The sequence below is a fragment of the Cryptomeria japonica genome, chromosome 9 (genome assembly GCF_030272615.1).
Source record: "Cryptomeria japonica chromosome 9, Sugi_1.0, whole genome shotgun sequence".
NCBI classification, from domain to species: Eukaryota; Viridiplantae; Streptophyta; class Pinopsida; order Cupressales; family Cupressaceae; genus Cryptomeria; species Cryptomeria japonica.
The window spans coordinates 680,699,905-680,988,262 of NC_081413.1; the positions used below are offsets into that span (position 1 = coordinate 680,699,905).

At 38.2% G+C, this 288,358-nt stretch overlaps 1 protein-coding gene across 5 annotated transcripts; it reads right to left on the reverse strand.

Moving 5' to 3' along the window:
- Window positions 1-12,170: 12,170 nt before the first annotated feature.
- Window positions 12,171-236,938, reverse strand: LOC131073985 (uncharacterized). 5 transcript variants are annotated; one of them, XM_058010529.2, is made up of 11 exons: window positions 236,630-236,935; window positions 209,141-209,248; window positions 168,238-168,447; window positions 87,181-87,237; window positions 14,389-14,520; window positions 13,987-14,196; window positions 13,762-13,852; window positions 13,487-13,625; window positions 13,084-13,241; window positions 12,809-12,861; window positions 12,171-12,717 (listed from the first exon to the last, which is right to left on the reverse strand). In XM_058010529.2, exons 1-9 carry the CDS (start codon window positions 236,804-236,806, stop codon window positions 13,109-13,111), a joined length of 1,257 nt encoding a protein of 418 aa, XP_057866512.1. In that variant the 5' UTR covers window positions 236,807-236,935; the 3' UTR covers window positions 12,171-12,717; window positions 12,809-12,861; window positions 13,084-13,108. The 5 variants fall into 5 exon arrangements, with proteins under 5 accessions (XP_057866512.1, XP_057866511.1, XP_057866514.1 ...); XM_058010528.2 differs by having other exon boundaries at window positions 13,104-13,241; window positions 236,630-236,934; XM_058010531.2 differs by having other exon boundaries at window positions 13,487-13,589; window positions 236,630-236,932.
- Window positions 236,939-288,358: the final 51,420 nt, after the last annotated feature.

Below are 288,358 nucleotides of genomic sequence, written 5' to 3' on the forward strand. Positions count from 1 at the left end.
TTAAAATATTTGAATTATTTTTAAAAGAATAATTCAAATATTTCCCACAAAACTTTAATACCTTGATTTCGGAAAAATGGCTACAACTTTCAATTGGTAAGGAGGTAGGCTCCGAATTTTGAAACACATTTTGATGGTAGGAAAATGAGAAAACACCATCATTTATTCCTCATGAGGATACCTAGGGTGAGGGATTTTAATTATTTTTGAGCGAGGGACATCAAAATTTGAAAGTTTAAAATATGGCAAATTGTGAACTGGGTTCAGGCAAAAATTGGTCATACGACACAAAAAGATTCTTAGGACATGTTAAAAAAGTGATTTCCCTTAGTTCTTAATAATTTTCAAAATTCATCCATTTTTCATATTTTGACTGATAACAACCTTAGATCACATGCTCACTTGTTACACATAGACACATATTTGAGCCTTCATTCAACATTGGGACCAATTTGAAGTTCAAATTTTAGGTATGTCAAATATGGGGCAAAAACTGGCTCTGACTGGGGACAAGGACTGCAAAGGACACGGGATGAACCCAAAATCTCTTGTTCGCAGGCTAGTGTACTATCCATTGGGCAACAGAGTCAAAGAGGAAACAACATAGGGAATAGCTGAGAAACCAAACACAAACCAAAAATGAAATGAACACAAAAAAACTTCTAACTAAAGTATGTACATGGTAGGCAAATCCCACCTCAAACTTCTCCAGGATTGTCATACAAAACCATTCATAGGTTGAGAGAAATAGGAACCTTTGCGAAAAAGTGATGTGCATCCATGTGACACCTGTAAGCTCAGTAGGTTGGCAAGATCAACATGTATAAGATGAGAAATATCTTTGAGCAATGAACCAAACAACCATCTCTCATCATAAATCTACGGGCTCTCTTGAATCAAATTGGTACCACCTTGAACATTATTGGCAATTTTTGGAATATTATCAAGCATACCCATATCCTCTATCTAAAGATCCCTCTGATAGTCTGTTTGCAACAAATTAACCCATGAATTGGACAACCTTATATAATATGAAGAAACTTGAGTAGACATAACCATTGAATCGTGTTCTTGAATATCAACTTGAAAATCACCTGTAGAAATACACTCATTTGAAAACAAAGGATTGAGGTACACACTTTCACCATAGGAGAAGTCATCATTTGAAGTCTTTAAACACCAATATAGGATACAAACATTGTGAGGGGTGACTTCATTAGGTTCTTTCATTAGATGATCCATTACCTCATTTATCTCTACATTTTTTGTACAATTCCCAAAACTATCCTCTTGTATAGGGGCGTCTTCTTGATCTAAAGATTCAAAAAGAGGATTGCTTTGAACATTGAATACTTCATAAGGCATATATTGTAATTCCATCAAGATGGGGACATTTATTGATATACCTACATAGATTTTATTTTCAACCTTCTCATAGACATCTGCATTACTTTTTGTGTTCTCTTGTCCCAATGATTCCTCTTCATCACACTTTTCATGAAATTTGAAAACTTCATACTCAGGTGGCATGTATGATAAAGAGTGAATGCTTGATGGTTCATCTTCTTTCACTTGAGGCTGATCTAGAAGTTCAATAGAAGTCTCTATTTTTGAAGATAAAGAATATGTCTGCAAAATTTTACTTATGATTGCTTCTCCATTGGTCATATCCGTACAAGGTTGTCTACTAGGTATCATACCTTTGATTTCCTCAGAAAAGTTTTCATCTTCAACTGTTAGTGATGAATGAATGAGAATATCTTCTCCACATAGGAAGTCATCATCAGAAGAATTGAGACACCAAGTTGGAATGCAAACTATAGGGGATTGTCCTTCATGCATGTCTTCATCATTATTTTCAAGTTGGGGTTGCAAACAAGACTTGAAATCACTTGATACCTCCTCTTCAAGTTCCTTGTTCTTAGGTTGATGGAATATTTCTTCAGTACAGTACTTATGACATGCTCCAACACCATCTTCTTTTTCTTCTTCACACACTTTCTTTTGACATGTATCCTTGTGAACCGATATGACTTCATCTTCCTCAACACATGCATAATGTGATAGATCTTTTTCAAAACTTGGATCACAAGACGTCTCATCAGGAATGTGCATATCTTCAAGAAGATAATCTTCTCCCTCCTCTTTTTGTTCAATCTCTTGCAATGTTTGAAGCAAAGAAGGATGCACTTTGTCATGATCAAGTTTCCTATTTCCATAGAAGCTTTTCAAAAACTTGATATGTGAATCATTGAGAATATGATTTTTTTGAGAAATAGGTGGAGGAGAATGAGTATCATCATTATTATCCATTGTTGATTCAAGAATACAATCATGAGAAAAAATTTGGTTCTCTCTTCCATCTTTTACCTCAATTGTTTGTAGAGTCTGGAGTAGATAAGGATTAAGTTTACGAGGATCAAGTTTCTTTCCACTATAGAAACTCTTCAAAAATTTGACTTGTTCGAGATTATCAAGACTTTGATTCTATTGAGCAACTGGTATAGGAGAAAGATCACTTTTATCTTCATCTCTCTTGATTGTTGTTGATTTAGGTAAATGATCACAAGCAAGAAAACCAATCTCTTTTCCATGCTTTTCTTCAATATCTTGCAACACTTAACATAAAGAGGGATGAATCTTATCAGGAGTAAACTGCATGCCACCATAAAAGCTCTTCAAGAACTCAACTTGTATGGGCTCATCAAGAACTTGCTTCTTTTGATATATATAGTCTTCATCTTCACTTTCACTGCCACTTTCCAACTTTCCTTTGTACCAAACCATTCTTCTGAATTCGATTTTTCAGATAGAGTCACCAACCTTCATTCTGAAAAAAGGTACCTTACAATTTCTGAGGAACAAAACACACTGGTATTTCTCTCCCTAGCAGAGTCGCCAAAAATCTGTTAGTAAACAGATTTGTCATTGCGGTTGTTTTCTTGAAACTGACTGTGTTTGCCCGAAGAGCAGTGACAACCGTGCCACCAATTGGAGAGATTGTGTCGAGGCCACAATCTTCCTTTGCGTTTGAGAGGGGCAACTCCCTCGTATGATAGGGGTATTTAGGATTTTTGTGTACTTTTAACCTGAAAGTACATAAAGGATAAAACATAGAACTTAAACAAGATTAATAACATAAACCCTACTAGAAGACATATGAATACCAAGTAGGATTCCATAAATGATAACAATTACAAAAGGAGTTACCACCTAATAGGTTAGTCATGCAACGATGATGAAAGAAGTACAATAAACCTTGACATATGAAGAGATAGGTTGTACTAGCACATGCAAGTCAAGATACCATGAAATGATGTGTTTCATCAATATATTTCACCAATACAGAAAGGGATTACTAATTCAACATATGAGAAACTAGTAACAATAACTCATGAATACATTCAAGACACACGAACTCAATGCATTTTTCTTTATTCTTTTTAAAAATATACAAGTTCAAAAACCCCTTAGTACAAAGGTATGAACATCAAAAGTTCTCACTTAGTTCTTCTAAAAAATTCTACGCAGTTTTGTTTCCCTCTGTAAGAGTATCCCCCCATTTACATTACAAATAGCCTTGTATTTATAGGCTTTGTAGGATAACTGCCTTAGTAACTAACTTTGGATAGGTTAATAACTAACTCATTTTTATGCAAAAAGAGCTTAGTTAGAAACTACTTCACTTTTGCATGAATAAGGTCCACTTTCTAACCTTTAGTTACAATGAGTAGCACAAGTCACTTTTACAAAAAGACAAGTTCAAACTTGTAACATCGATGAAAAATCAATTCTTGAATTATGTTGAGGCACTTATCCATCCTTATCCACTTCATTTGATCTCATAATCATCTCACCATCTAGCCCATAGGTTGGTATCTTGATCATTAAAATAAATTATTCATTTGCCAACATCTTTTGTTTGAGGACACACCCATTGTGATTACATCAACTAGAATCCTTTAGTGCCATCTTGTGTGTTTATTCATTATTTTTGAGTGAGGGACATCAAAATTTGAAAGTTTAAAATATGGCAAACTGTGAACTGGGTTCAGGCAAAAATTGGTCATATGACACAAAACGATGCTTAGGACATGTTCACAATGTGATTTCCCTCGATTCCTAATAATTTTCAAAATTCACCCATTTTTCATAGTTTGACTGACAACAACCTTGGATCACATGCTCACTCGTTACACATAGACACATATTTGGGCCTTCATTCAACATTGGGACCAATTTGAAGTTCAAATTTTAGGTATGTCAAATATGGGGCAACTGGATGGCAGGGCATAGCTGGATAGATAGACACTTTGATAAATTTTTGACTTAGGTTGTGAGCATAGAGAAATTCAAATGGTGTTCAAAGTATATGGGCCTCATAGCCCTTAGTGATTAAATTACTATATAGATACTACCTTTTCTCTTGAAAGGTATTCGACAAAGTGGGATATTGTAAGGAAAATGGTGTTTCACCTTTGTATTTATATAAGGTTACTATTTATAGCAAGTTTACATTCAAGAGTACAAAGTGGTCCAAAATTTCCCCCAAAGCTATAGATTGGTTAAATAAGAATGCTAGTCAATTTTCATTGCAAGGTCATCTTTAGATTTGAAGATTTTGTTCAATTTTCATTTTTTATAGTTTCATTTGAAAGTTTCAAAATCAATTTGGAGGCGTTAAAGACATTTTCTGGGCCAGAAAGTGGTCATAATCAATATAACAATTATATCTTGATAGAGAACTTCATGAGCTTTCTAATGCTTCAAAAGGTTTATCAATTATACTCTTAGATCAAAAGTAATGGCCTTTGAAAGTTGGGTCTCTTGAAGTGGGAAATATGAAAACATGTTGGACACATAAATGAGTTGTAAAAGGGAGTTACACGTATTGGTATGTACTTTGACACATCATAGGATATCTTATATTGGATAAATTTGGACATTAGTTCTTTGAGTGGTTTTAGCTCATAGTTTTGTAATACCGTTTGGTGGTTTTATGTATTGTATCTCCTATATATTAGGTGTGTGATACAAAGGTTGTGTGTAAGAGTCTTATAACCATTGAGTTACCTTTGGATCTTTGGATTGTGATACTTCTTTAAGAAGCTTGTTTTGAAAGTATATTTTATTTTGTTGTTCATTTATGAATAATATATTGGATGACTTTTAGAGCATGGGGTTTTTCTCTTGAACGGATTTTCCCCATGTAAATCTCCATGTTGTGATATGCATGCTATTTATGTTTATTTTTGTTAAGTTTATGTAATTCTTGTAAAGATCTTAAAAAGGTTTTTCATAATCCTCCTCTTAAGGTTAGTGTAGAATTTTGTTTCATTATCTCAACTTCCTTACATTCATGAGGAAATTCAGGTTGTACCAGAAGGTATTCACACTATAAAAATAAGAAGTTGCTAGTGGTGGTTTTGAAGCTTGATTTTTCCAAGGCATATGATAGAGTTAACTGGCTATGCATTTGGTTATTGTTGATACATCTTGGTTTTTGCTTACAAAACCTGTAAATTGGATAATGGGTTGCATCTTTTCTCTCTAATATGTTATTCTCATAAATGGTTCTACTTCAAATTTCTTCAGACCTTCATGGGGGTTGAGATAAGGCTGCCCTCTTTCTCCTATCTTTTTAATAGTTTTTGAGGGCTTAAGTTGGGCTTTGTTGGTTGCTAAACAAAACAATTCTATAAGTGGTATTTTGATTGGTAGCTCCACCACTTTAACTCATCTCCTTTTTGTGAATGATATATTAATGTTTTGCAATGGCTCCAAGCTAGAAATGAATAACATTAAGGATATTTTGGATTTATTTTGTATTGCTAAAGGTATGGTGATCAATATACACAAGTCCACTATCTCTCTAAAGAGATTATAGGTTGATCAACAAAACTGGATTTTCCACATACGTTTCCTTATCAAGTTTTGCCGATCCACAAGAAGGTTTCAAATCTTTGAAATTTCATTTAAAACCATATGAATATAGTAAAAATGACTGGTTATGGCTGATTGAAAAGGTACAAAATCATATTAACACATGGTGTAATAGATGACTATCCATTTGAGGAAGACTTACATTGATCAAAACTATTTTAGAAGCCATACCTATTTTTTGGCTTTCATTAGCTCAAATACCCAAGAGTGTACTTGAGATAATAAGGAAAACATGCTTCACATTTTTGTGGAAAGAGAAAAAAGACAAAAATGGTATTCCACTTACAAATTGGATGTCCATTTCAAAGCCAAAATATGAGGGAGGTTGGGGTCTTAAGAATATACTTTTTTTGGAGCAACTCTCACTACCAAGAGTGTTTGGAGGCTCATTTCAACATGGGGACTGTGGTATAATACTCTTTATCAAAAGTATATTTCTTTGAAATGCATTGTTGAGTGGATTAAAGTCTAGTAAAAACTTCAAGTTATACCTCCATAGTTTAGAAGGTTGTTGTTTCTAAAACCCCTATTATTAGACATTGATTAAATTGGAAGGTGGAAAATGGTGAAAATGTCACAGTGGAAGTTGATCCTTGGGTTGGATGTGGGGATGCTCATCTAATCCCTATGGTTTTAACCAATCTATTATTAGAGAAAGGTATTGTACTACTCTTGCACATGCTACTAATCCTAATACCGCCATTCTCTGGCAACAAGGGTGGAAATTGTTGAAAGGATTAGTTCGACTAGAATAGATTATGAAATATTGTGTGACCATGTTAAAAGATTAAAGTGGAGTCATGTGAGAATCAACAATAAGGAAGCCATTTTGGTTTGGTCAAAGAATAATGCCAAAGGTGTGTACACTATTAGTTTGCAATATAAGACTCTATTCCTTGTTGTGGACCATGATGTTGATTATTGGTGGTGGAAGAGTATCTAGAAGATTCATGCTCCCCACATTTTTTAAATTTTTTTTTGATGTGGCTCACACTCCAAAATAAAGTTTTTGACTTAGGACATGTTACAAAAGTTGGCAAGGTCTTGGATGTTTCCCTTTGTGTTTGCTAGAATTGTAATCTATTGATCACATTTTAATCACTTGTCCTTACACTATCAAAGTATTGTCTAATATGGAAAGGTTGATTGGTCAAAGGAATGCAATGGGTTGGATGTACACTATTGCTTTGTCTTAAGAATTGGTATCACAATGGGGCATTGGACAACTATCAAACTCTACCACTTATTGTTGCATGGGGTATTTGGCTAGCTAAAAATGTTGCAATTTTTAAAAACAATTTGATTCCTTCCTTCATTGCTCATCTCAAATACTATCCATTTTTGCCCACTTTTAGCATACTCATAAGTGAAAATTTAGAGTCCCCTGGCTCCCATTGATTGATAAATTTCATTTGTGGAGTTTTTTGAATGGGGCTTGTTAGACTAATCTTGACTTTTGTGGGGTAGGAGGCATTTTATTTTATAATCCCAAACACTATATCTCTTTTAGTGTTGGTTTAAGCAATGGTACACATAACTTTGCAAAGATTATGGTTTTGAAACTAATGCCAACTTTGACCAAGTACAAAAGGTTAGATAATATTCAAGTTTTTGGAAATTTTGAAGTCATCATCAAATGGATAAATGGTAGGTGGAAAATTTGTTTCTTTCACCTATATAATATTTGGTTGATAGGTTGTGTTTGTTTTGCCTATATATCCTTTTTACACGTTTCCAAAGAATATAATTTGGAGGCAGACACTTTTTCTAAGGAAGGTTTACAATTGGCTATGGATATATGGGAAATTACTGAAATTAATCAATCATGATTCTCTTTGTTCTCTCTTTTATATTGTATTTTTTTCTTTGGGTTTGGAGTTTTTGTCCTTTCTTGGTGGGCTGCTTTTCTATTATGATTTTCTTGGCCTTTGTTTTTGTGTTCTTTTCCTACCGGTTAATGGTGGTTGTCTTGCAACTTTTGATTCATAACTTTTTCTTCCATACCCAAGTCTTTTTTCCTATGTTTTTTTCTCCTTACAAAACTTCTCCAACTTTTACAATATGTAATCTCATTTATATAAATATGATGTTATAATATTTTTTTGGGTGAAAAATGAGATGATAATGTTGTTATGTAAATCTCAATATAATCTAGGGTTTATAAGGTCTAGGTTTTTTTTTGTATATTTAAGATTTGAATGTCTCGATTTAAGTGTTATTAAATCTGTTAACTATTTGAATAATATTTTGAAGAAGATTTTTAAAGTAATTCTATTAATATTTAGCCCAAGACATTACATTATTGTTATATTTTTTATCTTGATAAAGATCTTTATGTATGCCAAAAGAAGAATCTCAAATTGTCTTGCTTTTTTAAAGCCTTATATAGTGACTATCTTCTACATTAGTATTTTTTTTGATAGGTAATGGGCCGAAGCCGATAAGATGTACATACCCTACCCTCTTGTGGGATTTGAACTTGTGACCTCTCTTTCAAGAGCACAAGTTCTCCACCACTAGGCCAACTCAGGTTGTACCTACATTAGTATTTTTTTACATCTTCAACAAATAAAACATTTACTTATCAGCTAAAATACTTTTTACTTCTAAAATGTATTTTGGATATGGCATTGTCCATATGGGTAATGACTATGCAACATCCATAATGCACTTTTGATTTTATTTATTTATTTATTAAAAATTAGAATACAACAACTTTTTAAATTTTCAATTGATTAATAAATACAGTCTATTAATCAGAATACAACTACTTTTTTAATTTTCAATTGATTAATAAATACAGTCATCTTAGATGCTATATAGACATTTTGGTTTGTATGTAGTTGACAAAACATAGCTTTTGAGAAGCAAGTTGATTTTTATAAGTGTGACAAAAGTTGCTACCATTAATTTAGAGAAGCAACTTCAAAAATATATCATAAATCTTGCATCATCACCTCCAATCGATGGAACAATGGTATTTTAAATTTTTGGCTTGCTTTAAATTCTAATGAAAAAATATCTCATAAATCTTACATCATTACCTCCAATCTTTGGAACATTGGTATTTTAATTTTCTCTATTACTTTAAATTCTAATTCAAAAATATGCCACAAATCTTACATCATCACCTCCAATTTTTAGAACATTGGTATTTTAAATTTTTGGAATGCTTTAAATTCTAATCCATTTCAATCAAATTGTTGTTTAATGACAAAGCTTATGTTGTAAGCACTAAATGACGCGAGTTCAAATCTTCTACATTACAAAAAAAAATAAAAAAAAAATAATAAAAAAAAACAAAAAAAAACAAAAAAACTGTTGTTTAATTTGAGACTTCAATTTTCTATCATGCTTTAACCATTTATTTTGATTAAATGTTATAATATTATTTGACAATTACAAAACAAGAGACGCAAAGCGTCAAGTTCCTGCCAATGATGTAGTTAGTTTAGAGAAGATAGAAAGATAAAAGTAGAGATGGGAATTGATATATGGAGATCGATAGAGAGATATACATAAGGGTAGAGAGAGATATAGAGATAAGGGAAGCGATTAAGTAAGAAATGTGGAGGAATGAAAATAGAGGGGCAAAGAGATATAGATATAAAAGTCTAGGAAAAGAGAGAGAGAGAGAGAGAGAGAGAGAGAGAGAGAGAGAGAGAGAGAGAGAGAGAGAGAGAGAGAGAGAGAGAGAGAGAGAGAGAGAGAGGAATATATAGATATATAGATAGAGAGATTAGAGGTAGAGAAAAAGATAAATATTGGGAGATATAGAGGACAAGGGAGAGGGAGAGATAGAGATAGAGAGATGGAGAGATCAAGGTATAAGAAGATATAGAGGGGGAGGCTGAGATAACTCAATATATAGAGAGGGAGTGATATAGATTGTAGAGATATAGAGAGATAGAGGAGTTGATATATAGAGAGAGGGGAGTTGGAGACATAGATAAAGATATAGAAAGTGACATATAGAGAAATGGCGAAATGGATATATAGATAGAGGGGGATCTCATGAAAGATTAGAGGATAGAGATAGAGAGGGCAAGAGTGAGAGATAAATGAGGTGATATTATACTAAGAGATATTTATTTTGTATTATATTCAAACTATAATCATTTATAAAAAAAACAATCATTTAAGCAAGCACGATCTACCTCAAATATTAAATTTTGTAATGGTAAAAAATTAATGTTAATTTTATATTTTACTCGGGGTTACAAGTAATGAAACATATTAGTTTTATAGAGATGCAATGAAAGATTATTAAAATAAATTTTTAAATTACATGTACATATTAAAAATTAAAATAGAATCATTTAAATGCAATATATCAAAATCCAAATAATCATTTATGAACACATATTAAACTTATTATGTTAGCTTGTGCTAATTGTCCTAAGGAGAGATTAGAACAAGGCATGGACATCCATCAAAGCATAAAATGAAGAAGAATTTTCTCCAATGTCGTGATTGCTAATATCCTTTCGAAATTCTCATGAAAAACATGGGAGGATAGATAAAGCATGCGAACTATTTGACACAATGTCTCAAAAGTTGTGAGCTATTATGTTGTTCCCAATTTAAAACTCAATTGTGATACATTAATTTTATTGTCAAACTATCAAGTAACATCCAAAATAATCAAATTTCTAATTAAATCATAGATTTTGTTGTAAATTGTTTGTAATTTAATAAAAGAAAATTATTTTTAAATTAATTAATAATAAATTATATAGTATTGATTATTATTCAATATTTTTTAATTCAAATTATTATTTAAAATTAAATTGTAATCAGTAATTTATTAATTTATTCTTATTGTTGGTAATTAAAATTTTTATTTTTAATAATTATTACGCTTATTACATTATTTTTATTATTAATATGTTAAAATCTTAAAAATAAATTAATTTTTACTAATATCAATTATGAATGGATTTTTTTTTTTACTAATTATTTATTATTAATGATTTATTACTGAAAAAATTATTTTAAAAATTAAAATTGAAAAAAAATATTTATTTTTAATAATATTAATTTCTAAAACGTTAAAAAATAATCTATTTAATTTAGTCTTTAATTTTTTATAACTATTATATATATATATATATATATATATATATATATATATATATATATATATATATATATATATATATATATATATATATCAAGAATAAAAACAAATTACATTTTACTAAATATCAATTATAAATAATTTGTTTTTTAAAATATAAAATTGAAAAAAATTCTAAAAAAATTAAAACATTAAATCTAAACAATTTTATAATTTATTTCAATCCTCCCTTTGTCATCAGCACACATGATTCTATATTTTCTTCCACTTTGTTAGAGGGGGGATATGACACAAATGTTCATAAGATTGGTGTACGTAAAATGTAACTAAAGACATTAAAAAAAAGCTTTAGGAAAACAAATATTAAAACATTAGTGGGTGGCATGGTTTGCTAGATCAAAGGGGTGCGTTAATTTTAAGCACATGGGAGTACTAAAGGGTAAACCGTACTTAGCACCTAAACAAGCATACATTTAATTGTATATTTCTGCCACGTAATGGGGCTAGAAAGGAATCACATGTTGGTGATAAGAACAAAGCTAGTAATTTTTAATAATAATAATAATAGATATACTTGTTTTGTTGAATTTTTTATTTATATTTTGAAAATGTCATTAATAAGATGACAAAAAATACATATTTTTTAGTTTAAAATATTTTTGATATTGACTAATCACATAACAAAGGAACCTTATTTTGCATAACTTTTGTTAAAAATTTGCATGTTAACTTTTAAAAAGAGAAATTTAATTTTTTTTTTTTTAAAAATTGATTGGTTGAAAAACAATGACTAATGAATATTTAAGTGATTTGAAAGGATAATGAATGCATAAATATCCTGCCAAATAATAAATTATAAATAAATACCAATTATAATGTGACATTTATATTTACAATACAATAAAATAAATTTCCATATTTCTAAATTTGTAAATTTCCATATTTCTAAATTTGTATTTTTACTTTTTTTACTGCAAAGTTTTAACAACCATGGCAGGAAATAATAAATAATAAATAGATACCAATTATAATGTGACATTTATATTTACAATACAATAATATAAATTTCCAAATTTCTAAATTTGTATTTTTACTTTTTCAGTGTAAAGTTTTAACTACCACTTCAAAAATTTCTAGTGGAACGACGAAGTTTGAAGATTCTCTCAATCATTATTATGTTTAAATAAATACTTTTTTCTATGAATTTCTGCTATCTTCTATCAACCATATCCATGAAATAAAATTTAAAAAGCCCACAGCCATGAACCATGCTGAGCCTCTCCATTGCTCTGTGCTACAGATTTTTTGCTTTAGTCATTGCTCAGTTCAACTTTCAACCAGTACTTCTGACTTAATATGTAGTGTCTCCTGTTACAAAAACAACATTGGGCTATAAACTGAGACTTTTATTACACAACACAATACTAGATGCAACAGTACCATATGCAGTGGATCTCTATCATCTATCATCTATCATCAGAATCAAGCCTACTAAAAGTTTTATGATATGCACGTTGACAGCCCAAGGATGCGATAATAATATGCCCCATGGTTATTATGCCATTCTATTCTCTTGTAGCTGAACAATAACGCAGAGTCTGCAAGGTTTGAACTGTCATCTTCACAGCAAATGCCCCAACTTTACCCCTTATTATATCATACCATCTAATTTCAAGTATGCGGCCGCACACCACCTGCAATTCCATGATAATAAAAATGCACTAACAGTCAGAAACAGTAGTATGCCAAGAAGTTTGGGAAGAAAACATTCTCTATTTTACTTACCCTGCAAGCAATGGATGCCTAATCTTGAGAGAAGATTCTGCATTCTGTAAGACCTGCAGCCACCAGAAACAAAATTTACGCTTCCCAAATAAGCAATTCATGAGGATAAATTACTTTGGTTGAATCAGAAGCTCAGTATGTCTAATTTGATTGCCATACAGAAAAAGCAGAAAGACAGAATATCTAATGACCAGCACGTCTATAAATCCTATTCATTGGGAAGAAGAGGCTTACCTATAGGAAGGAAAGTAGTAACTTAGAAAAAGGAAACTCACTAGTTATTGCAATCACTCACAATATTTAGCTTTCTGGAACAGCAGTGTACAACCAATTGTAGAATTCATCAGTTGGTCTAACACCGATGGACTGAGATTTTTCAGAAATAATAGAGGCACGTGGAATTCTTGCCTTTTCATATGCTTCAAAGGCACTCCTGACAAATCGAATCAGGGTTTTCAGAAAAATAAATCCAAAAGTTTACTCTATTATGCAACTAGCATACTCAACATAAACAAATACAAGTTATCGTAACTCATAAGCACACATCTAATAAATTCCCTGAAAAAAAGTCTCTAACAAATATAGTTAACAGATCGTATCTACTTTTGACAGTTTAATATGGATTCGACTTCACATTTAGTTAATTTCCATAGAAAGGCAAAAACAAGATACAATCACCTTAAATCAGAAGAAATTGTAAGCTGCTTAGCAAGCTCTAGTCCGTCCTCAAAAGCAAGATTAGCTCCTTGGCCATATGATGGAGTTACAGCATGTGCAGCATCTGACAGATGATGAAATATTGGAAGACCCTGGTTAGCTACAAAAGGGAACAGTAGTGAATTTTGATTGGGGAAATGAAATTTTGATTTGTAGAAATGTAATTGTAACATAGAGCATATTGAAGAAATTCTAGTAAATGTAATAAATTTTCCTCCAAATGATAAATAATTAACCTCCCAGAAGAATAACATGACCACATGACCACTTTGGAAGTACAGGAACATCTAACACCCTACGTTCTAGGATAAACTCTGGATCTGTGGCCTGCAAAGAATGTGAGTTAGATTCTTGTGCTCAAGTCGATGAGATAAAATTTGCAAGGCATTTTATAAGCTCCAGACACTAGTGTTAAAGACAACGAAAGAATTAATTTAGTCTTGAAGCATGGATTTACTCACCTGAATGACATGGGTAGCAACATCCCACCCTTCAAAATATTTTAACAGCCTTTCTTTTGCCTCCTCTTTACTTCTTGAACGAATTTTTGTTTCTCCTTGAGTACATTCATCTGTGACACTTAAGGCCCAATACAGTTTATCTTTCACACCATTTATAATAAATGTTGTTCGGCCATTTTGCATCGATGCAAGAGTTCCAGTCACCAAGGCCTTGACAAAACAGATCCTCATCAAGAATGGAACCAGATGGGAGCTCAAAATGGTATCGGCATTTGCTAGCACATATAATATGCATACCAGTGCAAATGCTCCTTAAGACTTGGCCACTATTTGAAATCAAGGACAAGCTCTTCAAAAGCCAGACTATAAATAGAAGCAACATAAGTTGGATTTGATACAGACCTTGTGTGAGCAGAGACTTCTGTCAATCACCGCACGCCACATTGTCCTTCCATTGTCACGAGGTTCTACTGCACCAAACAAGATCTTCCTTGTAGTTGAGTGTATCCCATCGGCGCCTATGATCAAAGGAGCCTGTTTAAAATCCACGATCAGATTAATTGATGGATTTACGAATTCAAAAACCTGTCAATTTAAAATATCTGTATCACACAAGATGGACAATGGACATCCTTTTGACTTGGAAAGCATTAGTATCATATGATTTCTTAAAAACATGGAATGTGCACAAGTGACAAGACTACTGGTTTGCAGCTATATAAGTTTCTTACTTGCAGGGGTGACATTCTTCCAGTCTACAACCTGGAAACAGGCAGTGACAAAACTTAATTTGAACCCTTGACAAGCTGCCTCTCAATAAGCTGAATTTTTCTTTAGGTGAAGCTGGTTATATTCTATAAATGAAATTGACAAAACTTTTTATTTGTCCAAAGTCTCTAATTGGCTTTGTATTTTGCATATTACTTCTGAAAGATCCCTGATGGATCTCTTTTACTAATCTGTTGTAATTTTTATTATTTTAAATTGATTTTTCCTGCTTATTAATATTTTCTTTCAAAAATAGACAGAAGTTGCAGAAGGGTTGAATTCTTTTTGTATTTTGATGATTTTTCAACAAGTAAATAATGAAGTACAAGTACATGAACAAAGTACTGAAAATGAAGTTCATATACAGCCAAAACAAATTCAATTCAAGGCAGATTTCTGAATATAAAATCAAATATTTGACCAGATGAAGATTTCCAATAATTTCAGGAAGATTACAATCAGGAATAATTCCAACCTGGATGCTGAAAGAGTAACATAACTAGGAATGAAGTTGTGGCAAGATTCCAGCCCTCCAAGTGCTGCACGTGGGAAGGAAAGTGGCTGCCAGGTACAACCGTACGGCTGCCAAGTACACCCAACTGGTTAGAAACCCCAAACCCCACGCTGAACTCTGTCAGAATTGCTGAACCTCCAGAAAGAATGCCGTACAATCTCCAAGATGCTAATAGCTGCAAACAAATCCAAACCACTGTATTGGGGGCTACGTCCCAAACAGGCAAGGCATTGGGGTTGGCGTCCCAGATGCTGAAAAGCTCTTCCAGAGCCAAATCTCAAATCCAAGATGTAAAATGTGTAAAAGATAATAAGAATTAGGTCTCAACTTCCTTATAACACCTTCCCACTAAGCTCAAACCCTAAAAGTGACTCAATGGGGCGTTTAGGGTTAAAATGTTATATTTCTCATTTTAAGTTGTCAAGTGCATAGAAAATGACCTTTTTTCAAATATAAAGAAATCCGTTCACCGAAAGGATCTGAGTCAAAAGAGAAATATTTAGAAAAGTCCAAGACCTTTCCAACGAGCTATCACACCAAGGGATACGCATCCAGATGAGGCCAAAAACCCCTTATCACTCCAAAATGGCTATAAACATAGCCTTATTTAAATAATTAAACACTAACTTAAGAAATATTTAAATATATTAAAAATATATCCCAAATAGCTGCAGAAGGCTCAAATGACTCCAAAAACCTGAAACGGAATTTGCCACCTGTCTGTGACTGAAGTCGGAAATCATGGATCAACTGGCAGTCTCATCCCTAAAATCTAGGGATGCTCCTAGAAACTAGGAAACACACCCAAATCTCCTGAAACTGAAACCATCTAAAAGGTCATGAATAACCTCACGACTGGCAACTGTCACGACCTCCTAAAATTTAGGGATACCCCCTAAAATCTAGGAACTGCTCCAAACTGGCTCCAAACTGCCTGTAAAGCCAAAATCCAATCACTATATGCACCGAATGAGTCCCAATCAACCTCTGCTAGCCTACGAGACTCCAATGATAGGCCAACTCCTCCGTCTCCGATGTCCACTCTAGAAAGGGGACATGACAAGCCTCCCCTCTCGGAGTTGCTTGCCCACAAGCAACTGAAACACCAATCCTCCACCATCCCAAATAAGATGTAAACAAATCATTGCATGTAACTGCTGCTCATCTCTGATATAAACAACATGCAATGCCCCGGTTTGGAATGGCTCCTCAAAATGTTGAAGCACCTGTGCTGTCAAATCAACACTGTCTGGGTCCCAGAGCGAAGCATAGCTCCCGCTGAATACCTCAAGTGAGCAATGGAAAACTATATCATCTCCATAGATCAAATATCCATAAATGCCAAGACCACTAGTGTGTCTGTGATCACCAACATGCATAACATCTGTCATAATATCCAATGAATGCCAATCCATGGAAGACCCTCTGTGATCTGACCCCATCTGACACAAGTGACACACAACTGCCACACACTGCTGCTGATGTGCCGGAAGATCTAATGCCAACTCACTAGACAATATATAATACTGACTAAAATCATCACTGTCCAAGCTGGCATCTAAAAATATGTAATCACCAACTAGCAATGAAACAATCACCCTGTCTAGAGAATCAGGTGAAATTGCCACATCAACTGGCTCAAAGTACTCACTAGGAGTAACATCACATAACTCATCCACGCTAGCTATCTGATGACAATCAACCTGTGGATCAACTGTCATCCCACTCTGCTCGATAAACTGAGATGGATAGTGGGTAAACTCCAGCTCCATCCTCGTGATATTCCGAACATACCGTCCAAGTGTCAACAACCATTGTACACCCACGACTACATCTATACATCTGAAGTGAAGCAACCCATGTAGGATCCACGAAAGGAAGGTACTACACATGTCTATACCATGATCCCACACAAACCACCTGTAGGACATAAACTGCTCCTGCTGCTCTCCTCTGATATAAGTGCCATATAATCTTAATATCTGGAGCAACATACTATAATCCCTATAAGACGCTGTATCAAATGAATCAACACCTGGATCCCAAATAAAACTAAATCCACATCCATCTGTCATGAAGAGACAATGATAGTAAGAGGCATCCTCGATACCGTGTCTCTCTATAGCCACTGTGAAACCATAAATACCACCAATCTTCAATGTTGAAATGGACCCATCAATAAGACAATTTCCAACAAGCAAAGTGTGATGGAAACCTCTCCAAAACCTTTGATCAGCGGCTGCAACTTGCCCAATTTCTCCACAAGTTAGTATGTCTTCATTGGAGGATGCCAAATAAATATATTGTTTAGCCATGCACCAAATATAGTCTCTTACACGCTGATCTTCATAGCCCACTATCACATCTAAGAAAACTGAGTCACCAATTAATAAGTACATCGCTGCCCTATCATATGAAAGAGGTGACAAGTCCACAAATGAATAGTAGATGTTTTTGTTCTGCAACATGGATAAACCTTCAGTGGCTGGTCCACTATGAATGCCACCTAACAACTCATAAACTTCACACCTAGTCTTCCCAACTTGAATGTTCTCAGTGCAAGGTTTCAAATTTGACTCATTAGATGAAGGAAAATTGCTGATCAAACTCAGAAAATCAAACTGATTTCTATTTCCATTCAATATATCTTCGCTGTCCTTTTCTTCCCTTGGAAGAAATAAAGATCTAATGGATGATTCTCTTTGTATCCTTGCGTCATCTAACCGATTGTGACGCTCTTTGACTCTTTGGAGGTGGTGTCTTGCTTGGGCAGCAAGCGTTTTTGCTTGGGCAGCTCTATGTAACCAATCTTCGTTCAACTTTTGGCAATGTTTTATATCAGTTGCCCCAAAGTACACAAAATCAGACTTATGGTGAGTTGTATTATTTGCATCAGCATAACCCATGCTTGTACCATAAGCACCCGCAAATGTAGAATGCAAATCTCTATTCTCTTCATGACCAAAGGCTGTCATATCTTGAGGAAGATAAGTTACGTCACTGCTGTTATGGACTTCAGAATTATGATCATACTGTGGTGACAAATCTTTGGATTCACTACACACCATTAAATTTCGACTTTCCTCATGGTCTTCCCAATTGAGAAGAGGAAGTAGTGTGACAAATGAATCCAAACTTACGCTGTCCATTTCAACCTCATGTTCTTCATCAATTGCTGATTCAAAATCAGTCTTTGGGCAATCTGAAAACTCATCAAACCTCTCATGAATGTCTTGTGTATTGCTTGAAGTTACAAACTCTTCCTTCACATCTTCCACCAAAAATGATGAGACAGCGTTGTAACCAACCAAAGAGGCACCAATTGGATCTACATGTCTCTCAAAATCTTCAAATAGTTTCCTACCAATCTCACTGGTAAACATCATATCTGCTCCTCTTCCTTTGCTTCCCTTGCTCTCAATTGACTCTTGTTTTGTTCTTGGTTGATGACGTGGACTTGAAAACATCAAGTCATCTTCAACTGGTACACCCATGAATTGTGTGAAGGAAAGGTGGTCACGTATCTTTTTAGGAAGAGAGCAATACTTATCATAGTTGTTCATAACTATATCATTGAATGTCTTGGCAGGAGACCTTCTCCTTGTACTTGTTGAAGGAGTTGTACCCTTAGACTGTCTGGAACTCCTTGAAGGTGTTTGTTCAAATTCTTTTCCTGCTTGTTTATTTCTAAACAACCCTGTCATGATGTCCAATTTGATTTTCAACCAAACTAAACTCAAATCTGAATTAGAACTCTTGATCTTCACCCAACAGGCTGGCAAGATCAAAGCTCTGATACCACTGAAAGATCCCTGATGGATCTCTTTTACTAATCTGTTGTAATTTTTATTATTTTAAATTGATTTTTCCTGCTTATTAATATTTTCTTTCAGAAATAGACAGAAGTTGCAGAAGGGTTGAATTCTTTTTGTATTTTGATGATTTTTCAACAAGTAAATAATGAAGTACAAGTACATGAACAAAGTACTGAAAATGAAGTTCATATACAGCCAAAACAAATTCAATTCAAGGCAGATTTCTGAATATAAAATCAAATATTTGACCAGATGAAGATTTCCAATAATTTCAGGAAGATTACAATCAGGAATAATTCCAACCTGGATGCTGAAAGAGTAACATAACTAGGAATGAAGTTGTGGCAAGATTCCAGCCCTCCAAGTGCTGCACGTGGGAAGGAAAGTGGCTGCCAGGTACAACCGTACGGCTGCCAAGTACACCCAACTGGTTAGAAACCCCAAACCCCACGCTGAACTCTGTCAGAATTGCTGAACCTCCAGAAAGAATGCCGTACAATCTCCAAGATGCTAATAGCTGCAAACAAATCCAAACCACTGTATTGGGGGCTACGTCCCAAACAGGCAAGGCATTGGGGTTGGCGTCCCAGATGCTGAAAAGCTCTTCCAGAGCCAAATCTCAAATCCAAGATGTAAAATGTGTAAAAGATAATAAGAATTAGGTCTCAACTTCCTTATAACACCTTCCCACTAAGCTCAAACCCTAAAAGTGACTCAATGGGGCGTTTAGGGTTAAAATGTTATATTTCTCATTTTAAGTTGTCAAGTGCATAGAAAATGACCTTTTTTCAAATATAAAGAAATCCGTTCACCGAAAGGATCTGAGTCAAAAGAGAAATATTTAGAAAAGTCCAAGACCTTTCCAACGAGCTATCACACCAAGGGATACGCATCCAGATGAGGCCAAAAACCCCTTATCACTCCAAAATGGCTATAAACATAGCCTTATTTAAATAATTAAACACTAACTTAAGAAATATTTAAATATATTAAAAATATATCCCAAATAGCTACAGAAGGCTCAAATGACTCCAAAAACCTGAAACGGAATTTGCCACCTGTCTGTGACTGAAGTCGGAAATCATGGATCAACTGGCAGTCTCATCCCTAAAATCTAGGGATGCTCCTAGAAACTAGGAAACACACCCAAATCTCCTGAAACTGAAACCATCTAAAAGGTCATGAATAACCTCACGACTGGCAACTGTCACGACCTCCTAAAATTTAGGGATACCCCCTAAAATCTAGGAACTGCTCCAAACTGGCTCCAAACTGCCTGTAAAGCCAAAATCCAATCACTATATGCACCGAATGAGTCCCAATCAACCTCTGCTAGCCTACGAGACTCCAATGATAGGCCAACTCCTCCGTCTCCGATGTCCACTCTAGAAAGGGGACATGACAACTTCAAGAAGCACTATTGGATATAGTTTAGCGCATGTTTTTTTGCCAACAGACACAACTTATCTCCCCTTTCCTTGTCCCGGGGATGGCATGTTTCCAACTTTCTAACTAGGTTTGACATTGTGATTGGAAAAATTTATAAATGTAAAATATGCTATGATAAGATATAAATTGAAAATAAATTATAATTTATGGTTTCTAATTAAATTAAAATTAATTAAAAATAGTCAGGGTTTGCAGCTATAAATTTACTAAAAATTAAATTAACAGCTAAGATTTGATAGCTAGGGATTTTTCTTTGTTCAATTTGAAAAAAAAAACAAAAATGATTAAATTAAAAAAAAAACTCCAAAATACAAACTTACCTCTTCAAACTTGCTCCAAATCAATGGTGGTCTCTTTGAAATCCTCTATAAGCTCCTTTAAATACACCAAGGGCTGCTACAAACTTGTCCAAATGGTCTTCAATCATTGTTTCTTGCTCAACCCATGTGCTAGTTTTTTCTTCAATGGCATGTATTTTTTGTTGCAAAAGTATTTTTTTCCTCTTCTTTGTGCTTGAAAATGAAATGAATGTGCTTTTTAGGTGTGAGAACTAAGAAGTCATTTAAAGTCTTTTTTTGTTTTAATTGTCTTTCCCTGCTACAGCCAAGTCTTCCTCTCTAGACTTGTTGAGTCCAATGAGTTTGGCAAACTTCGTGCCCACCACTTGGGGACTCACCAAGTCATGGTGAGTCCAAGTGAGTCTTGTAACTATGGTGAAGATAGAACTAATTGTTGATGTGTTTTTTAGCACAATCGAACATAGAATAAAATACCAAGGTATCTTATCCTCTCTTGAGTAAAGTCTCTCAAATGCTATGCTTCGCAATCAAATAAGACAACTCCAAGGTTTCTACTGTCAGGTCTTGACTCGTGGATAAGCTCAATTGGTTGATGTGATTGCTGGTAATCCAAGGGGATTTACATTGAATGCTTGAATGTTTGGCTGTTGCTGGAACTTAGATTCTAACTCCTTGCTTGAAAAATAAAATGGCAAAAGACATAAGGTTTGAGGAACTTCTAATCTAATCCTAAGAATGTAGGAACAACGGACAATCTTTGGTGACACTTGACTAAGCCTTGCTTTGACATGCAAAGCAAAAACTCCACAAAGCTTAGTGCAATCTCCTAAGGTAAGCAAGTAATGTTGTAATGTCCCCTTCCTAGGTGACAAGCAATTGAGTAGGGATTGGCCTATCATCGAGGTCTTGTAGATTAGCAGGGTGGTTTGGGGGACCCAACCGAGGTTTGTGGAGCTCAACAGGGAGCTTTACGAGCCTTTCAGTTTGGTGTTTTGGGGTGAAACCATGATTAAAATTGAAATATTAAAGTTGGCCTTATAGGAATAGTAAAAAGTGAATAGTAACAAAGAAACATAAGAGGAATAGTGAAAAGTGCCCCCCATCCTAGTAACTTAAGTTGTTTTTTAAAAGAGGGCCAAGTTCACAATGAGAAATTAGACCCTCAAGGACATTTTATGATTTTAAGGCCAAATAGTAACCCCAAAATAGATAAAAAGGCATTTTTCCTATCATTTGGATTCATTCTTATGCTTCCAATTTTTAGATCAGCAACAAGCTTAGGGTTTCAGCAGCTTGGAGCTTCCAGGAACGCAAACTTCTGGAAGAATTTGGAGATTTGGATGAAAACCCATCTCTCCAGGTGATAGGTTACTTTAGTATTTAGCTTCAGTGTGCATTTGGGCAGCCTTCATTGGGGATTTTAATGCAGATTTATCAGTTTGAGGGCAGGTTTCCATCAATTAATTGCAGGGCAGACCTTCCAGAGGTTATCACCACTCATTTCCAGCTTATTCTCATCTAGTCGCTCCATTATGGAAATAAGGGTATCAAACCCTAGGGTGTATTTGGAGTTGTAGCTAATATTAGAGCTGATTTCTTAAATTCTACCTGCTGGAAATTTGTATCAGACTTTAATGCTCAGTTAAAGGTATGTACATTGGTCTTTTTAAGTGAAAGAAAGTTATCTTAATTGCCTCCTTAATGTGTTATGCATTATTCTATATTGTGTAAGCTATTTCTTTCACTTAGCATTCAAAACACTCAAAAAACCCAAACAAAACAAAGAAATCAGTCAAACCCCCACTTAACATACGCTGGCCAAAGACTTTATCAGCAAAACAAATAGTTGGTTTGGATCAGTTTTGTTTGGTTAGAATTGGGTTGGGGATCTTTCAGTGGTATCAGAGCCGTGATCTTGCCAGCCTGTTGGGTAAAGTTTAGTTGTTTTCCTTTCAGTTTGGTTTGAGTTGTGATTGTGGACAGCAAAATGGGAACCAGGGGAAAGGTGCTTAGTAGGGAACAAATGTTGTGGGACCTTCACCATTCACAACAGAAGATACTTCGAAAACTGTAGCATGTTGAAGATACACTTTCAAGGAAAGTTGGGCATTCTAATGGTGCATATCTATCTACTAGACAGCTAAGAGTCCTCATGCTTCACCAACAAATAAAATAATTATGGTTAGCTATGATAAGTATCGCTTTCTTCCTCAAAAGATACAAGACATGCTTTCATTCACACAGTTTTTGGGTATACCAGATGAGGATGAAGATGACTTGATGTTTACAAGTCCACATCTATAGTGAAAAAAGAACGAAATAGCAAAGGATAGTAAAGAAAGCATTGGGGAAGGTGAAGACTCAAATGTGCAAGTACAAAAAAGGGAAGATGATTTGCTTCAGTCTATCCATGTTCATGATAAAGACAAAATTCAGTCACGTGAAAGCCCCAAGATGGATGAAGTTATTGACATTCATAAGGACCATGAAGTTAAAGAAGACACCATAATGGATCAGCCACTTGCAGGATATGCAGAAGAAAGGAAAGAAGATGTGTTATCATTTGATTTGCATCCTAAGGAGAAAAAAAATCAGTCAGCCTATGACAGCCCTATGGTGGAAGAATAGAACAAAGGTGTTTTTCAGCTTACCTGTGAGGATAAGAAGAGCAAAATTCAGTCATCATGTGAAGACCCTAGCTTGGAGGAAAAAGAATCACATGGTTTTCATATGGAGTACAAAGATGAAGACAACACCGTTAGGGATCAACCGCTTGGGAAGGAGTCTCTACGTACCTTGACATCACATCCATTGGTTGGTGGAATAACTTGTGGATCCCTGAGCATCAAGAAACATGAAGGGAAGATCATAATTCTCAGCCCTATACATGGTATGGCAGCTTATTATAACCTTGGCTTCCATGATCTTGTACACATGTTTACATTAGAAAAGCATTTGATGAGGGTGTTTGAGATTCAATGCATGGAAGAGTTGTTCATAGAGACTAGGAGATTGCCAAATGGAAAGATTCTCCACTTTGACAATGTGTGGTTCATCATGAACCTGATGGGAATCTGAAAACAAAGCAACCATAGAGATGGAAGCATCTAGAAAGTTTCGGTCACCTAAACTAGCTAAGGAGACATGATGTTCAGCTCACTACTCCTCCTAGATCAACACTTCTTGGGGAGCCACCCATCATGAAGAAGGAAGCAAGAGAAGACAACCAAGGCACCTTGGAAAGGTATGATCAACATTCAAATTTTCTGAGTTTGAACAGCAGTATAGTGTCCTCATGTGAGCTTGAATCCAATGAAGATTGTGGAGATAATGATCCTAGTCATGCTGAGTGGGAAGATAATTTAATGAGAAATTCATTTTTCCAATATTCTACATCAACAGATTTAGAGAGGCATGAGTCTATTAATATTATACCATTTCACTCTTATCATGATAATCTTTTGTTTGAGTATGTTGAAGAATTAGCTCACATGCATGGAAAAGAGGAAGATGTCATGGAGAAGGCCGTTTGGGATGAACATGATGGTAGAGCTGAGATTTTGCATGTGGAAGACAAGTCTTATCATTCATACTCTTGGATGAATCAGGTGAAGGTGAAAGAGGATATGATTATGGAAGCCTTATCCCATTTTGATCACATTTATGAGTTGGTGGTCGATTTGTGGGGGAAGGATAGACCCCAGGATTGTGAAGTGTTGCAAGAAGCTTTGATCAAGAGGAAGAACAACTATGTGCACCTTGTTGCGGATAGAGATCACCTTTTCACAATTGCATCGAGGACCATGAAAGAGGAGAAGTTAACTCACAACCATGATGCCTATACCCTTCAGTTGGGAAGACCTTTAGTTGATGATCTTCCACCCATGAAGGGAGGGAAGATGGAGATCTATGAGGATTCCATACACAACATGTTGTTTCTTATCCTTCACACATTGGTGATCATAAAATGATTGAGACATTTCACTCAGTGATCCCATGGGAAGATCAAATCATTTTGGTTAGTATGGAGACCACCTATGCTTTGGATTCTTTGGATGGATATGATGTTGTCCTAATGGAGAGAACTGATTTCATCATTTGTAATAGCAGACTAGTGATTGGTCCAGCAGACCACAATGTGATTGGAGCTCCTGCAGCTCATGAGAGATAATGTCAGCATGGTACTTACCTTGGGACAGCAGCCCATGGTGATCTTCATAAAGATAAGATGAAAAGATATGATGGTACTTTTGATTTTCTGTTTGATGACAGCAACATACCTTCATTAAATCATGAGATGGCAGCCATAACACCTAATGGTGACATAAGCATAAGATCTTCCATTGAACTGAATATAAGCCACATAAGATCTGATTTTTTTTAATCTAGCATGGATGATGTGGAAAAGACCCAAGACATGTGCAATAAGTGGAGACAAAGAGAATTGAAGGCTAAGACACTTGCTGCCCAAGCAAAACAACACTTGCAAGAAGTCAAAGATTGCTGTAATCTCATGGAGCAAAGAAGACAACAGAGAGAAACCTAATTTAGATCCTTATTACTTCCAAGGGAAGAATGTATACAAGTTGAGCAGGCAGAGGAAGAACTTCTTGAGGTAAACAAACAAGAAGATCTTGTTGTTGTGTGTGAACAAGAGAAGAGGTATGATTCAGAAAATTCAGTATGTGTAACTAGTTTGCAACATGAGGTTAATGAGTTTCCTCTGTTAGAGAGCCCCTAGAAGGCTCAAAACAATGAGGATATTAGATGCACCCTTGATGGATCAGCCCCAAGTGTTATATCCAATTTTGTGGAAGGGAACGTTATTGTTTTCAAGTTAGTCACACATCATCTACAATGGTGGGAACTTCTACTTACCAACAATCTGGTTTTATAACAGCAGTTGGAAAAGAACATGAACTTGCAACCCCTATTCATTAAGAAACTAGTAAAGGTGAGTCTGCAAATGATGGCATGCAAGATGCATATGCTGGGAATGGTTATTATGATGTTGCAGCCTCTAATCATAGAGAAATGAGTGATATAGACTCTACTGTGATTGGTGCACAAAATGCAAGCATTGGGCAAGGTAAATTTTATGATGCATCTCATTATGGGACTGATTTTAAACATTTTGGAGCAGCTGACATAGAGCAGTCTCAGAAATTGAATGATGATTGGCTAGAAAGGGCAAAGCAAGTCAAGTTATTGGCCCATCAAGCCAAGCTCCACCTTCAACATATTCGTGACATTCACCACTCTTTTCATGATTATGAGAAAAGATTGGTTAATTTTAAAAATTCAGAAAATTCAGATCTTGATCATTTTCTTGATGGTAATATGATTTTATTGACAACATTCCTAATGGGCCAGCCACACATGAGTTGTCTATAATGGGCATTGAAGACAACCATAACTCATCTCTGGCTATGTCATTGATCTCTTATGTCAAGGCAATGATCTACTTGTTCATTGGTGATTTATTCTTCATAGATTCTGCATGGGATAGTGGCTGTCCTAGTTAGAATTATGTTGTACTTCCTGATTTTTCATGGAGTACATCAGCACTTCGGCTACTTGGGAGTGTATGGAAGTATGTTTATTGGATGAACATGGAGTATGAGATGGGGTTAAATGGTTTGCATTGGTATGATGACACCTATGACAACATTCAGTTTGTTGGTCTCAGTTACAACAGCGATACTAGGTGGCTATTTCTGTTGGTTTATTGGGTTGTGGAAGTTCATTTCCACATTTTCTTGTTGGTCTACTCCCACGGGTGGTTGTTTCATGGTGTTTGGTTGAGATAATTCCCCTCCATCTCATTCAACAGGTTCGATATTTTGGTTTGGGATCCAAGAATTGGCTTCAATGATGCATTGGCATTTTAATGATCTTGGCGATTTGCTTCAGGTATGGAAGTTATGTGGCATTTATGTCAGAATGGAGTAGCGGAAGCATTAGTGTTCTACCTACGGTTAGTGTGGAATCCTAGTGGCATAGTGATGCATTGCTTGTGGGCAAGCAATTCCGTGAAGGGAGGATTGTAATGTCCCCTTCCTAGGTGACAAGCAGTTGAGCAGGGATTGGCCTATCATCGGGGTCCCGTATGTCAGCAAGGTGGTTTGGGGAACCCAACCAAGGGTTGTGGAGCTCAGTAGGGAGCTTTACGAGCCTTTCAGTTTGGAGTTTTGGGGTGAAATTATGATTAAAATTGAAATATTAAAGTTGGCCTTATGTGAATAGTAAAAAGTGAACAGTAACAGAGAAACATAAGAGGAATAGTGAAAAGTGCCTCCATCCTAGTAACTTAAATTTTTTTTTAAATGGGAGCCAAGTTCACAATGATAAATTAGCCCCTCAAGTATATTTTATGCTTTTAAGGCTAAATAGTAACCCCAAAATAGATAAAAAGGCATTTTGCCTATCATTTGGATTCATTCTTATGCTTCCAATCAGCAGCAAGCTTGACGGTTTCAGCACCTTGGAGCTTCCAGGAATGCAAACTTCTGGAAGAATTTGGAGATTTGGATGAAAACCCATCTCTCCTGGTGATAGGTTACATTAGTATTTAGCTTCAGTGTGCATTTGAGCAGCCTTCATTGGGGATTTTAGTGCAGATTTATCAGTTTGAGGGTAGGTTTCCATCAAATAATTGCAGGGTAGACCTTCTAAAGGTAATCACCACTCATTTCCAGCTTATTCTCAGCCAACCGCTCCATTTTGGAAATAAGGGTATCAAACCCTAGGGTGTATTTGGAGTTGTAGCTAATATTAGAGTTGATTTGTTATATTCTACCTGCTGGAAATTTGTATCAGACTTTAATGCTTAGTTAAAGGAATGTACATCAGTGTTTACCGCTACAACCAATAATTAAATACAAATAATAATGTACAGGACAATGCATACTGGACATGGCAGTGAAATATATCTTTATAGTTTATTCACACATGAGAGAAGAGACCAGAGATGGTCAGTCGAGGATTACAATCAATCTGACAATACCGTACTACTTCCTTGGCAGTACACAACATATTTAAAGGACCTAACGGTTGCCGAGAGGTACACAACCGTCAACCAACCGACACATAACTACCCGAGAGTGACAACCCACTTAATACAATTAATTAATACACTGTCGGGTAACCAAAATTATCAAACATAACAATATGCGTTTTATGCCAACTACATTATCCCCCCCCAAAAGAAAAAGTCTTCCAGACTACAAGTAAACATCAAGTAATATCTGGAAAGACTAATGACAAGAGTGTAGGCCGAGACTTATATTGGACAACCCCAACTTGTACTGTACCTACCAAATAAAATGAGGGTTTGGGGGCAACACCCCTTGTGGGGGTCTGGTGGCAGCATCCCCAGCGGGGTCAAGGGGCAGCACACATGATTTTCAAAACCACACGAAACTCCATGGCGCACATGATTTTTGTGATTTTTAAGACGCCAAAAACATTGTCAATGAAGCCAAAAAATCCAGATTTCACTCCCACCACCTACTTTGTCTGTCTTTCCCGTATGACCTGACCATGTACGGCTTGATACACATTGTGGTCTAAAACATCACACATACGACCTGCACACCTATGTGCCTGTACTGTTCCATTCAACCCTTCCCATGTTAGGGTGTGCATAGTTACTCGTATGTCCCTCTGCATTCGTGCTCTAAGGTTCTTTCCTCTGTTGCTGCTGGGTGTGGCCATGGATCCTGCGTGTATTGTCTTCACCTTGCTCCTATTCTGGGAGTTTCCAAAACTCACCTTTGGCATTCTTTGATCAATTTTTATAAGCCTCAAAGCTTTTGCTGTGTCATCGTACAACTCTGTTGCCATATATACACTTCACTGTGCGAGACCGTTAGCACAACTGTTTCTTTGGCCGTACGAATGCCTCCACCTGTCATCATATGGATATCCTTCCGCAACCAATTCTGTACGGATTCCTTCAAACTCACCTTCCAAGTTTGTAAGGATTTTATGCAATTCCGTACAGATTTTGTCCAAACCCCTTGAACGTAACTTGTCCGTATGGATGTCTGTTTGTTTTCGTACGGATTCGTATGATGCTTCTTTCCAATGTGTGCTCAGGTTCTCTTGTACGGATCCGTACAGCTGTTCCGTACGGATTTCCACCCCCCGTCACCTGATGATTTTGTACGGTGATTTTGTCTGTTTCCCATATGGTAACCTGCCATGGCTAATGTCTTTTGTTCGTACGGGTTTGTATGGCTGTCTTCTTCGGCTTGACCTTTCTTCTCGTACGGATGTGAATGGATGTCCTCGATGTCTTCATTTTCTAAGGCCAAAATGTTTCCGAGGTGTACAACTTCTCTCCCTTCCCTTCTTCGTGTCTTCCCTGGCCCCGTACAGATATGCACGGCCTCTTCCCATTGTCCCTTCCACGATCTTGCATGGGTCCGTACATTCTTGGCTCCCCTGTCCATACGGATTCATACGAATTTGACTTCACTAATTCACTCTTCAGTTTCACCGAACCCTTTAATGTGCATCAGTACTTGACAAATTGTAATTCCTTTCGGGTGCTTTTTTCGTTGTATTTTTTTATTTCTTTTGATTCCCTTTCCTTTGTCCTTCCATTTCCCATCTTCGTCTGATGCAGAGCATCCACAAAATCAACCAACTGAGGGAGATCTTTCTCCCAACTCACCTATCCAATTAGGTGATAACTCTTCGCTCACTCCCAAAATTCCTCACAAGGCTATTGAGTACTCATAAGGTTTCCATACTCCAACAACACACCCATGCTTCTCAACACACCAACCCTTGACATACACTCAACTAGGGCAATACAACATGATTAGACCCCAATCCCAACTTTCCAACACTTAATCTGTCATGTCCCCGTCAAATTAAGCTTAGTTTGGTATTAATAAAGTGAACTTTCTTTATATTATATCATTTTTATATTGGCATGATATATTATAATAAGAGTTCTTTTCAATAAAGATTAATGTTAAATATTAGTTTGCCCAACTATTATTTAATGATTTAATCTGCGGGAGTTGGTTCCTTACGGGAATTCTCCTTGGTTGCATCCTTTAAATAAGCTTGGCAAATAAAAAAGAGGGGGAAATATATAAAATACAATGTTCAGAAGATAATTTTTCTATCCATGTGATAGCAATACGGGTTGAACAATTCCTTTCGCCAGCTTCATCTGGCCTATTGGAACTACGTAATGGTGAATCCCTGCAAAATGATCTAGTGGCGTGAGTACTGTGCGTAAGACGTGTTAGGAGGAACCTATCGGAGCTTGGTGGAGGTTTACATGGGCTTCATACATTTCCGGTGAGCAAACAGTGCGCAGTCTGCATTCTCTTCAGCGTATTCATAATAATAGGCAGCTTCCTTCACTCCCAGAAACCCGATATCGGGTTTGGCCTTTGGCAGATCGACAGCGTGCGAGCTTCAATCCTGTAGCGCGTTCAGAAACACACACATCTTCCTTCCCAGGACTCACTTTCGGGTATGGTCGGGTTGCGCAGGTTTCCTCCGGCCGCGTGAACTAGAAGACCGACAATGGGTGTGCCCAGAGCGTGTTCCTACAGACACGAATATCCAAAGCAGGTGTAACATATGCCGTGAGAGAGGCGGGAAAACAATTACCAAAGTGCGGAAATCATATTGCATTCATAACAGAGAGCCATCTGCTGTGCGGGTCATGGAGAATGTATAAAGACTTCCGACTAAATAAGAGGCTAATAAAGACTTCCAGTCAGCCATCAGCCACGAGAATGGAAATAAATAGCCCTGCAAATTACAGGTGCACTGTGTGATACCCAATTGAATGTTGATTAAAGATTAAATAATAAATGATGTGTTCTCTATTAAACCTGAAGGTTAATTTGGATTTGTAAAGGTTAAATTATTCCATACTCATTTTACTACATATTTGTATAAACTGGATAAACACATCTATTTGCAAACAGTCCTAGTAAGGAATTTTACAGTGGTATCAGAGCTTTTGAATCCTGCCAGCCTGTAGGGTATTGAAACTTCATGAAAACTTAATGCACAATTGAGTATGCACCAGGGAAATTATAATTTCCGAAGTACTAGGGCATGTCAAAACAGATTCCCAAACTCTCCTTTAGCACAGAGTAGTTCATCTATTCCGTTTGAAATTGAGGATAGCCACACAAAAATTGACGAGGAATTTATTTTTGAAATCAACATGGGAGACCCGGATAACAATAGGGACTTATTGGCTGCATTAATCAGAAGTCAGCAAGATATGCAAGATAATGTTAACAGGATGACCAACTTGATGACCCAATTTATGGCTAATAATATAAATCAGCACCAAAATAATGGAAGACAGAATAATCAACATCAAAATAATGGGGGAAACAATGGGGGTAGAGATGAACAGTCAGTTAATAATCAGCCAAAAAGAACAGGAACAACTAGACCATTTATGCCTACATTTACTGCTAGAAACCAACCACTTGAAAATGAACCAACAATAAGAGAAATATAGGAAGAAATACATCAGGATTGGTTAGGTTCCGGTGAAGAATTCAGAACAACAATGACATTTAGAGAATATTTAAATGTCAGAATGAAACATAGGCCAAGAGGACAGCGAGGAAATAACAGTGAATTGCAAAGGAAAATTGGAAAAATGTCCATTCCTTATTTTGATGGAACAGGTAAAACAACTGCTCGGGCTTGGGTGCAAAAAATAGACACATACTTCCAATTAAATCCTATGTTGGAAGAGGAGGCAATTAAATATGCTGCATTACATCTTGACGGTGTAGCACATGAATGGTGGCATCATGGGCAAATAACCTTGGGTCATAATTTGATAGGCACTTATGTTGAGTTCACTGAGAAACTTATTGATAGGTTTGATTCTAAAGATCCTGAATTACATCTTAAGGATTTGACTCAGCTTAAGCAAACTGGAACTGTTGAACAATATATTTCTGAATTTGAAAAATTGGTTGTCTTAGTTACTGAAATTTTAGAAAGACACAAGATTGTGATATTTATAGATGGATTGTCTGATTCCCTCAAAGGTTGGGTTAAGTCCTTAAACCCCCTTACTTTACAAACAACTGTCAAAAGAGCAAGGGAATTAGAACCATCTTCAAAAGGAAATTTTTTTAATAAAGGACCACCTCCTAAACCAGAAAAAGACAAACAACCTTTCAACAAAGATAATTTCCCTAAAAACAGGTTAGATAAGGAGGAGAGGGAAGAGCTCCGAAGGAAAAAACTGTGTTTCAGTTGTAGGGAAGCATGGCAGCCTGGACATAGATGTTTAGGGAAGGGAAAAATTCATTATATTGAGGTTATGTCTGACAGTGAGGATGAAGAGAATGTTGATTCCAATATAGTACGAGCATCACAGAACATAGAGTCAAAAATAGGTATTAAACAAGGAGGAGGAGTAATAGCATCCATGTCAGGAACTCCACATTATAATATTTTCAAAGTTAGAGGAGTTTTGAATGGACAGCGTGTAATTGTTATGCTTGATAGTGGTTCAACTCATAATTTTATAGATGCAGCACTTGTGGAAAAATGTGGTTTGTAGACTAAAAAACATGAGGGATTTGATGTTAGAGTAGCAGGTGGAACTAATTTATCTAGTACTCTTAGAGTTCCTAAATTGAATATTACTCTTGGCAATTACACTATTACTGATGATTTTTATGTGATTGATTTGGCTGACACTAATGTTGTCCTGGACATATAGTGGATGGAAACATTAGATGAATATGCACAAAGTTTTAAAAGAATGGAATTCGCTTTTAAAATTGATGATAAAAAGGTAGTTCTTTGTGGTATGTCTAACAGTGGTCCCAGGATCGTCAGTGCTAAAAGAATGGAGGCCATTTTCAGACATGGAGATGTGGCATGGTCAACACAATGTTTAATCTCCAACAAGGTATCAGGATTTGAATCTAAATCTTATCAAAATGATTTGTTAACAGTATTAGATTCACATCATGTGGTTTTTAGTGATATCCCTCCAGGAGTCCCACCTGATAGAGGATTTGAACATACTATTGAATTAGAAGAGGGTGCTAAACCACTTATCACTACTCCTTATAGACACCCTAAAACATTAAGGGATGAAATAGAAAAAGCAATTAAAGAATTATTGGATATGGGGCACATCAGACCAAGTTCTAGTCCTTTTGCGTAGTGTTGGTCAAAAAGAAAGATGGAACTCTTCGTATGTGTATTGATTACAGAGCTCTTAACAAGAAAACAATCAAAAACAGGTATCCAATTCCTTGAATTGATGAATTGTTAGATGAATTGCATGGTGCTATTTATTTTTCTAAAATTGATTTGAGATCAGGGTATCATCAGATTAAGTTAAGAGAACAAGGCATTCATAAAATTGCTTTCCGCTGTCATTATGGTCATTATGAATTCTTGGTTATGCCGTTTGGTCTAACGAATGCTCCGACAACATTTCAGTCCTGTATGAATCATATTTTTAACAAACAGTTAAGGAAATTTTTGCTAGTATTCTTTGATGATATATTGATTTATAGCAAAACTTGGGAAGAGCATTTGAAACATATTGATATAGTTCTTGGTATTATGGAATCACAATCACTATATGCAAAGGCGTCTAAATGTGAATTCAGAATGACTGAAATTTTGTATTTAGGGCATATGATCAGTGCAACAGGGGTACAGGTTCATCAAGAAAAGATCAGAGCCATTTTGGAATGGCCACCACCACGGAACCTTACAGAATTATGGGGATTCTTTGGTTTATGCAGTTATTACAGGAGGTTTGTCAAAGGTTTTTCACAGCTTGGGGCACCCTTGATAGATCTTACCAAAAAGAGGGCATTCCAATGGACTGAGGAAGCTTAACAGGTATTTGAGAAACTTAAAGAGGTAATGAGTTCTTGTCCAGTACTTGCTCTTCCAGATTTTAATCAGCCTTTTGTGTTGGAAGGTGATGCTTCGGGTGATGGAATAGGGGCAATTTTAATGCAAAACAAACATCCCATAGTCTATGAAAGCAGGAAACTTAATAAAATTGAAAAATTGTATTCTATCTATGACAAAGAAATGTTGGCAATCATGCATGCTTTGACAAAATTTAGACAATATTTGGTTGGTAGCAGATTTGTGGTAAAAACTGACCATAACAGTCTGAGATATTTCTTGGGAAAAAAAGATTTAAATGACAGGCAACAGAAATGGATTAGTAAGATCCAAGCTTATGATTTTGAGATTGAATATGTAAAGGGTAAAAATAATATTGTTGCAGATGCTTTATCTAGAAGGCCTGAACTCAATGCATTCTCTGTGGTAACAGCTGATTGGAAATCTTTATTGCTAGTTGAATACTCAAAGGATTCTTTTGCTTGTGATTTGCTAGATGGTAATATACAAGATGACAAATATAAAGTTGTTAATGAGGTTATCTATTACAAGGACATGATTTATTTAATTCCAGGTTCGAAGTTGAAAGCAAAAATTCTCCAAGCAATGCATGATATACCTCTAGCGGGGCATCCTGGATACTTCAAAACGTATCGACAGGTGAGAGAAAGGTTCACTTGGAAAGGATTAAAAAATGACGTTCTACGCTATATCAAGGAATGCACCACTTGTCAGCAAAATAAAGCAGAGAAAACTTACCCTGCAGGGTTATTACAACACTACCTATACCAGAACAGAAATGGGAAAGTATATCAATGGATTTTATCATAGGGTTACCGAGATCTCAAGGTAAAGATTGTATTTTTGTTGTGGTGGACAGAATAACTAAATTTGCACACTTCTTTTCTATCACTACATAATTTACAGTAGTTCAGATTGCAGAGTTATTCTTCAGAGAGATTTTCCATTTACATGGTTTACCCAAGACTATAATCAGTGATAGGGATAGCAGGTTTTTGAGTATATTCTGGGGGGAGCTTTTCAGATTGACAGGTACAGAGTTGAATCATAGTACCAGCTATCATCCGCAAACCGATGGACAGACGGAAATAGTGAACAAGTGGATCAAAGGTTACCTTCGTAACTATGTAGCTGGTCATCAGAAAGCTTGGGTTCGGTGGTTATATTTGGGTGAATATTGCTATAATAATTCCTTTCATATGTCAATTGGTATGTCTCCTTTCAAAGCACTGTATGGTTATGATGTACTTTCTTTTCTTGACCTTGCTTTTGAGCAGAGCAATGTACCTAAATCTCGTGATTGGCTTCAAGAAAACCAAGAAATTTTGTTAGCTCTTAAGGAGAATTTGCAATGTGCTCAGAATCAACATAAACTCTATGCAGATAAAAAGCGAGTTGAACGCCATTTCGAAGTGGGAGACTTGGTATTTCTCAGGTTGCAACCTTATCGACAATTTTCTCTCAAACGCAGTGGTTCTAAAAAATTAAAACCTCGATTTTATGGCCCATATCAGGTAGTCCGGAAGGTTGGCGCAGTAGCCTATGAACTTGATTTACCAATGGATAGCAAGATACACAATGTATTTCATGTATCTTGTTTCAAGAAAGCTTTGGGACAGCAGGTGTCAGTTTCCGAAGATTTACCTCCTTTGAATGATGAAGAAGAGCTTGAAATGATTCCAGAAGTAATTTTGGACACATGGGACAGGCAACTGCGGAACAGAACTATCAGGGAATATCTCATCGAATGGAAAAATCTGCCTTAGGATGATGCCACCTGGGAAAATGAAAGAGTTTTGGAGTTGCTTGAGGGCAAGCAACTCGAGGCAGGGGAGACTGTCATGTCCCCGTCAAATTAAGCTTAGTTTGGTATTAATAAAGTGAACTTTCTTTATATTATATCATTTTTATATTGGCATGATATATTATAATAAGAGTTCTTTTCAATAAAGATTAACGTTAAATATTAGTTTGCCTAACTATGTTTGGTATTAATAAAGTGAACTTTCTTTATATTAAATCATTTTTATATTGGCATGATATATTATAATAGGACTTCTTTTCAATAAAGATTAACGTTAAATATTAGTTTGCCTAACTATTATTTAATGATTTAATCTGCGGGAGTTGGTTCCTTACGGGAATTCTACCTGTTTGTATCCTCTAAATAAGCTTGGCAAATAAAGAGGAGGGGGAAATATATAAAATACAATGTTTTGAAGATAAATTTTCTATCCACGTGATAGCAATATGGGTTGAACAATTCCTTTCGCCAGCTTCATTTGGCCTATTGGAACTATGTAATGGTGAATCCCTGCAAAATGATCCAGTGGTGTGAGTACTGTGTGTAAGACGTGTTAGGAGGAACCTATCGGAGCTTGGTGGAGGTTTACACGGGCTTCATACATTTCCGATGAGCAAACAGTGCGTAGTCTGCATTCTCTTCAGCGTATTCATAATAACACGCAACTTCCTTCACCCCAGAAACCCGATATCGGGTTTGGCCTTTGGCAGACAGACAGCGTGCGGGCTTCAATCCTGCGGCGCGTTCAAAAATGCACACACATCTTCCTTCGCAGGACTCACTTTCGGGTATGGTCAGGTTGTGTAGGTTTCCTCCGGCTGCGTGAACTAGAAGACCGACAATGGGTGTGCCCAGAGCGTGTTCCTACAGACATGAATATCCAAAGCGGATGTAACGGATGCTGTGAGAGAGGCGGGAAAACAATTACCAAAGTGTGGAAATCATATTGCATTCATAACAGAGAGCCATCTGCTGTGCGGGTCATGGAGAATGTATAAAGACTTCCGACTAAATAAGAGGCTGTTAGAATATTTAATCTTTACTTGGCTTAGGTTTATTTGTATTTAGTTTAGGATATTCCTTTGGAATTCCTACATGTAATTTGTCCTCTAGTACATGTGTGAGGACAAGTCATTTATTTTATTTTCCTTTATTGAGGAATATTAGATTTCCTCCATAAGAGGATGTGGACACATGGCACACACATTTTATGAATGGTGGCATTCATAGATTTGGGAGTTACTTTGTAACTCCTCTCCTCATCTCTATTTAAGAGATGTCTCCTCTCTCATTTCTTCTTAATGACAATATTGTAAAGAGCTTCTTGCTCTCTCTCTCTCTCTCTCTCTCATTTTAGGCATTGCTTCATTCATAATATCACAAGGGGTTTTTCTTTGCTTTTCCCCTTTCAAAAGTTCTTGTGCCTCCTTCTTCACATTTGGGTGATTGCTCCAAGGTTTTTGCATTTCTCTTGGTAACATTTACTTCATCAATAAACTTACTTGGATTTTGTTTTTCTTTCCTTGCTCTTGTATTTCCTTTCATGGTATCAGAGCAGGTTTCTAATCTTTGTTTCAAATTGAAATTGATGAAGGTTAACATTCTGTGGAGTTCACCTTCTTGGAGGCATTCTTGAGAGGAGACAAAAGTTATTTCTCTAATATTTTCTACTGTGCAGGTTTTTTTTTTATTTCAGATTTTTTTTTTTTTTCAAACTTGTTAACAAGTTTGCCTGCAGGTTTAATCTTCTTAGATTCTAGTTTGCTTTAAAAAAAAAATTTTTTGGAAGGCTTGCCGCCAAAGTTTCTTCTTTTTGGTTTAAAGTTGTGGCCTTGGAAGGCTTTCCGCCAAAGTTTCTTCTTTCTTGTCTAGTTTGGAAGGTTTACCGCCAAACTCAGCCTCCTTAATCTATTTGGTCGGCTTGCCGCCAAAACGGTTTTATTATTGAGTTGTATCTCTGATTTGTTTGCAAGTTTTAACATTTATTGTGTTTGCAGGATTTTGTTAAAAAAAAAAAATTCATATTGATCTCTGTATAATAACTATCTCTGTTTTTCATATTATTTCTCTAGTTTTGTGTATTACTGGTTTTTTATTCCAGAATTTTAATATTCTATCATTTTTGCTTGCTCTGTCTACATCATTCTGAGTTTAATGTCTCTCTTTATCAATCTTTGATTTCTTGTATTGAATCTTTATCTCTGTGTATTGTTATCTCTTTATCACAATCTATTTGTACATCTTATGATTTTCTCAGTCTGCATTCTGTATGCATAATGTTTCTGCATTCTAATCTTTTGCGTTGTGGTCTTTGCCTTGTAACCTCTTTGAAAGATCCCTGCCAACCAACTCCCACGTGGTCATCTGCTATTTCATATTGTCTCTAATAAGTTTATTGTTGCATGTGATTCTGCTTGTCTGTAACCGTATATCGTTGGTGGACTGCACTTATATTCCTTGCGTTTCATATAGTTAAAGTTAAAGTTTTTAAAATCTCTCTCATATTACAAAGTTTAAAAAGCTATTAAGTTTAAAACTAAGTTTATCTTCTTTTTCTTTCACTCACGTATCTTAAACATTTAAAAAGTTTATTAACTTTTTAATATATTAAAAGATTAAATAGTTTATATTAAAAGTTAAAAGAAAGTTCATATTAAAAGTTTTAAAAAATTCCCATTAAAGTTTATAAAGTTTATTTTATTATTATTATTATTTTTTAAAGTTTTTAAAATATAAATAGTTTAAATATTATTGTTTGTTTTTAAAAAAAAATTTAATTTATTATTAAAAGATTTTAAAATAACTTTTTTGATAAATTTAAAAAAAAAAAAATTGGTTATTTTTTTAAAAAAGTTATTTTTTGAAATTTCGTTCAATTTTATCCAAGGAAGTTATTTTTTGTCTTTTAATCAAAGTTTTTTTAATCTTTTATTTTGCAATTATGTCTACATTAATTTCGGAAATTAATGTAAATAGTTCCAATTATCATTCATGGAAAACACATATCTAGTTTATTTTTCGTTTCAAACACCTTTTGGATGTTGCTACTGATAAAAACTCAGAGCCCGCTTCAATTGCTCCTCAAGCCGACCAAGATAGATGGAAGGCTCAAAATGAGGAAGCACTTGGTTTAATTGGTATTTCAATGGTTCCTGATTTGTATGTTCTAATTGGAAATTGTACAAAAGCGTATGAAGCTTGAGAAATTTTAAAAACAACTTATGATAGCTCAAATGAATCTTGAAAAATTCAGCTTCAAGATAAACTCGAAGATCTAAGGTATATAGATTTTAAAACCATGGATGAATTCTTATTAAAGTTTGATTCTATTAATAGTCAATTAACTGGTTTAGGATTTACTCTAGCTGATTTACGTTTAATTCATCTTATTCTTAAAAAATGTCTTCCCTGTCAATTTCAGCAATTTATTACGAATATTCATGCTCAACTTGCTATTCCTACTTTAACTACTCAATTAACTTATGATATTTTTCGTAATTTATTACGTCAAGAGGAAGCTAAATTAATTCAATTTGGTACTCTTAAAAATAGTGAACATGCTTTTATGTCTAAAAATCATAATAATAATAATAATCACAAGTCTTCTTATTATCAATCTCATTCTAAATCCTATCATAGCAATTCTCATAATAATAATCATAATAATTCATACAATAGTCAAATGAATAATTCTCAAACAAGACCCCATTGCACATATTGTGGGAAAGATGGACATATTACTAATAATTGTTTTAAGAAGCAAAATGGTAAAAAGCCCATGAACCAAAATAATCAAAATAATCAACTACATAAACCTCATTATAAGAAAGATAATAGTAATGGTAATTCATCTCGTCATGCATTTACATGTACTTATAATGTTTCTCAACCACTTGAGTGGATTATTGATTCTGGTGCATCTCAACATGTTACTTCTCATAAAGAATGTTTTGAATCTTTGCACCCTGATACTTCTAATATTCCAGTTCAATTAGCTAATAATCATAGTTGCAAAGTTGAAGCTATTGGTGATGTGAATGTTCCTAATGGGAAATTACATGATGTTCTCTATGTTCCTGAATTAAAATCAAATTTGATTTCAGTTCCTAAACTTTGTCAAGATTATAAGATTAACTTTTATCGGGGCATGTGTTATATCATTGATCCAAAAACTAATCATGTTATTGCTATTGCTAAAATGGATAGTGATAACTTATTCAAGTTCTATGAATTTGCTCCTACAAAGTATTCCTTGCTTACTACTGTTGATTTTACTATATGGCATGAAAGACTTGGCCATCTCAATTCTGATTATATTTCATTGATGCAAAAAGCAAATGGTTGATGGATTGCCTAGTATTGTTCCTTCTCAAATTGTTTGCAATGGTTGCATGAGTGGTAAGATGCATAGGGAACCCTTTCCTCATGGTCAATCTTGGAGGGCATATACTAAATTGCATCTAGTTCATAGTGATCTCTTGGGTCCCATGGAGAATCCCTCCATCGAAGGTTCAAGGTATGCTCTTACCTTTGTTGATGATTTTTCAAGGAGAACATGGATATATTTCCTTCATAGTAAGGATCAAGTGCTTGATGTGTTTACTGAATTTCATATGTTTGTAGAAAGACAATCTGGTTCTAAAATTAAGATTCTTCGTACTGACAATTGAAGAGAATATGTCAATAATGCATTTAATGCTTATTTGAAATCTTTTGGAATTACACATGAGCTTACCATTCATTATACACCACAACAAAATGGTGTGGCAGAACGGAAGCATAGGACAATTGTTGAAATGGCTAGATGTTTATTGCATGCAAAAAATATGGATTACAAGTTTTGGGCTGAAGCTATGGCTTGTGCAACTTATTTTATTAATAGAACACCTACCAAAGCCTTAAAGGATAAAACTCGTGAAGAAGCTTGGTCTAGTAGAAAGCCCAATTTGCAGAATTTAAGAATTTTTGGTTCCACGGTTTATGTTCACAAACCTAAGGAGAAAAGAAAAAAATTGGAATGCTAAATCTTCTCCTTTTATTTTTGTTGGTTATGATGAAAATACTAAAGGTTATAGAGTTTACAATCCTATTACTAACAAGGTAAAAGTTGCAAGAGATGTTTGTATTGCAGAAAAAGGCATTCACGATTGTTCTAAAGTGGAGGATGATGAACTTGCTCAAAGCAAAGTTGTGCTTGTGGAGGACCAACCCCCTTCTTTTAACCCTACTCCTAATGCATCTCTTTCTATTCCTTCTAGTGATAGTGATGATGATAATAATAACTCTATTCCTCATGACTCTTCTTCTAGTGATGAATCCATTACTTCTAAAAGAAGACCTAAATGGTTTAGATCTTTAATTCAAGATAGTGATGAATACTTAGCTAGAATGGATAGAATTCAAGCTAGAAGAGTTAATTATTGTAATTATGCTTTAATGACTACTATTATGAATTCTAATGATCCTAAAACATTTGATCAAGCTAAAAATCAACCACATTGGCAAAAATCAATGAAGGAAGAATATGATACTTTAATTTCTAACCAAACTTGGGATTTAGTTCCCTTGCCTCATGGTATGAATCTTGTTTCTTGCAAGTGGCTTTATAAAACTAAATTGAATGCTAATAATCAAGTTAGTAAATTTAAAGCTAGATTAGTTGCTAGAGGTTTTTCTCAAATTGAAGGCTGAGATTATACTCAAACTTTTGCTCCTGTTGCTAAAATGCCTACAATTAAACTTGTGCTCTCTTTGGCTTCTAGAATGAATTGGCCTATTCACCAAATGGATGTTAAAAGTGCTTTTCTTAATGGTGATTTACATGAGGAAATTTATATGTCTCAACCTCCTGGTTTTATTAAAGAAGGTAATGCACACTTAGTTTGTAAATTAAAGAAATCAATTTATGGATTAAAGCAATCTCCTAGGGAGTGGTATTCAAAGATTAATGCATTGTTTCTTTCTCAAGGCTTTATTAGAAGTAAAAATGATCCTAACTTGTATATTAAACATAGTGAAGATGATATTGTCATTATTATCTTGTATGTAGATGATTTGATTCTTACTTCAAGTTCCAATACTTTGATTTCTGATATTAAGTTTCAACTTCACCAAAAATTTCAAATGACTGATTTAGGTCTTTTACATTATTTCTTAGGAATGCAAATTTGGCAAACCTCTAAAGGAATTTTCTTATCTCAAAGTAAATATGCTCAAGATCTCATAGATAAGTTTAACATGAATGATGCTCACCATGTTTCAATTCCTATTGAATTAGGCACTAAGTTAATGCTTGATATGCAAACTCCTCTTGTTGATCCTACTTTGTATAGACAATTAGTTGGAAGTTTGAATTATTTAACTCTTACTAGGCCAGATATTGCTTATAGTGTTGGTTTGGTTTCAAGATTCATGTCTAAACCTCAACAAACACACTTTAAAGTTGCTAAAAGAATTTTAAGATATATTAAAGGAACTATTAATGTAGGTTTGTTTTATGATGCAAATTCTGATTTTACTTTAAATGGTTTTATTGATTCCGATCTAGGTGGAGATCCCAATGATGGGAAATCTACTTGTGGTTATTGTTTTTTTGTTGGTTCAGGAGCAATTTCTTGGAATAGTAAAAAGCAACAATCTACCTCTCTTGGATCCATTGAAGCTGAGTACAAAGGATGCACTAATGCTTGCAAAGAAGCCTTGTGGCTTAGAAGACTACTTGACGATTTGGGTCTACCTCAACACGAACCAACTCCATTGTATTGTGACAACCAAAGTGCCATTGCCTTGGCTAAAAATCCAGTTTTCCATGCAAGGACAAAACACATTGCTCTCCAACACCATTTTATTAGAGAACAAATTGAAGACAAGCAAGTTTCACTCCTCCATTGCAAGGGGGAAGACCAAGTTGCAGATATTTTGACCAAGCCACTTTGTAAAGAAAAGTTCCAATTTCATTGTAAAAATCTTGGATTGCAACCCATTGAAAGGTTTGATGTAAACTCCCCAAGTAAAGCTTAAGGGGTGGTTAGAATATTTAATCTTTACTTGGCTTAGGTTTATTTGTATTTAGTTTAGGATATTTCTTTGGAATTCCTACATGTAATTTGTCCTCTAGTACATGTGTGAGGACAAGTCATTTATTTTATTTTCCTTTATTAAGGAATATTAGATTTCCTCCATAAGAGGATGTGGACACATGGCACACACATTTTATGAATGGTGGCATTTATAGATTTGGGAGTTACTTTGTAACTCCTCTCCTCATCTCTATTTAAGAGATGTCTCCTCTCTTATTTCTTCTTAATGACAATATTGTAAAGAGCTTCTTGCTCTCTCTCTCTCTCTCATTTTAGGCATTGCCTCATTCATAATATCACAAGGGGTTTTTCTTTGCTTTTCCCCTTTCAAAAGTTCTTGTGCCTCCTTCTTCACATTTGGGTGATTGCTCCAAAGTTTTTGCATTTCTCTTGGTAACATTTACTTCATCAATAAACTTACTTGGATTTTGTTTTTCTTTCCTTGCTCTTGTATTTCCTTTCAGAGGCTAATAAAGACTTTCAGTCAGCCATCAGCCACGAGAATGTAAATAAACAACCCTGCGAATTACAGGTGCACTGTGTGATGCCCAATTGAATGTTGATTAAAGATTAAATAATAGATGCTGTGTTCTCTATTAAACCTGAAGGTTAATTTGGATTTGTAAAGGTTAAATTATTCCATAGTCATTTTACTACATATCTGTATAAACTGGATAAACACATCTATTTGCAAACAGTCCTAGTAAGGAATTTTACATAATCACTACCAACACCTATTTGGCAATCACTCACCCAACACCAATCTCCCATTAGGTCTTCAATCTCCACCAACAACATGTGATTATTACTCAGAAGCAAATAGGTCCCTTTGACACTTCTATGGGGACATCTCAACACATTCCCTCAAGATTCTCTATCCTCCCAACCACCCAATAACACACAATGGACACTGCTGCTACAACACTGGTTTAGACAGTCACAACTCCTATCAGGACAATCATGTTAAGGACAGAGAGAGTCATAATTGAATGGATCATTCCCCCTTATCAACACTTCAAATGCTTGACACAGTGAAGGTGAACCCCTCTACTTCCTCCTCTATCATTAATCCCAACAACAATTCACTTCAAGCCTTACCAAATACAAAGATTTGACTCACTGTCATACTGTGACAGTCATGTATGCTTAGGACAGTCACCCTCTCACAAGCCATTCTTTCCCCTCAATACTCCTAGACATTAATGCAAATGGTAGGGGGTCCTTTCTACTTCTCCCCTTGACTCCATACACACAAACCCCCCTTGCTTATCCCTTCCAACTGTGGTTTACTCCAACACCCTGCTGCACTGTCACAGTCCTAACACTGTCATTAGGACAGTCATTTTCTTTCTCCATTGGCTTGGGCACTGGGCATTGTCAACCCTTGGAACATGTTTGTAGTATCCTTCCACACCTCTCTAATCCCTCATCAACCTTTCAAAACCTGATCTTTGCAATCTCAACCCAACTTAACATCAAAACACTGTCCTGGCAGACCGAGTCACTCAAAATGAGTCCTTCCAACACATGTAGCACGTGCAAGAATGATCACAGAGACTTGCCATGAAAAGGTAATGAAGGAGCATATTTAAAAGAGTCATTCCACGCTTTGGTGTGATACTTCAACGTGGAAATGACTCCATGTTCATTTTTTTATTGCCTCGGTTTACCCTAAACTAGGGTAAAGACAGTTGACAAAGAAATTGACAAATCTTTATCAAAACAAGATGGATTTAAATTAAACAAGGATCAATTTTCAGAGGACTCACGCCTCTTCCATCCCAAATGAGTTTCTAATGATGCCAAGACTGATTTCACAAAGAAAAATGAAAGATATCAGACTGAGAAATTCAGGAATACAGTGACAGTCAAAACAAATTGGAAATTTTTATTGATCTCCTCCTTCAATACACACCAACCCCTCATGATTCGACCATCCCTGGCTTTATAAGCCTCTTACAACTTCTTTTGACAGTTATAACTAAAATTCAAACCATCATGACCGTTAGGCTTCCCCTTTACAACCTTTTTTTGCAATTTTTGAAATGACAACTTTTGTCAATATAACAACTTTTGTCATCTTTGTGCAACTTGACCAAAGACCTACATAATTGAACCTTACATATGATAAATGGCCTTTATAGGCCTTATTACATCAAAATGGATGCTTAGAACACTAATTTAGACAACTTTGACACTACTAGTCACTTGGTTGCAAGAAAGTTGCTTGACAACTTTTCTTCCAACTTGACAACTTTTCAACCTATGACCTTATTGACTCCCATGACTCTTATTACATCTTGAAAGGTCTCACATGACCCTATTACATTGCCAAGATGGTTTACAATGTCATAATTCATCAATTGACCGTATTTGACCAACAAGGCTAGGTGCTCCTACACCATCGTACTATCAGATGTACTTGCTTTCGGTTTCTCTTCACCTAGATCTGCAGCCTCATGAAAATTACATGTTGGGCAAAATACCTCATAGTCTTCCATTTGCCAGTGGAATAGTCCATTTAGGGAACTCGTCTCACCTTTAGAAAAATCTTCCAGTTCGAGCACCCCTTCATCGTTGGGTTCCATGCCTTCCCTCCCTTCATCCATACCTAACTCTCTACCCTCAGACTCTGAGTCCGAGGATGCCAATTCTTCACTCACCACCTGGTTCCTCAAGTCAATGACATGCTTCCTTCCATCACCCTCGATTGAGAGTGTGTTCCGCTTCCAATTATGATTTGCCTTGGCAGTAATCAACCATCCCCTCCCAAGGAGTGTGTTGTACGCCTTCTTATGTAACGGGATGACTACAAAGTCGAAGAAGAATTGTTGTGTCCCAATCATTACTTTTGTGCCACCAATGTTCCCAACAGTTGGATGTCGTGCTTATCAACACCTACCAAGTGGAAGGTTGGTGGCCAGAGCATCGACTTCCCCAGACATTTCCAAGTGTCTTCTGGCAGTACGTTTACTCCCGAGCCTCCATCGACAATGTTGTTTGTCAACTTCTTCCCCATGATTTCCATCTTGACGACCGTCAACTTCCTCTCGATGCTCACCGTCAGCAACATTGAATCACTGGAATCATTCCCTTTGGATGGTGGTTTTCCCGTCAGTTCCTCCTCATGTGGCTTACATTGTTTTTGGATGACTGTGTTGACAATTGCCATTCTCAATTGCGGCATAGTTTGAAGAAGGTCTGCCACCTTAATGGGTACGATTGTTTGTAGCACCTGTCGGACTATGTTTCGTTCCTTCGTCAACACTTGTTCTACTTTGGCTCATTCCTTTTCCGTACCAGAGTTTGAATACATCACCTTCTTTGTCTGTGCTCTCGTGATTGCCAAAACTGCATCCTCATGTTCCTCCACGTCCAGCATATTAATACCCTTCTGCTTTGGGCAGTTGGTGTCTTCATGATTCCTCGGTCCACACCATTTGCACAATAGTTGTACATTGTCTTTCTTATTTTGGCAATCTCTCACAAAATGTCCCCATTCACTACACTGTCTACATTGAATGATAGGACGTCCTCTGGAGTCATACTGTATTTGATTTCGCCCTCGTTGATTTGGCGATGCATTTTGTGGTTTCGACGAGCTAGACTCCTCTTGTGTGAAGAGTACTGTGTACTTCTCGTTTTCAAATTGTATGGGCACTCCTTGATTGAATGCCCTAGCACTTAGCAAATGTCACAAAACATATTTCTAGGACAATTACCTTTCGTGTGCCCCTCATTTTTGCACTCAGTACACCATAGTTCATTACCTTCTTTGCTGGTTCCTTTCTTAGCCTTCAATTCTTTCATCATTCTCAACATATGCCATCGAAGGGCTTGTACGGTTTTGGATTCTTCGTCACTGCTCCCTTTGATGCTTGTTGTCGGGAATAATCATTATGTTATGTTGTCATCAGTAATTGTGGGTTACGGCAGTCAGTTAGTCTTCCCGAAGGCTAGTTGGACGCGACGGTTGGTCGCACCCCTTCGAGTATTATATATTGCATACCTTTCCTTCGAAGTAGGATCATGATAGTCGTATCTCGATGTGATGTTATAAGCACTTGATGTACATGGACTGTTGAATTAATACAAAGACTGGTTCTTAAATATATTCTCATTATGTTTTGTGCATTTACTTTCTGCATTTAAACGTTTACCCGTATGTGGCAAACAATGCTCTCATCATCGTCGCTCTTCCTCTTCTCTTGGGAGGAGGTTTTGTTTTCACTCTTGATGTCCATCGCCCGATTGTAAGCATCGGCATATGAGGATGGGGGGACTACTTTCATCTTCTTGAGCAGTGAGGGTATCAATCCCTTCGGGAACCACCTCTTCTTCAACCCGTTGGCTGGTTGGTTCTCCATCTTGTTCAACAGTTCTTTGAGCCTATGGTTGTAAACGTGTAGACTCTCATTTTCTCTTGCTTGGTATTATAGACTTCGGCCACGATCTAGTTGTCATCCCTTAGGAGTTTGAGTTCCTCCTCAAAGGCCTTCAGATTATTCCGTCTTGTTTTGTACTGGGCGTCGAGGTCGGTATACCAATCGATTGCCATCACCCGAAGGGTTGCCGAAAACGCCTTCAACTAGTAATCTCGATTGTCTTGGCCATTTGCCTCCCAAATGGTTATACATGTTTTGCAATGTCGTATAGGGTCCTCTGATCCATCCCCTATGAACGTCAGCAGTTTCTACTTCTCCTGGGTGTTCACCATTGTTTTCACTTGGAAGGTACCGTGTGTATTCGCCTTGTGTGCCTGACCTGAGTGGACTGTTTCGATCGCTATGTTTCGGTGCTTTCCTTGCACTCACAGCCATGTAGGCGTCCTCTACACGTCCACCTTTAGCGTCCCCAACACTCCAGTGGACTGTTCCGACCGTTACGTTCCAGTGCTTTCCTTGCACTCTCAAACTCGTGTGCGTCCTCTACATGTCCACCTCTAGCGTCCCAACACTTCGACTACTTCCAGGCTTCGACTCGTCTCTGTGCTCCCTCCGGCTGAGGGTTGATGGATCACCTAATCGCTTGGTCTTGACCACCCTGTGGCCTCTTCTCACCTTTAATGGGGTCTATGGACATGAATCACTCAAGGCTGACTCGATTTCTTTAAGGCAACGATGCCAAAATGTTTACCACTACAACCGATAATTAAATACAAATAATAATGTACAGGACAATGCATACCGGACACAGCAGTAAAATATATCTTTATTCACACATGCAATTATTACAGAGAAGAGACCAGAGATGGTCAGCCAAGGATTACAATCAATCCAACAATACTATACTACTTCCTTGGCGGTACACAACATATTTAAAGGACCCGATAGTTGTCGAGAGGTACACAACTGTCAACCAACCGACACATAACTACCCGAGAGTGACAACCCACTTAATACAATTAATTAGTACACTGTCGGGTAACCAAAATTATCAAACATAACAATATGCGTTTTATGCTAACTACAATCGGTCTTTTTAAGTGAAAGAAAGTTATCTTAATTGCCTTCTTAATGTGTTATGCATTATTCTATATTGTAGAAGCTATTTCTTTCACTTAGCATTCAAAAAATTGTTCAAAAAATCTCAAAAAACCCAAACAAAACAAAGAAATCAGTCAAACCCCCACTTAACATACGCTGGCCCAAGACTATATCAGCAAAACAAACAGTTGGTTTGGATTAGTTTTGGTTAGAATTGGGTTGGGGATCTTTCATATGTTCAAATCACTATGAACAACAAGGATACCATCAAGGCAATGCATATCAAAGTGTAAATAGCAATTGATGTTAAGCTCATTGAAGGATTCCAGTTGACCACACAAGGCAAACTTACAATCAGCAAATTGCTTATGGTATGGATATATGAACTTCACCATTGATTATGCACAAAGTTCTTTCATTCATCTAAACAATATGGAAATGAATTGAAAAGTAGAGACTGTTGATGTGTTTTTTTACGCACATGGAAACACAAAATAAAATTCCCAAAAGTATCTTATCCTCTCTTGAACAAAGTTTCTCAAATGCTGAAGATTAACTTAAGGATCACTTGAGATAACTCCAAGGTTCTGGTATGTCGAGTCACGACGTGTGGATAATTTCTGTTGGTTGATATGATTGCTGGTATCACAAAGGGACTTACGTTGAATTGTCGAATGCTTGGATTGTTGGAACTTGATCATCTGATGTTGCAATATGGTGATGCTTTTTGTCCTAGACTAGCTTGAGTTGGAAAAAGGGCAAAAGATGAAGGGTTGAGAGAGTCTATTCTAAGACCTATAATGTTAGAAGATGGATGAATGATTGGATGGAATCCTATTGAGCGAGGTCTCACCATCAACCAGAACAATTTGACACAAGCTCAATGCAATCTTCTAAGGATGTTTCAAAGATGTTCAAATCATTACCATCAAACATTGCTCACCATTCACGTTAACGCATGAACAATGGACGCTTAACAATTTGAATTTAAGCTCATATCACTCCAGTTGACCACGCAAGGCACACTTACAATCAGCAAGAGGCTAGTGGTAAGGATACAACGGATTCCACACAAATGCATTCAACAAATTCTTCCATTCCATCTAATCAACATGAAAACAAAAATGAGAAATAGAACCACGAGGCTTGTTGAAATAACAAATTTAACCACAACTTCAATGAAAAGAGTCTCTCATTTACAAGTCATGACAACAATCTTCCTTCTCCTAATCTACTCTAACTTTTATTCTTTTTTCTATTCTATTCCTATTCACTAATTTCCCCTACTACTAACTATCAACCTTTACAAATGAGAGATTCGAGCCTTTTGTAGTGCTTTCAATACAATTCAATGGCTCGGATCAATTTGAGATCAATGGCCGAGATTTTACAACGAAAACCCTAATTAGGGTTTGTTACAACAAACTCAATTCTGGCCAATAAAATAATTACAACACTTTAGCATAACCAATAGATAATAAGGGTAGGTGTCCCGAAGTTTGTGCCACCATGGGTGAGTCGGGTACATTGCATCTAGACATGCTAATGTGGAACTTCTCTGATTGGCAAGTGGTGACTAGGATGATGACTAGGATCCCACCTTTAACTTGCAGTTGTAGGCTTGATAGATCATCATGAAGGAATATTTCTTGATACTCAACATTTTCCAGCTTCAGCGATGATGATGATGATCTTCTAACTTTGATTAACTCTTTTGAAAGTATCCTCTTGAACGCTTCAATCATGGAAGTGCAAGGTATAGATCTTGGTTTTGAAGTCTTGATGTGCCCTAGAACGAACTCCTGATGTCACAACTGCTTCTCCGCTTCGGAATTCTTCTCTGTAACTCTCGGGTGCTGTGAGAGTTGAGATTCCTCTTGGGCATTCTATGCTTGTAAATGAAGTTTTCTTCCTTGCATGGTGACGTAGATCTTACAATCTTCCTCCTTTTGCTTTGCAATCACCATCCTTTCTCATCTGCAAAACAAAACAAACATGTAATGTCCCCAATTTTAGCCGCTAGGCTAATAGGTGATATAAGGAGGAATTTATTAAATTAATTTCTTATAAAGTCATTAAAATAAATTAATTATTAAAAGTGACTTTATATTTAATTAATTTAATTAAAAAGTGACTTAAGTATAAAAATTAAAAATAATTAAAAGTAACTTAAATAATATTAAATAATAAAGTGTATTGTAATGTCCCCTTCTCAAGCGTGATGTTTCAGTTGACCGATGGCCTATTTCGGAGACTCGTAGGCTACTCAATGGGTGAAATTAGGGTTTCTAGTTTTGGAGGTCGTTGTTGCTCGTGAATTTGAGTTTGATTCGCGGATTCTTTCTGGGTTTTCAAAGGGCTTCGCAGTGGTATGTCCGGCTTTGCGTTCCAAGCACTTTTTGGAATTTACTATTTTTAGTAAATTCTATTTCTGGCAATGATCATGATTATTTCGGCACAATTGGTTCTCTTTTTCAGTTGGTTCAGTTGGCTTCGTCACTTTTGGCCTTGGGATGTTTTTGGAGAGATAAGTTCATTTCATTTAAATAATGTTATATTTTAAAGTTGACCCCTTGGCCTAGCTTCATCACTTCAAGTTGTTTTAAAAGGTGGTCTTCAAGGGTGGACGCATCATGGAAGGGATTTAATATTTCCTAAGGTCTAAAATCTTGCTTATGAAAAGGGGTGCCAACTTTATGAAGAGAAGTGAATTAAAATAAAGGTTAATTAAAGCTTTTAAAAGTGGCGCCATCTCTTGGAGGAAAATTCAAATGTGAAATTAGGGTGCACTTTCTAGAAGCCTCTTGAGATTCCTTGTTAAGCTTATAAATGGAGGCCTCTTCCCTTCATTTGGGCATCTTATGTCTATTGTAATATTACTCTGCCGGAATGGTATTGGGGTTGCTTCGAGGAATGAATGCCTCCTAGCCTTGGCATTGCTTCTTGCTTGAAAGATAGCAACTAGTGGTGATTTAGTGTAGTTGTGAGAGTTTGTAGTGGGGATTGCATTGTAGCTTGAGTTGTGCTTGAAGTTCAGTTATTTGCATTTCATTTTATTTTCGGGAGTCGCGGTTAGCAGGGCAGATTTGTAGTTTCACTCAGATATTTCAAAATAAAAACATATTCATTTTGGGTATTGCATATTTCCTCTTGTTTTGGCTAGGCGCTCCTTTGTGCAAATTTGCAAATTCTAATATGAAGTGTTTTATTTTATAGAGAAGAATCGCCATTCTTGCCTGGCGTCACTGCTGGGAATTGCCTTGGGGTTCGTGTTAAATAATTTGTTGGGTTAATGTCTGATTTCTTGGTATTGGTTGGGTCGCCTCCTTCATAGGAAGCCTTTGCTTTTGGTTTTGGGTCATTCGGACTAGTATTGAGAGAGTAATGAGCATTTTAGTGATTCCATGTGTTGCTGATTAAGCATTTCAAGTGCAGGTCTGTCATAAATAAGAATATTAAGATTGATCCTTGAGTAGAATTTCTTGGACTTATCATTTTTGTAAGCCCGGGAGAGTCTTCTATATTGCTGCAACATTGTATAGTCTTAATCTTATGATCTTGGCAAGCATTTACTATCATATTGTAAGCTGAACAGTAGTACTGGCAGCATTTCTTCTCATTTTCATTTCACGCTTGTTATTTACATTTAATTCCATTTCTAAGTTCTTAGCATCTCCGCCATATGGTAGCTCCATTCCCACCCTGGGTTTGAAAGCACATGCTTGGTGTCAAGTTTTCCTTTCAGCAATTGTAATTGTAAAGATCCTCTGACCATATGTTAGTCCATCTTGGGCACATTCTTGGTTAGAGTTGCTTTCAGCATGCACTAAGATCCTCTAACCATATGTTAGTCCATCTTGGGCACATTCTTGGTTAGAGTTACTTTCAGAATGCTTTAAGACCCTCTGACCATATGCTCACGCCTTGCCCAACCCGGGATCCTGGTGTACATTCTTGGTTAGAGTTATATTTCGCATCGTTTTGGTTTAAGTGCTAACCCTAACGAATGTGTGTTGCATTACTCTTTGTAATTGAAAAATTGAAAAAATTGGTCTGGGATATTTCATGTACCTACCCTCTTCTAGAAGGAACCTCGTAAAGGGTGATGAAAAAGGATAAATAGAAGAGGATGTTAGAGGATCAAGAGATTGGAGATTTGGATATGATGAAATTACTGATGTGTGGCATTGGTGGAATCTCTGAGGACGTAAACCTTCAGCAGATTGAGGAAGGGCTGGACGAAACCCTAGTTCTTCATTTGGGAGTGGGCGATATTCAGTTTTGCACATTGAGCATAACAGGTTATGGTGATTGGGAAGGACAGTCAGTCCTTTCACTTGAGCTTTCATTAGTGTCTTAAGGCCAATTACTTGGGCTTACATTGAGGATATTATATTCACTATCAAAGAATCCTTGATCAACATTGTGGAGGAAACTGGCAGATTTCATTAACCGCTGATTGAAGACAGATTGGTGTGAAAGATCTACTGGTTTCTAGGTCTGAATCAGCTCCACGATCTCACCCATTTCTCAGCATGTAAGCACCGAACCCCATTATGGTTATCAGCAATATGTTTGGAATTATAAGGCGATCTTGTTTCATATGAATTGGAGGTGGTTACACAGCTGCTATTGGAATATTCCAAGTCTGAGTCAAATTCGATCTGCATACTTCTAACCCACGAAATTGTTCATTGTGCATCATTGGCGTATCCAAACATCGCCTTGAAGTCATCGATTTGATTAAGGGAGTGAGGCGATCCTTTTAGTGGCAATTTGGAAGGAGTTAATAGGGAAATCGGCCTCTAAACATTTCCAATCAGGCAACCGGACCAGACTGATACATATCTTCGATTTTGGCTTCTTAAGCATGCAAGGGACTCCAAAGATCAATCTGTCTTAGCAGTTGAGGCAAACATTTTGGAGGTGATTTGGGGAATGAACTCGGCTGTCTACAATGGTATCTCAGACCACTCTTCACAGCAGCAGAGGCAGCTTGGAGAGGCTCGATTTGGCAAAGTGAAGGATCAAAAACATCTATCATTGTGTGTTCTCAAAGGCGTCTAGAATCAGGTTCCTTATTTGCTTTCTCTCATGAAGAATTTTCAGTTTATGTGATTGAAGATGACTGCACCCCTTAAGTCTTCAGAAGTCTGAAAATGACAGTCTTTGTAATCATTTACTAGCTGCCTATATCTTGTCATTAGGCTATCATATGGAATGTAATTTCATTCATTATATGAATAAGAAGATAGTCTTTGGCTTGCAACATAACTCACTATTTTACTGAGGACACATGCCAACTGTTTGACATAATGTCTACTAGCTAAAAGAGTCTGATTTGAGTCTAGTTTGATAATAGGACATCATAACTTGATTGCATATGCATGTTTGGCTATCATACTTTCACTTGCAGTCATTTGTAGTTGTACATTTATGAGAAATATGTGTTGGTTCACTTCTATACCAATCTGAAAACTACTGAAACAATAGTCCGCATTACACGCAACATTAGTGAACAGCATAACGCGGAGATTTGACAGCAAATATCCCTTGTTTTTAGTCTCCATTTGGACGGGATATTACAAAACATGATATCAAATACATAATATATAACTTTGATAGTTCTTCTAACTTGATATATCCCTTGATTTTATGCGTTTTGCAAGTTTGATAAAAGGATTTAGAGGGAATTCGTCTTCATGAAGGAGCAATTGAAGTTGCTTTTCGCTCCCAGAGAGGAGTTTTTTTGAAGTTTACTCCACCCTTGATGTTCATGAAGTTGCCCTTGTCTTTGAACTTGCTATCCTTCATTTTCTTTTATTCTATGAGCTCAACTTTAAAGCTTTTAGTCATCAATTGATGACAACATGACGAACTACCTTTAGGAGAGGCCCCTATAGGAATTTCGCTCTGAGAGTGCTGCTCATGAAGTTGGCCTTGACCTTGCTTCACATGAAGTGATCAATCAATCTTGCAACTTCGCCTTCAATTAGGAATACATGGAGTAGATTTCACTCGTTTGAAATTCGCTTTTGAAGCTCAATTTGTAAAATTCGATCACGTGTCTTCATTTTTGAAATTCGCTCTTGAAGCTCAATTTGTAAAATTCGATCATGTGTCTTCATTTTTGAAATTCGCTCATATGAGCTGATTCCTGAAGTTCAACATGAAACTCGTTCACCCCCCTTGATTCTTGAAGTTAACTTCTTACTCACCTTGCCTCAGCTTAAATTCTAAATTGTTCCCTCTTAAGCAAATTAAGGCATCAAATCAGCTTAAGGAAATGACTTATTAGCTGCCTTGCATCTTGTTGTGAGTAAATGAGACAAATTTGCTCATGTATGCTGATCTTTGAAGTTCGCTGATCTATGCTGATTTATGAAGTTCGCTCATGGTTCTCCATTTTTTAAGTTCGCTCATGTGGGTCAAATCATGAAGTTCGCTCATCCTTCTCAATCCTTGAAGTTCGCTCATGTAGGTCAAGTTGTGAAGTTCATTCATAACATTCAATCTTAGGTGCTTGGACATTGAATTCGCTCATCTCCCTTTAGTCATGAAGTTCGCTGATGTATCATGAATCTTTAAGTTCGCTGATCTAGTGGAGTTCATGAAGTTTGCTCATGTGCATGAATTTGTGAAGTTTTTTTCAAATTGAATTGAGTCAGGGCAAATGCTTTCAAATCTCCTTCGCTCCTCTATCTCCAACATGGACTTCGCTCATGTGGCTCAATTCTTGAAGTTCGCTCATCCATGCTGATTTATGAAGTTTGCCCTTTGGTGCTTGAATATGAAATTCACTCATCTCCCCTCCATAAAATTTGCTCACATACTTCAATTTTGAAGTTCACCCATCTCTCTTTAATCATGGAATTATCTCCAAATCAGATCAGCTCGAGGTAAATGTTCTCACATCCTTCGCTCTTCCACTTCCAAACATAAAATTCACTCCTATCAGCCACCACATGAAGTGCGCTATAGTTAATATGTTCATGAAATTTGCTCATCTCTTCCTATTTGTGAAGTTCGCTCATCTGTGCCAATTTGTGAAGTAAGCTCATGTATCCTTATTTGTGAAGTGCGCTCATCTCCTTCAGTTTGTGAAGTTTGCTCTCATAGGCCCGCACATGAAGTAAACTTCTTACTTGCCCTTCAAACACTTAGTCAGATTTTTTATTACATTGGGCAGATTTTTGAACTTCGTTTGCATTTCAGGGATGCTAGGTGGTCTTTGGAGTCTCTTTGCATCTCTGACTTCAGCAGCCATTTGATGTTGCTTTGTAGTTGATGATATGAGCAACTTTATTGCCCTTTCTTTGCAATCGATGGTGTGATCGGTCAGATTGCTTTTTGTTTGTGTAATTGGCTTTCTAAGAGGCTTTGCAACATAACATCAAGGCAGAAATTTGGAAGGGCTTTGCCATCTTTGGTCTATGGCGGATATTTGAGATAGCTTTGCTACTTCATGATTGGGGTGACATTTTAGGAGACCATTGCAAGTGTTAGATCAAGTCGGAATTTTGGGATCCCTTTGCAAGATTGATCAAGGTGGAAATTTGAAATGAGCTTTGCAGTTCGTCAAATCGGATTTTGCAATGACCTTTGCCACTCAACCTCAAGGCAGAAATTTGAGATAGCTTTGCTACTTCATGATTGGGTTGACATTTTAGGAGACCATTGCAAGTGTTAGATCAAGTCGGAATTTTGGGATCCCATTGCAAGTTTGATCAAGGTGGAAATTTGAAATGAACTTTGCGATTCATCAAATCCGATTTTGCAATGACCTTTGCCACTCAACCTCAAGGCGGAAATTTTGGAGACCTTTGCCCTTCAAACACTTAGTCGGATTTTTGAGGGAGCTTGACCATGTCATTTCTTGATCGGGTTTCTAAGCCACCTTTGCAACTTAACACTTTGATCAGCTAATTTGAATGTCTTTGCATCTCTCCATTTGATCAGCTAACTTAGGCAGCTTGAAGGACCAGATTAGGGGACCTTTGCAAACCAAAACATGATTGGTGAAATTGAAGACCTCTGCATTGTAAAGCTTTGTCAACTAGCTGGCCTGGTATGTCACACTTTCAAAGGCACAAAATCGTTACAGATTAAGGCACCTTGATTGGACTTGGATAATCACTAAAACGATTCAAGTCTCAGATCTGAACTTTATATTGCCACCTTGGAGGTCAAACTTGCTGGAGAGTGACAAATTCACTGCCCTTTCAATCACTGTTGAAGTATAAAAACTCAATATCATGGTCCTTCAAGCTTGAGTTCGAAAAGAAATCTCTTCTTGTGTAAAAGATGGAAATCTAAGTTAGCTGATCAAATGGAGAGATGCAAAGACATTCAAATTAGCTGATCAAAGTGTTAAGTTGCAAAGGTGGCTTAGAAACCCGATCAAGAAATGACATGGTCAAGCTCCCTCAAAAATCCGACTAAGTGTTTGAAGGGCAAAGGTCTCCAAAATTTCTGCCTTTGGGGTGATCTCTAATGATTATAATGCCAAGGTGAATTCATTGAAGTAAAAGATCAAGATTGCTGCCTCAAAATGATCAAGACACATGAGTGAACTTCAAAAATCAAGACACAACAGCGAACTTCTCAAATCAAGTGACATGAGCGAACTTCATAATTTGAAGTAGATGAGCAAAATTGGAAGTAGAGGAGCGAAAGAGATGTGATAGCATTTGCCTTGAGTGAATTTCATGAGGATGAGCGAAATTAATGATGGAAGAGCAAAAGGAGATTTGAAAGCATTTACTTAACATGATTCAATTTGAAATAAACTTCACAAGCTCAATGATATGAGCGACTTCATGTTTCAAGGTATATGAGTGACTTCATGTTTCAAGGTATATGAGCAACTTCGAGAATCAAGGGAGATCAGCGAACTTCAAGAATCAAGACACACGAGCGAACTTCAAGAATGAAGGGAGATGAGCGAATTTCATGTTTGAAGGTATATGAGAGAACTTCATGACTTGAGGTGGATGAGCAAACTTCATGATGGAAGAAAGAAGGAAATTTGAAAGTGTTTACCTTGAATTGATTCAATTTGAAACAAACTTCACAAATTCAATGATGTGAGCGAACTTCAAAATTTGCTATGGATGAGCGAACTTCAAAATTTTCTATGGATGAACTTCAAGATTTGATGAGGATGAGAGGACTTCATGTTTCAAGGTACATCAGCAAACTTCAAGAAATGATGCATATGAGTAAACTTCACAAAATGGAGTATAAGAGCGAACTTCAAGGATTAAACCCCATGAGTGAACTTCAAATTTTAAGGTACACGAGCGAATTTCACATCTTAAGGATGAATGAACTTCAAAATTTGATATGGAAGAGCGAACTTCAAGAAATGGGATAGATGAGCGATTTTTCTTAATGCACTAATCAAACACTAACAAAATTTAAAATTTAAACAAGGAGAGGTAGTCGGCCAGCTTGAGGTAATTGGTTGTTTTAATTTAATTAAGCTAAGTCAGCCTATATGGGAAAAGACACAACTCTTCCCTAATCGCCTATAAAAGAGAAAGCAAACATCCATTTCTAACATCAATTAAATCGAATTCATCTCTTCAATTCTAAGTTACCGAATCGGAATCGGGTACGTGGGTACGGTACGTAGGTACGACAAAAAAATTGAGTCAGTTGGGTACGTTTTGGGTTCGTTAGTATAAAAAACATATAAAAATCATAAATATGTATATTAAAATTTAAATATATTAATTATAAATTAAAAAATATTTATATATATTAAAAATTACATATATTACTTATATATTAATATTAAATATATACTTTATAGATTTAATATTATTTTAAACTTATAATTTTATTAAATAACTATTAAGATATAGTTTTTACTAACAATATACTAATATAATGTATAATAATTTTAAAATAAACTATTTTATATATTTCATTATTAAAAATTAGATATATTAATTATAAATTAATATTTAATATATCTTATAAAATTTATATTATTTTAAATTTTTAATCTAATTATATAACTACTAATATATAGTTTACAGGACAATATATTAAGATAATGTATAACGATGAAGGTTTACGATAGCATATATTTTCAAAAACATTATCTTAATATATAGTTTACAGGACTATATATTAATTAATACATAGTTTTCGGGACTATATTAATACATGTATATATATGCAAACCTTAAAATATTAATTATTGTAAACTACTAAGAAAATATATTCGTCTAAAACATTATCTAAATATATAGTTTATGGGACAATATATTAAGATAATGTAAACTACTTATCCATGAAGGTTTGCGACAACATCCATAGATTCCGTCATGGTTATTACCATTCGGACAAACTATATTCGTCTAAAACATTTTTGTTCAGGTAGAGTAAATAGTTTGGACGCAGCTATCTGCAGGCGTTGAGCTGGAGCCAGCATATGGAAATTGTCGCCGTAATGCCCTCAGAGTCGAGTTTGGAATCCGTGTTTATTATTTTTGGTAGTAATTTTTTTTTTTGTTTAGGGTTTTCAGAGGTCGGGAAGTGGGAAGAACAGAGTGAATGAATCCTTGCCGTTTTTCCACTGATTCCAAGCCGCCTCCGATTCCAGGACGTTTCGTACCCGGAATCGGCCTTATTTTCCTACGATTCGGTAACTTAGCTTCAATTAGCGAAATTCAGGAGCAGATTGGCAAATTTTATCAGCAAGAAGGCGAATTCATCATCATCAACAGCGAATTCATCCCAAATAAGCAGCGATTTCATCATCATAAAGGCGAATTCTAACATTAAATGTGCAGATTGGAAGGCGAAATTTATCCTTCGACAACAGCATCAGTCAAGAAATAAAAGCGAATTCAAGAAGACAGCAAATCTTTGATCATCAACATTCATATCATTGATCAAATTTTGAGGATAAATATCATTTAAACTGATATAAAGTTAGGAACAGGTCTGATTTAGGTCTGAAAGTGATTTTGTTAAGGCAAAGTAGACCTCCTTAATTCATCTAGAAGAGCAAATCAGTCTTATATAGCAATTAATTTCACATTTATTGAGATGCAAGATTCATTTGGATTAATTGCTAGCTTATAGGCCTCATTAAATCAATATTTCACCGCTACCTTAACTTACATGTCTCTCGTAGGTGGAAGATGGCAGCTCCTAAACCTAACAAAACCATGACTCATCATGCACTCATCAAGGAAGATTCAAAGAGTGGCGCATTCGAGAGTAGGATCATTTCACTTTGGAGCAAAATAGGAGATACCAATCTCAGAAAGTTCGACACCAAGAAGTTCTGACATCCATCATACATGAGCAAACCTACTGCTACAGCCAAGAAGATGATTGAAAGTGGGATCATAAATGCAACTGGTTTTCCTCCCACGGTGCAATGCTACCAGCTAATTGTGGAATGTGCTCAACATTATGATTCTACTTCAAGAAGAATAGTAGCGAAGGATGGAACAGTGCTCGCATATCTCTCAGAGACAACAATCAGTGAAACATTTCATCTACCTGAGCCTAAGGACATGGTCTACATAAGCTTGGAAGGAGCTAAGCCCACCTACGATGATGATCCAGATGCTTGTGCAAAGATAATCCACAATTTTTGGTTGAAGAAGAGTAGAGGTGGAAGAAGCAAATGGCCCAACAAACTACATAGGGTGGACTTCAATGATGAATTCAGAGACTTCATCACCTTACTCCATCGATTGGTTGGTGCACCTGAGGCTTCATATTTTGAAGACTGTATGTTCTATTTCATTGATACTGTCACTCATGGCAAGAATGCAATCAATTGGGCGAGGCTCATCAGCAACAACATTGATCTACAATTAAGGAGGCTGATGTGCACTAGAACATTCTATATGAGCTCCTACGTCATATACTCTCTTGCAAGAAATTATGAGTATCTAGGACTTATGTATACAGGCATATTCGGAAGGAGACCCAGAGAGATAAAGGTGCATGAGTGTTATCCGCAGCTTAATCATCCACTGAAACGACACTATAGGAGAGTGAATGATGCATTCACTATGCATATCACGAGGACACTTCGAGGTGGATTGCAACGAAGACTCTCTCCAGAAGCACAAGCATTGGTAGAACAACATGGTACATGGTGATGCAATACAGAGAGCGAGCATTGTCAAAACGAGGTTAAAACCCTAGTTGCCCTGCTAACCAGGTCACCGAGGGCAAACGACAATGAATTCAAAACTCAGATCACCGACAACCGGAAGGTAATTCAATGCTTAACCATACATATAACTTTACCAACCAATTTGAATTCATACAATGACATGTAAGTACAGGAAACAGATTAATTACAGAAAAATGAAAAGAACTTCCAATATGATGCCAGTGATTTCAAAACTTTCAAACTGTGTTACAGTGTCAGATTCAAATTCAAATTTTCATATTTCAACCTTCAGAATCGGTTTTGCAACATCGCCATACAATTTATACCAAATTTGTGTTTTCTCGCCATGACTGTTGGACTGCATGACTATTCGACTTCCACATTTGAATAAACAAATTTGAACACATACATCGGGATAACAATCCCGAACTGATAAGACCCTACCGAACATCAATGTCGGGATAGGAATCTCGAATTAAAGCCTTTATTCACCCATCGGAATAGCTACTATCGGTGGGATAACCTTTTTGTGCAACTCCAATAAGGTAAACTTACCCCGATAACCCCATGTTGGCATAGCTATACCGAATGAGGCAAATGAACGACTATCGGAATAACCTTCCACTGTTGGCTAAACCATATTTGCCAAACCCGATAGAAGAAACTATCCCGATGACTCTTTTATCGGGATAACTATCTCGATGACAAACTTGACACTTCTTTTACAACAGCGACACCTCATCAGAATAACTATCTTGGTGACAACATTGATAGATTTTTACTGACTTGCAAAATATGACTCCGACTTTGACATATAGACCGGAAAACATGAATTGACATTACAAATGGTCTCCATAGACCTTATTGAACCAGAATAACATGACCCCTAACTCCTAAGACTCAAACATCTAACTAACATGATGATTTGATACTAGGTGCTCCTGCACCACATGGTTTATCCAATTCCCAAAATTCACCTATATCAGAATTTAAGGATGTCCTTCTCCTCCCTACATGTTGCCACGCTACCCCACAAATAGAGTGGTGTTACTCGAGGTGGTGAGACAATTGGTGGCATATGTCAAGGCATATAGGCATAAGCATGGAACTAGTGTTTCTTTTCCTATCACACTTGGAGATTCTATTGAAGTATGCCCCTCTATTCATGTAGTTGAGGATGCCGAGAGAGAGTTGACACTCCATTCACTCAAACCATTCATGCCTAGAGATTGCTTCGATCCATATGATAAGGAAAAGAAGTTTTGAGAAAGAAATGTGGACACCAGTGGTAGTTAGAAGACTATTGGATGAACATTCAAGATGATGTGGAAGTAAAGAAGATGTATTCCAGACTATCTCTCGATTTCATCTGGAAATGCAAGTTGTTTCATATTGCTGATCAAGTTCAAGATAGTGGTAAATATCTCCAAGTGGCCTACACCAAATAAGATAAAGAGATCAAATTCAAGTGGGCGGATATGGAGGTTGATGATTTGAAGGAATTGATGAAACCGGTTTTAGAATACACTCGCATATGGATAGACATACAACACTAGAAGTTGAAAGAAGAAAACTTAGCAATGACATTCCACTTAGAAGAAAGAGCAGATGGTAAAGATGAAGCAAGTGCAAGTGGGAGCGCTCCTCAACCATCTCACTCAAGAGGATCAAAGAGAAAGGAAGATTGTGGAGAAAAGGGGCCCTCAAAGAAGAAGCATAAATCAAACTCAAGTCATCCCTCCTCTAGGCATGAAGAAGAACCGAATCAAGGAGAAAGACATGAAGAACAAAGGATAGAGAAGGACTTGAGTCAAGGGGCTAATGAATAAATGGAATCCACAGTTCATAACGATAAAGGAAAAGAGAAGTCATCACAGGAGCAAGAAGATCTCACTCATCACACCCGAGAGATCAAAGGAGGTGAAGAAGAAGATAATGATGAGACTACCTCACCACCTAGAGATGAGCAAGTACATAAAGAAACACAAATTCAAGAAGGAAGATCCTCTATTCTGGAATGGCTAAAGGAAAGATTAGCTCAAGAAGTAATAGTAGTGGACGAAGAGCCAACATACAACATAGCGAACCTTCCAAGCTACACTCAAGAGGTCACTGAGAAAAAGAAAGCTACAAAGATGTCCAAGGTGATTAGAGATGATTCAGGATCAAGGAAGTTGTAAATAGCTACTCCAAGGGTTGAGAAGTATGAAGGTGAGATCACAACAGATGAGTATGATATGGAGACTATTGATTTGGGTCCACTCACCTCCAAGAAAGCTATATAGGTGATGCAACTGATTGATTGAAGGCAGTTAATGACATGTTGAAAGCTGAAGTAGAAAAGAACAAAAGGTTAGAGAAAGAGATAAGCGCATGGAGAAACTATGTCCAGCAATCTCAACAGCCATTGAGACATCAAAGTCCGGCAGCTACACCGCCACCCTTGCTTCCTACGAAATCAGTTGATCATATGGAGAAAATGAGGAATTCAGCACAATTGATGGATACATGGATAGAGGATTCATATACTAGAGTTAGCAAGTTCATGAAGGACATAATGAAGACGCTCGACACAGTCATAAAAGTTCTCGAGAGAACTCATGTCCTCATAGAAGCCTTTGAGACATTTGCTCATGCTAGGGATGTCATTATTCCAGTACTTCAAGTAATAAGGAAAACATCCAGAGAAGTTTTATCAAGAGAGAAGATAACAAGAGGAGGATCTACACCTAGCTTTCTACAATGGAGCAGTCTACTTCACACAAAGAAGATCATTTTTGAGGAGATTGGAAAGGGATGCAGCCAAGTTCAAGATGATATGCATCATATCCATGATAAGATAGTGGAAGTAACACAGATTGTTTTGGAAAGGAAGATTGATCCTGGAACAATTATAGAAGCTAGAGAATTGGAGGAAAGAATAAGAGTTATCTTCCACGGGACTGATGGAATGATCACTAAAGGACAATTGGATGATATGCTTGAGTTCGTAGTATTGGCCAACAAGACTCAAGAACACAAACATGAATGGAAGAACACCATCGTCAAAGCTTTCGATGAGGTCATGCACGTGGAAGAGCAATTGAAGTCTCTATCTGAGATCCCGATGACAAAGATAGAAAGCATTGTGACTAGATTCATTGAATATGCCAGAAAGGAACAAGAGAAAGGAAACCAGATTCTAGAAGATAGTTTGTTATGATCCTACTTGGCAGTTCATTTTCTCATTGGAGGATGCTCCCTCGATTTCTGTGTCAACACATGCTATTTTCTCGTTGGTTGTTTCCATGATGATGTTTATCTAGATAGGGTTTCATTTGTATCAAACCCTAATTAGGGTTTAGGTGGCAAAATCTTGGCCCTTGATCTCTATTCGATCTCGGCCCTTCATTGTATTTTGGAGTATTATATAAACTCCACTCATTTCATTTGTAAAGGTTAATAGGTTAATAGGGATTTTGATTTGAAAATTAGTAAGCAAGAGAGAGATTAGATATTAGAGATAGAATTGAAGAGTGATAAGAGGACTTGAAGAATTGTTGTTGTTTGACTCATGGATCAATAAAACATTGAAGTTATGGTGTTTTTATTCAATCTTTGTAGCTTATTGCATGGTTCTTTATCTTCTCAAGTCAATCTTTGATATTAGTTTCAGTATTTAGTTTGAATGATGGAATGTTGTACTTGATGTATTGTGAAACTCATAATCCATACCACTAGCCTCTTGCTGATTGTAAGTGAACCTTGTGTGGTCAACTGGAATCATTAAAAGTGCTTAAGTTCAATTGTTTCTTAATCATGGGTATGCATTCAAGTGATGGTGTCTATGCTTAGTAATGATTTGAAAACTTAAAATATCCTTAGAAGATTGCCTTAGTTCTAGTGGAGTTGTTCTTGTATGGTGATGCTACGACTAGTAGAGTTTCACTTGTGTCATTCTTCATCCATTCATTCCTAGGATAGCTTAGAACCTCTCTAAACCTTCATTTTTTGCCATTTTTTTGATAAACATTCAATAGTATCAGGAAAGAACTTCACCGCATATCATCTGCAAATGCCCCTTGATGAAACAATATTCACAACAACCAACTGTGCTTATCCACACATCAAGACCTAACATTTATAAACCTTGGAGTTGTCTCAAGTGATCCTTAAGCCAATTGTCAACATTTGGGAAGCTTTGTTCAAGAGAGGATAAGACACTTTTGGGTATTTTATTACGTGTTCGCATGTGCCTAAAAAACACATCAACACTACCTTTCCAAGATAAGGTAGTTTCATGTAAAGAGCTGATGAGAGCTTATGATGTTCTCCTTGTGCAACCATTAGCATAAAAGCAACAAGGCATCTACATAATGTGACCACGTTGTGTCATCATTGTTAGGAAATAATGTTGCATACCCAATTACATTAGTCCATTTCCTACATAACCCATGAGAGAAAAGCATGCATACAAGCTTACACAACCACCATTATGCATAGATCAAATAGACAAGCCATAAGATAACACATAATATACCTTAGGAAAACCCTCACGAGGGAAAAACCTAGCCTCCAAAAGCATCCATACTCCATTGTATTATTCAGCCGTAAAGCAATACAAAGCACTTATATAGTTACAATGAATAATCCTGAAACATCAAGCCCTCCAATGCATTCTCCATGTGTCCAAGCATGTATCCACACATCCCATGCCATGGTTCACATGTGCAACCTTCAGAAAGACTCAATAATGACAAGCCAAACCACTAGCCAACCTTTACCACAAAAATGTGCTTTCTTTTATAGAATCAAGCTCACACAAATACCAAGTGGTAAAGTAAAACCATGTGCCACAAAACCATGTAAAAACAATACCATTGACCTCATTTAATATTGGGTGGTAAGTTTTAACTTCATTAATTATCATTCCCCAATATTAAATAAATGCAATATAATATCTCTACGTGACACCCACATTAAATATAATTCTTAATGTTACAATACAACACATAAAGTGGCCCCAAGAATGTACACTCCTAGTGATGCATGTACATCTAGGTTCTCCTAGGTGCAACACACATAATAAATAAATAAAACATTATAAACATTATGCAAAGTGTACAACATCCTATCCCAGCATTCTTCCAGCTGTTGTATACATTGCAAAAGGGTCAATCAATGAAAAACATCATCATAGCCACACATATAACCACACAAATCTCCAACATGCTCACATGCTCCATCAAGATATCTACAATAAAACCAAGTGACCACCATCTCAAGAAAGAACTCTTCTCATCCTCTAACATGCCACCTATGGAAAAAAAAGGAACAAGCCATGGTGAAGATGCACCAATCCAAGAACACAAGCATCAAATCCAATGTGATAACAAAGGCTTCAAGTTGTTGTCATAAAGCAAAAAATTCACATGATCGAAAATGACATCCACAACATATGCCAATTCATCCAACCATCCATACCTCCTAGGTATAAACATCAATAAACTCATGACAACATCATATCAACCCATAAACCAGAATCAAGCTCCTTGTATCAAAACCTGTCAATGAAGTACATACATATCTAGGAACCCCCACTACATGGGTAATACCAAATATGAATTGAAACTCAAAGAATATCAAGTCTACCAATCAATGCACATATCAAGGTGTGATAAGTAAATCAAAACATTAAGTACCAAGAACAATCACAATGATCTACACATGCAACTCAAATGTTGAAGACACCCACAATATTTCATCATCCTCCCAAATCATATAAACATGAATTTCATGGAAGAACCTGTTGTGACCTATTTCACACATCGCCCCATTGCAAATGGGGACCCCCTTTTTTTTTGCTTTTTAGGGTTCTGTTTTGGCGTCACATCTGCTAATCACCAATCTTTTTACAATGAGGAGTTAGAGTATTTGAGAATTCATCCCAAGCCAGATTGAGAATTTTGCTCAGAATTGAATTTGAATGCTGCCAAAGTGTTCAAAAGGTCTGAAGGACGAAAATTGCAATTGCTTTGAGCCATTTCTGACAACATGCTATTTTTAGAAATTTTTGCTTTTTTCTGCTTTTTTAAAACCGGCATCTGGGTTTTGTTCTTTGAGCTATTTTATTACTACCCATTTTGTCGGAATTTGAAAATCTCGCCTCTAGATATAAAAAGAAGGGCTTCCAAAATTTTGCTTTTTTTCTGAGATTAGGGTTTTGTTCTTTAGGTCATTTTGATCCTACCCATGTCTTCAGATTAAAAAAATTTTGCTTCTAGGTGTAAAAAGAAAGGGTTTGAAAATTTTTCTTTTTTCTGAGACTAGGGTTTTGATCCCCATGCCGAATTATTCCTACCCATGTTCTCAGATTTCAAAAATGAGGTCTCCAAGTGCAAAAAGCAAAATGGAAATCCAAATTAGGGTTTTTGTCCAGATGAACCAGCAAGGTATGAACATGGCATGAACACTGTTGACCAAGTCAAAAGAAGGCAAGTGGAATGGCACATCGAAAATTTCGTCCAGGTTGAAGAAATAAAAATGGCAGACAAGTTCAACAAGGTTCAAGGGTAGAATGGTAGACGATCAGTTAAAATGTGGAAGAAATTTGAGCGGGATCAATTTAAAAATTGTCCAAGGAAAATTGTCTGATAAATATTAAACTCCTACCGAGGGTTAACTAACTTATGGCAAGGGTTACTTAACTCCTGCCTAAGGTTAAGCTTATTCATGCACCAAAAATGTCTGACAAGTTTTAAAGTGCACCACATGGCACAAGCAAGAAATTCTTTCCAAGTCCACTTTAAAAACATGGCATAAGGAAGATGTGCAAAATTTGCCAAAGCTTGAGAAAGAATGTAGGGCCCACTTGAAGATGGCATAGAATAAAAATGATATAAATTTCCTAGTTGGCAATAAAAGATGATATGGCATTCCAAGAGAATTAAAAATGGCAAGTAAGATGACTTGGCAATTAAAGTCAAAGAAAACAAAAATAAAAAAATATATTGTGGCATGCCTTCCTCAAATTCGAATTTCTAGAAGGAGATTTAAAACAAATAAAACTTTCTAAAACATGATGGAAGCTTCTAAGGATAAATTCCAACTTCTTAGAGGGAGGATAAAACAATAAAACTTTCTAATTTTTGAGAATCTTCCGAGCTTCCTTCTAGAAGGGTTTCAATTTTCTAAAGATAGAATAAAACACAAAGCTTCTAGAAATTGCTAAGAAGCTAAAACGACATGATGCCCATTCATTAATACTTTGTTTGCCAAGAAGAAGTTTGTATAGCAAAGAAGGAAGCATCAAAACTCTGTCAAAATTTGCCAAAGTTGAGAGAAGCTAGTAGCTTCAATGCATGATCAGATTATCCAACTTCAAAATCTGCCATGTCTACAGGTTTGGAAATCAAAGTGAACAACTCTCAGGCATAAAGATTATTAGATTCATGCCAAAATTTGATTCTACCTTGAACATCTCCAAAAGGAACAATAAAGCAGGTCCAAGGGTTTGAAAGGGACATTCAAAAGGTTCAAGTTCGCCATCACCAAGGTTTGCTGATAAAATTTTGAGTTCACCATTGATCATCCTTGAATCTACCTTGGGAAAATAATTCAAATCTGCACATAGATTTCTCAGAAATCTTTCAAATCTGCCAAAAAATAAAATTCATCCAAGATCGTCCAAGACAGCAAATTGAAAGTGGACTTGCCCAAGGAAGAATAAATTCTGCTCTGTAAAAAAAAAGTAATCTAAATTCACATTGTCAAACTGCTGCTATCATGGTCAGCAAGGAAGTTTTAATCATTTCCAAACCCTCTTTGGAAGAGGAAGATTGTTTATATCCGATATACATGTGATAACCTTCCAAGTTTGAAGTGAAGCATCAACCAAAATCTGTCCAAAGATGTGGAAAGTCCGCCCTTTCATATCCAAGGAAGAAAGTCATCCAAAATTTGCTGAGGAATAAGACATATCCAAAGAAACTAAGCACAAAATTTGAGCAAATAAAAAATTGTCCAAGGATATGTGAACTTCGCCCTGCCAAGAGGAAAGCCTTCGAGCATGCCAAACAATCCAAAGCATGAAATTTTTCTTTCCAAGAACAAGATGGCTTGACATATTGGAAGACAATTTGTTCGATCATACTTCCGAAGCCTGCCAAGATGACATGACAAAGAGCAAGACAAATTGTCTGATTATATTTCCGAAATGTGCCAAAGACAAGAGGACATGTGACTGTCCGAACTTTTCTGATCCATCAAAAATGAAGGATGATTGTCCAAGAATATTCCAAGTCCGAGGACAAGCCAATTGACATGAAGCATGCCAAGAAATAAAGACTGACACAAATTTGTTCCAAGACACAAACCTTAATATGTCAGACACATTCAAGTTCCTGGTTTAAGACAGCCTAAGAGGGAGAAAACATAAATTGGCACATTCACAGTCAAGACATAAGATAGGACTGAAAATTGTCCAAGCAAGTTGATCAAACTCAGAAACGAATTTGTCCAAGGCATAAATGAAATATGTGAAGATGTCGGATCAGGGACCTCACATTTGATCCATTAGACAAGAAGACCATCAAACCGACACGCTATGAGGAAAAACTAATTTTGACAAATTCACATGAAATCAGACCAACAATCGAGTAGGAAAATAAATTTGACAAGCACATGAAATCAAGGGTCAATCAAACGAACGGATGGATAAAGGTTTGATACATGAAAAATGGCTAAGTGTGGAATTTTCAACAACCAAAAGAATCAAATTTTGACTAAATGTTGGAGAGGAAACAAGAAGAAAGAAGAAGAAGAAAGAAGAAAATAAAGAGGAGATGAATCAAATTCTTCTCCAAATTCAAGGCACCTGAAAGAGTCTCCGGGCATCAAGAAAGAAAAGTCTTCAGACTCAGCAAAAGTATGGAAAGAAATTCCAGATTTCTTGAAGGATTTCATTTCTAAAGAGTCAAAGACAAGCTCCCACATGCAACATAAATTGGCGGCAAGAAGAGTATTCCAGACAAATTTCCATACTTAGGCAATTTTTTCGACACAAATTGGGGAATTCAAGTCAACATGTCTAGGTTCATTGAACACACTACCTCTTAGCAGAAGAAGGGGGTGCAATCCTAAAAGATAGCATCTTGTGCCATTTGTCTCTCATCCGACGGATATTTGATCTATTTTGGGAAACCCTAATTATGGTTAGGTTGTTTTAATCTCGGTCGTTGATTAGAAATCAATCCTGGCCATTTAATTGTAATTGGGGAGCCTATAAATTGAACTCACCCCTCATTTGTAAATCATGGGAGCATGTTGCAAAACATGTTGAGATAAGCAATTGTTGCATACAATTGCCAAAGTAATAAGTAATGCATTGTTCAAATTGATGGTCATTACCTCTTTTATTTTGGAGTTGGCATGGTTCTTATCCCTCATCATAGTTTAGATTTTATTTCATATATGTTAGAAGAATGAAGGATTTGATAGTTTAGATTGGTGAAACTTTTTTCTCATACTTTTGTTGGATGGATGATTTTCATTCGATATGTAAAGTTAGCCTGAGCTTTTGATGTGGATGCTTAACTTCTACTTTGAGTAATATTGTTCAATTGTTGGTGTTATTCGTAAGTGTGAAAATCTTGAGCACAACCTTAGAAGATTGCACATGCTTTGCGTAGTTGTCCTAAGTGTGGTGAAACAAAGTGTTGTTATTAGTTTCACCCAGTCTTTACGATCTCCTGAATTCTTAGGAATAGACTAGAATTTCTAAACCATATCTCCTTTTCAGTTTTCTTGAAGTCCACAATCCAAAACCCACAAACGATAAACCTCCATTGTGAATTGAATGAGCCAAGCATAAGTCCATTTGTGTAATACCAACATATCACAACGCCCATTGAGCTAGGTTACCGGGTTCGCCTCTGGGCCCCCCCGGTATGGGTCCTACTTCGACCGGGTCCGTGGTACGGGTCCGGTTCGAACTGGGTTCGAAAAACCTAGAGTGGGTTCGACCCTGGTTGAACCTGGGGTCAAACCCAATCGAATCCGGGCGGACCTAGTCGAACCCGGGTGGTTGGGCGGCCCGTAAAGTAAAAAAATAACGCAAATTTAATTTTTTTTTCAATTCTGCCTTGTAAAAAGTGAAATTTAAAACCTAAAATTGACTTCTAAAACATTTTATTGACTCATTTCACCTCATTTGTGTTGCAAACAAAAGTTTTATGAGAGCGGGTTGAAGAAAGGGTGAACAAAATTTGGCTTCCAAGATCAAAGAGGAGGAGTTGAAGACTGATTTTTGAAGCTTCAACAAGTGTTGCAGCATCATTTCCATACATTTTCAAGCTTCCATTGGCTGCAAGAGGTAGGTTTTTAAACATTTTTTTCCAACTATTTTTGTTTCACAAATTGTCAAACATGAAACTTGAATTTTTTTTCATTATTTAGTTTTTGTTTTTGAATATGTTTATATTATTTCTTGCCATAGGAACTAGAATGGCATCTACATCTTCCTCCATTGGCAATGAACAAATGATTGCAGAACAAAGAAATGATCCAAATTCTCCCTTATAGAAATATGTGGACATTATAAAACAACTTCCGAGAGGTGGGGGATTTCGTTGGAAATGCCATGGATGTGATATTGAACGTAATAGTTCATATTATCGGGTGGTAGGCCATTTGTGTGGAATAAAAGGAAGAGGCATCAAAAAATGCCCTGGAAAAAATGGTAAACCTATACCAGATGAGATAGTGATGAAATATATTAGGGAGCATGAGGCGGCATAAGAGAGGGAAGCCCGTAGATTGAACCAAACTGCTTTAAAGAAAACAAAGGGAATGCAAGGCCCTTCTAATCCTAGTATTGTAGTAGAAGACCACCCCTTCTTTGCCACAAATGAACCTCAAAGTGAACCATCCTTGACACGTAAAAGAACAAAGGGGCCTTTAGAAACCGCATTCCAAAATGAGAGTAGAGACAATGCTAACCAAGATATAGTAAGGTGCATTTATGCAAATGGGTTGTCATTCAATGTTGTTCGCTCCCCATATTGGAAGCAAATGATAAAAAGTGTTAATGAGGCTCCACAAGGGTATAAGGGCCCCGGTTATGAGAAGGTACATGGAACATTATTGGAGAAAGAGGTGAAGAGGGTTGAAGATGCATTGAAACCCATAAGGGATTCATGGGTTGAGACAGGTGTAACAATTGTTTCAGATGGGTGGAAAGATGCTAAAAACCGTCCCTTGATCAATGTCATAGCAATGTCCCCTAAAGGGGCAATGTTTTTGAGAGCTGTGGATTGTGAGGGCCAAATAAAAGATGGCCAATTTATTGCAGAAATTCTCATCTCTGCCATTGAGTCTGTGGGACCCCGCAATGTTGTCCAAGTCATAACGGACAATGCAAAAAATTGTAGAGCTGCTGGTTTGTTGGTTGAGGAACGCTATGATCACATCTTTTGGACACCTTATGCGGTACATTCACTCAATCTTATGCTACAAAGGATTGGGCAAAAAATAAAATAGATCAGAGATGTGTATGTAGAGGCTGAGGACATCCAGATGTTCATCACAAACCACCACATGTCTCAAGGGATTTTTAGAACCTATTCGAATTTGGAGCTATTGAAGGTAAGTGAAATAGTAATTTAATTTTGCATTTTCTAATTTTTTTGAATTTTCAATGTTCATAATATCATTATGTAAGCTATATTGTGTATCCTTCTTTAAAGTTTGTCTTTATTTTTTAATCATTTGGCATTAATTTGTGTTATAGGTTGCTGAGACTCGTTTTGCATCAAACACAATCGTCTTAAGACGACTTGTGAAAGTTAGAGTGGCACTATGCAATATGGTGATCAACACCAATTGGACTGTATGGAAGCAAAGTAGCACTGAGAGGGCAAAAAAAATTAGGGATAGAATATTGAATGAGAAATGGTGGGATCTTGTTACATATCTCCTAAGTATCACTGAGCCCATCATGAGCATGATTCGCTATACAGACATGGATAGGCCTTGCATAGGTGAGATTTATGATGGCATTGACTCAATGCTTGAAAAAATAAAGGTCACTATAAATGAAAAAGAGAATGATCCTCAGGAGAAATTCTTCAAAGAACTGGAAGTAATTATTGTAGAGAGGTGGAATAAGATGACCACTCCTTTGCACCTTCTTGCCTATGCCTTGACACCTAAGTACTATAGCAATCAGTTTCTTGATAAACCACGAAGGATTCCACCATGGAGAGATCTAGAAGTATCTGATGGGTACAAGGCAGCATTTCTTAGACTATATCCCAATGATGATTTGCGAGATGTTGTTACAAATGAGTTCATAGACTTCGCAAATGGGAATGGTCTAAGTGTTGATGCACTTCATCATAGATCCAAGAAGGATGCTCATAGCTGGTGCTACTTCCATGGCACATGCTTCCAACACCTACAACCCCTCGCTATAAAAGTTTTATCACAAGTAAGTTTAATTAATTAAAATTTTAAATTTACAAGTTTTAGTTTATTTATAGTTTACTTTGTCTTCATAGGTTGCTAGTAATTTTATTTTTATTAATGTACAACTTTAATTGTTTACTTTGTCTTCATAGGTTGCTAGTTCATCTGCTTCAGAAAGAAATTGGAGCACATACTTTTTCATCCACTCAGTAAAGCACAATAGGCTGCTATCAAAAAGAGCGGAGAATTTAGTATATGTGCATTCCAAGCTACGTCTTTTTTCACACAAACCACATGACTACACACAAGGGGAAACAAAGATGTGGGATATAGAGCCAGAGCATACTGATTTGGATGCTCTTGCTTCTCAGCTTCTTGCATTGACACTTGATGACTCGGAAATTGAGCCAACTTATAGTGCAAGTGCAAGTGGCATTGGCTCATCTAATGTCAATGTCAATGAGGAGGAGGAGGAGGAGGAGGATGAATTAGATGATCCATTTGATGATTAAACTTTAAGTTTATATTGTTGAAAGTTGAAACAATGATACTTGAATATTTTGTCATTTTGATATTAAACTTGATGTTTATGATGCTATTATGGTATGATCATGATGCTATGATTACAATTTTATGTTTGTTTTGTTGTTTATATGATGCTATGTGACATGCAAATTTTAATTCATGCTTATAGGCTTCACAAATATCAAAAAAAATAAAAATATATATATATAAAATTTACATGTTTTTGTACTAACGAACCCAAACGAACCCAAACCCCTTTTCAAAATTTTGCCGTACCGGCGTACCGGGTTCTTCGAACCCAAACCGGTGCCCAAACCCGAACCGGTAACTTAGCCATTGAGCTTATCCACACGTCAAGACCTGACCAAAGAAACCTTGGAATCGCCATATAGTTTTCTTGCAACCTTAGCATAAGTGGTGGTTTTTCAAGAGAGGATAGAGTATCCTTGGGTATTTTATTCTAATGTTCAGTATATGATAAAACGTACACCAACAGAACCCATATAATGAAGAGTGAAAACCTACAAACCATAACCTGCCCTTAAACCAATCGGAAGACATCATTACTAGTCATGGTGAAAGTGAGATTGCAAGTGAAATGAAATCCCTGCTTAATCTAGACCGGAGCCAGGCTAGGCAATGTGGTACTTTTAATCATTATTTCTAATGCCTCTTCCACCTTTTTCGATGCAAGGTTATTTTGAAGATAATGAGCATTTATATAGGTGTCTTATCATAATTATCTGGGACAGATTCTGGGCATTCTTACAAGGCATCCACAGAAACCAGAGGAGAGGTTATCAAGCTGAGAGAAGGAATTTCAAGGAAAGTGCTGAAAAAATGGGAGGTAACAAGAAAAGATTCGAACCCACCTCTTGCTCTGACTGGAAAAAGAACAACGATGTTTGGGATATCCTTCAACAGGGGGGTTTGAATGTTTTCATGGAGCGGCTAAGTGGGAAAGATACCACAATTACTAGCTATTTCATCAAGAACTGGAAAAACGGTAAAATCCTGGTTAGGTTCCAGATGATGAATGTTGATGAGGAGGTCATTGCTGAGGCCATGGGGATGACTACTGAGGGAATGAAATTTTACAGGGATCGCAGCATATCAGATAAAGTAGCAGATAAGTTTCTTGTCACGGACGAAGAGAGGAGAAAGATGATTAAAATTGACAACTCCTACCATGCTCCAAAGAGGATTTGCAGGCCATGGAGGTTTGTTTTATTTGCTTCTATTGCCTACATTACTTTAGACGGTAGGTTTACCAGAGCCTACGGGCATCACTTTGTTTTGCTCAACCATTTCCGCCATGGGGAAATGTAATGTCCCCACCTTTTTAGCATCTCAGTGGAGTTCTTAGCCTTTACATTCTCCGAAGGCTAAGTGGAGAAATAAGGAGAAATTGATTATATTAATTTCTTATTAAGTCATTAAATAAAAAAAAAAAAAAAAAGGTGACTTTATATTTAATTAATTTAATTAAAAGTGACTTAAGTGATTTATTTAAATATTTTAATGTTATTATAAAGTTATAAAGTAACTTTATAATAATAAAGTCACTTTAATATTATAATGTGTGAATATGTCTTTAATCCCACATTGGCCAAGAAAGTGTTCGAGCTCTCATAAGAAAGAATAAAAAGGGACTTAAGAGCTCATTTTATATCATCCATCCAGAGAATTGATATTTGTTTGTTATGAACTTGGGAGAAAAAGCCAAGGGTTTCTGATTCAGTCAGCCATTGGAGAGCGACAATTCTTCAGTGTTGCAACCATTTGAGGTGGTGAAATATCCACTGAATTTGGCATTTCAGGAGAGCTTCATTTTGGAGTTCTATTTGGGCTTTAAAAAGAAGGGAAGACATCTAGGGTATGCAGATTTTCGAATATATATTAATTGCAGACCTACAGTTTCATTTGGCAGCCGTTAAAAATCAGAATTGAAGCAATCATTTCAAGATACAATTGCTGCTACAGTAGACGCTACAGTACTCGCGCTACAGTAATCCGTGAATAGTGAAACACTACAGTGGTGTGAATAGTGACGTGCTACAGTACTAAGAAAACAGGCATTTAATTGGCAAATTATTCGTAGCTACAGCAGGAACGTGTTTAATTGGCAATCCATTGAAGAATGGAGACCATCATTTGCAGAAAGCATTTTACATATCAGGTTCTCTAATTTTGCTGTCATAAGTTTTGGAAATTACATGTTATACCTTTGTAACTATTTGGTGTGAGAATAACTAATAAAAACTTCATTATGCTGCTGCCACATAATTTCTAGTTTGCATGCCAAGTGTTTGATGATTTGTCAAGCAGCTGTAGTTGTTATTTTTAGTTACTTATATGCATCAAAATCAATTGGCATATCATTTCTATGACATTGTTAGTCAATCTTTCATGGTTAGAGGCATTCAAAACATTAATTGCAGTGTACAAGACCCAAACAATACAAACAGAAAACTCATAACAACAAGTATAGACTTTGCAAGACAAGTGTTTGACAAAATTCCCAAGGGTAGAAATCAATGATTTAAGGGCAAAGTTAGTAAGGGTTCTTACATTGGTATCAGAGCTAAATCCTGCCATCCTGAGGGTTTAGCAATCACATGCAGCCGCCTGAGTTTGGCTCTCATAGATATTACACTCGCAGGCGAGCTTTGTTTGACAGGGAACAAGAATTTGACAGGCAGCCGGGCACCATGGGTGACAGGCAAGGGGGTAGCCCACCCAGAGGCGATAGGAATGAGGAGCAAGAAACAAGGGAATTTTTCAGAGTAATGGCTACAGGACAGCAGCAGATGGCTCAGGCCTTGCAGGCACTCACCACCATGATTGAGCGCATGAACCCACAAGACAGACAGAATCAGGAGCAAGGGGATAACAGGAGTGCAGTGGGGTCACCTAGAGCTCATAGGACTCATTCCAGGACAGCAGACAGGCCTACACGTCCTACCTTCATTAGAGATGAGCCTGAGGTAGCACCTACAGGAGAACCAGGAGAGATGTCCGCAGATATCCTCATGGCTGCGAATGACGAATGGGATTTATTAACTCCACAGGTGCGAGAGAGGATGACATTCGAGAGATTTGTTAATCAGAGGAGAGAGCATTACAGGTCACTCAGACAGGATAGGAGGCCTAGAGGTCAAAATAGTGAGCTAAATAGAGTTACAGGCAAGCTTACTATGCCTACATTTGATGGGAGTGGTAAGATGACAGCTCAAGCTTGGATTCATAAGCTTGACACATTTTTGGCACTGAGGCCAATGACAGAGATTGAAGCTATCAAATACGCCACTTTGCATTTGGAGGGAGTAGCACATGATTGGTGGTACCATGGTATGGTAACACTTCAGCATAATCAGGTGACAGAGTACCAGGACTTCGTGGAAAGGTTGGTTGAAAGATTTGACAAGAAAGATCCAGAGGTTTACTTCCGGGACTTAGCACAACTGAAACAAACAGGCAACTTGGAGTATTTCATTGGTGAATTTCAATGGTTGGCAGTCATGGTGCCAAACATTTCAGAGCGTAGATTGATAGTTCTTTTCATTGAGGGCCTATCCGAACCACTGAGAGGTTGGATAAAGGCATTTGATCCTATTTCTTTACAGGAAGCTATGAAAAAGGCAAGAAGTATGGAACATGCAGTCCCAACAAACAAATTTCAGTCCAAAGGAGCATCTTCTAGTAAGGATAACAAACCATTTTATAAAAAACCAGAGAGGACTGATTTTAAAAATGATTCTAAAGATAAAACTCCAGCACCTTTTGACAGGGAAACATTAAATGATTTGAGGAAGAAAAAATTATGTTTCTACTGTAAAGGACCCTATGATGCAAACCATGATTGTCCTCTTAGACCAAAGGGCAAAGCTAACAGAGTTATGTGGGCATACTATGAGGAATCAGAATCAGATAATTCAGACCAGCAGTCTGATATAGAGGAAATAGATGGTGAAAAAGAGGAAGACAAGGCTGAAAACTTGTCCAAGGATGGGGAAGGAGATGGGCAACTTAGGGAAGCTCGTCTCACAAGTATTAGGCAGGAAGGGTCATTCCGGATGAGAGGAGTGCTTGCTGGACAGCGAGTCATAACTTTGGTTGATACAGGTGCCACTCATAATTTCATTGATGCTAGGATGGTGGAGAAGCGTGGCATACAAACAGAGGAGTTTGGGGGAATTAGAGTGAGGGTAGCTGATGGCTATGTCCTCAAATGTGATCGTAAGATCACTGGACTCCCATTGAAAGTTAATAATTATGACTTTAAGGCAGATTTCTATATTGTGCCTATGGGAGATACAGATATAGTCCTTGGGATGAGTTGGTTGCATGATATTGGGGAGTTCACTCTTAACCTCAAGGAGATGGAGATGAGGTTTAAAGTGAATGGGAAGACACATATTCTTAAGGCAATCAGGGACAGTGATATCAGGATGGTTTCTTTCCGGAGGATGGCTAGATTGATTCGACATGATCAGGTAGAGTGGGCAGCAGAGTGCATGTTGATGCCATCACAGGAGGGACAGCAGAAGATTGAATATCCTCCTGATATTTAGGAGCTTAGAGTTAAACACTCTAAGGTGTTCAGTGACATTCCACCAGGTAGACCACCAGACAGGGGTATTGAGCACATCATTGAGTTAGAGGAGGGGGCTAAACCCATCATGATTACACCTTACAGGCATCCGAAGAGGTTGAAGGATGAAATTGAGAAAACCGTAAAGGAGTTACTTGCTATGGGCCACATTAGACCAAGTAAGTCTCCTTTCGCTTCTTCAGTGGTCTTAGTGAAGAAGAAGGATGGGACATTGAGGATGTGCATTGATTACAGGGTGCTTAATAGGAAGACAATTAAAAACAGGTACCCCATTCCTAGGATCGATGAGTTGATAGATGAGCTTCATGGAGCTTGCTTCTTCTCGAAGATAGATTTGAGATCAGGTTATCACCAGATTAGAGTTAGAGAGCAGGACATTGAGAAGACAACCTTTAGATGTCATTGTGGCCATTTTGAGTTTGTAGTTATGCCATTTGGGCTAACTAACGCACCTGCTACTTTTCAGGCAACAATGAATCGGGTTTTCCATCCTCAGTTGAGGAAATTTGTTCTTGTCTTCTTCGATGATATCTTGGTGTACAGTAGATCTTGGGAGGAGCACTTGGTTCACCTTGACACGGTGTTGGATATATTGGGCAGAGAGTCCTTGTATGCAAAGGAGTCGAAGTGTGATTTGGGCATGACAGAGTTGTTGTACTTGGGTCACATCATCAATGCAGAGGGCGTACGCATGGATCCTGAAAAGATTCGTGCCATTGTGGAGTGGCCTTCACCGGTGAACCTTACACAGTTGAGGGGCTTTCTGGGATTATGTGGTTTCTACAGGAGGTTTGTGGATGGATATTCTAGGCATGCAGCACCCTTGACAGATTTGATGAGAAAGGGAGCTTTCTTGTGGACTCCTGAGGCACAGGAGTGTTTTGAGAAATTTAAGGAGTTGATGACTTCTTGTCCAGTGTTAGCATTACCAGATTTCAGCAAACCTTTTGAGCTACACTGTGATGCTTCCGGGGAGGGCATTGGAGCGGTGCTTATGCAGGAGAAGCACCCTATTGCTTATGAGAGCAGGAAATTGAGAGGGCCAGAGCGGAGCTTCAGCATTTATGATAAGGAGATGTTAGCTATTATGCATGCTTTGGCTAAATTAAGGCAATATTTGGTAGGTAGCAAATTTTCTACCAAAACCAACCATAATAGCCTAAAATACTTTTTGGGGCAGCGAGATCTCAATGATAGGTAGCAGAAGTGGGTGAGCAAGTTACAATCCTATGACTTTGACATTACATATTTTAAGGGGACACATAATGTAGTTGCTGATGCCTTATCACGTCGGCCCCATTTGAGCTTATTGACAGACATATCGGAGGATTGGAGACACTTGATCCTTGTAGAGTATGCAAAGGATACTTGGGCAGCTGGATTCATAGATGGGACTATTCAGGACAGCAGATACACCCTTGTGAATGAGCTCATCATTTACAAAGGGCGAATATTTTTGGTTCCAGGATCAGCAGTGAGGAGGATGGTTCTGAAATCTTTTCATGATTCACCTATGGCAGGACATCCTGGTTTCTACAAGACATACCGGCAGATTAGAGAGCGCTTCACATGGAAAGGGCTCAAAGCAGAGGTACTTCAGTATGTTAGGGAGTGTCCCACCTGCCAACAAAATAAGCAAGAACACTCCTATCCAGCCAGTTTACTTCAGCCACTTCCGATTCCTGATAGGAAGTGGGAGTGTTTGTCTATGGACTTCATCACAGGACTGCCTAGAGCCCAAGGCAGGGACTGCATATATGTGGTTGTGGATCGCCTTACGAAGTTTGCACACTTTTTTCCAATCATTGCTACATACACTGCTATGCAGGTGGCAGAGTTGTACTTCAAGGAGATATTCAGATTACATGGCTTACCTCGGAGCATTGTGAGTGACAGGGACAGCAGGTTTATGAGTCACTTTTGGCAGGAGCTATTCAGGTTGTGTGCGACAGAGCTCACTTCGAGTACTAGCTACCACCCTCAAACAGATGGTCAGACGGAGATAGTGAACAAATGGGTGGAGGGATATCTCAGAAATTATATAGTAGGGCAACAAAAGGCATGGGTAAAGTGGATTTATCTCTGTGAGTATTGCTACAATACCACTTATCACATGTCTATTCAGATGTCACCCTTTATGGCCCTGTATGGGTATGAGGTACCCAATTTTATGGATCTGCTTCTGAGTGACAGTAGAGTGCCCAGTGTAGGTGATTTGTTACAGGAGAGTCAAGACATTGTTAAGACTCTCACGGATAATATAACTAAGGCACAGAATTAGCAGAAGCAGTATGCAGATCAGAAGAGGACTGAGCGGACTTTTGAGGTTGGAGATATGGTGTATCTTATGTTGCAGCCTTACCGTCAATCCACTCTCAAGAAGAGTGGTGCCGAGAAACTTAAGCCACGATACTATGGTCCATTTAAGATTATCAGGAAAGTGGGAGAGGTGGCTTATGAGTTAGATTTACCGACAGAGAGCAAGGTACACAACGTTTTTCATGTGTCACGCCTCAAGAAGGCGCTAGGACATCATATTGTGCCTTCTACAGTACTACCACCCATGGATGATGAGGGAAAACTTGTTTTGATACCAGAGGCTATCATTGATTTCAGAGAAAGGAACTTGAGGAGACGTACCATCCGGGAATATTTGGTGAAGTGGAAGGATTTGCCAGTAGAGGATGCTACTTGGGAGAATGAGGAGATTTTGCAGCATCCGGAGTTGAAGTTGCTTGAGGACAAGCAATTTCAAGAAGGGCGGACTGTAATGTCCCCACCTTTTTAGCATCTCAGTGGAGTTCTTAGCCTTTACATTCTCCGAAGGCTAAGTGGAGAAATAAGGAGAAATTGATTATATTAATTTCTTATTAAGTCATTAAATAAAAAAAAAAAAAAAAAGGTGACTTTATATTTAATTAATTTAATTAAAAGTGACTTAAGTGATTTATTTAAATATTTTAATGTTATTATAAAGTTATAAAGTAACTTTATAATAATAAAGTCACTTTAATATTATAATGTGTGAATATGTCTTTAATCCCACATTGGCCAAGAAAGTGTTCGAGCTCTCATAAGAAAGAATAAAAAGGGACTTAAGAGCTCATTTTATATCATCCATCCAGAGAATTGATATTTGTTTGTTATGAACTTGGGAGAAGAAGCCAAGGGTTTCTGATTCAGTCAGCCATTGGAGAGCGACAATTCTTCAGTGTTGCAACCATTTGAGGTGGTGAAATATCCACTGAATTTGGCATTTCAGGAGAGCTTCATTTTGGAGTTCTATTTGGGCTTTAAAAAGAAGGGAAGACATCTAGGGTATGCAGATTTTCGAATATATATTAATTGCAGACCTACAGTTTCATTTGGCAGCCATTAAAAATTAGAATTGAAGCAATCATTTCAAGATACAATTGCTGCTACAGTACCCGTGCTACAGTAAACGCTACAGTAACCGCGCTACAGTAACCGCACTACAGTACTCGCGCTACAGTAATCCGTGAATAGTGAAACGCTACAGTGGTGTGAATAGTGACGTGCTACAGTACTAAGAAAACAGGCATTTAATTGGCAAATTATTCGTAGCTACAGCAGGAACGTGTTTAATTGGCAGTCCATTGAAGAGTGGAGACCATCATTTGCAGCAAGCATTTTACATATCAGGTTCTCTAATTTTGCTGTCATAAGTTTTGGAAATTACATGTTATACCTTTGTAACTATTTGGTGTGAGAATAACTAATAAAAACTTCATTATGCTGCTGCCACATAATTTCTAGTTTGCATGCCAAGTGTTTGATGATTTGTCAAGCAGCTGTAGTTGTTATTTTTAGTTACTTATATGCATCAAAATCAATTGGCATATCATTTCTATGACATTGTTAGTCAATCTTTCATGGTTAGAGGCATTCAAAACATTAATTGCAGTGTACAAGACCCAAACAATACAAACAGAAAACTCATAACAGCAAGTACAGACTTTGCAAGACAAGTGTTTGACAAAATTCCCAAGGGTAGAAATCAATGATTTAAGGGCAAAGTTAGTAAGGGTTCTTACAGGAAAAGGTGAGCTTGCCTTATTACCTTGCATGCTCTATGGACCACACTATCAAAGAGGTTCAGAAGGATCCTAAAGGCGACCATGCCCTCCACCAGGGGCTTATGGTCCTAGTTTATAAAATGCTGAAGGGGAAGTGCATTGAAAAACCTATTAAAGGTAAAAATGCAAGATATGAGACTACGGAGAGTGAAGCTAGCGAATTCAACTTTGAAGCGGAGACTGAGGGAGAATCGAAAGAGACTAGCAAAAAAGGGAGGAATAAGGCTAAGAGGAAAAGGATTGTGGTGGATTCAGACATTTCGGAGTCTGAAACTAAATCCTTTGAGAAAAAAATTGTTAAAACAAAGAAAGGGAAAGCTACTGGAAAGCAAACTCAGAAGAACACTAAAAAGGGTAACAACAAAGACATCAGCCATATTCTGGTTGATTCTGAGGAGGAAGCTGAAGAAAACAAGAAGGATGAGGGTAAGGATAAAGAAGGGGAGGTTAACCCGGTGATGGACAACATTGAGGTTTTGAATACCACAAGTCTGCAGAAGGAGGATAAAGGGGATAAAAGTGGTATTGGTGACAATGATACCATAAAAGCTTTCTGTGAGACCATCACTACCGTGGTGAAGGATATCAATAGTTTGAAGACTGATACGGAGGCTATAGCAAGAGTTATAGTTGGTGATAAGCCCCTGGCGGAACATGTTAAAGAAATGGTTGTTGTTCTGCACAATGCCGAAGCTATTGAATGTATGGTGGGTAAAATCATAGCAACAGAAAAAAAGGTCAATGAGATGGGAGATACCAAGGAAATGGAAAATAAAATGAACAACTTGGGCAGCAGAATCGACAGGCTGGAACTCAATGTTAAGAAGATTGCAGACCAAAATTTTCAGATCCTCAAAGCTTCAGTGGATAACATGAACATCCTAATCAACAGGTTTGAGAACAATGTTGAGAAGGATGGTGATAAAGAGCAGCCAGACAAGAAGGGTCATGAAATGAGGACCAGAGCTAACACAAAGATCAAGGGCGACATCAAAGGTCGTGAGCTGGAGGAATTAAAGACCTCGGCGAACAACATGAAACAAATGGTTGTTCATGCTGAGGAAATCATGAAAAGCATTTAGGTGTCTGTCTCTGTTTCTGCAGGGTTCCTTGGTCCTGTCTTTTTGCTATCGTTGTGCTTTCCTTTCGATGTCTGTTACTGGTTTTTTAGGATATGTTATGTAAGATGATCCCTTCCGGTGGGATCTTTTTGTCTTTTTGAAGTGATTAGACACTTTTCGTTCTCATAGTTCTGTTCTCTTGGCTTGTACAAGGTTCGGGTACCTTTCAAATACCTGCTTTTACTTAATCAAAACAACACCCAAACCAATTCAATCTTCTAGATTGAACAAACATAGATATCATATAATGTCAACATGGATGTAAGCCTCTCATAACCAAAAAGACCAAACTCATAATAACCATTCCCAATGAAGGAAATCAGCCCAATAAACCATCTCCTAATATATTGATATCAAATAACAACTCAAATGCACAAGGAGATAAACAATGCAATCCATCCCTCAAAATGAATCCTCTAGAACTAACCATATATCCATAGCTCAAGATCCATGTGCATGAGAAGACAAATCATAAATGATAATGCACCTGAAAGTAACAATGGGCAATATCTCTCAAGTGATAAACCGCCAAGATGACCAAGAGTGGGGAATCAAAATGCTCCTCCAAGACATCCAAGTCATTATGACTCATCTAAGAATAGACTCCTCATAGGTCCATGTTGAATTCACATCCAATCAAGGTGTAGACTCCTCAAACTTCTTGCTGAAATACTCATAAAGAGTATCCATCTTAACAACATGTCTCTAATGATAAGATAAATCCAAGCCTCATCTATGTCTCCAAGTATTCATGAGCACTTGTAACCAATCAATCTATGCCAAACTCCAAAATGCAACATAGCACCACCATGAAGTGATCGAACAAATGATCATGTACTCAATACCAAGAGAACCAAAACAAGACCAATGTTAAAGCTCCAACCGCAAAATCAAGAACATAAACATTACAACATGATCTAACTATCCCCTTTTGGGAGATAACATGCTCCATATGAACATCTCAAATAATTGTATCATGCCATAACTCTAAGCATGCAATCAAGAGTGTACCATGACATAATAACAACCATCCTAACAAACAAGGATAACATGTCAAATGGAAGCAAAACTACACCTCAACCAAAGACTCCAAGAGTCCTCCATGGCTCTAAGATGTCAACATCCTCAAATATCATGAAGATAACTATCTCCTACAAGTGAACTTGCAAATGTGAAAGACCCTTATACAAAAACATGATCTAAGGACTCCTCCAAAAATCTACAACTCTAAAGATCATCATCCACCATCAAATGGTGAATCCACATCACTGCCAACAACTCCAACTAAACCATGATACTGAGTCACAAATGACATCATGACAACCATCTCCTAAATGGATATCATCTAGGTCCACACACATACAATTGAAGAGTCAATAACATCAAGTGAAACCAAGATCTCCAAGCCAAGAAGATACATACAACTGTCAACAAATCATCAATCAAAAATCCTTCGTAAACCACCAATACGTCTCTATCAAAAGCTGCCATTGAAATGTGTAACCAATTAAATGTAACAAAGCTATCATGACATCATGACAATCCACATGCTACAAGTCCTAACACTAGCTATCTAGGTACCATAAACATCATTCATCCTCTCATCTCAAAGCAAACATACCAATACACTAATGACCACAAAAAAGGTCAACTAAGAAAGTTTGCAACAACAATGAATGTAACCTCGTGGATATAGACAATCCACATCCGAGTCATCCCACTACAACCTAATAGGCTCTACACACCTACAAGTTGTATAACTCATAGGTCCAAACATTGAAACATGCAAACTCATCATTGCATTAGTAAATTGCAAACTGGGATATCTAAGAGGATAATCCTGTAGACCAAAATGACTCAAACACCAAATCAACCTCCAATCTAATTTGCCAAACATGTCCATAACCAAGTACCATAGTCAAGGAACCAAATACGTATCAAGGAGATAAGGAACAACCTCCTAACATGATAATGGAACCAAACCTATACCACTGTGTAGTGCTTGGAACACTATGTAGTGGTATAGGCTTGGTTCCATTACCATGATCATCAACCCAAATCACCACCAAAACACCACAAACATGATCTGGAGTGTGGATCACTATCCAAGCATCAAGGCCATACTAAACTTGGCACCAAGCCTTGCTAAAACATGCTGAAAATAAAAAGTGTACACGTATTAATATGTTACAAACATTCCTTTTTAGTGTTGGTATTTCTTGAGTAGAGTATACAGTGTCTCTCCTTGTGAATATAGCACTCCAAAAATAAGTATAAATTTATCTTAATCTTGACAGAAACTTTTAGATAATTTCTTACTTTTTAAGCCCTGAATGATCTTTGAATTGGACACAAGGGTCTCCTCTTTCTTCTTGGGGAGCAGTATGGATATTTTTACTCTCCCAAGGTTCACTTTTCATTCATATGGCCCCTTGGGTTGCCACGTGTGGTATCTTCCTTCTTATTCTTATTAGATTCTTGAAATCATTCACCCTTGTCTTATTTGGCTTAAAGGTGAGATGGCCACTCTTTTATCCTATTAGCTTGTGGAAGTTGTCTCTGTTTGACTATGCTCATTATAGTTTTATTAATTAAGCATTCAAAGTATCTTTGTTTGTCCTTCTTAGGTGCTCATATGAACCCCATTTACTAAGCTCTCATTTTAACATTCACTCATAATATCAAATGCCATGCACATGTAGCATGGTTATCATATCAAGACTCAATGAGAATCTCTTCTCAACATTGAAGACAATATCATTGTGTCCCTGAGCTACTTGGTTGATGGGAAAGAGAATTTTCATTAGAGGACAAATGTTCAAAGTCAAAACAAAACTGACAAGATTTTGAAGTAAATAACAACTACTATTTTAAGGCATTACGAAACATATCTCTTTTAACAAACATATTTGCATTGGGTTAACCTATCATTGCACTAATGATATGATAATAAATATACTACACATGTTGACATATACAATTAGGATTCAGGAATAAACAGTAGCATATCCATATGTCATCTCCATAATATTCATTTAGTGCCTACTTATTATCATGATCTTTTCTGACTGTACTCTGTAGTTTGGTGGCACTACAACTCTTACTACCTAGCTACTGTAATACAGATGCAGCTCTTGCACGGTGTCTTGCTTACTTCTAGCCTATGATGCATATTAAGGTATTGCCTTTCTTTCTCTTTCCTGGTTCATTTTGTGGTATGCCTTCGTCTGGTTTGAGTTCTCTCAATGGTTTGTGGTGTACGGCTTCTTAGTGATGGCTTCTAATAAATGGTTGAGCCCTCCCTCCAACCTTGGGACCTGTCCCTACTGGATCCCCAACTCCATCATGGCATGGTGCTAATAACAGTTTGAGAATACAATACTTTATGTCCTTGATCTTGTCTGATATTTTGATGAATGCAGGTTACCGTGTAGGCTTCTGACTCATGCAGCAATCTGACTTCCTCTGAGTGCTTGTACATTGAGGATGTGTTTCATGGACTCATTAAAAGGGTTATGTCAAAAATGGAGGAGCTTCTAGGCATATATAGAAAATTTGTACAGTGGTTGCACTATACCTGATTGCAGAGGCAAAGTGCCCTCTATGTGGACATTCTTCACTTTCATGATACTGAATGGGTATTATGGGTAATCCACAAAATTGGCTAAGAACATCTTATCATGTAGTGATACAGTTTCTCTGATCAGACTTTATTTACATTATGTTTTTGAAACCTTGTTAGTTTCATTTTTATGATTGATACGGTGGGGCTTCTTGACTTCAATCCTCATAAATTTGTCAGCATATTGCAGCACTATGTATCATCTTGGCACTGGATCAGATCTTTTTTCCAATATAAGTTGGTTACTTTGTTTTATGGAAGGTTTCTCAAGATATATATTAAACTCAATGGGCTTTTCAATCATGCTGCTAGTTTTCCCACACTAATACAAAGCTTAAATCTCATATTAAAAGTGAATAATATTGTGTTGACATCAGAATTCTTTAAGTAGAAACCATATAACAAATTTGAGATGCTTGTTCTAACGGCCCTGGAAAAATAAATTGACATGAAGAATGAAAGCAAAAACAAAATGACTCACTTCTATTGAAATTGTTTCATCTTCTCTTTTGAAATGCACAGTAGCCCCTTCTTCTCCCTGTTAATCAGATACAAAGGTTCAACTTACTGTCAAAAGATTCATACAAGTATCCTTGGTTTAAAAATTCAAAATTTTATTTAATTATATTTGTACGAGTACATTAAATACTGTCTATCAAGCTAAATATATTTAAAAACAGAAGTCAATTGGTTTCAGAATCATTTCAAGATAGAAGATTCTCAATGTTATATGGGATTACAGTCTTTACAGGTTACACCTTATGATGGTCATATTATTTTTAAATTATTGGTTATAAACATTACAAATTGAAGATTTTCATCGTCTCCATTTCAATTCATTAGATCGTTGATACAAAATATGTGCATCTGTAGTGCCCGAGTATTCATTCTTTAATATTAACAGTTAAGTATAAGGGATGAGAAAGCTTGTATTTGATGGAAGGGGTTCAAATTTTAAATGAAAAACTGGTGGTTAATAAATAGTAGACTGACAGTTTGAAAACAAAAAATTCAGTTAAATGTGTTCAACCTGTATGAAAACTCACATATTGATGGCTTGAGGGATTAACGAGCTGTAGGTTCCCTATTATGCTATTATTGGATCAAAAAATATTTAAATTTCCTAAGTGATTTCCCTTATACCTGGCCTTCACACTTTCTGATCATGCACTTTATTCTTTAGTCATTAGTGGAAATTGAATGCCCTGGCCAACATGCTACCAAACAAAAAAGAACAAATATTTGGAGAAACAAGGAAATTTTTTCAAATTGGAAAAACTATTAAAATATGACCTGTCGGCAAGGTCCACATTTCAAAGCATGTGCCTAGTTCTGCATGAAGAGTAAGACACAGACAAAAATGACCATTGTATTTTTAGTGTACACACAATAAAACCTCTATGGGCATGTGATATTCAAGGCTTCATTCCAAACAAAGGGAAGTGATGTGATCATCATTATACCTCCCATAAAGTTACATTCATGGGTGCATCTTGATATTTATCCCCATTCTCTTGTTGGGAGCAGGGCCCACTAAATTGTGGCTGCACACATTTATCATAACATTTGGCAGCTATTCTCCAACTGCAGCTAATTTATTAATATATCATTAAATATGAATATAACAAAGTTACACGAAACTGTATACAACAATTTTTCAAGACCACCTAATATAGATATGGCGAGATACAACAATTATAAAAATATATGTTCAATTATTTATAGATCTAATAGAAGAGAACATAACATTGTTGTGACGTAATCACACATCACCCCATTACAAATGGGGACCCCCTCTTTTTTGTTTTGCTTTTAGCTTAGGGTTTTGGTCTCTGGTCTCTAAGTCTCAGAAATGAGTCAAGTTTTATGAAATTTGGAGAAGTCATCAGAGTCAAAAAGTGAAGGAATGGTCAAAAGAATGTTTTAATGCTATGGATGGTCTTAAATGGGACGAAAGAGTAAAATTGCAATTTCTTGGGGTCAATTTTGACAACTTGCTTTTTTTAGGATTTTTTTTTTTTTTCTAAATTTAGAAAGTTTTTTTTTTCTTGGGGTCAATTTTGACAACTTGCTTTTTTTTAAGGAATTTTTCTTTTTTTTTTCTTTTTTCTAAATTTAGAAAGTTTTGTTTTTGGCATTTTGGGGCCAATCCAAGAACCTAATTTTTTTTCCAAAAATAGAAAGTTGCCTTTTAGCTTTTTTTGAGGTTTTGGATGGTTTTAGGTTCAAAAGATGTGTCAAGTCTGAGGAATTCATCCAAAATGCACCAATTGTGAAATAGTTTTCGAACTCAGAATATGTGTTCCTAAAAAGATAAGTTGAAGATCTGAAAAAAATGGCTGTTTGAAACCAAAGTCAATAAATTCCTTGTTCAATTCATGGAGGTCGCTTGGAAAGAGGAGAATTTTCAAGTAAAAATCATGGCATGGTGAAATTTCCTTAGCTAGCAGTGAAATCCACCTAGGATGGTATAAAATATTCCTTGGGGGCAAGCAAAGTCTGCCCAAGGCAAGTGGAAAACTTCCCAATCCTATCATGAAGTCTACCCTAGGTGGTTGGAAAAGTTCCTTGGCATTGTGCAAACTCCGCCCAAGCATGATTTAAAAACTTCCTTGGCCATGTGCAAAGTCCGCCCAAGGGGTGGGAGTCAAAATGTAAGTGTTGGAAGAAGGGTAAGAATTTTGGTTAAGTGTTGGCATCATCATGAAATTTTCCCAACAATGAACCAAGTCCACCCTAGGTGTGCGAGAGATGGTAAGAATTATGGTTAAGTGTTGGCAACATCATTGTTGGTTGAAAATTTTGTACACCTAAGGGATGTGCAAAATTGTGATTTCAACCACAGTGTGTGAGTATGATACTCTCCTAATTTAGGGAAGGCTCCCCCTATCTATAAACTATACCTAAACTAAAAATGTATGAGACAACAATCTTTCTTCTTCTTTCAAGAAAAACTATATCCTTTTCTCTTCACAAAAAAGTGATAGCAAATGAAAATAACGGTAGCAATAACTTCTAGAACAAATTGAGAGAAAGGAAATGAAATTTTCTGAAAGCACAAAGACTTCCGTCACTTCTTTCGGGACAAGACAACAATATCAAGCTCAAAGTCTTGAATATGTGAAATCCTATCTACCCTTTTCTATATTAATGATAACAAGAACAAAGTATAGCAGCACAAAGTCTGAAATATCTTATCCTCCTCTACATAAAACAAAAAGAACTAGTGTGAGCTCAAAGTCTCATAGTTATTCTTTATCACAACATTTACTTCTAATTTCTTTCAAGAACAAGTGTAGGCACAAAGTCCTACAGCTTCTCTTAACAGAATATCTACTCTAACTGATATTAATCTCCAATACTTGCAACACAAAGTCTGCAAATCAAATTTGATTAAGCTCTTAAAGAAACACTAGCAAGAAAGATAATATTCAACACAAACTCAAAATATTTAGCACAAAGTCTCAATCCTTAAGCAGTCTTCTTCTATTTCTTTCAACTTCAATTTACACATAAAAAAAGCACAAAGTCTTTCTCGCTGTAAATTTAGCAGAGTTTACTTGCTAGCTTTCCAAAAGATCCTTTTACAAAAGACCCTCTCAAGTATTTATAGGAGAGGAGTCTTGAGAAAAGGTGGGAGGATCTCAACTAACTTGAGAAATTTTCTCAACCACCATTACTTATTCAACTACTAACTAAGACATTCAAAATTACAAGTCCTATTGTAAATTGACTTGTAATCAGCCTACTTGTAATTACAAAAATGCAAGTAATGACTTAACTTGCAATTTACAAAATTGCTTTTATAAGTAAGCTTGTCAAAAGGGAAACTACAATACTGAAATTACAAATTTGAAATTAAAACTAAGTGTTGAAAAACACTTTGTTGCAGCATGTTTGGCCATGAACCCTTTGAACTTCTGAATGATCATTTGCAGTTCATCAAAATTCGGTTCGTGAGTATTCTTCGCAAAGATCATGGTTTTTGCAATAAATTGCTGCAACGAAGGATTGTAATGTTGTTCTTCTCAAGAGAAGACTTAATTTCCTGCAAGAAGATTTGGTATTTCACCAAAGCTTGAATCGATATAGCTGAAAATTGTTCATTCCTCCATTCATGATGAATCTTCATCTACAGATCTAAGAGAACTTCTTCTTTTGGCAACAATTCTCCATTTTGATCCATAATATTACAAGAAGCTTTCTCACAACGAGAAACAACATCTTGCAACACTTCAGTGTGTAATTTCATGGCATCATCAATATCGTCAATGAGTGACTTGAGAACAAGGACTTTATTCTCCAAGAGTTCTTCAAATTCTAGACATGACTCTAGAAGGAATAATCTCATGTTCTTGAAGAACGTTCAACTTTTCTTGAGGCATCTTGTGCCAAACCATCAAATTGCCTTCAACTCTTTCCAGGTTCTCATTGAAAACCTCAGAAGCCTGATTCAATTTTTCTTCAATGGTCTCCAACTTGACCATCATTTGGAACGCATCTTTCAACATTTGGGTACTGTTGACGTGTATTTTGTACACAATCATACACAGAATAAAATACCCAAGGGTACCTTATCCTCTCTTGAATAAAGCCTCTGATTGCTGAAGATGTCGCAAAAAAGGATCAATCAGGGTGACTCCAATGTTCTTTTATGTAGGGTCTCTACGTGTGGATAAGCACCAGTGGTCGTTGTGAATGCTGTTTCATCAAGGGGCCTGTTGTGACCATTTCACACATCGCCCCATTAAAATGGGGACCCCCTCTTTTTGCTTGGTTTTGCCTGTTTCTCTCTCCGCTTTTTAGGGTTTTGAGTAGGTGAGTGAGTCGTCTGGATTAGGGTTAAGCCTTAGGGTTTCCATTTTGATGATTTTAAGCCAGAGTCCAGTCCAATTTTGAGAGATTATTGAGCTCCCTCCCGCAGGATGCAATTTTGAAATAGGGTAAATCTGTCAGGGGTCAGGTGAGTTTGTCTAGGTTCAGTCGGAATTTTGAAAGCAAGTCCAAATTTTGCCTAAGTGTTAATGATGGAATTGTGAATTTTTTTGTCCAGGTGATTTTGACCAAATTTTGGGAATTTTGATAATTAATCCCAGGCATTGGAAATAGCTTAATTTTGCCTTGTGAAGTGACTAAGGTCCTAAAATCTTGATATTTTAGCCTGTGGAAGCAAGTTCGCTCCTGTCCCTCAGCCAGGGACCAGGGCGAAAATGATATTTTATGCATCTTGGTTATTAATTTATTTTATTTGTCTTGTGCAGGGTCGCCAGGAGATGCAGTTGAACGTGAATTGAAAGTTTTGAAGATTTTGAGTTTTACAAATGGCAAATTTTTTAAGTTTGAGGCCAAATCGCTCCTGTCCTTCAGTTAAGGACCAGGGCGAAATCACTCACTTGGACCATTTTGACCTCATTTTGATCAAATTGAGGCGTCAAGGACGTAATGGAAGGTGAAATCAACATGATAGAGCGCCAGGATTGAGTCGTTTGCAATGAAAAGTTGAACATTTGCCCTCAAGGACAAAAATCGCTCCTGTCCCTCACTGAAGGACCGGAGCTTGTTTCTCAAAATTTCACTGTCCTTGCAGGACCAAGACGATTTTTGGATTGGAAGAGATAAAGGAGGACGTCTTTTGTCCATTGAATATAATTTGAAGAAATTTACAAACAAGGAAACGTGCTATGAAGAAAAATCGCTCCTGTCCCTCACTGAAGGACCAGAGCTTGAAATCCAAAATTGCCTTGTCCTTGAAAGATTTGAATGATTTCGCGATTTGAGAAGAACAAAGGAAGTACATTTCATCAGTTGAATATAAATCGAAAGTGCCATCATGAAGAAAATTGGCCCTAGAAGCAAAATCGCTCCTGTCCCTCTGCCAGGGACCAGGGCGAATTTTAGTGATAGCTCTCGTCCCTCTCTCAGGGACCAGAGCGATTCTTCCACGAGACAAGTTTTGGCGAAGGTGAAGTGAGTTTTTAAGTTTGAGGCAAGTAAAAGGAGGCGTAACGAATCCATTGAATATAATTTTGAAGAGTGCAAGACGCCAGTGAAGCCTATTTTGTCCTAAGCGCTCCTGTCCCTCTCCGAGGGACCAGAGCGATTTCTTCCTTAGACAAATTTCTCGCCAAGTTGAAACGAATTCCATGTCAAAGGTAAGTGAAGGAGAGCATAATGAATCCGTTGAAGACAAATTTGAACGTTGGCAAAGAATGATTGAGCTTATAAGTGCAAATTCGCTCCTGTCCTTCAGTCAAGGATCAGGGCGAAATCAAGGCTATCTAGTATTCCCTTCCAAGTTTAAACCACTCCAAGCCAAGGTACAAGGCGGCAATGATATTGGAAATGTCTCGAAGAGGAACAACGTTGCTAGGACCATGAAAAGTGATGAAATTACCCAAGTTCGCTCCTGTCCCTCAGTCAGGGACCAGAGCGAAATATGCAAATGTGCTTAATTTTGAGGTATCACTTCCATTTCAAACGCTCAAGAAAGAGTAAGAGGCACCATTTTACGCCTTGAAGACAATTTGATATCAATATGATAGAGGATTTGCACCATAGACTAAAGTTCGCTCCTGTCCTTCAGTCAAGGACCAGGGCGATATTCACTAGACTGGTCATTTCTTTCAAAAACCACGTCAAGGCGAGGTCGCACAAGGTCGAAAATGTCTTTGAGAAGATGATAAGCAAGGAACCAAACGTCAAAAAGTGACTAACTTGAGCAAAGAGGCAAGTTCGCTCCTGTCCTTCAGTCAAGGACCAGGGCGATATTCATAAAATCAATCATTTTTCTTCCTAGATCACATCAAAGCAAGGTTACACAAGATCCGAAATGTCATTTGAAAGGTGATGAACAAGGAGTTAAGGTTAAAAGATGACAAATTTGAGCTAGGATTCAAAGTTCGCTCCTGCCTCTCACCAAGGGACCAGGGCGATAAACACTCAAATATCAAATTTGCCTTGTAAAAGACAAGTAAGCATGCGTGGAATGAAAGAATAAAGTTGTTATTTGCCTTGTGATATAAATTAGTGATTAAAGAGGCGAAGACCAAGGAGTAAATGCAAAGTTCGCTCCTGTCCCTCACTAAGGGACCAGGGCGATAATGATCTTAAGAGGCATTCATCTACAACATTGAAATGATCAAATTCAAGATTCCCAATGAAGATGCCAGTTTCAACGTAGAGGAAGTGGTTTTGAACGTAAAAGGCGAGAAATTCAAGAGCAAAATGCTAAATCGCTCCTGTCCCTCTCCCAGGGACCAGAGCGATATGGTTTGTATCCCTTACATCTCCCATGTTTTGGCGCTAACATCATTTTCAAAATTGCATTAAATGCTAAATTTCGATAAATCTTGGTATTTTTTAATTAAAATTAGCATTTAATGGGTGCGCACAAGGCATTTAATTTTAATTTTGCCTTTTAAAAAATCGAAATAATTAATTATAAAGGCATTTTAATTAATTAATTGGAGCGCTTGGGTTTTATTTTCTATATTTTACAAAGTCGGCCTCCATTTTTATTTAAAATTTGTTTTTATTTTGCCTTATTTCCAAAGGTCGGCCTAGAGGTAATTAAGGAGGTAAGCGCTTATATAAAGGGGGTGTGATATGGCATTTTAAAACATCATTCAATCATCCTTTGCATGCGATTTGGAGAAGACAATTACAAAGTGCAAATTTCATCAAGGAGAGGTGCGAAATTTCCATTCAAAGGGGAGTGCGAACTTGGTTTGTGTTCAAGTGGACCGAATTTGCCATCAAGACGTTGAAGACCCCAAAAGTTGGCGAAGTTGACAAGGAAGGCGCCTTTGCTAGAGGAGGATCGCATTGATACTTCAAATTTCGATTTTTGCCTAGGCAATTTCCTTATTTTGCTTTTTTAGAGTTAGCTCTCAAGTGAGGTATGGCGAAATCTTCCCTTGTCTTGAATTTTGAATTTTGATCGTCATAGTCTTAATTTAAATTTTGAATTTTGAAATTTTGAATTTCCTGTAGCTCAATCGTATTTAGGAAATGATAACTCAAAGACTTATCATGAAGTTTCCTAAATTTAATCTCTAATCTATGTTTATACATTGCAAAATCTATTACTTATTATGAAATGTTGTGTAGGTGTTACGATGGCGACCCCGAAGGCGGGAGCATCCACCAGTCGTCCAGCTCTCATGAAGGAAGATCAAAAGAACGAAGAATTGGAGACCAAGATCGCGTTTAAGTGGAGCAACATTGGAGATACCAACTTGGGCAACTTCAGTACGAAGAAGTTTCAGGAGGCCCCTTACATTGGCAAGCCATCACCTGTCGCCAGGAGAATAATTGAAAGTGGCATCATTAAGGCGGCCGGCTTCCCTCCAGCAATCCAGTGCCATGAGTTAATGATCGAGTGTGCTCGCCATTATGATCCACAGTCCAGATCGATCGTGTCCAAGGAGGGAAACACTTTGGCTTACCTTTCAGAGGAGGCTATAAGTGAGGCTTTCCATCTGCCGGAGCACAGAGATATGATCTACAAAAGCATAGAAGGAGCCAGGTCCATGTACGAAGATGATCCAGACACTTGCCTAAGCATCATCAATAAGAACTGGTTACTCAAGAGTCGTCCTCGCCTGAGCAAGATCCCGAACACACCACATAGGATTGACTTCCAGGAGGAGTACAGAGATTTGATAACACTGCTCAACCGAATCACAGGAGCCCCTCAAGCCTTCTATTTTGAGAAGTGGATGTTCTACTTCATCCAAGTGATAGTTCAGGGAAAAGGAACAATTCATTGGGCTAGAATGATTAGCCATTGCTTGGACGTACAGTTAAGGAGATTGAAGGCTACCAAGTCTTTCCACATGAGTTCATACGTCATATATGCCTTGGTCAGGAGTTTCGAATATGCAGGACTACCTCACAGAGGAGTGATTGGAAGAGGGCCTGGGGAAGTCAGAGTTTGTGATTCCTATGTTCACTTGCATCATCCTCCAGGAAGTAACTACAAGTTAGTCAATGATACCTTCACGATGAACATCACCAGGACGTTGCAAGGCAGAATTCACAATAGGCTATCACAGGACGCACAAGAGCTAGTAAAGAGGTACGGTGCTTGGTTTATCCAATTCCAGAAGTTTACATATATTAGAGTTCATGGATGTCCTTCACCTCCCTACATGTTGCCAAGATATCCGACAGACAAAATAGTGTTACTTGAGGTAACAAGACAGTTGGCAGCTTATGTGAAAGCATTCAGACACGGACATGGAAATGGAGTTCCTGTGCCTATCATACTAGGAAATTCAGTTGAGGTATGCCCTAATGCTCTAGCCATGGATGATGCAGAGAAGGAGTTAGCTTTGTATTCATTTTCATTCTTTGCCTTGAGAGAGAGCTTTGATCCTTATGGGCATATAGAGGAGACAGTCGGAAGAAAATACAAGCATGAGTTTCAGATAGAGGACTTTATGATGAATCTCTCAGATGATCTTGAAGTGAAAAGGAAAATGCATTCCAGATTACCTTTGGACTTCATCAGGAAATGCAAAATTTACAGAGTGGCCGACCAAGCTCAGGACAGTGGCAGACATCTTCAATCATCTTATGATCGAGAAAGCAAATCAGTGAGGCTAGATTGGAATGAACCCGAGATTGTGGATCTAGATGCTTTGATGGCTCCAATTTTGTCTTGTACTCGCAAATGGGTTGATGTGCAGCATCAGAAGTTGAGAGAGCAAGGTATATCTATGACTTTTACTTTGGAGGAAAGACCAGCTGAAGGTGGAGCAAGTGTAAGTGAAGGTAATCTTAATACCAAGAGCGCAAGCGAAGGCAACCTCCGAAGCACAAGTGAAGGCAATCCCCATCCTAGAGGCTCAAAGAGAAAAGAGAGACCTGAGAAAAGAGAGTCCTCCAAGAAGAAGCAAGAGGCCAACCGAGATCGTTCGTCCAGCACATCTTCTCGACAAGAGAAGAGGACACTTGAAATGGAGGAGTCTATGGAATCAATGGTACAGAACGATAAACAGGAAGAAGGACAGGCAACTCAACGCTCATCAAACCAATCTCTCCAAGTCAATGAGCTACATGAAGACAAGAATGATAACGAAGTGACATCTCCTCTCAGAGAAGAAGAAACATTGCTTAAGGAGATACAAGTTAGAGAAACAAGATCTGCCATTCCAGATTGGTTAAAGGAGAGACTGACAAGGGTGATTGTAATTGAGGACGAAGATAATGTGATTGATTTAGAGAGCCTTGTCGGAAATTCTCAGGAAATGACAGAAAGGAGGAAGGCCACTAAAATGTCCGTCAAGGTCATCTTTTGCAAGGACGCGAATATTATCACAGATGAGCAACGGGACCAGATGTTTGCTACCATGCTCCTAATTGAGAAGACCAAAGAACTTGAACCTGAATGGGACACTGCTCTTCTCAAGGCTTTCGATCAGGTCATCCACTTGGAAGAACGAATGAGGAATCTTCCCGAGATTCCAATTGCTGAGATCGAAGGAGTCGTCTCCAGATTCATTGCATATGCTAAAAAGGAGCATTGGAAAGGGAATAAGATTCTAGATGAGAGGTTGTTATAGATGACATGGCACCTTAATTGTCATTGGTCTATGTCTCCTAAATTTTTGTGCCAAATTTAATATTTGGCTATGCATTTAATATTGTTCAGTAAAAAGGGGGCTATTTGTAATAAACCCTAATTAGGGTTTAGGTGTCATAATCTTGGCCATTGATCTTCTTTTTGATCTGGACCGTTCATTGTAATTGAGGATGCTATATATACCCTCATTTCTTTTCATTTTGTAACTAGAAACTAGAGATTAGATATCAGCATTAGTGATTAGAGATTAGCAATTTGATAGAAGCAAGTATTTTGTAGCAAGATTGAGCTTTGAAGAAAGAATTTCAAACAATTGTTGTTCATGATGGCTTTGAGATCAATAAAATATTGAAGTTATGGTGTTTTATTGCAATTCTTGTGGTTATCTTCATGGTTGTTCGTTTTCTTGAATCATTCTCAATCAAAGTAGTGTTTTAATTTGAAGGACAAAGTGTTGGATTTGATCTTTGGTGAGATTCACTTTCCAAACCACTAGCTTCTTGCTGATTGTAGGAACGCCTTGCGTGGTCAACTGGAGAAACTTGAATCACTTAAACCTTCAATCGTTGTTGTATCTTGGATATGTGCCTTTATGGTAGTGTCCATGATCCTTGAGGAATTGAAGAAATCATTTGTTACCTTAGAAGATCGCATCAATTTCGATTGAGTTGTTATTTTATGGCAATATTGAAGTTGGTAGAATCTTGCCAAGTCTCGTCCACATAGAGTCATTCTTAGGATTAGATTAGATTTTATCTCTTGCAAGCCCTACTCTTTTGATCTTTTTTGAGAACTTGTTAGTATTAGGAAATCTTGTTCCTACAGTTCGGATTTGGCGTAAGACCCCTTGATGAAACAACAATCACAACGACCACTGGTGCTTATCCACACGTAGAGACCCTACTTAAAAGAACATTGAAGTCACCCTAACTGATCTTTCTTGCGATATCTTCAGCAGTTAGAGATTTTATTCAAGAGAGGATAAGGTACCCTTGGGTATTTTATTCTGTGTATGATTGTGTACAAAATACACGTCAACAGGGCCTTACGTCAATCCGAGCTACAGGAACAAGATTTCTCTAAACTAACAAGTTCTCAAAAAGATCAAAAGGTAGGGTTTGCAAGGGGTAAATTCTAATCTAATCCTAAGAATGACCTAATGTAGGCTAGACTTGGCAGGATTCTACCAATTTCAATATCGCCATGAAATAACAACTCAACTGAAATTGATGCGATCTTCTAAGGTAACAAATGATTTTCAATTCATCAAGGATCATGGACACTACCACAAAGGCACATATCCAAAGCTCAATGACGATTGAAGGTTTAAGTAATTCAAATCTCTCCAGTTGACCACGCAAGGCGTTCCTTCAATCAGCAAGAAGCTAGTGGTTTGGAATGTGAATCTCACCAAAGATCAAGTCCAACACTTAGTCCTTCAAACTTAAATACTACTTCGATTGAGAATGATTCAAGAAAACAAACAACCATGAAGATAGCCACAAGAATTGCAATAAAACACCATAACTTCAATATTTTATTGATCTCAAAGCCAAAATAGACAACAATTGCTTGAATTCTTTCTTCAAAGCTCAATCTTGCTACAAATACTTTCTTCTCTCAAAAAGGCTCTAAAACTTCTAACTATTTCTTATTGCTCTCTCTTTCTAATTCTATCTATATCAAAATGAAAATGAATGAGGGTATAAATAGCATCCTCAATTACAATGAACGGCCTAGATCAAAAGAAGATCAACGGCTGAGATTCTGACACCTAAACCCTAATTAGGGTTTTATTACAAAAGTTCCCCTTTTATTGAACAATATTAAATGCATAGCCAAATATTTAATTTGGCACATAAATCTAGGAAACATAGACCAATGACAATTAAGGTGCCATGTCATCTACAACAACCTCTCTTCAAGAACCTTGTTCCCTTTCCAATGCTCCTTTTTAGCATATGCAATGAATCTGGACACGATTCCTTCAATCTCAGCCATAGGAATCTCGGGAAGATTCCTCATTCGTTCCTCCAAGTGAATAATCTGATCAAAGGCCTTGAGAAGAGCTGCGTCCCATTCAGGTTCGAGTTCCTTAATTTTCTCAATCAGGAGCATAGTAGCAAACATTTGATCTCTTTGCTCATCTGTAATAACATTCTCATCTTTGCAAAAGATGACCTTGACCCTTTCTTCCAACTCTTGAAGATCCACATCTGTCTCAACTTCGATTCTTCGGCCAAGAATAGTACATAAAACCCCAAACACCTTGTCCTGGATTGGATGGATGACCTCCTCCACTTGATTGCATTTGGCGCTGGTGTCTTCGAAAAGAACTTCCTTCATCTGGAGTAAAGTAGACCACTGGAGTAAATTATGAGCTCCTCCATCCATTATCTTTTCTTGTGCTAAGGTCTTCCTTGATGTTTGCCTGATTACTTGAAGAACAGGAATGATAACATCTTTAGTATGAGCAAAAGCAGCTACTGTTATCATTAGGTTGTGGATGATCTCAAGGACCTAAATAGCCCGATGAATGGTTTGCATCATTCTTGTTGTAAACTCGACTGCAACTGTATGGGATTTGTCAATCCAAGAGCTCATAAGCTAGACCAAGCTCTTAACTCTCTCTGCCTCACCAACTGATTCTAGGGGAAGTGCTTGCATAGGAGATACTGCTGGATCCTGACGTCCCTAAGGCTGACTGAGGTGGCTAAAGTAGCCTCTCCAAGCACCGACTTTTTTCTCAAGTTTTCTACTCTTTTCCATTTCTTCCTTAAGTTTATCTTTAAGTGCCTCAAATGAATCAGTTGCCTCATCCATTGCTTGTTCAGTGGTGAGTGGACCAAGCTCAACGGTTTCTACATCATACTCTTCTGCAAGGATTTCACCCTCGTACTTGTCCACCGCCGGTGTAGCTATCTGCAACTTCCTGGACCCTGTCTCATCTCTGATCATCTTGGACATTTTGGTGGTCTTCTTCCTTTCTGTTACCCCCTAAGGATTTCCAACAAGGCTATCTAAATCAATCACATTATCTTCGTCCTCGATCACGATCACCCTTGTCAGTCTCTCCTTCAACCAATCTGGAATAGCGGACCTTGTCTCTCTAACTTGTATTTCTTTAGGCAATGGCTCTTCTTTCCGGAGAGGAGATGTAGCTTCATCATCATTCTTGTCTTCATGTAGCTCATTGACCTGGGGAGATTGACTTGATGAACGTTGAGATGCCTGTCCCTCTTCATGTTTATCATTCTGAACCATGGACTCCATAGACTCTTCCACTTCAAGTGTCCTCTTCTCTTGTCGAGAAGATGTGCTGGATGATCGATCTCGATTGGCCTCTTGCTTCTTCTTGGAAGATTCTCTTTTCTCAGGTCTTTCCTTCCTTTTCACACCTCTAGGATGAGGATTGCCTTCACTTACACTTCTGGGGTGAGGATTGCCGTCGCTTGTGCTTTTAGGATGATGATGACCTTCACTTGCACTTGCTCCTCCTTCTGTTGATCTTTCCTCCAAAGTAAAGGTCATAGATATATTTTGTTCTCTCAACTTTTGATGTTTCACATCAACCCATCTGCGAGTACAGGACAAGACTGGAGCCATCAAAGCTTTTAAGTCCACAATCTCAGGTTCATTCCAATCTATCCTCACTGCCTTGTCCTCTCTATCATATGATGACTGGAGGTGCCTGCCACTGTCCTGAGCTTGATCGGCCACTCTGTAAACTTTGCATTTCCTGATGAAATCCAAAGGCAATCTGGAATGCATCTTTCTTTTCACTTCTAAATCATCTGAGAGATTCATCCAAAAATCTTCTACCTGACATTCATGCTTGTACTTCCTACCAATTGTCTCTTCTATATATCCATAAGGATCAAAATTCTCCCTCAATCAAAAGAATGAAAATGAATATAAGGCCAACTCTCTTTCTGCATCATCTAAAGCTGAAACATTAGGACATACCTCCACTGAATTTCCTAGTATGATAGGTACAGGAATTCCATTTCCATGCCTGTGTCTAAATGCCTTCGCATAAGCTGCCAACTGTCTAGTTACCTCAAGTAACACTATTCTGTCTGTCGGATATCTCGGCAACATATAGGGAGGTGAAAGACATCCATGAACTCTAATATATGTAAACTTCTGGAATTGGATAAACCAAGCACTGTACCTCTTTACAAGCTCTTGTGCCTCTTGAGATATCCGATTGTGAATCCCGCCTTGCAGTGTCCTGGTGATGTTCATTGTGAAGGTATCGTTGACTAACTTGTAGTTGCTTCCTGGTGGATGATGCAAATGAGCATAGGAATCACAAACTCTGACTTCCCCGGGTCCTCTTCCAATTACTCCTCTGTGAGGTAGTCCTGCATATTCAAAACTCCTGATCAAGGCATACATGATGTACGAGCTCATGTGGAAGGATTTAGTAGCCTTCAGTCTTCTCAACTGCACGTCCAAGCAATGGCTAATAATTCTAGCCCAATGAATTGTTCCTTTTCCCTGAACTATCACTTGGATGAAGAAGAACATCCACTTCTCAAAATAGAAGGCTTGAGGAGCCCCTGTAACTCGATTGAGTAAGGTTATCAAATCTCTGTACTCCTCCTGGAAGTCGATCCTATGTGGTGTGTTGGGAATCTTGCTCAGGCGAGGACGACTTTTGAGTAACCAATTCTTGTTGATGATGCCCAAGCAAGTGTCTGGATCATCTTCGTACATGGATCTAGCTCCTTCCAAACTTTTGTAAATCATATCTTTATGTTCTGGCAAGTGAAGAGCTTCACTGATAGCCTCCTCTGAAAGATAAGCCAAAGTGTTTCCTTCCTTGGACACGATTGATCTTGACTGTGGGTCATAATGGCGGGCACATTCGATCATCAGCTCATGGCACTGGATTGCTGGAGGGAAGCCAGCCACCTTGATAATGCCACTTTCAATTATTCTCCTTACAACAGGTGATGGCTTTCCAATGTAAGGGACCTCTCGAAACTTCTTCACACTGAAGTTTCCCAAGTTGGTATCTCCAATGTTGCTCCACTTTGACACAATCTTGGTCTCCATTTCTTCATTCCTTTGATCTTCCTTCATGAGAGCCGGACGACTGCTGGATGCCCCTGCCTTTGGGGTCGCCATCTTGACACCTACATAACATTTCATAATGAGCAATATACCTTGGAACGTAGAAATATAGATTAAGTTTAAGCTTTAATTTTAGGAAACTTCATGATAAATCTTTGAATTATCATTTCCTAAATACGACTATGCAATTGGAAATTCAAAATTTCAAAATTTCAAAATTGTGCTAGGAAGATCTTCACCATACCTCTCTTTGAGAACTAACTCAAAAAAAGATGCAAAATTAAGCAAGTTTGCTAGGCAAAATGTAGATCGAAGTTTTCAACGTGGTCTTCCTCTAGCAATTTCACCACCCTTAGTCTTCAACGTTTTGAGAAAAATGCGCTCCTCCTCTAACCTCTAGCAAAGTTCGCACTCCTCTGGGATTGAAAATTCGCACCTTGTTGCTCTTCTCCAAATTGCACTTGAGTGAATGAGTGAATGATGGATTAACATCGCTCAAGATACCCCCACTATATAGGCGCTTACCATTATACTCTCCCATAGGCCGACTTGGTGGAAATGAAGCAAATAAAAAAACAAAATTAAATAAAAAGGAGGCCGACCTTTATAAAATATTTAAAATAAACCCCAAGCGCACTCCCTTTACTTAATTTAATAATTAATTAATTAAATGCCTTTGCAATTAAATTTCGATTTTTTAAAAGGCATAAATTAATTATTAAATGAGTTATGCGAACTCATTAAATGCCAATTTTAATTGAAAATATTTCAAAGTTTTAGCGGACTTAGCATTTAATGCGATTTAAGATGGCATTGGTGTCTACGCATGGTAAAATACCACCTCGTTGAGAACCTCGCTTGGTCCCTGAGAGAGGGATAGGAGCGCCCTATTCATTTGGCCTTGCCTTTCTTGTTTTTTACGTTCAAAGTCCCATCTTGGATGTCTAAAATAGCATTTTGCTTGAGAACCTTGAGCTTAATTCATTCCCTTTGTGGAAGGAGTGCGCCTTAAAGTGCTTTCGCCCTGGTCCCTTGGTGAGGGATAGGAGCGAACTTATCTTTATCCTTGATCCTTGTCTCTTTAATCGCCAATTTACGTCACAGGGCGAGTGATGACTTCATCCATTCATCCCATACATGCTTAACTTGTCCTTTGCAAGGCAAACTCGATATTCTAGGGATTTTCGCCCTGGTCCCTTGGTGAGGGACAGGAGCGATCCTTACCTTTTGCCTTTGGTCTTTGTCTCTTTAATTGCCAAATCGGGTTGTGAGGCAGGCAATGATCTTTATTGTTTGCTTCATGCATGTCCAATTCGCTTTTTCAAGACTGACTGAGCTCTCCCAAGGATTTTCGCCCTGGTCCTTGACTGAAGGACAGGAGCGAACTTTGCATTTGAGCTTGAAATTGTTGACTTTTGGGGGCAATTCTTTGTTCATCGTCCTTCGAAACGCACTTTTCGCTTTGCACAACCTTGCCTTGGCGTGGTCTTGGAAGGAAATGATTGTTTAAATGAATATCGCCTTGGTCCTTGACTGAAGGACAAGAGCGATTGTTGACTTTTGGGGGCAATTCTTTGTTCATCGTCCTTCGAAACGCACTTTTCGCTTTGCACAACCTTGCCTTGGCGTGGTCTTGGAAGGAAATGATTGTTTAAATGAATATCGCCTTGGTCCTTGATGATTTTTAGTCCTTGGCATAAACTTTTGATCGTATCATCTTTAAATTGCTTTGTAAACGTAGAATATCACTTTCCCTTCCACCTTGAGTCTTGGACACAAGAAATAGTATTCGCAATGCAAGCATTTTATGTCCTTTTGAAGATTTCTTCCAATCATAAAATTGTCCTTTTGAAGATTTCGCTCTGGTCCCTTGGTGAGGGACAGGAGCGCTTTGGCCATTTCTCATCACATTTCGGGGTCTTTGTAACTTCACTTTTCTTCGAAGCATTTCCAACATCATCGCCACCTTGTGCCTTGGCTTGGATTCATCTAAATTCGAAGGGAAAGACTTGACAATCTATATTTCGCCCTGGTCCCTTGGAGAGGGACAGGAGCGATTTTGCAATTATAAGCTCAACCATTTTTTGCTAACTTTCAAAACTATCTTCAATGGATTCATTATGCTTTCCCTCACTCATCTCCAACATGAAACTCGTTTTAACTTTGCGGGAAATTTGCCTTATGAGGAAATCGCTCTGGTCCCTTGGAGAGGGACAGGAGCGCTTAGGCAATTATGGGCTCACTTTGCGTCTTGCAACCTTCAAAAATTATCTTCAATGGAATGACTATGCTCTCTTTCACTCATATCAAGCTTGAAATTCGCTTTACCTTGGCCAAAACTTGTCTTGAAGGAAAATCGCTCTGGTCCCTGGGAGAGGGACAGGAGCTACCTTTGAAATTCGCCTTGGTCCCTGAGAGGGGGACAGGAGCGCCTTAGTCAATTTGGATCGATTTTCTCCATGATGGCCCATTCAAGTTATATTCAACGGATAAAACACACTTTCCTTGTTCTTCTCAAATCGCGAAATCATTTAAATCTTGCAAGGATAAGGCGAACTTGGATTTCAAGCTCCGGTCCTTCAGTGAGGGACAGGAGCGATTTTGTCATCTTAGCATGTTTCCTTGCTAGTTGGTCGCTCAAAGTATATTCAATGGGCAAAACATGTCCTTCTTGATCTCTTCCAATCATAAAATTGTCCTAGTCTTGCAAGGACAGTGCAAATTTGGAAATCAAGCTCCGGTCCTTCAGTGAGGGACAGGAGCGATTCTTGTCTTAAAGGTCAAATCTTCAATCTCTCATTGCCAATGACCAAATCTAGATACTCCTTCCTGTTCGTTTCACCCTTCACTGCGTCCTTGATGCTTCAGTTTGATCCACGAAGGCAAGAAATGATCTAAATAAGCCATTTCGCCCTGGTCCTTCAGCAAGGGACAGGAGCGATTTGGCTTAAGACCTTAAAAACTTGTCATTTTGAGTCCCAAAAAATCTTCAAAATCTTCAATTCAGGCTCGATTGTCTCTCCTGGTGACCCTGCAAAAAGCAAATAAAACAAGTCAATAACCAAATTGCACGAAATATCAATTTCGCCCTGGTCCCTGGGAGAGGGACAGGAGCGATTTTGCCCTTTTGGAGTTAAAACATCAAAATCTAGGTCTTCGGATCACTTCATCATGCAGGGCTAGGTCGTCTCCAAGGCCAGGAATTAGTTACCTTACTTCCAAAATTTGGTCAAAATTCACCCAGACAAAAATGCACAATTTAATTATCAAAAATGCTATCACTTAGACCTAACTTGAATTTGCCCTCAAAACCTTGACTGGACTCATCCTGAGACACACTTGACCTCCTGGCAGGCTCATCCTATTTCAAAATTGCAATCTACGCAAGGATGCTCAATAATCCTTCAAAATTCGACCGGACTTCGGCTTGAAAACATCAAAAAGGAAACCCTAAGGCTTAACCCTAGTCCAGACGACTCACTCACTTACTCAAAACCCTAAAAGCAGAGAGAAGAACAGGCAAAACAAAAGCAAAAAGAGGGGGTCCCCATTTCAATGGGGCGATGTATGAAATGGTCACAACAGGTACATAAATCATGAAGCTAATCTACCCAAGAATCTAGCGCTTGTACCTTTTGAGCAACTCTTTCAACTCCTTGGACTGATTCTTTTGCATTTGAAGTTGAAGGATTGTCCCCTTCATTAGAAGACTTGGTGATCTTTTGGATTGCTGCAACAAGTTGCACATTTTCCTCTTCTAGCTTATTCTTCTTCGCTAGAAGTTCATCATACCGCTGCACCAATGAGGCTACCGACCGTTGAGCATCATGCTTGACCACTTGATGTGTTTGTTTGCCCAACTCCACCCTCGTGATCCTGTAATCAACAACTTGCATCTCTTCCTGTGGCTTGTCTACAATTGGTTCAACAATTTCAGCCACCTTCATTTTGTTACTATCCACTGTTACCCTTGAAATCATCTTATCTCTTTTCGCAACCTTGGGTTTTGATTGCTTGAGATGTTGGAAATTAAAGGTGTCAAGAGAGATTTCCTGTTTCTTTCTTTTAGGAGTAAAATAACTAAGCCATGGAGGTAAAGCCATCAATTCTGCTTGAGCAACAACTCAAAGTAAGGGAGAAGCAGTTTCTGTATGAACGACAATCGTCATCCTGGGAGAAGTTATTGTTTGAACAACAACTATAGACTTCTCATTAACCAAAGGGCATGACGACTACATTATGTACTCATCAAAACTAGAAGTAGAAGTATCAATCTCTGACAAAGGGAAATATGCAGGATTATCCTCAAAGATATTCATCGAATTCTCTTGAGGATGACCAAGAGACGACTCTGCTGCTGAAATCGGAATGACCCTCTGAGGAGATTCACCCGTTGAAACAGGAACAATATGAGCAGTGGAAAAAGAATCCACATCCGCATCAAGAGAAGACATAGGTAATTCTAAAGGAATATGTGGAGGAACTTCATGAGGTGACTCCGAAGTTGGTGACTTTGTAGTTCTTCCTCTAGATCTTCAAAATCAATTACATGAATATGAAGCTGAGGCTTTTCTTTCCCTCGAACTGTCACTTTGTAATATCCCTTGCCAATTCTGATATAAATTTCAGACTTCTTGACCTTTGAGAATTTTGTCAAACACTTGGCATAGGACTGATATAATACTTCAGACTTACTTTAGGATGTATTAACTTCAATTGGCAAAGATATTAAGGCTTGCAAACAACTTCTAAATTGTCTAATGGCGTCCTAGAATGGATATGCAATAGTTTTTGTGTTTTTTAATGCAATAAGATGAGTTTAAGTGCAAGAATATTACACCTACAGCTGACTGTAATTTAGCCAAACAATTGGCATGCACCATATGACAATGTCTAAATGAGATGCAACCTTATAACCCCTTTATTTAGAATCAAATAGGCTGGCTTATTACATTCACTCAACAAGTGCCAAAACATCTAGCAATTAGGTACTGGTTTTCAGATTGTCTGAAGATTCATGGCAGCTATTAATACATGCATACTACTGAAAATACAATGAAATTATGATGCCAAATGAACCTGGTATGAATCACCTAAGTGTGGCGTTGAAGAAGAAAACAATATCGTAGACCAAAGAGACTCCAATGTGCCAAATCGTACTACTTCATGATTCGTCCCTGCTGCTGCATATGGAAGGTCTGATTTCTGGTAATGATCAGCAGTAAGTCCTTAACTTTTCTCCCAAAGAGATCGCCTTCTCCTAATAAGGGTAGCGCCACCATATGAGGATGAGAATCGAAGCCCAAGAGGTAATATGAGAAAAATCGAAGGGACAACAGCTGACTGGTTCGATTCCTATTTAAATTGATAGTGCTCTGATTTCTCCACAAAATCGCCTACAATCACCTCAAGATGAATCGCCCATGGCTCCTCCCAATATTGATGTCCTCAAACCTATCAATTGATGCATCAATGATGATAAATGAACAAAATCGTGGGAAAGGTACGATCTGCTTCAGACTGATTTATTAGCTGCAACTTCACTCAATTCTCCTCCAAAATGCATCAAATAGAATTGCCCTTTCTTCTAGATAATGTCGCTGTCTTCAAGCCCATGAAAGGATGCATTCACCATGACATATGAGCAAAAACGTGGTAGTCTGAAGGTCTGATGCAAAACATCTTAGATCTGATATGAAACTCAATTAGCTCAGTATGAAGGACTGAATGTCCCTAACTATCAAGGCAAACCTTCGGAGGATCTCTTACCCCCTTAGTTATGCAGATCGAAGGGAGGTATAATTTCCTAAGACCAAATCTGTAGACAACTCATGGCTCCACAACCACAATACAAGAGAAGATAACAAACAACTGATGATCAACCATGTATTACCCTCTTCTATTTATTCTTTTCATAACTCATCATAAAATTCCTTCTAGAAGATTCGGGTAGGTACACTTTATTATTATTTTATTACACATGTTATTTTAATTGCACTTTTAAAATATTATCTCATTATTATTAAAGTGCACACGTCTCATGATATGTGTTATCCCCTTATATCTCCATAAAACCAAATAGAAATAAAATGTGAAGCCACAAATTTCTGCCAAGTTGACCCCCTAATCAACTCCCTATGAGGGTCAATTATAGGCCTACCTCGTGAATGTCCACATGCTAAGGAGAGAAGGGAACATTACAGTTCGCCTTCCCTAAAATTGCTTGTCCTCAAGCAATCTCAGTGTTGGATGTGGCAGAATCTCCTCACTCTCCCAGGTAGCATCCTCAACTAGCAAATCCTTCCATTTGATCAAATATTCCTTGATAACTCTCCTCAATTACTTCTCCCTAACATCCAAGATAGCCTCAGGTACTAAAATCAACTTACCCTCATCATCCAAGGGTGGTAAAGTCGTGGAAGGAATCACATGATGTCTTAACGCCTTCTTGAGGCGTGAGACATGAAATACATTATGCACTCTGCTGTCCGTCGATAACTCAAGCTCATAAGCCACCTCTCCCACACGCCTGATAATCCTGTAGGGTCCTATTGTGACGTATTCACACATTGCCCCATTGCAAATGGGGACCCCTACTTTTTTGCTTTTTGGGGTTTGTTTTCTAGGTTTTCAGGGTTTGTCTGTTAGCCTTTGCATGCTGAGTGTTGCCAGAGGGATCACTAAGATAGCAGGCTCTGTTTTAGCTAAAGGTGAGTCAGTGGATGCTCCGGGTTAGGGTCATCTTTGAGAGTCTTCCTTAGGCCAAGGTTTTGTTCTTGTTGCTAATTGTGTCCTATTGGAGTCTCAGGAGGTCAATGACGCTTGGTGAGTGAGTATCATCCTTGAAGGTCTGAGCTAGGTCAAGTTGGTGAGTGATGAAGTCTGGAATGTCATCCTGATCTTCAAATGCCCTGAAATTTGGCTAAGTCTGGAATGTCTTCCTGATCCTGAAATTTGACTAAGTCTGGAAAACTGAAGAATCCTCCAAAAACTAGATTTTGCATTATAACTCCTAGAGGTCCGAAACCACTCTCAAACATCCTGACAGTATATATGGAATATAACTTAAAGTATAAGAATTCTTATACTTAAATGTTATATTTCATAAATGAATCTTGACGGAGAGGCTAAAATGTCAAATTTCGCTCCCGACCCTTCCAAAGGGTCCAGAGCAAAAATTCACCAAGGACTTAGGATCTCGCCTAAGTCAAAGAGTGGTCGAGCAAATTTGCAAGGATATGGAAAGAAATGGATCTAGGATCAAGTCTAAGACAAAGTCAAGTCAGTTTGAAGGTGAATTGAGCCTAGAATAGGAATTTCGCTCCTGACCCTTCCAAAGGGTCCAGAGCGAAATTCTTGAAAACACTAATTTCTCCCTTAGCCAAAGTCAGGACCAAGATGGAGATGCATGAGGAAGTATCTATGTTTGCCTCCCAAAGAGCATGAGAGTTTGAAAAATCAAGAATCAAGGTCAAAACATGATTTTCGCTCCTAACCCTTCCAAAGGGTCCAGAGCGAAAATCCTTATATCTCTTGTTTTCTTCCTTGTTTGGGCTAGGTGTTGACATGATGGAGGATGAATTAGCATGTTCTTTCCCTGAGAGGGAGTGGGATGCTTTGGAAAATCAAGTTTTTGCCTAGGAGATGAATTTCACTCCTGACCCATCCCAAGGGTCTAGAGCGAAATTCATTATATACTTCATTTGCTCCCTTGTTTTAGCTTGAAACCTTGCTCCTTAGATGAAGAATGATCTATGTTTGCTCCCAAATGAGATTGAAAGTTTGAAAATTGAACAAACAAGCCCAAATCATGATTTTCGCTCCTAACCCTTCCAAAGGGTCTAGAGCGAAAATCTTCTTAGACCTCATTCCCTTCCTTGTTTGACCAAATTTTGATTTGCAAGGTATCTTGAAAGGAAGAATGGACATGTTGTTGCCTTTGGGAATGTTTGAAAACGTTGAAGAGTGAAGGTTTTAGCCAAGAAAGGAAATTTCGCTCCTGACCCTTCCAAAGGGTCCAAAGCGAAATTCCTTGCAAACCTAGTTTTTTGACCTTGCTTAGGCTTGAAACCTTGTTCCTTGGATGAAAAATGATGAAATGTATCTTGTAAAGAAGAGTGAGATTGAAAAAATGAAGGATTTTAGCCAAGGTGGTGAATTTCGCTCCTGACCCTTCCAAAGGGTCCAGAGCGAAATTCCTTACAAGCCTATTTTTTAACCTTGCTTGGACCACAAACATTGTCCCTTGGGTGAAGAATGATGTTTAGTTACCTTCTAGAGAGGATTAGAGTTGAAAGGATGAAGAATCAAGCCTAGAAATGGAAATTTGCTCCTGACCCTTCCAAAGGGTCCAGGGCAAAATTTCACTAAACCTATCTTTTCCCTCAAATTTATACCAAGTCTAGTGTGGGTCAAGATTAGAGGTGTCCTTAGGCATGTCCTTGAATTGCCAATAATTATCAAGTTTGAAGGAATTGAGCCAAATGATGAAAATCGCTCCTGACCCTTCCGAAGGGTCCAGGGCGAAAATTCTTCAATCACCTATTTTTCCTTGCAAAATCAAGTCAAACTTGGGTTGGATGAGAGGGGAGAAGTGTTTTCTTGCCTTGTGAGGTGGATTCAAGTTGAAATGATGGAGGAATGAGCTCAAAACAAGATTTTCGCTCCTGACCCTTCCAAAGGGTCCAAAGCGAAAATCCTAAAACACATCCTATCTTCAAGAGTTTGTGCCCAGTCAGGCCTAGATCAAGTAAGGGATGCTCCTAAGATTGCCCTTGAATAGTTTGTTGCCTTCAAATATGCTAATTTTAAGCTAAAAAGTGAATTTCGCTCCTGACCCTTCCAAAGGGTCCAGAGCGAAATTCTTCCAACCATCCTTTTATCCAAATTTTGAATGAGGTCAGGCCTAGGCTAGGGTGAGCGAAGCCATTTGGAATGCCTTGGAAAGTTTTTTAATCATTAAAAGTGCAAATTTTGGAATTCGCTCCTGACCCTTCCAAAGGGTCCAGAGCAAAATTCTGGATAGGTCCCGTCCCTGGCTAGGTTTTTGAGCGAATTTGACCTTTTAGGCCTTGTGAAGATCAGACCAATGTTGCCAAGCTGGGAAATGAATTCAATGTGAGGGAATCCAGATGAAATGAAGTGAAGAAAGTCAAAATGGGTGTGAATGGGCAAGCAAAAAGTGAATTTCGCTCCTGACCCTTCCAAAGGGTCCAGAGCGAAATTCATCAAAATCACTATTTCCCCATTGTGTCAAGACAAGATTTTGATTCCTAAGGCATGAAAAGACTGGAGGGAAGTTATTAAGCCTTGCAAGATAAATTGAAAGTGAAGAAGATGGAGGAATAAGCCTAAAACAGGAATTTCGCTCCTGAACCTTCCAGAGGGTCCAGAGCGAAATTCACAATTTCACTCAAATTGCTCATGATAGAGGTCAAGGCGTGGATCCCTGGGCTCTCGAGGAAGGAAAACTAGTGTATGCTTGCCTTGGAAGGTATTTTGGAGTGGAAACATGATAGATTTTGTCCTAAAAGGTGAATTTCGCTCCCGACCCTTCCAAAGGGTCCAGAGCGAAATTCTTAAAAACCTCTCTTTTGCCCCAAATTTGCATCAAGATTGGTGTTGGTTGAGAATGAGGGCATCCTTGGGCATGTATCTAAGCAAGTACGGTTGCAAAGTGAGAACAATTTGAGCCAAGAATGCAAAATTCGCTCTTGACCCTTCCAAAGGGTCCAGGGCGAAATTCTTATAGGCCCTGTCCCTGGGGAGAATCTTGAGCAAGTTTCATTTTAATATCTTTTTGTTGATGATTTAAGTGAAAATGCTATGTTGAAATGAATTTATCATGTGTCCTTAATCATCTTTTGGTTTGTTTTGCAGATGAAAGAAGATCAGGCCGGGACAAGGACGACCTTCTCCAGTCCAGCATCGTCAAGGACGACATCTTCTAGTCCAACATTTTAAGGAAAGGTACACCATCCATCTTGCACATCAAAGACAAAGGAGGTTAAAGCAAGGGTCCATTGAAGAGGCCAATAGTTTCAGAAGAGTTAATTAAAGTTATCTTCTCAGCATCATCAAATTGAACATCAACCAAGTTACAAGTGCCAAGCAGGCTGGCGTCCCAGTCATCATTCCTCCAGTTGAATTGGTCCACCTCAGCATGTCCAGATTCAATGTACCTGACTCATCGAGGATGACACAAACTTCGATGTACCTACCCCGGTTATCCATTGGTCGAATATTCCAGAGAAGACGTGTCCAAATAATGCAATTATTTCATTGGCTAGAATTGAGTTTGTTGTAACAAACCCTAATTAGGGTTTTCACTGTAAAATCTCGGCCATTGATCTAAAATTGATCTGAGCCATTGAATTGTATTGAGAGCATTATAAAAGGCTCAAGCTATTCATTTTGTAGGGGCTAATAGTGAGTCAATAGCTAAAAGGCTAATGGTTAGTCAATAGATAATAGTTAGTTCATAAAGGTTAGAATAGCTAATGATTAATAGCAAATAGAATAGTAGTTAGAGTAGAATAGAAAGAGAAGGCAAAGATTGTTGCCAAGATGTTGTTGTAAACACTTGTAAACATTCATTGAAGAAATGGTCGATTCAACAATTTGCATGGTCTCTATACTTCTCAAATTTGATTTCATGTTATTAGACAAGTGGAAGAAATGTATTTGACTGATGGTGAAATTTGTATATCAATACTACTAGCAGTTTGTTGATTGTAGACTTGCCTTGTGTAGTCAACTGGAATCATTCAGCTTAAGCTTAACTTCAATTGTCGCTTCTTCATTGATATGCATCAACCTGATGGTGTCTATGCCTGTAGCGATGATCTAAACATCATAAAGCTTTCCTCTGAAGATCGCACTAACCTTGTGGAGATGGTCCTGGGATGTCAAAACAAGACTTAGTTAGAATTTCATCAAAGGTCATTCATTGCTCTTACATTCTTAGTGTCAGAATTAGATCCTTCCCTCGCCCTCATCTTTTTTTCCTTTTTTCAAAAATCTAGGCTAGTGAAATCCTGTGTTCCAGTAATATTTAAAGCAAATCAGACGTTCAAATCATCGAGTGTAAGTCCCCTTGTGATTCTAGCAAAATCACATCGTACCACAGAGAGATTATCCACGAGTAGAGATCCTACATAACAAAACCTTGGAGTTACTTCGACTGATCCTTCGGCGAGATCTTCAGTAGTCGGGAACTTTGTTCAAGAGAGGATAAGGTACCTTTAGGTATTTTATTCTGTGTTTGGTCGTGTACAAAATACACATCAACAAATCCCCTTGCCGAGGTTCCAACCAAACAATATATAGACCCAACGGTTGGCCAAGTTGCCAACCGTCACCAACTCCCAACTACCCGACGGGAACCTCTCGGCAACAACAAAACATAAACACACATAACACACTTATAATTATTATTCGTACTAACATACGTTTTTACCCCTAACAGCTACCATGATCAAATCATAGATTCTAACATTATATATATGCAGGATAGATAGGGAGGGGTTTGCTAGATGCTATATATATTTTTGTTAACCTCATGTCTTGTTACTTTGAATAGGTTATTGTTTCCCGGATGAGATATATTTCTTCACAAACAGCACGTCCAATTTGCTTTGTAGGCTTGTCAACTGCATTAGCAAATGCTCGGTAAGGCTGTCTATTCAATTATATCTTTTTAAAATAATTCCTATATTATTCATTGTTTGTTTTGAATTTTTGCAGAATATATTGTGCATTTCGATCCACAAGTATTGTTCCTATTTCATTTCAAATAATATTGTTTCTGTTACATGGTCTTGTGTTGATTATTGCAATAATTCAAGTCGAAATAGGAACTGTAAATCTCTGGTACTTATCTGAATGAGGAAATAATGTGGTTGAACTGCTCTGGAAGAGAATGAAATTAATTGTCATTCATTTACAACAAATTATAGGTGTTCTTGATGATTCTGGTAAATTTCATTCTTAGTGATCTGTATATATTCTGAACTTTGTGATTGATTACTAATGCCTGAAAATTGAGTTTTGATGGAAGTGAATAGGAAAGATTATGCAATTCACATGCTTTGGCTGTGAATAATACAAACTGCATGATTATATAGTAGTTTGAGGCAAAGTAGATTTATCTTTTCTCTTGGACCTTTTGTTACTAGTCTTCATGATCAGTGGGTATAGGTCGGTGACTTCTGATCCCTTTCATATTGTCATATTTATTGTGTGTGTTTTGATCAGTGACTTGGCTGACTGGCTGGGTATTGATGATGCTGGGCTTTTCAACTTCAAGCCAAGTGTGAGACCAGTACCGCTTGAAGTTCACATTCAGGTAAACTGTATTGATTTTTTATGATTTGTTTTGCTCTCAATTTTATATCTGGATTCTAATTTTCTGCTGAGAAATATTTACTATCATTTCTTTTGGTATTGTGTAAAACAAAAGAAAGTTTCCTTATATAATGATTGAGAGGTGCAACCTCCTGTCTTCAACTTCAAAACTTAAAAACACTTAAAACAAATGCAGAGACTCTCTGCTTCTGATTCAACACATGGATTGCAGCTTAGAAAGTTAATTTTATTCCAACCAAATACTCAGAGACATACATCAAATCTGCAAACTTATTAGTTACAATCATGGCCTTTCATTTGCCTCTCTTTGCACATTATCTCATTATATTGTTCCTCATCTCCGCTCATTCTCATCTGCAACCACCCCTCACAAAATCTTGACTGTTCCACAATGCCTTGTGTCTTCTGATGCCTCTACTCACTTTCCTCTGTATCTTATTCTCACACAATCTCTCTATCCGAGACTCAACTCTTTCCCTCTTGGGCCACTACTCCCAATAACCTCTTTTTTGCTAATTTTATGGTATTTTTTATAAACTGCAATTTTTACATTGTTTCGTTTTCTCTTCCTCTTGGTTGACAATAGTTCGAGTTGTTTAATGTCCTTTCAGTTTACCAATTTCTCATTATTGCTAGTTGATGGATTTGCTAATGTTCTTCAATCGACCCCTGCTGTTTTGCCTTCATCTGCTCAATGCCTCCCTTTGCATAATGCTTTGACATTGGGAGCTGAATGCTGTCTATTTCGATAGGCAATGCTTCAGGTGGAATAGAAGACTTTTATTCTGTTCAACCCCCCGACTGCAACCTTGCTTGGAACATCAATATTGTGGCATTAAAACATGAAAGTTTCGAGAGCGTTTTTCACAGATCCATTCCACACTGCAATAGCAAGTGACACATTATCAATGCAATAGCAAGCGACACATTATCAACCTAGAATGGAAATTTCGCTCCTGACCCTTCCAAAGGGTCCAGAGCGAAATCTTCCATTTGACCTCCTATCTTGCCTAAAATGATGAATAGAGTTTGAAAAGACCTTGAAATTGATCAAGTTTGATAGAGAATTGGATAAATCAAGATTTTCGCTCCTGACCCTTCCAAAGGGTCCAGAGCGAAAATCCTCATAACCCTCATTTCCTTCCTAATTTTGGCTAAGTGTTGGTCTCTAGGGCATGTTGGAAGGTGGATTAGTATGTTCTTGCCTTGAGAGGGAGTTGGACGCTTTGAAAGATGAAGATTTTGCCCAAATTATGAATTTCGCTCTTGACCCTTCCAAAGGGTCCAGAGCGAAATTCATTATAAACCTCATTTGCTCCCTTGCTTGGGCTTCGAACCTTGTTCCTTGGGTGGAGAATGATGTATTTTTGCCTTACAAAGAGGATTAGAGTTGAAAGGATGAGATGTCAAGCCTAGAGTGTGAATTTTGCTCCTGACCCTTCCAAAGGGTCCAGAGCAAAATTCCCCAAAACCACTCTTTTCCCTCAATTTTATGCCAAGTCTAGGGTGGTTCAAGGTGAATTAGGATTGGGAGTGTCCTTAGGTGTGACTTTGACTTGCCAGTGATTATCAAATTTGAAGGAATTGAGCCAAATCATGAATTTCGCTCCTGACCCTTCCAAAGGGTCCAGAGCGAAATTCCTAAAATCACCTATTTTCCTTGCAAATCAAGTCAAACTTTGGGTTTTTATAGCTTGGATGAGTGTGAGGATTGGTGTTCTTGCCCTTTTGAAGTTGATTGAGGTTGAAAGATGGAGGAATAAGCCTAAAACAAGATTTTTGCTCCTCACCCTTCCAAAGGGTCCAGAGCGAAAAACCCTAAAACCATCCTTTTCTCCAAAAACTCTTAGGATTGCCCTTGAATGATTTTTGACCACCAAAAAATGTGAATTTTAGGCTAGGATAAGGATTTCGCTCTTGAACCTTCCAAAGGGTCCAGGGCGAAATCCTTGATAGGTTTTGTCCCTGGCCTTGATTTTGAGCGAATTTTCCCTTTCAGACCTTCTAAAGATCAAGCAAATGTTGTGAAAATTGAGAGATGGATCCAAATGAGGGAATCAAGGGGAGACAAAGTGAGAAGAGTGGAAGTGAGTGAGGGAAGACAAGCTAGGAATGAATTTCGCTCCTGACCCTTCCAAAGGGTTTAGAGCAAAATTCTTCAGATCAACTGTTTTTTTCCTTGTATGAGGCTAGGACTTTGATTCCTAGGGCGTGGTTGAGGATGGAATGGTGTTACTTTGCCTTGCAAGATGAAGTGAAGTGAAGGAGATGAAGAATCAAGCCTAAGACTTGAATTTCGATCCCGACCCTTCCAAAGGGTCTAGGGCAAAATTCACAAAATGTCCTTTTTTCCTTCAAGTTTGAGCTAAGCTAGGATAGTGGTCAAGGAGGATTGGACTTGGAGATTGCCACAATCATGCATTTGAGTAAGTTTTGGGTCCAAGAGGTAAGGATTTTGAGCTAAGAATGAATTTCGCTCCTGACCCTTCCAAAGGGTCCAGGGCGAAATTCTCAGTTTCACCTAACTTGCTCATGATAAAGGTCAAAGCATGGATCCCTAGGCTTTGGAGGAAGGAAAGCTATCATATGTTTTCCTTGGGAGGAATTTTGGAGTAAACAAGTGATAGAATTATCCTGGAATGCAAAATTCGCTCCCGACCCTTCCAAAGGGTCCAGGGCAAAATCTTTTGAAACTCCTATTTTTCACCTTGTTTGGGCCAAGCAAAGAGCTAGTTGTGATATAATGTTGAAAAGAGGTCTAAATTGGGCAAAATAGCAAATTTCGCTCCTGGCCCTTTCAAAGGGTCCAAGGCGAAATTCTTATAGGGCCTGTCCCTGGGAAGGATTTTGAGCAAGCTTTATTTTAAAGTCTTCTTGTTGATGATTTAAGGTGGAAAATGCTTTGTTGAAATGAACATGTCATATGTACTTAATCACCTTTTGGTTTATTTTGCAGATGGAGAATTCCAGTCCAGCATCATCAAGGACGACTACTTCCAGTGCATCATCGTCAAGGATGTGAACCTCCACTTCACCACACTAAGGAACCACAAGATGACAAAGAAAGGCGATGCCAGCATTTCAAGGAAAGCTACACCACCCATCCATCACATCAAAGACAGAAGAGAATCAAATAAGGTCAGTGCAAGGGTTCGTTGAAGAAGCAGATAGTCTCAGAAGAGTTAATCAAAGTTAGCTTCTCAACCTCATCAAAATTGAACATCAACCAAGTTACAAGTGTTAGACAAGGTGGCATCCCAGTCATCATTCCTCCGGTCGGATTGGTCCACCTCAACATGACCAGATTCAATGTACCTAATTTACTGGAGGTGGCACAAACTTCGATGTACCTACCTCGGCTTCTTATTGGTCCTCGCTTCTGTAATGTAATTTTCTAATTGGCTAAGGAAGTTTGTTGTAACAAACCCTAATTAGGGTTTCTATCTTGTAATCCTAGCCATTGATTCTAAATCAATCAGAGCCGTCTATTTGTAAAGGGTTTCTCTATATAAGCCCTGGCTTCTCATTTGTAAAGGTTAATAGTTGATAGTGGGTGAATAGTTGGTTAATAGAGAATAGATAACAATGAATAGTCAGAGAGCAGGAAATAGTTAGAGTAGAATAGAAAGAGAAGGCAAAGATTGTTGCCAAGATGTTGTTGTAAAAGACTTGTAAACTTCATTGAAGAAATGGTGAATTCTATGGGTCGATTCAACAATTTGCATGGTCTCTATACTTCTCAAATTTGATTTCATGTTATTAGATGAGTGGAAGAAATGTGTATGATCGATGGTGAAATTTGTATATCCATACTACTAGCAGTTTGTTAATTGCAGACTTGCCCTGTGTAGTCAACTGGAATCATTCAACTTAAGCTTAACTTCAATTGTCGCTTCTTCATTGATATGCATCAGCCTAATGGTGTCCATGCCTGTAGCGGTGATTTGAACATCATAAAACTTTCCTCAAAAGATCACACTAACCTTGTGGAGATGGTCCTGGGATGTCAAAACAAGTCTTAGTTAGAATTTCATCAAAGGTCATTCATTGCTCTTACATTCTTAGTATTAGAAATAGATCCCGTTTCCACCCTTCTCCTTTTTCCTTTTTTTCAAAATCTAGGACCAATAAAATATCATATTCCAGCAATATCCAAAGCAAATCAGTGTTCAAGTCGTCGAGTGTAAGTCCCCTTGTGATTCCAGCAAAATCACATCATACCACGAGAAGCTTATCCACACGTAGAGAACCTACATACAAGAACCTTGGAGTTGCCTCGATTGATCCTTCAACGAAATCTTCAGCAGTTGGGAAACTTTATTCAAGAGAGGATAAGGTACCTTTAGGTATTTTATTCTGTGTTCGCATGTGTACAAAAGACACATCAACAGGTCCATAATACCATGGCTTAAGCTTCTCGGCACCACTCTTCTTGAGAGTGGATTGTCTATATGGCTGCAACATCAAGTACACCATGTCACCTACCTCAAATGACCACTCTACTCTCTTCTGATCTGCGTAATGCTTTTGCTGATTTTGTGTCTTTTGTAAATTCTCTTGAAGAGCCCTCATAATATCTTGATTCTCCTGTAGCATGTCTCCAACACTAGGCACTCTACTGTCGCTCAACAACAGATCAAGAAAGCTAGGCGTTTCATACCCATACAATTCTATGAATGGTGTCATCTGAATAGAAAGGTGGTAAGTGGTATTATAGCAATACTCACAAAGATAAATCCACTTGATCCAACCCTTCTGCTAGCCTGCAATGTAATTTATGAGATATCCCTCCACCCACTTTTTCACTATTTTTGTCTACCCATCCGTCTGTGGATGGTAGCTGGTGCTCGGAGTGAGCTTGGTCCCACAAAGTCTGAAGAGCTCCTGCCAAAAATGGCTCATAAACCTGCTATCTCTATCACTCACTATACTTTGAGGTAAACCATGCAATCTGAATATCTCTCGAAAGAAGAGCTCTGCTACCTGTGTAGCTGAATACGTATTGGTGATCGAGAAGAAATGAGCATACTTGGTCAAACAATCAACCACCACATAAATACAGTCCTTACCCTACACCTTTGGTAAACCTGTGATGAAGTCCATGGAAATACACTCCCACTTCCTGTCAGGAATCGGAAGTGGTTGAAGCAAGCCTGCAGGGTATGTGTGGTCCTGTTTATTCTGCTAGCAAACAAGACACTCTCTGACATATCAAAGAACATCCGATTTCAAACCCTTCCAAGTGAATCTCTCCTGTATCTGTTTGTATGTCTTGAAGTAGCCGGGATGACCTGCCATAGGAGTATCATGAAAGGTTCTCATCACCATGTTCTTCACATCCGATCCTGGGGTCAAAAATATCCTCCCCTTGTAAATGATTAGATCATTCACAATGGAGTACCTATCATCATGAATCAACCCCTCAATTAATCCTGAAGCCCAAGAGTCTTTGGCATATTCTGTCACAATCAAATGCCTCCAATCCTCTGAAACTTCTGCCATGGAGCTCAAATGTGGACGGGGAGATAGTGCATCAACAACTACATTCTGCGTACCTTTGACAAAGGAAATGTCAAAGTCATATGATTGCAGCTTGCTTACCCATTTTTGCTGCCTATCATTAAGATCCCGCTGCCCAAGGAAATGTCTCAAGATGTTATGGTTTGTTTTTACGATGAATTTGCTGCCTACCAAATACTGCCTGAATTTGGCTAAAGCATGCATGATGGCCAACATTTCCTTATTGTATATGTTGTAGCTCCTCTCAGGACCTCTCAGCTTCCTGCTCTCAAAAGAAATCGGATGTTTGTCCTGCATAAGGACAACCCCAATTCCCTCACCTAAAGCATCACACTGCAACTCAAAGGGTTTGCTAAAATCTAGCAAAGCAAGTACTGGGCAGGTGGTCATAATTCGTTTGAACATCTCAAAGCATTCCTGTGCTTCGGGAGTCCAAACAAAAGCTCCCTTCTTAATCAAATCGGTGAGTGGAGCTGCATGTCGTGAGTATCCATTAACAAACCTGCGATAGAAACCACATAAGCCCAAAAACCCCCTAAGTTGTGTAAGATTCACAGGTGTAGGCCATTCTACAATCGCCTTGACAGTATCACCGAGAGGGAATCCCTCGAAATGGTCTATGCCGTACAAAAATTTCGATACTACTTGTTGGTGACACCCTTCACTTTCTATGTGGACCACCATGCGTTGATGTACCTGGTAAATAAACCCATTATCCAAGGCAGGATAAGCAGGTGGCTACTGCTCCTTCAGGAGTTCACGTTCACATTAATTGTACGGCCAGGCAAAAGCCATGTCATTGGTGATCAGTTGTCCCGGATTAGGTCGAGAGAGCCCCCAGATGGGGTGAATGATGAATTTCCAGATGCTCACCTATTCAAGATCGCAGTACTACCACCATGGTATACTGCCATTGGGGAATATCTCTTCACCTCCGTGTTCCTGCAAGGTATGCCACCGGGAGAATGGAGGAAACTCGTGTTGAGAAGCCACACGTTTCAGTTGATTAATGGATTGTTGTATAAAATGGGACCCGACCAGGTGTTACTTCGGTGTGTGATGGAGGAAGAGGTGCCAAGCGTTCTAAGGGAGGCACATGAGGGGCCCGCGGGAGGCCATATGGGACCAGACACTACGGCAAGAAAGGTGCTACTAGCAGGCCTGTGGTGGCCCATATTGTATAATGATACCAGAGAATGGGTAGTAGGTTGTGATACGTGTCAGAGAGCGGGGAAGCCGTTGAAAGGGATTTCATGCCCCTCAACCCTTCGCATGATCAGGAACTATTCGAGCCCTGGGGGTTGGATTTTATTGGGCCACTCAAGGCCAACTGCGCCAGGAGGTGTCGCTACATTGTGGTAGCCACATAATATTTAACCAAGTGGGTTGAAGCGCGGGCCCTACCTGACAACTCGGTCGTAAGTACAACAAGATTCATTTATGAGCAAATCATTACATGGTATGGTATCCCTATGCAGTTGACCAGCGACAGGTGGACATTTTGTGAACCATGTTATCAAACTCCTCACTACTGAATTTAAAAATTTTCATTCATTGTCTAGCCCCTATTACCCGCGAGCCAATGGGCAGGCCGAGACTACCAACAAGATTCTCGTGGGGGTAATTTACAAGTCTTGCGGTGTCGAGGGAGAAGACTGGGAAGAAAAATTACCTTCGGTCTTGTGGGCCTACCGCACAACCTACAAGGTGACCACCGGCCAGACTCCATTCCAACTCATGTACGAGCAAGAAGCTATTGTGCCAGCGGAATTCATGGTGCCAAGCCTTCACATTGCAATCGAGAACAAAATGGGGGACATAGAGAGCTTGAAGGAGAGATTTTATGTCTTGAACAAGCTGGATGAGAAAAGAATGATGGCCCAGTGGGCTACGGAGGCAGCCCAACAAAGGAGGAAGCTGTGGCATGACAAGCACTTGAAACGAATGAGGTTTGCTCCAGGACAACTGGTAATGAAATATAATGGGCGTAATGAGATTAAACCAGACAAAATCTAGGTACAATTGTTAGGACCATATAAAATCCGCGAGGTGGCAGAGAACGGGGTAGTGAAGTTGTGGACACTGGATGGACGAGAGGTCGCAGGCAGCACCAACGGGTCGAAATTAAAACTGTATCACGAGCAGAGGCGATCGACCGACCCCAAATGCTCCCGAAGAAATAATAATTAAATTAAAAAAAAAAAAAACACCGTACGATAGGTAGCCGTACGACACCATAAAAAAAAAACGTGCACCGTACAATAGAACCTCACCGTTTGGTGGCACCGCGTGCCCACTGTTCGGTGACGCTGCGTGCTCACCGTTCGGTGGAGCTCGCGTGCTCCCGTGCAATGGAGCACTCCGTGCGGTGTCTCCTGCCAAGCAATTAAAAAGAAAGCTCCTATTTGCTTAATCAACCGCACAACACTCCCCAATAGAAGAGGTGCTAAATCAATTGATAGACATACACACCCAAAATGGAACCGCGAAAGGCAGAAAGAAGGCCCATGATTCCTTCGACATTGCCAGCAGAAATAACAACGCTACCGAGGTGACGACATCTAAAAGGCAGTAGCTGTACGGTCAATATCGCTACCGAAGGATCCCATGTTGGAGGAAATTAGGCACATGCAAAGTGATTACCCTAACTGTATTTTTTTAATATTAAAGAGGGCACAAAAGACAAAGCCAGAATTATTTAATGGACACCAGCGGTGGAAAAAATTGGCAAAAGCAATTACAACAGTTACTTGCTACAGTGCCATCAACCTCTGGGAAGAAGAAGGCTGTTCAGATTCTGCCTTCGGGTGTGAAGGTCAGGGGCGACATGGCTGACAACAACAAAAGTAAAGGGAAAAAGGTACAACCCAAAGTGCAGCAGCAGATGGCAGCAAAGAATGATGTGACGATGGACACCATTACCTTCGAGAGTTTGACTGGAACAGATTGTAGGAAATGGTGGAACGAGACCCCGCATGATGACCCTATGAAGACACAGCTACGACTTGCACAGGTACAGAGGGCCATCCAGATGCCCATTTTTTGCATTAAGGACTTTGAGGTGGTGCTGCGGGCCATGATTGGTGCCTATGACCCACACAGATGGCAGTCCGTGTTTGATTACGAGCACCAACAAATTACAGTGTCCTTCGCTTCGACAGAATTTACAAGAGTTTTTGGTATTCCAGGGGTGCAAAGAAAGAAAGTGGACAAGGGGCAGAAAATATCCCTAGATTTAAAAGATAAACTTCTCAAGCTCATGTGTCGCGACGACCTCACACAAGCGGAACTTGATAGTCTCCAACATGCAAGCAAAGGAAGGGGTCTGAAGAAGTCGTTCCTGAGAGAGGGGATATGGTGGTGCCTTGTGGATGTATTGAAGAGCCCCCTGATGGGAGCGAGTAGGGCTTCAGATATTGCCATGGCACAGGTGGTGCTGGTGAATGGCATCCGTAATGGCGTAGTGTATGACTGGGCATTAGTACTAGCAGATAGGATGGAGGAATTCATGACCCTCCAACACAAGACCTTCTACATGCCCTACCATGCGATTGGACTCTTCTTGGATGCGATATGCCTTCAGGGCTCCCCGGATGCCCAACACTTGGCACCACAAGGCCATGTACACCCGGGGCAGCCCCCTATATTTTATTGGATTCACTTGGATACCATGGCACCGAGTGGAGATACACACTCAGGCAAGAAACGGAAGCGACGAGTGGTGGTGTCTGAGTCGGAGACAGAGTTGGAGTCCACAACTAGTGACTCGAGTGAGGAGGCAGAGAACTCCAGTGATACGTCCACTGAGAGTAGTTTCAGAATGGTGGGTAGAGGCAAACAACAGGTGGAGGAGGAGATGGGGGCAACATCTTCTACAGTAGCACAGACGGCCACACCTCCACCTCTCGCAGCTGTGCCAGCAACAACCACACAACCCTCGGGTGAGTTACCCGAGCAGACGGTCTCAACAAGTACCCCTCGGCCTCTCCCTGGTGCGGCAGTATTGGTCGTGCCGGTTCTTGGTTTTGGGCAGGGCCGGACACCCGTGATTATGGTTCCCCCACAGGGAGTTGCAACATTGGTAGCCTTGTTGTCCTCATTTTTGTTTTCAAAAATGAAGGACCATTACATAAAATTTTTGTCAAAAAATGAAAATTTTACTCTATGACATGCTTCTCGAGGCAGAATTTCGCCTAATCCTTGGACTGGCTTAGTCCTCAGTCCATCCTCGAACCACGTTTCAAATTTCGTCGCATTCTGGGTTTGTTTGCTATATCTTTCCTTCAATTTCGGGTTTTTTCTCCCTTACTGCAAGTGGGAAATTTTCCTTGAATTGCAAGTTTTAATGATTTCTTTTGTTTTGCTCTTTGTAGGGAATTTTTTGGATAATTACAAGTGCACTTTATTGAAAAAAGAACTTGTAACTTACCTTTTATTTCCCCCTTGATGCCTTTTGGCTTTTTAAGTTATGATAGGGATTTTTTGGATAAGTTACAAGTTAATTTTAAATTGCATATTTATAAATAACTTGTAATTCTTTTTTAAAAATCCCCTATTTTAATGTCTTTTGCTTGTAATAGGGATTTTAAACCCCTATTACATGTGTTAAGTTAGTAAAACTTGTTGAAGGGATTTTATTTTCTCTTTACAAGTAATTTGTAACTTGCACATCTCTCTCCAAAACCCGATTTTGTCTATAAATGAAATAAAGTGACATTTAAAACTTGCTATTTTGCCCAAAAAACCCGATTTTCTCCATAAAGTGCAAATTGAGGAATTTTGAACTTGTAATTTCATTTCTAAAACCCGATTTTGCCTTGTTGAGGGAAAAATGACAATTAAAACTTGCTATATGAGAAATAAAACCCGATTTTCTCTATTGCATTTGAATACATGAATTAAAACTTGTATTTTCTTCCCCAAAACCTGATTTTCCTCTCCTAAGCCAATTTTGCCACAAATTCTTCCCAATTTTTTGTGGAGAAATTCATGGAGCAAGGAGGCATTTTTGTTGCTAGGCAGTTTTTGTGAACTATGGGACACGTTGCTGCTGTTTTAGTAATGATTTAACCCTCATTTTTTGCTAAACAGTTTACCACGTGGTTCTTTGAATCCATGTTTTGGGGAATTTAAACTTCATGAAGTTGCAATCTCCTAAGGCGTTTTTCCCTTTCATGCCTAGGCGTTGAAGTTGGAGGGAGATTTGGCCACTTCTTGTGCCATTTAACTTGCATTTGGTGCCACGTTTTGCTGCTTATGGCGTTTTGGTAAAATGTGGCAAGGGTTTTCAAATGCGGTTTATTCTCTATTTAAGAGTTTTTCTTCCTTCTTTCAAAGACCGATCATCTTTTGAAGAGGCATTTTTAGATTGAAACAAGGTATGATTTATTTTCTTTTCTTGTTTTCTTGTTTTCTTATTTTTCCTTTCTAGTTGTAGATTTGTATATATGTTGATTTTGCCCCAAAAATTGGTTTTGTGAGAGAGATTTTCCCCTTTGAAAAACAATTTTTGAATTGCATTGTTCTTCCCCATTTTCCCTCTTTACTTGTATTCGGGATTTTAAATCCCAATTACAAGTTAGATGAAAACCATTGTTCTTCCCTTACGGTTAAAAGAATTTAACCATTTTTTGTTGAAATTCCAAGTTGCAAAGATGAAAAATACCCATCCTTTCAAAATCGGGTTTTTAGAACTAGATTGCATGTCTAAAGTTCTTCCCATTTTCTTGGAAGTCACATTCCCAAAATCTTCTCATTTTTATCCATCCATATCGCCTATATCTGTGCTTTCCGTTCACGTCATTTCCCGCAAGTCTAATTCTCATTTTTCACTATTCTCCATTTTCCATTTTACAAGAATACTTGCATTCGGGTTTTAAAAATCCGATTGCATGTGCATTCTTCCCAAACTTGTATACTTGTAAAATTTTCCCCAAGATCCGAAATTGGTCAAAGTCAAGATTCCTAGCATTACCCATTTATTTCCCCTCTTTCTCTCACAAAAACGTGAAGTGCAAGGGTTGGAGTTCTTCCCATTTGAAGAAGGAAAAAAGTTAGTTGGAACTGATTATGATGTTGCTTTAACACTTTTAAGTCTTCATCACAGTATACCAAGTTGTCCTTCAATATCAAATTTGCCGTCATCTCCAATTCCAAAGAAGATGAAGTATAAATATGACAAGTATCAAAATGAAGTTTCACCTTCGCAAGTCTCTTCTCCTTTAGATCGCATAAAAGATACAGAGATAGGGCATGTGGACATGTCAGAATTTGTCAAGAGGGTAGAGGATCCGCAGGATAGCACTATGCAGCGGCTGTTGGACAGCCATATCCATCACACATCTTCTTTTCCAGTGGCTGCCCTAGATCCTGAATTTGTTCTCGCTTGCGCCCATCGCTTTGACAAGGAGACGAGAATCATTAAAAATGATGATGGTGAAGCAATAATCTGCCTTGACGCAGATACAATTGAAAAAGTCTTCAGAATACCACTAGCACCTGTTTATATGGAGATTTCCAAAGATAGTGCAGCTAAGTACTATGTCAAAAGGGAAAAGGACTACAAACGTCATATTAATAGGTGGATTCATGAGCCACAAGCCACCTTCTCAAGATGGGCTAAGTTGTACCGCTGTGACTTCAAGTGGGAAATTGGAGACATCATAACTCTCCTTAGCAGGATGATGGGTCTTGAACACTCCAATGTTTTTGAACCCTGGATGTATCAGTTTACCATGTTCATAAGGAAATCCCATCATATATCATGGGGAGAGATTATCAACGATGCTTTGTGAGAGCAACTTGCAGCAGTCCCTTCCACCATGACTTTCTACATGAATTCATACTTAGTGTATTTGGCAGCGTCACTCAAACATTTCCTTGGTCTTTCTACCAAGGGTGACCGCTCAGTTATACCTGTATGGGAATATTATGATCAGTTGCCTTTAAGACCTAGCAGATTGCATTTCAGAAGAGTTCAAGATGCATTCTTCAGTTACTTCATGTGCTAGTTTGACAGAACTCTAAAGAACAGAAGGGTGTCAAATGAGGCATGGGAAAGAGTGAATGAGTATGGGTGCTTGTTTCTTCAATTCCCGACCTTTACCTATATGAGAGTCGGATGCTATAGTAGGCAGCCAGACATGCTCCCTAGATATCCGACTGATAAGATCATACTTATGGAGTTGGAAAGACAGATCATGGCTGTGCACGCTCATCAATCTGGTAGACATAAGGTCGGAATGGGGATTTCTACAACAAACCCATTGAAAATTGGCCGGTATTCTCTTGTCACTTCTATCAAAGCCAAAGCTATGGAGACTAAGATGCAAGAAATTAAACTCAAAGGTTTAAGTCCAGAGCTGATTTTGATTACCGGGGTATGAAGGAAAAGATCAAAAAATCCTTCGTGCACATGCATCATATTGAGGATATCTAGGTAGATCTTCGTACAAAAGTGGAAATTTTGAAGATGGATTACTGCAGGCTTACTATTGAGCAGGTTATTGATTTGAACTTGGTGGATATTCCACAAGGGATGATTGATGATGGGCATGTACTTGATCCAGAATATATTTCACAAAAGGTTGAGGAAGCTCCACTTCCTTTAATCCAATGGTCGCATAAAGAATGCACATCCATTCTTGAAAGATTTCAGCCTATCTTGGCTAACACCAATACTTGGCTCAAAGGTAATGGTGTTAGACTCATCAAGATCAAGGTTGGGAAAGAAGATGATTTGTAATATCCCCAACAATTTTTTCAAAATGTTTCCAGTTACAATCACAACAAGAACCCATTAAGGTTAGGAAATCAAGATACAATAATGCTGAAGTTGTAACCCTTCCACTTTCTGATCACCAAGTGCCCAATATGGGAAGGTGAGAGCATACGGTGTTGAGGGGATCGTTAGCTTCAAATAACTGGAAATAATACAATGCTTGGGCGGCAAGCCAACCCCTTCCACTTTTTAGCGGGATATGGAGAATATTGAAGATCACTTGGCGGTAAACCAGCCAAGGATAATACAAGAAACTGAAGAACAATCACTCTACTGCTTATATAGCGGGAGGACTAGAAATGACATTTACTATCAACTCGACCGCTTATTCAGCTAGAGGACAACATTACAATCAACTCAACCGCTTATGCAGCAGAAGGACGGTATTACAAAATATTAAAAATAGGCGGCTAAGTCAGCCTCTTCCACTTATGCATTGGGACTACAAGCAATAATCCAAAAGATAGCTGTTAGTACTACTAACTAGTTTTACAATGCACATTATGGATTATCAATACATGAAATATCACTATCCCAAAGATAGGCGGCATAGCCAGCCTCTTCCACTTATGCAGTGCGACTAAGAAATAACATAACTTTGCTGTTAGTACTACTAACCAGCATTACAATCATATATTGAAGAATCAAGTGCTGAAAACAAGTCCAACAACTGCAACAATAATAGATAATCACTCCCAAACCAACTTAGACTACTCACACCAAAAAGCTCTTCTAACACAACTATGAAATTTTGAAAATCAATAACGCGCAGAAAACACGCAGACCAGCAAGCTACGGACACCCCAAAATGCTCATAACTTCTCCAAATCAACTCCGAATGACACAAAAATGGAAGCAAATGAAAGCTATGACTAAGGTGATGTAACTAGAGACTCAAAATTGCACCGTGAACACCACAAACAGACAACACGCAACCCAAGGCAGCCAAGAGATGGTACGACCCAGCTGGAAAGTTCAATTTGCTGCCAAAAATCAGAAAAAACACCAAAAGAAACGCCAAAGTAGAAGAATGATCACCCTCTAGATACACTTCCAACGAGCTATTACCCAGAATAATCGATTGCATAGGCAGGGAGATACGATCGAATCTTCGCTTCAGCCACACCAAAAACTAGCAACATTGAAATCCACACCACACTAAAATTGAATCACACATTCAAAAGATCCAATCACAGCTAAGAGTGATGTCTCACACTCGAAGTCTATCAAGAGCCCTAGGAGGTATTCACCCTCGAAGATTGTCTGGAATTAATTCGACAACATAACGATGTAAATTGTCTGAGATACTAAAATGAGAGCCCAAGTCACTTATTTATAACTTTTTTGCCAGCCAAATTCAAATTCAAATGCACTCCAAATATGCCCAAACCAAATGCCATTCTATTTCATCCACATTTGGCATTGCATTTCATTTCATTTCATTTCCTTGCACAAGTTTGCCCAATTCACATTCACCCAAAATCGCCCTTTTTAATAAATATAAGTGTCATAAAATAAAGTGTAAAGTGGGTGCCCAACTATGACTTCCAAATAAAAATATTACTAAGGCAATATACTTAGAAAATCGCCCCATTTGCCTTGACTTATAATTTAATTATTAACACCATGACAACCCCTTGAAGTCATGCAAATTTCGCCCAAATAGACTTGAGAATAAAATTAATATTTTCTCCCTTCCTAAGTCGTCCATTCATAAAATAATCAAATATTAATACGTCATGCCTAAGGTATTAATATATTAAAAATACCTTCTCCTCAAATACTGATTATTGCCAAATTGAGCTAGAGACTGGAGTGCTGGAAATCACCAAAATTGAACTGAGTTGGGGCTCTGAACTGAACTGCTAAAAAATAGTCATCTGAGTGAATACAGGATCCTGCCAAAATAATACTACCAGAAAGAGCCATTGAGCTGAGCTACAGAATCCTTGCCAAGAATATCACCAAAAAATGCTAAAAGACCAACTGCTCAAACTGACCTGCCGGAATTAGCAATCTGAACAGGCCTGCTGACATCTTGCTAAAAATAGTAATTACTTAAAATAGCATACTGCTAAAAATAGTAAGTGTTTCCAAAGTGATTTTAACCACATTCTGAGCAGCCGTCGCACTTAATAAAAATAGTAAGTCTGGAAAAAGTCACCCGATGTAGATGCATGTCGAACCATCCTGAAACTCTTTGAAAACCCAAAAGGAATGCATAATCCAAACTGTCAAACTCCCACATATACCCCCTGAAAACACCAAAGAATCCTCCTAGACAATAGGAAACCCTAATTTTTGCTCCCAACTAGCCTACGGGCCTCCAAACTAGGCGTACGACCAACTAAACTAATCACTGCGGAGAAGGGGACATTACATGATTCTACGGGGCCTTTTGGACGTAAGTCTGAGATTCAGATTGACAATAAGGAAGGTGCATCATCTTCTGGCACCACGATCAAATTGCGAGTTAGTCAGGTAGTAGTGCTTACTCCTGAGGAGGCAACAGTTCGTGGAAAGGAAAAGTCACGGTTTCATGTTCAAGTGATCGATCTTGATAATCCAAAAGAAGGACAGCAATCTGATGATGCTCCTAAGTCTCCAGCTTCGGACTCACCTCATGAGATTCCTTCCTCAGTTTCCATTGAGATGCCCCTTTCTCCTCCTGACATAATGGTGGAAGAGTCTCCTCAAAATGTCGTTCCTATTTCAGCATACGAGCCGCCTCCTGATCATCAACAAGAGAGTGTGCTGGAAATTCCTAAGGATACTCCTGCATGTATCCAGCTGTCAGAGATTGATACCTCCACTTCTGGTTTTGAAGAATTTATGAGGAAATCTTCATGCCCATTGGTTACTGAGCAAACCATGGTCGCCATCCAAACGGATACTCCTCCCAGGGTGACCACGGCTATTCAAACAGAAACTGCTTCTCCTTTACTCGCAGCTGCTACTGAAGGAGAGTTGATGGCTTTACCTCCATGGCTTAGTTCTTTTACCCCAAAGAGGAAGAAGCAAGAAATATCGCCTGATGCCTTTGATTATCAGCAACTTAAATAGTCTAGACTTAAGGTTGCTAAAAAGGCCAAGACTATCTCAAGAGTAACTGTTGATAGCAACAAGATGAAAGTGGCTAAAATTGTTGAGCCTCTAGCAGATAAGCCACTTGAGGAGATGTCAGCTGCTGATTACAAAGTCACAAGGGTAGAATTGGGCAAGCAAACGGATGAAGTGGTTAAACATGATGCCCAGTATTCTGTAGCCTCACTAGTGCAGCAATACGATGAACTTATAGCTAAGAAAGATAAGCTAGAAGAGGATAACTGGCAACTTGTTGTAGTTGTTCGTAAAATCACAAAACCAATTGGTGAAGTGAGTAATGCTACAAGTTCTTCCGAGGCACAAGAATCAATCCAGGGAGTTGAGAGAGCTACTCAAAAGGTACAAGCACTAGAATCTTGGGTTGATCACCTTAATAATCTATCTACACAAGTCTTGAAGGAGGTTTTCAAAATGATGGCCAAGTTGAAAACCATTAAAGAACAATTGAACCAAGTTTCCGATACTTTCAAACGAAACTTGGAAAAGGTAGAAGACAGCTTGACTATTTGGCTTAAAATTCCTCAGCAAAAGTTAAGTGTTCTTCTAGAACGTCAGGTAATTCCTTCAAGAGTTGTGTACTTGGAATATCAGGAGCTCTTGGAGAACAAAGCCCTTGTTCTTAACTCACTTATTGAAGACATTGATGATGCTATGAGGCTGCAAATGGAAGTTTTTCAGGATATGGTCTCTCATTGTCAGAAAGTTTCATGCACCATCATGGGTCATGATGGAGAATTGTTGATAGAAGAAAAGGTTCTTTCTGATCTATAGTTGAAGATCCGTCAAGAGTGGAAAAGTGAACCATTTTCAGCAACATCCATTCAAGTTTTAGTGACTTATCAAGGATACTTGCGGGAAATTAAGTCTTCCTTTGAGATAAATAATGACATAATCCTTCGTTGCAGCGATGTTATCGTGAAAACCATGATCGTGGCCAAGAACACCCATGAACCGGATCTTGATGAGCTGCAAATGATCATCTAGAAGTTCGAAGGATTCATGTCTTCACATACTACAGCTTAAGTGTTTTTCAACACTTAGTTGTATTTTTCCAAATTTGTAATCTTTTAGTTGTAGTATTTCTTTTGACAAGTTACATGTAAAAGCCTTTTTGTAAATTGCAAGATAAGTCATTACTTGCACTTTTGTAATTACATGTAAGCCAACTACAGTTTGAGTTCAGTTAAGACTGTAGTTGGAATAAGTCATAGTTATTGAATTAGTCTTGGTGGTTGAGAGAATCTCTCAAGTTAGCGTTGACGTGTCTAAAGTCGCATCGTTGCAAACTCCATCCGGCCAACGCAAAATAGAATGTACTCGCTGAGTGTCCTATCCTCTCTTGAGATAAGGAAATCCCTAGTGCTGCTTTTTTGTGTTTGATCAAAGGGGATGACCTCAAGGTTTTGATTCTCAGGTCTTGACTGCGGGATTACTCAGTGGTTTGATGTGTTTTGCTGGAAACACAAAGGGGACTTACGGTGAGATGGACAATTGTTGGATGAGTTCCCTAAAATTCTAATAGTCTTGTTATCGGTTGATTTTAGTTGCATCGATACTACTTCAGCTAGACTGTGGGGGTTTCTTGGTTTAAAAAAAGTAAAAAGAGGGATAGGGAAAAGAGATACAGAAAATCTAACTATTTAACCAAGATAGCATGCTTAAGAAAAACAGACAAACACCTCCAAATAACCAGATTAAACACTATCAGCTATTTAAGCACAATGTTTGTAAAAACCTAGTGCAATCTTCAAGGAAAATTAAGTTTTCATGCTATTAAATATAACTTCAGAACTTTAATATTCATTCACTGAGTGTTCAATAACTGAACTAAGCATATAAGAAGGTTCAAATTAACCATGCAAAAGGAATGACAATCCGTCAGTCCCTAATGGTATGAACAGCGAGGATTCTATCAGATGTTTATAGCGAGGATTCTATCAGATGTTCATCTAGAAAATGCTATAGAAAAATGAAAGACATAAAAGAATAATTTAAATGATGAAGAAGGAGACCATGCACTCACAATGAAATAGAAACAACCTAACTTTGCATTAAATCCTGTGTAAATTTCGCCAGAGCTTCAACAACAATCCATGAACTTGTTACAAAATAGGGGAAAACCAGTCTCTTTAAATAGGCTTCCAAAAAATAGATGAATGGCTAAGATCTAAATTAAACAAGTGGCCTAGATTCATCTATACAAAAGGTACCCATACCCATAAATGGAGGGTAAATATCATGAACCACCCAAAAGGGAGCAATAAATACCCAAAAAAGGTAATTAAAAACTATCCATAATAATTCAAAAAGTGCACATGCACAAAGTTTAAAACTTTTAAAGTTTACAGCTGACTTGGAAGTCAAACGTGAACTTTTGGCCAAAAAGTGTTTTTTCAAATTTAAAAGAAAAATGCATTTTAAGAAAGCACTTTTTCTTTTCCTATTTCATATCCCTTTACTAAAAATTGATCCTCGCCATGCAAATACTCTTGCCAAAGATCCCGACCTACTGCACGTTCTTCGCGGACATACTCTTGGAACCTGATGCACAATTGGAACAGCAAACTGAATGGAGGCATAGGGGGATGACGAATTTTATACTACATGCCCTCTAGATAACGGTCTACGTGCTTCAAACCATCTTGCCAGCTGGACCGATTACGCTCAAAACACAACATGTCTAAATGTAATTGACTGATAAAATCCAGGTCCTCAGTGGAGTAGGTGATTCTATCCGTTCTCAATCTTTTCTCCCAGCCTGGTTGCATTACGTCATCGGATAGATCATTTTTCCACCCCAAAACCATTGATCGGAGGATTGTCTTGCCAAGTTCCTGCATGTTCTTTAGAATTCCCTCGCATGCATCTTGCTCTTTGTCAATGATCTCTCTTGTCTCATTCTTCATTGTGATAGTCCAGTACCATTCTTTAAAGACGTTGATATCGTGGGGGTCCGGGATGGCGGAGAGTGTAGGGATCTATGCTTGGGTCCAGAAAAGAGCTCTTACAAGAGGAAGAGTTGTAGCAGCTACCTCATGGATTCTGAGGCATTCCCGTTTTACCTCAAGCAGCTTGACCAAAATGGTCTCTCGATGGGGGGCCATTTCTTTTATCTCTTCAATGATTTTCTCTCCTCTTTCTTTAAGGCCTTGCATCCATTCCTTGACGGCCTTGGCAGTATCCCGTACTCCTTCAAATTCTGTTGTGGTCCTCTATGCCAATGCTGTCGGGGGCGTTATGCAATTGTCTCAGGAGTTGATCAATGTACCCCTTGACCTGCTCAGCACGAACTTGATACATGTCCTTTTCAGCCGTTATCTCTTCGAGTTGCCTGAGCATGTTTTGTACGAAATCCTTGAATTCTTCCCTTTCCTGTTCCTTGGTGGCTCGTCCGATTGGGACGGTTGTGATGCTATAATTAGCCAATGTAACTTGATCTGCTGGCTTATCGACAGGCGGGGTGGTGATATGGAGTGTACGGTTCCTTTGCTCATCATGGGTTATCCTGGAATACGCTTTGGGCTTTTTCTTCCCCTTGGCCTTCGCTTGGCCTATGTGTGAGAAGATGTCTTCCAAGTTGATGGGTGGCTGCCTTGCGTTGAGCTCGAGCAACTAACCAGTCTTGAAGTATAGTCTATGCTGATGATATGGTTAAATTTGCACTCTGTTCTTTAATGTTTTCAGCCGGCTCATTGCATATTTGCAGCTGCTCCGTGACGGGAGGAGTGGAGGAAGTGTCAAGTCTTTTGCTCGCAACTGAATTCTCTCCTACTTCACTGAACAACTGTCTGGTATCTTCATGTGATGGTTGTTCTTCGGTCTTTTCAGGCTCGCGGGTCTCATCTGTCCTTTGCTCTCCTTCAACCGTGGAGTCATCCTTGGCAGTACTATGCAGCTGCAATTCATGGCGGCTCTGCTAGGTGGGTTCATGCAATTCAAGCCCTTGAGTAGACAGAATTATAACGCGATTTCGGGGTTTGGAAAGAGTTTGCAAACCTTTTAAGCTTTTCAACTTACCCTGACTGTGCGATTTTCGGCATTTTCGGGGGTTTTGCAAACTTTAAAAACTTTTCAACTTACCCCTATAATGCGAATTTCGAGGTTTGGAAGCACTTTTCAAACTTTAAACTTTTTCGCACTATTCCCTTATAATGCGAATTTCGAGGTTTATGTGCCTTTTGCAAACTTTTATCTTTCACGCACTTTACCCCAACTTCGGGTTTCGTAGGCACTTTGCAAACTTTCTTAATTTCTCTCATTTTTTCCTCCTTATGCGATTTTCGGGCTTGGAAAGGAGTTTATCAAGTTTTACATCTTGCATTTTGTCCAATACTGGCGAATTTCGGGGATTTCATCCATTTTGCCAATTTTTAGAAACTCACGTAATTTCTCCCCCCTTAGTGCGAATTTCAGGATTTTGAGAGGTTTTGTCGACTTTGACATTTTGCATCCTTTTATCTCTCCTATATCTTTTGGCCCAAATCGACACTTTGGGTCCTGTTGTGATGTATTCACACATCACCCCATTGCAAATGGGGACCCCTGCTTTTTTTGCTTTCTAGGGTTTGTTTTCTGGGTCTTTTAGGGCTTTGTCTGTTAGCCTTTGCATTTTGAGTGTCGCCAAGGGGATCACCTGGATAGCAGGTCCTGCTTGAGTGAAGTCCTGATCCTGAAATTTGGCTAAGTCTGGAAAGTCCTGATCCTGAAATTTGACTAAGTTTGGAAAACTGAAGAATCCTCCAAAAACTAGATTTTGCAATATAGCTCCTGGAGGTCTGAAACCACTCTCAAACATCCTGAAAGTATATATGGAATATAGCTTAAAGTATAAGAAAGAAGAAAGATAGAAGGAAATGTCAAATGTTATATTCCATAAAATGATCCTGACGAAGAGTTCAAAAAGTCAAATTTCGCTCCTGACCCTTCCAAAGGGTCCAAAGCGAATTTCGATCCTGACCCTTCCAGAGGGTCCAAAGCGAATCTTGCCCCTGACCCTTCCAGAAGGTCCAGGGCGAAAATCAATCTAGGACTCATTTCTTGCCTTATTTGACCAAATTTTGACTTGCAAGGCATTTTGAAGGGAAAGTTGGAAATGTTTGAAACCTTGAAAAAATGATGGATTTTGGCCAAGATTAGGAATTTCACTCCTGACGCTTCCTAAGGGTCCAAAGTGAAATTCATTATAAACTTCATTTGCCACCTTGTTTGAGCTTGAAACCTTGTTCCTGGCCTTGAAAATGATCTTACCTCGCCCTGTGAAGTGGTTTGAAACTAAGAGATTGAGCAGTTTAGCCTAGATTGTGGATTTCGCTCTTGACCCTTGCTGAGGGTCCAGAGCGAAAATTTTGTATGAGCTTATTTTTCACTAATTTTGGCTAACTTGTTTTGTGCAGGGTCTCCCAGAAGGAAGATTGGACGTCACTTGATGCAATTGAGGGTTTGAAAGCATGAAAAATGGTGAATTTTGGGCAACTAAGGTAAATTCGCTCCTGACCCTTGCTGAAGGCCCGGGGCAAAATTTTGAATTTCCCTTATTTTGTAGTGAAAAAAGTCAAGTCTTGGGCATGAATGAAACAATGACAACTCCCTTTACCCTCAGGAGAAGTTTTAACTTAAAAGAATAAAGGATTTTTCCTAAAACCAAAATTTCGCTCCTGACCCTTGCTGAGGGTCGAGGGCGAAAATCTTAGTAGAAGACATTTCTTGCCTTGTTTGGTCAAATTGAGGTGATTTTGAGTTTGAAAAAGGAAGAACCAAGCCTAGAAAAGGAAATTCGCTCCTGACCCTTGCTGAAGGTCCAGGGCAAAAATCCTAAAACCTATCTTTTCCTCCAAAATTTGAGCAAGGCCAAGCTTAGACATGGGTGTGAAATGACATTTGAATTGCCTTGAAGTTGGGTTGGATGGCTAAAGATGCAAATTTTGATGCCCAAAGGGAAATTCGCTCCTGACCCTTGCTGAGGGTCCAGGGCGAAATATTCAAATCCTCCTATTTTCCTTGCATTTTAAGATTGGATTTTGGTTTTTATGACTTGGATGGGAGAAAGACATGTGTGTTATGCCTTAGAAATAATTTGGAGCTAAAAGAATGAAAGAATTTGCTCAAAAAACTCAAAATCGCTCCTGACCCTTGCTGAGGGCCCAAGGCGAAAATTGCAAAATCAACCTATTTCCTTTGAGTTTTGGCTAAGGCAAGGATGCACTAGGGTAAAAATGGCCTTCTAAAACATGATGAATAAGGATTTGCTTCCAAAACTTGATGATTCTAAGCTAGGGAAGAAAAATCGCTCCTGACCCTTGCTGAGGGTCCAGGGCGAAAATTTGAAAATCCCCTATTTTGCCTTGCAGGAACAAACCAAGCTTGGATGGAGTGGAAGAAAAAGACCTTTGCCTAGCCTTGAAGGGTGGATTCAAGAAAAGTTGATGAAGGAGTAAGCACAAATTTGAAAAATCGCTCCTGACCCTTGCTGAGGGTCCAGGGCGAAAAAATCCTAAATGCACTTTTCTTCCAAAATTCAAGTGAAATCAAACCCAAATTCCAGTAAAAGATGCCATTTGGAGTGCCTTGGTGATATTTTGGATTTGCAAAAATAGGATATTTAAGGCCTAATTTGGAAAATCGCTCCTGACCCTTGCTAAGGGTCCAGGGCGAAATTTTTGTCAATCTTCATTGAGGCCTTGATTAATCATTGATGTTCCTCAAATCCCCCAAAATTGCTAACTTCGAAGCCTTTGGAAAGGATAAATTAAATTTGCATTTATTAAGGCATTGACAATTTGATAAATTAATTTTTGACCTTGAAATAATCAAAAGGACATCTTAGAGGCATCTAAAATTAATTTTTTTTTTTTAAAAAAAAAATTAAAATTTGTTAATGAGCGCTCAAGGCATTATTTTGCCTTTATTTAGCAAGTCGGCCCACCTTTTTTAAAGGTTTTATTTATTTTTTACCTCCTTATTAACAAGTCGGCCTTGGGGAAACAAGAGGTGAGCACTCTATATAATGAAGATGCTTTGTTCAAGTTTTAATCATTCATTCATCCCTTTTAAATGCGAAGTTGAAGTGTGAATTGGAGGAGCGAAATATAGCATGTTGGAGGCGAAATTCTATTAAGTGTGGAGACTAAGGAGGGTGGAACTCATTTTTGAAGCTAAAGGAGGCGTAATTCATCCAAGGGAAGACTACAATCCAAACCTTGTCTAGCAAAATCCAGTCTTCTTTCATCATTTTTGACGGTCTTAGAGTTAAGTACTCAAGAGAAGGTATGGAAATCATTTTGATATTCTTCGTCAAGGCTTGTTTTAATTTCATAGCAATTTTTAAAAAGAAGTCTAAGACTTGAGAGTTTGATTTTGTTGAATAATTAATTAGGAAATGAAGAATTCTAGATTTATCATGAAATTTCCTGATCAATATCTTGAATTTTCCCTTTGGAGAGTCTTAATTTCTACATTTTAAGATATAATGCTTAAAGACTAATTTTGGAATTTTTGTGTAGGCATCAAATGGCGGCCCGAAGTCGAAAGATCTATTACTTGGTAGACTCTCATCAAAGAAAATCAAGCCAGATAAAGGACGATCTCCTCCATGAAGATCGAGCAAGGATAAGGGCGACCTCTTCCAATCCAGCATTCCAAGGCGAGGTACATCATCATCCTGCACATCAAAGACAAAATAAGTCAGAGCAAGGGTTCGTTGAAGAAGCAGATAGTTTCAAAAGAGTTAATTAAAGCTAGCTTCTCAGCATCACCAAGTTGGATATCTACCAAGTTCCAAGTGTTAGATAAGGTGGCATCCTAGTCATCGCTCCTCCAGTCGGATTGGTCCACCTCAGCATGTCCAGATTCAATGTACCTAACTCATGGGAGGTGGCACAAACTTCGATCTACCTACCCCAGCTATCCATTGGTCGAATTTTCCAGAGAAGACGTGTCCAATTAATACAATTATTTCATTGGTCATAATTGAGTTTGTTGTAACAAACCCTAATTAGGGTTTTCATTGTAGAATCTTGGCCATTGATCTTAGCCATTGAATTCTATTAAGGGCACTATATAAGCCCCAACTCTTCATTTGTAAAGGCTAATAGAAAGTAGGGAGTGAATAGTTAGCTAATAGTGGATAGTCAGTTGATAGAATAGCAATTAGAGTAGAATAGAAAGAGAAGGCAAAGATTGTTGCCAAGATGTTGTTGTAAAAGACTTGTAAAACTTCATTGAAGAAATGGTGAAATTTATGGGTCGATTCAACAATTTGCATGGTCTCTATACTTCTCATATTTGATTTCATGTTATTAGATGAGTGGAAGAAATGTGTTTGATTGATGGTGAAATTCATATATCCATACTACTAGCAGTTTGTTGATTGCAGACTTGCCTTGTGTAGTCAACTGGAATCATTCAGCTTAAGCTTAACTTCAATTGTCGCTTCTTCATTGATATGCATCAGCCTGATGGTGTCTATGCCTGTAGTGATGATTTGAACATCATAAAGCTTTCCTTCGAAGATCGCACTAACCTTGTGGAGATGGTCCTGGGATGTCAAAACAAGACTTAGTTAGAATTTCATCAAAGATCATTCATTGCTCCTACATTCTTAGTATCAAAATTAGATCCTTTCCTCGCCCTCGTCTTTTTTCCTTTTTTTTCAAATCTAAGCCAGTAAAATCTTGTGATTCCAGCAAATCAGACGTTTCGGTCATCAAGTGCAAGTCCCCTTGTGATTCCAGCAAATCACATCATACCACAAAGAGCTTATCCACACGTAGAGATCCTACAGCAAAGAACCTTGAAGTCATCCCGATTGATCCTTTTCGCGACATCTTCAGCATTCGGAGACTTTATTCAAGAGAGGATAAGGTACCTTTAGGTATTTTATTCTGTGTTTGGTCATGTACAAAATACACGTCAACAGGTCCTCATGCGACCTTCAGACGCTTTATCTTTTACTTGGGGGATTTTGCCAGTTTCTATCATTCCAAGCCTATCTCAGGCGATTTCACAAGTTTAAACGATCTCTTGGAATTTTTAAATGCCCAAAGGTTCAACTCATGTTGATTTTCCCAGGTTTTATTGGATGTATTTTAATGTATATATCTGATTCAATCTGATACCTGCATTCTTGGAATTCTATGTGTTCTCAAATTGAATAACATTATACTATATATATTCCTTTAGAGAGGCATGTCCTTGAACGGACATGTCTCTCCTTTAATTATAATAATTTAATCAATATTATAATATTTCATCAATCAATTATTAATTTAGAATTATATAATAGATTAATATTGAATATTAAATTTTATATGATTAATAATAATATAATAATATAACATAATAATATATTATTATTAATCAACATATATTATATGTATTCTAAATGATCATTCGACTAAAGCAACAAACATTAACACTCCCTCTTAGCTAGGGAGGATGATCAGACAGAATGTGTAGTGATCTCCCATGTCAACACTTATGGTCCTCACCATAGCTACACAAAACATAATTAACACTCTCTCTTAGCTAGGGAAAATAAAATCAATGCAAATGCATTAAGTCTAGATTAATTATGGAATAGAGAAAATATTATCTCACTATGATATCAGGAAGTATGGTATAAACAAGAATATCAAGGCACATGATATTCACCATTACTCAAAAAATATCATCTCATGATATTGGGAGTATTTGCATCAACCATATGATGCTCATCACAGGAGACCATAGTCTCAAGGTGTGAATTTGCCTCTGTCGGCGATTCTATTCATAAGCTCTTGCGTGGACTGCCTCTGTCGGCGATTCTATCCATAAGCTCTTGTGTGGATTGCCTCAGTTGACGATTCTATCCATGAGCTCTCATGTGGATTGCCTCAGTTCTATCCATGAGCTCTCACGTGGATTGCCTCAGTCGGCGATTCTATCCACAAGCTCTTACATGGATTGCCTCAGTCGGCGATTCTATCCATGAGCTCTCACGTGGATTGCCTCAGTCGGCGATTCTATCCACAAGCTCTTATTTGGATTGCCTCAGTCGGCGATTCTATCCATGAGCTCTCATGTGGATTGCCTCAGTCGGCGATTCTATCCACAAGCTCTTAAGTGGATTGCCTCAGTCGGCAATTCTATCCATGAGCTCTCACGTGGATTGCCTCAGTCGGCGATTCTATCCACAAGCTCTTACATGGATTGCCTCAGTTGGCAATTCTATCCACGAGCTCTCATGTGGATTGCCTCTGTCGGCAATTCTATCCACAAGCTCAAGTTATTGTAAGATCGTCACCTTCCAATAACCTCAAAAATACAAGTGGAAATCATTTGGAAGTTGTCACTTCCTTATGATTCACACAGGGCCCATAAGGCATTAAATGATTTCATTAGTATAATAATCAATTGAATCAAGTTTTACCTCATAAGTGTTTCACCTTCAATAGTGAAAATCCCTCTCAATCACTATGATCGAAATTGTCACAAGTTGACTGAACCATCTGCTCCCTCTGAAGCTCAAGTTCTTGTCTCAACCTCTTGTCCTCTTTTGAAATGTCAGACTCCCTCTGCATCTGGTCTCAATCATCAATTGGTTTCTAAGCATCAATTTATTTCTCCCTTTAATTCAATTTTATTGTGCTTTCGTCCTGAAGGTATGCCAGAGAGAGATTACAAATAGCTCATAAACTAAATTATCTCGAACAGAAATACCAATGATAGAAGCATACAAGATTTTACTAGCCAATATTATAGCATAAATTACAAACTCAATAATTCATGTGCCTTAATAAAACATGGAATACTTATCTTAAGTTTAAAACATTTCCTTTCATAAGGTGAGCCCATATAAGAAATATCACGCATGAATCATCTCTCATCATAATTCCCTTTGAATGATGTAGAACATTTTCATAATTTTGATCAACACTTTCATTATGATCTGCCACACACAGTCGTTAATAACTTTTGCAATTTAACAAATTTATCCAATCTCTTCAGTGAGATGTTAGAAAATCTAATTACAAACATTTCCTCCAAGTTATAGCTAGATCCAACGGTTAAAACAAAAGTTATGACATTTTTCCCAAAACTGCTAACCCTAGGTAGGGTTTCAAGTGACCTGCACCAAATTCATTATATCTTGCACAAAACTGAATCAAATTTGATGAGATAGACATATTTGAAAACTAGAAACACAGATCTTTCCATCCATATATTATAGTCCTCATTTTGAGGCCAACCAAGGGCAGTACAATGGCATATTTCAGATTGAAAATTCTAGAAAAAACTGAATTCTTCAACCCTCTCCAACCTCCAAATTAAACTTCACAGGCCTGAGCTCTGATACCATGTTGATTTTCCCAGGTTTTATTGGATGTATTTTAATGTATATATCTGATTCAATCTGATACTTGCATTCTTGGAATTCTATGTGTTCTCAAATTGAATAACATTATACTATATATATTCCTTTGGAGAGGCATGTCCTTGAACGGACATGTCTCTCCTTTAATTATAATAATTTAATCAATATTATAATGTTTCATCAATCAATTATTAATTTAGAATTATATAATAGATTAATATTGAATATTAAATTTTATATGATTAATAATAATATAACATAATAATGTATTATTATTAATCAACATATATTATATGTATTCTAAATGATCATTCGACTGAAGCTACAAACATTAACAACTCACCTTGCGAATTCGGAGGCTTCCGCTCATGACATCATCATCTCACAGACTGATTACGGGCACGCTCAAAAGGACGCGAGACACCCTGCGCAGGACACAACAGGGCGAAGGCGAAAAAACCAAAAAGAGGAAAGGGGACCCTGTCGGTGACAGGAAGCATGTGCAACGCACAACAAATGGCGACTCTGCTGGAGAAATGCTTCCAGTCATTTCGGGGATGCAAGTCCGGATCGAACCCAGAATCTTGAGTTAACCACCACAATTCAGACGAAGAAAGGAGAAAAGGCCTTTCAAAACGAGATAATGTTAAGGGTCAAATCGAATCACACGGAAATCGGATTAGCTAGTGTGTGCAAGTGAAGTTCATTCCAGCTTAGAAAGAGTTGAGGCATCAATGTTTCACTATGTCAAGTTGTCTAGTGAGCTGATACTTCAAAAGCAACCTAGATAGAGCCCCGCTGCCAGCAAGCGTTCATAGCCCCGACAGAGTTATCGCCTGTTAGCTCACAGAGATTGCTCTGTTTCCGGTAAGAAAGTTTTACTTTTTGTTCAGTGCCGGCAGAGATCCCTGCATTCCTATTTGCCAATTTTATGCTTGATATCAAGTTGATTTCAAAGCGTCTTTACTCTTGATTCTTTTCTCATTTTCTTTTTTGGCATAGTAGGTAGTGAAGCCTACGCAAGATTGAGCATAACAGTGGTCGCTGAAGCAGAGCTTCGGACTTTATTATTGACGTGGTGTCCCTTTAACTAACAACTAATTGTATGCGATTTTATAATGTATATGTGTAGTAATCACGATGTCGGGGATAGGTTTTGACAAAAACAAGATCTTGCAGAGAAAGGTCATCTAGATCAATCCGACCTCATCATGGGGCGCTCCAATAATTAGGTGTCCTTCCCAAAACTTAGATCCTAGAAGCGAATGGTTACAAGAAATTCTAGCATTGCACCAGTGTTGCACATAGCACACAAACTTCCTTTTCAAAATTGATAGGGGTCTCAAAACAAAACAGGAAATAAACTAAACTAAAACAGGAAAACGGAAAAACTATCCTATTATATACAAGGGAAAGGTTTCAAAGAAACCTAAGGCTGGAAGTAATGCTTGAGGAATTGACCGTTTACAGGCAAGGGGACGTCCTCACCTGTTAGGGTCCTAAGTCAGAATGCATTTTCTCCCAAAATTTCAAAAATTTGGAAAAGACCGAGCCACATATTATCAAACTTGTCGTGCTCTCCTTTCCACTCATGTGCTTTGTCCCAGTAAAGGACGAGGTCAGAAATGTGGAAGGCTTTTACTTTTGCCCTTCTGTCAAACCAACGCTTGACCACTTCTTGGTGTTTAGCAAAATTATCTATAGTGTTGTCTCTTTTTTCTTCCAAATACAGCAGTTGGGACAACCTGGCCTCTACAGTGTTATCGATTCCCAGATACTCCTTTATGAATTGCAAGGTTGGTATTCTCAATTGTATGGGAAAAATAGGGTCGAGGCCATATACCAAATGGTATGGTGAAGTTCCGATGGCGGACTTACATCTAGTACGGTCTGCCCAAAGGGTAAATCGGAGTTGGGTATGCCAATCTTTTGGATTCTTGTCGAGAAGTTTCTTGATCACTTGCAGAAGGTATTTGTTGGTGGACTCGGCCAAACCGTTACATTGGGATAATAGTTGGATGAAAATTTTAATGTTATCCCATAATCAAAGGCCTAGTTAGAAAATTTTAATGATGCAAATGCATAACCGTTATCACAAACTAAAGCATAAGGACAACCAAAGCGTGTAATAATGTTTTCTTCTAAAAATTTAATAACAACATCAGCATTGCATTGCTTTAAAGATTGAGCTTCAAACCACCTCGTACAATAATCAGAAGCGGTTAGAATGTACTCGTGCTGTACAAAGGAGGGTGGGTTGATCATACCTATGAAGTCGAGAGCCCACTGGCCGAATGGTTTTACCTCTATGACTGGCCGGAGTGGCATGGCTGGGGTTCGCTCCTTGGTTGCAACTACTTGGCAAATATGGCAGGTCCTTGCGTGTTCATGGGTGTCCCTAAATAGGGTAGGCCAATGATAGCCTGCCCTGAGGATTTAGTGGGCTATTGCCAAGCCTGACCCATGACCTATTCCAAACTTAGTATGGAACTGCTCTATGATTTGGCGTGCCTCATCTCTATTTACGCACCTTAGGTAGATCCCTTCGTGGTTTCTTCGATACAAGACAACACCTTGCAACATGAAACGATTGCTCTTCATCCTCAAAGCTCTTTTCTGCACTGGATTGAGGTGTGATGGACATTTTTGATTAAGGAGATAGAAGGTTATGTCATCATACCACTCGTCTGGCGAGACTTGTTCAATCAGGTATTGCTGATGTACAATTCCTGAGCATTCTGATGCGAGAGTTGGCGTCAAAGCCTGACCTCGTACTAGTTTCATGGGCTGAATTTCAATGTCATACTCTTGGATAATGGTCACCCATTTACCTCTCCTTTCACCCAGCTCATTCTGCATCAGCAATGTCTTCACAGCAACATCCGACACTATGGCATATATCTTACTCCTTAGTATATAATGCCGGAATTTCCTAATAGCTTTGATTAATGCATAAGCTTGCTTCTCAATATTCGGATATTTCAACTCGACATCTTTCAGTGGAGTGCTCATGAATGCTATTGGGTGTTCTCCCTCTTCCTCCTTTTGTTGGGTTAAAATTGCTGCACAAGTGTGTTCAGAAGTGAAAGAATATATGTAGAATGGCCTTAGATAGTCTGGGCTTACCAAAACTAGCGCCTAGACAATAGCTTGTTTGATCTCCTCAAACGCCTTTCTAGTTACTGGGGTCCACTCTATCTTAGCATCTTTCTTGAGCATGTCGTTGAGCGGGCGAACTATTTCAGCAAATCCGGTTATAAATTTTCTAACTTCCCGAAGTATGACTTAAGTTCCTTTTTGCTTGTGGGGAGATTGATTTGCAATATGGCTTCGATTCTATCAAGATCAATTGAGATCCCCTTTTCTGAAATAACATGACCGAGAAGCTTACCTTCGATCACACCTAACATACACTTCTTGGGATTTAGAGATATCCCAAACTGGCGACAGCGCTGAAAAACTTTTCGCAGATCATTCACGTGGTCTTCTCTTTGCTTGGAGAAAACCGTCAAGTCATCCATATAGATAATGATACACCGGCCTGCAAGGTCTTTAAAGGCGATGTCCATGGCACGCTGAAATGTGGCTCCTGCGTTGATCAGACCAAAGGGCATTCTTCTATAAGCAAACACTCCTCACTTGGTGGTGAATGCAGTCTTCAGCCGGTCTTCGTGCTCAACCATTACTTGGTTGTACCTGGAATATCTGTCTAGAAAAGACAACATCTGGGATCCATTGACCATCTGCAAAACTTCATCAAGCGAAGGTAGCGAGTAGTTATCTTTTTCTGATGTTCTGTTCCTGTTGCAGAAGTCTACACACAATCTGATTTCACCGCTCTTTTTCCTCACAGGAACTAAGTTAGCGACCCAGGTAGAATGTCATACTGGAAAGATAATGCGAGCAACCGGCAAACTTTTCACTTCTTGATAGATCAAAGGCTCAAGGAGGGCATTTACTAGCCGCTGTCTCCGTCTGAAAGGCTTTAAGTCTGGCTTCAGGGGTATAGTATGAGTTATTACTGAAGTATCATAAGTCTTAAGATCCTCATACCCCAAAGTGATGATATCTGGGAATTCTCTCATGTTCTTGAGAATTCCATCCCTTTCCTGGGATGTACATACCTTCCCAATTAGCACATTCTTTTGATTTTCTTGCGTGCCAATGTTGATCTTATCGCAGGCGCCTCCTTCAGAAGTACCTTCCTTGCGGGATTTGAGCTGGTCCCAATCGAAGATCCTTTCTAACTGCACCATACCTCTGGGAATGGTATTTGTCTTTAGATTCAAGACTCCTTCGATATCGATCTCGGCTTCCTGAGGTTCTTCTTCATCAATAATCTGTGCTGCAAACACATTGGAGCTTGTGATGAAGTCAATGATGTGTTTATCATCATCAAACACCTGAAAATTAGTAACATTGTCCGAAATGGACGGGACTGATGTCAACTCCACTGTGAATTTTTTCAAACTTTGCATAGACAGAGGCTCTAGCGAACTTGCGGCCTGTGCCAATGAATCAGCAACCTAATTCTGTAATCGGAAGATAGCTTTGATGTTGAAAGCATCAAAACTCTCGATTATATCCCACACACGGTTGCGATAGACGCTGAGTCTCTTATCACGGCATGTGTATTGTTTTCGAACTTGCCGGACTACCACCTCTGAATCTCCAAAACAGTGTAGGATCTGAGCTCCCTTCTTAATGGCTAGTAGCAAACCATGAATCAAAGATTCATACTCTGCTATGTTGTTAGTACAGTGAAACTGTAGTCGGTAGGAGGCCAAATAGGTTTCACCGGTAGGACTTATCAGTTCTACTCCTGCTCCAGCTCCTCGCTTGGATTTCGAACCATCAAACCTTAATGTCCAAGTCTGATTTAGGTTGATAACCTTACTGGTTGCGATTCCTGGGCTCATCATTTCATTCTTTTATTGCTTAGGGGGCCTTTTTTTAAGAGCTTCGGGGAAAGCAGTATTTTCTTGACTAAAAGTATGGGCTTCTAGCACCTCTGAATGTCTCTTCCATACCTGATTTAGTGCTACTCTACATAAGGAACATGTTATTTCTGAATGGGCAACATTGTGAACTCTACACCAGTTGGGTAAAAGCAAGTCCTTAATAGAACTCTGGCAGTCTAGATGTTGCATTTGCTCTGCGTACTTGCAGAAAAAGTTTTTAAAACTGCTGAACAACTCGTTCTCTTCTTGTGATGGCATCACCTTATCATAATTCTCTATAATTCCTTCCAGATTCTGAACTGGATTTGAGCATTTTACCAACAAAACTTCATTTGTTGAGCCCACATTAGCCCTGTAAGTGCCCATATCTGATTCTAGAAACAGGGTCTCATTGGCCTAGTTATATTCGGTAATCATCAATTTAAGCCTAGGTTCAGACTCAATCCGGATTTGATTCGCTACACCTCTCCATGGTAGCCACATATGGGTGAAACTGGAATGCAGCCAACCGTTAAGGACACGGGTCCAGTCTCGGCTAAGCAACATGCCATATGCTCCTGCGATGTCCACTACCTGGATATCAATATACATCTGGATGCGCGGATCTGCTGTCAACTGCATATGAATATTATTCAACTCACCCACCACAGTCACTTCAGACTTATCTAGTTAAGTATCTTTCGGTTAGTCTTGGTGGGGGTTAGTCCTAGAGCAGTGCATACAGATAGAGGCATAACATTAGCCGAAGCCCCTGAATCTATTAGACAATTATGCAGGTTCCTACCAAAGATTCTGAGAGTTAATAGGAAAGGTGGGGGTTCTAGCTTCTCAGTGAACAAATTGATAGTGGGTTCGGATGGGAGTGTATTAATGTTCAAAATTGAGATATCCTGAGTTCTTCCCCGTGCACGCACTCCAAAACCAGTCTCCATGGGCTGATCACTTGAGAATTCTGGTTGTGCGGTGTAATTCACTGTTGCACCCCTAGGATTTGTCAGTCCTCTTACTTCATTGCTGACCTTCTGGGGTTGCTCCGGTGGCACTCTTTGTCCTAAGTTCTCATCGGTTCCTTTGGGCTGAACAGGCGAGGGCTCCTTAAGGCTGCCCAAGACCATATCTCTGACCTCAGAAACTTTCATCAACTCAGCAAGGGACAAACTGATTTTGATCTTCTTGAACTCGTCTGCTACCAACTGGCCTAGTCTAGTAATTTCTGGGTTGCTAGATGGTTTAATACTTGGGCCTTGATTTGTGGCAACAGTTGGTTGACTTTGGGAAATAGGTACTCTTGGAGAAGCTTGTGTCTTTTGCGGCTGACTTTGGCTCGCATACTACTGCGGTGCCTTAGGATAACTTGGGTTGTTATTGGCATTTTGATCTGGAGGAACTTGAATATCTTTTGGAGGTGTGGAAGTAGTATAAGGGCCACTATTGTTGTTCTGGTTGTTATTGTTGTAATACCCCTGGTTGTCGTGTTGTTACTGCTGAAATGCATTCACATCAGCAGGATGGTTTGGGTCTGCCACCTCATTTTCATCCTGATTAGGGAAGAAAAATGGGGGAATATAGGTCTCTAAGACAAGTGTTGTATCATACCTTGGTGATGGAACTATCTCAAACCCGGTGGGGAGGAAGCGCTGGTTGAGGCATTGTGTTCTCAACCTCTCGTTGGAATATATTAGCTGCCACTTGAAACTCATCACATTGCAGCTCTGAGTGCTGGTTAGTATCATGTAACCTGCACCAATTAGATAAAGTTGCCTCCGTCAAAAATACCCTATCTGTTGGCCTGTTTTCTGATGCTGGTGGGTTATCCAACGGAGTGGGGACTCCTCCATTGTTAGGACGGGTGTTCCATGTCCTTGTAGGCCTTTGATATCCTTGGTTCTGATACTGATTTTGGTGCTGACCTTGCTGCTGATTTCTCTGATTATTCTGATTTCGCAGATAAGTGACTTCAGAGGAAAGTTTCTTCATTTGCTCGGTCAATTCCCGCATCTCATCCTTCTCCTCCTGGTTCTAGAAGATACTGTTGCATTTTGCAGATATATGGGTTGTTTGGGAGGGATTTGAGATATAGGCGGTCCCGGATGGAGCATCAACTGATTTGTAGGTTGCTGGGGCTGATATGCCAATTGCGGGATCGGGTTCATGATAGGCGTTTAGTGAGCCAAAGCTTGCCTGATTTCTTGAATTTGGTTAGGCATAGCGGGAGGTCCTAATTGCAGCAATGGTCCTACAATATTCTGGCCTAGTCCCTTACTAATCTCCATAGCCTTAGCATATGCTTCAGTTAGCGTGGTCGGTGCAGGTTGGGACTGTCGGACAAACATGGCTATCAGATAATCCAAAGCTGAATAGTAAATTTCTCTTGCTGAAGCATCACTTACCACATATGGGTCTTGCAACCAGGTAAAGGCTTTGTGGAATATGTTGTTGAAGGAACTAATTGGCTCATGTCCCTATCTTTTGACTTCTACGAACTGTCTATACAGCTCTGTGGGGGTTATAGGAATACCATACTTTCCCGTAAAAGCTGTCTTCAGCTTTTCCCAAGAGTCAATAGAAGATACTGGCAAGTGGATAAACCAGTAAAATGCGTCTTCCCCTAATGAATAAGGGAAAAGTCTACATGCAACGTCTACATACTCAATCTGTCTATTGCGTAACGCATCTTCAAATATTTTGATATGCTCTTCTGCTGTTCTGTTTGGATCATTTACGTGAAAAATAGAACAGAACCTATCCGGGCTCTTGGGCATATCATGGTAAGATGCAAAAATTATTGGTGAGGGATTGTCTACCAACCAAGTGGCACCATTTGGGGCAGGTGGATTATGCGCCATCTGTGGCTGATTTAACGGAACTACAATGGGAATTGGAGTTGTAACAGCTGGGGTCGTGAAAACTGCGCTTGCTGGGACAACAAACTATTGGTCTGAAGAACTAGGCTCACTGGGGTCTGCAACCTGATGATAACTTTTATGCCTGTAGAAGTGAAATCCGGCGAATCTTTACCGCTCTAGGCTAGACCTCAAGACTCTTTCGAATCTCTCCGGAGAGAAAGATCCAATTCGTTCCAGCGTGAGCTGTTTCTAATGTCAAATCTGCTGATGAAGTGCACGAGCAGGTGCAGGAGCTAGATTAGCTTCTTCCTGTTCTTTCTGATTTTGTGCGTCGATGCGATCAGCAATCTCCTGTTCTTCTTCGAGGACAAAGCACATTCGAGACCAGTCAGAATAATTTCTTTTTATAGACCAAGCCAAGCTATATAACTCGGTGATAAGGTTCTCTTGTTCGTCGTTGAAGTTCAAATCTGGCTGTATCACTGGTTCGGGGTCTCTTCCTGGTTGAGGAGGATTAATGGGCAGACCCATCTCTTACCATATTAGCAGACTAGAAAGAAAACTGTTGGATTTCTTTAAGAACTTGCTTGTGAAGGGCAACAATCCTTTGTCTGTCCAGATTTTCCTTGATCATCGTCTCTATCTGCAGACTCTTTTCTTCTTCTTGATTAATAGTGTGACTTACTTGTCTGAAGTGAGGATGATTTGTTTCGGATTTCAAAGCAAGTGCTCGTAACTGATCTACAATATATGACTGATTCAGTCCTTGACCAGGTTGTTCAAGGGGCAAATCGAACAGGAATTCATGTAGTAATACCATACTGCATCATAGCCCTCCTAGCGCCAATTCTGTTGACGTGTCTAAAGTCGCATCGCTACAAACTCCATCTGGCCAACGCAGAATAGAATGTACTCGCTGAGTATCCTATCCTCTCTTGAGATAAGGAAATCCCTAATGCTGTTTTTTTGTGTTTGATCAAAGGGGATGACCTCAAGGTTTTGATTGTTAGGTCTTGACTGCAGGATTACTCAGTGGTTTGATGTGTTTTGCTGGAAACACAAAGGGGACTTACGGTGAGAGACAATTGTTGGATGAGTTCCCTAGAATTCTAATAGTCTCGTTATCGGTTGATTTCAGTTGGATCAATACTACTTCAGCTGGACTGTGGGGGTTTCTTGGTAAAAAAAAAAGGAAAAAGAGAGATAGGGAAAAGAGATACAGAAAATCTAACTATTTAACCAAGATAGCATGCTTAAGAAAAACAGACAGAAACCTCCAAATAACCAGATTAAACACTATCAGCTATTTAAGCACAATGTTTGTAAGAACCTAGTGCGATCTTGAAGGAAAATTAAGTTTTCATGCTATTAAACATAACTTCAGAACTTTAACATTCATTCACTAAGTGTTCAATAACCAAACTAAGCATATGAGAAGGTTCAGATTAACCATGCAAAAGGAATGACAATCAGTTAGTCCCTAATGGTATGAACAGTGAGGATTCTATCAGATGTTTATCTAGAAAATGCTATAGAAAAATGAAAGACATAAAAGAATAATTTAAATGATGAAGAAGGAGACCATGCACTCACAATGAAATAGAAACAGCCTTAACTTTGCATTAAATCCTGTGTAAATTTCGCCAGAGCTTCAACAACAATCCATGAACTTGTTACAAAATAGGGGAAAACCAGTCTCTTTAAATAGGCTTCCAAAAAATAGATGAATGGCTAAGATCTAAATTAAACAAGTGGCCCAGATTCATCTATACAAAAGGTACCCATACCCATAAATGGAGGGTAAATATCATCAACCACCAAAAAGGGAGCAATAACTACCCAAAAAAGGTAATTAAAAACTATCCATAATAATTCAAAAAGTGATCATGCACAAAGTTTAAAACTTTTAAAGTTTACAGGTGACTTGGAAGTCAAATGTGAACTTTTGGCCAAAAAGTGCTTTTTCAAATTTAAAAGAAAAATGCATTTTAAGAAAGCACTTTTTCTTTTCCTGTTTCATATCCCTTTACTGAAAATTGATCCTGGCCATGCAAATACTCTTGCCAAAGGTCTCGACCTGCTGCACGTTCTTCGCAAACATACTCTTGGAACCTGATGCACAATGTAATTGACCGGCAAAATCCAGGTCCTTAGTGGAGTAGGCGATTCTATCCGTTCTCAAAATTTTCTCCCAGTCTGGTTGCATAACGTCATCGAACAGATCATTTTTCCACCCCAAAACCATTGATCGTAGGATTGTCTTGCCAAGTTCCTGCATGTTCTTTAGAATTCCCTCGCATGCATCTTGCTTTTTGTCAATGATCTCTCTTGACTCATTCTTCATAGTGATAGTCCAGTACCATTCTTTAAAGACATTGATATCGTGGGGGTCCAGGATGGCGAAGAGTGTAGGGATCTGTGCTTGGGTCCAGAAAAGAACTCTTACAAGAGGAAGAGTTGTAGCAGCTACCTCATGGATTCTGAGGCATTCCCGTTTTACCTCGAGCAGCTTGACCAAAATGGTCTCTCGATGGTGGGCCATTTATTTTACCTCTTCAATGATTTGCTCTCCTCTTTCTTTAAGGCCTTGTATTTATTCCTTGACGGCCTTGGCAGTATCCCGTACTCCTTCAAATTCTATTGTGGTCCTCTGCGCCAATGATGTCGGGGGAATATGGGATTCGGGGGCATTATGCAATGGTCTCAGGAGTTGATCAATGTACCCCTCGGCCTACTCAGCACAAACTCGATACATGTCCTTTTCAGCCGTTATCTCTTCGAGTTGCCTGAGCATGTTTTGTACGGAATCCTTGAATTGTTCCCTTTCCTATTTCTTGGTGGCTCGTCCGATTGGGACGGTTGTGATTCTATAATCAGCCAGTGTAACTTGATCTACTGGCTTATCGACAGGTAGGGTGGCGATATGGAGGGTACAGTTCCTTTGCTCATCATGGGTTATCCTGGAATACACCTTGGGCTTTTTCTTCCCCTTGGCCTTGGCTTGGCCTATACGTGAGAAGATATCTTCCAAGTCGATAGGTGGCTTGGTGGCTGCCTTGCGCTGAGCTCGAGCAACTAACCAGTCTTGAGGTATAGTCTGTGCTGATGATATGGTTAAATTTGCACTCTGTTCTTTAATGTTTTCAGCCGGCTCATAGCATATTTGCAGCTGCTCCGTGATGGGAGGAGTGGAGGAAGTGTCAAGTTTTTTGCTTGCAGATGAATTCTCTCCCAATTCACTGAACAACTGTCTGGTATCTTCATGTGATGGTTGTTCTTCGATCGTTTCAGGCTCGTGGGTCTCATCTGTCCTTTGCTCTCCTTCAACCGTGGAGTCATCCTTGGCAGTACTATGCAACTGCAATTCATGGCGGCTCTGCTGGGTGGGTTCATGCAATTCAAGCCCTTGAGTAGATGGAATTTCACCTTCCTCAACTTGATTCTCCGGTTCGGCAAATTCAATGGCTCTTATCTCTGTATCTAGCCTGTCTTGTTCAGGAGGATCATCAACTCTGAATGCGTCAATATCGCTCTGGGAAGGCGGAGCAGGTATATAATCTAGTTTAACTACATCATCAGATGAACTAAGGTCTTTTGATGATGAAGTGACCTCCGGTCTCCTAATAGGGATCTTCTCCCTCCTTGTTCTTTTAGATGTCCGAGTCCCTCTGCTGTCTTTAGCCTTCTTCCTTTTCTTGGGATTTTCAACCTCTTCCTTAGGTGCACTGGAGGTTCCCTCATCTTCAGAGGACTGAGAATCAAGGCTACCCATCATTTGGTAGGTGAATTGGACTCCCTCATGAATCAGCCGCTCAATTTGCTGGTGCAACCATTGGTCATTTTATCTTCCTGGGGTTGCCATAACCGCCTTAAAATCAGTGATTGGATCTTGCGACCAATCGATGTCTGGCAAAAGATGTCTTACCGCCTCAAATTCCCGGACCTGTAGGCAATTTCCAGAATCTGTTAATTGATCTAGGACCCGACAGTATTCATAGAGTCGCATTTGCTGCACACTCAGCCTTGAATATTCGCGTCATCGAACTTCATAGTTATCAGAGTAGTTCTTCCAATAATCTTCAACTGACTTCTTTGCTCTGTATCGCCTGCCATAGGCTCTCTTTGCCAGATTGTCGTGATCAAAGCATTTCCTTGGGAAATGTTCTTGTAGGCCGTAGGAGGCTAGTTCTGCAAGGGATTCCTCGGCATGAGCTGGACTCTTTAGATGGACATCAAGGTTACCTATGATCATAGGGAAGGTGAATCCTGAATGCTTCTTATCTTTGAGTAAACTGTTCACCGGATGTGACTGCCTTGCGACTTCCAGGAGAACTATTTTTTCGATCGGGTATCGCGGAAGTCGAAAAGGAGCACCCTCAAAGCCAGCTATTCAAATGTAGGAGAATCTTGGGAATTGGATGAACCAGGCACCATACCTCTGTACCAGAATAGTAGCTTGCTCTGAGAGCCTTATATGTAGTCCTCCTTGCATCAGCCTGACCAGGCGCATTGTGAAGGCGTCATTGACGCGCTCATACTGACCAACTGCATAGGCAGGGCTATTCTTTTCCCTTTGAGCTATGTCCTGATAGTGTACCTGTGGATAACAATCATATACCTTCATCTGATTGGGTCCATTCCCAATTTCACCTTTCATGATTAAACCTGGAAGTGGCTGGTTTCTGGCGAACATGTAGACCAAATAGGATGTCATGGTAAAATATTCTTTTCGCCTCAAGTTCGATCAATTGGGTATGGATGTTGTCACTTATGATCTAGGTCCAGTCGAACTTGGATTTCCCAGCGAAGACCTGTTCTGTGAAGTAGAACATCCACTCTTCAAAGTACTTGGATTGGGGGAGTCCCATAATCCTGCTGAGCAATGTGACCATATCTCCATGCTCATTATGGAAGTCACTTCTGGGGGTCTTTTTCCCAATCCTGATGCTTGGAGGTCTTCTCTCTTTGTACCACTCCTCATTTATCAGTGTTCTGCATTTGGCAGTGTTCATATTATACGCCACCTGCGCTTCATCTATAGTTGTTACTATGGGGTTTTTCGGGAAGGGGATGTCAAAGGCGTCGCCAATGGCCTCAGGAGTGAAGTCAGCGAGGACCATATTTTCAAGGAGCACCAATTTGCTATTTGGTTGGTAATGCCGAGCAGCCTCTACTACTAGTTTATAGTTTTGCAATGACGGGGGAAATCCTGCTGCCTGAGCGATGCCACTTTCCATCATATGCCTAGGCCTGCTATAGGCATTAGGGGAGAAAACTCGGTCTCTGAAATCTTGAACATCAATGTGCCCCAGGTCAGTATCACCTACATTTTCCCACACACTCTGAACTTTCGATTCCCTCAATCCCCCTCTTTGATACTGATATTTCATCTTTTCGACTCTGCGAGGGATATCTGACTTGGATGCTCATGACGTTTTGTCTGCACCAGGTGTCTTTGATGAATCTACAGCCAACTTAGGCATTTATCCTGCACAGCCGGACGCGGATTATGAGACGATATAAAGGAAACAAAGCGAGTTAGTTAAAAGGGATATGTTAGCACACAAGGATCAATTTGAAAACCGATTTTAAAGAAAAGCATGATACTTCAGCTAAAGAGCTTGATTGATTTAGACATGAACATTTATGAAGCTTTTCGATTACAAATTTATTTATTCGGCTGCGGCTCAAGGACTTAGGCGATTTCGACTGCTGAATTTACACTTAGGTATTTTAGAATCAATTTTCAAAATGGACGAAGTTTAAGATTTTCCCTAAGTTTGAAACTTGTGTTTCCTGGTTAACTCATGGGAATAGACTTCTAATTTCAATTGCTTCGTCTTACACCTTATAAACGGGAAAAGATGCGGTTTTAAGATTTAATCATTTGATCAATTTTACACAGACACATCTACCAATTCTTCATATATTTCAAACAACTTTAAGAGGGACAAAGCAAACTTACTTGGCGAAATGAACGGTTTCCTTTGGATTTTGAAAAAAAATCTATCTTATGCCCTACGCTTTGTAAAGACAAACTCACAATTTGCAAATTTCGGAATGAGAGAGTTCTGCAATTTCAAACTTTAACGGTTAACTCCTTATTCCCAATTTCGCGCCTAAGTTTGGAGAGAGAAATGCAGCAATTTAAAAACTTAGATTTAGCGATTTTTACCTTGGCGATTTGGCGATTTACTTCTTGCGTGATTTTCTTCAACAAATTACTTGACCTCCTACACTTCCGTGATTTTACCTTGGGTTATTTTTGGCTTGGGCGTGATTTAGGTTAAAAGCGATTTTGAAAAGGGCTTGTAATGTTAAGAAATCGCAATTTTTTGAGTTTTGAAGGGCTTTCAAACTTCACGTTACAACATTCATGCAGTTTTGGACGAATTTCGGAGAATGGGGGAAGGGTTTGCGAACTTCAAACTCCGCGGTTCTTCCTCTCGTTTCGTCAAAGATGGGCATTTTAACCTCAAGATATCTAATACTTGCCAAAAAAAAAATCCCGGAATTACCTTGGATGGCAAATTTCGGCTATTTGGAGAGTTTTGCAAGTTTGTAAGTTTTACCAAAAATCGCGGTTTGGGGAGTCCTTCTGGATTTCGGCGATTTGGGACGCTTTGCAAGCTTGAAAACCTTCAACTCTCTCTCACACTTACCCTCCAAATTGCGATTTTCGGGATTTTGGTGGCATTTGCAAGTTATGAAAATCGCGATTTACTTTGGTATTCAAACTTTGGGTTTTGGGTTTATGATTCAAACTTTTACATTTCCAACTTACCTTATAACGCGATTTCGGGGTTTGGAAGGAGTTTGCAAACCTTTTAAGCTTTTCAACTTACCTTGACTGTGCGATTTTCGGCATTTTCGGGGGTTTTGCAAACTTCAAAAACTTTTCAACTTACCCCTATAATGCGAATTTCGGGGTTTGGAAGCACTTTTCAAACTTTAAACTTTTTCGCACTATTCCCTTATAATGTGAATTTTGGGGTTTGTGTGCCTTTTGCAAACTTTTATCTTTCACGTACTTGTTGACGTGTATTTTATACACAATCATACACAGAATAAAATACCGACAGGCATCTTATCCTCTCTTGAGAAAATAGTCTCTAACTGCTGAAGATCTGCAAAAAGGATCAGTTAGATGGACTCCAAGGTTCTTTTAGTGGGGTCTCCACGTGTGGACAAGCTTTTTAGTGGGATGATGTGATTTGCTGTTTCCTCCAAGGCGTCTTACGGATTCCAAAGGCTCGAAGATTTTACTAATCTAAAAGGAACTTTCAAAAAATAGCAAAAGGATAGGGTTTAAAGAAGTCTAATCTAGCCTAACCCTATGAACGACTTAGCGTGAATGAGATTTGGCAAGACTCAACCAACTTCAATTTTTCCATAAGATAACAACTCAATTGAAATTAGTGCGATCTTCTAAGGTAATAATGATGTTCAATGCATCAAAGACCAAGGACACTACTACGAAGGTACATATCCTAGATACGAAAATGCTTGAAGGTTAAGGACTCAAAATGTTTTCCAGTCGACCACGCAAGGCGTTCCTACAATCAGCAAGAAGCTAGTGGTTTGGATTGCGAATCCTACCAAATATCAAATCTCACACTTAGTCTTTCAAATTAACAAACTACTTTGATTGAGCGTGATTCAAGTACATCCAACAACCATGAAGATAACTTAAGAAATTTGCAACAAAACACCATAACTTCAATATTTTATTGATTTCCAAGTCATCATATACAACAATTGCTTGAATTTCTCTCTTCAAGACTCAATCTTGCTACAAAATAAAAATTGCTTCTAACTCTAATCTCTCTATTTCACTCTTATCTGACTATTCGACTATTAACTATTACACTATTCCTAAATGAAATGAAAAATGGGGGTATAAATAGCATCCCCAGTTACAATGAAAGGTCCAGATTGAAAGTAAATCAACGGACAAGATCATGACACCTAAACCCTAATTAGGGTTTGTTACAAATGACCTCCTTTTTACTGAACAATATTAAATACATAGCCAAATATTAAATTCGGCACAAAAATCTAGGAGGTATCCACCAATGAGAAATAAGATGTCATGTCATCTGTAACAACCTTTCATCTAGAATCTTATTCCCTTTCCAATTCTCTTTCTTAGCATATGCAATGAATTTTGTCACGATTCCTTCAATTTCTGTGATTGGAATCTCGGGAAGATTCTTGATACTCTCTTCTAAGTGGATGACCTGATCGAATGCATCTAGAAGAGCTGCGTCCCAAGTAGGTTCAAGTTCCTTCGTTCTATCAATCAGGAGCATGGTGGCATACATCTGATCATACTGTTCATCTGTAACATCTGCGTCCTTGCGAAAGATGATCCTGATTCTATCCTCAAATTCTTGTATATCCACATCTGTCTCGACCTCGATCCTTCTGCCAAGAATGGTACGAAGTACCTCAAATACTCTGTCCTGGATTGGATTGATCACCTCCTCAACTTGACCACATCTAACACTGATGTCCTCGAAGAGAACACTCTTTATATGGAGTAAGGTTGACCACTGAAACAAACTGTGAGAATCACCTTCTAAGATCCTCTCCTGCGCTAAAATTCTTCTGGATGTGTGTCTTATTACTTTCAAGACAGGGATGACAACGTCCTTGGTATGGGCAAATGCAGCTACTGTTGCCATCAATCTGTGGATTATCTCAAGAACTTGGATAGCCTGATGAATGATCTTCGACATCCTCGAAACAAATTCTATGGCCACTGTATGAGATCTATCCATCCAACTACATGTACGCTGGACCAGGTTCCTGAATCTTTCTGCTTCATTGATCGATTGAAGGGGCAATGCCTGCACTGGTGATCTAACTGGATCCTGACATCCCAAAGGTTCATTGATGTGACTGAAATATGTCCTCCATGCACCGACCTCTCTCTCCAGCTTTCTATTCTTTTCTACTTCTTCTCTAAACTTGTCCTTCAATGCCTCAAATGTGTCGGTGGCATCATCTAAAGTCTGCTCCGCTGTGGATGGTCCTAACTCAAAAGTCTGTATATCATAATCCTCTGCTAGGATCTCACCCTCATATTTATCTGCTGCCGGTGTAGCTATCTGCAGTTTTCTAGATCCAGTCTCATCTCGAATCATCTTGGACATCTTTGTAGCCTTCTTCTTCTCTGTTATCACATGTGAACGTCCAACAAGGTTCTCCAAATCAATTGCACTGTCCTCGTCCTCAATTACGATCACCTTGGTCAATCTTTCCTTCAACCAATCTGGGATATTCGATCTTGTCTCTTGAACTTGAATTTCTTTGTGTACTATTTCTTCTTGTCTGAGAGGAGATGTCATTTCATTATCATTATCCAAATCATAGTCTTGGAGAGATCCATCTGACGAAACATGCTGTGCCTGTCCTTCCTCCTGTCTGTCATTCTGTACCATCGACTCCATGGACTCTTCTACTCGAATTGTTCTATTCTCTGGTCTAGAAGAAGTACCTGGTGCTTGATCTTTGTTGGCACCTTGCTTTTTCTTGGAAGACTCTTTCTTTTCTGACCTTTCCTTTCTCTTTGAACCTCTCGAATGGAGATTGCCCTCACTGGCACATCGAAGGTTACCTTCACCTGAATTCCTAGGATTAGGATTGCCTTCACTAACACTTGCTCCACCTTCGGCTGGTTTATCTTCCAAAGTAAAAGACATAGCTATGCCTTGTTCTCTCAACTTCTGATGCTGAACGTCTACCCATCTGCGAGTACAAGACAAGACTGGTGCCATCAAATCATCTAAATCCACGACCTCGGGCTCATTCCAATTCAAACTAATTGTTTTGCTTTCTCTATCATATGAAGATTGGATATGCCTGCCATTGTCCTGAGCTTGGTCGGCCACTCTGTAAATCCTGCATTTCCTGATGAAATCCAAAGGCAATCTAGAATGTATCTTACGTTTCACTTCAAGATCATCTAGGAGGTTCATCATAAAATCTTCAATTTGGTGCTCATGTCTAAATCTTCTACCGACTGTCTCCTCTAAATGTCCATGAGGATCAAAGCTATTTCTCCAAGCAAAAGATGAAAAAGAATACAAGGCTAACTCCTTCTCTGTGTCATCCATGGCTAAGACATTAGGACATACCTCAACTGAATTACCCAAAATAATAGGTACCTGAACTCCATTCTGATGTCTGTGTCTGAATGCCTTCACATATGCTGCCAACTGCCTTGTTACTTCAAGTAACACAATTCTGTCTGTCGGATACCTCGGCAACATGTATGGGGGTAAAGGACATCCATGCACTCTAATGTAAGTGAACTTGGGAAACTGAATGAACCAAGCACCGTACCTCTTGATGAATTCCTGGGCATCTTGAGATAATCTGTTGTGAATTCCACCTTGCAACGTCCTTGTGATGTTCATCGTGAAAGTATCATTGACTAACTTGTAGTTCTTTCCTGGCGGATGATGCAAGTAGGTATAGGATTCACAAGCTCTGACCTCGCCGGGTCCTCTTCCAATCACTCCTCTGTGAGGTAGTCCTGCGTACTCAACGCTCCTGATTAAGGCATAGATGACGTATGAACTCATGTGGAAGGACTTAGTAGCCCTGAGTCTCCTCAACTGTACGTCTAAGCAATGGCTAATTATCCTAGCCCAATGTATTGTACCCTTTCCTTGAACAATCACCTGGATGAAGTAAAACATCCATTTCTCAAAATAGAAGGCATGAGGTGCTCCTGTAACTCTGTTGAGCATGGTAATCAAATCTCTGTACTCCTCTTGGAAATCAATCCTGTGTGGTGTGTTCGGTACTTTGCTTAGACGGGGACGACTCTTAAGTAGCCAGTTCTTGTTGATTATGCTTAGGCAAGCATCTGGATCATCATCGTACACTGATCTGGCTCCTTCAATGCTCTTGTATATCATGTCCCTGTGCTCTGGAAGATGGAAGGCTTCACTTATGGCTTCCTCTGAAAGGTACGCCAAAGTGTTTCCCTCATTGGACACAATTGTCCTGGACTGTGGATTGTAGTGACGGGCACACTCGATCATCAACTCGTGGCACTGAATAGCTGGAGGAAAACCGGCCGCCTTGATGATGCCACTCTCTATTATTCTCCGGGCGACAGGTGATGGCTTGCCAATGTAAGGGACCTCTCGAAACTTCTTCGTGCTAAAGTTCCCCAAGTTGGTATCTCCAATGTTGCTCCATTTAGACACGATCTTGGTCTCCACTTCTTCGGTCTTCTGATCTTCTTTCATGAGAGCCGAGCGACTGGTGGATGCTCCCGCCTTCGGGGTCGCCATACCTACACAACATTTCATTATAAGAACTATATTTTGCAATAAATAGCGTAAATAAGAGAGAAAAGCTTTTAGGAAACCTCATGATAAGTCTCTAGAGTTATCATTTCCTAAAAAACAACGATTGAGCTAAGAGAAATTCAAAAATCAAAATTTCAAAACTTGAAATATGACGATGAATGAATAAAGCAATAATAATAAATCGCCATACCTCAATAGAGAGCTAACTCTAGAATGCAAAAACAAAATTCGCCTAAGCAAAAATTGAGGTATAAAATAATCTTCAATGTGGTCTCCTCAAAATTGACTTTGCCACCCTTGGAGTGAACGTGATCTTCAAGTATCGCCTTAGACGTGGTCTTAAATGATCTTCAAATTTATCCTTGACAAATCGCTCAAACAAATCCTCCAAGTCTTTAGCCAATTCGCCTCAATGTATCCTCAAGTTCGCATTTGGTGTGGTCTTCAAATTCGCCTTTGGCGTGGTCTTCAAATTCGCACCACCTTTTGATAACTAAGCGCCACCCTTGGATGAATGAAATTCGCACCACCTTTGGTCTTCAACGCAATTCGCACTCCACACTTAATGATATACTTCGCATCACCTTCACTTCTCCTCAAGATCGCATGTGAAAGGATAAAAAATAATGATGTGAAAATGAACATTTCACTCCCCTTATAAATAGCGCTCACACCTTTTCATCCCCTAGGCCGACTTGAATAAATAAAACCATTTTTTAAATTATTTGCAATAAGATAACAAGGCCGACTTGCTTAATTGGGCGCTTCAAATCGATTTTTATATTAATTAAATAATTAATTATTAATGCCTTGCGTTTTTTTAAATGAGAATTTCGATTTTTTAATAAAGGCAAAAAAATAATTAATAAAAGACAACGCCATATTAAATGCTAAAATAAATAAGATTTTCAATTTTTAAATCGATTTAGCATTTAAGGAAATTTGAATTTGTTTGCTTGGCGCCAAAAATATGAAAATAAAGGGACGTACCTCATCGCTCTGGTCCCTTGGAGAGGGACAGGAGCGATCCACCATTTTTGTCTAGATTTTTGCATTTCTTACGTCCAACTCCTTTATCTCCACGTTGAAAATCGATCATCTTGATGGTCCTTCGAATGTGATCGCCTTGTGTACGTTCCTGGGTCCCTTTTGGATGCTCATCGCCCTAGTCCTTGTCCAAAGGACAGGAGCAATTTTCTAATTTCCACGTTTAATATGCATCTTCTATCTTCGATCTTCATTGTAGGGCGAATAACACCTATGCTTGTTCCCTTTGCGTTTGTTTCATTTGTTTGCACGAAGTGTTTGGACGCTTTGAGGGATCATCGCCCTTGTCCCTTGGAGAGGGACAGGAGCGATCCATGATTTTCTCCTTAACCTTGGCAAGTTTGCACTTTGATCTTCGTTGTAATGTCTTCTAAACGTCGTCCCTTACCTCGCTTAACCTCGCCTTGCTTCGTTTTTGAAAGAATATGAGCGCTTTTGGTGATATCGCCCTGGTCCTTATCCAAAGGACAGGAGCGATGGGAGCTTTTCACCTTGATTGGCAATGTTTGGACGTTCAACAATCTTGCGAATTATCTTCAAACGATGCCTTGGACCATATGCTATCTCATGACGTCTTGACTTAGCTTGAACTTGAAGCAAAACGATGAATCCAAAGCAAATCGCCCTGGTCCCTTGGAGAGGGACAGGAGCGATATAGTCTCCATGCTCAAAATGATGATCATTTTACGTTCAAAACCCTTGTATATCATCTTTTTATCATACCATGGACCCTCTAAAACATTGCAACATCTTGTCCTTACGTAAATTTTGCATGAAATGACTAATATATTCAACATCGCCCTGGTCCCTTCCTGAGGGACAGGAGCGATCTAGGTCTTAGAATGCGAATTTCATCATTGTGACGACCTTTTAATGTTTGTGCTTGCTAAAGACGTCTTGAAGTGTCCCTCGCCACCTTGTCTTGACTTGTATCGACCTTGAACTTGCATAAGAAGTAACATTACCATTGTATCGCCCTGGTCCCTTGGAGAGGGACAGGAGCGATCCTCCTTTTGTAGCCTTTACCTCACTTTGCCAGGTTCCAAGTTTATATTCAACGGACTCGTCCCTCTTCACTCCATTCGTCCATGCCTTGACATCATCTGTAACTTTGCAAGAAAATCATTTATATCAAAAATCGCTCTGGTCCCTTGGAGAGGGACAGGAGCGAACTAGGCATTTAGCACTGTTATGGACGTCCCAAAAATCTTCAATTTATATTCAACGCATTTATCTCATGTTTTTCCTTGTTTTCGAACGTAAACTTGCCTTGACCTTTGTCTGGATTTTGCATAATGAAGGAAATCGCTCTGGTCCCTTGGAGAGGGACAGGAGCTATAAGGTATTTCGCCCTGGTCCCTTGGAGAGGGACAGGAGCGATTTGGTCAATATAGGTCATTTTCCTTCGTTTCAGCATCTCAAATTATATTCATTTGGCAAAGCATCTTCCTTTGGACGTCCTCAAATCATTAAGTCATCGAAATCTTGCAAGGACAAGGCGAAATTTGATTCGTAGCTCCGGTCCTTCACTGAGGGACAGGAGCGATTTTCCTCCTGGAGGCATTTCTGTGCTCATGAAAATCTTCAATTTATATTCAATGGAAAGATATCGCTGTTCTCCATCACTTCCAACTTGAAATTTGTCTGGACTCTGCAGGGACAGTGAGATATTTGAAAATGAGCTCCCGTCCTTCACTGAGGGACAGGAGCGATCTTGCTCCTATAGGCCAAAATAATATGATTTTTCACATTTTAACACTTCACGAGGCGAAAACAAATCAATTCCAATGCCCAGGATCAAAAATCAGAAAAGTCAAAATTTGGTCAAAATATTCAATTGGACAAAAATTCACATTTCACTTTCAACACTTAGACAAATTTAAGCTCTGCATCAACATTCCAATTGAAAATTAGACCATTTTGGCGAACTCATTGCATTCAAAATTTGCATCCTAGAAAAGGAAGCTCAAAAGCTCTCAAAACAACTAGATTTTAGCCTGAAAAGACAAAATTTAAAACCCTAAGGCTTGACCCTAAATCCAGACGACTAACTAACTAGCAAAATCCTAAAAACGAAAGCAAAAGCGAGCGAAAGACAAGCAAAAAGAGGGGGTCCCCATTTGCGATGGGGCGATGTGTGAAATGGTCACAACAGTACTTTACCCCAACTTCGGGTTTCGTAGGCACTTTGCAGACTTTCTTAATTTCTCTCATTTTTTCCTCCTCATGCGATTTTCGGGCTTGGGAAGGAGTTTATCAAGTTTTAAATCTTGCATTTTGTCCAATACTAGCGAATTTCGGGGATTTCACCCATTTTGCCAATTTTTAGAAACTCGCGTAATTTCTCCCTCGTTAGTGCGAATTTTAGGATTTTGAGAGGTTTTGTCGACTTTGACATTTTGCATCCTTTTATCTCTCCTATATCTTTTGGCGAAAATCGGAACTTTGGGTCCTCATGCGACCTTCAGACGCTTTATCTTTTACTTGGGGGATTTTGCCAGTTTCTATCATTCCAAGCCTATCTCAGGCGATTTCACAAGTTTAAACGATCTCTTGGAATTTTTAAATGCCCGAAGGTTCAACTCACCTTGCGAATTCGCAAGCTTCCGCTCATGACATCATCATCTCACGGACTGATTACGGGTACGCTCAAAAGGACGCGAGACACACTGCGCAAGACGCATTAGGGCGAAGGCGAAAAGACCAAAAAGAGGAAAGGGGACCCTGTTGGCGACAGGGAGCGTGTGCAATGCACAACAGTTAGTTAGGATCCTCCCACCTTTTTCTCAAGGCTCCTCTTCTATAAATACTTGAGAGGTCTATTGTAATCTTTATCTTTTTGAAAGCAAGCAAAAACTCTGCCAAATTTGCAGCAAAGAAGTCTTTGAGCTTTTATGTGTAAATTGAAGAATTGAAAGGAATAGAAGAAAATTGCTCAAGCTTTGAGTCTTTGTGCTACATTCTTGAGTTTGTGTTCCATATTTCCTTTCTTGCAAGTGTTTCTTTGAGAACTTAATCGAATCTGATTTGCAGTCTTTGAGCTGCAAGTATTGAAGATTAATTTAGTTAAAGTAGAAGTTCTATTGGTAAAAAGCTATAAGACTTTGTTCTTACACTTGTTCTTAACAAAATTTAGAAGTAGATTTTGTGAGAAATAGCTGTGAGTCTTTGAGCTTATACTACTTCCCATTGTTTTATGTAGAAAGGATAATGTATTTCAGTCTTTGTGCTGTTATAATTTGTTCTTAGTCAAATTAGTATAGAAAAGGGTAGATAGGACTTCACATAATCAAGTCTTTGAGCTTGATATTGCTGTCCCGTCCCGAAGGAAGTGACGGAAGTCTTTGAGCTTTCAGGAAACTTCATTTCCTTTCTCTCATTTCATTTCAAAAGTTGTTACTGTTGTTTTATATCAAATCGCTATCACTTTTTTGTGAAGAGAAAATGATATTGTCTTTCTTGAAAGAAGAAAGATTGCTATCCCATCCTATTTTATTTTTAAAGTTGTAGTTAGATAGGGGGAGCCTTCCCTTAATTAGGAGAGTTTTACTCACACACTGTGGTTGAAACCACAATTTTGTATACTTCCCCAAGTGTACAAAATTTTCAACCAACAAGCCTTACTGAAGCATCACGTGGTTGACGACAGGAGTCCCATGATAGTAGTCGAGGTTGGGGACAGTAGCGGGAAGGCGGATAGGGAGGCCATACTAGCAGAGCAGCCTGGAGGGAGTGGTGCGCCTTCCCAGATGGATGAGTGCGTGGCTGAGTCGGTACAAAATGACGCCACTAGCACCAGTTGGAGTAGCGGTCCTCTCCCCATGGCGTGAGCCGAGTCCGCACGAGATTGTGGACTTGGTCGGAGACAGTTCACCAGAGACATCACAACTTGTACAAAGAGACCACTCACCCATTCGTGAGTTGTTGCTGAGTCCCAGACAGGAGGAGGAGTTGATCCCAAGCCCCCCGCATGACGAGCCACCGCGGAGTCCTCATGGGGATGCCCAGGAGCACGATGTCCTAGCATCTCTGAGAGTGGAGGGCGATAGGGAATTGGAGCAGTTCCTTGCTGATATGGCTGTGGAAGCCCGACGGATGGCAGCCTCTGCGAGGTCTCAAGGAGATGCTCGGATAGATAAGGAGTTGGAGCAGCTACTCGAGTTTATGAGGGGAAGGTGCACAACACACTTTGCGCAGCGTTTTGAGTCTAGTGGATGGCCTGCTATGGAAACCTTACAGATGTTGGAGAATTGGGGCCTTTGCGAGAAGGTTGGTGAGACTAGTAGATAGTCCTTGTTGCGGAGGATAGAGTAGGTTTTCCGAGAGACCTACTATGAGTTGCGGAGGACGCAGTATATTGCTGAGAGTACCGAAACCCAGCGCCAGGAGATTGTGTTGGCACGAGACGAGTTGGCTGCTCGACTCCAGCAGATGGAGGAGTCGCACAGAGAGCAATTGGCTCAAGAGAAGGCCTCATGGGATGCAGAACGTGCTACCTTGGAATCAGTGTTAGCCGAGGAGAGGTCGGTGAAGGGTGCCTTGGAGGTGCAGTTGGTGGAAGCCTGCGAGGACAGGTTTGTGTTGGAGAGTCGCCTGGGTAGTGCCTTGGAGATGGTAGAGTAGAAAGATAAAGAGGTCTTGGAGGCGGCACTGATGGTGAAAACAGCGATGGAGCATTAGATGGTTGTGGAGCGGGACCTCAAGTTGCGGACTGAGCAAGTCTATGAGTTACGGGCTGGCTTGGCAGCCACACCTCGCGCGTCGACACCCTCCTCACCAGGGACGCTTCCTCCACCCCATTCTCAGTCCTGAATTCTCTGTTGTTAATCATCCCATTTTGTTTTCAATCATCAAGAGACGACCTTGTTTTTTGGGGGGGATGATGTTGGCGGTAATATTGTACGAGAATAAAACAGTAGTTAATTAGGTAGTACTTTACTTTGTTAGTAATGTAACCGAGGGATGGTAGTTACGGGTGCGACGGTTGTCCCTCGCATCCCCTCGATACCTTTATATACCATGGAAGGTAACTTGTAAACACACATGATTATGAATGGAAATAGTATCTCTTATATTTGCTTGATCTTATCTGGTACTGATGGCATTATTGTTTCTTGTTAAGCATTCTATCTGTATGTTCTAAACTGTTCACCCAGAGGGTAAACATGCTCTTGCTTCTAATGGTGGGAAGTCGGTAATCTTTAAGTCCATAAAGACCAGCCTTCCAATCTTTAAGGTAATGGCAGGTGACGGATTTATTAAAGAGTATCTTATCAAATAACTATATTTTTAATCCATAAAATCTTCTATGTTTTCCATTAAATTTCTTGACAGTTAAATATGTCCTTAATTACTTAAGAGTCTAAGACTACAAGAGCATTTGTAAGACCAAACAAACAAATATTTTATTAAGAAAAAGAGAAAATACAAAATCATATGTATTATAAATGATCAGAAAAATAATATTGAGGAGAGTATCATCATAAATTAATAATAAATTTTTCGCTAGGATAGCATGCCCATATTTTTATGACTTTAAAAGGGAAAACAAGATAGGACAAACCTGGGAAATATTAAAACATTCATATCCAGTATGCTTGCATTCTTCTGGTAAGGCATCTGCTAAAATTTTGAGGGCATCCTGCCAAAGAATGGCAATTAGAGGTTGCCCATATGTCTCTTCCATATGGGAGCTGAGTCTCCATTCTGATACACGGTCACCCTGCGGTGTAACCCCAAGAGAAAGCATGTCTATCTTCCCAACTTCTTTCATCTGCATGCCCCAAAAGCAATGAGATTCAAATTGAAAAAGCAGTTCCCATTTGTGACTGACTGCAAGCAAAAGAGGGAAGCCATAATAATAAAAGAAGGCTAGAATGTTTCAAAAATTAATCATAAATAACAAGCAAGTTTCCTCTTGGATTCTTCAAGGATAGATAAATCATGACCAAGGTGTGCATGATTTTTGCTGTTCAATCAACTCAGCTATTAGCTGTTGCAATACTGAATTACCAGACAATGAAGATCAGTAAAGGCCATGCAAAAAGATCCCCCATAAAATATACTGGATGATATGCATGTGCTGATAGAATTTAAGCTTCTTAAGTTTTGATGATAAAAAATGAAACAATTTTCATAACAAAACAAAGTTTTAATATTCTAATGCAGGAAAAGTATTTCAATTTTTAAAAAGTAATCTAGAAAGAAGATTTTTTGGTTGCCATAAGCTTGATTCAATGAAATAATGGTGGCATGTGGTTCTTTTGTACTGTTACACATGAATGTAAATGGCAGAAAAGATTACAAAAATTTTAATCTGAGCCATTGATTAAAATGTTTATAGGATTAAAAACTGCAAATTATTTGCATTGTAATATAGAATAAAACATGTAGAATATATGAGGATGTTATGGATTATGTATGAGGGTAATTGGATCTGTACCATGTTCATTCCTCTTTAAATTATCCTAGTTATTTGTGGCAAATTTGAATTTATTTTAAATAGATGCAAAAGAAGGAATTTTCCTCCCAATGCATAGATGATCATTAATGACCATAACCTTCTTGGAGCCAATTATACATGGAGGATTTACTACTATATCAAATATCATCAAGTTCAATCATAGAATGACAATGTAATCCAAGGACCATAGGATTTTGTATGTCTTAGACATCCTAGGCATCCTAGATGCTAAGGAATTAGGATGACTTTTGTAAGCAAAAACTTACAAAAAAGAACCCTAACATCCATCAATAGTCTTGGGGATGTCAAGACATGCCTTGTGGACTATCATATTTCACAAAACATAAAAAATTAAGTGGTTCGCTCAATAAAAAGTAAACCTCAAATATAGGTCCACTTTGTTCCTAGTCTAAAGTCCCCGTGGGTCCAACCTAGGGCCTATTGGTTGGACTCAAGTTCGTCCAAGTTTTCTCTACAATGGACTCAAGAAACCTGGGTGCATTTTGCAGTTCCGATGATGAAATTGAACCCAACAACTTCTTGTAATTGTTTACTTTCTTTCTTCGTTGATATCCTAGGTTGACTACTCTACCTAAAAACATGAATCCTTACCCCTAACACTGACCTCTAATGTCCTTGAAACACAAAAACAAACTCTTTTACCTTATTTTGAAAACAAAAGACAAACTAAATACACTTGCTAAATTTTCACTTTTGCTTCTCATTGCAGGAATACAGTGTAATGTCCCTGATATAATTAAATAGTCAATTTAAATAATTTATTGTACAGCCCCGTACTTCATAATATATTTCGGGCCCCTTTTATTAATTAGTTAGTTATAAACTTTTTTGGTGTCGGCCCGTTTGTAACCCTTCAGGAAACTTCCTGGAGCTCATATATATGGCCGAGTTAGTCTTTGTTATAGGTATGTGAATTTTGGTATTTTCAATTGTTTGTGCGAATTCCAGTTGGAGTTCAACTTGTCTGTCATTTCGGAGGTGAGAGATCCTCCCTACTTGGCATCCGTAGGTTCGGGGGGAGTCCTCACCCTAGTCTGCTTCTGTTCCGAGTCTGTGTAATCTGCTGTGCGATCATTATCAATATAATTTCCTGTGCATGTGTGAATATTCATTATCTACACCTAAGTCTCTTATGCTTGTGATAATAATAATTCATTCCACTACGCTATACAAACTGACTAAGTATCTAAAGGGCTCGAGAGCGAAACTTGGCGAGCATACACCCACCGTACGACCCACTACCGTACACCTCCATCCAACACCCACCGTACCCCCATCCAACTCCAACTGCACCTCTGCACCTTCACCGTACGGTCACACCGTATTGCCATCCCTCCTCTCACCACCGTACATCCTCTGCACCGTACGGTCTCCCTCACTCCACCGTACGACATTCACACCGTACTGCCACCCCTCACACCACTGTACAGTCTTCACTCCACCGTACGTCATTTTGCACCGTATGACCCTCTCCTCATCCCACTGTATGACCACACCTCTCACCACCGTACGACATATTTACCGTACGGCCTTTTTCCTTGCCTCACCAGCCACACCATACAATCAGGGAACATTACATACAGGGGAAGATTGATCTTTAAGGGTTTCAAAATGATTGGATTCTATCCCTAAATATGTGCAATAGTGCATTAGCTAAAATCATCGAACTCTTCAACTCTATATCAAGTTTAACTTGTCATTTTCAATACGTTCTTTCCAAAGTTTGATTGTGAAAGGTTTTTCTCTCTCAAGGTTAAAGAAAATAGATTTTTGAAGTAAGATTTTCGAAGGATAGAGTAAATTTTCTGAGTAAAGAAGAAATTTACCAAGTTCCGGAAGTGAAGAAAGATTTTTCGTCAAGAAATTCAGTTAAAGTATAATTTCGAAGGTTTAAATTATGAGTTTGACTGATTTCTTTCATCCTTCTTCTGTCTTAATCATGTATTCTCACAAAATTTACTAAGTTTGAGGCCAAATTCTTCCATTTTCAGTCTGATTTTTCACAAAAATTTAGCTTTTTGATAGGCTGAAAGTGAAATTTTCAAGCAAGAGGTCCAAAATCAGAGTTAGAATCTTAAATTTTCTTGAAAAGTAATGTCAAATTTTCCATGTTTATCGCAGGTTGATGTAATGTCCCCTTCTCATTAGTCCTCAGATTTTCACGGGATTGGCCTATCATCCGACCCTCGTAGGCCAAAAGGATCGATTAGGGGGTCAAGTTGCAGTGACTTGAGGCTTCACATTTCATGTTTCATGAGTTTAAAGGTGCAATAAGGAGATTACACGTATTACGAGGCATGTGCATTTTGATTTTTAATATAATATTATTTTATAAAGTGCAATTAATTTAATGTGTAATAATTAATAATAGTGTGTACCTACCCTTATGAGGAGATCTTCTAGAAGAAATGATATGATTGGATGAGAAAGAAATAAAAGGAGGAAGGTAACTCATTGTTGTTCATCAATGGTTGAGTGCCATTTCTTGTGTTGTCTTGTGGAACCGGAAGACTGTCTGCAGAGAATCATTTGGGAATGGAAACTCTCGGTGATTGGCATAACTGAGGAAGTGAAAGACCTTCCGAGGGATTGCGATTGAGAGGGAGACATTTTCAGTCTTCCTATTTGTGCATATCGTGGTTTTGCTGTTGGTCATGGTAGATTCATTGAAGATTTTCAGATTGGTCGATTTTTGACACTCATAGCTTATCGAATTGTTTGAGGGGAAGCCGATTTCCTTAGAAGGGATTATTGGAGGAACATTGCTTGATAGCTGAACTCAACCAAATCTGAAGCAAGTCGTGTTGCTGATACCTATCCCCTCGATTTTGTTCATTCCACAACAAGGAAGCTCCGAACTGTTGGCTTGATGATGATGTTATTGATGTAATAGGTTGATTGATGACTTGTATTGTGTTGTCATTGATGGCAACCATGTTTTGTTAGTTATCTAGGTCATTTAGTCCAATCGGTAAAGCCTAACCGGTAGTGGAAGCAATTAAATAGTGAACCGGTAAACAGTGACAGAGCTATGTTCAAGCTACCGGTACAGAAGATCGGTGAAGAGTTAAGTGTTGCAGTTTGGTATGCATGTTTATGACATTGGCATGAGTCTATACCCGGAACCACATCAGCAGATTCGATGGAATGAGTGAGTTATGATGTTCTGAGAAGTCAGTCATGAAGAACACAAAACCAGTAGAGTGGAATTACTTAGATCAGTAAACTGGTAGACATAATGTTATGTTTTTGTGTTGTGTTATGTTTTGCCGACATAAGGAAAGCGTGATGAGCAAGATTGACTAGATTCAATGAACCTAGGAAATTGTTCCAAGGGTTCTTAGCCGACGTAGCAGAGTTGTTTATAAAAAGGTGTATATTGTGTGATGATGTATCAAATATGAGATCTATAGTGAGAATTTGATTGTGTGGTGAAAGGTGAAGCATTGTATTGATGTTTAGTCGGTGTTAGAAGCAGAACTGAAGCGGATCTAATCAGGCATAAAGGTGCTATATGCAGATCAGTCACTTTTTGTTCCCTAATAGTTGCAGAAAGATAAAATCCTCTAACAAGGTCACTCCTAACAGGGTGTGGTAGGATCCTCACAGATCCGAAGGTTTAAATCCTCTAACCAAGTGACACATTAGCTTGTGTTTTGAAATCCCATAGTTGGGTAGCTCCTAACAAGGCTAGGTCCGAACAGGTCTTATTGTAATAGCTTCTAACAGGCTAAGACACTCTTAACCGGGTGTGCTCCTAACAGAGAAGTTGTATGACCTTAATTGGCCAAATCTCTATTCTGCAGATAGTTGATCTTGTTGGTACTAATTCCCAGCGTGGTTTTTCCCATTTGGGTTTCCACATGAAAAACATTGTGTTATGTGGTGCATGTTTTATTGGGTGTTAGCTTATGTGGTTATTTTCCTTGTATGCTTGTTAAGTTTCAAGTTGATTAAAGTGGTGATCAGATTTATACTGTTTTTGCTTGCACTGATTCACCCCCACTCTCAGTGCCTTATAAGTTTATCAATACAAACAACATATTAGAAGCTAGCGATTGGGTTGTAGGAGAAAGGCGATTCACTTGGTGATAATTTGAAGGTGATTTGTGAAAGGTTCGGCCTATAATTAATTCCTGATCAGAACCGAACCTGACTGTGATAACCCATCGATTTGGCCTAAAGCTCTTGCATTTGACTTCCAAAAAGGCGATCCATCCCTGCACCTTAGATGATCATTTTGGTGGATTATTTGAGGTGATTTCAGCTACCATACCTTGTGGTCTCAGTCCACACACTGCAGCAGCAGGGACGGCCTTAAGGAAGGTTCGGTTTGGCACACTCAAGGGGCTTGGATTGTGGATATTGATTTCTTCTTCAAGGCTACATTACCAGGTTCACTTACCAATAAGCTTCCTTGTAATTTCTAGTATATATGCTTGAGTGTAGTTGCAGTCCTCAGAAGTCTGAATTTTGTACATTGTTGACAATCCATGAAATACTACTCTAGCTGCTTATAAGGCTGTCAATGTAATGTTTGTTTATCCATCATATGAAATAAAGGAGGGGTTTGGGGTTACATCTCAATATACTATTTTTTCTGAGGACGTAAGACAATTGTTTGTCAAAATGACAGTTTGTTGTTAACTTTGTTTTTGAGTCTTGTTTGACTTATAAGTGAGTTGCATATACTTCTCTTGTTAATTTTCAGTCAAAGGGATTAATTAGGAGTCATTTGTCCTTAAGATATTCATGTGTATTGGTCAACATTGCAATCTAAAAATATCGTCACCATAACACAAAAACCCTTTGAACTGCATAACACACCATTTGGATAGCAAATATCTCTTGTTTCAATCTTCAATAGGACAGGGGATATTTCAGTGGTATAAGAGGCAAGATCCTGCCATCCTATGATTGATGAGTGAGAGAGAAATAAGGTACTACAACAGGAACAACGAAGGTAGTAGTACAACATTCGTACCCGAAGTAGACACCTTTTCAGAAGCATTAAGGGAGAAAGAAAAAGATAAGATGGCGGAAGAAGATGAAGATGCAATGATGGAGTGAAAATTTGACACCATGATTGACATGATGTCGAAATTACTAGGTAAAATGAACCAAATGCATCAATAGCCTAAGCAAAATCAAACAAATAACTCAGGAGAAGACAGTGGAAGTGGTAGCTGAAATGAAGTGGATGGAAGAGACAGGTCAAGAGATAGGACTATCAATCAGCGTGACGCATATACTAGAGGGTCAGTCACAAGACCAATCTTTCCTACCTTCACTCCACACGAAGAACAACCACAGGGTGCTACCACTGTACCTTATGTAGATGAAGCCTATCAAGCATACCAGGAGTACACTACCTTGCCTCCCGACCTGAGAGAAATGTGCTCTTTTGATCAATTCATGAATCAAAGGAACAGGAGAAACGAAGGAAGGAATGATTACCACACTCCACGAACTGACTACCAACACACCCTTGGGAAGATCACTATGCCATACTTCGATGGTGGTGACAAAAGTACAACAAGAGCCTGGGTGCAGAAATTAGAGAATTATTTGTCACTAAGACCAATGCCTGAGGAGGATGCTATAACGTTCGCCACATTGCATTTGGAAGGTGCTTCTTATTAGTCATGCTAGGCCATAATCACATCACCACCTATGTGGAGTTCACTGACAGATTAATAGAGAGATTTGATCATAAGGATCCCGAGATGTACTTCCAGGAATTGGCTCAGCTCAAACAGTTGGGTATTTTGGACACATACATTGGTGAATTTCAGAGGCTTGCTGAGATGGTGCCTAGCATATCGGAAAGGAGGCTGGTCATACTTTTCATGGAGGGACTATTGGAGCCATTAAGAGGATGGGTTAAGGCATTCGACCCACCTACTTTGTTGGAAGCCATGAAGAAAGAACGCAGTATGGAGCTTGTTGCACCCCGAAGTAAGTTCCCATCTAAATTTTCTTCCAACAAGGATAAAATCCCTCATAAGAAGAATGATAAACCAGATTTTAAGAACAAGTTTCCTATGGGCAAAAATCAAGAGAGTTTAAATGATTTAAGAAGGAAGAAACATTGTTTTTGGTGTAAAGCACCCAAGGCCAAGGCTAAACAAATGGAATCGATTTATGAGCATGAGGACCATTCTGATTTTTCAGACCAACAAACTAATCATGAAGATTTAGAATCTGAAAAGGCCTCAGAAATATCAGAAGCAAAGTCTGAAGGGAAGAAGACTACCATGTGCATCACTTCCTTGCATCGGGAAGGTTCTTTCCGAATGAGGGGAGTCATAGCAGGGCAGCGAGTTATCACTCTCTTTGATACAGGAGCAACACACAATTTCATTGATGAGAAGTTGGTGGCTAGACGTGGAATCTAGACACAAGAGTTTGAGGGGCTACGTGTGAGAGTTGCAAATGGTTTTGCTCTCACTTGCAATAAAATGATCACCGATCTCCCTATGCATTTGAGTGACTATGAGTTCAAAGCTGATTTTTATGTAGTCAATATGGGAGACATGGATGTGGTTCTGTAATGTCCCCAATTTTAGCCGCTAGGCTAATAGATGATATAAGGAGGAATTAATTAAATTAATTTCTTATAAAGTCATTAAAATAAATTAATTATTAAAAGTGACTTTATATTTAATTAATTTAATTAAAAAGTAACTTAAGCATAAAAATTAAAAATAATTAAAAGTCGCTTAAATAATATTAAATAATAAAGTGTACCTACTCTTCTAGAAGGAACCTCGTGAAGGGTGATGAAAAAGGATAAATAGAAGAGGATGTTAGAGGATCAAGGAGATTGGAGATTGTTTGGATATAATGAAATGACTGATGCGTGGCATTGGTTGAGTCTCTAAGGACGCAAACCTTCAACAGATTGAATAGAAGGGCTAGACGAAACCCTAGTTCTTCATTTGGAGTAGGTTTTGGATAGAATCTACATTGGTGCCTAATTTGTGAAGTCTTCTCTTGAAGACAAATTTGCTTAGAGAGTGAGGATTACTTTCAACTTCTCATATTGAGTGTAAAGAGGATTTACATCAGATCGTGGTTGTGCTTCAGATTTTCAAACTTTGAAAGATCACTTTATTGATGCATACTCTGGGCAAACAAGATAGCTATATCCCTTTGGCACCTTGGCGACATTCATTGGTGATTTGTGGAGGCAGACCGAAGACATAAGGGCCTATCATCAACTCAAGTTGCAAACCTGGGATTCCACGATTTGGCTCATATCTTGCCATACATGCAACGATTTTGATTGGTATTGGTTCCAATATTCATAGGAGATTGAGGTGATAATTTTGGGACCATTAGTTGGGTGGTTGGGTGTCCATTTATTTACTCTGGAAGAGTCGAGCTGTGACAGGTCCGTGGCCCTTGTAACCCATCGATTTTCATTATTTGATGCCTAAGATTGCTCAGAATCATATTGTGAGAAAGGCGCTGTCCTTTAGTTGGGAATCCGATCATTTGGAAGGAGTATTCGAGTACCTGTATGTAGATTTCATTGTGTTCTCAGACCTGTGGTATGCAACAGTAAGGGCGGACTATGAAGGGGGTTCGATTTGGCCTTTGGAGAGTATTTTGACATCACTTCTTACTTATTCCTATAAGGCGATTTGGCCAGGTTCTCTCTTCAAACTTTCATTGTAAATTTTCAGTATGGATGTATAAGTTTAGTTGCAGATTTGGAGTCCTCAGAAGTCTGAAATGACAGTCCATGTATTCATTTATCAGCTGCCTATATCTTGTCATTAGGCTGTCATATGAAATATAATTTGATTTATTATATGAATAAGAATATAGTTTGGGGGTTGCATTATATTCAATTGTCTTTTCTGAGGATACATACCAACTGTTTGACAAAATGCCAACTAGCTGGTAGATGTCTGATTTGGGTGATAGAATGTCATACTATGGTTATATATGCTTGCTCGGCTGTCATACGTCATTAATAAATCATTTGTAGTTGTTCTTTCATGTCAAATGTATATTTGTTGAGTCCTTTATAAATCTGAAAACTACTGAAACAAAAACAGTTAACAGCATTACACTCAGTGTATCAACAAATATCTCCTTGTTTTCAGTCATATTGATATTGTTACAAGGGATATCACAGTGGTATCAGAGCGGTTTCCTGCCATCCTGTTGGGGAGGTACAGAGGGAAGATGGATTTCCACAAATCCACTATTGATTTGATAAGGAACTTGCAAGCTTTGATGAATGTTTCGGAAACAAAACAGGGATTTCTAAGAAGGTTTGGAAAATCGAAAAGGGAGGAGGTTTCTCAACCTACAAGTGATAATGGGAAAGCATTCAAACAAGAGCATACTATGAGCAGAAATTAAATGAGAAGACAACGTCTATGCTTCATTTGCAAAGGCTTTTGGGAGCCTAAACATCAATGCACGGATAATGAGGTTAAGGAGACTTATACGCATGCTGATTTACATTGCAGCCATGTGTCAGAAAGTATAACACATGATACACTTAGTTTTCCCTTGAAGGAAGCTCTTGTACCAGCACTTGGTAATGGACGGTTAGCAGAGGATGAAGTCTTGGTTGAGTCTATTGATGACACAATAGATAATGCAAAAAATGTTGCGGAAGAAGCTTTGAATGATGGCATGCAAGGTATGAGTGACAAACATGAAGATTGCATGGAGAACATGAACCACATCAGTTCTGATTTTTATGAAAGCAGTAAGGTCCCTTTGCATCAGCATGAGATTATAATTTCTACACATGAGATTGATGATCCTATAGAGTTGTCAAGTGAAGATACTCAAGAATTGGGTATTAAAGGAGAGCTTGGAGTAATGGATCCAAAACATAAGCATTCTGAAATTTTATATCAGACTTGGGAAGATATGGAAATTGACCCTCTTCTTAGTGGAGCAACCACTAGTGAAGGAGACACTTTGCAATGGCATGATATCATCACCGACCTGTTTGAAGACAACAACAATATGTTCCATACTTCTCATGAAATTGCAGGCATTACACATGGAAGAATTTGTGAAGATGAATCTACAAGTAAGGAGGCTGAAGCTTGCATTGAAGAAGTGTTTGGAAAGGGTGCATGCGGTACTCAATGGATAAGTTTTAGGCACTTTGGAGCAGCTGATATGGAGCAGTCCCAAAGGCTGATTGATGGATGGTTAGAAAGGGCAAAGCAAGCCAAGATGTTGGCTCAACAAACAAAGCTCCATCTTCAACACATTTACGATAGGCAAGGAAATTTTGAAGGTGATGATGAATTTTGTGATGACACTTATAATGGATCAGCTACTCAAGAGTTGTATCCCTCTTTGGATTCATATGAGAGAGCAGCTATCTATTTGCTGATTGGTGATTTGATCTTCCTTGGTTATGCATGGGTTAGTGGCTGTCATGATTTGTTTTCCAAAGCATTTTCAGGTTTGGCATGGACTACATCAACTGTTCATTGGCACAAGAGTGTGTGCGGACATACCTATTTGAAAGGCACTAAGTATGAGATGGATCTCTTTGATTTAAAATGGTATGTTGACTTCTATGACGTCATTCATGTTGCTAATCTGAATCATCTAAGCGATGTTGAGTGGCTGTTTGTGTTGTTTCATTGGCATGTGGGAGTTCATTTCCACATTTCATTGATGGTCAACCTTCATGGATGGGTGATTCATAGTGATTTGCGGAGTCATCTCATCTTCATCATATATGGTAGGATTCATGGATTGGTTTGGAATCCAGGTATTGTCAGGGCTGAGGCTTGCACTCCTGTGATACATGATGAGGTGTTCGAAAAAATTCATGCAGGTTTCATAGCAGATAATTCACAGGTGTACATAGTGAGGAGTCTTCATAGTTACACATTTGATCCTCATGTTAATGATTTGTTGCAGACACATATTTTGTGGGTACATGAGAAGAATGATGGCTTCTCTCCGGTTAAGTTTAAGAGCAAGAGGGATCCACTACATAATTTGATTGATCCTTATGAGATTCATCCTATTGCAGCATATGATTTGATTATGTGGATTCGGTTGATGATGTAGGACATGTGTAGTGATCACAGGGACATTACTCCGTATTTCATTTGGGATCCAGGAGGTGATATTCTTCAAAATGTTGAGATTGTGCAGTGGAGATTGCTTGGGGTCAAGCAATTTCAGGAGGGGAGGATTTGTAATGTCCCCAATTTTAGCCGCTAGGCTAATAGGTGATATAAGGAGGAATTAATTAAATTAATTTCTTATTAAGTAATTAAAATAAATTAATAATAAAAGTGACTTTATATTTAATTAATTTAATTAAAAAGTGACTTAAGTATTAAAATTAAAAATAATTAAAAGTCACTTAAATAATATTAAATAATAAAGTGTACCTACTCTCTTCTAGAAGGAACCTCGTGAAGGGTGATGAAAAAGGATAAATAGAAGAGGATGTTAGAGGATCAAGGAGATTGGAGATTGTTTGGATATGATGAAATGATTGATGCGTGGCATTGGTTGAATCTCTGAGGACGCAAACCTTCAACAGATTGGATAGAAGAGCTAGACGAAACCCTAGTTCTTCATTTGGAGTAGGTTCATGACGGAATCTACATTGGTGCCTAATTTGTGAAGTCTTCTCTTGAAGACAAATTTGCTTAGAGAGTGAGGAGTACTTTTAGCTTCTCATATTGAGCGTAAAGAGGATTTACATCAGATCGTGGTTGTGCTTCAAATTTCTAGACTTTGAAAGATCACTTTATTGATGCATACTCTGGGCAAACAAGATAGTTATATCCCTTTGGCACCTTGGCGACATTCATTGGTGATTTGTGGAGGCAGACCGAAGACATAAGGGCCTATCATCAACTCAAGTTGCAGACCTGGGATTCCACGATTTGGCTCATATCTTGCCATACATGCAACGATTCCGATTGGTATTGGTTCCAATATTCATAGGAGACCGAGGCGATAATCTTGGGACCATTAGTTGGGTAGTTGGGTGTCCATTTATTTACTCTGGAAGAGTCAAGCTGTGACAGGTCCGTGGCCCTTGTAACCCATCGATTTTCATTATTTGATGCCTAAGATTGCTCAGAATCATATTGTGAGAAAGGCGCTGTCCTTTAGTTGGGAATCCGATCATTTGGAAGGAGTATTTGGGTACCTGTATGCAGATTTCATTGTGTTCTCAGACCTGTGGTATGCAACAGTAAGGGCAGACTATGAAGGGGGTTTGATTTGGCCTTTGGAGAGTATTTTGACATCACTTCTTACTTATTCCTATAAGGCAATTTGGCCAGGTTCTCTCTTCAAACTTTCATTGTAAATTTTCAGTATGGATGTATAAGTTTAGTTGCCGATTTGGAGTCCTCAAAAGTCTGAAATGACAGTCCATGTATTCATTTATCAGCTGCCTATATCTTGTCATTAGGCTGTCATATGAAATATAATTTGATTTATTATATGAATAAGAATATACTTTGGGGGTTGCATTATATTCAATTCTCTTTACTGAGGAGTGAGGATACATACCAATTGTTTGACAAAATGCCAACTAGCTGGTAGATGTCTGATTTGGGTGATAGAACGTCATACTATGGTTATATATGCTTGCTCGACTGTCATACGTCATTAAGGAATCATTTGTAGTTGTTCTTTCATGTCAAATGTATATTTGTTGAGTCCTTTATAAATCTGAAAACTACTGAGACAGCAACAGTTAACAGCATTACACCCAGTGTATCAACAAATATCTCCTTGTTTTCAGTCATATTGTTACAAGGGATATCACAGGTTCTTGGAATGACTTGAATACATGCCATTGAGGAATGACTTGGATACATGCCATTGAGGCCATTACAAATACAAACCTACGAATGATCTCTTTTAGGAGAATGGAGAGATTAATTTGCCATGATCAGCATGAGTGGGCAGCAATGTGTAGAATAATGCCTATGCAGACGGAGCAGCAAAAGATAGAATATCCACTTGACATTCAGAGTTTCTTGACTAAACACCCCAAGGTGTTTAGTGCTATTCCACCAGGATGGCCTCCTGATAGGGGCATTGAGCATATCATAGAACTAGAAGAGGGTGCTACGTTTAGCAGCTTGCCCTGAAGGTGTTGTGTTTTTGAAAGTGATTGACACCATGAACCATAAGAAAACTTTAGAGTATATTTTTCAGATATAAGAGGAAGCCATTCTTGAAGTAGGGGTAGAAAATGTGGTTTAGGTGGTCACTGATAGTGCAGCAAATTGTGTGGGAGCTGGGAGGCTGATTGTAGAGAAATATCCACAAATATATTGGAGCCCATTTGCAGCCCATTGTCTAGATTTTTTGCTTCATGACTTGGCCAAATTCCCATGGATACATGAAGCAATTCATCGAGGAAGAGCAGTTGCAAATTTTATTAGAAATCATTGTCTCACATTGAGCTTGTACATGCAACATGCAACTAGGGAGTTGTTGAGGCCTTGTGACACAAGGTTTGCTTCATTTTATATCACTTTGAAAAGAGTAGTTGAGGAGAAAGAAGCTTTGAGATCAGTGATTTGTTCCAATAAGTGGAAAAGTTCAATGCTTTCTAAAAGTGCTAAGGGAAAGAACATAGAGCAAATCATTTTAAACACTAGCTTTTGGGAAAGTGGAGAAAAGGTTTTGAATATATTTGGGCCAATTGTTGATGTTCTTCACATGGTGGATGGTGACACTCCTTGCCTTGGCATGCTTTATGAATGCATGGACCGTCGTAAGGAATCTATTCAGAGAGCACTCAAAAATGTAGAAGCAGAGTACATGGAGATATGGGAGATAGTTGATGCCAGATGGAAAATGATGCACACACCTTTACATGTAGAAGCTTGCTATTTGGAGCCTAAGTTATTTCATATTGATAGACAAGGTGATTCTGAAATTATGTCAGTGCTTTATGAAGCCATTAGCAAGTCTGAACGAGATCGAACAATTGCAACTCTAATCAGAGACCAGTGCTCCAAATACAAGAGAGGAGAAGGGTTGTTTGGAATAGAAGCAGCCCGAGAAGATATGTTACGAGCTGAGGTTTCTGCCTATAGATGGTGGATGAGCTATGGAGCACATAATAATGAACTACCGTGCTTTGCCATTCGAATTTTGAGTCAGAGAGCAAGTTCATCAGCTTGTGAGAGGAATTGGAGTTGCTTTGACCACATCCATTCCAAAAAGAGGAATAAGTTGCTGTTCGGAAAGTTGGGAGATCTTGTCTACATTCGCAGCAATCTAAAATTGTTCATGAACAGATTAGCAAATGATTCCACATCTTCTTCACAATAAAAAATTTCGGAAGACATAGCAACTGAAGTTGAAGATGAGCCTGACTTTTTGGATGATGAATTGGGTAGTGATACTGATGATGATGCTACATCAGCTCAGCCATATGCTCTTGATGACTTGGAACTTTTTTGAAGTTCTATAATCTTGTCTTTTGATTGTACCTTTTTGACTAAAAGACTTCTTCAAACTCTTGATGACTTGTAGCCTTTTTGAAGTTCTAAAGTCTCGACTTTTGATTGTATCTTTCTGACAAAAAACATATCAGCAATCGTGATTATTGTGATTTCAAATGTTTCTTATGGTATCTGAAAGTTGCATCTTAGCTCATTGTATCTGAATGTTGCATCTTAAACTATTTGATAATTTATTGCAAATATTACTTATATTATTTTAAAAAATAAAAAATTATGTAAGGCGAATTTAATGCCGAATTTTTTTTTCGAATTTTTTGCTCTTGCCGAACTTCATCCGAATTTCATGGTTACCGAATTCGAACACAAATTTGAACGCGGTGACTTAGAAGGAGACCATTAGATATGTTTATTTAGGGATTGAGGATAAATACCATCCCATATGGTAGATCATTGATCAACAATGGCACCTTTAGTTTCACAAGCGTTTACATAAAGCTGCCTACATCCTCAATTTGGCATTCCAATTTTGCTCTACACAATTTTAAAGAGAATGGCACCTGATTCATTAATTGGAGAAAAGATAATCGGTGAGACAGAGATCTTCAGGCTTGCACAAGGAGACCTATTTGCATGAGACATATGCAAGGCAATGTATCAACCAACCCTAATTTAAAAAAAAAATTGCCAATGAGACCACAACACTAACCAAGCATGTAAACATGCAAATAGAGGTATTTCTGTTGTCAGAGATTTTGATGGAATTTGCAATATGGTTTATTTCTGTCAGACAATCTAACCCAAAAGTACCATCGAACAAATATGGTTCAATTTTGTTGTTATAAGTCTGATATGATTTACAATGTCTCTTTTCATCTGTTACAAACTTACAAGTTTGTTGTGAATGTGAATTCAAGGAAATGAGGCCACACTTCACCAAAATAAACATTCAACTGAAAACTACATAAAAATACCTTGAAACAAAGAAATCGGTTTGGTTGTAGGTCTGTTGTAGTAGATTCCAAAGGATGGAAGCTTGTCAATCTACCCGAAAACATCATTTCACCAACATAAGATGACTCCCACTATAGAAAATGGCATCTCTAATGCCCCCTTCACATTAGTCCTCAGTATTTCATGGGATTGGCCTATCATCCGACCCTCATAGGCCAAGAGGATTGATTAGGGGGTCGACTTGCACTAGCTTATGGCTTCACATTTAATGATTCATGGGTTTAAAGGTGAAATAAGGAGATTACACGTATTACAAGGCATGTGCACTTTGATTTTAATATAATATTATTTTATAAAGTGCAATTATTTTAATGTGTAATAAATAATAATAAAGTGTACCTACCCTTATGAGGAGATCTTCTAGAAGAAATGATATGATTGGGTAAGGAAGAAATAAATAGAGGAAGGTAACTCATTGTTGATCATCAATTGTTGAGTGAGTATCTCTTCTTGTGTGTTGACTTGTGGAGCCGAAAGGTTGTCTGCAGAGAATCATTTGGGAACGGAAACTCCCGATGATTGGTATAACTGAGGAAGTGAAAGATCTTCTGAGGGGTTGCGATTGAGAGGGAGACATTTTCAGTCTTCCTATTTGTGCATATCATGGTTTTGCTGTGTGCCATGGTGCATACATTGAAGATTTTCAGATTGGCCGATTAGACACTCATAGCTTATCGAATTGCTTAAGGAGGGGAAGCCGAGTTCATTTGGAGAGGATTATTGAAGGAATATTGCTTGTTGACTGATCATAACCAAGTCTGAAGTATATCAAGCTGCTGATGCCTATACCCTCGATTTTGCTCATTCCACTCCAAGGAAGCTCCAAACATCATATTGGAAGATGGCGATTTGGTTAGAGGAGAAGGGTGATTCATTTGGTGGCAATTTGGAGGTGATTTGATAAGGGATCGGCCTCTAATTAATTTCAAATCAGAAATCGAACCTGACTCTCATTACCCTATGTTTTGTCTCCTAGCTCGAGCATTTGACTTCCAAACTTCACATTAAGGAGGGCGATCTATCCCAGCAATTAAGGCGATCATTTTGGTGGAGTCTTGAGGAGATTTCAGCTGTCATTTATGGTGTTCTCAACCCACACATTATAGCAGTAGGGGCGGCTTAGATGAGGTTCGATTTGGCATAATGAAGAGTCAAAGACATCAATCATTGTATGCTCCTTCAAGGCATCTTGGCCAAGGGGCGGCTTAGATGAGGTTCGATTTGGCATAGTGAAGAGTAAAAGACATCAATCATTGTATGCTCCTTCAAGGTGTCTTGGCCAGGTTCTTTATAAAATTGCTTTCATTGAATTTTCAATATGTGTACTTGAATATGACTGCAGTCCCTATGTCCTCAGAAGTCTAAAAATTGATAGTCCATGTAATCATTTATTAGCTGCCTATATCATGTTCATTAGGCTGTCATTGTAATGTAATTTGATTTTGTTATCAATGAAGCCTGCACCCTTGCTAAAGCTGTGAACTTCAACTGCCTATTGAAACATGGGAACACTTCAAGGTTGTGGGTAACCTAAAACTGAAGTGAACCTCCAGAGTAAGCTGATTCTTTTCAAAATCTTCACCTAAACTAACAATTCTTCAAAGAAAAGAGTGAGGGGGAGGACATATAAAACTAAAATCTAACCCTAAGGCGATACACCAAAAAGAATACCTGAAAACCTGGACAAACTGATTAACACACGAAATAACCAGTAAAAAAAGAAACCTTGCACAACTCAGAAAATTCATAACCTCTGCATCAACACTTCATAAGAAGGCTGTAAAAAAAAAAAATCTCAACAGGAGAAAAGATGTTTACTCACAAACCGAGGTTACTCTTACAACTGGCACAACCTATGACCTGCAACTAATTAGAAAAAAACTCCTACATAAAGGTGCTAACAACAACACAATCACAAGGATAAAAGACATCACTTGAAACTGCATTAACACCAACCACACAAAAACAAGAAATCTGAGGAGGCAAATATTGTATTACTATCAAAAAGGTGTTACAGTACTATCAAACTCTCTAAAACTGAATTACAAACTCCTTCCTTTTTGCACAGAGAACTCAGAAAATTAGAGTCTGCGAGAGGCAAAAGGTAAAGAACTCGTGAAAAAAAATGAAGTCCTGCAGTATATATGCTTTCCAAAAAGCAGATAATGAATAATATAATCCACCTCCTCTTGGGCGAGCAGAAACATAAAGCCCACTTTTGAAGACCTAAAACAGGTCTGAAAGGGAACACACTTGAGCAAAAGTCAAGCCAGCCCATGCCTTGCCATAAAAGCTCCTAAATGCATCATAAATGATCCTAAAATATCTCCTGACAGACCTGCAAACCTTCATTAATGCAAAAAATATCTCCTTTTTGACCTTATCAAAAATAAAATATACATCTCATAAAGTGATTTTTTGAAAATTAATGTTTAATTGAATATTTGTTTTATTTCATGTTCATGTTTAAAGGCAAAAATGGTAATAAATGAAATAATAATAAAACAATTTAATAAATTAACTTATATCACTTTAACAAAATATTTTATTATTTCATTTATTATTATTTTGATTTTTAAATATAAAGATGAAATAAAGTAAATATTTAATTAAAAAATAAATTTTAAAAATACTTTATTTAATATATATTATATTTTTGATTAATTTGACTTATGCTCTAATGTCCTCATGAAAGAAAAATTTATTAAGTGATTCATAAATATCATTTAATAAATATTTACGTTGAAATTTTTTTTTATTAAGTGATATTTATGAATCACTTAATAAATTTTTCACAAAGGGAAAATCTATTATGCCTTAAGGCAAAAATGCAAATTCCTTAGGCTTTCACGTGGCATTTGAAAAAGGAATAAAAACAAACCAAAGGCAAAAATGCCTTAGGCAACGATGAGGATATAGGGAAAAGAAAACCCTAAAGTCTTCATCTCATTCATTCGATATTTTCTATTCTTCTTTGTCGCTGGAAAACTCTGCCGTGAAGTAGCCGCCATGAGGGTTTGGGTGAGAATGAAGGGCATTTCTGGAAAAAATGTAGAAAATGCAAGACAAAATTTTGATTAGGCGGTTGCACAGGTACCGCCATGAGAGCCTTCTTCATTTTTTTTTGCCGATTCTGGGCAAACTGGGGCTGTCCTGGTTTGATTTTCTGAACATTCTTTGTCTGATAGTGAAAACTGGGCATGATTTCATTGGTTTCTCTTGCTGTTGGGCATGATTTTTTGAGAAACGCTTGGCTGCCATGGATGATTTTCTGCAAAAATTTTGGAAAACAAAAAGAAAACTCCAGGTGCATATTTTTTTGATTCTGAAAGTCAATTTTCTGAGCATTCCACTTGACTTTTTATTAAAAAAAATGTGAAAATGCTTCTGCTCTCAGTCCCGCTTTTCTTCTTTTGAACCTGTGCTTCTTTGGCGGTCATTAATGGATTTTTTGAAAAATAAACTCGATTTTCCTCCATTTCGCCATTATTTGCTATTAACTGCACGCGATTTGCTCCATTTTATGTCAAACTTGCACATTAATGGCTTGGATTGCTTAAACTCAGCTTTATAACAGTCTTTGTTTGTCATTGTATTTGCTGGATATGACTATCTGTAAATTGATGACAACAATAGCTCCCTCATGAAAGTTGTTGAATGCATTACCTATCATCTGTGTCCTCTATAGATCTCATTTCATTCCCAGGTCATAAAATAATATCACAACTAGAACTGCAATTGATAGAAATTAGTTGTGATCACTTCTCTTCCAGGCTTCCAGCACACCACTTATCACAGTGACTGTTGTTATACATTGTGATTGGATCCGCACTTATTCCTTGACTGCAAATTTTTATACACTTGTCTTTGTGATGAATACATCTCTCTTTTAAATGCTTATTGATGAAAAGCTCAATCTCTGTCAAACCTATGCCAGTCAAACAGATTGCCATCTTTAAGCAGTAGGGCTGCACTAAAGCTGCTCATATTTCTCTGTTGATTCTATGTGGCAAGGCTCTTTGTGTCCTGTATATTCGAATGCTGCTCATATTCGCATGGATACATCTTTCACTTTTATCTTAGAATATATGATCATATGTTTGTTCTTTGATGCCTCCCTATTGCTTCAGGACTGCACCTATTGACTGCATTCTTCATGCAACTGTGGCTGACTTATGATTGGGGACTGATATAGGAAAGTTGCCATTCTGTTGTTTGGCAACCATTAATGCCTTACATCCTTTCATGACCCTTAAAAAGGTATTAACTGTCCTTTGGAAGAGGGTTGTCCCCTTGGCAACAAAGCTTCAAAACTTTATTCACTACTGTTCTGAGTTACCTTTTGACAAAGATCTTGTTTGTTGCTACTGGCTTTGACCTCTAGAAATGTAGCTTTCTGGAACACTGTAATGGCATCTCTCTGATATTGGCACATTAAATAATAAGCTCTCTTTCCTCATGATAATCATGCAATCATCTTTGTCATAATAATTTTCCCTAATATCACAACATGCTGGGCTCAACCCTTGTGGGAGCCCATTTTAACCCACATGCTGAAAATGAACATAATCAAACTTGTAGCTGCACATGAGGTAAACATGTTAGAAATAAAATGCATTTGATTTTCCTCGGATTTGATATTTGCTTTTTTTGAGATCTTCCATGATGTTGACTACATGCACCTGATGTATGTAGGGACTATATATACATGCATGCGTTAGTATACATGTTAGGAATGTAATCAGCCATTGCTTAGAACAAAATATTCTAACGCATTGCATATTTAACTCTTTTGCAGATACTAGAAGGAAGGCAGATGCAGACAAGGACGAAGCAACAAGACAAAGGCAACATCAAGGCTACTCCAATCGTACCAGTCATTCAGGCAATGACTGGTTCCACTCTCAACATGCTCTCTTTTCTTTTATACTCATGTATACACGCCTATGTATTTCTTTCTTGCACTAGTGTGTATAGCTAGTCTCACGGCTCTTTGTGTGAGACGCATGTGTTTGAAAATCAATAAAAATACATCTTTTTTTAGATGAGATGTCTCTCTCTTTTGCTGTTATGAACTAGAAGTATTGAAATGTAATCTTTAGTTCATTCTTTCTTAGTGCAGTTGGAATGCAATATAGCAGAAGTAATATGTACTTGTTCCATTTTGTAAAAACAAGCATAACTTAACCTATTTTTCAGCTAGAAGCGAAAAATAGGTAACAGGTTCATCATATGAAATGAAATAAGCAGAAGGGAGTTTGGGTTTGCATAACATCATACTATCTTTCTGAGGACGTATGACAAGTGTTTGATAAAATGTCCATTTGCTGTTATCACTTGATTTGATGTTTAATTTGGAATATAATCATATGAGTCAGTTGTTTTGATCATTATCAATCTTGAGGATCATTTAGGATCATTTAGAAGTTGCTTGTCTTGAGATATTTATGTGTATTGGTCTTCATTGCAAATCTGAGAACACTACCAGCATAACATGAAAACTACAAGCTGCATAACACACAATTTTGACAGCAAATATCCCTTGATTTCTATCTTCAAAAGGACAAGGGATATTTCAGTGGTATCAGAGCTAAGATCCTGCCATCCTATGATTGATGAGTGAGAGAGAAAAAAGGTACTACAACAGGGAATAACGAAGGCAGCAATACAACATCCCACATGTACTCGAAGTTGATACTTTCTCAGAAGCATTATGGGAGAGGGAAAAAGAAAAGATGGCAGAAGAAGATAAAGATGCAAAGATGGAGCAAAAATTTGACACCATGATTGACATGATGTCTCAGTTGCTAGGCAAAATGAACCAAATACATCAGCAACCTGAGCAAAATCGAACAAATAACTCACAGGAAGACAGTGGAAGTGGTAGCCGCAATGGAGTTGATGGAAGGGACAAGTATACCAATCAGCGTGATGCATATACTAGACGGTCAGTTACAAGACCACTCTTTCCCACCTTCACTCCACGTGAAGAACAATCACAAGGTGCTACTCCCGCACCCTACGCAGATGAAGCCAGACAAGCTTATTTGGAGTACACTACCTTGCCTCCTGACTTGAGTGAAATGTGGACTTTTGATCAATTCATGAACCAAAGGAATAGGAGAAATGGAGGAAGGAATGATTACCACACTCCATGAATTGACTACCAACACACTCTCAGGAAGATTACCATGCCATATTTTGATGGTAGTGACAAAAGTACAGCAAGAGCCCGGGTGCAAAAATTAGATAATTATTTGTCACTAAGACCAATGCCTGAGGAAGATGCTATCAAATTCGCCACACTACATTTGGAGGGTGTTGCTCATGAATGGTGGTATCATGGGTTAGTCACGTTGGGTCACAATCACATCACCACCACCTATGCAGAGTTCACTGACAGACTGATAGAGAGATTTGATCGCAAGGATCCCGAGATGTACTTCCGAGAACTGGCTCAGCTAAAACAGATGGGTAGATTGGAGACATACATTGGTGAATTTCAGAGGCATGCTGAGATGGTGCCTAGCATATCAAAAAGGAGGCTGGTCATAGTTTTCACGGAGGGACTATTGGAGCCATTGAGAGGATGGGTTAAGGCATTCGACCCACCTACTTTGTTGGAGGCTATGAAGAAAGCTCCCAGTATGGAGCTTGCTGCACCTCGTAGTAAGTTTCCATCAAAATTTTCTTCCAACAAGGATAGCAAGTTTCCTCATAAGAAAAATGAGAAATCAGACTTTAAGAACAAGTTTCCCATAGCCAAAAATCAAGAAAGTTTAAATGACTTACGAGGAAAGAAACTTTGTTTTTGGTGTAAAGCACCCTATACACCTGATCATGAGTGTCCCATGAGACCCAAGGCGAAGGCAAAACAAATGGAATGGGTTTATGAGCATGAGAACAATTCTGATTTTTCAGACCAGCAGGCTGATCATGAAGATATAGAATCCGAAAAGGCCTCAGAAATATCAGAAACAAAGTCAGAAGGGAAGAGGACTACCATGTGCATCACTTCCTTGCATCGGTAAGGTTCTTTTCGCATGAGGGGAGTCATAGCAAGGTAGCGAGTCATCACTCTCTTTGATACAGGAGAAACACATAACTTCATTGATGAGAAGTTGGTGGCTAGACGTGGAATCCAGACATAGGAATTTGAGGGGGTACGTGTGAGAGTTGCAGATGGATTTGCTCTCACTTGCAATAAAATGATCACCGATCTCCCTATGCGTTTGAGTGACTATGAATTCAAAGCTGATTTTTATGTAGTCAATATGGGAGATATGGATGTGGTTCTGGGAATGACTTGGATACATGCGATTGAGGAACTCACACTCAATGTCAAGCAGATGGAGCCGTGATTCGAGGAGAATGGGAGAAAGCATGTGCTTAAGGCCATCACAGACACTAACCTGCAAATGATCTCTTTTAGGAGGATGGAGAGATTAATTCGCCATGATCAGCATGAGTGGGCAGCAACATGTAGAATAATGCCTACACAGACAGAGCAGCAAAAAGTTGAATATCCACCTGATATTCAGCGCTTGTTGACTAAACACCCCAAGGTGTTTAGTGCTATTCCACCAGGTCGGCCCCCTGATAGGGATATTGAGCACATCATTGAGCTAGACAAGGGTGCCAAACCTGTCATGATCACACCATATAGGCATCCGAAAAAGATGAAAGATGAAATTGAGAAGACCATCAAGGAGTTGCTAGACATGGGCCATATTCATCCAAGTAAGTCTCCTTTTGCTTCGTCAATGGTGTTGGTAAAAACACCTCTCCAAAATGCTTCTAAAGGACCACCCATAACTTCCAACACTGCTGCTACCTTCTTAATAATGGTTCATGGCCTGTATGCTGTGATATGACCAAAATCGTGGGTAGGATCAGACATTACAATTCGGCCCTCAAATCAGAAATTCTCTACAATGTTCTCAAATGATCTTCAACAAAATCGGTCTCTTTTCCAATAAAAATAGATGGTTTTAAGGCTCCTCAAGGATAAGTCTGAAAAAAAACACATGAACCCAACCACCATGACCGTGTAATATCTCGATATGCTCAATAGGGAAGATTGAGTATCTTCCACTCTCACCTGCAACCCCTCGGAAGGTCTTTCACTCCCTCAATTATGCAATCTATGGGAGTTTTCGTTCCCAAAGACCCAAGTCTACAGACACCTCTCGGTTCTACAAAACCCAATCAATCAACTATTCCAAATATCCCCTATCCTTTTGAAGATAGAAATCAAGGGATATTTGCTGTCAAAATTGTGTGTTATGCAGTTTGCAGTTTTTGTGTTATGTTGATAGTGTTCTTGTTGGTTGAAAATTTTGTACACCTGGGGAATGTGCAGAATTGTAAGAACCCTTACTAACTTTGCCCTTAAATCATTGATTTCTACCCTTGGGAATTTTGTCAAACACTTGTCTTGCAAAGTCTGTACTTGCTGTTATGAGTTTTCTATTTGTATTGTTTGGGTCTTGTACACTGCAATTAATGTTTTGAATGCCTCTAACCATGAAAGATTGACTAACAATGTCATAGAAATGATATGCCAATTGATTTTGATGCATATAAGTAACTAAAAATAACAACTACAGCTGCTTGACAAATCATCAAACACTTGGCATGCAAACTAGAAATTATGTGGCAGCAGCATAATGAAGTTTTTATTAGTTATTCTCACACCAAATAGTTACAAAGGTATAACATGTAATTTCCAAAACTTATGACAGCAAAATTAGAGAACCTGATATGTAAAATGCTTGCTGCAAATGATGGTCTCCACTCTTCAATGGACTGCCAATTAAACACGTTCCTGCTATAGCTACGAATAATTTGCCAATTAAATGCCTGATTTCTTAGTACTGTAGCACGTCGCTATTCACGCCACTGTAGCGTTTCACTATTCACGGATTACTGTAGCGTCTACTGTAGCGCGGGTACTGTAGCAGCAATTGTATCTTGAAATGATTGCTTCAATTCTGATTTTTAATGGCTACCAAATGAAACTGTAGGTCTGCAATTAATATATATTCGAAAATCTGCATACCCTAGATGTCTTCCCTTCTTTTTAAAGCCCAAATAGAACTCCAGAATGAAGCTCTCCTGAAATGCCAAATTCAGTGGATATTTCACCACCTCAAATGGTTGCAACACTGAAGAATTGTCGATCTCCAATGGCTGACTGAATCAGAAACCCTTGGCTTCTTCTCCCAAGTTCATAACAAACAAATATCAATTCTCTGGATGGATCCTATAAAATGAGCTCTTAAGTCCCTTTTTATTCTTTCTTATGAGAGCTCGAACACTTTCTTGGCCAATGTGGGATTAAAGACATATTCACACATTATAATATTAAAGTGACTTTATTATTATAAAGTTACTTTATAACTTTATAATAACATTAAAATATTTAAATAAATCACTTAAGTCACTTTTAATTAGATTAATTAAATATAAAGTCACCTTTTTTTATTTTATTTTAATTAATGACTTAATAAGAAATTAATTTAATCAATTTCTCCTTATTTCTCCACTTAGCCTTCGGAGAATATAAAGGCTAAGAACTCCACTGAGATGCTAAAAAGGTGGGGACATTACAAGAATTGTGATTTCAACCACAGTGTGTGAATATGATAATCTCCTAATTTAGGTAAGGCTCCCCCTATCTACAAACTAAACTAATCTAATATGGATGGGACAACAATCTTTCTTATTCTTTCAAGAAAAACTAAACTCTTTTCTCTTCACAGAAAAGTAATAGAAATTGGAAATAAATAAAAGCAAATATAAAAATGAGACTTTTTTTTGGGGACATAAAGGGAAGCCAAAGTTTCCATGAAGGCACAAATACCTCCGTCACTTCCCCGAGACAGAAAAACAGAAAGAAATCTCAAAGTCTTCAACTATCTATTCTCCTATCAACCTTTTTAGATGATTTTTTGCTAACTAAGCACAATATGTAGCAGCTCAAAGTCTAACTACATGATGCACTTCACCTTACAGGCACAAGTCTTAAAAATAGAAGCAGCACAAAGTCTACAAGCTATCTTCTCACTTTATCTTTCCACACTAGTTTCAGATATGATGAGCAGCTCAAAGTCTGCAAAACCAAATCTGAAAACCAAACATGTAACTCTAAATACAATTAGCAGCTCAAAGTCTACAAGATTGAATTTAAATCCCTCTTTCACAATAGAACAAAACTCACAATCAACTCTAGAAAATGTCGTCACATAACAACTTGAATTGACACAAAGTCTCAACACAACTTGCCTCTTTTATTGAAAGCAATTTGATTTACATCTAAGCTCAAAGTCTTAGAGTGCACATACAAACTGACAGAATTTTGTTGCATTGCCAAAAGATAAAAATTACAATAGACCCCCTCAAGTATTTATAGGAGAGGAGTCATGAGAAAAAGGTGGGAGCATACCAACTAACTTGAGAAATCTCTCAACCACCAAGACTTATTCAATAACTAACTATGACTTATTTTAACTACAGTCCTAATTGAACACAACTTGTAGTTGCTTTACATGTAATTAAAAAAGTGCAAGTAATGAGTTAACTTGCAATTACAAAGTTATTTTTTTACATGTAACTTGTCAAAACAAAATTACAAATGCATAACTAAAACTATTTCATGTGTCTAAAGACACGACTCTAACTACATCATCCTTTGTTTGTGATGATCTTCATGTCGCTTCAGGATGCTAGAACTTGAAGTATTCTGGATTGGTAAAGACATCTTGAACCGGAACATGAACTTGCATCCTTAAAGATCTTTGTGTCCTTGGCCAACGAACTTCAACCTTATCTTCTTGCTTGGGGTAAAAATGGATTTTTAGGAGGGAAAGGGTCGCCTTCCTCTTTTCATGTCATGACCATCTTTGTCTTGAAAGCATTCTATGCTTTCAACGATGAATTGTTGTTGTATCTCTTCTTTGTATCATCCTCCGATCTTGAAATCTGCTTGCAAAATAAGGCCCATGCCTTAATCAATTGATTTGGTAGGTCGTGTGTGCAAACCGAACTGACAAGGGAAGGGATAAACTGATACAAAAATGGGCTCACAAGTGAATTTCGGGTTCTGGAAGTTGCATTACATGTGTGGGAAAAATAAGAGCATTAACTTGAAATTGTGGAGAACAAACATGCAACTTCATGTGTAACGGGTAAACATAAGTTTGCACTTGTAATTGGACCTTTAAAACTCATTTTCAAGTGTTTTTTGAGTGCATTTTGGACCAATTTCAGGTTCTGGATGGCTAACTGCAAGTAGACTTTAAATGGGAAAAATGAATGAAGATGTGAAATGAGTGGATGAAATGGTGGAAATAGGGATCTTGATATGTGGGAAATGATGGGAATGAAGCTTGTGAAAATGGAAAGATTTTGGGAAGATCATCTTTATGAAAATGGGAAGAACTTTCAACATATAATCCGGTTTAAAAAACCCGATTTTAAAAGAATGGGTATTTTTCAACTTAAAAACTTGGAATTTCAACAAAAGATGGTTAAAATATTACAACCATAAGGGAAGATCAATTATTTTTATCCTACTTGCAATTGGGATTTAAAATCCCAAATACAAGTGGTGCAGGGCACCTAACACTCCAAATATGAAATTTTTGTTTTCTTGTAAGTTTGTGAGTTATCTTAGTGATGTAATAATGGACCAACCATTTAGGACTCAATAGAGCCATGGTTGAGGTGTCCTAGTTTTGGCTTGAGTCAATTGTGTTCAGGATGCTGACAACCTGAGAAGTGAAATGATTAGGTAGTTCACAGGTAAAGTACTCCAGATGAATGTATTCAAGTATTAGGAGTCAATTTTGTTGTGTTTAGGTCTTCTAGGGTGTTTGAGGACCTTCAGGAGTCTAAAAATGCATTAGAATGCAAAGTTGCATCTTGAAGCCAAAAGATGTAAAAAGTTGCTGAGCAAAATTTTGCAATTTCTTGCAAAAGTTGCATTTTTTGTTATAGGCGTTAAAAGTTGGTTGAACCGACTGGAACTTGATCATAAAAAGCCAAAATTCACTTCATTGTACGGGTTGGAGGATTGGAAATGCAAGAGCAAGTTTTTGGATTGTGAAGCAAACTTGTTTCCACCGGTTTTTGATAGTTTTATTCTTGTTTTCATTGCTTGTACAGTCGAGTACAGACTAGATGGTGTAAATTCATTGCAATTCTAAGTGTTCATTGTATTTGTCTTCTTTAAGGTTGATTTGCAGGTTTGATTGTCCTAGGTTGTAGAGCTTTCTTCCATTCTTTGTAACTAGGAGCAAAACCCTTGCAAGTAGGGTTTAAGAGCAAGAAAATGGCTCTAACTTAGGCATTCTTTGATGGCACCTGTTGAAATCACTAAGAATGATAGGTTAGGGTCTGTTCATAGCTTTAGAATAGGGTGTGGTTTTGCAGGTCCAGGAGGAGGAGAAACAATGAAGCCCTAGGCTCACCGCTAGGAGTAGGTGAGTTTGGACAGCAAGAAAAGTGTGATTTATGAGCACATGGGGATTAATGCAGGACCAAGTGTCATATGAATGGAAAGCCCTCTGAGTGCCCTTGAAGATTCCCACATTGTTTGGAGCAGGAGATTTGACTGGTGAAGAGTTTTAGTCCCATCTTGCCAAGTCATTGGTGAGGCCTAAACCCTTAAAAAATAGTGCAGCATTGGAAACCCCACTTGTACGGATAACCCAGATGCACTTTTCCAGTATTTTCTGTAACTTCCAAAAGGGTACTCGAATCCATGATTTATTTCTAGGCTTGTTTGGGACTTTTGCAAACTAAGACCCTAAAACCGCCAAGGGAGGGCTAATGCAATTAGGCCTATTTTGGAACCGATAGAGACCTAGAAAGGTTAGGAAGCTAAAGCGATGGGTTTTGTGAGCCTAAAGCCTCAAAATACTTCAAAGACACCTGGTAGATGCATTGGAGATCCATAGAAAGTGGTTGTGTGTTAAGATCCTTGCAGGAGTGGTTGGAGCCTAGGAGAGGAGTGTGTGAGTAACTGAGATGGCAACCTCAAGTGGTGGAGTTGATTGTCCAGAAACCATTGGCTATACCTAGGAGGCAAGTCAAGAAGGTTCAGACCTTGGAGGTCTCATTATCATAACCCCTACTAAGTGCCATAGGAAGGACTTGAGTAGTTGAAGGGTTGAGTAGGACAAGTCACTCAAGAAGGTGTATTGAACCAAGTTCCAAGACTCTCTGCATCAGAGTGGTATCAGAGCCATTCTTTGAAAGATTTGGTGTATGTCAGATTGTGAAGAATCATAAGCAAGTTCAATGCCTCCAAAGGCAATGACTCCAGAAGCCATCCGGCAGTTGGTGGCAGAGATGATAGAAGGATTGAAGGATGCAGAAGGAAGTAGAGGAACCAAAGAGGTTAAGAAGGAGAAGGGGAAGGTTAAGACAGAATGGGGTGATGAGACTGATGAAGAAGTGGAAGATGGAGAGGAACCAGCAGCAGTAGCCATGCCTCAAGACCAAAAGCTATTCTTGGATGCAGTCAAATCCATCTCTAAAGACAATTTGGATGGATTACCCACCTATGGAGGAAACCTCAATGGAGAAGAGTTGCTAGATTGGATAGAGGCTCTCAATAATCACTTTGATTACAAAGAGGTAGCAGAAGAGAAAAGAGTCAATATGGCCAAATCAAGAATGAGAGGATTAGCATTGGTTTGGTGGAATATGATGCAAGAAGAAAGGATACAAGAAGGCAAAAAGAAGATAACTTCATGGGAGTGCATGAACATCAGACTTAAGGCACAATTCCTTCCAGGAGATTATGAAGTTCAAATCCATAAGAGACTGCAAAATCTGAAACAAAGGGAGTTAGATGTCAATGCATACACTGAGGAATTCCAAAAACTCAGTTTGAGGGCTAGGAAGCATGAGAATGAAGTTGAGAAGTTGGCTAGGTACATGAATGGCCTTAGACAGAATATTCAAGATGAGATAAGTATCCTCACACCAGACACTGTCCATAAGTGTTTTTAGTTGGCCCTAAGGGCAGAAGAGAAGATCAAAAGGAGGAGCGAACAAAATCAGAAACATAGGGGAGGTAAGAATTTCAGAGGAAGAGGAAGCTTTGGTAGAAGGCAGCAATCACCAAGAAATGAAGAGCAGCAAGGCCAAGAAGGCAGTGGGGACTCTCAGAGAGGAGCATTTAGAGGATCCTATAGAGGAAGGAGCAATTTTAGGGGCAGGTTTGGAAACTCAGGAAGAGGAAACACAGTCTTCACCGGTAGGTGTTATCATTGCAAACAAGTTGGGCATACCATGAGTAAGTGTCTGGGGAAAGCCTCAAGCTCCACAAGCTCATACATGGGGGAAAGAAGAACTCAATTGTTGCAAGAGGAGGACACGCAGAGTGTAACTTCTTCAATCAGCAAGGCAGGGCCAATGACAGATGGAGAAAACTTGATGATGAGGAGAACAATGCTCAAGATACCCCAAGCTCAAGAGCCACCACAGAGGAAAAGTTTGTTTAGGACCACTTGTAGGCCACATGGGAAGATTTGTAAGGTGATTGTAGATTTAGGTTCCACTGAGAATATTGTCTCAATTGAAATGGTGGACAAACTCAAACTAAAAAGACTACCTCATCTCACTCCTTACAAGGTATCATGGCTCAACTGGGGTCAACATGTCTTGGTTGATGAACAAGCATGGGTGGATTTTAAAATTGGTGAGTACAAGGACAGATTACTATGTGACATATTGCCTATGGATGCTTGTCATTTGTTGTTGGGCCATCCATGGAAATATGATGTGAGAGCTACTCATGATGGAGAAAAGAACAACTATCTTATCACCAAGAATGGGAAGAAGTACCAAATGGATCCACTACCTGATCCAAAGGAAGAAAAGAAAATAGGCTCCAATGTGATGTTGATGAGAGGTAAAGAGTTTCTCAAAGTGTTGAAGCAAGAAGGTCATCAAGGCCATGCTATAGTGTTGAAGCCCAGAGATGAAGCTAAGGCAGATCCAATGAGTGAAGTGCCTCAAGAGGTGCAAGGTCTACTCAAACAATATGCAGAAGTGATAGGGGATGACATGCCTGATTCTTTGCCTCCAATGAGAGATGTGAATCATCAAATAGACTTAATACCAAGGGCCCATCTGCCAAACAAAGCTGCCTACAAAATGACACCTAGTCAAAATGGAGAGATCGCCAAACAAGTGCAAGAACTCTTGGACAAAGGGTTTATCAAGAAGAGTTTGAGTCCATGTGTTGTTCCTACTGTGCTAGTGCCTAAAAAGGGAGGCAAATGGAGAATGTGCACGAACTCTAGAGCAATCAACAAGATTACTATAAGGTACCGGTTTCCCATGCCAAGGATTAAGGACCTATTGGACAATCTAGGAGGTGCAAGCTACTTCACAAAGGTGGACTTGAAGTCTGGTTATCATCAGATCAGAATCAGACCTGGAGATGAATGGAAGACAGCCTTTAGAACCAATGCAGGCCTATATGAGTGGTTGGTGATGCCATTTGGCCTCACCAATGCACCTAGTACCTTCCAAAGGCTCATGAATGAAGTCTTAGTTGAGTTTATTGGTAGATTTTTTAATGTGTATCTTGATGACATTTTGATCTACAGCAGGTCCAAGGAGGAACACCTCAAGCATATGGAGATGGTTTTGAAGAAGTTGAAGGAGGCTCAACTCAAGATTAACCTTGAAAATGTGAGTTTTTTAAAACAGAGCTTGTATACCTTGGTTTTGTTATTTCTCATGGATGTTTAAAGATGGATCCAAGTAAGGTAGAAGCAATACTTAATTGGCCTATCCCTAAGGGCATAAGTGAAGTTAGAAGCTTTCATGGAATGGCATCTTTTTATAGGAAGTTTGTGAGAAACTTTAGTCATGTTTGTGCTCCTATTCTCAATACCATTAAAGGAGGGATTGTCACTTTAAGTGGACAAAGGAAGCCAATAAGGGCTTTGAAATGTTGAAAACCAAGATAGCAAATCTGCCAACCCTTAGATTGCCTGATTTCCATCAATTGTTTACAGTAGAATGTGATGCAAGCCAAAGTACAATAGGGGCAGTTTTAAGCCAAGAGGGACATCCTGTAGCTTTCTTCTCAGAAAAGTTAAATGAAGCTAAGAAAAGGTACTCCACATATGACTTGGAGTTGTATGCAATGGTTCAAGCATTGAAAAAATGGCATCATTACCTGCTGCCCAAATAATTTGTAGTCTTCACTGACAACCATGCCCTTAGTTTCCTCAATGGGCAAGAGAAGTTGAACCAAAGACACCTAAAGTGGGTTGAGTATCTACAATCTTATACATTCACTATTAAATACAAGAAAGGGACAGCCAAAAAAGTAGTTGATGCACTAAGTAGGAGAGTCATGAATATGCAGGAGATACAATTGCAAAGTGTGGGTTTGAGTGAGTTAAAAGACCTCTACAAGGATGATAAGGATTTTGTAGAGATATATAATGTTTGTACTGATTTTTCTAACACCTCACATGTCTCTTATTCAGAATACATGATACAAGAGGGTTTTCTGTTCAAAGGTCATCTTCTTTGCATACCTCAATGTTCTATGAGGCAAAATATAATCCAAGAGAAGCATCAAGGAGGTCTAGGAGATCATTTTGGCATTGATAAGACCTTGGAGCAGGTTGGTAGGTTTTATTATTGGCCCAAGTTGCAATCGGAAGTGAGAAGGTTTGTAGAGCAATGTACCATCTGCCAAAGAGCAAAAGGAACCTCAAGTAATGCAGGTCTATATCAGCCCTTGGTCATACCTCAGAGGCCTTGGGAATGTTTGAGCATGGATTTTGTGCTAGGCTTGCCTAGGACCCCAAGAGGATTTGATAGTGTGTATGTGGTGGTAGATAGGTTCAACAAAATGGCACACTTCATACCTTGCAAGAGCACCAATGATGCCACCTATATTGCAGATCTCTTCTTCAAGGAGATAGTCTGAATTCATGGTCTTCCAATCAGCATTGTTAGTGATAAAGATGTGAATTTTTTGAGCCACTTTTGGAGGACACTTTGGAAGAAGTTGGGCACCAAGTTATCTTTTTCATCTGCCTATCATCCACAATCAGATGGTCAGACAGAGGTAGTCAACCAGTCATTGGGTAACTTGCTAAGATGTCTTACAAGACAACATGGGCAGACTTGGGATCTAGTACTTGGACAGACAAAATATGCATATAATGACTCAGTGAACCATAGCATAGGTAAAAGTCCTTTTGAGATAGTGTATGGATTCCATCCTAGGGGCATATTAGAGCTCAGAGATCTCAGTTCAATGGAACCCAAGAGTGCACAAGGGGAGAACATTGCAAAAGGTATTAAAGAAGTGCATGATAAGGTAAGGCAATCCTTACAACAAAAATCCGAGCAATATAAGGTTCACGCTGATAAAACAAGGAGGAAAGTCCAATTTAAAGTGAGAGACTTAGTGTTAGCATACCTTAAGAAGGAGAGACTTCCAAAAGGGCAGCCTACCAAGCTCATGATGAAGAAAATTGGACCTCTCAAGGTGGTGCACAAGTATGGGCAGAATGCATAAGAGGTTGAACTTCCTCCTACCTTGGGGATATCTCCTGTTTTTAATGTATGTGATCTCTATCCATACAAGGGAGAGTCACCAACAAATCAGATGGACATGCCATCACCGGTTCATGAAGATTGGATAAAGGATTTGCCACCTAGTCAACCGGTTGAGTTAGAGAGTATCTTGGATACCAAGATAGTAAAGAAGACAAGGAAAGGAGTCTACAAGCACTATTTTGTCAAGTGGAAAGGGTTACCTGATTCAGATGCCATGTGGATGTCAGAATCAGATATACTTCAGCATGGAGTGGAGATTGCATACCTTATAACTCAAGAGACTTGAGTTCTTTTTCCTAGGGGAGTATGGTGCAGGGCACCTAACACTCCTAATATGAAATTATTGTTTTCTTGTAAGTTTGTGAGTTATCTTAGTGATGTAATAATGAGCCAACCATTTAGGACTCAGTAGAGCAATGGTTGAGGTGTCCAAGTTTTGGTTTGAGTCAATTGTGTTCAGGATGCTGACAGCCTGAGAAGTGAGATGATTAGGCAATTCACAGGTAAAGTACTCCAGATGAATGTATTCAAGTATTAGGGGTCAATTGTATTGTGTTTAGGTCTTCTAGGGTGTTTGAGGACCTTCAAGAGTCTAAAAATGCATTAGAATGCAAAGTTGCATCTTGAAGCCAAAAGATGTAAAAAGTTGCTAAGCAACATTTTGCAATTTCTTGCAAAAGTTGCATTTTTTGTTATAGGCGTTAAAAGTTGGTTGAACCGACTGGAACAAGAGCATAAAAAGCCAAAATTCATTTCATTGTGTGGGTTGGAGGATTGGAAATGCAAGAGCAAGTTTTTGAATTGTGAAGCAAACTTGTTTCCACTGGTTTTTGACAGTTTTACTCGTTTTCATTGCTTGTACGGTCGAGTACAGACTAGATGGTGTAAATTCATTGCAATTCTGAGTGTTCATTGTATTTGTCTTCTTTAAGGTTGATTTGCAGGTTTGATTGTCCTAGGTTGTAGAGATTTCTTCCATTCTTTGCAACTAGGAGCAAAACCCTTGCAAGTAGGGTTTAAGAGCAAGAAAATGGCTCTAACCTAGGCATTCTTTGATGGCACCTGTTGAAATCACTAAGAATGATAGGTTAGGGTCTGTACATAGCTTTAGAATAGGGTGTGTGGTTTTGCAGGTCCAGGAGGAGGAGAAACAATGAAGCCCTAGGCTCACCGCTAGGAGTAGCTGAGTTAGGACAGCAAGAAAAGTGTGATTTATGAGCACATGGGGATTGATGCAGGACCAAGTGTCATATGAATAGAAAGCCCTCTAAGTGCCCTTGAAGATTCCCACATTTTTTGGAGCAAGAGATTTGACTAGTGAAGAGTTTTAGTCCCATCTTGCCAAGTCACTGGTGAGGCCTAAACCCTTCAAAAATAGTGTGAATTGGAAACCCCACTTGTACGGATAACCCAGATGCACTTTTCCAGTATTTTCTGTAACTTCCAAAAGGGTACTCGAATCCATGATTTATTTCTAGGCTTGTTTGGGACTTTTGCAAACAAAGACCCTAAAACTGCCAAGGGAGGGCTAATGCAATTAGGCCTATTTTGGAACTGATAGAGACCTAGAAAGGTTAGGAAGCTAAAGCGATGGGTTTTGTGAGCCTAAAGCCTCAAAATACTTCAAAGACACCTGGTAGATGCATTGGAGACTCATAGAAATGGTTGTGTGTTAAGATCCTTGCAGGAGTGGTTGGAGCCTAGGAGAGGAGTGTGTGAGTAACTGAGGTGGCAACCTCAAGTGGTGGAGTTGATTGTCCAAAAAACATTGGCTATACCTAGGAGGAAAGTCAAGAAGGTTCAGACCTTGGAGGTCTCATAGGAAGGACTTGAGTAGTTGAAGGGTTGAGTAGGACAAATCACTTAAGAAGGTGTATTGAACCAAGCTCCAAGACTCTTTGCATCAACAAGTAAAGAGGGAAAATGGGGAAGATCAATGCAATTCACAAATTGCTTTGCAAACTTGGAACAAAGGGGAAAATCTCTCACAAAACCAGTTTTAGGCAAGAACAAAACAAAACATATATACAAATTGACCAAGGAAATCAAAACAAAACAAAAACAAGAAATGAAAACAAAGAAGAAAGGAAAAGAACATACCTTTATCAATCAAAACATCCTCCAAAAAGCAAGAAACAATTCTTGAAAGAAGAGAGGAAAACTCTGAAATAGATAATAAACCACATTCCAAAACCCTAGCCACGTTTTTGCCAAAACACCATGTGTATCAAAACGCCCATTAATAGCATGAAGAATCGGTCAAGAAAGAAATCTAACCTCCATGCCTAGACAAGACAAGAAAAAATGACTTGGAAGAAGTAAGATTCGTGGCACTTAGATGAGGAAAATCGTGGCATTTTTTAAACACGCTTTTGCTGTTAAAACACCATAAAACCAGCAATAATATCTTCCAAATGGCATTAAGAGAGTTGGAAAATGCATGAAAATAGCAAGGAATCCAAAACGCCTTCCTCCTAATATTTATCAACAAAAATCGGTGGAAATTGTCAGAACAATCCTTCAACAATGCTGGTCGGGTTTTTGGGAAAGAACAACAAGTTTAAAATGCATGCAATAAGGAAAATCGGGTTTCTTAAACCTTTTTACATGTTTAAAATGTTCACTTTTCCCCTCATAAGGCAAAATCGGGTTTGTGAGAGCAAACAAGTAGTTTAAAATACTTGTAATAGGGAAATAAAACTCCCATTACAAGTTTTAAAAAACTCAACAAAAGACTAGTAAATGGAAAATAAAATTCCTTTTACAAGTCAAACAAAAACAACTTGAAAATAAAACTTGTAATAGGGAAATAAAATCCCTATTACAACTTAAAGTACTTTATAAAACTTGTAATGGAGGAGAAAAACCCCTACCATAACTTAAAATCACTTAAGTGGAACTTTTAAAATAAATTTCAAGTTTATTTAAACTTTATAATTTAAAGTTCACTTGTAATATGCCCAAAAAGTTCCTACAATGACTAAAAAACCAAAAAGCAACAAGGGGGAAATAAAAAGTAAGTACAAGTTCTAATTTCATAAAGTGCACTTGTAATTAACTAAAAATTTCCCTACAAAGACTAAAACAAAGGAAAACATTAAAACTTGCAACTTAAGGAAAATTTCCCACCTGCAGTCAGGGAGAAAAAACCCGACATTGAAGGAAAGACATAGCAAACGAACTCAAAATGCAATGAAATTTGAAACGCGGTTTGAGGATGGACTAAGGATTAAGCCAGTCCAGGGGTAAGGCAAAATTATACCTTGGAAAGCATGCTTTAGAGTAAAATTTTCAATTTTGACAAAAAATTTATGTAATGGTCCATCATTTTTTAAAACAAAAATAAGGACAACAGTTCTCAGATTTGCAATTAAGACCAATACACATAAATATCTCAAGACAAACAACTTCTAAATGATCCTAAATGATCCTCAAGACTGATAATGATCAAAACAACTATCTCATATGATTATATTCCAAACTAGAAATATATATATAGCTAGCCGTCCCCTGCCATCCCCTATTCCGGGCAAAAAAAAACATCCTGGAAACCCGTTTCCCTGTCCCCCCATCTCGGAAACTTAGGGTAACATAACTTTTTTCTCCTAGGCATCCACTTGAGGAGACAAGACATAACGTTACTTTATTAAAATGTAACACAAAAATAAATAATATAACATTAACATCAAACTTTAGTACATATTTTAAATATTCCTGATCAAATTGTAGAAAGCACTGTCAAGGCACCAACAACTGAAATTGATCACACCATGAGGTAATTGAAGCTAAGGGAAGATTCTGGGTGCTAAAATGAAAATTTACTAAAAATAGTCATATCCTTCAAGAAGTGCGGAGAACAACCCAAAAGGCCAAAAACACTACAAAGAGTGTCACAACAAACCAAAACATCAACTTGTTGAAGTTTTTTTCATGCACCTCAAACATAGAATAAAATACCAAGAAATTCTATCGTCGCTTGAACTAAGAAACCTCACATGCTAAATAATCTGACTAAATAAGATGACCCCAAACTTTACAATGCGAACAAGGTGACTTAATGCTCGAGATAGACTTAGTGTTTATGATGTGATTTTGCTTGAATCACAAGGGGACTTACGTTTTGCTTGAACTCTACTAGAACATGGACTGTAACTTAACTTTGGAAAATAAAAATAAAAGATAAGGGTTTAGAAAGCCTATACTAATCCTAAGAATGTAGGAAATGATCGTTGAATCAGTGACAACAAAACAAGCTTTGCTTGACCATGTGGAAACAACTACACAAAGATGGTGCAATCTCCTAAGGCTAAGCGAATGATTTTCATATCACCCATGCACACCAACATTATGAACAATAAGCATTAAGTAATTGAAGTTAAGCTTTTAATTAAGTTCACATTAACCACACACTGCAATTTGCAATCAACAAACTCCAAGTGGTCTGAACATAGGTTCACCAATCATCAACAATAAGATCTTCCATCCATCTAATAAACATTTACGCTATGAGAAGTAGAGACCACACAACAAGTTGAAATAGCACACCAAATCCAACATAACTTCAATGAAGAAAGTATGCTTATTACAACAAGCCTTGGCAACAATCTCCTTTCCCCCTCCTCTATTCTAATTGGTAATTTCTTCTAATACTAACTATTAACTAATAACCTTTACAAATGAGAGATTGAGCCTTATATAGAGAGCTCATTACAGTTCAACGAGTTAGATCAATTTAAGATCAAAGGTCAAGATTATACAATGAAACCCTAATTAGGGTTTGTTACAACAAACTCTCCTAACCAATGAAATCATTACAATGAATGGGGCACATGTCCTTTGAATGTGCACCAATAAGTGATGAGGTTAGGTATGTAAAACAATATTTAATAAAGTGCCATGTGCCACTTGCTCCACCCTTAGATGAATCAAGTTCAATGTATCTAGACGTGCTGACTTGGAAGAACATGATTGGGTTGATGATAACTAGGATGCCACCTCAACTACATCATCACAAAGTGTTTGTGTTGGAGCAACATCTCTTGATACTCAACATTATCCAGCTACCAGATTTGATGGATGATGGCGCATATTCCTAGATTGTATAATCATGATCAAGCATCTAATCTTTGCTACTCTTCTAAGACTATCATTCATCCTTGATCACCCTCACTTTTCATCTTTGAACTTGGGATTCCTCATTTGTGTTGTATTTCCATCTTGATGATGTTTGATGTATCTTTGTGATGCTCATGCTTGATCCTCCTCTATATGATGTGCTTGGCCTTGATCTTTCTTGTCATTTTTACCTTTAATTCATTGACTCAATGTGTAAGTGTACCTCCATGTTGCAATGTTTTTCATCCTCCTTGTACTGACACTTAATCTTGGATTTCCAAAGGAAATTCAATATAGTGTTATGTTGCTTCCTTGTGATGATGAGGCCCCTATGTTGCAATGCTAGCCTTTGAATATTTTGATTCACTACCTTGTGTTATCTTGTGAATTCCTCCCTTCAAGTTGCCTCTTTGTATCCTTGTGTTTGTTGATGAAGTCTTCGTTATTTAAGTTGACTATGTGAGGTTCCATCTCCAAGTCAATCCTTGTGATGGTGTTACACCTCATGTTGCAATACTAGCCTTTGAATGTTCCGATTCACTACCTTGTGTTGCCCTCACTCCATGCCTTGATCCTACAAAACAAACAAACCATGAACTAAAACATTAATAACATTAAGTCCTTTCATTATAACACCTCAAATTTTTAAACTAATTAGATGATCCTTTAGCGCATGGCATAGGTATATTTACACAAACTTGCATGTGAGTTTACCTCCTTGAATTTGGATTATCCATATCTTGGGTGCAAATGCTACCCTGGTCTGCATAGCGGGTTTGAAAGGGTTGTGTGCACAAGTATGAGCGCATTTGAAAATTAAGCTTGCATAACATTGCTAGGCACAAGCGGGTTTGAAGACTTACCCTGCGGGCCTGCACAAACTTGAAAGATCCCTTTGAGAGCGGGTTTAGAGGGTAGGTCTACGTAAACTTTTACCTTAGAGCGCATTTCAACCAAGGGCTTGCATAAAATAGTCAAAAGTGTAAGGGCGGATTTGGAGACTTAATATGCATAAACTACAAATAAGGCACATAATGTAGATGCCTTTGGTCTGACTTCCACCCAACTCTGATTTGAATCAATATTGTTGGATTCTCTACTGAAATTCAGACCTGCCTCTTATTCCCTTTCTCTCCCAGCAACTTGAATTACTTCTAATTCCTTCTCAGCCCTAATTTCCTTTCTTTTAGGACTGATTCTGCTAAATTCTGATTGGAATTTGCACTTTCTACTTGTAAATTTGATCGTTGTCTGCTCTGCATTCCAATTCGCTTGGAATTGAATTGAATCGAATTGAGATAAAACTCAAGTTCAAAGCATATCTGATGAAATTCATATGAACACATTAACAGGTGATCCGTGTCAAAGCTGAAGAAAGAGGTCATTTTGAACCAATCTGGATCAGCAAGGAGAGAAAATGGGTTAGCAGTGAATGAAAGAGAATGCAATTTACTTAGTATTATTTATTAAAATATAGGAATTTTATGGATAATTCAGATATGAAAGTGTTTGAACATACCCTTTTGCACAGGTGAGAGCCCCACTAGATTCCTCTCTAATTTACCAAAAATAATAATAAATATATTATATTCATATAAATATAAGCCTTCCCATGATTCTTATGTTTTCTTTAACATCAAATCCTCATTTAAAAGATGAGGATTGTACAGTTGAAGACAGGAATATTGCCATTCTTGAATCTTTTCATCTATTTTCCTCTCTGTTTTTACAAACCCTTTACAGCACTCAGCAGAAACTCACAAACATTTATGAAAACATGATAACATCTATCACCACCCCGCCATTGCCACTTCCTCCACTCTCTACTAAGCTCAAGGTATCTATGACCTATGAATTAAGAAATATTTGGTCACAAACTTCTTAAAGTAAAGATAAGAGTGCATGCATCTGAGTAAACAAAAACAATAACAACCTTTTTAATGGTCTATTTTGCCTCCAATACCATGTAAATATTCCTTCTTCTAAGGTCAGCTATTTCTATTTGCCATCAAGCTGTCAGTTTGTTTAAATTTTTTACACAAATCAAAATCATTATCATGAAATAGAGAAACTCTTTTTGACACGCTGACTCTCCAGCATCCCTGTGATGGTTGAAATATGCCTAGGCATCCCCTGGACATCAAGGGGCATCCCCGTCTCAAAAACAATCATTTTTAGTGGGGGAAGGATCCCTATAGAAAACAGTTAAAATAAAGCGGATTTCTGAGAAAGATCTCTGCAAAAAGGACATCTGCAACTAGTGGATATAGTTTCATTCCTCTGACCTAACACGCATTATAGAAAACACTTCTTAATGAACAAATAAATTCAAAAAGAGATTTTGTTTATCTTTCTTGGGGGATTGATGTTGCAGCTAGTACCTACCATCTATATACATGAAAAATGGATACTAACATTCTGCTTGAGGGTTAGGGAGCATTGACCTCCCATCATATGACATTTCACAGGCTGGTGTGGTCACAACCAAGCTCTTGATGATTGGTTTACACTTACAGCACATGATACATTTAAAAAAAATGTTACACTTTCTATAAGTCAAACTGGTGTAATACACACATACAGTAATCAAAGACTCAAGGAAACCTAATTCACACATGCTTTTTATGAGCAATTTTGTACTCAACACATACATTTGGATTATTTCAAGACTAAAGGAACTCCACGATATCCACAAATGGCACTTGGGATTGTTAATATCACTTCCAGTAATTTCAAAAAGAAAAGTTGATGATCTATCTTATCCAATATTTATTTGAATAATGTTCTACCTTATCCAATATTATTGGGTCTGCATGATTAAGAACTTTGCAACCATTAGGGAAGATTGAGATCATTGTACCCTCTCCACCAGACAACCGTTGGTACTTATCATAAACCTGGCAAAAAAGACAGTTAATTCAAATAAAAATAGTGGAAAATTATATGCTTAACAAAATTGTGTAAGAAAAATGATAAGAAAACAAACAGTTAAAGTTGAAAGCTTAACTTTAAAATATTCAATGAATTAATTTTATTTATTGTGATTAATAAAGAAAATCAATAATTAACATGAATGGTATTCCAGAATAGACAAGAATAGTTGAATTTTGTAAGAAAGCAAAGATACGTGTTTCCACAATGTAGAACAACCTGGAATTTAACAACTAAATGTTATATTTAATGCATTCTAATGTGGGAGACTTTGATGCATTATATGAAACTTGAAAGTAATGTGTATTCTAATTAGTTATATGATTTGAATTAATGCTTGGATTCATCAGGAAAAGTTGAACCAAACTTACAAGACTTGCCCAAATTTGTAGAGGTGAGCAAATGGAAACAAGGCCCAAGGACTCGTGACCTAGATACACAATGAGTGTCACTTGACTTATCAAGTGAAAATCAAGAAAAAAGTGTAATGTCCCCTTTTTAGCAGTCATCTGGCGATTTGTCGTTAGCCCTTTTTGCCACAGTCCCGAGGGCTAATATGGACCTTATAGGGATCGTTGATAGATTTGGCTTTGGCAATTTCAGTTGCAGGCCAATTGGAGGTGATTTGACAGGTTTTCCAGAAACTTCCTATTTATAGTAAGTCAATTTGGGCTTAGTGTCTAGTAAATTTTGGAGCAATTTTGGTTGTGAATATTTTGGTGCATTTAATTCTTCACCTAGATTGCGAATTTAATGAGCCATCATTTATTTGGGCAATAAATTAAAAGTTCCTAAAGTTAAATTTAATTATTTAACTTTAGTGGTTATTTAATGCTGAAGCTAATGTTAAAGGGGAAAAATTAAAAGTACCCCTTCCTTGCGGAAACATAAGAGGATAATAATATTTTATTCTATCTTTCATTTATCCCACATTTGTGGTGTCTCGGGAAATGTGCCCAATTGAAGTCATAAATAGAACATTTAATGAAGATTTGGGATATCATGGGAATGGTGTTTTTTAAGTTTGAGTTTCTGGAGAAATTTGAAAAACTTCTTGGCTTTTGGGGACGTTCACCTCATTGGCAAAATTTCCCACGTTTGTGAAAGATCAAATCTGGGGAATATGATTTTTAGTGGAAGTTTGGATGGCACATTGGAAGCAATGAACTGTGGAGTGCAACCTGGTAAGTACGAAATGACAATAGTGTAAAGTGAATACTCTTCCAGCATATAGAATCTTTGTTTAAAGCTGATTGAACTTATCAGTAAATATAAGATTGGCAAAGCAGGAGTATTCTGTCAGCAGAGGTATTAGTTAGTGTAGTCGCAACCATTTCCTGTGTATGGTAGTTTCTATAGTTTCTATCCCAATGTATTCTCTCAGTTGGAAGTGTCTTGTAGCTGTTAGACCAATGTTGAAAGCAAGAGGGAGCTCTGGAATTGGCAGGTCGAACTGATATTTATCTAGCCAAGTGGTAAAACGCAGAAAGAAGTGTTAGGCAGGTTCACTGTTTGGAGCGCAGGTGTCATAGCTTTCAGATTTCGTTTTTGACAAAGACTTGTTGGTGTATCATATTAAGTGTTTAAAGATGTTATTTCTGCTATGCTTGGTTAGTGGTGTTCTGTGGAAACCACACAGTCCACTCTAGTCACGCTTTGGAGGAACTGTGAGCCGAGTTGGGTGTAACGTGGATAGTAAAAGGGCCGCCAGCAATATAAAGTATGGAATCGCCTAGTTGACTTGGACCGGAACATTTTGGTAAAGGAATACGATCATTACCAGCGCTGAAGATAAGTCTGCAGCTGAACGCCATTGTTGACCAAGTTCTGAGTTGTCTCTGAAGTTTGGTTTTGTGTACATTCTGTACTTTGTGATAACTCTATACTGTGATAAAGAATGTCTGAGATGTATTCTTGCTTGAATTAATTCCATAAAGGACCTTATATTGCTGGAACAGTAACTCTGTTTTTGGGAATTTAAATGCATGCTCATGGTGCTTATCTTAATGAACCAATGAATTGAATGAATGAATGCAACCTTTAAAACCACAAACGCAACAGGGACAACAAAACCTCAAAAAGAAAAAAGAAAATCAAACTATTGAATTTTCCGAACAGGGGCAGTGCATTACAAAAGGAATAAAAATTTGAAAACACTCAAACATGAAAGCATGAAAGTCAAAGATTTTTTGAATGGTTTGGAGTGCTTTTGGAGGTTGGTTGGAAGCAATATAATTATAAAAAAGATGATTTTGGCAGTGTCTACTATTTGAGGATTGGGATCACTCCTTTTGATTCAATGGGTATTGAGGGTCACGTGTTGCCAGATGCAGAATATGTGGTGGATCAGCTTCATGATGCTGGTAATGGTCTTATTGATGTCTCTCTTAGTGGAGTTGTTACCCTAGAGAGGACTTTGTTGAGTAGGTATGACATACATACTCCTTTGGTCAGTTTATCATCCGCTTCTCTTGACATAGCCACAATGTTCTTGCTAATCAGTGACTCCATGGTCTTCGACACCTTATGGACAAGTAGTTGTCCAAGCCGGAGTCATATACCCTTCCCCGGTTTGGCATTGATTACATCAGTGTTTCAGCACGAGATTATTGAGGGGTATTCCTCTTGGGTATTCTTGGATAGGCATTGGTTGGATGACCAATTTGCGATCATTCATGTTGCTGGTCAGAGTTATTTCAGTGAGATAGGATGGCCATTGGCGTTGGGATTTGAGCATGCGGAATATCACACCCGCATAGTTTTGATGTCCTACATACACAGATGGTCATGTGCTAGTGATGGTAATGATATGATACTCTTCTTCTACATCACATATACTAGGATATTTATAATTATGTGGGACTCGGGTATTGATGTGTTTGGTACATCACTTCACATAGACTTCCATATGTTGCTTCATAGTTTGAGATGTTTGATCGGTTTTGGCCAGATGGAGCAGACAGTTGTATGGTCAAGAGTCACCGAGGCTTGCATGTGATGGCTAAGCATGTTTTTTATTCTATCACACCAAAGAGTATCAGGTTCTAGGATTGTTTCTATGGACTTCTTTGTGATGTTTGGGCAGTATGTATTTACTTTTATGTCTAGAGGGGTACAGTATATGCATGATGGATCTTTGCCAAGATTATCCTGGAATCCTAGAGTTGACATATATAGTACATTCGTCCACTGGATCTATGATGAGTGGTTACATTGCGGGGGTACTAATGTTGATACCAGATTGGCGCAGCGGTTGGTTGGTGCTGCATATCTCGCATTGGTATGGGATCCGTATGTTGGCTTGTTGGGTACTTTGTCCCTCATGGATCACCACATGTTATTGCATAGCATTCATGTTAGACTAGAACAGCGGGAGCATTCAGTAGTTTATGTACGGCTTGTATGGGATAGTGGTGATACATGGAGGCATTGCTTGTGGACAAGCAATCTCCAGGAAGGGAGAACTGTAATGTCCCCTTTCTAGGCGACAGGAGAAGAGTAGTGGGATGGTCTATTATTTGGATCCCGTAGGCCATCAGGATGCAGAGGGATTCCTTTCGGTGGATTGACAGAGGTAGTCCTGAGCTTTATATGCCATTTTGAGCAGTTTCGGGCATATTCCTAAAATTTAGGAGGTATTCCTAGATTTTAGCGGATGATTGGGATTGGTCTGGGAGGTGCCCGAAGACTTTCTCGGATGTTTGGGAGACTTTTGTCAAGTTCCTAATTTTTAGGAGGCTCTCCTAGTTTTTATGAAGAACTTCCAAATCAACCGCAGTTACCATGAGGTGCTCATAGCGGTGATGAGTCATCAAGACTCAGTTTCAGGTTCATCGGGATTTTCGTCTACACTTTATGAGCATAGAGGGTTCAGGCTGTATCCACTTTTAGGTGGTCATCAACAAAATACAGTTTGAGGTTCAATTGAGTGTTTGGGGGGATAAAAGGAAATATTTTAATATTTCCTAAGTCATGATTAAATAATAATAATAAAGTATGATAATATTTAATCATACATATCATGACTTAATAATAAAATAAAAAGTATGATTATATTTAATCATACATAATATAAATTATTTATTATTTATTGAATAAATGGGTGGCGATCAAGTCTATTTTCCATCCTTGGCAGAGTCATAGATAAATAATTCCTCATGTGAAATAAAGTTTCTTTTAACTTAGTGGGGGCTGCACTAAGACTTGGAAGTTTAATATGTTTTTGGCAACTATAGAAGCATAAAATGATCGATCCCCAAATATTTCCAGGACTTTAGTCTCAAGCTAAGTTGCCGGTACGAGTACGAATACTAGTACGGGTATGTGGGTACAGTACGCTGGTACGGCAATTTTTTTTGGGGGGGGGGCTGGGGACATTTGGGTACGTCCATACAAAAAAATGTAAAAAAAACATAAATATATACATATATGCAGTCTAATAAGTAATAGAGGTAGCAGACGTTGCCATTATGCTATCTACAACAAATTAAAAAATAATTATTAAAATTTAATATTAAACAATAAACTATAGATGTTAAATATTTAAATTTAATTTAAAGTGAAAATGTAATTATTCATTATCATTAAGTAAATATATATAATTTTATTATTTATTAATTATTATTTAATGATTTATATTTGTATAATAATAGATGTTAAATATTTAAATTTAATATAAAGTGAAAATGTAAATTTACTTAATGATTATGAATAATTACATTTTCACTTTATATTAAATTTAAATATTTGAGTTTTAACATCTATAACTATACAAATATAAATCAATAAATAATAATTAATAAACAATAAAATCATATTTCAAAAATTAAAATTAAATTTTTAACTTCCTAAACATTTAAGTTTTTAACAAACAAATAAACAATAAAACTAAAATAAAAATCTAAACTTATTATAATAAATAAATAAAATAAACAAACAAATAAAAAAATAAATATAAATGAAAATCCTAAAGACTAAAAGTTTAAAACTATAGTTTATAACTTTATAACAAAATTTAAGAACAAAAACTTCCTCGAAACTCTGTCGTGACCCATCGAGCTCCTCCTGCGTGCATCGAGTTGTCGTGACCCGTGGAGCTACTGTGACCTGTCGTCGAGCTGCCTACTGTCAAACTCCTGCCTGCTTCGTCATGTTGAGTTCTTCCTGCACCGTGTGTCGTGTTGATCTCTTCTTCCGCCACACACGAAAAAAACATTTTGCTTTTCGCGTTAGGGTTTATACCCATACTAGACCCATTTTCAAAGAAAAAACAAAAAAAAACCTCAAAATTTGCGTCCATCGTCAATTCGTAAAAAAAAAACCGTGACAAAATCGCCACGTCATCTTAAATTCGTCGGGATTCTTGGTTGAAAAAGTGGATGCGTTTCAGGGGGCAAATGAAGGAACCCTGTCCAACTCCACAGGGATTCTAGCACGATTCAGTTTCAAAAACATAACGTACCTGGAATCGGCAGAAAAAATGGACGTACCGGTAACTTGGTCTCAAGGGAAAAAATATTTGTTTTGAGCCAATAAGAGTTTTATTCCTGTGAAGACTTCAGCAAGGGTGAAATATTTCTTCTCCAACTATAGAGAAACGGGCAATAAAATTTAATTAGCCATGGAGGCCGAGTCATATTTTTCCAACACTCACAAACTGGAAGTCCTGCAATCGTGGCTAGTTGCAAGAGTGGAAACGGCAGTGTTTGGCATGATTAAGGGAGCTGATTTTGGATCGCACCAGTCTGGAAGAAATCGGTGAAATAAGGGGAATACTCAACAGTAAAAAAAAAAGGAATTTTTTGGACGTCTTCATTTTTTATCTCATCTCTCTTTTCTCTGAGCATCGACTTGGAAGAAGAAACGCATCAGGATGGAAACCCTGAGGCTAGATGCCCTGGACGATACCCTAGGTCATCAAACATCGAACTCTTGGCTGATTGGTAGAAATCGTAGCATTCATTGGCAGCGCCAAGCACTCAGAAATTCGCAGAAGTTTTGCCCTTTGGTTCGGTGGTCAAAAGTTGACTGCATACTTAGTTTGGCAGAATCACCAGCAATTCCAGAAATTGCTAGGTAGAAATCATGATTCTTGGGCAGCTTTGATCAGCCACGTACATACTTGTGGGAAGCACGGCTGCAACTAGAGGAATGGTTACAGGTTACAGTTGATGGGTTATTGTCTTCATCTTGGTCATTATCGGTTTTCTAGAAGACAACATTCTGGGGATATAAGAGGGTCAGCATCTCCAAATTCCGCAGTATTTTCCCAGACTTTATCAGTTCAGCCTCAGATCTCATATTGTCCACTTCCAGCAGCATTGGACAGCACTCTCAGTTTGTACAAGGTTGGCTAAAAATCGGGTATGCAAAGACATGTTTATAACTATGTAATACCGGGCTTAATGAAGTTGTCTCAGTCTGATTTCTGTCTGTAATTATGGTTGTAACTAGTTGTTTCAGATTTGATTCCATGGAATACAATGGTCATTGATTGAGTTATATAATTATTCATGATCATGCTTCATTGTACTTGCATTTCTTCATGTTTATTGCCAATTGTTATCATACAACAAGCACTCAAACCACAAATGCGAACTCAGAAAACAAAATCAGACTTTGCACACAAACTGTTTGACAAAATGCCAATGGATCAAAACTGAAAATTTAAGACAGATCAGGCAGGGGATCTTTCATCTCTACTTCAGCTGGGTTAATTTCAGCCTCTTGTTGTTGCCCCAACCTACTCCTTGTGTTATATCTGTGCGATCCTGACTCCCTAGAGTGCATAGAACCAAATCAAACTGACATGCAATGGATTATTCGTAACATGCAACCATAGATTCTGACATGCAATTGATTAGAAGCAACATGCAACACTCAAAATCAACATGCAACTATCTGGGCAATCGCCAAACTAACATGCAAGATCTGGATAGTCACCAAAACGGAGATGTAAGATTTGGGTAGTCGCCAAAAGTGACATGCAAGTTCACTAAACTAACATGCAAGATCTAGGTATTCACCAAATTGACATGCAACGCTGAAATTCCAACAGACTGGCAAGATCACCAACTTTGATACCACTGTAATAACCCGAATAGGATATGCACTATAATTCTGAAAATAATTTCTTGAATTCTGCCCTAATTAAATGCAAACATATATATGGAACAAATCTGAATCAAGATTATCCAATCTGTTCCTACAAATCAGAAATTTTGAACATGCAATTACAATCAAATAGATAGGCCAAACATGCCCAAATACAACTCAGAAATCTGCCATTACACACCAAACCTATCAATAGGTTTGTACATACCAGAGTGACATAGAATGATGCTTAAAACCCTTCTGGCGATATTTCAACCTACGAAGATATAACTCTGAAACTCTACGAATCTATCCAAACTGAATGAAGCGCAACTGTAAATTCTAAGATGAATTCACTAGGTGGGCTGATCTGGGTTTTCGTCTAAACAGCCAAAACCTCCAAGGTTTCCGTCCTAGGGTTTGAGAACAAAATCTGCACAGAGAAAATTATAAAAAAGTTTATGTCATGAATCTCCTCCTTGTTGCATCGATCCTCCTTTTATAATTGTTTGCCAGCCTTAGATACATTGCATCTAGACACTTCCATACTTAGGCAATTAATATAAAGTTTACATTAATTATTAAATATCACCCCATGAAGACATCGCCTAGACATTAAATGTTAAATCTTAAATGGCCCCCTTTTAATGACTTAATGAACAATTATAATTATTCCCTTTTCATTATTTATTTCCTCTAGCCAAGGGAATTAAGAAGGCTAGAGTTTGACTGCCATTTGCCTGTCAAAATGATGGGGACATTACAAATTTTGGGATATACGGGAATAAATAAAATAAATTTTAAAAGTTGTCAAATAAAGTACCATTTTATAGATAACTTTATTTTAGTTAATTTAATAAAGTAACTAAAGTGAAAAATAATAGAAATATTAAAAGGGCACTTTATTTTTGAACTTAATGAAATATTTTAAGTGGGAATTTGAAAAGACCTTCAAAAAAGTTCTAAGGGAAATATAAAAGTAGAATTAGAAACTCATTTGCTCAGCTTGGTTTTATTTTGCATTTGTGGATTTTGAGAGCTTGTGGAGCAAAACCCTAGGTTGAAAACCCTAAGGGAAATTAGTTTCGGTAGTAGAAAGTGTACCCTACCTGGTTGCAGGTTGAGCCACTCAAGTTTCACACTTGGATTCAACAACTGGACGATTCCAAGATTTGTGAAGACCTATTAAACAAGACAATTTTTTTAGCTTGATGTTTGAGATTTTTTAGGTTAACATAGATGCCATGATTGAATGAATGACCAATGTGGGTAATTGATCATTTTGTGTTGGGAAATGATAATTTGCTAATGGAGATGTGAATTTATGACCTTGGTAAGGAAGTGTTTGGTTGCACATTCTGGCCGCTGCCATCTTCATATGCTGGCAAGAATCATTGTGAGGAGCAAATCAGTATTCTAGGCGATTCTTCTTGTCTGGCCGCTACCTACTTTGTATTTGGCATTGGAAATAAGGGAACAGATTGCTGGAAGTGTATGTTCATTTTTGGAGGTGTTTGAACTTTGAACTGAACTATGCTGGCCAACCCTTGCTAGCAAGTGTCCGCTGGGGTTAAGGAGTCGTTTGAGGTTGAATGCAGGAATTGGAGGGCATGTGGACTGGAGGAAATGTGATACCTTTAGAGCAGTCCAGAAATTATTTTCTGATCATTGATTTGCTGCTATTCACCTACAGAAGTTGTTGGATGTATATATGTTTAAGTTCCTGGTTATATATCTGCCTCTAAGGACAGCAAACTGGTTAGTTGTATATCTGTTTTGGTAATGATCCCTGTCATCACAGCAGATTGTTGATTTCATGGGTTTGTATATCATTGCAAATATTTTTATCAACAATGCAAATATTTTTATGTATTTGCATTGTTGAGTTTAATGATAGCAATCATCATTAAGTTAGGAAATCCAAAGATGTATACAAACTGTTTGACAAAATGATCGTAGGGGAAAGTGAAAATTTATGGTGAAAGTTTAGAAAGGGTCTTTAAAATCTGACTATGCATATACAATGTGAGCTAGTACGACATAATTTTGTGACTTGGAAGGAGGCATTAGAGGTTGCATTGCACCTAGAGGCTATTGGAGAACAATGGGAATGCAAAGCAACATCACCAGTTGGAAGAAAAGAGGAATTAGATGGTCACACACATGGTACAATTGGGAAGAATGCAGGATCCTAAATGCAGATTATGGTGTACAAAATGTCAATCAAAAGGATATATAAAGATTGATTGTTCGATGATGAGAGCTGGGGTGGTCAATTGTGCTCAACTTCCTTTGTTTGAGGAATCTATCATGAGCATCATGACACCTCCTCTTGTGCCCTGCTTCACAAAATGAAATGTGTCATGATTATGAAGTCTATGAGAGCCTATGAGAGCCCCAATCACGACACTAATGCTTGTTGAGTGGTACAGAATTTGCCCAAGAATCAGGGAAAGCATGTCATGAATGAAAATGTGCAGTCATCACTTGCACAATCATAGTATGTGCCCTAGCTCTAGTACATGCCACCCCAATATGCACCTTAACAACAATATGCACTCCAACAATAGTTTGCTGATTGCTCCAAAGTGGCAAGGACATAGTGCAGGCCACCCAAGTTGTGGAGATGATTGCAATAGCAATCAAGGCTAAGGATTTGCCTGCTACAAGTGTAGTGGAAATGGTCATACCACGCACATGTGTGCAAACTTTCCAATTTGTAGGTTTTGTGATGCACCACATAGGATAGAGAATTGTCCTACTCTGCTGAAATGTTTTGAATTGCATAAGAAAGCTGCACAAGTGATCTACACAGCTAAATCGAAGGTAGGACATGCAGAGGAACTAGAAAAGCCCATTGGATCACAAAATATCAAATTGTCATGTCCCCTTTTTGGCCCTGGGCATTCATCATGGTCCCTTAGCCTATTTATTAATTTCTCAAATGTTAATGGGTTGGGTCAGGAAAATATTATAATTTTTAATAATCGAGTTGGTCTTAATATTATTTTTGTGTGCATTGTAAAAGACAACTTTATTATTATTTTCCAGGCTACCTAAATGGAACACAATAATTCTTAGTGATATTTATAATTTTGGAGTAACAAAAATAAATTAAAATAGATTTTTGGGAGGGATAAGTGAATATTTTTAATTTAATTTCCTCAAGAGTCTATAAAAAGAGAGTGAGGGCTAATTAGCACTATCCACCATTTTATCTATCAAACTCTTGTTTCGCAAATAGAGTCTTTTTGTTCATTTATTTGCTTTGAAATGAAAACTTTATTGAAAAATGGAGTTGAGGAGGAAAACCTCCATTCATTCCAAAGGAGTAATTCCATCCAAATATTACCTATTATTGATTTTAAGTGTTTGGTGTGTATTTATTATAGATTTTTATTAAATTTCAATGTAGTTTTCAGTTTGGAGGGGAATATCTATTATTTTATTAGCTGCTATAGTGTTCTATACCACTGGCGTAGTTTTGTACCAGTTTTGAGGGTTTTTGTTGAAGATTTATCAAGAAATCTGATTATTATTAATTGCTGTAGCATAATTCTAAGAGGTTTTGATAGGTCAATCAGCCACCATACAACAGAAAACTTGACCATTTCTGGGAGACATCACAGTAAGTGCTTTCATTGATAATTAATAGCTGATTATTAGATGATATGTGCTCATTGCATTGCTGATTACTTTGACGGTAGTATTGGTTCATTTTCTGATACAATTTTGTCTGCCAATTGCTATTATATGAAAAATTTCAGTAGTAGTAACCATTTGTAATAATTTGGAAGGTCTTCCACCAGATTGACTTATTAGTTATTTCTTGCACTTGCATTGTAATAACAGTTTGATAATATAACCACCAAGAATTGTATTTTAATTATCTACCTACTCAGTGTTAGATTCAAATCTGCTTGTTATCTGCCATTTTGGCATTGATCAGATCTATCTTTGTAATCTGCTAATTTGACATTGATCATTTGCATCCTAACTCGACATTTGGCATTGATTGTAAACTGAATAGTTTGCTACCGGTGAGTTTGAAATTAACTGCTTATTGTCCATATCCTAGTTTTTGTATGCTCTCACCTTGCTCACATCAAGACCTTGGTGATCAGAAAGAGCTTGGGTTTGTGTTGATTTTAAACATTTGGTCAATTCAGCTAATATTCTTACCAGGTACACTACACAAGCAACAAGGTGGTTTAGGCAAAGGAGCACAATAAAGTCGTTGATCTCTTTGAACAGTGCAACTTATTTCATGATGGTACACACTTCAAAGAAGCTAGGGACGAGATGGTCACTAAATGGAGACTGGAGGAGGAAACACAGATTAGCTATGCTATCCTATGCCTATTGCATCAAGGTGGTGAACTACCTGGACTGTAGCAACTTTTGGAGAAATTGGCCTTTCCAATAGTGCAAATTCATTATCAACGCTGGAACCTAAACCTGGGAATGGTGTGCACAAATTGGAACCTAATTATGACACTGAATCATTCTCAACTCTAGAGATGGACGAGTTCTTGCTGCACAATGTAATTATTGATATAGGATCCAAGGGTGATGTATCAACAAGGAATACATGGATGCCCATAGGCCAAGCAACTTCTAGAAAAACTGGCCATTTCCAATTGTGCAGGATCATCATCCATACTGGACCCCAAATCCTGGAAAGTCATACACACATTGAAACCCAGGTGTGATGCAAACAGACTCCTGAAAATCAGGACGCTTACTGCCAATTATCTCCACAGTCTGCTGCTATTTTATGAGTCTTTAAAGGAGTGAATTTAGGATCTGATCAGTTTCTTTTTGAGTTACTGTTATTTGGCATGTCTCATAGAAATCGATTTAGGGGGTTGATCTTTCTGTTAAGAAGTCAGTCTTAGAGTTAGTGATTGAATAATAAGGTGTAATATCCCTTGCCAAATCTGATTGAAAATTTCTGATTTAAATGCTCAAGGAATATTGTCAAACACTTGTCATGAAACTTCTGTACTTGCTGATTGTGATTTCTTTTTGATATTCTGATTTAAGAGATGATAACATGCATTCATTGAACTCAAAAGGACATATAACAAAGTCTGAAGTTAAATGAGAATGCAATGTAACACCTACCACTAACCTTTCAATGACACTGTGTGACAGAAATCGTATGAAATATGCATCTACAGCTGTTAGACATTTCTACGAACATTTGGCATGCATTCTAAGAGACCAAAATGCACTTACAGTAGATTGTCATTAACACAAACACTTGTCATACATACATGCAATTCCCACGTGCCAATGAGTGGTACTAACAGCAATAAATGTAGCCGCCAACAATCTGAAAATCGCTCTTCAAACCCCTTTGAATTTTTGAAGATTAACTCTTCTAAAATGCATTAGTACTATAGCGTTTACTATTCACAGGTACTGTAGCGATTTACTATTCATGGGTACTGTAGCGCACTGTTCAAGGGAACTGTAGCAGCAAATAAATCTCTGAATATAATCCCTTTCAATCTGCAAACAAACTCTAAAATAAACCCTCCAATCAGCTCAATATTGACTCTTGAATGAAGCCAACTCTCACAAGCATAATTAGATGATATCGTACACCCTCTATATGCTGTTACAATGAAGAAGCCATGCTCTCCAATGCCGATGAGCCTTGGATCCTGCAGAAACCAATGGTATTCTACACTTCAATGCTCTAGAGAAACTTCAATCAAAAACTCCAATCACATAATGAAGTTCGATTCCTTTTGCACACTTATATTTCTTCAAGAAGTTCGAACTTCTTCAAAAAGCTCTTAATTAACATTAAAATGTTATAATATTTCATTGGCATCAATAATGTAATTAAACCTTGGTTATGTGCTCATAAATTATTAATAAACTTGGCCCCCTTCTCATGATAAATAGACCCTCATTTAAGTGCTTTATAATATAAAGTCATTTTATAACTTAATAATATAATCTCCAAATAATTAATGTTTAATTGAGCCAATTAAACATTAATATCTCCATGAATACTCTGTATTTTCGAACGTCGTCTGAACTAGGAGCTAACATGAGGAGACTGCATATGACCATACCCCCTTTACTAAAAATAGCAGGGGTCCATCTCTAACATCCCAAGACTTACTAAAAATAGTAAGTAGAGCAAATGATGTCTGAATGATGCCAAACAAAGACCAAACTGAAGCACTCTGAACACTAGGGATGATACCAATCCTCAAAAGACCCTCTAACCAATCCCATTAGCCTACGAGGGTTAGGGTAATAGGCTAATCCTCACTAAAGAACTGATGTCAACAAAAAGGGGATATCACAGTCCGCCCAGTAATGTTCCCTTCTTAGACCTAATCTTTGACTTGGTCATTATTGGCTTCAGGGCATGATTGAAGAGTTAAGTTGATATATTTAATTAAAAGGTCACGTTTTAATATTATATTCGAACGTTGACCCCTTGGCCTAGTCTATTGACTTTATGTTGTTTTGAAAAGTGGGCTTTTTGAGGGTGGCGCCTTCATTAAAGATTATTTTATTAATTTCCAAAGTCAAAGCAAGCTTAATGTGGGCGCATTTATCAAGGTATTGAATTTAATTAAAATATCAATATTAAGCTTGAAAGGAAAAGGATGCCATCTTGGAGAAAGGATTAGGGTTTGGATATTGAAGTGGATTTTAGGGTTTCATGAAGTCAACAGGAAGTTATAAAAGGAAGACTTTGAGCATCATTTCACATCTTTGGTCTATAGTACTGTTATGTTGCCGGTTTGGCTCTGGGTTTGCTTCGAGGAATGAAGGCCTCCTAGCTCGGGCACCGCTTCTTGTTTGTGAGACAACAACTAGTGGTGATTTTAGTCTAGTTTGTGAGTTCCTTGAAATTTGTGCATTGTAATCAGCATTGTAGTTCTTAGTTTCTGATTTTTGCATATTAGAAGTTCCTGGTTTTTGCATGTTAGCTTCAGCAGATTGGATGTTTAATTCATAAATCAAAAAAGACAAAGAAATTCGTTGTGGGTATTGCATATTCCCTTCCATATAGGAAAGGTGCCCATGTGTGCCAATTTGTAGATTTATTTGTGAAGCATCAGATTTTTAAAAGAGAAATCGCCTTTCCAGCTGGGTCGTACCTTTGCTGTCTTGGGAATTGTGCATTGACTGTTAGATGCTTTTTAAGTCTATTTTCTGTTCTTAGTCTGAGCGCCTCCTTTCTATTAGAGTTTTGCAATTGATATCAAGCATTTTGAATGAGTAAAGAGTGAGTTCCGAGCATTTCAAAGGAATCCTATGTTGCTGGTTATTTGTTGAAAGGTGCAGGTCTGTTAAATCAGTTTGGAGAAATTTGCAATATCTTTATTCGATGGTGGTGAAAGTTCTTTGAAAGCGATGGGAATGCTTCATTGAAGATTTATTCAAGTCTGGAGAAAAGGTTGGATCTGTTTATTGCCATTTCCGTTAATCTTACTTCTTAGCAAAGGAATTCATTAATATTGTACCTCTCTATTTATATGCTGATACGTATTGTTTGCAAGATTTCATCTTTCATAGTGTAAGCTGGCAGTAGTACTGACAGCAGAGTAAAATCTTGCTTTATCAAATTGTAATGCTCTTCTTACTTTCAGCATTTGATATTGTATTTAATTGACCTCCGCCCTATGGTAGCTACTTTCCCATTATGGGTTAGCAAGCACATTCTAGGTGTTGAGTATTTCCAGCTTCCGCATTTCTTTTCAAGCATTGTTTTGTAATCACTCCGCCATATGGTCGCCCCTCACTCCATTCTGGATTGGGTAGCACATACTTGGTGTAGAGTTCCCTTTCAGCATTTAGGGTAGAAGATCCTCTGACCATATGCTCGCCATCATCGGCGCCATTCTTGGTTAGAGTTATTGCATAAGCAATTTGTTTTAGATCCTTTGACCAATGCTCACACCTTGCCCACAACGGGATCCTGGTGTACATTCTGGTTAGAGTTGCTTCAGCACGTTTTGGTTTATCTTCTAACCTTAACGGGTGCATTGAATGTAATTTGTAATTTGTACAAACGAAAAAATTTGGCTCGGAATATTTCACGCCCCTCCTGAAATTGCTTGTCCCCAAGCAATCTCGATGGCAAATAGACTCCTCCACCTGGATCCCAAGTGAAGACCTGCACAATTTCCCTGCTATCAACAAATGACTCCTGTAACCCTGACACATCAAGTTGAACCTGTTGAATCAACTCATCCCCGCCACCTAGTGTCACTGGAGTAAGAGTCTCAAGTGGAGGCAACTCATAGCACTGATCTTGGTTGCTACCAAACTTGGCACAAGGTATGCTGTCATACAAACTGTCCATCACATGTGCCATTGAACTGTGCATCTGCAACAAATCACGTACATGAGGGTCAAATGTGAAAATGTACATGTTCGACATCATGTGCACACCCATAAATTTCTTTGCAAGCTCTGTCTGAAACCCCGATGCACCCAAAAGATCCCAAACCTCGAATAGAAGCATGCAACGTAGATCCTCAAACTCCTGTTGCTCAACTTTGATCTCATCTTCACCATGCCAAAAGTGGTGAAGCCAACCAATGGAACCCACCCAAACTACAATGTTAACCCTGTCATCACTCGGGTCCCAGAGCAAACTGCACTCACATCCATCTTCGATAAAGAGATACAAATTCTTGAAGGTATCTGCAACTCCACAACTATCTCTCACCTCTGCTAGACTCCCACAGATGTGCTGACTCGACAAGTAATCCAGCTTGCAACTATTGACACCATAATCACCCTGTAACCATGTATCCATATGAAATCTCGGTGAGATAAGAGTGACCAACCCTGTCGGATACACATCAGTATAATGGAAAACTGACTGGTGTCCCTGCAAATAATTTCCTACAATCATCTGAATCAAGTACTTGCAGCCTCTAGTCCCATCTTTTGTAGATGGCGACCCTCCATCCCACGAGGGATGATATAATCCCTGAGCCAATCCACACCTACGCATCATCGGGTCATCCACGTGTGGATCAAAGGAAAAGTGGTGAGCACTCCTCACAATGTAATTCCTGAAGCAGGCTCCAACCTCGATCAACGACTCATCACTAACAGCTCTAGAATCAAAAGATGACTCCAAACTCTGGCCCCGAAAAGCGGATTGGGTAGGGCCTCTAGCAACCTGCTCAACAAACCCAATCGCAAAATCTCTATTTGGAAGCATTGTAGCCAAAGTGTCTACAATTGCTCCCACAAGACGCTTGATGGCATGAGAACCTCGAATGAGAGTATCCTCAGTAGCTCCATACAGACCATCCTGAAACTCGAAACTCTCAAGTAAGTGCTCAACAAATAAGTTGGCGCCGTAAAAACGAAATCAGTTTGAATCAACTTTATCTCCAGAAACCTGCAGCTGATGACTCTAACTGTGAGTCCCAACAAACTGTCCACCCAGATCAACTGCAAGAGATGAGGAAACAGATTTGCTTCCAAGAGAGGGAAACAAATCAGTGTGAGAGCCATACTCCCAACCAAGTAACGCTCTACCAGTCACTTATGTAGATGAGGGAGTGTCATGGTGCACCAACTCACAACTCTCTGGAGAACCCATCACCGCCATACTAGCACTATCAACAATTTGACCTGCATCACCTGTCATAGCACCGATCACTGAAGAACCTAGTGCAACATGTGGTTCTACACTGCTCTCAACCAAGATGCTCATCCCATCTGAATCAACTGCACCTAACTCAGTGATGGAGACAACAACATCCTTAACATATCCATCACCACATCCATGATCCGTGGATATAAGACCATCACCAACTGCCACTGTAGGAGACTTACAACAGATTGTCATTAACACAAACACTTGGCATACATACATGTAATTCCCACGTGCCAATGAGTGGTACTAACCATAGATGGACTACTCACCGAAAACTCGCCGAGTTTCAATAACTCGCCAAGTTTTTGAGCCTGGCGAGTAGTTACTACTTCTACTCGCCAGAAAACTCACCAAGTTTTTGGCGAGTTTTTGGCAAAAACTCGGCGAGTCCGAGTTAAAAACTCGGCCGCCTGGGTCTCTTAGCCGAAAATGGCAAAACAGTAATGCATTTTTTGTTTTTTGATTGTGTTTTGGGCTGAGAAGGGGGAAGTGGACTTGTAGTGAGTTGCAAGGTGATTTGGAGTGATTTTTGAGTGATTCTAAGTGGATTTGAAGGGGATTTAATGGGAAAATCAGATTCCCAGGTAAGTTTTTGCATTTTTTTTCTATGCTTTTTTAAAACAATTTGTTTATTTTTTGTTGCATTTAGATGGATTAGAAATGATTCCTAGGTAATCTAAATCATTTCTAAGTTATTTGCACAAGATTTAACACTAGATTTGACAAGTTTTGTTGAATTTTCACAATTTTTTTGAAGAATCTAGTTTTCAAAAAAAAATTCAAACCCTACTTTTTTTGAAAAAAAACTTTGAATGATGTCTAAATTTATTTAAACTAATGTAGATAGTTTGCTAAATTGTTTAACTAAAATGTTAATTTTTTTTTTCACTTTGTATGTGTAGGTTAAGTAAGCATTAATTATGGCAAGGGAGCAATGGCCACTAGATCCATGCCCATCTGGATATATAGGCACCCGTCCTAGAGGTGCTAGAGATGGGGCATGGAGGTATGCCTATGAGGGACCCGATCCTGGGTCAGTTATATGCATAAAATGTGAGAAAATACTTCATGGGGGCATCAATCGCCTCAAATACCACCTTGCAGGAATAGATAGGCATGATGCTAGAGCATGCCCTGGGACCAATGAAGAAATAAAAAGACAAATGAATGCCCTACTTGCAATTGGGGAAGAGAAGAAATTGCAAAGGGAGAGGGCAAAGCTAGCCATGAGATCAGCCATAGCTGAATCTCAAGGTGTTTCTGTTGACCTTGTGTTGTGACGTTTTCACACATCGCCCCATTGCAAATGGGGACCCCTGCTTTTTTTTGCTTTTTAGGGTTTGTTTTTAGGTCTTTTAGGGTTTTGTCAGTTAGCCTTTGCATTTTGAGTGTCGCCAAGGGGATCACCTGGATAGCAAGTCTGGCTTGAGTGATGTCCTGATCCTGAAATTTTGGCTAAGTCTGAAAGTCCTGATCCTGAAATTTGGCTAAGTCTGGAAAGTCCTGATCCTGAAATTTGACTAAGTCTGGAAACTGAAAAACCTCCAAAAATTAGATTTTGCAATATAACTCCTAGAGGTTTGAAACCACTCTCAAACATCCTAAAAGTATATATGGAATATAACTTAAAAAGTATGTTTCTTCTTTCTTATACTTAAATGTTATATTCCATAAAAATTATCCTATCGGAGAGTTCGAAAAGTCAAATTTCGCTCCTGTCCTTCACTGAGGATCCAGAGCGCATAGCGCTCCTGTCCCTCTTAGGAGGACCAAGGCAAAAGCGCTCCTGTCCCTCTCCAAGGGACCAGGGCGAAAAGACTTATTTGAGTCATTCCTGGCCATGTTTGGTCAAATTGAAACATCAAAGGCATAGTGAAGGACGAAATGAACATGATAAAGCATCCAGACTTGATCAAAGACGATGAAATGATGGAGTTTTTGTCTAGAAAGGTAAAAGTGCTCCTGTCCCTCACTGAAGGACCAGAGCGATTTTCTTTATATGCACAATTTTAGACCTCTTTTGGACATTAACTCTTTTATTCATAGCATGAAGTAAGATGAAATCTTCCCTAGCAAAGGAATTTCGAGGTGAAAAGTGAGACAATTTGGCTTAGAAGGCAAAAAGTGCTCCTGTCCCTCACTGAAGGACCGGAGCTTGAATTTCAAATTTGCACTACCTTTGCAAGATTAAAGTGATTTTACGATTTGAAGAGGTCAAGGGAAGCATGTTTTGTCCATTGAATATAATTTAAGCGGTTCACAAAGGAGTAAATCAACCCAAATGACAAAAAGTGCTCCTGTCCCTCACTGAAGGACCATGGCACTTTTTCAAGTTTCTCCTCTTTGTTTGATATTTTATGGCAAAACTTGACTTGGATGGGAAGGACGAATGATGTTTTATGCCTTAGACACAATTGAGAGTTTCAAAGAACAAAGAAGTACGCCAAAAGGCAAAAAAGTGCTCCTGTCCCTCTCCAAGGGACCAGAGCGATTTTCCAAGAAAGTGTAAATCTCTTGCAAAGACAAGGCAAGTTTGTGATTGAAATGAATGGAAGAGGACATGATTAGCCCATTGAAGATAATTTGGGAAGCTAGCAAAGGACGGATAAACTTGAAGTTGAAAAAGTGCTCCTGTCCCTCACTGAAGGACCAGAGCGCTTAACATGTTATCTAGCCTTTCTCACCAATTTTGGACAAATTGAGGCCAAGGCGCAAGTTTGAAAAAGTGTTTAAAATGCCTTGAAGTGGAATTGAGATGCGAGAGTTGCAAATTTTGACGACAACTGGCAAAAGTGCTCCTGTCCCTCACTGAAGGACCAAGGCGATTTTTATAAAATCAACAATTTCCCTCCGAGATTATGATAAGGCAAGGTTGTGCGAGATAGGAAAGGATCTTCTAAAGCATGGTGAACAAAGGTTTGACTTCAAAAATTGAGAATCCTAACCTAAAAATGAAAAAGTGCTCCTGTCCCTCTCCAAGGGACTAGAGCGAAGTTAATGGCATTCATTATTTTTTACCATATTTGGGCGTTAATATCCTCCAAATTGCATTAGATGCCAAATTGCTAACTTTGGGATATTTGAAAAAATTAATTAAATTGGCATTTAATAAATTAATTTTGGGCCTCAAAAAATCGAATTTTTTATTAGAAAGACATTTAAAATTAATTTTTGTGAAATTAAAAATTAAAAGTTGAGCGCACAAGGCATTATTTTGCCTTTATTTGACAAGTCGGCCTACTCCTTTTGAGGTTTTATTTATTATTTCACCTTTTATTTGCTAGGTCGGCCTCATGGGTAAGTGGAAGGTGAGCGCTCTATATATTGGAGGTGTTTTTTTCACAATTCAAATCATTCACTCATTACTTCAAGTGCGAATTTGGAGAGCAAGAAGAAGGTGCGAAATCTAGCTGGAGTGGAGCGAATTTCTACTAAGTGTGAAGACTAAGGAGGGCGAAATTCATCTTGAAGGCTATTGGAGAGGCGAATTTCTTGCTAGATTGGAGGATAATTTCCAAATTTTTTGAAGACATTTGAAGGCGAATTTCCAGATTTTTGAAGAGGCTAGTGGAGTTTATTCTTTTTCAAACTAGAGGAGGCGTACTTCATCCAAGGAAGGACTATAAATCTTGCCCAACAAAATCCGGTCCTCTTCCTTCATTTTTCAAGGTTTTGTACTTAGATACTCAAAGGGAAGGTATGAAGAATCATTTTTTGAAGTTCTTATTCAAGACTTATTATGATCCCATTGCAATTTTGTAAAGTCTAAGTCTTGAAGATCCAAATTCCATTCATTATTAATTTGAAAATGTGTAGTTCTTGATTTATCATGACTTTTTTCAAATTAATATCTTAAGTTTTACCGTTGAAAGGTCTTAAATTTCATGCTTTAAGGTTTGATGCTCAAAAGACTAACTTTAATATTTTGTGTAAGCATCAAATGGAGATCCCGGAGTTGTAAAATAAGCCAGATCAAGGACAGTCTCCTCCAAGAAGATCAAGCAAGGACAAGGGCGACCTCCTCCAGTCTAGCATTGACAAGGATGGCTTTCTTCAATAAAACATCAACAAGGGCGACCTCTTCCAATCCAGCATTCCAAGGCGAGGTACATCAATCATCCTGCACATCAAGGACACAAGAAGTCAGAGCAAGGGTTCGTTGAAGAAGCAGATAGTTCCAGATGAGTTAATTAAAGCTAGCTTCTCAACAACATCAAATTGAATATCTACCAAGCTACAAGTGTCGGACGAGGTGGCATCCTAGTCATCACTTCTCCAGTCAGTGTGGTCCACCTCAGCATGTCCAGATTCAATGTACCTAACTCATGGAAGGTGGCACAAACTTCGATGTACCTACCCCAACTATCCATTGGTCGATTTTTCCAGAGAGGACATGTGTCCAAGCTATACAATTTTATCATTGGTCAAGCATTAAATGTTATGTAATGGTTGTAACAAACCCTAATTAGGGTTTTCATTGTAAAATCTTGGCCATTGATCTCGAATTGATCTAAGCCATCGAATTGTGTTGAGGGCACTATATAAGCCCTGGCATTTCATTTGTAAAGGCAATAGTTAGAAGGAGTTAGAAAGGAGAATAGAATAGAAGATAGAAAGTCAGTAGTTAGAATAGCGAATTAGAATAGCAATTAGAGTAGAGTAGAGAGAGAAGGCAAAGATTGTTGCCAAGATGTTGTTGTAAAAGATTTGTAACTTCATTGAAGAAATGGTGAAATTTATGGGTCGATTCGACAATTTGCATGGTCTTTATACTTCTCATATTTGATTTCATGTTATTAAATGAGTGGAAGAAATGTGCTTGATTGATGGTGGAATTCGTATATCCATACTACTAGCAGTTTGTTGATTGCAGACTTGCCTTGCGTAGTCAACTGGAATCATTTAGCTTAAGCTTAACTTCAATTGTCGCTTCTTCATTGATATGCATCAACCTGATGGTGTCCATGCCTGCAGTGATGATTTGAACATCATAAAGCTTTCCTTCGAAGATCGCACTAACCTTGTGGAGATGGTCCTGTGATGTCAAAACAAGACTTAGTTAGAATTTCATCAAAGATCATTCATTGCTCCTACATTCTTAGTATTAGACTTAGATCCTCTCCTCGCCCTCGTCTTTTTTCCTTTTTTCAAATCAAAGCTAGTAAAATCCTGTGTTCCAGCAATATTCAAAGCAAATCAGAAGTTCAGTCATCAAGTGTAAGTCCCCTTGTGATTCCAGCAAATCACATCATACCACAGAGAGCTTATCCACACGTAGAGATCCTACAGCAAAGAACCTTGAAGTCACCCTGATTGATCCTTTTCGCGATATCTTCAGCATTCAGAGGCTTTACTCGAGAGGATAAGGTACCCTTGGGTATTTTATTCTATGTTTGATAGTGTACAAAATACATGTCAACACCTTGAAGAGGAACAAGAAGCACTTGAGGGCATAGTGGGCTCTCAGCGTGGCCCACGTATCCGCAAACCCACCATCACCTCGCCCATTGCTTTTGCTTCCTCTAGTAGACTACCTGGCAATGTTCCACTTCCATCACCACGAGCAAGGTCCATAGGTGATTATTTTGTGCCCAGGAACACACCTAGAGAACAACCATCATTTGAGGCCACTAGATGGAATAAGGAGGTACATGAGAAAACTAACATTGCAGTAGCTGATTTTTGGTACTTCAACAACATTGCATTCAAGGTGGCATAGAATGCTTATTGGCTGAATTTGGTGACTGCTATGACAATTTCAGGAAAGGGGTACAAGGCCCCTTCTCGCAAGGATTTGAGTGGGAGGTTAGTAAATTACTACATAGTCCACTTGATTTCATTTTTAATTATTTTTTAGATTTCTTGTTTATTAAATCAAAATTGTGTAGTAAGACCTAATTTCACTTTGCACTTACAGGTTGCTCACAATGGCAGTTGGTAGGGCAAGAGAAGTGATGGAGGATCAAAAAACTGAATAGGCAAATTGTGGCTGCACCATTCTTTCTGATGGGTGGACAGATGGCAAGAACCGCACCATCATCAATTTTTTGGTTGGTTGCAAGGAGAATGTAGTATTCTTGAAATCTGTTGATGCCTCCAACAAGGTGAAAAATGCAGAAACATTGGCTGGAATGTTGGAGCATGTCGTCATGGAGGTGGGGGTAGAGAATGTGGTGCAAATCATCACAGATAATGCAGCAGCATATGTGTCAGCAAGTAGAATCCTTTTAAATTATCACCTTTAGGCATTAGCAATATTTTCATTTGTTGTGGCTTTGTTTTACTTGGTTGCATATTTCTTAAGAATAAATTCTTCTTTTACAGGAAGAATCCTCCAAGAGAGGCACCCCACTCTTTTTTGGACACCTTGTGCTGCACATGTCCTTGACCTTCTCTTGGAGGACATAGGAAAACTTGAGTGGGTGACTCCAGTTGTGGAAGATGCAAGGAAGATCACCAAATATATTTACAATCACCCCTGGGTCCTACATTTGATGAGACAGCACACCCAAGGGAAAGATTTGGTGAGAGCTGGTGTCACAAGGTTTGCAACGATTTTCTTGACGTTGCAAAGCCTTCTTGCTGCATTGACTTCTTTGAAACAAATGTTTGTGAGTGGAGAATGGCTTAACTCACCTTATTCAAAGAAGCCTGAAGGAGAGGCTGTCGCATGCATAGTCTTCGACAGCCAATTTGCACAAAGAGCTACAAAGATTGTGAAGGTTGTTACTTTAAAACTTTAATTTTTAAATTTTAGTTATTCTTGATTCAAGTCTCTCATTACTAATTTGTAACTTCATTATTTAAATTTTAATCTTTTTGTAATTTGTACTTTTCAATTGTAGGTGTCAGAGCCCTTGGTTCGAGTTCTTCGCTTGGTGGATGGGGATAAAACCCCAATGGGATATCTTTATGAGGCCATGGATAGGGCCAAGGAGTCTATCAAAAATTACTACAAGGGGGATAGGCTCAAATTTGATCCCATTTGGGAAATTGTTGATAGGAGGTGGAACAATCAGCTCCACCAACCCATTCATGCAGCAGGGTACTTCCTCAGCCCTCGTTTTAGGTTTGGGGGTTCTTACTCAGATTCGAATGGAGAAGTCATGGAGGGCCTCAGTACATGCATTGAGAGGATGGTACCTAAAGTTGAGGAGAGAGACCTCATTGTGAGTGAGCTCCAAAATTATGAGGGAGGAAGGGGTAAGCTATTCTCTTCAGAGCTGGCTAGGAGAGGAAGAACCACTCAAACCCCAAGTATAACATTTGCCATTTGGATTTTGGGATCTAAAGACTAAAATGATTGATAAATTATGTTTTCTCTTTCCTCTTTGCTTTCTAACTTTTCCATTTTATTTATTTTGCAGATGCTTGGTGGCAAAATTGGGATGGAAACACCCCACATCTCAAGAAATTTGCCCTCAGAGTCTTATGTCAGCCTTGCAGTTCATCCAATTGTGAGCGCAATTGGAGCTTGTTTGAAGCAATCCACATGAAGAAGAGGAGCAAGTTAGCGCAGAAACGGCTCAATGACCTTGTCTACGTGCAATATAATCTTCGATTATGCGTAAAGAAGGTAGAGGAACTACAAGGTGGTCCAATTGACTTGGATGATATAGATCCTTACAGTGATTGGACATCACAGGAGCAGCCTCCATTATTTTCCGACACTGACATCACTGATTTGGAGAGGCAGGCAATGGAGGAGGGGGGTGGATTTGGTTTCAGGCTGGATGACATTGAGGAGGATGAGGATGAGGATGAGGATTCATTGCCAATGCCACAGGCAGGTGGAGACATAGTTTCATCCAGGATGGAGGATGAGTCTCAATCAACCATACCGAGCGAGGAGGCACAATCACGCCTAGTCCCACAACAAACTCATACGACTAGACAGTCTAGACCCTCTAGTTCTACCTCTCCCCATGTTTTTGCTAGAGCTAGGAAGAGGAAGTTGTAATTGTAATTTGTAATGATGTATTTACTTTTGTTTTTACAAAAACTATTTAGTAATTTACTATTTTGCTTCCAGGCTTCTAGCCATCAGCATTCCTCATGAGGATGCGATTTTGTAGACACTTTGCATTTAAATATATCTAAAATCAACTTGTTTATTTTGTGTTATCATTTATTGACTCATTGGATGCATCTTCTCATTAAATTTTGCAAAAGAAATGCATTTTTTACTAAGTTTAAGCGTGTTTTTAAGTTGCCGAGTTTTTCGCCGAGTTTTTCCCGAGTTTTCACCGAGTTTTTTTCCCAGGGGCTTGGCGAGTCGAGCCGAGTCACGAGTAGTTCAACTATGGTACTAACAATAATAAATGTAGCCTCCAACAATCTGAAATCGCTCTTCAAACCCCTTTGAATCTATGTAGATTAACTCTTCTAATATGCATTAGTACTGTAGCGTTTACTATTCATGGGTACTGTAGCGCACTGTTCATGGGCACTGTAGCAGCAAATAAATCTCTGAATATAATCCCTTTCAATCTGCAAACAAACTCTGAAATAAACCCTCCAATCAACTCAATATTGACCCCTGAATGAAGCCAACTCTCACAAGCATAATCAGATGATATCGCACACCCTCTATATGTTGTTACAATGAAGAAGCCACGCTCTCCAATGCCGACGAGCCTTGGATCCTGCAGAAACCCTTGGTATTCTACACTTCAATGCTCTAGAGAAACTTCAATCAAAAACTCCAATCACATAATGAAGTTTGATTCCTTTTGCACACTTATATTTCCTCAAGAAGTTCAAACTTCTTCAAAAAGCTCTTAATTAACATTAAAATGTTATAATATTTCATTGGCATCAATAATGTAATTAAACCTTGGGTTATGTGCTCATAAATTATTAATAAAATTGGCCCCCTTCTCATGATAAATAGACCCTCATTTAAGTGCTTTATAATATAGTCATTTTATAACTTAATAATATAATCTCCAAATAATTAATGCTTAATTGAGCCAATTAAACATTAATATCTCCATGAATACTCTGTATTTTAGAACGCCGTCTGAACTAGGAGCTAACATGAGGAGACTGCATATGACCATACCCCCTTTACTAAAAAAAGCAGGGGTCCATCTCTAACATCCCAAGACTTACTAAAAATAGTAAGTAGAGCAAATGATGTCCGAATGATGCCAAACGAAGACCAAACTGAAGCACTCTGAACACTGGGGGTGATATCAATCCTCAAAAGACCCTCTAACCAATCCCATTAGCCTACGAGGGTCAGGGTAATAGGCTAATCCTCACTAAAGAACTGATGTCAACAAAAAGGGGACATCATATAAGGAATCGCATGAATCGTAGGATGATAGTATTTGGACGAATGTAATTTTCAGATTTGCAATAATAAATACAGCGCTGTGTTTTGAAGGCTAATGCAGCCTGATTTCTTTGTTAATTTCTGTCCTATTATGCTTATTTCCTTCCTATATAGAGCAGGGGTTGTTTATTTGAAGGATCTGAGAATAATCTGCATCAAGGTGTGACACTAAATTATCGTTGACACGCTGTAATTATTGTTATAGGTTCCGTGGTTAATGTGCTAACAAGAAGTGAATGGGGGCCATCCTACACTAGTATCACTTCCACACATTTTGTACATGACCAACATTATGCGTTAGAGACCAATAAGCATGTTGAAAAATGTGGATGTCAGCATAGAAGGGATGATGTTTCAGCTTGATTTTGAAGGAATTGATATAGCTGGGGCAGAAAGAAACCCAATACTGTTAGGCTGACCCTTCGCTTGCAGGCCGTTGCAGATACGTGTTTCTTCAAACAGTGCATCATGAGCTTTGAGAATGGCGAGAAGTGTCTCATCATCCCCTTGGGTCCAGCACAGGATTCAGCATAGGTAGAATCAATACACAGTGAGGTTCAGGATCTAGAGGATTTGTATAGAATTGCTGCTGGAAATCAGGCCAGAATTGAACCAAGTGAGGAAGGAGTTTTAAACAGAGAAGGTTTTTCTGAGGCAGATTCAGAGGTAATGATGGAAAGATGGTCGATCGAGGAAAATGAACTCCCAGGAAAATCTTGTGCCAGAGTGCTTAACGTGCTCAGATATAGCACTAGCTACATGGTACCGGTAACAAATAGAATCGAACAAAGTACCAGCAGCGTGGGTGTGCAGAAAGATTTCGGCGTATACATATATACAAACAAAAATTGTTTTATTTGTATTTAAAATTATTCAGTTGCACTAAAAAAACTTAGCCTCGTTTGAATTGAAACATGTGACACATTATAAAATGTGCATACATTGCTCTGTACAAACATTGCACTTACATTCCTCTGTACAAATTTCCTCTTCTTAGAGGGAATTCATAACCCAAGTTGGAGTGCCCAATAGGTGGGTTAAGGATGTCACCATCACCTTTTTCAAATATGCGTATACCGTATCGAATTCGTTATATGATCGAACTTTCTTTAGGAAAATACTGTGTGATTGTGGCGGAGACATAAAAAGGCCTAATTTATTTAGTTATGATCTTGCTGTGGAATTCAAAATATTTAAGACGGTGGTAGCAGAGAGAATTTTCAGCAGATGAATTAATTGAAGGTAGAGACTTACATGAGCATCAATTCCCATTTTACGAAGTTGAATTGCAGCAGACAGTCCGCCAAGCCCACCGCCAACTATAACGGCCCTCTCAACCAATGGTTTTCGGTCACTTTTAGAGGTGCTGCTAACTGCCATTGAAGGAACTCCAGCTGATAGGGACGCGAGATTAGCCAGGGTTATCGCCATCTTCGCTAGGCAAGTAGAGAATCCATCGCAGCTTAACGAAAAAATAGAGATATATTCTCAACCACAAATCAACTTGTTTTTCTGAAATGAGTTGGATACAACGGTGATAACGTCCAAAGATAATATGAAATAAATTAGATTTTATTTAACTGATCACACAGAGCCAAAACAATATAGATTAGAAACAAAAGGTGAGAGTTAAAGTGATGACACCTTATATATTATGAAGACATTGAAAATTGTCAGTTTAAGCATTTCATATGAAGAGATAATACTGAGCAAAAATGTTAATTTCTTTTTCTAGGAATTCTAATTTAGAGAAGAGATTAACAGATTTTATAGGACCTTTATTATTTTTGGATTTCACATACTATTTTCTCTTGGATGTTACTAAAAATATTGGACAAAAATGCTAATTTCTTATTTCAAGAATTCTAATTTCAAGAAGAGTAGACATATTTTACAAGGCTTGTGTTAAGAGGGTCGTATTACTTTTGGGTCCCATTTACTATTTTGGTCTCTTGGACATTACTAAAAATCTTTCATTTCAATTGTCGCTTTCATAAAGAGGGGCCTCCTAAAATTATTGAGATTTTTTCAGTTATTATAAATAGGTGGTGTAGTCACATAAATCTCTCTAGTTTAATTAAATGAATATTTGTTATTTATTTGATTAAAAACCCACTAGCCATCAATTAATTAAATTAATATTTAATTAATTAATCTTCAAAACATTTTTTTATTAATTAAATAAATTTTTATTTTTTTTTAATTAATTCATTAAACCAAATTCACAATCAATTAAATGAATAAATCCTATTTATTCAATTTAATCCCTTTTCCTCTTTTAAATAAAACATTTATTTAAATCATTAAATCCCCCCCACTTGCATTTTCCAAAAAATGCAACTTGCACCTATTTATTAAAATAAATGAATTTTATTTTAAATAAATCTTATTTTCCCTCACCCACCAAACCCACTTGCAATCCTAACCCCCTTCTAGATTCTTCTAAGCCCTTCCTAATTAGCCTAATCCATCCCCTAATTATTGTCACATTCCTAAGCAAATTGGAGTCACTTCTCAAATACTTCAAAATCTTTGAAAAGCATTAAATGCTTTGAGTGTTCAACAAATTAACCCCTAAAGTCTTCCAAACCACTAATGGCTCTTACATGACCATTTATGGTTAATTCCACTTGCACACATGGTTAAGGACTTTGACCCCTAACTTAACCCTCATGTGACCCATGTGTCTCCTCAAGCATTTATTGCTTTGACCATGGTTATCCCTTTTACCTTTGCACAAGAGTTTATCCATTGGATAAAATCATTATTCTTTGGATAATGAGTTTATCCATTGGATAAAATCATTATTCTTTGGATAATGAATTTATTCACTCAACCCAATCTTGACCTTAACTCCCAAGTTAACTATCAGGTCATGTCAAACATTTAATGCTTATTCCCTCTCCTCTCAACCTATCTCATGTTGACACTTGTCATCCTGAGATTGGGTTGAAAGCCCTCACATGGATTGAATATCATTCAATCCTGACCCTTGTTGAGATTACTCAATCTCAACCATCTATTGCTCCATTTTACCTATAAATAGAGCTCATTTCTTCATAATTCAGATCCTGAAAACTTGTATGCATTTAATCTATAGTCAATTTTAGAGAGCCTTTTAGCATAAAATCACTAATATATTGTCATTTTGGACTAAAATAAATCTTAGTTCATTTCATAGCATCTCATATTAGCTTATTTTACACTTGCATAGCATAAGTTTATAAGCATTTTCAATCTTAAATCTCTATAAGACATCCATAGTGCAAAAAGTTGTTGAGAGCTACACTAATTTGGAACTTGGAGAGGAGAGGAACAAGGGAAAAGGAGCTAAGAGCATGTTAGAAGGCATTTGGAGATGCCTTGTTGTATTTGCTTCCATTGTTAAATATTTTATCATGTTTTTAGTGTCTATTTTGATATGCTTGCTTAGACTAGTTTTTGGTTGATTGACACTAACGTTTGTCTTTGCTTCTTGTTTTTGTGTGTTATACGACCATAGGTTTTTAGTCTAACCTTGTCCATTTTGCAGAGCATCATTTGGTGAACCCGACGTGAATCCAACAACAATTTTTTAAAACAAACTAACTTTTTGACTATTTAGCTTGACACACAGGTCGCACTTTGGCGCTTTTGTTCGCGCTTTAGCGCTATTGTTTTTACAATAGCGCTATTGTCTCAAATTTAGCACTATTGTCCATATATTAGCGCTTTTGACTATTAAGTAGCGCGTTTGTCCACATTTTAGCGCACTTGTATTGTTGTTTAAGTATTTTACTTTAGCGCATTTGTCTATACTTTAACGCGTTTGTGTTAAGTAGCACTTCTATTGTCACACAGAGTAGCGCTATTGTAACAGAACGTTGTAAAAAAGGCCATGTAACCGATAAAATAATTATTTTTTAGGCTTGTGGAAGCCCACCATATTTTCGGATTTTACTAACTTTTCGCTTCATGTGTAGGTTTTAAAGCTAACCCTTTTTGTTATTTAAAAATCAAAAACTTTCATTTTTGGTGCTCTAAAACTCACAAAACAATTTTATTTCTTGCAAGTTAGGATTCAAATTTCGTTTTGGTGCTTAAAATCAACAAAACAAACTCTATTTCTTGCAAGTTAGGATTCAAACTTCAATTTTGGTGCTCTAAAATCAACAAAACAAACTTTATTTCTTGCAAGTTAGGATTCAAATTTCATTTTTGTGCTTAAAATCAACAAAACAAACCTTTATTTCTTGCAAGTTAGAAATCAAAATTTTCTTTTGGTGCTTAAAATCAAGAACACAAAATCTCATTTCTTGCATCAAATTTAAGAAAATTCACAATCAACACTTCAATTTTTGTCCAAATAAAAAGAACAATCAACTTGTCTCATTTTGCAAAACGATTTTACTTTATGCAAACGTGTTTTTCATTCAGTTGACTAGGATTTCAAATTCCTAGTTTACTTAAACATATTGCCTTTGAAGTTAAAAAGAACATCATGGTTGTTGGAGCAACATCTCCAAATAGATAGAACATCATTGCAATGACAAGTTAAAAAGAACAAGTGTATTTTGTGTTCGGCACACTTGTGCAAAAAGAGTTTGTCGAGTGGTCCTACTTCTAACACACACTATCCTCTCCCTTGACTTTCGTGGTCCTAGGTGCAAGAGAAAAGTGTTAGTAACACTCAAAATTTTATCTGTAAGATAGGAATTTGGAATTCATCAAAGCAATAGATATTAAACTAGCTCAATCACAAAAACTAAATTGCAATGATACGAAATCCTAATTACAATCAATAAAGGCATGAAGATGAAATACTACAATAAAAAGCAAACCAAAGCCTGTATCTTCTTCATTATTCCTTCATTGTTCTTCTTTCACCTTCCAATTTGATGTTGTTCTCACGTACAAAGTGCATTTGCAAGTGGAAAGCAAGTTATTGATGAAATTTGTAGCATAAGGTTACTCGAAAATGTGATTGATTGATCCTGATTGAAGAAAAATCATCCAATTTATAGACAAATTGGAGAGATGACAAGATTAGCATGAAGAGATTTGAAAGGAAATTTCAAATCAAGGATGACAAATATGACAAATTATGACAAGATTGACATGCAAGATTGATTGATTGACAAATTATGACAAAATTGACAAGATTGCTATGCAAAATTGATTGATTGACAAATTATGACAAAATTGACAAGATTAAAATGTCATTCGCATGAAATTAGGGAAGAGAGTAAATAGCCTCCATGATTGCAACAAATGGAAGCATAAACATAGGAGAAAATTAGGGGATGAATTTAGAGGAAATATTAGAAAAATTGAAGAAAATAGGAGAAAAAGAAATTAGGAATTAGGAGAAATTAGTAAATTGGAAAATTGAGGAAAAGGATGAAATAGAAATTAGGTAAATTAATTAATAGGTTTTCATCCATTAATTATTTCATGAAAGAGACCTAGGACTAAATAAATAGATTTATTTAACCCACCAAGAAGAAGAAAATGATTAAATGAACAAATAATAAAACCCTAGAAATGAGAGGACAAGTAATTAGGTCAAGACAACAAGCAATTAGTGTAGGTTCGATCATGATTTTGATTGACAAAGGACCAATGCTGATAAACGATTGAGATTGGTTGACAAATTGACCAAGATTGACAAAGAGATCAAATTGATAGGCGCCAATTGACGAGGAACAATGACTAATTGATCCAAATTGACACGATTGAAAAGGACAACGATCGATGAAGAATCGATCGCAAAAATGACAAGATTGACCAGGACAAGGATCGATGACGAATCAATCGCAAAATGACGAGATTGACAAGGATGAGGATCGATGACAAATCGATCGTAAAATGACAAGATTGACAAGGATGAGGATCGATGACGAATCGATCGCAAAATGACAAGATTGACAAGGACAAGGATCATCAAGACCAAATTCGAAAGCGAGAAAAATGAGGAATGTAGAAGAAGGACTCGATGCTCGCAAATGATAAAAACCAAGTGCGCAACATAGATGAAATGGTAATGCGACGCAAAAACCTAAAATAAGGCAATGCGCAAATGTTAAAGTATGACTCCACAAGTGTTGACCATTTTTAGATGTCTACATTTTGCCCCTCTTTGAGATAATGCGATTCTAAGCGTTGTTTCAAAGAACAATAATGAAAATGTCCCAGACAATAACAATGACATATGCATGCCCCCTCGAGGAATTGGTCGGAAACATCCAGAAAAGAGGCCAACTAATCGATAAGAATAATAGAAAATGATAGGTTCGAATAGATCAAAAATCAGAGGTCGGATACACAAAGGACAAGCAGTGGAAGGTGCAAAAGATCACGACTAGCATAAGATGGAGAGGATGTACGTCCATCTAGGTACTGACAAAGAGCTATAAACGAGACAAGGAGAAGGAAAAGAGCTCATTTGCACTCTTAGAATCAATGGGGGAGGATGATTCAGCCACACATAGCATATGCCGACTTCACACAGCTACAGCAGAGACAGTGGGATTGGAGATCAGATGTGGTGGATGTCAGGATGACAGAGGAGTATGAGCGATGGTTTGCACGACGCCGGCCTGTGCCATTGACAGATCCTGATATTCTGGTACCTAGGAGACAGGAGGACTTCCCACTCGCTGGAGAGGAGGAGGGAGATGATGAGGACAGAGATGAGGACGAGGGAGATGATGAGGATGAGGGGGATGACGAGGACAGAGATGAGGACGGAGGGGATGATGAGGATGGAGGTGATGACGAGGACGGAGGGGATGATGAGGATGAGCCAGATCCAGCCGATCAGGAGTCACTGCAGGATGTACCCATAGGGCAGGAGACAACGAGCATAGAGGAGATGCAGACATGTAGGGCCACCATAGTGAGTCAACATGATTACATTGCCGCATTAGAGAGATAGAATGCTACCTTGAGGATAGAGTAGGATCAGTTCAGTGCAGAGATAGCCAGACTGACAGCGGCTCGAGATACAGCGATAGCCCAGGCACAGCAAGCAGAGCAGAGAGTGATCGAGTATATTGGGTCGATTAGGGATGCCAGTGCACGTGGGATGGCACAGATTTTGGTAGAGACCGGAGATGAGATACGCCATTGGAGGACACTATATGAGAGTGCAGTTCCACCAGAGCAGAGAGCAGCGTCATATCAGTCACGGTCGAGGACAGAGAGCAGGCCACGCTCTCGGAGGTCAATGAGCAGCATGGGGGTGAGTGGACCTAGGAGACCACCACAGCCAGGACCCGGGGTAGGAGGGACATCATCCTTGAGACATGGCAGGGATGAGGAGGACAGAGGGAGAACCCAGTGACAGAGGCACGTGCTCCTTATGACAGAGACATATATAATGTGACATTATGTATGCATCCTGCGGGCCATACTTAGGACAAACAGTCCAATTTTGTACTCCGATATTGTTTTGATATATGATATGATATGCAGCTATATGATGGGATGCAATGTGTTATGGCTTATGTTTATGTTCCATGTATGGATGTCTTATGCATTGTCTATGTACCATTGTGGAACATGTATGAATATATTTTTATGTGTTTTTTATGCATTTATAATATGAAATGGATAAAATGCTTGATATGGGCTTGATATAATGCAAACGCACTAACCAATGAATGCAGGATGCAGCTTATGTTTTTGAAGATCGGAGAACTAGACTGAACTGACTGCCCAAACTAACGGAAGAAATGTTAGTAAGAAGAAATTAGACAGAGGACAGTTAGAGACGAAGAAAAACTTGCTTTCACCAATGCACGGAAGTAGGTGAGAACCTTTATTTAATGTAGCAAAGTGGATGCAGAGCATCATGGCATTGAAGGCCAGAGCTGGAATGCAACCCTTTTTGCAAAAGATAGACACATCGCACACAAGGAATGAATGAAGCATCCTAGGGTGCATACATCAAGGGTCGAGGTATGTGCGGCGTTCACAAAGCGAACGTACTTATCACAGACACCCAATGATATAGTTACCCCAGTTTGTGACAAACATTCCACAAACAGCAAACACAACAAAGAAAAGAAAAAGGGACCATGAACCATCTCGGTCACTCTAAATCACTTAGTGACATCCTCGAGCAACATAGAAACATGATCAAAGCCAAAGATAAATCAGTAAAAAGATAAGACTCACAAATCCGACCAAGTCAAACAAACATTCTAATCATCATTGTCAAAAGTGGAACACAAGAATGATTATGCTGTCTGGTTCCAAGGAATGTGGTACGTCATCTAAGACAGGACACAGTCTAGTTTCGAGTATACCACACCCTGTATAAGACCCATGATAATAATGACAAGGACAAATGATATTGATGTTGATTGATTGATATGACAATTTTGATCAGTTTGAATGTCTGGTTTGATTGAAAAATTCATCTATTAATGCGTGATTTCAGTAAAGCGCAGTGTTGTAACATGTTATCTGTTTGTTGTCTACACAAATGTTTGATCGATTGTCGTTGGATGTATGCTCAGCGATCTGTCTATGCACAGAGGGTACCATTTATTGACAAAATGCAAAATGCCAAAGGAATTGTTTTTGGATTTTGATGTTTTGAAATTTTTTTGTTCGTTTTTTTTTCAGGACTTTATTTGACTTTTTAGGGATTTTTTTAAGGACATTATTTAATTTTTAGGGATTTTTTCAGGACATTATTTGATTTTTTTTGGATTTTTTCATGACATTTTTTAATTTTTTTTATTATTTCGGGACGTTATTTGATTTTTAAGCTCCAATAATTGATCATGACAAGGGGCACGCACCCAATGAAATTTTGAAAGACATATACAGCGACCAGGAGCAAAACATATGCACAAGGACTGGAAACCTGAGTATGCAAGACAATGATGTTGACCAATCATAGGCCTGGAACAGAACATTGGGTCAGGGCAAGGATAATCGTGATAAACCTGCGGGAGGAAAGTATAGCTAGGGGTCATGATAGATGACGGAGCAATAATCTTTTACACATGGCGCCTATTTGCGAGGTTTTCACCATGGTACTTTCCCAAAGCGCCTGTTTGCCAGGTTTTCACTAGAGGGCAAATTATTTTTCTTTACTTTTGTTCTTTTCAATTTTTCACTTTTATTTGAATTTTCAATTTTTTCACTTTTTTTGATTTTTTTTTGAGCTTTTCGATTTTTTTGTATTTTTTCAGGATCATATTAAAGAACTGCTGACAAAAGAACTATGCCCAGTACTTGCGAAGGTGCATGCTATTTACAGGATCTGACAAAGGTTCACCTTCTGGGGTTGCAAGCTTATGTGCCCCCGAGCCATAGACTACAGTAACTATGAAAGGCCCAACCCAATTAGGTTCAAACTTTCCATTGATGATGTCAGTAGATTGTGCATTCTTTGGGTTCACCTTTAAGACCAAATCTCCCACTTTGAAGTGTCGCCCTTTGACCTTCTTATTATGAGAGCGATGGAGACGGTTTTGATATGCTTGCAAATGTGTCAGGGTTGTTTGATGTTTTTCATCTAACATCTCAAGGTGATGCAACCGAGAGACTTTGTGCATTTCATCATCAATCAAATGTTGCAAGGAAACACGCAAAGAGGGAATTTCCACTTCCAAGGGTAAAATGGCTTCCGCACCATACACCAAGGAATAAGGTGTTGGGCCAGTAGGTGTGCGAATGGAAGTGCGATAAGCCCATAGTGTTGGATTCAACTGTACATGCCAATCTTGACCAACGTCATTGACAACCTTTTTCAGGATCTTAATGATGGTTTTATTTGATGCTTTGGCTTGACCATTACTTTGTGGATAGTAAGGACTAGAGAAACGGTGTTGGATGCGAAATTTTTCACAGAGTTCCTTGACATCTTTATTTTTAAATGGAGGGCCATTATCTGTGACAATTGCAAGGGGAACCCCATATCTATATATGATATAATTCAGTAGAAACTTTGAAATTTGGACACCAGTGATATAGGTCATGGGGATAGCCTCAATCCATTTTGTAAAGTATTTTGTGGCCGTGATGATGAATTTGTGTCCATTTGCAGATGTCGGGTGAATCTTGCCAATAAGATCCAATCCCCATTGAGAAAAGGGCCACGGAGATATGACAGAGTGAAGTTCTTGGGTTGGCGCATGAATGTAATTTCCGTGGATTTGGCATTTTTAGCATTTCTTGACAAAATCATGAACATCCTTTTCCATAGTGGGCCAATAGTACCCAGCATGAATCAACTTTTTAGCTAGACTCAGACCATTGAAATGGCCCCCACATATACCATCATCAACCTCGTGTAAATTTGTTCGTGCCTCGTTAGAATCCAAACACCTGAGGAGGGTGTGGTCAAAGGAAAGACGGTAAAGGGTGTCTGCGATGATGACATATTTGGCTGTCTGGCGGATGAAGGCTTGGCGTTGGTTAGAGGAAAGGTTAGGTGGTAAGGTTTGGGATTTCAAATATTGATAGATGTCATTGTACCATGGGGAATTAAGACCAACAAGAACACACATCACATCTGTTGTCGGAATTTCAAAAGAAGGGATAAGCAACTGTTTGACCAAAAATTCACATGTGTCCATATTGTGGGGCATATTTAACATGGAAGCAATAGTTGCCATAGCATCTGTTGACTTTTTTTGAATTCTTGGAACTTGACTGAACTGGATAGTCATAAATTTTGTCTTGAAGAAATCCACCATATGCTTGTAGGGAATAAGCTTTTCATCTTTCATTTCATAGTCATCATTCACTTGATGAATGACTAACTGGGAATCTCCATAGACTTGCAAATGTGTAATGTTCCAGTGGATCGCTACTCGGAGTCTTGTGACCAGAGCTTCATATTCTGCAATATTATTGGTGCAATGGAAAGTTATCCTGTAGGATTTGGGAATAGCATCACCTTGAGGGGTGACAAACAATATACCTACTTTAGACCCAAATTTGGTATGGGATCCATCAAAATATAATTTCCATTCATTCGAAGATGTGACAGCAAAGACTGATTCATCTGGAAAATCCGTCAACATTGGATGATCATCATGAATAGGTGCCTCTGCAAGTTGATCTGCTATGATTTGTCCTTTTATTGCCTTTCTCTCAATGTACTCAATATCAAACTCACTGAGGATCATAACCCACTTTGCTAGGTGACCTGTCAAAGCTGCCCTGCTAAGCAAGTATTTCAAGGGATCAATTTTTGCAACTAGCAATGTCTGATGATTTAACATATAGTGTCAAAGCTTCTGTGTTGCAAATACCACTGCTAAACATACCTGTTCAATAGTTGAATAATTCAGCTCATAGCCTACTAGTGTCCGACTGATATAATAAATAGCCCGTTCTTTGCCTTTCTCATCCTATTGGGCTAAGAGAACTCCCAGTGTCATTTTAGTTGCAGAAATATACAATATGAATGGCTTCCCTTCTATAGGAGGCATTAGAATAGGTGGCGACAACAGATAATCCTTGAGAGTTTGAAATGCTGATTGACATTGCTCGGTCCATTTAAAAGTGACACCTTTATGCAATAAATGCTGGAAGGGATGACATTTGTCTACCAATTGAGCTATAAACCGGCGGATTGACTGTAACTTTCCTTGCAGACTTCTTAGTTGATGGAGATTTGAAGGAGGAGGCATATCCATTATTGCTTTAACTTTTTCAGGGTCTACTTCGATGCCTCTGTGAGAAACAATGTACCCTAATAATTTTCTGGCTATGACACCAAAGACACATTTCTTTGGGTTGAGTCTGAGCTTGTAGGTTTCCATTCGATCAAATATTGGGCCAAGGATGGCTAGATGACTATCTCTTGTGACAGATTTGCATAATAGGTCATCAACATAGTCTTCCATCAAAAAATGCATAAAATCATGGAAAATTGTTGTCATAGCTCTTTGATATGTTGCGCCAACATTTTTAAGACCAAAAGGCATCACATTCCAGCAGTAGGTACCCCAAGCACATGTGAATGCAGTCTTATGTTGATCTTCAGAAGCAATGCGAATTCGATTATATCCAGAAAAACCATCCATTAATGATAGCATCTCATATCCGGCAGTCATGTCAACTATGATGTCTATATTCGGTAGTGGAAAGTCATCTTTAGGGCATGCTTTATTAAGATCCCTAAAATCCGTACAGATTCTGATGCCCCCAATTACTTTGCTAACTGGTACCAAATTTGAAATCCAATCTGCATAATCAATTGGTCTGATAAAGCCCACATCTAATAATTTTTTTAGTTCTACCTTGACCAAGAGAGCCACCTGGGGATGCATCTTTCTGAGTTTCTGTTTGACAGGCTTGGCATCTGATTTTAATGGCAAGTGATGAAGGACTAATTCTGGATCAAGGCCGAGCATATCTGCATAGGACCATGCAAAACTGATCTTCTTCTCAAGAAAGAAATTGACAAAATCTATCTTTTCCTGTTTTGAGAGAGAAGCAGCGAAATGAATGACCTTAGGGTTGTCAGGTGTACCCAAATTTATCTCTTCGGTCATTTCCACAAGCAATGTTGATTTATCCTGACTTGACGAGGGTATGTCCAATCTTCCACCTTTGGGCACCTCGGAGAGGTTTTCACCTGCAGGTACGTATTTCATTTTTACTTTTTCATGATCAGAGAGTGCCTTACGGTTTTCACTCAAAGACCTATTCTTTTTATTTTTTACTTTTTCTTTTTCATTTGTATGACTAGAAGATGGAGTTGACTCCCCAAAATATGTTGTAGAATCTAAATCAATAGCAAACCCTACCTTATGATCACCTTGTGGTATGCCTTCCTGTAGTCCAAGGAATTCTGCAATTGCTTCATCATTTTGAAAACAATCCAATTTGAGTGGTTCTTGTTGGTCCTATTGGATAAGCTGTGGATAGACAAGGGGCATGTCATCATCGGTTTTAAGGAGAGAGAGGGCCGAGATGGTAAAGATGTAAACAGCTATGGTATCACTGTCTGAACTGCTTGTATCGAATTCGGAGCTTGGGTCCCAGAATGACTCTATCCAAGCATTAGGACATGTTTTGGGAGGGGGAGTTATTTCATGTTTGTCTTCCATGGGCAAATCATCAGGGTCAAGGAAAATATCTTCGAGGGCATAGGAGCTAGAAGAAAAGGAACTCCATTCCCATTCATTGGAATTAGTTTCGGGTTGGATATCCTCAGGTGTTGTTTCATCATCAGAGTCACACCCTTTTCCACACGTGGTCACTTTGGTAGATGAGGTTCCAATTCGCAATGGTACAAAACCTAATCCTAAAGTTGGATGTCGCATCTTGGGTATAATAGGTTCTAGTCTTCCTTTCTTGTCAGGGCCCAAACCACTGCAACCATCGTATCCCTTTTTCTACAGCATAGTAAACCCTTTGCCATACTGCTCCATTGGCAACCTGACAAGTGGTGTCTCAGTTGGATCCTTATAAAGCCAATCTATGACATCATCATCCAAAGTTTCTTTGTCAAGTTCACCCCATCTTGTTAATGTAGTGGGGGGCTGATATTGAATGACTATCTTAGGTTCCTTTTGCAACAAATGTGGTTTGCCATGTGATTTTGGAGATATTGGTAAATTCCCAATGAGGAATGTTTGAGCCATTGAATACTCTCCGCATCCTTGGTCCTGTATCATCAATTTTCCTTTGACAACATCTAATAATTCATTAGGATCCACATAATTATGTGAGTGGGCCTCCCTATTGACTGGGACTTGTTGCTTCGGGGAATCCTTTAGATTAGCACAAAATTGAAATGGATTACGATCTCTTAGAATTGTTATCTCAGTCCCATTGTAAGGATATTTTAAACACTAATGATGTAGATGGAACTGCTTTCATTGCGTGGATCCATGGATGACCAAGAATCATATTGTAAGGGAGATCAAGGTCTAGGACCTGCAGGAAAGTGTTTTGTCACTAGACCGACTCTGATAGGCAATGAAATTACCCCTTTAGATGGACGCTCAACATCATCATATGCTTTGATTGTTATTCTTCTGGAAGAATCAATGTCATTTTCTGTATAACTAAGACCAATGACCACTCTCAAGGTACAGATGTTAAGACCTGCTCCGCCATCTATCAAGACTCGTCGGATCTTGCAATTATGGACAAAGACTTCAAGATGTAAAGGATCATTATGAGGGAGCTTATCAGGAGAAATATCGTTATCAGAAAAGGCGATGTGTTGGGAAATAGCTAGATGTCCAATTCAGGCTTGAAACTAGTCAACATCAATGTTTGTCGGGACAATGGACTCAGTTAAAGCTTTATCTAGGACTGCGTGATGCATAGGGGACATTTTCAACAACTCAAGAATTGATATTTGTGCAGGTGTCTTCCCTAGATGATCTAGGAGATTATACTGACTCATAGGAGTGGATTTGGGAGGAATTGTAGGAGCTCCTTTCAGCACTATTTTGGATCGACGAGTGGTGACTGTGCAAGAAGGATCTTGTCCCTTTATTCTTATGGTGGAAACATACTCATTTGACACTCGAAAACAATTGATGACATTGTTATAACCAGTATTTGCATAATTAAGATTTGATGTTTGGGTAGAGTTTGAAGAAGATTCTTTACCCTTATCATGATCAAGCAAAGGAGTTTTAAAAATTGTATGATCAATGTTAGAGGTCGCGTTGGGTGGGTCTACCTCAATTACTCCTTGATCTAACAAGTCTTGAATCATATGTTTCAATTGAAAACACGATGCGGTTTTATGTCCTTTTGACCGATGGTATTCACAATATGCATTATCATTCCACCAATGCGGCTTTACCAATGGTTCTGCCTTAATATCTGGTAACTTGATAAACTTTGCTTGTATTAATGTTTCATTACTGACTCAATAGGCTCTCCCAATGGCGTAAACTGTCGAGGAGGCCCATCCATTGATCGGAAAGGTTTTCGTTGCTAATTTTGTTGCTGACCTTGTTGTTGATTATATTGTTGAGTATATTGTTGGTATTGCGGCTGTTGAGTAACATTGCTTGCTGGTGTTTGTTTTTGTTCCATAGCCGACATATTAGGAGCACTCAATTTCTTTATTGTGAATGTGGGTTGATTTGCATTCACTGCTCTTGCGTCAATAACTCCATCACTAGTGACATTCTTGTTTTTGTACCAAAATCTATTTCTGTCCCCTGAATTGTTTGTGTTGTCACTGTCTTTGTTGAGCTTAATGATTCCCTTAGCTACAAGAGCAGTTTCAATGTTCATCCCTTTCTTAATGAGTTTCTCAATGGTACTGGGACTTTTCAATTTGAGTTCATACATCATTTCTGGGACCAAATTTTGAATAAATAAGTTCACTTGTTGTTCTTCAGGTATATCTAGGGAAGAAGGACTATACAAGCTTCGCCATCGTTGCAAGAAAGTCACTAATGGTTCACCTTGCTTTTGCTTGGTGTTGCATAAATCTGACATGGTCACTTCACTGTCAATGTTGAATGCGAAGTGGGATATAAACTTTTGAGCCAATTCCGACCAAGTCTTTATATTCCCTGGCAAATGCGAATAACAATCCATGGCTTGTCCTGTGAGACTTTGTGTGAATAAGCACATTAAATATGTTTCCTCATAACTCACTTCAGTACATGCTATGAAAAATGCTCGAATATGGTCTTTTGGATTGCCATTCCCTTTATATTTCTCAAAATTAGGTGCCTCAAAATGCTTAGGGAAGGAAGGCATGTACAAGCTCTTGTCAAATGGATTAGGACATAAATCTTGATCTATGTACAATTTCCTTGTTCCTTTGGTTTCCAATGCGTCGACTTGTCATTGTAACTTCTCAAGCTGTTGTGCAAATGTGTCAGGTATCGAAGATTTTGGAAGTTCATCATTCACTCTTGGGTGTACTCTTTGTCGATACATCCTGCTCTCCATTGGCTGTTGATGCTCAGAAATTGTTGTCTTTGGTGTCTCTGGCATACAAATTTCTTGATACAGCTCTTGTTGCTGTGGTTGTGTCGTGCCTTGACATTGACCCTATTGTTGTGCTTCTTGTGGTGGAATTATGATTGGTAGCCTTGGTTGATATTGCAATTGAGGGTGTTGTTGATATTGCATGGACATCAATTGTGGTTGTGAAGTATGATAATTTGTTTGTCTTGGCACATATTGAGGCACATGTTGTTGTTGATGCTGATGAATCGAAATTTGTTGACTTTGTGCCAATTGTTGTTGTCTTGATGTAAATCCCATCATTTGCAAAAAAAATTGTTTGGGAGGTTTTTGTTGTTTCTCCTTGAGATGGGGTATGGCACTCACATTTACTTGCTGTGTTGTTTGTCCAATCCACTGTGGTGGTTGCAAGTTTGAATTAACTTGTAATGGTGCAGAAGACACTGCAACATGTTGTTGAATGCGATATTGTTGTTGTTGTGCATTGCTTGTTTGCACATTTGATTGTGCCTTTTGTGTATTACTCAATTGTTGTAACACTCGTTGTTGGTGCAAACCACTATTTGTGGCTCTTTGTGTTGCCATTATCGAAGGATCTATCACAATATTTTGCATAATAGGTACTTGAGTGTTTGGCAAATATATTGAACTTAATGGGACATAGGAACTTTGCTGCAATGTGGAATTGTTTTGGACATTGGTAAGATCAGGCATTCCGGTCGTAAAGCTTTCTTGCATCTTAGATTTTGATCCACTTGTAATTATTCGGGGAATCATTTCTTGTTGAGGGATAGCTGTCAATATTTGTGTGGCCCTCATTTGATCTTGTGTTAAAGGTGTTGTATTAAATAACGGATTGTTTATTGTTTCAAATGATGACTTTTGAGGAATAGTCACTATCAACATTTTTGAAGCACGTTTACTCATCAAGGTGTGTTGAGTTTCTTGTTGCACATTTTCTTTGTTTGGATGTGGAGAGAAACTTAACAGCTCACCGCCTTGTTGTTTTGCACATTAATTTGCTCACTTGAGGAGGTCACATTACTCATCGTGTCAAGATATTTTTGTGGGAACATCTTAAAGACCTTGTTCAAGAATTTATCCATCTTTTTTGTCAACTTCGGATCTTTAAGGAACATATCAACATCATCAGAAGCATCGGAATCTGATGAAGAATCTGGTGAAACATTTGGATTTATTTCTTGTTGAATGCCTTGATCTAAACCAAATCCTTGTGAAAGAGTTTGTTCCTCATGTAATGTTTGAATTTCATGTTGCAGGTTTGGTTGATTCCAGTCGAAAGGTGCATTTTCTCTTGGTGTTGGTGGAACACTCCCATATCCCGGTTTCATGGGTACAAACAATGGTTCACATAATGGAGGTGGTCCAAGTTGAACCATTCCATATGGTGGTAATGATGTGTTTGACGAACCTTCAATTTGTAATGATTGACTAGGTTGAAACTGTGGGTTTGATACATTGTCAATGGGTTGATATGTTGGTTCGCCCATCTTCTTAGATTTTGACCTTGTTTCAATAGGCATGTCACTATGCAAATGCAATATTTTTTGGGGATTTTTTTTATTTTAAAAGGAATGATGTATGATATGAAACTAAATGCAACCTAAATAAATGAAAATGAAATCTATGGCAAGAATGCAACCTATGTTTTTGTTGTTTTTCAAGATTTGGACAAACTTTTTGAAATGCAATCCTAAAGACTCAACCTTGGGAAGTTGGAGTGAAGCCAAGACCTTAAAGGACAAAGGACCAAATGACAATAGGACAAATTGACAATGTCTCACCTATATGCTTGGATACTAAGCTAGGTTTGACAAAAATGATATTAACAAAAGGATAAATTTTTAGACAAGGTCAAGACTTCTTAACAACAACTTAGGGTATCATCCAAAGTTTTGATTTTTCAAGTTTAACAAACCAAATTTTTGAGACTAAATGCAAGAAGATAATGATTATGACAATGACTTAGGATATGACATGAAAATGATCTAAGGATATGATATGACAAGATGAAGCCAAGACAAGATGACAATACAATGACAAGGATATGCGAAGACCAAAGACTTGGAATATGCAAAATGCAACCTAGGCAAGACCTAATTTTAGCATGACAAGGATAATGCAGGAATGTCACCTAAATGGAAATCTAGCCTAGATATGACAATGAAATGCAAACTTAGGGAAATGATCTTGGACCTAAGTGAAAAATGAGGACGCTTGCAATGAAAAGGACTCAAATGAAAGGAGATGACAATATGCCTTAGGACCTAAGTGGGACTATGCAAAACCTAGCCTAAAGTGACATGAATTTTGAAACAAAGACATTCAATGTTTTGACAAGCCATGTTCAAATGTTGGATGAATACTTGGACAAATTTGGACTTTTGTTTGGATCTTGCTTTTTAATTTGAAGGTTATTGATTTTGAAAATCCAAGTTGATTATGAGCACTTTTGATTTAATTTAACCTTTGACAATCACGGAAGACAAAATATTTGTTTGACTTTGACTCAAGACAATCAACCACATTTACAACAAATCCTATGGCTGGCAAGGACAATATCTGTTGAATCCTCTAATGAAATACAACACTTAGCCGGATAGCTAGATGCTTGGTAGCACTGGATCCCCCTTATAGTGCACTCACTTCTCGGGCATACCAAGCTTCGAGTTCAAGGGGCATCACTTCCCAAAAACTTGCTATCTCTAACTAAGGAGTACATGAGAGGTGTCTTCGACATGCGCGTAACACAATGCCTGAGCCAACAGATAGAAGGATTTTGGCCTCTAAAAACAAGAGATTATAGTAAGGGCTTCCGTTCGGGTGGGTATTGATCCGGCAAATAAATTGTCGCAATACCATTCTAGCACCCATTGTCTACAACTTTCATTGCATCCACAGCTATTTAGAGTGGTTCGAAAGAGCTTGGTTTTAGCCCGTCACCACTTAGGGTCGTTCCCTCTCACCAATGCCTGTGCGAAGTGCCAGGCAAAGCGGGAGGCAGGCCCAATTCTAAGGGTTAAAACATGCAATCAAACTAAAAGCAAACAAAGCATGCATGATGTTCATTAACCTTTAAGAAATTAAATGTGCAACTACTTTAAAAATCACATGCAAGATGTTTTAATAAAAGTCTTTGACCGCGTCTTGCATAAGATTTGTTAGTAGTTTCATTTTCATGTCTTCGTCACACGTAACACCAAGGTGTTGCATAGAGAATCAGTACCAAAGAAAAACCAGAATATAAGAACAGAATGAAAACAAAGTAATTTGCAAGTAAAAACACTGATTTCACCTCTGTTTTTGGCCTTACACAGGCACAAAATGTCTCAACATAGGCGCAGAATGCCTTGACACAGGCACAGAATGCCCTGACACAGGCGTAGATCTCTTTGACACAGGCGCAGATCTCTCTGACACCAGCGCAGGATGCCCTGACATAGGCGCAAAATGCTTTGACACAGGCGCAGAAGTTTCCAGAAAGCTCTGAGTTGCCCTGTTTCTTGATTTTTCACCTGCAAATCAGCTCAAAAGCACTCAAAAACATGGTTAGAGGGGTTATTTCACGTCGGGTTCACTAGAAAATGTAAGATAGGAATTTGGAATTCATCAAAGCAATAGATATTAAACTAGCTCAATCACAAAAACTAAATTGCAATGATAAGAAATCCTAATTACAATCAATAAAGGCATGAAGATGAAATCCTACAATAAAAAGCAAACCAAAGCCTGTATCTCCTTCATTGTTCCTCCATTGTTCTTCTTTCACCTTCCAATTTGATGTTGTTCTCACCTACAAAGTGCATTTGCAAGTGGAAAGCAAGTTATTGATGAAATTTGTAGCATAAGGTTACTCGAAAATGTGATTGATTGATCCTGATTGAAGAAAAATCATCCAATTTATAGACAAATTGGAGAGATGACAAGATTAGCATGAAGATATTTGAAAGGAAATTTCAAATCAAGGATGACAAATATGACAAATTATGACAAGATTGACATGCAAGATTGATTGATTGACAAATTATGACAAAATTGACAAGATTGCTGTGCAAAATTGATTGATTGACAAATTATGACAAAATTGACAAGATTAAAATGTCATTCCCATGAAATTAGGTAAGAGAGAAAATAGCCTCCATGATTGCAACAAATGGAAGCATAAACATAGGAGAAAATTAGGGGATGAATTTAGAGGAAATATTAGAAAAATTGAAGAAAATAGGAGAAAAAGAGATTAGGAATTAGGAGAAATTAGTAAATTGGAAAATTGAGGAAAAGGATGAAATAGAAATTAGGTAAATTAATTAATAGGTTTTCATCCATTAATTAATTCATGAAAGAGACCTAGGACTAAATAAATAGATTTATTTAACCCACCAAGAAGAAGAAAATGATTAAATGAACAAATCATAAAACCCTAGAAATGAGAGGACAAGTAATTAGGTCAAGACAACAAGCAATTAGTGTAGGTTCGATCATGATTTTGATTGACAAAGGACCAATGCTGATAAACGATTGAGATTGGTTGTCAGATTGACCAAGATTGACAAAGAGATCAAATTGATAGGCGCCAATTGATGAGGAATAATGACTAATTGATCCAAATTGACACGATTGAAAAGGACAACGATCGATGAAGAATCGATCGCAAAAATGACAAGATTGACCAAGACAAGGATCGATGACGAATCGATCGCAAAATGACAAGATTGACAAGGACGAGGATCGATGACAAATTGATCGTAAAATGACAAGATTGACAAGGATGAGGATCGATGACGAATCGATCACAAAATGACAAGATTGACAAGGACAAGGATCGTCAAGACCAAATTCGAAAGCGAGAAAAATGAGGAATGTAGAAGAAGGACTCGATGCTCACAAATGATAAAAACCAAATGCGCAACATAGAAGAAATGTTAATGCAATGCAAAAACCCTAAAATAAGGCAATGCGCAAATGTTAAAGTATGACTCCACAAGCGTTGACCTTTTTTAGACGTCTACATTATCTTTTTAAGAGAGGCCTTCCAAGAGACACATCACTCTTGGGAATGACCTCACGTGGTAAATCCTTTGAGCTGCTATAGAAATCAGGTGTGAGCGAAAGCTGTAGCCTTGGGTATAGTTGTTCCTACAGTGTAACTTGTTGAAAGGACAAATGGGCCTCACCTTGATTGAGGATGTTTGTGATAAATTCAGTGCAAGAGCATAGAAGGTTTTGCTCCCAAGATACTCACCATACATATTTCCTTGAGTAGAAACATAGCTTTTTGAAAGGTTACTTGTAGCCCGATAAAAGTGGTGACTCCCCCATCATAGGGATCATCTATTTGTTATGCTCATGCAAGACTTAGTATATCACATCCTTACCTACCACAGTGGGATTCATAAGGTATGTAGTACCAAAGTCAAAGAAATATCAAGATGTGGGCTAAAATTATTGCAACTGGCCATTTGACCTTTGGGATAAAAAGTGTTTGAAGTGTTTTCATTTTTGAGTCAAGACCAATGCAAATTGAGCCAACTTCAGGCTTTGGAAACACCTAAAAAAAAACATTTGAAGGAAAGGGTCATAAAAAGTCCAAAGATTGGGTTGGTCTAGACCCACACCTATTTGTGCATTTTGAAGCATCATTCTTGTGTTTGTGTGCTTTCTTTGTTTTCTTGTCAAAGAAACATCATAAATCCAAAATCCAAAACAAGTATTCATCCAACACAAACATTTTCAAAAACAAAAGATCAAAAACCCAGAGCAACAACAAAAAGTGTCGAAATATATGACCATTCTTCACATCTTAAGAAAGCAAAATCTTCATCAACACATCAACTTGAAGAAAAGACCATTAAGCTCAAAGGCTTTTATCAAAAGAAGGAAATTCTTCTATCTTAATAGACAAATCTTTGTCTCTCATAGAACCTTTCTATGTTGCATGCGTCTATATCTTCAAGGGAAATCAAACGAATTTGATCAAGAGTCATTAAACCGTCGAGCTTTTATGCAATATCGAGCTTTGAGTTATCACAAGAACAAAAGAGGCAAAATCAATCCTGACTTCTTTCCAGACATTTGCATCACATATAACATAGCTTGGGAAGAACCACCAACTCCCGAAAGAGAAGAGGAAGAGTTTGTCCCATATGTGACACAAAGCTTTTATTAAAGTTCACATTTCATCCATTTCATATTCATATCTCATCAAATCCATTTCCAACTCTCAAAACATCAAGAGCTTTTTTGTTCTAAGTTTTATTTTCAATATTGCTTGAATCAAACACAAACACATCACTTTTAGAGTGTCTCTACATCTAGGATAAACTCATCCTAAGAGGCATTTCTATGCAGGTTAAAACTAGTCTATGAGTGAATCCTCTCATTACTAGGTAGTTGAATCTATAATACATCTCAGATCTCTCTAAACCTTATCACATCAAACACAACAAGCAATTCGAAGAAAAACTTTGGTAACATCTACCTTTAGTGCTAGGGATCCATATGCAAAGAATTTCATCAAACATCAATCTTTCATTCCATCACCAACTCATCATCATTTTCATCAAACTTCAACAAAAACTTGTAAACAAAATGGCTCATACCAGATCAAGATCTAGACAACAAGAAATTTAAGAGGAAGAGGAAGAAAATATCAATGAGTTCCAAGAAGCCCTTGGAGGAAACGTAAATGATGAAAATCCAAGTACTCCTACTCCTGCGGCAATAGAAAGGGCACAACACAACCCTCTCTTTAATAGACTTTTTGATGAAATACTCAAGAGTAATGCTGATGCTCACTTTTTAAGACTTGCTCAAGAAGGAGCTAAACTACCCTCTGACTTTGATGTTGCACAACTAAGACAAGCATCACAATGCCAAAGTCATAATGAGGATGAAAGAGGTTGAGAACACATTAGATACAACCTTCATCAAGGTAATCCCCCACCTCCTCCTCCTCCTCCTCCAAATGAAATAGAAATGTTGCGGCAACAAGTTCAAAATCTCGCCCAACAACTTCATAGTGGTGTGAAAACTAATAAGTTTTCACTTAATGACTTTTGTCCCTTTCCCTTTGATACGAATCTTCATATGCCACCTTTTCCACAAGGGTTTGAAACACCCAAGTTCAAAAAGTACCAAGGAAAAGGAGACCCTCGTGATCATGTCAGAGAATTCCATTCAGCTTGCCTCGAAGTGGCATACGAGGACACATACCTAATGCGACTTTTTCCCTAAAGTTTGGGAGGAACAACCACATCATGGTTTTCCTGACTACTAGGTGGCATTAGGACCTTCGAAGAACTAGTCCAAAATTTTCTGGCACACTATTCACACAACATTGAACGTGATATCACAATGGCTGATCTATGTAACACTAAACAAAAACTAGGTGAGCTATTTTCAGTCTTTCTGCAACTATGGCATCAAATGTCTAGCAGACGTTCTCTTTAGTTACCTGAACAAGAACTAGTGGAAATATTTATTTCCAACTTAAATGACGAAATGGAATTTCACCTAGATGTAAAAGACACAGATTAATTCAATGACATGATCACCAAAGGTCTAAAATGTGAGCGGGCTCATCAAAAAAGGGATTATCAAGATATATAATGAGCCAAAGGATGGCCCTCGCCCACGCTTCAATAGTGACAAGCCTAACTTTTGGAACAAAAACAAAAACGTCGTCAATGACGGGGTTGTGGATGCAAGAACTATCAAAAGTGCACAACATGTGGTCCGATTTGTAGGACAGAACCCCACACCCAAGAATAACACAATTGCTCCTCCAAATCAAGGATGCAACGTACCTCAAGAGGAACCCAGACATCGTCAACAAAATTTTAAACCAAAACGGACATACACTCCCTTAGGGGAACCCATTGAAACAGTGTTACGTCAGTTGATTTTTCAAAATCTGGTGACCTTACCCAAAACATCAAACTACGAACCTCAAGTTAAACCTTCATGGTGGAGGGATACCGAACATTGCGATTTCCATCAAGGCAAAGGGCATAAGACAAGCAATTGTCACAGATTGAAAGACCTTATTCAGGATCTTATTGATCGAGGTGAAATCAAAATCGAAGGACATGACCCTAAAACCAAAAACAATGGTCATCTCATGTTCAAAAATCCACTTCCATCACAAGATCAAAGGGGTCCTTCCACTTCAGGGAGAAATATAGACACTACTGATTATACGCAAGCCGCATATAATTACACTGTGAATCATCTATACAATGTCGATGAATGAATTGCAACTATTACCATCAAAAATCCCAACTCCACTTGCAATGTTATTACACGTCATGGCAAGATTACCATAAAAGCAGCTCCACAAGGCACCCCATCTATCCCAAAGCAATATAACCTTTTGGACCAATTAGATAAAATGCCCGCATTGATATCTATGTTAGAGCTATTGTGCCTATCCCCATCTCATAAAACAATCTTGGATCAAGCTCTCCAAGATGTGTCAGTTCTAGCAAACCTAAATACAAATTAGTTCCAAGCCATGGTTGGAATTCTCAGGTCATCACCTTGTCTCACTTTCTTTGAAAGTGACAACACATCCTTCCAGCAACCTCATAATGCCTCACTCCACATTGAAGGGTTTATCAATCAACATAGGATCAAGCGAGTCTTGATCGATAATGGAGCAGGCCTAAATATCTGTACACTATAATTGGTCACAGCATTGGGATATGCAATTGAAGCAGTGGATCCCCGCAAGAAGATAACAATCAAAGCCTATGATGATGCAGAGCGTTCATCCAAAGGAGTTGTTGTGCTACCAATCCGAGTGGGCCTCATGGTGAAACACATCATATGTCAAGTTCTGGACCTTCCTCTGCCATATAATTTATTATTAGGATGACCTTGGATACATGTCATGCAAGCCGTTCCATCCACCTACCATCAGTGTATCAAGTTCCCGCATAATGGTGTAGAAATCACAATTCTGGGAGATGCAAATCCCTTTGTATATTGTCATAATATAAGTCATCAACCACCATTCCCAACAACAAAGAAGCCATCTCCTCCACATCATATGTAAATCCAACCTCTCTTTCTAGTTCAAACACCACTATACCCATGAAAGAGAAGCTCAAGATGAAAATAGCAGAGGAAGGTCTTGAAGAGTACAATCTAAGCCAACTCTTTTGTGTTGGACAAATGTCTACTTCTCCTAGAACTCATGGTAAACCTCAATGGTTTCTTCAACAACCACTGATCAAGCCAACATGTACTTTGACGTCGTTCATCCTTGGAAAGAGTCAAGAGGAAGAGACCAAAGATGAGGACTTAGCAGAATGGATCTATAAAGATCCCATCACCACGGATATTCCACAAGCTAAGCTTCCCACATATCAATATGGAAAAGGCCTTCTCATTATGCAAAGAATGGGTTATGATGGTCAAAGCGCCTTGGGACCTTGCAAGCAAGGATGACATGAACCACTGTAGCCGGAATTAAAGCCCAAAGATAACACTGGCCTAGGCTTTCAAAAGGAGATCCTTCCTAAGCTCCGATTTAAAGGGAAACCCAACAAACCTCTATATCAACCTACTACAAAGAGGCCACTTTTCATTATAAAAGCAACATCAAACACCATAGCAACTGCCCCAATGAGGGTAAAAATCCTAGCAAAACCATCTGCAGTACCAATCATCCCACCAATCAAACTAGCAACCCCATCAACAATAGCAATAACATCAATAACACCCTTAGTAGTGGCAACTATATCAGAATTCCCAGCAGTATCGACAACATTGACAATTCCAGCAGAAGCAACAAATTCAACACTACCCATACTCTCTGTATTGGATTCTTTGATTCCCATAATTCTTCCTGCAGCACTGATCATTTTATCTACAATGGTACATAAGCTGATCACACCTGCAGTGTTTAACTCAAAGGATATCCTAGTATGGTATAGTAATCGGCTACTGGAAAGTGACTCAGAAACTGACTCACACGAGTGGGAATTTGATTCTGTATAGCTTAATACTTCAGACGAGGAGACACATCACAACCTCCACCTTGTAAGGACATTCCTATTTACGAAGAAGCACAGATAAAGACCTACTAGGTTCCTGAATTGGAAACATCTTCCACAGACCCTACGTCACATCCTATGCCTGATTCTGACAGGGAGAGTATCATCAATGACCTTCACCACAACGTCTTAACCCTCACTGACACATCTAACAAACTTAACCTAATCGATGAAGTAATGCCCATTATCCATCCTGAACTCATCGAATGGAACCAACCTAATCCCCCATGCCTTGACCACTTCCAAAATGATGAGGCGATCATTGACTTTTTGGAACTACGGGATAACATACCAAGCGGGGATCATAAAGCTAGATTCACCATTGAACTTAATAGCACAACATACTTTGGGGTGGATGCCAAACCTTTCAGCTACAAAAATATAACAATAAAACATGGATCTTCCAGTGAAAACCACACTGTGGCACTGTTTGATCCCACAAAAGTAAAAAGAAAGAGCGTATCCAACAGTGAAAACCTCTCTGAGGTGCCTGAGGATGAAATGTTTGACATTCTCCCCTCTAGTACACAGCAGGAACGGTCAACAATCCTTATGGAGGAAACAAAAGAATACAACGTGGGGACTCCTGAAACTCCTCACCACATACATCTGGCATCTCTTTTAACTCCAGAGGAACAACCTAAGTTTATCGAATTCTTCCAACAATGCTAGATTAACTTTGCATGGTCCTATGCAAACATGCCTGGTCTTGATCTTGATTTAGTCATGCATCATCTCATCATAGCAGAAGGAGCTAAGCCTATCAAGTAGAAGCTTCGTAAGATGCATCCTCATATTGCAGTATTAGTCAAAGTAGAACTTAAGAAACTCCTAAATGTTGGTTTCATTCAACCAATTGATTATGCAGACTGGATATCCAACATTGTGCTTGTTGGCAAACCAAATGGGGGCATCTGTATCTGTACTGACTTCAGAGATCTGAACAAGGCATGTCCTAAAGATGACTTCCCCCTACCAAACATCGACATAATAGTGGACCTAACAGCAGGACATGTCATGCTTTCAATCATGGATGGATTTTCAGGGTACAACCAAATAAAAATCGCACCAGAGGATCAATATACGACGACCTTCATATGTCCATGGGGAACATACTACTGGAATGTAATGTCTTTTGGTCTAAAGAATGCAGGAGCAACCTATCAAAGAGAAACGACCACCATTTTCCATGACATGATGCATACCATATTGGAAGATTATGTTGATGACTTACTGGCAAAATCACTCACAAGAGAAGGTCATCTGGAAATATTAGAGAAAATCTTTGACAGACTGTAACAATATCATGTTCGCCTCAACCCAAAGAAATGTGTCTTCAGAGTAACCTCAAGGAAGCTTCTAGGATACATTGTCTCAAGCAAAGGCATTGAGGTCGATCCTACAAAGGTCAAAGCAATCATGGACATGCCACCTCCAAAGAACATCAGTTAGCTAAGGACATTACAAGGGCGGCTACAATCCATTTGAAGATTCATTGCACAACTGGTAGATAAGTGTCACCTCTTTACACACCTATTACATAAAAATGTCCGCTTTCAATGGGATGCCAGATGCTAGCAAGAATTCCAAATGCTTAGAGACTATCTCATGAATACACCATTGTTGATCCTACCAAATCCGAGAAGACCTCTATTACTCTATATTTCAGCAACAAGTATAGCATTGGGTGTGCTACTGGCACAACATAATACAAAAGGGAAAGAGTGTGTTGTTTACTACATCTCTCGCACACTAGTTGGCTATGAAGTCAATTACACCCCTATTGAGCGAGCTTGCCTAGCAGTAATCTTGGCAGCCACTAAACTGAGGCACTATCTATTGACACATAAAGTACAACTCATTGCAAAAATTGATCCACTCAAGTACTTACTCGGCAAAGTAGCATTGGCAGGCCGCTTGGCCAAATGGGTGATGATTCTAAGTGAATTTGACATTGAGTATGTGGACCGTAAGGCTATCAAAGGACAAGTTATTGCAGATTAGTTGGCCGATGCACCACTCATAGGCGATCATCCTCTCATTTCCGATTTTCTAGATGAAGAGATATTCATGATCACAACAACACAACCATGGAAATTATACTTTGATGATTCATACACTAGGCATGGCTCGAGGGCAGGCATTTTGTTTATCACACCTCAAGGTGACATCATTCCAAAGTCTTACAGGCTTACATTTCCATGTACAAACAACATAGCTGAATATGAGGCCTTGATCACAGGACTCGGGCTAGCCATACAATGGAAGTTACAAGAAATACAAGTATATGGCGACTCCCAACTAGTCATTTGACAAGCAACAGATGAATATCAAACCAAGGATGACAAACTCATGCCATACAAACAAATGGTGGACAAATTAAAGGCATCATTTACTACTATAACCTTTGAGCAGATACCGAGAGATCAGAATCGAGCTGCTGACGCTATGGCTACCATTGCATCTCTCCTAGATCTTCCACAAAATTCAACATGCTACGAGTTCTTGGTTGAACAGCTTTGGATTCCTGCTTATGATATCCCCGAATCCGAGATGATATGTCGCCTTGTCGATTCTGAATCCCCATGGTATGGTGAGTTCGACACCTACCTCCGCGATCACACACTTCCTTCTAACCAATCGAATAACCAACGTAAAACCTTCATTTGCCAAACCCCTCGATATACCATTATTGCTGAAACCCTATACCGACGCAGTCTTGATGGTACTCTCCTTCGATGTCTAGAACAGGATGAGATAACAAAGGTCTTGGAAGAGGTACATGAAGGAATTTGTGGAACTCACGCAAGCAGCCCGTCCCTAGCAAAGAAGATCATATGCACTGGATACTATTGGCCATCCATGGAAAAAGACTCCTACTACTTTGTCAGAAAATGCAAGAAATGTCAAGTTCATGGAGACTTGATACATGCACCAGCATAGGAATTGCAACCAATCATGACACCATGGCCCTTTTGTTAATGGGGACTTGACCTTGTGGGTAAAATCCATCCATCTTCATCCAACGGCCACAAGTTCATCATTACCGCTACAAAATACTTCACAAAGTGGATCAAAGTTGTTCCACTTACCCAAGTCACCGGCAAGCAGATCGCCTCATTCATCCTTAATTACATCATCTGCTGGTATGGTGTACCCATGTCCATCATCACAGATAACGACCTTTCAAAAATCAGAATGTCTGTGAGCTCTGTGAGAAGTTTCACATCCAACACCGCTTTTCCACTCCCTATTACCCACAAGGCAATGGTCAGGCCGAAGCATCGAATAAGAACATATTGAGAATCCTCAAAAAGACAGTCAATGATGCGGGCCATGATTGGCATGTTCAATTAAATCCAACACTATGGGCATATCAAACTAGCATTTGAACCCCTACAGGCGCAACTCCCTACTCACTGGTCTATGGTGTAGAAGCTATCCTTCCTATTGAAGTTGAGATACCATCACTACGGGTTTCCTTGCATAATCTTAGAGATGATGAAGCCTACAAAGTATCACGTCTTCAGGACTTAGAGCTACTTGATGAGAAACGACAAGCTGCATACAATCACCTCAAAGCCTATCAGCAGCGCATGAGCAAAAGCTATAATCATCGAGTTAGACCTCGCACATTCGAGGTAGGTGATCTTGTTCTTCGAGAGAATCCTTGTAACCAACCCAACCGAGAACATCAGGGAAAGTTTGAATCAAATTGGCTAGGGCCATATGTTATCACTGCTGTATTTGGGTCCGGGGCATATAAGTTGGCTACTTCAGAAGGAGAACCGCTAGCAGATCTGATTAATAGCATGCACCTCAAACGGTTTTATACATGAGCTGCACTGGGCATCAGGCTCCCATACATACCAGAAAAACACCAAAAAAAATTTAGATAAATGTCCTGAAGAAAATACAAAAAAATCAAAATAGTCAAGAAAAATCATGCATCCAAACAGTGAACAACCACTCCAATGGCACCTTGGGTAAGTGCGATGGTGAAAACCTAGCAAAAAGGTGCCACTCGTAAAGGTTATTGCTCCCTTGTCTTTCAGACTTGTTGTGATCACATTCCATTCATCCATTCATCCATTCGTCCAACCCATGGCTTGTAATTGATCTGCAAATCTAGGATAGTACTTCGTGCGTCTTGCATCCTACTTTTTCATAGTCATGTCTAAACTAGGGGCAATGCCCTTAACCTATTGATGGAAATGGATTCTGCATTACTTGTGATTCATTGAGTTCTTCATTCAAAATTGTCTCACAAAATCCCAAAAACATTCAAAACTATCTCACAAAATACAAAAAACATAAAAAAAAAAACAATAATCAAAATACCAAAACATTAGAAAACATCAAAAATCAATCAAAAACATGGCAACACTTTGTACATATGATCCAAGCAGATATCAACAAACATTGTGAAATACTCAAATGATGACCACTTATCAAATCAACCAAACAATCAACATCGACACACCAACTGTCTTAACAAGGATGCATCCTTCCTTACCAAAACAAAGACAAGATGACATTTTCTTTGACAAGAAAATTTTGTTTAAATTATCAAATACTTGGTTGATTTGTAGGTTATTCATGCATCTATATATATCAGGTTCCTATGCTACTCCGGGATATCCACAAGTGATTAGAGTGGCCAGGATGGTTCCTACAACATTGTTTGTATATCTTCTGCAAATTATTTCGATGACATTCTAGGGCATGTACTAATGGTGTCTACGGGGGAAGTTCACTAAGTTATATGATCATATGCAAAATACAGTCATGGATCACTATGGCTTGCTGACTATAGCATATACCTCGACCATATGAGCATGAACCATTATCGAGGGTCCATATTCTTTATTCTTTATTTATATTGTTTGTTTGCAGGTACAATGCTCCATCTTTGGTTCCTACTGCCTCATCAAAACTCGATAATGGTTTATCTCTTACTACGGTATGAACTTGTCCCAGGATATGATCGACAAAAGATCAAGGAGCACGTTCCAAGTCATGCATAAAAGGAGATAATCCTTGTCTGTTCTACAAGCAATACTCAGGTCAACTTGATCCATTATATCAAGTTGCTTGTATTAACTTGCTATATCAAAATCCATGTAAGGAATACTCAAGTCATCTTGAATCATTATGTCAAGTTGCTTGTATTTTCTTACAACATTTTAAAGCTCAATGATAAAAATAAAGCACTATGGATCGTCATTCCATCTCATCTATTTATACTGCATTCCGTTGCATATCACCCATCCATTTAATCATTCATTATTCATATGCATGGTTTTGTATGCAACTGTAAACAAGATTAATATAAGAATTTATGGAATACTGAGTTGGTCTTGGATACAATCACGACAAAGTACTTTGATACATCATCAGTGCATCATGCAAAGTTCACACAACCTTGCATTCATCTATCATAATCACATCTTCATCATTACATTTAGTTGCATTTGCATCGAGTGCATTTCATTTAGTTGCATTTAACTGCATATAGTTCATTATCATTTATTGGCATTAGTCTCATTATATCATTTCATCTTTGCATAATCATGACATTTAGATTCATTTATAGGATAAAATTGTCCTTCGTTACATTTATTATCATTATTAGCCATTACTATGCATTTATTTAGTATCATTTACAACTCATCATTTATTATCATTTAAACTTATTTACCCTACATTTGTTTAGATTCCCATAGTTGCATGCATTCATATACCTATCCATTAGTTAAGTGCATTCATCTATACATCTAGTATCTTCTTATACTCATTCATTTCATTTAGGATTCATTAAAATACATCCATTCTCCTTTTTAATTGCATTAAGGTGTAGTTATTCATTACCCATGAGTTGCATTATCATTACATTATCATTTTACTTCATCATATTTTTCATTTAGAATCATAATAAAACCATTTGCCTCAACATTGGTTCATAAATTATACATATGCATTCATTTAGAAATCATCATTTAAACATTTGTACTTTACATTTGTTTATCCATATTACATTCATCTAAAAAACCATCTCAATGCATTTACATAAAGAAATCAATCATTCACCACATTACATTAACATCATTGCATATCATTATCTCATCATTGTATCAATATAAAGTACAAGATACTATCTATACCATCATAATCATCATTTAAAAATGCATACATCAGCGTCATGACATTACACATATAAGGCATGACATTAACAAATCATCCATATCAACCTACATTCACATGTTAGCATCATATTCCTACAACATAGATAATAAAACATCATGTAAGAATAAATTATGAAAACACGCATATAGGAATCATCTCATCGATTCATACATACAACTATCCATCTAAGCATAAAATCATAAGATCATCATCCTGTATAAGCATCCATACATATCATCAACATGCATATCATCACAAAAATATGGGATCTCCTCATACATCATATCATATCACCAAAAACATACACGTATCAAAGTACAATGAAGTCCAAAATATCGGCTACCAAGAGCCATCCAAGGTACAGTCCAAAATGACAATATCAAAACATACAAAATGCTCTTTCAGATGCCACTTTGACTGGATGCTGCATCATCATCACCACCTGCTCCCCCACTCCCCCCTGCACCACCTGATCTATCTCACTGTGGAGGACCCATCACACCCCCACTGCTCTGCATCCTCTGAGATCGCTCTGATCTTGTCCGCTGCATCTGGGAATAGCTCAGTGCTCGCTGACTAGCTGGCACCACCTGCTCATATAACCTCCACCAATACTCTATCTTAGTCCATGCTCGTTGAATCTCCCTCATCACCTCCCCAGTAGGACCCTATGCTCCTACTCCAACCCAGACTCTCTCCTATAGCTCTTCTAATCTCTCGACTGCATCATCCCTCTCCTGCAGCACTACGGTCAATTCTGACTCTCGTGCAAACAACTGCACATCTCTAGCTGCCACCTCTTCCTCGATGTCCTCGAGCCGTGTCTACAAATATAGTATCATATGGTCCCACAGATCTCCACTTGTAGCTCCCTCCCCCATCTCCATAGGTGCCTCTCCAGTGGCTCCCTCCTCGGTATCCATCGGTGCCTGTCCCTCACTTACATCCCTGCCACCTAGTCTCATGCCTCCCTACATCAAAGGTCCCTGAGATAGCCGCAATAGCTGCCCACCTCTCCCTCTCTGCTGTAATCATCCACCACCCCCACCTCCACCTCCACCTCCGAATCCACCACCTCCTCCAAAACCCCCACCCCCTCCTCCATCCCCACCACCACCATCCCCTCTCCCTCATCCACCTACTACTCCGTGACCTCCTCTCCTCCTCCGTCTCTATCCCCTATCCTCCTCAAAATCTGGAATCAGCTCTACTGGATTCGATATCCGCGGAATCGGATGTGCCGCAATATATTGAGTGTACTCCTCTGACACCCCTGCATCTACCACCCTCGACCTCATATGCCCTGGTATCGCTTGTAGCATGTGAAACTCTACTAGTGCCTAATCATACGGTAACACTGGTCCCCATAAGTACCTCTCTCGTACCACCTGTGCATACTCTCCTGATCCGCTAGGCAATCCCTGTTGCCGCCCAAACTGTCTCAATACTCTGCTAGGAAGCTGTCTCTCCATATTGTAGGCTATCCTACCAATGAGTTATCGTTTCATGAACACATATGGCAATGCCTCAGCATCATCCTCCCATGACTCACACTCAATGTACGACCTCCAGATCACTGTATCCAAGTCATCCAGTGCCCGCCACCACCACTCTAACTTCCCCAGGTGGGGCTGACTCATCATCCCTCCATACATGTATACATATGGCTAGTCCACTGCTCGGAATCTCAGACTAATTGGTCGAGTAGCTGATAAGTGCTCCCATGCCCAAATATGTAGCAAAGTGATCCCCACTCCCAATGAGCCCCTCCCTCGATATGCTACCTCATGTAGATCCCGATATAAGTGCAATAGCACGCACGATCCCCATACAAACCGGGTCCCCTCTATAATCATCTGCTTGATCACCTGACCCCAACCAATGGCAAGTCCATGCGATCATCTAGTTGGACAAAGTAGTCCCCCAACAATCTCTGATAGCATTGATGGTAATGGCTCATACAAAGTTGCTATATCCCCTCAGGCTATCGATCCATCATCAATGTAGACATCCTTCTCAAAAAATCTCTGCACTGCTAATGTCCCCCACACTTGGTCATACTTCACCAGCTCTCCTCGAATGGGAATGTGCAGGATGCGCCATACATCCTCCAGTGTAACTGTCATCTCCCCCTGTGCCAAGTGAGACGTGCATGTATCACTATGCCATCGCCCTACCAATGCTGTAATCAAGCCACGATTGGTCCGAATCACGGGCATATACATAGCATCATACAGGCCTGTCACTGCAATGCAATCCACCTCGGCCTCTGTCAATCGATCACACGACATTTGTGTGGAGGGATGCCTCTCGCGCATATGTAAGACACGAAGATCCTCCTACACACGTGCATCAACCATCATCATTAGTTATTTTGTTTCAAACTTTCTTAAGTTTAAACCTAGACTATCAACAAATACTTTGATCAAGTATCTTTGGGTCTCAACAAGTAAGCAATCATGGCACACCTAGACTACAACAGACATTTATCCTAATGACCTAAGTCTTATCAGGGCTGCTATGGTTCAAAACAACTCTCACCTCACCTCTCCATCCATCCATCATTGGCATCGGGAGGTTCTTGTTCACACACACTGGGGCATCTATTTTCTTAACAAAAGCGCTATTTTGCACACAACAGTGCTAATATGCTTGCAAAAGCGCTAACCCAACTATGTAATAGCGCTAAACCAACAATAGCGCTACATTGACTATGCAATAGTGCCACTTAACAACAAAAGCGCTCAATCAACTACTCAATAGCGCTAAACAAACAAAAGCGCTAAAGCAACTATGCAATAGCACAACTTTTGACAACAATGCTAAAACCACTATGCAATAGCTCTATAGCGGCACAATAGCGCTAATTTAGTTGACAATAGCACCAAAACACAATTCTAGCGCTATTGTGTTGACTCAACTTGGACTCAGCAAAAAACATATCAAAAATACATGAAATTCAAAAATTGAAATTCACATACCGCTGGTTCGTAGTCGTCTGGTTGTTGGAATCGTCAGAATCGCTCTAATCAGTGCTCTGCTATGGGAACCAACATCCTAACTGTTGCTTGCTCTTCCAAAAGGTCACTCCTAGAGCTCAAAATTCACTATGGACGCGAATGCAAATGAGCCTGTTTTCATCCCTTTCCCCCCATATATACCCTTCGTTGTAACCCTAATTTTGCCCCGCTCACCGCCGTGGTCCCCGTGAACTTCCTGAGCCTCCCATTTCTTCATTTTATCTCCGATTTCTTCTATTTTTCACCAGTATTGCTAAAATCTTCTCTTTTACCACCCTGCCAATTTTCATTCTTTTTTGAGAGATCGCTCAATTTTTCAAAAAAATTCAGCCCATCTCTCGAGGAGGCATGCAACCCATTAAATCAACATTTATGGGGCATTTCTTCACACCTATTTTTCTTTCTTTAAAACGACACGATAAACCGCACCGTCTCAAAGAGGGGCAAATGTAGTCACATAAATCTGTCCAGTGTAATTAAATGAATATTTGCTATTTATTTGATTAAAACCCACTAGCCATCAGTTAATTAAATTAATATTTAATTAATTCATCTTCAAAACATTCTCCTATTAATTAAATAAATTATTCAATTTATTTTAATTAATTCATTAAACCAAATTCACAATCAATTAAATAAATAAATCCTATTTATTCAATTTAATCCCCTTTCCTCTTTTAAATAAATTAAATAAAATATTTATTTAAATCGTTAAATCCCCCCACTTGCATTTTCCTAAAAATGCAACTTGCACCTATTTATTGAAATAAATGAATTTTATTTTAAATAAATCCTATTTTCCCTCACCCATCAAACCCACTTGCAATCCTAACCCCCTTCTAGATTCTTCTAAGCCCTTCTTAATTAGCCTAATCCATCCCCTAATTATTGTCACATTCCTAAGCAACTTGGAGTCACTTCTCAAATACTTCAAAAGTCTTTGAAAAACATTAAATGCTTTGAGTGTTCAACAAATTAACCCCTAAAGTCTTCCAAACCACTAATGGCTCTTACATGACCATTTATGGTTAATTCCACTTGCACCCATGGTTAGGGACTTTGACCCCTAACTTAACCCTCATGTGACTCATGTGTCTCCTCAAGCATTTATTGCTTTGACCATGGTTATCCCTTTTACCTTTGCACAAGAGTTTATCCATTGGATAAAATCATTATTCTTTGGATAATGAGTTTATCCATTGGATAAAATCATTATTCTTTGGATAATGAATTTATTCACTCAACCCAATCTTGACCTTAACTCCCAAGTTAACTCTCAAGTCATGTCAAACATTTAATGCTTATTCCCTCTCCTCTCAACCTATCTCATGTTGACGCTTGTCATCCTGGGATTGGGTTGAAAGCCCTCACATGGATTGAATATCATTCAATCCTGACCCTTGTTGAGATTACTCAATCTCAACCATCCATTGCCCCATTTTACCTATAAATAGAGCTCATTTCTTCATAATCGAGATCCTGAAAACTTGTATGCATTTAATCTATAGTCAATTTTAGAGAGCCTTTTAGCATAAAATCACTAATATATTATTATTTTGGACTAAAATAAATCTTAGTTCATTTCATAGCATCTCATATTTAGCTTATTTTACACTTGCATAGCATAAGTTTATAAGCATTTTCAATCTTGAATCTCCATAAGACATCCATAGTGCAAAAAGTTGTTGAGAGCTACACTAATTTGGAACTTGGAGAGGAGAGGAACAAGGGATAAGGAGCTAAGAGCATGTTAGAAGGCATTTGGAGATGCCTTGTTGTATTTGCTTCTATAGTTAAATATTTTATCATGTTTTTAGTGTCTCTTTTGATATGCCTGCTTAGACTAGTTTTTGGTTGATTGACACTAATGTTTGTTTTTGCTTTTTATTTTTGTGTGTTATACGACCACAAGTTTTTGGTCTAACCTTGTCCATTTTGCAGAGCATCAGGTGGTTTCTTAAATTTTATAGTAGCTTAAAATGTTAAGTTTTGGAAAATTATAAATTTAGTTAAAAGGGATAAATAATGGTAAAATTGAAAGAACAAATATATTTAAAAAAAATTTAGTCAAAATTTAAAAATTAGCAATGAATGGCATGACAATGAAATCTCCTAAGTTGGTGAGTTAGAATCCTAAGTTGGTGAGTGAAATTTCTAACGCACCACTAAAGGCACCCCTTAAATATCTAAAATCTAAAATGTTAGGATTCCTATTTGCCTACATAAGTTCCTAATTTCTCCTATAGCAAAAATAAATAAATAAAAAATCATCTTATGGAACCCCTAATCTGTAAAAATAGTTGATGAAATGGGCTCCATGGAACTACTTCCCAAAGCAATCACATGGTGTAGTGGGTAAGCGGTCAAGAGTATAAGGTATTAAGTGTTTGTTCAAGTTTCCTAATTTGTATTAATATACTAGCATGCCTATATTTTATAAATACAATTTATGTAAAAGACATCGAGAAATATCAATTTTAAAAAACTAATGTGAATCAATACCAAAAGATAGTATTCTAAACCTTGAATCAATTATAGTCATAAATTAATTTCAATCTATGGATAATAATAATAAATCAGTTAAATTATTATAATCAATCTAAAAGATAAAGATGCCATTAAAATAAAGTTTATAGCTGAACCAAATTATCACAACCATAAAAAGCGTGTAGGACATACAAATTTTAATGACTAAACATTACAAAAAAGAAGTTCAATGAATGGTGTTGGCTAATATAACAAAGATAAAACAATGACATTAAACATTAGGCCTATAAACTTTCTTTGCCACTCTTTTTCTTGTTGGCAGAAAATAAAACATGCAAAATAAGAAGAAAAATAAAAAATATTTATTCAATTTCTATATTAGATCCTCCCAATTCTTATCTTTTCATAGTTGGAAAAAGCTATTCCAATTGAATTTTAGCATCTACAATAGCATTCCAGCAATTTAAACACATGGAAGCATAAAGAAACAAAAGCTATTATTACATACCTTTGAATTCTTCAAATTCTAAACATGTATTTATGTTGCTACTCAAAACTCCTCTGAAATAAAAATTGTAATAGATGATATTGCATTAATTGTCTATCCTACTAAGTTCAAGTAGAAATTTGTAGGCCACCTAAAACTGAAGATGCATAAATAAAATTTCCTCTCAGACACATAGTAGATAGGTTGTTTTGTTTCCAAAACAAAAAAAAATCATTTCATTTTATTGAGATAAAACCAAAAGTGGCAAAAAAAATGAAATAAAAGGATACGTAAGCAGCTTCAAAATGGAACAAATCTAAATGGCTTTATACTCTACATTATATTGTCTCAAAGCCAAATAAATGAGAAATGGTTTAAACCTTCTAAATGGTCTATTTCTTTTAATCCAAAAGCAACAAAATTTTTAGAAGTCATGAGAATTTTTTTATTGCAAATTCAATAGAAAACATGTCTATGGTCAAGGATTTGATGCTTAAAACGCCATAACTAACAAAAAAAAATCAAAATCCAGAATCAACAAACTTTTATATGTCATTTGACTTTAGATAAAATGTAACAAAATAGTCTTATTATTTTTGTTTTTCTTTCACGGATAAGAATGGTGGCATTTGTTGGCAATTGACACTCATCTGGTGGTTTCTAATGCATGGATAATGGATCGGGGTTGTCATTGATGGCAACTCTCCTTGGAAATTCTATCAGGTAGTTATGGATTTTGGTAACCCGTAGAGGAAGTGGTTTGGTATTCTGTCATCCATATTTCAAGATAAGCAAAGCACTTTTGGTTTGGAATCTTTGAGGTGATTTTGGTGGTTAGATTCATGCATGGGATGATAGGGTTGACATGTAGAAATCATTTAGACATCATTTGGTTGGTCCGCATATGTTTTAGAGGTTTTGTCTAAGCCGACACCCAATTACACGTTACATTGCATATTATGAATGGTCGACTTGATGAATGTTTTATTTTGTGATTGCGGATATATATGACCTATGTAGACGATCTTTTTGGGGATGATATGAGCGAGTAGTGATCAAGAAACCTATTTGGCATAATTTCATGTGCGCATTCTTGATCTGATAGCTGACTAACAAGCAAAACAAAGCAGAGTTGTAGAGGTATTACAATCAAACTTTTTACAATTGACCAGAACTCATCTAGACATTGTTTGATGCTATTTTGGAGTTCAATCATTGTAGTTATCTTTATAAATGATATGTAATTTAGTGAGACTTCCATACTATAATTTGAGCAATGAGCTCTAGGGAGTGTTCTTGAATGCATGTGCATTCCACTTTTGTAATAAATATGTACTCCTGGTCATAATATATGAATATTGTGGGTTCCAATCCCATCGTGGTTTTTCCCTTTTCAGGTTTCCACGTAAAAATTATGGTGTTATGATTTTGCAGTTGATTATCTTGTGTTCCTACACTTTGCTTTCTTGCATTTTCTTCTGGTGGTTTGAGAATATGTTTGAAAATTTGTTTACCGGTAGAACATCCTAATTATCATCATATATGCATTCTCCGATACCAATTGTTAGCAACAATGATGAAGGAAAACTAAGAGGGGGGGTGAATAAGTTTTCACTGGATTATCAAACTTAATGATAAATACAAATCTAATTAACTGTAGCAACAAAAAAGATAAGCAAATTGATAGCACAACACACAACACCAAGATTTTGACATGGAAAACCTGGTTAAGAGAAAAACCATAGTGGGAACCTACCCACAATAAGATGATACTCTGCAATAGTATGTAATTACAGTGGGGAATGCACCTGCATTTAGGCTCACTACCTAGAGCTCACTTCTCAAAAATACAATAACCTGGAAGGATACAACCCTCAGGGAAGTCTCACTAACTTACAAATAGATTCAAACTACAACCCAGAAAGGATGAACTACAATGATAGCATCTGCAAATGCCCGATGATAGTTGTAGTTAAGCACATATGTCTTCTTTGCAACCCTCCAAAACCTTGCTCAATCACACTACCGAAAGATGTGTTTTCTTTTTCGCACCTTTTCCAATCTCTAATAATGCAGACACACCGCGAACACACAAATTACATGACTTTATCACCTATTTATACAATTCATCAACCTTGACAACAAGGTCGACTAAACCCTCAACTCACAATTACAAAATTACATTACAGATACAAAGATCAACCACCAAACCAATATAATGATAGACATGACATAACATGGACCTAAACCAAATCTCCAAACATGCAGCACCACCGGAAATCTTGCCAAGATCAACCGCAACATGCTACACCACCAAGAATGTCGCATAACACGAAGAACATCACCGGATCAAGAAAATCACCAAAAACTTGCACAACGATCAATGTGGATCATAAAAAAAAAAAATAACATAATTAAGAAACACCACCAAGCACATTAGCATCGTTTGCAACAGCTACACCAACACCACTTATCAAATCTTCATCGAGAACATCTAAACATCAAGAACACTCAAATAGCAACAACTATCACAAAGAAAGATAACTTGTGGATCACCAAATAATGAACCATCTGAAATGAAGATACACAAGAACATCCTAAATAATCTCCCAAAATCACAGCTCAAGATCTGATCACAATGGAATATACCAGAGGAAATACCAAACTCTGCAAAGCACTGATAAAAAAAAAATCAAACTGCAAACCAGATCATATGACATGATTAATTAAGCTTCTCAGATCACTGAATCCAATACAAAAAGATGTAATGACGCTAGGAATACTCTATACAGCAAACCACGATCCCAATAAATCAATTTGCAATGGTGGTTGCAATAAGTCACAGGAATATGTTGACATCAATGACGACAACATATCCTAGTAGCAACAATGTCCAACAATCTCCCCATTTGGCATTGATGGAAACATATGAATTTAAAAAACAATCAATGCAAAGAAGGAAAACATCTCCAACAGAATCCCCCTAAGATCAAGTGGATCAAATAGTTTTTCACATGCTTATCTCCTGCTTTGACATCAATGAAAAAGGTCTTCAAAATAGAAAACCAAACTCTCCCCCTTTGACATACAGATCATGATTCTCTCCCCATTAAACATATAACTAACCATAAATAGAATACTCCACTAGAGGAGCAACATAAACTCATCAATCTAGACAAGAAAATAATACTGTGAGGTTCATCGGATTGATGCAACTTAATGCATCTAGTTCCCATCAGGAGGGGTAGATACCCCTAACTTGTCTCTCAAATAGACAAATGCATTTGTAGTCAAAAGCTTAGTGAAAATATCAGCAATTTGTTTCTTTGTAGACACATATTCTAACTTCACTTCCTCTTCACTGACTTTTTCTCTCAGGAAATGATACTTGATTGATACATATTTAGTCTTTGAATGTTGAATCGGGTTCTTTGACATATTAATAGCACTGGAATTATCACAATATATGACAATAGGCTCATCATAGATAATTATGATATCCTTCAACATTTGTTTCATCCAAACTACTTGAGTGCAGTTACTAACAACAATAATGTACTCAACTTCGACAGTAGATAGGGAAACTGAATCTTGTTTCTTACTTGCCCATGAAACCAATTTCTTACTAAAAAAGAATGCACCACTAGAGGTACTCTTTTGGTCATCAACATAACTAGCCCAATCAACATCAGTGTAAGAACATAACATGAAATCATCATTCCTCAAATACCACAAACCCTAATCCACAGTTCCTTTCAAGTATCTAAATATCCTATTTACAATAGTGGCATGACTCTCTTTCGGATCAACTTGATATCTAGTAGTCATGCACACATCATGCATAATGTCAGGTCTAGTCTGAGTCAGATATAGCAGTCCGTCAACCATAGATCTATACAAGGTCTGATTAGCTTTCAGAGATTCATCATTTTTAGACAACTTGCAGCCAGTCACCATAGGAGTTCCAAATGGTTTAGAATCTTCTAAACCAAAATTCTTCAACAATTCCTTCACATATTTAGTTTGAGATGTAAAAATACCTTTTCTAGTATGTGAAATTTGCATTCCTAAAATTTCATTTCTCTAATCATAAACATCTCAAATTCTTTTTGCGTATCACCGAAAAACTTCATACTCAAGTCACCAGCTCCTCCAAAAATAATGTCATCAATAAAGACTTCAAAAATGTTATCATTCTCAATCTTGAAATATAAATTACTATCATCAGTACCTTTACTAAATCCCAATTTCAGCAAGTACTTATCCAATCTAGCATACTAGGCTCTAGGGGCATGTTTCAATCCATAAAGAGATTTCTTCAATTTGCATACCATGTCTCCTTCATTTGATAACAAAAATCCATCAGGTTGCTTAATGTAGACTTCTTCCTCAAGATCACCATTCAGAAAAGCTAACTTGGCATCCATCTGATATACCTTGAAATCCTTATAGGAAGCATATGCAAGCAACAATCTAACAACTTCAAGTCAATCTACCGAAGCAAAAATCTCCTCATAATCAATTCTTTCTTTCTATGAATATCCTTTGTATACTTTCTTTGTTTCTAACAACTTCACCGACTTAATTCAATTTGTTCCTGAATACCCATTTAGTACCAATCACATTCTCATCTTTAGGTCTAGGCACAAGTTCCCATGTGTTTTTCTTTTCAATCTGATTTAATTCTTCTTTCATAGCCTTTATCCAATTTTCATCTTTGCAAGCCTCAACAACATCTTTAGGTTCAATTTTAGAAATCAAGCATACCTCTTCAACAACTAACCTTGTTCTAGTCATCACACCTTTGTTTTATCTCCAATGGTCTAGTTTTCAGAATGATTCAATCTTACATACCTCGGGGTCTTATGATTATTTTTATTTTTCAAGTTCCTCCACCTCTTCACTGGCAACAACAACATCCATATTAATTGTCTCTACTAGATCATTCTGCTTTAATTCTTTTGTTTGAATTTTCTTTATGACAACAGCCTGATCATCATCATATCTGCATGCTCTGATTTCTTTTCCATGGTTCTCAACAACTTTCACATTTTTACTTTCCACTATCTTTCTCAGTCTCTTATTGTAGCACCGGTAGGCGTTGCTCTTTGTTGAATATCCCAAGAAAATTCCTTCATCACTTCTCGCATCAAACTTTCCTATATTGTCATCTCTCTTGATATAACACATGCTTCCAATAATTTTAAAATATATCAAAGTAGGATCATGACCAAACCATAGCTCATAAGGAGTCTTACTAGTATCACCTTTTATATGTACATGGTTGAATGTGTAAACAACAGTGTTAACAGGTTCTCTCCAGTAGATTTTTGGAACATTCCCTTCAATCAGCATAGTCCTTGCAACATCCAAGATAGTCATGTTCTTCCTTTCAACAACTCCATTCTGCTGAGGGGTTCTAGGAGTAGATAATTGTCTTCTAATTCCATGCTTCTCATAGAATTAATCAAACTCGCCGGAACAAAATTCTCCTCCTCTGTTAGATCTCAAACATTTCACCTTCAATCCTATCTCAGTTTCAACCTTTTCTTTGAATATCTTGAATTTATCCAATGCTTCTGATTTCTCCTTCAAAAAGATAACCCACATCATTCTGGAATAATCATCAATCAACAACATGAAATATCTATAATCCTGCACACTTATAATGTTTATAAGTCCGCATAGGTCAGTATGCACAAGATCTAGCAATCTATCAGATGTATACTGCTTACTCTTGAAAGAAATTCTTGCTTGCTTTCCCATTTGACATTCCTTACATACCAAATTAGCAGGCTTAACAATTTTAGGCAAATCTCTAATAGCTTGAGTGGAACTGATCTTAATCATTGAGTCAAAATTAACATGACACATTAATCAAACAACTTTTCTCACCAGCATTCAAATGAAAGATATTACCTTCATTTGTAGTTCTAGATGCAATCTCTATACCAGAGGCATTTAGGATCTTGCATTTTCCATTCTTGAATTGCAAATCATAACCTTTGTGCACCATCTATCCAACACTTAAAAGATTATGCTTCAAAACTTCAACATACAATACATCATCAATGTTATGCTTACCATCAAAGGAAATAGAGCCTCTACCACAAATCACATAGGCTTTGTCATCTCCAAATATTACTATTCCATCATCATACCTTTCCATATTCACAAATTTTCTTTTATCACCAGTCATATGATGTGAACAACCATTGTCAATCACCCATTCATCTTTCTCTTCAACTTTTGAAGCTAAAGTTTTCTCCTCAATAGTGCAGCTTGTAGAATCAACAGGTACCGGTCCATCTTCTTTAATATCAATAAACACAACTTCATCTCCTTCTGATTCTTCATCTGTAACACCTTCATCAACAACATAGTAACAGTTCTTCTGATGCTTATACTTATGGTTAGGCTTATAAGGATTTTCATACTTCTCATGCTTCTCATATCTATCATTCCTATCATGCCTATCATATTTAGACATTCTCTCCAGGCACCTAGAAGCAAAATGTCCTATCTTATTGCAAGAGAAACATTTCAGAGGAAATTTTCCATTATACTTACTGGCTCCCTTAGGCAATCTTTGGGCAATCAATGCTTCAAGCTCATCCAATTATCTTTCTTACTTTTCAATCTCTCTTCCCTCTCTTTCATATCTAGATATTTTGCATTCTTCAGGATCATACTTTTTTTTCCAGATACAAATACTCTAAATGTTGTCTCAGACTTTCCATGTGATTCACCAAACTCGCTCAATTCAAATGCAGCAATCTTTCCAACCATCAAATCTCTTATCACTATAGTCCCACTCACCTATGAGAATGATCAATTGAAGCTTGAGTTGACACAATCAATGAATGATGAACACGAACTTGAAAAAAAATTGTTTCCCTAAGAGAGGAACTTGCTACTGCAAATGAATACAAAGACAAATTTAATGCTAGCTCAACAAGGCTTGATGAGATGCTGGAAAAGTCAAAGACATGGAAAAGACATATGAGGACTCAGATTTGAGAAAGGAGAATCCTCTAGTTCTAGATAGAGAAATGCAAAGCCTTATCATATGAAGAGAAAGAATCCTCTGGTAAGATAGCCTAATGCTCACAAGTTAAATGGTAAATGTTTTGTTTGCAATAAGTTTGGTCATATGGAAAGTCAATGTATAAATATAATCAATCAGAATAACACATCATTCACCGATCAATGTTACAATTGTAATAAGTATGATCATAAGTCAATCAAATGTAGAAGTCTCAAGAATGTCAGATGCCATGCTTGTACTAGATTTGGATATATGGCTAATCAATACAGGTCTAGAGGAAATCAAAGCAATAATAGAGCTATTCAGAAGAATAATGTTGTTTTCCATGCATGCAACAAAACCGGTCACATTGCAAAGTATTGCAGAAGCAAGAATATGAACAAGAATGCTCTGGTAGGCAAGACAAAGGTAGAAGAGATCAGGAATAAGCATGAGAAGATGTGGGTCAGAAAAGATGAATCAAAGGAAGCTAGAGGATCTCCACTTGAATCCAGTGTAGGATCTTCATTTGGTAACTAAGGCATTTGGCCTTAGGGGTGGAATTTTCATGCAAAATCTTGTAGAACACCCTAAAGAGATATGTGATCAATCAAGGTTGATTGTGTATGCTTGGAGATGATTATCTTAAATTCATCATACCAACCTTGGAATCCGGTGGAATGGATTATGCTGAATAGGACATCCGGTTGAGCTTTACAGTTGCATTTATTTCAACTTAAAGTTAGGGTTTGCAAAGTCAAAAAGGAGAAAAGTATGAATCATTTCTCACATGGTGAGTGAAGAGTTGAAGTTGTAGAGCAAGGTGAACTAGATTTCAAGGTGATCAAAAGGCTTGAGGAGATCCAACAAGAAGTTCTTGTGCATTTTGATAGAAGAAAAATGTATTTATCGAAGAGTGTTCGTCCTTTAAACCCTAAATTTATTAAAATTGTGTCTTCTTCTATTGATAATCCTTTGGTAGTCAAATTTTTTGAATGAGCAAGGCCACAATTTAAAAAACATCCATTTAAATCTATTGAAGACAATCCCAATGGTTCTTTTTCATCCATGCATACAAATTTTTGCATGTTGATGATGTTAGGGCATACATTCATTGCACAATTGAGGAAATTAGAAGTAAGGATATCTTGACCTTGTATACTGAGTACATAATGGATGAAGTTGGAAACCCCAAACTGGAATATGCACAATTCCAGAAGAAGGGTTTCACACTGTTTGTTCATTCTCTGACGTTCGATGAAGATGAATGAGTAAGATATATTTTGAGTTGTGTCCACGCTGAATTCATATGGCTGGATAGACCCTAGAAGATAACCAAGTAGGCCATTTATGTAGTCACATGTCTACACCAAACTGGTGGAAAACCTAACTTGAGGAAGGTAACAAACCCAATCGTCACAAAACTAATCAGTGCTCAATATGATATTAGGTCAATGATGATTGATGATATCTTAGAGCATGATGTCAAATTTGCAGCGATGATTATTGGGTACAAAGTATTTCAGTCTAGCAAATTGAATTCGGTCTTTGGTACTACAATATATGCAGCTTATCAGTTGGTGAAAGAGGATATGCAGTATGACTTGTGCACAGTTCTTCTTGAAGAGATCCTGAGCAATCTAAAGAAAATCAAAACAAACAAGAAGAATGTTTTCAAATTTGGTTCATTGATTATTTGTCTAGCACTATACTTCATGAATGAAATCCCCGGGACATGTAGGGTCCAATGGGCATATGACTTACAAGTAGCCACTCAGATCAAACAAGGTTTGCAAAGATTGGGAAATAAAGAAAATCGGATAGCTTCCCTATGGAGATTCTTTAAAACATTCCAAGGCAGAATGAAGAATAGGGAAAGGATCCTTAAGGAAGTGGTGGACAAATATGCAGATACTATCTATTTCATGGTCAACAAGGACTAGTGCCACATGGAGGCAGTAGAGCCAAGAACAATATGTATAATTCCAATGGGTTATGAGGTTGATTCTTAAACTCTTAAAAGATATGCTCAACATCTTTTAAGCAAACTGATTTACCCTCAAGAACCAAAATTTTGCACGTTTAGAGAAAAAGATATAGAATTGCATAAAATGTTCACTCAACGTGAAAGGAAAATAAAAGTAGCAAAAATGGTCGAGGCAATAGGAGAACAAATGGGATTTACTAGAGAATCTATTAAGAAAGCTAAGGAGAAGAAGGCTCAGATGGAAGCAGAGGTGGAATCAAAGAAGCCTAAGACTGAACCGGTTCCCTTCAAAACAAAGCCTAAGGAGACTAGGTCTTCCCCTACTCTAGTGAAGTCATCAATAGATCAAATCTCATTCGAAAAAGGAGTAGTGAAGAAAAAGAATAAGCCAAAAAGAACTTATGTCGATGTATCTCCTGTTGCATCTAAGACAGAGTCAGATGAAGAAGCAGAGAAAGCAAAGGAAGGAGAATTTGTCAGAGTAATTAGGAAACCGCAGTCTGGTGGTGCTCAACCAAGCAAAAAGACAAAATCAGAACCTTCTCTAACTGGTAGACCAAAAAGAGGAAGGAAGCTAAGAACAAAGCTTGATGAAGATCTTGAATCCGACAAGGTGGAAGGTAAATACACCATCATTCCCCCATTGACTACAAAAGAATTGATTGATGAAATTGTTATTGATGGAAATCTCAAGAATATTAGTGCATACTATGAAAATATTGATGAGAATGATTAGAGGGAAATTGAGGAAGCTGTTGTGTTGCATTTGCATAACTTCAGTAAATCATTAATTGAGTTAGAATGCAGTATTCCAAAAGATTTATATAACATTCTTGATGCTAGAAGGCTAACTGCAAGCTGATTAGATAAAGAAATGAAATAATGCGAGTTGATCAATATCAGTGCTTGCATCTATCAAGAAGAAGTTGATAGACTCATGGAGCTAGCCAACAAGAAATAATTTCGAACCAAAAATAGAATAAACAGGCTTACGGTTGGCAGGGTTGAGGAAGTTAGAAAAGAAACTTAAAAAATATGGAAAAATATTCTAAAGAACAATCGGTTGCCAATTAACCCCAAGTATGATGATGAATCTCAGAAGGAAGCTACCTTTCATCCAGAAGATCAGGCCAATGCAACCCTTGATGTAGAGGATAGTCAATATCCTTTGGTTGACCATCCAAAGATAGTGGAAAGGAAAACTGAAGAGGCCAAAGAGACACCAAAAGATGATACTGCACCAAGTGGTGACACCAGTGCATAGGTTGAAGAAAAAGAAAAGGATGAAGAAGAAGTTCATACTGATTGGGAACTAGAAAAGGATGCGGGTAAAAAGGAATCAGCTAAGGATAAAGTACAAGATAAGAGTGAAGAGGGAAAGAAAAAAATTGACGATGTCCAAGTAATCATGACAATTGACACACCGAAGAACAAAGGAAAAAGGTTCCTTCCATAAATCTCCATTAATTTTGATAGACCTCTTGACATTGGTCAAATGTCTCTAGCTGAAAGGCTGATGGTTGCTACAATGGTCCAGGCTCAAGCTAGTCACGACTTGGTTAAATTACAGACTGGGGACAAAAAGATGATTGGGATGATTGTAGGTGTTTTATAGAGGGTGGTACCAAAACTTCAATTAGATCCAAATTCTAGCCCCTCCGACAAACTACTATAGTTAATCAATAATATTAGTACCAATTTTGAGTCATTGGAAAGACAACCACCAATAAAGTATTGGTCAAATTCAAGGAGGTGAGTATGGAGACATTCCAGAAGATGATTGAAGATGATAGAGTCAAATTGAATAAAGGACTACAGACAATTTATGAGGCATTGATTGAAGGAGGAAATATATATAGCTCATGCTTTATACCGCCCAAATTCACATCAGATATAGACAAGAAAATCAGTGTTTGCTAGGGCAATCTTGATAGTATATCTCAGTTGTTTGATTCCAATGCATCCCTTACTAGCAGCATAGAAGGTCAGGTGATGGCCCTAATTGATCAAATCTCAAGCCTAGATTTAGAAAAAGAGAGAATTCCAAGGTGGGTTGGTGAGCTCCGGAACCTTATTGCTCCTTGGATGGACACCATGTTCAGCAACAAAGTTGATTGCATGAAGACAATAGCACAACCAATTCCAATATAATTGAAATATGTGGAGATATATGTTATTTTCACTGCTTTCATTATAGTTTTGGACAACTTGAAGAATGGGTGGGATACCCACTTAGGATTTTTGAAGACCATTTTTGCAGCTATCTTCAAGTATGTATAGAATATCCGGTATATACCCTTGTATATAAGTTTTTGTGTAGCACCCCAACTTTGGTATTGTTGTCAAAGGGGGAGAGTAGAGTAAAAACTGTACATAGAATGATACAAGTTTTGAGTTTTTGATCTAAGGGAGAGCCTTAGAAATTTTGATCCAGTATACAGGTTGACACTTAGTCATTTTTCATGAGTGTTGCCATCAATGACAAAGGGGGAGATTTGTTGATAAATGCTTTGACATACCCGTCAACAGTCAGGTAGCCAATGTAAACACTCACCACCTCTCCTAAAAAACAATAAGCTTTGAGAAACTCACTACTCCAAGGTCTCTATAGTCGGGTCACGACGGTGATGGGTAGCCCAATGGTTGATGTAGTTGTACATGTAAAGGGGCCTACTGGTTGAAACTAATCCCATTGGTTGTTAATGGTAAAACTTCCTTCATTTTTTGTATTTTAAAATAGTTAAGATTCTTTGGAAAATAAACTGAAAAATATAGATCAGGGAAACAAGAAAATATCAATGAGATTGATACAATAACAACTTAATGAAGTAATCAGTTAGTTCTCTGCAATCCAAGAAATCATCAAATATTATCCAAGTTAGCATTCAAGAACGGACCTCCAGTAAACCTATAAAATCATCAACTTCATAGACTTATGGAAATAAAATCATCAACAATATAGCTCATCACAATAATCCTCATACACCACTTACGTGCGCAATATGATTCATAAAACAATAAACAAAAGATCAAACCATGTTGCTAACTCTAAATAATAGACATTACCAGATTACACAAAACAATTTCGTAGAATATAAACGTAGATCGGGCAATCTACAAGCTACTTCTTGTATTTATCTTAAAGAATAAAGAATAACTGAAAAGTATCATAATCTGAAAGCTTAGTCTAAAAAATCTTCTAAGTGGGCCACAAATCATCAATTTGGGGACCTTTACAAATGAATCCAAATTCTCAATTTATAGAAGTCTTTTTCCATAATATCTAGGAAATAAATCTAATCTAAAATAAGAACTAAAACAAGGAGTTGCAGTTAACTTGCAAGTTTCTGCCTTTATACTCCAATTAACTACTACAAAATGGGGGTCGCATGAGCACTACAAAGATCATGTTGGGTGAGCCACGTTTTTGTAGTCATGCAAAATTTTGCTCAAAATTGGAACCTTAGTTGGAGTTATAGCTGAAAACACAAAATTGGGAGTCATGCAAACCCCCTACTATCTTTAGCAACTGTATGTTCATCCTTCACTTTATAGTGAAATCTCTATAATTATCAATTATGCATGCGACTACTTGGACAAGAGGATCAACTACATGTTTAATTCTAAATTTATACTTCTTCAAAACTCCATCTGCATGCTTCTTTCCTTCCTCCAACTCTTTCACTGTATCAACTACCTCTTGACACTGAGTGATCAAATATGTGTACCTGTCCATGAGGGCGACATTGAACTGAGCTGAAGGTCTTAAATGTTGGGCCTCATATGCATCCCAGTGATTCAAAACTTGTTTTTGCTCCATTATTCTAGTACTGGTTAATCCTAACCCGAAGGCTCCAAGCATATGTTTTACAAAATTTTCATATTTCAAAATTTCTTTGAGGAGAGGAACTCGAATCTCCGCTATACCCTTCATATATTGCTGAAACATTTCAATCTTCAGCTCCAAAATATATACATAGGACTGCAAGTTTTCACAACTGTCTCCTCGTAAGAGGTCCTCCTCCATTATTGTATCTTCCCCTAACCACAACACTTTATTCAAAATTTGGAATTGTTTATTGAAAATGTTTAACTTTCCTTCCCATTGGGAAGAACAAGAAGCTAGAGTTATGCCTACTTGGACTGCCTCACAGTATATCTGCATAGTATCCTGTAAAAATAATCTAATTTTGGCTACATTTATTTGGGCCCGTGATTTAGCCGTAGCGGCCACCCGTCTTACCTCCACTAGTGCCTTTACTTATCCCTATGGTAATGATGAGGTCGAAGGTAGGTCATCAACTCTACAAGAGTCTAGAGGTTTTCTCATCTCAATCAACAACTGCTTGTATTGTCCCAACTATGCTTTGAGCTCTAAACTCGAAGTGTGTTCCTTCTCTACATGCCCTCTTACAACACTTGTGGCTAGATCCAGAGTATCCAACTCTCCCCACTTGGTTTGTTTACCCAAATTTTACCTGGTATATTTGGTACTTAGGGGAAGTCTGTCGCTCAGCTTGGAGCAAAACTACCACATTTGTAATCGCTTCACTAGAGCTTCTTCTTGATAGATGATGTACTATTTTTGGCTTCTTAACCTTTGGTGGCTCCTCCATGATTACTTGTTGTAAAGTTGCCTTAGGAAGCTCTTCTTTTCTCTTTTTCTTCTCAAAAGTGAACTTGAGCCATTGTGGAATATCTTCATCCTTGTCACCTTGATGTGACACTATATCTGCAGTTACAACATGGACCTCCGCTTGCTCCTCTGCTTCATCTCTTTCCTCTGCCTCTGTTTGCCCAGGGTCTTGAGGTGGGACAACTTGGTGGGCCACATTGGTTTGGAGAGCCTGTTGCTTATGTAATTCTCCCAATTTTCCATTGACCTCTTCTCCAAACATCTTTTCTTCATCATCCATCCCTGCCTCACCTTGCTCGACTACTATATCCTTGAAGAGATCCTCTTGATCTTGAGGGGTTAGGACTAAACTTTCACTTAATAGGTCCTCCACCTCATCCCCTTCTTTGTCTTTTCCTAGTGATTGATGTTGCTTGGGATCATCTTCTTCTTGATCCAAATCAGATTCGATGTTTCTAATATTTATTCCTTCGATAGTAGCCCTGAAACCTTGCACTCCCAGCTGCCCTATGGGTATGTTAATTGGTGATGGTATAGGGGCGTTGGTATCGAGAGCCTGTGTGGTAGATGTTGGGGGTGGCTGAGTGGGTATATCTTTAGTAACTTCTATTTCTTCTTCTTGCCCTTGGGCACCCTCTCCTACAACTTGCCCTATAGTTGTCCTTGGTGGGAGGACCTTAGCGAGTGGATGTATTCTTCCTTGAGTTGGACCTCATCTTTTGAGCATACTCCTTATAACCCCTTAATTGGGGTACCCCTGAGGTGGAATCCTTATGTTTTCCCTTCGAGGCACTCGGTCTCACCCTTTGGCTTAGCCATTGTTTGGTCCTATTGATGACCACTTGAGAAATCTTTTCAATATTAACATCCTTATGCGTGGACCACCTTATTGGGGAAAGGGGATTTTTATCAATTTTTGATCCTTTGTAAGCGGCAGCGAGAAGGTCTCCATCATCCCTAAGGTCTTTAGGGAGATTGGTCTCAATTCCAAAATCTCTTATCTGTGGCACATATAGCCTATTATAGTTTTTCTCTCTGACCTCAAAACTATCCTGCAGGTTGGCCCAAAAATCTTCCAGGCTTGGCTTGTGTCCCTCATATGCCTTGGGCATAGCTTGTTTGAGATTCCCATAGGGATCATAAAATTTCCTTGCATAATCCTATT

Coding starts and splice junctions, on each gene's coding strand:
- LOC131073985 (XM_058010529.2), bottom strand. CDS start 236,806: ATGGCGATAACCCTGGCTAATCTCGCGTCCCTATCAGCTGGAGTTCCT. Junction 14,197..14,388: donor GAAGTCTCTGCTCACACAAG/GTCTGTATCAAA, acceptor TGTTTTGTCAAG/GCCTTGGTGACTGGAACTCT. Junction 13,626..13,761: donor TCATGTTATTCTTCTGGGAG/GTTAATTATTTA, acceptor TCCCTTTTGTAG/CTAACCAGGGTCTTCCAATA.